This window comes from Oncorhynchus keta, chromosome 10 (assembly GCF_023373465.1).
Source record: "Oncorhynchus keta strain PuntledgeMale-10-30-2019 chromosome 10, Oket_V2, whole genome shotgun sequence".
NCBI lineage: Eukaryota > Metazoa > Chordata > Actinopteri > Salmoniformes > Salmonidae > Oncorhynchus > Oncorhynchus keta.
Window position 1 is genome coordinate 21,246,982 of NC_068430.1, and position 288,358 is coordinate 21,535,339.

General features: G+C 42.0%; 13 protein-coding genes and 1 pseudogene across 30 annotated transcripts; 1 reads left to right on the forward strand and 13 right to left on the reverse strand.

The window, feature by feature from the left end:
* Positions 1-45,301: 45,301 nt before the first annotated feature.
* On the reverse strand, positions 45,302-65,538 carry LOC118388353 (macrophage-stimulating protein receptor-like). 3 transcript variants are annotated; one of them, XM_035777326.2, is made up of 22 exons: positions 65,249-65,537; positions 64,475-64,495; positions 61,944-63,276; positions 56,450-56,626; positions 56,197-56,319; positions 55,912-56,082; positions 55,482-55,642; positions 54,394-54,529; positions 54,026-54,162; positions 53,049-53,228; positions 52,796-52,895; positions 52,451-52,669; positions 52,147-52,287; positions 51,832-51,985; positions 51,493-51,582; positions 51,095-51,313; positions 50,785-50,865; positions 50,293-50,474; positions 50,040-50,149; positions 49,680-49,845; positions 49,363-49,499; positions 45,302-47,085 (listed from the first exon to the last, which is right to left on the reverse strand). In XM_035777326.2, exons 3-22 carry the CDS (start codon positions 63,162-63,164, stop codon positions 46,854-46,856), a joined length of 4,137 nt encoding a protein of 1,378 aa, XP_035633219.1. In that variant the 5' UTR covers positions 63,165-63,276; positions 64,475-64,495; positions 65,249-65,537; the 3' UTR covers positions 45,302-46,853. The 3 variants fall into 3 exon arrangements, with proteins under 3 accessions (XP_035633219.1, XP_035633221.1, XP_035633218.1); XM_035777328.2 differs by lacking the exon at positions 64,475-64,495 and having other exon boundaries at positions 51,095-51,310; positions 65,249-65,538; XM_035777325.2 differs by lacking the exon at positions 64,475-64,495.
* A 2,188-nt stretch (positions 65,539-67,726) lies between these two features.
* LOC118388354 (protein SAND-like) lies at positions 67,727-74,434 on the reverse strand. Of its 3 annotated transcripts, XM_052526664.1 has the most exons (6): positions 74,287-74,434; positions 73,758-73,923; positions 70,695-71,093; positions 69,702-70,467; positions 69,460-69,607; positions 67,727-69,262 (listed from the first exon to the last, which is right to left on the reverse strand). In XM_052526664.1, the coding sequence occupies exons 2-6, from the start codon at positions 73,888-73,890 to the stop codon at positions 69,122-69,124; spliced, it is 1,587 nt and encodes a 528-aa protein (XP_052382624.1). In that variant the 5' UTR covers positions 73,891-73,923; positions 74,287-74,434; the 3' UTR covers positions 67,727-69,121. The 3 variants fall into 3 exon arrangements, with proteins under 3 accessions (XP_052382624.1, XP_035633223.1, XP_052382625.1); XM_035777330.2 differs by having other exon boundaries at positions 73,758-74,383; XM_052526665.1 differs by lacking the exons at positions 73,758-73,923; positions 74,287-74,434 and adding an exon at positions 73,161-73,358.
* A 146-nt stretch (positions 74,435-74,580) lies between these two features.
* On the forward strand, positions 74,581-84,624 carry LOC118388357 (E3 ubiquitin-protein ligase TRAIP-like; annotated as a pseudogene).
* A 1,440-nt stretch (positions 84,625-86,064) lies between these two features.
* Positions 86,065-104,814, reverse strand: grm6b (glutamate receptor, metabotropic 6b). Its single transcript, XM_035777334.1, has 10 exons — positions 104,212-104,814; positions 99,209-99,425; positions 98,913-99,048; positions 98,597-98,751; positions 98,311-98,451; positions 98,002-98,202; positions 91,039-91,178; positions 90,287-90,910; positions 89,799-90,110; positions 86,065-86,304 (listed from the first exon to the last, which is right to left on the reverse strand). Exons 1-10 carry the CDS (start codon positions 104,764-104,766, stop codon positions 86,065-86,067), a joined length of 2,721 nt encoding a protein of 906 aa, XP_035633227.1. The 5' UTR covers positions 104,767-104,814.
* A 2,805-nt stretch (positions 104,815-107,619) lies between these two features.
* Positions 107,620-113,792, reverse strand: comtb (catechol-O-methyltransferase b). The gene is given in 6 exon segments (XM_035777337.2): positions 107,620-108,329; positions 108,493-108,624; positions 108,772-108,923; positions 108,926-108,952; positions 110,114-110,219; positions 110,470-113,792. Coding segments are annotated over 6 exon segments (771 nt in total). The 5' UTR covers positions 110,641-113,792; the 3' UTR covers positions 107,620-108,146.
* Positions 113,793-115,264: 1,472 nt separating this feature from the next.
* Positions 115,265-119,945, reverse strand: LOC118388358 (SRSF protein kinase 3-like). Its single transcript, XM_052526666.1, has 10 exons — positions 119,360-119,945; positions 118,169-118,614; positions 117,946-118,054; positions 117,743-117,830; positions 117,223-117,310; positions 116,987-117,093; positions 116,676-116,841; positions 116,366-116,391; positions 116,142-116,217; positions 115,265-115,543 (listed from the first exon to the last, which is right to left on the reverse strand). The coding sequence occupies exons 2-10, from the start codon at positions 118,497-118,499 to the stop codon at positions 115,413-115,415; spliced, it is 1,122 nt and encodes a 373-aa protein (XP_052382626.1). The 5' UTR covers positions 118,500-118,614; positions 119,360-119,945; the 3' UTR covers positions 115,265-115,412.
* A 317-nt stretch (positions 119,946-120,262) lies between these two features.
* ccdc120b (coiled-coil domain containing 120b) lies at positions 120,263-161,634 on the reverse strand. 3 transcript variants are annotated; one of them, XM_035777340.2, is made up of 13 exons: positions 161,554-161,634; positions 139,304-139,392; positions 138,510-138,642; positions 134,134-134,298; positions 133,944-134,046; positions 133,113-133,231; positions 131,238-131,342; positions 131,023-131,143; positions 128,380-128,439; positions 126,593-126,743; positions 124,220-124,321; positions 122,839-123,855; positions 120,263-122,719 (listed from the first exon to the last, which is right to left on the reverse strand). In XM_035777340.2, exons 5-13 carry the CDS (start codon positions 133,990-133,992, stop codon positions 122,623-122,625), a joined length of 1,821 nt encoding a protein of 606 aa, XP_035633233.1. In that variant the 5' UTR covers positions 133,993-134,046; positions 134,134-134,298; positions 138,510-138,642; positions 139,304-139,392; positions 161,554-161,634; the 3' UTR covers positions 120,263-122,622. The 3 variants fall into 3 exon arrangements, with proteins under 3 accessions (XP_035633233.1, XP_035633231.1, XP_035633232.1); XM_035777338.2 differs by having other exon boundaries at positions 133,944-134,049; XM_035777339.2 differs by lacking the exon at positions 138,510-138,642 and having other exon boundaries at positions 133,944-134,049.
* Positions 161,635-161,876: 242 nt separating this feature from the next.
* Positions 161,877-177,161, reverse strand: mbd1b (methyl-CpG binding domain protein 1b). Of its 8 annotated transcripts, none has more exons than XM_052526670.1 (18): positions 177,007-177,161; positions 175,203-175,899; positions 173,515-173,643; positions 173,086-173,221; positions 172,704-172,963; positions 170,729-170,811; positions 170,521-170,552; positions 170,195-170,335; positions 169,591-169,689; positions 167,154-167,207; positions 166,893-166,913; positions 166,654-166,752; positions 166,238-166,402; positions 165,845-166,051; positions 164,343-164,420; positions 164,127-164,231; positions 163,757-163,933; positions 161,877-163,513 (listed from the first exon to the last, which is right to left on the reverse strand). In XM_052526670.1, exons 2-18 carry the CDS (start codon positions 175,622-175,624, stop codon positions 163,037-163,039), a joined length of 2,685 nt encoding a protein of 894 aa, XP_052382630.1. In that variant the 5' UTR covers positions 175,625-175,899; positions 177,007-177,161; the 3' UTR covers positions 161,877-163,036. The 8 variants fall into 8 exon arrangements, with proteins under 8 accessions (XP_052382630.1, XP_052382629.1, XP_052382631.1 ...); XM_052526669.1 differs by having other exon boundaries at positions 169,591-169,686; positions 173,515-173,658; XM_052526671.1 differs by having other exon boundaries at positions 165,845-166,030; positions 173,515-173,658.
* Positions 177,162-182,226: 5,065 nt separating this feature from the next.
* cxxc1b (CXXC finger protein 1b) lies at positions 182,227-188,059 on the reverse strand. Of its 2 annotated transcripts, none has more exons than XM_035777347.1 (14): positions 187,915-188,059; positions 186,810-186,922; positions 186,592-186,692; positions 186,357-186,499; positions 186,084-186,239; positions 185,836-185,982; positions 185,543-185,650; positions 185,154-185,332; positions 184,871-185,078; positions 184,592-184,702; positions 184,155-184,204; positions 183,950-184,046; positions 183,674-183,826; positions 182,227-183,364 (listed from the first exon to the last, which is right to left on the reverse strand). In XM_035777347.1, exons 1-14 carry the CDS (start codon positions 187,915-187,917, stop codon positions 183,218-183,220), a joined length of 1,716 nt encoding a protein of 571 aa, XP_035633240.1. In that variant the 5' UTR covers positions 187,918-188,059; the 3' UTR covers positions 182,227-183,217. The 2 variants fall into 2 exon arrangements, with proteins under 2 accessions (XP_035633240.1, XP_035633239.1); XM_035777346.2 differs by lacking the exon at positions 187,915-188,059 and adding an exon at positions 187,356-187,875.
* Positions 188,060-200,465: 12,406 nt separating this feature from the next.
* Positions 200,466-213,192, reverse strand: LOC118388364 (transcription factor E3-like). Of its 4 annotated transcripts, none has more exons than XM_035777351.1 (8): positions 212,740-213,192; positions 208,007-208,219; positions 207,631-207,855; positions 203,925-204,036; positions 203,654-203,704; positions 203,447-203,522; positions 203,114-203,261; positions 200,466-203,015 (listed from the first exon to the last, which is right to left on the reverse strand). In XM_035777351.1, the coding sequence occupies exons 2-8, from the start codon at positions 208,196-208,198 to the stop codon at positions 202,563-202,565; spliced, it is 1,257 nt and encodes a 418-aa protein (XP_035633244.1). In that variant the 5' UTR covers positions 208,199-208,219; positions 212,740-213,192; the 3' UTR covers positions 200,466-202,562. The 4 variants fall into 4 exon arrangements, with proteins under 4 accessions (XP_035633244.1, XP_035633241.1, XP_035633243.1 ...); XM_035777348.1 differs by having other exon boundaries at positions 203,654-203,710; XM_035777350.2 differs by lacking the exon at positions 212,740-213,192 and adding an exon at positions 211,467-211,881 and having other exon boundaries at positions 203,654-203,710.
* A 24,531-nt stretch (positions 213,193-237,723) lies between these two features.
* gnl3l (guanine nucleotide binding protein-like 3 (nucleolar)-like) lies at positions 237,724-253,331 on the reverse strand. Its single transcript, XM_035777352.2, has 15 exons — positions 253,167-253,331; positions 253,022-253,062; positions 252,379-252,483; positions 252,137-252,253; positions 251,948-252,031; positions 251,606-251,741; positions 251,398-251,501; positions 251,077-251,221; positions 247,107-247,194; positions 246,846-247,023; positions 246,613-246,755; positions 246,374-246,510; positions 246,117-246,283; positions 243,059-243,233; positions 237,724-242,861 (listed from the first exon to the last, which is right to left on the reverse strand). Exons 1-15 carry the CDS (start codon positions 253,180-253,182, stop codon positions 242,794-242,796), a joined length of 1,704 nt encoding a protein of 567 aa, XP_035633245.1. The 5' UTR covers positions 253,183-253,331; the 3' UTR covers positions 237,724-242,793.
* A 14,682-nt stretch (positions 253,332-268,013) lies between these two features.
* On the reverse strand, positions 268,014-270,887 carry LOC118388366 (red-sensitive opsin). The gene is made up of 7 exons (XM_035777353.1): positions 270,788-270,887; positions 270,556-270,672; positions 269,960-270,256; positions 269,617-269,785; positions 269,362-269,527; positions 268,985-269,224; positions 268,014-268,770 (listed from the first exon to the last, which is right to left on the reverse strand). The coding sequence occupies exons 2-7, from the start codon at positions 270,656-270,658 to the stop codon at positions 268,672-268,674; spliced, it is 1,074 nt and encodes a 357-aa protein (XP_035633246.1). The 5' UTR covers positions 270,659-270,672; positions 270,788-270,887; the 3' UTR covers positions 268,014-268,671.
* Positions 270,888-271,457: 570 nt separating this feature from the next.
* Positions 271,458-275,669, reverse strand: LOC118388368 (red-sensitive opsin-2-like). Its single transcript, XM_035777354.2, has 6 exons — positions 275,534-275,669; positions 274,233-274,529; positions 273,855-274,023; positions 273,606-273,771; positions 273,255-273,494; positions 271,458-272,212 (listed from the first exon to the last, which is right to left on the reverse strand). Exons 1-6 carry the CDS (start codon positions 275,622-275,624, stop codon positions 272,114-272,116), a joined length of 1,062 nt encoding a protein of 353 aa, XP_035633247.2. The 5' UTR covers positions 275,625-275,669; the 3' UTR covers positions 271,458-272,113.
* Positions 275,670-285,621: 9,952 nt separating this feature from the next.
* On the reverse strand, positions 285,622-288,135 carry opn1sw2 (opsin 1 (cone pigments), short-wave-sensitive 2). Its single transcript, XM_035777355.2, has 5 exons — positions 287,539-288,135; positions 287,085-287,253; positions 286,738-286,903; positions 286,063-286,302; positions 285,622-285,928 (listed from the first exon to the last, which is right to left on the reverse strand). The coding sequence occupies exons 1-5, from the start codon at positions 287,927-287,929 to the stop codon at positions 285,830-285,832; spliced, it is 1,065 nt and encodes a 354-aa protein (XP_035633248.1). The 5' UTR covers positions 287,930-288,135; the 3' UTR covers positions 285,622-285,829.
* Positions 288,136-288,358: the final 223 nt, after the last annotated feature.

Consider the following 288,358-nt stretch of genomic DNA (forward strand, 5'->3'; position numbering starts at 1 on the left):
TCTAAATCTATCTCTTACTGTATGTCAATGTCCTATGATTAGACAGGTAGTTGTGTACTTCCATATTTCCTCAACAAAAAAAATGTAAATACTTGTTATTACTTCTCTGATGTTCAATTGAGCAGCATTATGTTTCAGATATTGCAGTCCTGTTTCCTTATACTCATCAATTGAAGCCTTTACGCTGCATGTGTTCTGTACTCTAGACTTCTATCAATCAAGCATCTTCTAGACACATTTACAACAGCTACTGCAACTGGCATATCTATTGACGGAAACAAAATATTGTTTGTTGTGTTTTAACCAGTCTAGGACTGGGGTTCCGCTAGTGTGTTTTCTATCCAATACTAATAATAATATGCATATATTAGCATCTGGGACTGAGTAGGAGGCAGTTCACTCTGGGCACGCTATTCATCCAAAAGTGAAAATGTTGCACCCTATCCCAAACAAGTTTTAACTGAATTTCAATTACATTGAATGTAACTATCAAAATAATTGATTAGAAAATTCTGACATTGTGCTTAAATGCAAACAAATATTTATTTGAAGTGCAGCTGGAAATTGTGCCTTTGCGTTGTATCCTTAGATTAAGATCTAAAAGCATACAAAATATGCAAAGCAGTAATGTAATTAGTTGCTTTCTGAACCGTCAGTGTACAGCTTCCATTATGCAGAAGGCCGTTCCATGACCAGGTCAGGGTGGTTTGTCTTGCCAGACTTCCACACCGAGGCGTTCTACAGAGACCAGGGAGCCCATCTCCAAGAGAGCTCCACCAGGCTTTATCCTTTCTTTAAATAAAGACTTCAGCTGGACAGGAGTACGCAATTAGTGTCCCCTCAACTTTGTCTGTCCCCAGGGAAGTACCGGGAGGTACTCCCACTCACACCTTAATATTTAAACTGGCCTGAATGAGCTGAATAATTCAGTGAATCACAGCTCTGCTCTGGGTAAGGAGCACTTGGTGTTGGCTTCATGCTCAGGCCATACCCTATTACTCTCCCATTCCCAGCTCTTAATCCTGATGGAAGATGCTGCTGGGTGGGAATGATGGCTCCAACAGCAGAGGATGAACCCAATGGTAACGGGGTGCAGTAGACACGTTATTGTACAAATACCTTTGTGGAACTCACTTCCCATGCTGAAAACAATGGCGAAGCTAGTAGAAAACGTGGACTTGTCGTGTGATTTTCCTTTTTATTCATCAGGAGCAATCCAAGATACCTCTCATTCTTGTTGGTCTTTTAATTTGTTTGTCTCATTGACATTCCATTACTTTTTTTATACAATTTTCTGATAAGTGTAATAAGTAGATTCAATATGCTTGATTTGCTAGATTTATCATTCTCATATGTGTAATCTTCATAATGCACCTGCAAGTCCTACCAACAGTTGTGCTTCAAACTTGAACCATTCACATGGGGAAAATGTTGCATGTTGTATCCTTGTATTCTAGTGCCTCCTACTATTTTGAAATGTTTCTATTTGTTCTACTTGTAAAAAATGTGCTTCATGACCCAATAAAGCTTACATAACATAAACATTTGGAAAAAAAATTTGATTTTGCCTGGAGTTGAGATTGTCCAAGCACACACAGTATCTCCCTTCATGCTGATCCTAATCCATTATTCACAACATGTATTCCTCTCACAGAAGCCAGAGCAACACCATTTTGATCTGGTTTTAGGGAGACAATTCCTTCACACCAAGACAAACAAAATAGCTAGTGCCTCCTACAACTACCAATTTCCAAATTTAACAAAGCTATGTTGCAATGTACAAATAAAGAATAGTTTATCTACTATATTGAACCAAATTCTGGCATCGCTTTTGGCAACCTACACATCCTCATTGTGAAAACAGCAGTTACCTTGGCAACAAGCACACCACAATAAGGGCAAATTGGGAGACAAACAAATCGTGCTGTGAAACGGAGGCTGGATCCGTGTAATAGATTTACGTAATCAAGGACATTTACTGTACAGCCACTCATACTGAGATCTTGTGTAAAACACCATTCTGTCACATGGACACTGCTGTTGCTTCTTCCTCTAACTTACTGTGGTACCATCACTGAATAGAAATGGGATTCTGACATACACCAGCCAGGTTGCCCAGTCCTGGTTTGAAACGGTGCCTGATGGCACTGATACCTCACAAAGGAGGAACACTTCATTTCTTCTTTATACAGTATGGTTGGTGTATGCTTCATACATTAAAAATGGTTGGCAGGTGGAGGTGGTATTTCGAGCCCTATTGGATCTGAATTTCATCCATTTCATTCATCCAGTGGTACTGATAACATTTCATACACTTAAACTGCTCGGCCCACTTCAGTTAGGCACTGATCAAAGAAGGCTTCCTCTGTGGAAGGTTTTATATTGCTGCTGCTTCTAATGCTGAAGGCTCCAGAGGCTTATCATTGACACTCGACTGGATTATTGTTAGGACTAGCTTCTGACTAGGTGACTTTCCATTTGGGCCTTTCGCCAAACACCAGGCAACTCAGGTGGTTTTCCCTTCACACCTACAGTAGACTGCAGCTCATGAAATACTGGAGAATGTGGTTGCTTCATTAGAGCCCTGTCATACGATGGGCCACCGTGTGTGCTCATGCCCAAACACAGCCTCTAACAAGGGATTCATGACAGCAGACTCGCACCACAACGACAACCTTGGACAATTGTAGGTCGACCTACATTCTGTATGCCTGGAGGAACTGCACCCATCCAAAAATCTAATAACCTCCAACCTTGCTACTCTGTCAGTGAAAATGTGGCAAGCACTACTTGGCCTGCAAGTACTCCATCACTGATTAAGTTAATCTGGAGCTCCATCATCATGTCCCTGCCATGAATAGGAGCCAGGGTTTGTTTGGTTGTTTTTATAGTACGATGTTCAGTTTTGCAATGCAGAATTGTTGGACGCCATCTATTCAAGGCTATTTGTGGAATACATCAGCCATCGATGTGTGAAAAGAAAGTGATATATTTAGAACAAAGCAAGCGGGATACACAGAACATATTGAATATATTGTAATACTGAATTATAATATAGGAGTGAAATATGACACACACCAGATATATTCAGACACCGTAGCAGGTCAACAGAGGTTTGTATGAGTTATACTGCTGACAGACCGGCCCAAGTAGAGGTTGGCATGATAATGACAAGACAATTATTCTGTCACATCTTTGTCATTCTAACCTACTATATCTACACTGTCCGCTCAAAGTTCCATTGGCTACTAGGAGTGAGACAGTGAAGATGAGGAATTATAGAAAATAATTGGTTTAGGATTTCCTTCAATTGGAAGAGACCTCTAGATAGAATGCTAAGGTGATTCCTACCTCCGTGATGTTGTTTTGTCTTGATTTATGGCTACACATTTACATAAGTGTTACATTGCCATGGCCTCAGAACAACAGTAAGCCTTCTATGTTATTCCACCCTGTCACTACTTATTCCTGCAAACGCATTAGAGGACCCTGGTGAATGTGACTTATCTGGGTGACTCAGTTGGCTTGTTGCTTCTCTCTCATAACAACTGATATTTGAAGTTAGAATTATTTCAATAACACAAGGGCTACAATACACAAGAGAATATGTTAAATTTATTATCCTGGTTTTACTGTATCCGAACCCACCATCAACCGGATTAGGAATGTCTGGCCAATTCCTACCTAAACAGTTAATTCAAGTGACACGGAATGACCCTGACTGCATTTAGCCATAGAATTTATGAACTTGACATTTGAGGCGATATCTATCTAAATGGTGTAGTGGCATTTATCTCTTGCCCACTGGCCTTTTGTATGTGGAACACTATCTGTGGTGTTGAAACATCAAGTGTTGTAGTTGCATTTTTCCTTCACATTTTCAAGGCTGGAAGTTTCAGCACCAAGCTCACCCTCTCAAAGAAATCTGATCTGCCAGCCAGGCCTGGGCTATCCAAACTGAGACAGGGACTCAGAGACAATCTCTTTTTGATGAGATTGTGGAAAAGATCAATGCTCATGAGATTAGATGTGAGATAAATATGATTGAGTTTAGCAGGTTGTCCTGGGAATGTCATCCTGAACTCCTGAGGGCCTAAGCCAAATATTAAGGCATCTATGGTGCAAACTGATTTTATTTTCTCTGTCATGTTGAGTTAGGAGAGGAAGCCTCGGGCGTGGCAGCATTATGGTGGCAGCATCATGTTGTGGGGGTGCTTTGCTGCAGGAGGGACTGGTGCATTTCACAAAATAGATGGCCTCATGAGGAAGAAAAATTATGTGGATTTATTGAAGCAACATCTCAAGACATCAGTCAGGAAGTTAAAGCTTGGTCTTCCAAATGGACAATGACCCCAAGCATACTTCCAAAGTTGTGGCAAAATGGCTGAATTAAGGACAACAAAGTCAAGGTATTGGAGTGGCCATCACAAAGCCCTGATCTCAATCCTATAGAAAATTTGTGGGCAGAACTGAAAAAGCGTGTGCGAGCAAGGAGGCCTACACACCTGACTCAGTTACACCAGTTCTGTCTGGAGAAATGGGCCAAAATTCACCCAACTTATTGTGGGAAGCTTGTGGAAGGCTACCCAAAACCTTTGACCCAAGTTAAACAATTTAAAGGTAATGCTGCCAGATACTAATTGAGTGTATATAAACTTCTGACCCACTGGGAATGTGATGAAAGAAATAAACGCTGAAATAAATGATTCTCTCTACTATTATTCTGACATTTCACATTTTTAAAATAAAGTGGTGTTCCTAACTTACCTAAAACAGCTAATTTTACTAGGATTAAATTTACATTTACATTTAAGTCATTTAGCAGACGCTCTTTACTACAAAGTGCATACACCTTATTAAATGCATCTAAATCTTGTTGGGGGAGAAGGGGGAATCAGGAATTATGAAAAACTGAGTTTAAATGTATTCGGCTAAGGTGTATGTAATCTTCCGACTTCAACCATTTCCATCCCTAACTATAACATTTTCCGACAAGATAGAACTGCCAAAGGGGGCGGTGTTGCAATCTACTGCAGAGAGAGCCTGCAGAGTTCTGTCATACTATCCAGGTCTGTACCCAAACAATTAGAGCTTCTACTTTTAAAAATCCACCTTTCCAGAAACAAGTCTCTCATCGTTGCCGCTTGCTATAGACCACCCTCTGCCCCCAGCTGTGCCCTGAACACCATTTGTGAATTCATTGCCGCCCCATCTATCTTCGGAGCTCGTGCTGCTAGGTGACCTAAACTGTGACATGCTTAACACCCCGGCCATCCTACAATCTAAACTTGATGCCCTCAGTCTCACACAAATTATCAAAGAACCCACCAGGTACAACCCCAAATCCGTAAACACATAGATATCATCCTAACCAACTTGCCCTCCAAATACACCTCTGCAGTTTTCAATCAAGATCTCAGCGATCACTGCCTCATTGCCTGCATCCGTAATGGGTCTGCGGTCAAATGAGCACACCTCATCACTGTCAAACGCTCCCGAAAACACTTCAGCGAGCAGGCCTTTCTAATCGACCTGGCCCGGGTATCCTAGAAGGATATTGACCTCATCCTGTCAATAGAAGATGCCTGGTTATTCTTTAAATATGCCTTCCTCACCACCTGAAATAAGAATGCAACATTAAAAAATGTTAAACCAGGAACAGATATAGCCCTTGGTTCTCTCCAGACCTGACTGTCCATGTCCAGCACAAAAACATCCTGTGGCGTACTGCGTTGGAATCGAATAGCCCCTGTGATATGTAACTTTCAGGCAAGTTAGGAACAAATATACACAGGCAGTTAGGAAAGCTAAGGCTAGCTTTTTCAAGCTGAAATTTGCATCCTGTAGCACAAACTCAAAAAAGTTCTGGAACACTGTAAAGTCCATGGAGAATAAAAGCACTTCCTCCCAGCTGCTCACTGCACTGAAGCTAGGAAACACTGTCACCACCGATAAATCCACTATAATTGAGATTTTCAATAATAATTTTTCTACGACTGGCCATGCTTTCCACCTGGCTACCCCTACCCCAGTCAACAGCCCTTCACCCCCCACAGCAAGCCTCCACTATTTCTCCTTCAACCAAATCCAGATAGCTGATGTTCTGAAAGAGCTGCAAAATCTGGACCCCTACAAATCAGCCAGCTAGACAATCTGGACCCTCTCTTTCTAAAATTTACATTTACATTTAAGTCATTTAGCAGACGCTCTTATCCAGAGCGACTTACAAATTGGTGCATACACCTTATGACATCCAGTGGAACAGCCACTTGCATCTAAATCTTTTTTTTTTTTGGGGGAGAAGGGGGGTGAGAAGGATTACTTACCCTTACTTACCCTATCCTAGGTATTCCTTGAAGAGGTGGGGTTTCAGGTGTCTCCGGAAGGTGGTGATTGACTCCGCTGTCCTGGCGTCGTGAGGGAGTTTGTTCCACCATTGGGGGGCCAGAGCAGCGAACAGTTTTGACTGGGCTGAGCGGGAACTGTACTTCCTCAGTGGTAGGGAGGCGAGCAGGCCAGAGGTGGATGAACGCAGTGCCCTTGTTTGGGTGTAGGGCCTGATCAGAGCCTGGAGGTACTGAGGTGCCGTTCCCCTCACAGCTCCGTAGGCAAGCACCATGGTCTTGTAGTTATCTGCCAAAATTGTTGCAACCCCTATTACTAGCCTGTTCAACCTCTCTTTCGTATCGTCTGAGATTCCCATAGATTGGAAAGCTGCGGCGGTCATCCCTCTCTTCAAAGGGGGAGAAACTCTAGACCCAAACTGCTACAGACGCATATCTGTCCTACCCTGTCTTTCTAAGGTCTTCGAAAGCCAAGTTAACAAACAGATTACCGAACATTTCAAATACCACCGTACCTTCTCCGCTATGCAATCTGGTTTCAGAGCTGGTCATGGGTGCACCTCAGCCACGCTCAAGGTCCTAAACGATATCATAATCACCATCAATAAGAGACATTACTGTGCAGCCGTATTCATCAACCTGGCTAAGGCTTTCGACTCTGTCAATCACAACATTCTTATTGACAGACTCAACAGCCTTTTTTCTCAAATGACTGCCTCGCCTGTTTCACCAACTACTTCTCTGATAGAGTTCAATGTGTCAAATCGGAGGGACTGTTATCCGGATCTCTGGCAGTCTCTATGGGTGTGCCATAGGGTTCAATTCTTGGGCCAACTCTCTTCTCTGTATACATCAATTATGTCGCTCTTGCTGCTGGTGATTCTTTGATCCACCTCTACGCCGACGACACAATTCTGTATACCTCTGGCCCTTCTTTGGACACTGTGTTAAATAACCTCCAGACGAGCTTCAATGCCATACAATGGGTCCTTCTGTAGCTCAGTTGGTAGAGCATGGCGCTTGTAACGCCAGGGTAGTGGGTTCGATCCCCGGGACCACCCATACGTAGAATGTATGCACACATGACTGTAAGTCGCTTTGGATAAAAGCGTCTGCTAAATGGCATATATATATACAACTCTCCTTCCGTGGCCTCCAACTGCTCTTAAACGCAAGTAAAACTAAATGCATGCTCTTCAACCGATCGCTGCCCGCACAAATACCTAGGTGTCTGGTTAGACTGTAAACTTTCCTTCCAGACTCACATTAAACATTTCCAATGCAAAATGAAATCTAGAATTGGAATCCTATTTCTCAACAAAGCATCCTTCAGTCATACTGCCAAACATACCCTCGTAAAACTGATCATCCTACCGATCCTTGACTTCAGTGATGTCATTTACAAAATAGCCTCCAACACTCTACTCAACAAATTGGATGCAGTCTATCACAGTGCCATCCGTTTTGTCACTAAAGCCTCATATACTACCCACCACTGCGACCTGTATTCTCTCATTGGCTGGCCCTCGCTTCATACTCGTCACCACACCCACTGGCTCCAGGTCATCTACAATCTCTGCTAGGTAAAGCCCTTAACTCAGCTCACTGGTCACCATAGCAGCACCAACCCGTAGCCCGTGCTCCAGCAGGTATATCTCACTGGTCACCCCCAAAGCCAATTCTTCCTTTGGCCGCCTCTCCTTACAGTTCTTTGCTGCCAATGACTGGAACGAACTGCAAAGAAATCACTAAAGCTGGAGACTCATATCTCCCTCCCTAGATTTATTAAGCACCAGCTGTCAGAGCAGCTCACAGCCTGTCTGTAAATAGCCCATCCAACTACCTCATCCCCGGACTGTATTTATGTATTTATCTTGCTCTTTTGCACCCCAGTATCTCTATTTGCATACTCATCATCTGCACATTCTACCATTCCAGTGTTTAATTGCTACATTGTAATTACTTCGTCACAATGGCCTATTTATTGCCTTACCTCCCTTATTCTACCTCATTTGCACATGCTGTCTACAGACTTTTCTACTGTATTATTGATTGTATGTTTGTTTATTCCATATCTAATTCTGTGTTGTTGTCAGTAGCGTGCCGTGGTTCTGGGGCATGGGCCTTCACAGTCCCACCCAAATTAATCCACATCTTATTACCATCATTATGATGCCATGGCTCTAGACACTATACATTTAGACAAACGCAGTATAACCAGGCGTTGCGTCACCTTGAAATTGACATTTTTATTCAGAGAATTGCAGGGGAAGAGTACAATACCTTTTCATTGTGCAGCTTCGTTGCCCTGCGCATTTGTTCGTTGAGCTGTAGATCCACTCGGGTGTCCAAAAGTTTTCAAAAGCACCATTGCTTGTAAGTGCCCAGCCGTACTTTGGTGTCTCTTGCTGCCTTGGTTAGACAACTGAGGTTTGCAAAGCCAGTGTGGCTCCAAATACTAAATCAAGCCTGTGAGTCATTGATAGCGCCCATAATTGAAAGTGGCAAACAAACCCCTTTCCCGCCTGTGACAGGCTTTGTAGCGTCGGCGTCTACCTCTCCTGACAATGTCTAACTTTTCTTGAAAGGTTTGTCTTGAGAATGGCGTTATAATTATATCCTCGACCAAATCGATATCTTCTCCTTCCACCATTGTGGGTTGAAAAAACAGCTTAGTAGTACGCAAATTAATTCGTTGATCAATTTCAGTTTCCTAGTTCTGAGACCTGCCCATATAGGACCTCTCAATATTGGTAATCCAATCAAAAGACGTGCACGCACTACGCCTGCTAGCTGGCTCCTGTGTAACACTGGAGCCAGCCAGCAGGCGTACAATAGCCAACTCTAAAGCTGATTGGTTGACACAAAATGTTCATTTCCATTCACTTTAAGCTACAAGCGCCCGCACTGTTGATTCTGAAGGCCTGAGGGCAGATTTTAGATCCCTGGCAACACATGATGGCTGAATATGATTGGATAAAAGATCTAACATAAAGACCAGCCCTCCAAATCTCAACCTGGGGCTGGAAGCAGTGCAAACAAGAGGAACGCTATGAAATGAAGAGTGTAACTCTTACTCTGGGGAATAATTTAATACATATTTGTGGGAAAATATATTTAAAAATATATATATTCTGATGATGTTTAGGCCAGCAGAGAAGGCCTTGCTGGCCCTGACGGCCCACCACTGGTTGTTGTATGTGTCAAACTGCTTTGCTTTATCTTGACCAGGTCGCAGTTGCAAATGAGAACTTGTTCTCAACTAGCCTACCTGGTTAAATAAAGGTGAAAAAAACTGTATCTACCTTTTGAAGGCATTCCGCCTCAGAACATTTTTCCTCACTTGGCAAGTGCATGCCTCAGCCCTTTGATTCCATGTTGCCAATAGCAGAATCTCAAAGCCCCAATGAAAAATGATTAAAGCAGGGACCATCAGCTGCTGCAGAACAGTGACAAAAACACCCACAGTTTGGATGGGCTTCAAATAAACTATTGTGCAACAGAGCTCAGCACCTGACAGCATGCCAATACCAGACATAATACTGTTGTGCCCCAGTCGGAGTTAAAGTAAGTAATTACAACATGTCTAACCCACATCTATAATTGTGGGACAAATCATGCGACAGTTTCTTGGCCTGAAACATTAGCATTTCCTTCCACGGCCCAGAGTGCCTCAAATTACTGTCATATTTTTTCCTGCAACAATTGAATTCCAGTGCAGTTCAAATCAAATCAAATCAAATCAAATTTTATTTGTCACATACACATGGTTAGTAGATGTTAATGCGAGTGTAGCGAAATGCTTGTGCTTCTAGTTCCGACAATGCAGTAATAACCAACAAGTCATCTAGCTAACAATTCCAAAAGCAATGCCCTGGAGCCTGTAAGTTTTCTAGAACCTACACTAGTATGTAGGCCTATCCATTTTTTCTATGCTTTTTTCCCGCAGTGAGACACACATACTAGCACTATACTGCTGGAGTGTTTGAAGTGTGAACGAATGACCAAGATCCATCTGTGACCGGCCCAATTAGACAAGATGAGTTGCACTAAAGGAGACAGAGATCCTTGTGAGTGACGTCAGGCCGCAGATGCCTGAGGGACAGCCTGGGCTCCACTGGTCTTTGTAGAACGTCAAAATGCTGGGGTGATCACTACAGCTCCATGTGCTCTGATATGATAGGCAAGTCTCACTGTCCAAACTGGGCTTCAGCACTATAGTAGCCAACACTTAAATGTTTCCATCTGCTCATTTTGGATGGTTTTCAAAATACCAAATTGACATCAGTATACCCAAATGTAATTTCTTCCCATAAACAATACTGTGGAAAAACTCATCAGTGATTTTTTATTTTTTGATATATTTTTATTTTAACCTTTATTTAACCAGGTTAACCAGGTGAAACCAATTAGACAAAACAAACGAACACAGAACAAAGGATCGGTGGCAGCTAGTAGACCGGCGACGACGACGGCCGATCCTTTGTTCTGTGTTCGTTTGGTTTTGTCTAATTGGTTTCACCTGTTCATTGTTTGGTTGTTAGGGTGGGGTTATTTAAGTTAGATTAGCCCGCACCTTATTATGGAGTCAGCAGGAGCAGCGACCACCCCTCTCCCCACGATGGAGGAGAGAGTCCTTCATCACACGTCCATCCTCCATCGCATCGGATCAGCGATGGATCAAATGATGGAGAGGATGGACCGTTGGGAGAGGAGTGGTCTCCCTACTACCCCACCTACCCTCCCACCAGAAACTCTACCATCTCCCCCAGCGGAATCCGGTACCAGCGCTCTGCGCATTACGCCTCCGGGGGAGTACGAAGGAGCGGCGGCAGGGTGCCAGGGACTCCTGCTTCAACTAGATCTCTACCTGGACACCGTTCGGCCGGCTCCCTCGGACGAGGAGAGCGTGAGTGTCCTCGTCTCTTGCCTTACGGGTAGAGCCCTGGAGTGGGCCAATGCTGTCTGGAACGGGCCCGACTCAGCGAGGGGCGAATACCCGGAGTTCACCCGCCGTTTCCGGGCCGTGTTCGATCACCCTCCGGAGGGCCGAGCGGCGGGTGAGAGGTTGTTCCATCTCCGGAACATCTCCGGGACGAGGAGCGCGCAGGACTTCACGCTGGACCTTGGCCGCTGGAGCAGGGTGGAACGACAGGGCCTTGATAGACCATTACAGGTGTAGCCTGAGAGAGGACATCCGCCGGGAGCTGGCTTGTCGGGACACTACGCTCAGCCTGGATGAACTGATAAACCTGTCGATCCGGTTAGACCATCTGCTAGCTGCTCGCGGACGTTCTGAAAGGGTCCTGTTAGTTCCACCTCCTGATCCTCCCGCTCCTATCCCGATGGAGCTAGTAGGAGGGGCCACATCTAGGGAGATCGGAGGAGGAGGCTCCTCCTGTACCAGTTGTGGCCGGAGAGGGCACACTTCAGGTCGGTGCTGGAGGAGTTCATCTGGGAGTCGATAGGCCAGGCAGAACACTCCTGAGTCAGCACCACACTCTCCCAGAGTTTCCTGTTGGTCACATGTTTTTATTAATTTGTTTCCTTACATTTTTTCCCTCTCTCCAGCATAAGGCGCTAGTCGATTCAGGCGCAACTGGGAACTTTATAGATCGCGGACTCGCTCAGAGGTTGAGGATTCCGTTAGTTAAGTTAGACCCCCCCTTTTCCTGTGGACTCTTTAGATAGTCGACCATTAGGGTCATTGCTGGTCAGGGAGGCCACAATTCCTTTGGAGATGATTACGCAGGGGAATCATAAGGAGCGGATTAGTCTGTTCCTTATCGATTCACCTGCGTTTCCGGTGGTGCTGGGGATTCCCTGGCTGGCTATTCACAATCCAACGATTTCGTGGAAACAGGGAACTCTCCAGGGGTGGTCTGATGAGTGTTCAGGCAGGTGTGTAGGAGTTTCCATCGGTGCGACAACGGTGGAGAGTCCAGACCAGGTTTCCACCGTGCGCATTCTCGCTGAGTATGCCGATTTGGCTATCACTTTCAGTAAAAAGAAAGCGACCCAATTACCACCCCATCGACAGGGGGATTGCGTGATAAACCTCCAGGTAAACGCTACACTCCCCAGGAGTCATGTGTATTCTTAATCCCAGGAGGAGACATTGGCTATGGAGACATATGTCACGGAAGCTCTGGGACAGGGGTAAATTCGGCCATCCATGTCACCTGTCTCCTCGAGTTTCTTTTTTGTGAAGAAAAAGGATGGTGGTTTGCGTCCGTGTATTGATTATCGAGGTTACACCGAGTCGAACGTCTCTGGAGAGACCTGAACATAGTTGTGCAGCAACGCTCCACATCCAACCTGATAGAGCTTGAGAGGAATGTCAGTCATACCCAAGAAGACTTGACCCTGATATCATTGCCAAAGGTGCTTCAACAATGTACTGAGTAGCGGGTCTGAATTCTTATGTAAATGTCATATTTCAGTGTTTTATTTTTTATATATATATATACATATATATATATATATTTTTCTCCCCAATTTCATGGTATCCAATTGTTAGTAGCTACTATCTTGTCTCATCGCTACAACTCCCGTACGGGCTTGGGAGAGACGAAGGTTGAAAGTCATGCGTCCTCCGATACACAACCCAACCAAGCCGCACTGCTTTTTAACCCAGCGCACATCCAACCGCACCAATGTGTCGGAGGAAACCTTGGTTAGCGTGCACTGCGCCCGGCCCGCCACAGGAGTCACTGGTGCGCAATGAGACAAGGATATCCCTACCGGCCAAACCCTCCCAAACCCGGACGACGCTAGGCCAATTGTGCATGATCAAAACAGCATGATCATTACACAGGTGCACCTTATGCTGGTCACAAAGATAGGCCCCTCTAAAATGTGTAGTTTTGTCACACATCACAATGCCACAGATGTCTCAAGTTTTAACAGCGTGTGCAATTGTCATGCTGACTGCAGAAATGTCCACCAGAGCTGTTGCCAGAGAATTGAATGTTAATTTCTCTATCATAAGCTGCCTCTAATGTCGTTTTAGAAAATTTGGCAGCATGTCCAACCGACCTCACAACCCCAGACCACGTTTAACCACGCCAGCCCAGGACCTCCACATTTGGCTTCTTCACCTGTGGGATCGTCTGAGACCAGCCACCTGGACAGCTGATGAAACTGTGGGTTTGCACAATCAAATCATTTCCGCACAAACTGTCCGAAAACGTCTCCGGGAAGCTCATCTGTGTGCTCGTCATCCTCACCAGGGTCTTGACCTGACTGCAGTTCGGCATCATAGCCGATTTCAGTTGGCAAATGCTCACCTTCAATAGTGACTGGCATGCTGGAGAAGTGTGCTCTTCATGGATGAATCCCGTTTCAACTGTACCGGGCAGATGGCAGTATGGTGTTGTGTGGGTGAGCTGTTTGTCAACGTTGTAAATGGAGTGCCCCATGGTGGCGGTGGGGTTATGGTATGGGCAGGCATAAGCTACAAACAACGCACACCATTGCATTTTATCGATGCCAATTTGAATGCACAGAGATACCGTGACGAGATCCTGAGGACCATTGCCATGCCATTCATCTGCCGCCATCGCCTCATGTTTCAGCATGATAATGCACAGCCCCATGTTGCAAGGATCTGTACACAATTCCTGGAAGCTGAAAATGTCACAGTTCCTCCATGGCCTGCATACTCACCAGAGATGTCACCCATTGAGCATGTCTGGGATGCTCAGGATTGACGTGTACCAGAGCGTGTTCCCGCCAATATCCAGCAACTTCGCACAGGAAACAATCAACAGCCTGTCTAAGAAGATGTGTCACGCTGCATGAGGCAAGTGGTGGTCACACCAGATATTGGCTGGTTTTCTGATCCACGCCCCTACCATATCTGTGTTCCCAGTCGATTAGGGCCTAATACATTTATTTAAATTGACTGATTTCCTTACATGAACTGTAACTCAGTAAAATTCTTGAAATTGTTGCATGTTGCGTTCATATTTTTGTTCAGTGTACAGTATATTTGTATTCTCTTGCTGTTTCGCTGGCCACAGCAATCAGGGAAATGTCATGTGTTTTTGTTATGAGGGAAATGGAACAAGAACATGAGGTCGGCTATTTTCACGAGCTGTGTCTGATGTACTGTATTGCAAAAATCAATGACCACTTTAGTACACTATTGAGTAGCTATTCCTATGTTACTGAATCATTTTGAATTTAGCTGGCAGAGGTAAGCTCTGCTGTCCTCCCCCACTGTCATTGCAATGTTGTAATTAAGTATTATGTTAATTGTCATTGCTGGGGTTGAGGAGCTGCAGGTTTTCATTAGCTGCTGGGATAAGTACTAATTTCTTAAGGGGTGGAAAGCAGGGCTTTCTCTCCAGTGTAACACTAGATCATAATTATACCATGTGTTTTTTACAGGGGAGTGGGAGGGTCAGGGTTCTGCCAGAAGTCAGATGACTCAGATTGGAGGTGAACAAGTCCATACTATAATACAGAATGTTATCCAGATTCCTGTAAGTATGCCCCCAACGGTGGTTTCTATTGTCAATAGCTAACCATGTCACATATGTATATAATGTTTTGGCAGCTCAGCAGCAAGACAAAGCCCAATCCACTAATCAATAACTTGTATCCAAGCTCTTGTTTTAAAATTATACATTATGGAGCCATAAAGACAGTCACATTCACATCCATGAGCTTAAAACATGTTTGAATAGGAAAACCGAATTTGCCACAAATGGCTCCATTTGACTGGTGTCTAGCCCCATTGAGAGCTATTGGCCAGACGATACAACACACGGGAATGCCTGCCTGTATTCACTGGAGTCAGTGTGGCAGAGGGAGAATAGTAATATGCCAGGTGTTTCTCCAGGAAAGTTCCTAACCTCTGGGTGTAACTGTAGCATGCAGAGTGAACTCAACATGGCGTCTCATAGGGCTGGACGATATTTTGTGAATACTGGTATACTGTTCCGGTATGGATTTTTACAATACAGTCTATTATGATACTTGTATACACTGCTAAATTAAATGAAACGTTCTAAAAATTGAACCACTTCACTGTCAGTGTTGTCCTAGTTTGATTGAAAGCCATTAAAACCACATAGAACTACAGTAATGTGTTGCCATTCAAGGGTTATGCACTACTAAAAACATATTTAGAACTTTCATTATTGAGAAACATAAAACATCGTAAAATACCACCATACCTTCAAAAATATGGTGATATGGAGATATCACCCATCCCTGTATAGCAAGACCGCTGGAGCCAACGGAATATCTTGCATATCTTTAAGTCAAATTCTACATTTCTGTCATCATTTGTCATCAGTGTTTCACCATATTATTATTTTTCAAATATGAAATTATAGGCTGAAACATAATCGAGGATCAGCATTTTTTGTTTTAAAAAATGGTGACTATTTAAGATCCCTAGGGTGTTTCACTCTTCGGAATAACAGCTTTAGAATAAACATTTTATCAGAACCATATTTATCAATTTCTTTATTTGTTTATATGATGTTGTTGATTTCTTAATTGCATATTTTACATTTTCATATTCCTAGACATTCATTGGATGTATGAGCAATAGAAATATGTAAAGATAATTTATTACAATATAGGGCCTACCAAAGGTTTGTATTCACAGGTAAAATAGATTTACATTATATAATATGCAAATAAACACGCACAACTCCACTCAACTCTAAACCCAACACCAAGACTTTAAAGCTATAACTGACACATAGCCAGGATAATTGCAATTGAAGAGATACCGCATCAAGAATGAAACTGGTTAACAATATTGTACATATATTGAAGTAAACACAACATTTTAATTACTTGTAACAATAAAGTGAAAGAGGGCAGTTTTGAATGACTTCTGTTATGGCAGTTTGGTAATAATACATCTTATTTTAAATGGTTTTCACAACACCCAAAGTCACTTTACATACACAAGAAAATCAGCAGGATAGAAAGTCATAAAATGACACATTAAAATAAGTTACTTTATAAAAGTACTCTAAAGATGAGTACATACTAATGGAGAACACTAAACATGAAGAGAGACTAACCAGGGAAGTGAACTAGGCAGAGGATAAAAGCTAAGACAACAGAATCTGGGTAAGCCTGTGTGAATAGGTGTGTCTTTTGTGTGGATTTGAATATGTGTCTGGGTATTGGTGCCTGGAAAAGTGGGTATAATCTAATTTTGCAAAACATTCTATGAGAAACATTGACACACACTCTGAATGACCTAAAATGATAAATCCCATATTGTTCTTCCACAGTCAGTCCAACCCAAGCTGTATTGTGCAAGTCGGCTAATAGTTGGCCTATTATTGAAACAGATAAATGAGGCTGTCAACTGAGTAAGAAATGCACAGGTTGCCTCCCGAGTGGCACAGTGGTCTAAGGCACTGCCTCACAGTGTTAGCTGTGCCACTAGATATCCTGGTTAGAGACTCTGTCGCAGCCGGCCATCCCATGCGGCGGTGCACAATTGGCCCAGCATTGTTTTTATTTTACCTTTTTTAACCAGGCAAGTCAGTTAATAAGAACAAATTCTTATTTTAAATGACGGCCTAGGAACAGTGGGTTGACTGCCTGTTCAGGGGCAGAACTACAGATTTCTACCTTGTCAGCTCGGGGGTTTGAACGAGCAACCTTCCAGTTACTAGTCCAACTCTCTAACCACTAGGCTACGCTGCCGTCCAGTTTAGGGGAGGGTTTGGCTGGCAGGGATATCCTTGTCCCATCGCGCTCTAAGCGACTCTTGTGGCGGGCTGGGCAAATGTACGGTCGCCAGGTGTATTGTGTTTCCTCTGACACATTGGTGTGGCTGGCTTACAGTGGGACTATTTTTGTGTGTAGTTATTCTTTCATTCAAGTCCACAGGCACCTAGTACTGTTGTTTGGTTAGCAGTGTGTCAGGATTTGGCCAGGGTTGTTCCGGTTTTTGGTCACTAGATGCCCCCATTGTGCCTTTTGACCTTTTGTTTTCCCTTGATCCCCATTATTATTTGCACCTGTGCCTCGTTTCCCCTGATTGTATTTAAACCCTTTGTTTTCCTCTGTTCTTTGCTCTGTGTTTGTATGTTAGCACCCAGGCCTAGTACTCTGAGAACTCTTGTTGATCCCGGTGGACTCTCTTGTGGAATTCTGTTTTTTGTTCTTGTTTGTTTGTTTTTTGAGTATCTTTTGAGGCTTTTTGTGCTTTACCTTCCACCTTGTGGATTTACCTTTTTTGTATTGGAGGATTACCTTTGTTCTTGTAGGATTCCTTTTGAGTTTGTGGAGTTACATGTTTTCCTGAAGAACTTCACTTTTTACTTCATTAAATACACCGTCTCAAGTACTGCTGTGTCTGCCTCATCTTCTGGGTTCTGCCGACTATTCGTGGCTCAGTTGGTTAAGTGACTGTTTCTCACTCCGGAGACCCGGGTTCGTAACTGGGTCCTGACACAGTGTTTCTGTAGCACATGAGATGGTGTTTGCAAAACAAATGGCCACTGGATTGATGCAAATAATCATAAAACCATTCTGCCATGTAGGCTACTTTGTAGCTAGTTAATATTTAATTGAGAAGGTTTTTGGTAAAGCCTTTCCATTTTACCAGAGATTATCATTAGAGTCGCTATATTTTTCCTGTTCCATAACTGTTTGAATCCTGGATTTTTTTACTTCATGAGGCATGTCTTACCTTGCTTCAAAGTAGCCTATAGCCATAGAAATGTGGAGGCAATTATTTTATAAAGACTTCCTCATATACCTTCTCCTGTTTTAATGGTTTTCTTTCAACTTCTTTCATGGTCTAGCAGCCAAAGAAGGCATTATCCTAGTCATATTAACAACCCATGATAGTATATTGATCTCCCCTCGTTAAAAATTTGGAATGGATAATTCTATCTCTGTCCATGAAACCGCAGGCATTAGAAGTGCGGAAGTGAGCATTTTAGAAAACTTTTAGAAGTGTTTTTGCACAAATTGCATTTTCGAACATTTGCGCGTAGGCCTACTGTTGCGTGCACATTGCTGCCCCTAAAATGTGAAGAAATAACAGTTCAACATTTTAAGCTAAACATTCTGGTCTGTTCCATCAGCCTTATTAATTGATACGACGTATACTTCCACTACACTGCTTTGATACGCATCGTAGGGATTAAGAAGTGAGTATACACAATGTCCACTGAAAAATAAGTGGGTATATAGCCTATACTAAACCACTGTGTAATCGTTACCCATGTAGCTCTGACACTCCACAGATGGTACAAGAGAGGTAGGCAGCAGTTCCAACACTTTCCAAAGAACAGCATTAAGAGCTCTTATCCCTCTCTGCAAGCCCACACTCTGACACAGGGCTGAGGCACTTGATGAGCATGAGCATCATTAAAAATGGATGTTGATGCATAGGGAGATAAAATGTCAGCATGATGTTGCTGTAACACAAAAGTAAGTTGCAGCAATATTGATATCTCCCTATGTTGTCATTGATTGTGGTGAGTGAGTGGAATGTATTAAAGAGACGTCCAGTCCCCAGGAAAAATCCAGTTGATTGATGTTCGTTTTACTGCGTGCACTCATCCTCACATTGTCAAATAGCTATCTCAGCAGAAAAAAATGATATGCATAGTAAATATGTTGGCTTGAAATTATATTTCCAAAATCTAATAGCAATCCATTGGTGGAATGTTCTCTATGAATTTGAAAGAAGAGGAACATTCTGGCCTCAGCTCGTCAGAAGGTGCACAGCAGGCTCTTTTGGTGTTTCTCTCCATCTCTCTTTCTTCTGATTATAGAAAAACAGCTGAAACCTTGAGCAGTGCTGACTCAGTATAGCTTTACATTTCCAGAGATATTTCAACAGGCGCTGGCCTCAAAAGGATAAAAAAAACAAGTCTGTGCCTCAAAATAATATACTCTACACCTTTGAAACATGTCTACTGGCTGAATAAATTAGAATTCCATTCTTTCATTTTACCCTCAGGTCATTTTGATTCAGTGTGATGAGATACATGCTAAGGCTGACTGTGTACATGCAAATCTCTGTAACAAACCCTGACCTCCACCACAGCAGATGAGTATCTGCTACTCAACAAAATCCATTAACAAATACTCCCTGTTGGCACGGATGTGATGTGATGAGATGAATGTTCCTGAAAATTGTACAATAGAGAGTGGTAGGGCTATCACAAGATAACCATATCACATACATTACTGTGATAAAGACATTTTTTAGCAGCTATTTTCACAAACTGCATAGAAATTATAGGGCTTGTTCAGTAGCTGCCTAAATGTGGACATTAGGCTGGTGTCAGGCAGTCAGCTGCCACTGTATTAAACTCTTATCATACTGTACCGATTTGGGCACAAGTTTATGGTACACAGGTGCAAACAAATGAATGTTATTGTTATAATCCATATATGTTAATTGTGGAACAAAATGACAGAAAAACAGTCTGATGCGCTTGCCATTTTGTGAATGTCTGTCTTTGACATCATAAAAGTGAAGACTTATTTTATCAAATCAATTCTCTGTAATTATTATTACGTGATTGAACTAATCATGTAAATTTAATTAACAAGGAAGTTGGGGCACCAAGGAAATTATATATTCAGATTACAAGGTTATAGTTTTGCTAATATAACTCTTTAGACATTTTAATATCTGATCAATTAGTCTTCTAATTAAGGAATTATTCTTTACCTCAAGTTAGCCTCATTCCAAATGTCGTAAATTGTTGTTATATGCTCGAACCCAGCCTTTACTATGAATCATCCATACACCAAAATTCTTAATCATTTATTTACGAACTGACTAAATAATCATAGAAATGCATAAACACACAAACAGTAGATATGGTTACAAACAGTAGATATGGTTACATATCCCATTAGGGAGGTTCCGATATGACGGCTTGGTGGACAAAAGAGAGTTGGGTGTGGACTGAAAAGGGCGGGAAAGACAAAAGGAGTCACTACATAGTTGATCATTATATTAATTGAAATGCTAATCCTTTGCACATGAACACTCACTCATTCGGGGATAACTGCAATCAATATATATTTATGCCCAGTGTGTCGTCGTGATCTCTGTTGGAGAGTCAGTTCGTCCTCTCTGCTTTCCAGAAGATCAAAGTATTTCGTGGTTAGAATGGATACTTCAGAGTACCATTCAGAAATGCTCTCATAAATAGATGTTTCGGCGGTTGCTCTTATTCTGTAGGGATCGATAGTCTCAGAGTTGAACCATTTCCAGCTGTGTAGGCAATGCGCCACGTGGTATGGTTAGGAATTCAACAACCATTTCAACCTTAGCTTATACTGAGGTTTTTGTGGTCTGAAGAGGATTTCCTCGGGGTGTGGGGGGTGTTTATTCGTAACAATAGAAAAGGCGGGCAGGCGGGCAAATTACTTAGTTAAAATTTAAAGGGAATACAATGCTCTCACATTAAAGGTTTAACATCACATTACATCATTTCACAAATAGTTTCATAATTGACAAATGTACACATTCAGAGATATAGTTATGTGTGTTTCCTGTTCTCTCTGAGGTCACTAAATGAAACACAGTCGTCATACCTGTCCCTTAACTGTCCACGGACCATTCCCACCTTCTCACAAGTAGACATTTCGTATCAAATTCCCATTTTGGGGATTTAGGAGTGTGCCATGTGAATTCCTTTGTTCTTCTGGCTCAGTTTGTGTGAAGCACAGACAGTCTCACGTTTCTATTCTCAGAAAATTTACTATGGGGTGATTGAATTCTGCCTGTTTTTTTTACAGACAAACACCACCGCAGCCCTTTAGGTCATTGTAAATCTGGTGAGATGGTGAGTGACTAAATGTTTGCCATTGTAAATTATTCAGCCAGCGTCCCAAAACAGTTACATGCTGAGCTGCTTGCTCGGTTCTTCTTGTACTTTGGCATAAACGTTAAGCAGTGTCAGTAGTTATTAATGAAGCATGACATAAAGAACTGCACGGTCGTATCTTTAACAAGTTACAGTTTACGTGATATAGACTGTATGGTTTGGGACCAAGGGGAAGAATGAACCATGTGGTCAGTTTGACCTTTCCTTCACCTTTCATTTGAGCACGAGACACTCACTGTATAGAAAGGGTTACACTCTGAGCAATTATGAAAAGACCTTTGGTCTTGTGGTTTGTCTCAGTTGTAGAAGAAAGTGTCAGGATTTGGCCAGGGTTGTTCCGGTTGTGGTCACTAGATGCCCCCATTGTGCTTTTTTACCCTTTTTTCCCCCCTTGTTCCCAGTTATTATTTTCACCTGTGCCTCGTTTCCCTTGATTGTATTTAAACCCTTAGTTTTCCTCAGTTCTTTGCTCTGTGTTTGAATGTTGGCACCCTGCCCCAGTGATGCTGTGATCATTTGTTGCTCCAGTTGGACTCTCTTGTGGTACGAACTCTGTTTTTGTTCTTGTTTATTTATTTTTGATTATCTTTTGAGGATTTTTTTCTGCTGTACCTACCACCTTGTGGATTTACCTTTTTGACTTGGAGGATTACCTTTGTTCTCTTGGAATTACTTTTGACGCTGTGGACATGTTGTTACCTACACTCACCACCTGGGGGCGACCCGAAAGGAAGTCCAGTATCCAGTTGCACAGGGCAGGGTCGAGACCCAGGGTCTCGAGCTTAATGACGAGTTTGGAGGGTACTATGGTGTTAAATGCTGAGCTGTAGTCGATGAACAGCATTCTCACATAGGTATTCCTCATGTCCAGATGGGTTAGGGCCGTGTGGTTGCAATTGCGTTGTCTGTGGACCTATTTGGGCGGTAAGCAAATTGGAGTGGGTCTTAGGTGTCAGGTAGGGTGGAGGTGATATGGTCCTTGACCAGTCTCTCAAAGCACTTCATGATGATGGAAGTGAGTGCTACGGGGCTTCTTCCATGGTTTATTATTTTTGCGTAATACTTTACATGTGAGCAATTGAAGCTATAGGAGGATGGCCTTATTGTAAAGGCTGGAATGTAATTATGGAATGGAGGCAACCATGCGGTTTCCATATGTTTGACGTTTGATGTTTGATTCCAGCCATTACAATGAGCCCGTCCTCCTATAGAGTCCCCCACCAGCCTTCTCTGCACTCAATGTAGCATACACCATTGCTCAATTCTGATTTTAGATGATGCCTGGTATACCTGAGTGCTCTCAGAAAGTCTTTAATAGGTTCTAGTGTTTTCCTCATCGCCATGCTAGTGAAGCTCATATGAAGTATAGCTCTAATGCGTCACTGAATATTACACATGAAGCCTTAAATGGAGGAGAGGCTAATCACCCAGATCAATCTCAATTAATATTTAGTTAGGAGATTAATATATTTTGGAAAAGGTCATACATTTTTCACAAAGTCCAGGGACCACTTCATTCACCTTTTTACTTAGCCTACACACTATGTTCCCTTGCCCGCTCACCTCGACTTGAAGCATTGTGAGACAGAGACCTAAAGGTATGGGTCAGTGGGTTTGGATGGACATTCCCATAATCCTTTCAGGTCCAGACTGTACAGACTTTCAGTAGTTAAAGTTAAGCCATACTGTGATGGTGTAAGGGGGAAAGTATTTATCTTTTTAATTCTATAATCTAATTTGTGTGGTTGGAATTTACCCCTGCTTTAGTGCAGGGGTCAGTAAGTGCACCTCTTACAGTGCAGATATAACCCTAGGGCCCCGGGGAGCCAGACCCCTCTCTAACAGTGAGTCAGAAACCTCAGTATTTTAACACAAGCCAGGCTCTTAAGCACTACTAGCAGAGGTGAGAATGGACCTGAACAACTCCACACACTCTTGTTGAGGATTTACTGGTGTCCAGGGAAAAATCTTGATAAAGACTGAATTCGACAAGAAATCATTAGCCCTCCTCCATCTTCAATTGGGCCATACCTTGAAGTCTCGGGTTAAGTCCATTAGAGGATAGGAAAGAGGAGGGGAAATGCTAAACTCTCTAGTTTTGTGAGAGATGGTTCAGAACCCCTGAGAGACCTTCTGTTTAAGGAAAAGATGTGGTGCTTCTTCAGCATGCGTCAGAAAAGTAAAATTACCACAAGCAATAATTTACTTGGGATAAGAGACAGCATCGATCATTGCTTTGTCTGTGTCTGCTTTTACAGAGCTCATAAATTTGGAGACAAAAACAACTTTCAAAAGCCAAAACTGAGACTAAATATAATTTGGAACTATGCAAACACTAAGCAAACAGTGTCTATCCATTCACTAAAACCATCGATGGGTTTTTCAAAGACCTAAAGTGCAACATTTCAGAGAAAATGTGTATACTGTTCTCTCTGCTATCGCACGGCAAGTGGTACCGATTCACCAAGTCTGGAACCAACAGGACCTTGAACAGCTTCTACCCCCAAGCCACAAGACTACTAAATAGTTAGTTAAACACAGTAGTTAACCAAATAGCTACCCGGACTATCTGCATTAAAACTTTTTGCACTCACTTTTTGGACTCATCACGCTGCTGTTATTGTTTATTATCTATCCTGTTGCCAAGCCACATTATTCCTAATTACAGTAAATGTACATCAATTACCTTGTACCCCTGAGCATGGATTCTGTACTGGTACACCGTGTATATAGCCAGGTTATCGTTACTCATTGTGCATTTATTATTATGCATTATTACTTTTCTACTATTTCTCTATCTCTCTCCCTGTCACGCCCTGGCCTTGGAGAGCATTTTTATTTCTCTATTTGGTTAGGTCAGGGTGTGATTTGGGTGGGCATTCTAGTTTTCTATTTCTTTGTTGGCCGGGTATGGTTCCCAATCAGAGACAGCTGTCTATTGTTGTCTCTGATTGGGAATCATACTTAGGCAGCCTGTTTTCCACCCTAGTTTGTGGGATCTTGTCATTGTATAGTTGCTGCTTAGCGCTACAGAGCTTTACGTTCATTTATATTTTGTTGTTTTTTTGTGTTAATTTAATAAAGTACGATGAACACTTTCCACGCTGCACTTTGTTCTCATTCAATTGACAACGGACGTAACAGAAGATCCCAAGTGACCAAGCAGCGTGCCCAGGAATGGAGGACATCCTGAACCTGGGAGGAGGTAATGGCAGGGGACAAGACCCTGCCATGGACGCAGGCGTAGGCAGCAAGAGAGGAACGGTGACGAGACCAAGAATCTAGGACACGACACAAGCATGAGAGGCAGCCCCAAAAAATGTTTGGGGGGGAAACGGGGTGGTCGGTGGGGCCGAGGGTTGAACCAGAGCCAGTCAGGGAGTCGAGTGAGGAGCTCGACGCAAGATTCCGGAGAGAGGTGCTGGCGTTTTCACGCATCTGGCCTCCGGTGCGCCTCCCCAGTCCAGTGCGTCCTGTGTCTCCTTTGCGCACTCGCCCTGGGGTGTGTGTCACAGTACCAGCACCATGTTATGCGGTTTTACGTACCATGTCTCCAGTGCGGCTTCACAGCCCGGTGCGTCCTGTGCCAGCGCCCCGCATTTGATGGGCTAAAGTGAGCATCCAGCCAGGACGGGTTGTGCCAGCTCTACGCTCCAAACCTCCAGTGTGCCTCCACAGTCCAGTACGTCCAATGCCTCCTCCCTGCACTCGCCCTGAGGTGCATGTCATCAGCCCGGTGACACCTGTACCGGTCCCACGCAACAGGCCTCCAGTGCGCCTCCACAGTCCAGAGCTTCCGGCGACAGTTCCCAGTCCAGAGCTTCCGGCGACAGTTTCCAGTCCAGAGCTTCCGGCGACAGTTTCCAGTCCAGAGCTTCCGGCGACAGTTCCCAGTCCAGAGCTTCCGGCGACAGTTCCCAGTCCAGAGCTTCCGGCGACAGTTCCCAGTCCAGAGCTTCCGGTGACAGTTCCCAGTCCAGAACCTCCTGAGATGGTCCACGGTCCAGAAACTCCTGAGACGGTCCATGGTCTGGAACCTTTAGCGACGGTCCGGAGTCTCCAGCTACGGTCTGCGGTCCGGAGTCTCCAGCGACAGTCGGCTCCCCGGAGTCTCCAGCGATGTTCGGCAGTCCAGAGCCTCCGGCGAAGATCTACAGTCTGGTTCCTTCAGCAATGATCTACGGTTCGGAGCCTCCGGCGACGATCCATGGTCCAGTTCCACGGAAGCGGAGGTATTAGCAAGCGGAGCAGGGTCTACGACCCGAACCGGAGTCACCACCTTGGCTAGATGCCCCCCCGGACCCTCCCTCATAGAGTCAGCATTTGCGGCCGGAGTCCGCACCTTAGGGGGGAGGGGGGGTACTGTCATGCCCTGACCTTAGAGAGCCTTTTTATTTCTCTATTTGGTTAGGTCAGGGGGTGATTTGGGTGGGCATTCTAGTTATCTATTTCTTTGTTGGCCGGGTAGGGTTCCCAATCAGAGGCAGATGTCTATCGTTGTCTCTGATTGGGAATCATACTTAGGCAGCCTGTTTTCCACCTTAGTTTGTGGGATCTTGTCTTTGTATAGTTGCTGTTTAGCGCTGCAGAGCTTTACGTTCGTTTATATTTTGTTGTTTTTTGGTGTTCATTTAATAAAGTACGATGAACACTTTCCACGCTGTGCTTTGGTCTCATTCAATTGACGACGGATGTAACACTCCCTCTCTGTACTGTTAGGAAGGGCCCATAAGTAAGCATTTCACTGTTAGTCCACACCTGTTGTTTATGAAGCATTTCAGTGTTAGTCTACACCTGTTTTTATGAAGCATGTGACGAATAAAACTTGATTTTATTGTATTCCTAAAGCACTATGTGCCAAACAATATTCCTAAACGGATTCTTTACACTTTTAGTATTTCTTTAGAGCCCTTCTCTCCAAAGCCATGCAAAGTGTTTACAAAGAAATTAACAAGATTTCTTGACCTCTTGCCGCATAGGTGAAATAACTCAGGCATGTTGCTGTGAAATCAATAGCTTTTAACATCACCATATTTCAAACCCATCTTCCAGGACCCTGGACCAATATCAGCTTGTCAGAGTTAATCTCCTCTCTGCCGTCAACATGGTCTGGAGAGAAAAGGTTAGATGTTTCTGCTCCCTTTCAAAAAATATGTGTAAATTATTAATGGCTTGTATTAAAGATGCTGGGGAGTAAAGTTTTCTTCCAGGTGAAGAACTGCCATCCCACTGGGATAACTTGGATAATTGGGTAATACACCTTCAAAAAGACACACAACTGAATTGAATTTCCAATGTGTTATCACTGCTTTCAACCATTCAAAAGCACTGCAAATTTCAAATGGGAATACAATGTCAGATATTTTGTTTATTTACACAACAGATGAATACGTTATCACTGTGCTTCATCTAATAGCAAAACCAAATGGCTTGGATTGCAGTTGAGATTACATGAAAAGTAAATGGCGAAAGTGTTACATTTGCCCCTGAAACACACTCTACTTCTAATCCTGTGTCTCCCTAACCTGCCGCCACTCCCCCAGTGCTCTCTCCCTCTCTCTCTGTGTGTGGGTGTATCTGATTGTGTGAGTGGACACAGGTGTGCTGGAGTCAGAGCAGATGCAACCAACTGCAACCTGTTCCATAATCAAGACCTCTACAAATACTCAGCAATACCACTTCCATGCTGCCAGATTGTAGCCTATGCTCAGTCAGTCTGCATTTCAAGACGGTTGTTCCTGCATGTTTTCCTGTACCCTAGCCTGACGCTGCCCTTCTCTCCGCTACAGTTCCATCTGCTCTGACTCTGGTCCCTGTTGCCAGTCCCTCGTCTCGTCAGTCCTGCTTCCCCGCCCTGGACCCCGCTCTACTGCTTCCTTGGATCCCACTCCGCTTCCTTGGATCCCACTGCTTACCCTGCCCCTACTCAAATCAAATTAATTTATATAGCCCTTCGTACATCAGCTGATATCTCAAAGTGCTGTACAGAAACCCAGCCTAAAACCACAAACAGCAAGCAATGCAGGTGTAGAAGCACGGTGGCTAGGAAAAACTCCCTAGAATGGCCTAAACCTAGGAAGAAACCTAGAGAGGCACCAGGCTATGTGGGGTGGCCAGTCCTCTTCTGGCTGTGCCGGGTGGAGATTATAACAGAACATGGCCAAGATGTTTGAATGTTTATAAATGACCAGAATGATCAAATAATAATAATCACAGGCAGAACAGTTGAAACTGGAGCAGCAGCACGGCCAGGTGGACTGGGGACAGCAAGGAGTCATCATGCCAGGTAGTCCTGAGGCATGGTACTAGGGCTCAGGTCCTCCGAGAGAGAGGAAGAAAGAAAGAGAGAATTAGAGAGAGAGCATACTTAAATTCACACAGGACACCGGATAGGACAGGAGAAGTAGTCCAGATATAACAAACTGACCCTAGCCCCCCGACACATAAACTACCACCAACTTACCATCCTGAGACAAGGCCGAGTATAGCCCACAAAGATCTCCGCCACGGCACAACCCAAGGGGGGGGGGCGCCAACCCAGACAGGAAGATCACATCAGTGACTCAACCCACTCAAGTGATGCACCCCTCCTAGGGACGGTATGAAAGAGCCCTAGTAAGCCAGTGACTCAGCCCCTGTAATAGGGTTAGAGGCAGAGAATCCCTGTGGAAAGAGGGGAACTGACAAGGGCGGTTCGTTGCTCCAGAGCCTTTCCGTTCACTTTCACACTCCTGGACCAGACTACACTCAATCATATGACCCACTGAAGAGATGAGTCTTCAGTAAAGACTTAAAGGTTGAGACCGAGTTTGCGTCTCTCACATGGGTAGGCAGACCATTCCATAAAAATGGAGCTCTATAGGAGAAAGCCCTGCCTCCAGCTGTTTGCTTAGAAATTCTAGGGACAATTAGGAGGCCTGCATCTTGTGACCGTAGCGTACGTGTAGGTATGTACGGCAGGACCAATTCAGAGAGATAGGCAGGAGCAAGCCCATGCAATGCTTTGTAGGTTAGCAGTAAAACCTTGAAATCAGCCCTTGCCTTGACATGAAGCCAGTGTAGGGAGGCTAGTACTGGAATAATATGATAAAACATTTTGGTTCTAGTCAGGATTCTAGCAGCCGTATTTAGCACTAACTGAAGTTTATTTAGTGTTTTATCCGGGTAGCCGGAAGGTAGAGCATTGCAGTAGTCTAACGTAGAAGTGACAAAAGCATGGATGAATTTTTCTGCACCATTTTTGGACAGAAAGTTTCTGATTTTTGCAATGTTATGGATGGAAAAAAGCTGTCATTGAAACAGTCTTGATATGCTCTTCAAAAGAGAGATCAGGGTCCAGAGTAACTCCCCTTGCCCCAGCCGCAACCTCCGTTCCTGGTTCCCTACTATCCGCCCGAGCTCCCCCTGGCCTGTACCCTATCTCCCCCCTTTTCAATAAATACCTTGGTTACCTTATCCCTGTCTCCTCATCTGAGTCTGCACTTGGTTTCACCTGCTCCAACCCGCGTAACAGCAAGTAATCAATGTCGTTCAAGATTCTGCACAGATTATTACAGCAATTGTGAAGATCTCCACAGACCTGAGACGATCTATGCATGCTATCTTCACCATGCCTCCTTTATTTGATTACATCAGAAGAAATGTATAGTTACAGTAACATCAATGTGCCATGGAGGTGTTACTCATTTTAAGGTTGAATGTTATTAGTTTGTAAGATAGCTAGTCCCTTAACTTTAGGCTATTTACTGTATTACAAAAGTAATTTTGAATTGTGTTTAGTTGACAACACAATCAAATAACATTTATAGACATATCTATCTACTGCTTGGATAGTTCCATCTGAGCCACTGGCTCCATCCCAACTTTTTTGTGGTTGAGTTTGAGATGTGAATGCAACCAATTATTTATTAACCTGTTTGGGGTAGGGGGCAGCATTTTCACTTTTGGATAAATAGCGTGCCCAAACTTAACTGCCTCCTACTCTGTCTCAGATCCTAATATATGCATATTATTAGTAGTATTGGATTGAAAACACTCTAAAGTTTCTAAAACTGTTTGAATCATGTCTGTGAGTATAACAGAACTTATTTAGCAGGCGAAACCCTGAGGACAAACCATTCAGATTTTTTTTTAAGTCACTGTCTTTTCAATATCATGGGGAATCCAGAATTCTAATCGACATTCCTGCATTTCCTACCGCTTCCACTGGATGTCACCAGTTTGTAGAAATTGGTTGAGGTTTTTGCTTTGTGTAATGAAGAAGTACCATAGCTCAGAACAAACGTCACTTCATGTGTACCTTTTGATAGAGGTAACCAGAAAAGTAGCGTCAGTTTGTTTTGCTATTGTATTGAACACAGATCATCCCGTCTTCAATTTGATCGATTATATACGTTTAGAAATACCTAAAGTTGTATTACAAAAGTAGTTTGAAATGTTTTGGCAAAGTTTACAGGTAACTTTTGAGATATTTTGTAGCGACGTTGCGTAGGTTGGAAGCTGTGTTTTTCTAGATCAAACGCGCCAAATAAATGGACATTTTGGATATATATCGACAGAATTAATCGAACAAAAGGACCATTTGTGATGTTTATGGGACATAGAGGAGTGCCAACAAAAGAAGCTGGTCAAAGGTAAGGCATGATTTATATTTTATTTCTGAATTTTGTGTCGCGCCTGCAGAGTTGAAATATGCTACTCTCTCATTGTTTACTGTTGTGCTATCATCAGATAATAGCATCTTATGCTTTTGCTGAAAAGCCTTTTTGAAATCTGACATGTTGGCTGGATTCACAACGAGTGTAGCTTTAATTTGCTATCTTGAATCTCAAATATATATAAAAAAGAACACTTATTTGGTTACTATATGATTCCATATGTGTTATTTCTGATGTCTTCACTATTATTCTACCTAAAGAAAAGCCCTTGAATGAGTAGGTGTGTCCAAACTATTGGCTGGTACTGTATATCCTGCCTCTCGCCCATCCATAAAGGGTTCTCAGTATCCTGTAAAGCATGGGAGTGGGCGGATTTCCTCACCCTTCTCGCCAGCTGTGATTTTGGGCAGCTCCATTGTAAGAAATGTGACCGTTCCTGGTGCAAAAACATTGTCCTATCCCAGAGCTTGTGTAAATGACATTGCTAAGCTGCTGCTGAATGTACAACATCAGGACATGGAAATCGATTTTTTTCGTAGTCCATGTGGGTTTTAATGACATTATGAACGGCAGTGCTGAACTAAAACTGGATTTTAAAGAGTTGATTGACTCTCTGCTAGACACTAATCAAATACCCATCATATCTGGCCCTGTACCTGTTGTGGAAATATTGAATCAAATATGTCTCAGATACCAGAACTTGTAGATTCAATTAGACTTTTATACAAATGTAACAGAAGCTGAGCAATTACATGGAAGAACATCTCTCCAGTCTCAGTACTCTGCTTTTATACAGTTTTACCCTTACATAACATAGTAACTCCACTTTATCTAACTGATTAATAACTTTTAGCCTTGGCCATCCTAATCTTGTTATCTTGTTTAGTTTCCATGCTCTTATTGGCTCATACATTAGGGCATAGATTCTACTGGTGTTGTGACACCCAGACATGCACACTCCTACTGCAGGTCTTATGGTGCCTATAACTGATTAACGAATGTTCCTGTCTAAAGGTCTTCAAAAGTTCAGGCCAATGTTATCTATGTATGATTAATCCATGTGCATGTCCAGTAGCCTTCACAAGACCAGATATGGCCCAGACCAGTCAAGTCTGTGTTGGTCTACCTTGCCACATCCACATAGATGCTGCTTACTTTCCATTTTTACATGTCTAATGGTTAACCTCTCTTGGGTAGGGGGCAGTATTTTCACATCCGGATGAAAAGCATGCCCAAAGTAAACTACCTGTTACTCAGGCCCAGAAGCTAAGATATGCATATAATTGGTAGTATTGGATAGAAAACACTCAAGTTTCTAGAACTGTTAAACTAATGTCTGAGTATAACAGAACTGATATGGCAAGCAAAAACCAGAGGAGAATCCACCTGGAATGTTTTTTTTTAGGTGTCTGCCCATCCAAATACCTCTCAGATTGCAGTTCCTAGGGCTTCCACTAGATGTCAAAAGTCTGTATAAAGAGTTCCGGGCTCATTTTTTGAAAAATTAGCGAGAATTTGTCGTTTTTCTAGGTGGCTCCCATTTTGACTGTAGTATTGTGTCGCAAGTGAATGAGGGTGCGCACTTCGTTATTTATCTCCGGTATTGAACATACTACATTCCGTTTTAAATTGTATTGTTTATTTACATATTAGGGTACCTGAGGATTGATTAGAAACGTTGTTTGACTTTGTTTGGACAAAGTTTACCGGATACATTTTGAGATTCCTTTGTCTGCATGTTGAACGAGTGGAACAGGTGGATTACTGAATCAAACGCGCCAACTAAACTGACTTTTTTGGGATATAAAGAAGGACTTTATCAAACAAAATTACCATTTGTTGTGTAGCTGGGACCCTTGGGATTGCAAACAGAGGAAGATCTATGGCTCCATCATATTGCAGCCAATTCCACTAGTCGCTCTCTTTCACGTCATATCCGGTCATAACTTGCAGACTTGTTTACATACTGCTGCGTGTTTTGTTGCTAACCTTACTTTGCTACCTGACAACTTTATGGTTTTTACTTTTTAATTACCGTTTATATTTTTTGTTTTTCCCTCGCTCTACTTTTTTTCATTTAACTTTTTCACTCCGGACGCTTTATCTGAACGTGGTACGTCAGGACCTCCACCAGCCGAAGCTAAGTAGTAATATTAACATGATGTCTACTAATTGCAATCGCTGTACTCATAATATACAGGAGAACGACCGCCTTATGGCGGGGATAGCTGTGCTACAAGCCCAGCTTCAAACACAATCATTAGGCAAGGGTAATTTCAGTGTAGGAAAGGATGAAACAGCGTCTGTGCCACCAGTAAGTACAGATCGTAGACTAAATCTCCTCGCACAGTCCCCGCAGCCGGACAACCATCTCATGGCTTCTGGAGGGAAATGATGTAGGAAAGTTCAACTGGTGTCGCTCATTCAGCCGACAGAAACTTTCAACCAGATCTCCCCATTAAGCAGGGAGGCGGAGTCAGAGGCCGAGCCTTCTCTGGTCTCTACTCCCATTACAGGGTCTGAGACGCTGAAGCCTCCCAGCATTAGCTCTGACAAATTGAAAACCCTAGTCATTGGCGACTCCATTACCCAGTAATCATACACTGTTTACCAGGGGGCAGGGCTACCGACTTTAAGGCTAATCTGAAGATGGTGCTGGCTAAAGCTAAAACTGGCGAGTGTAGAGATATAAGGATATTGTTATCCACGTCGGCACCAACGATGTTAGGATGAAACAGTCAGAAATCACCAAGCGTAACATAGCTTCAGCATGTAAATCAGCAAGAAAGATGTGTCGGCATTGAGTAATTGTCTCTGACCCCCTCCCAGATAGGGGGAGTGATGAGCTCTACAGCAGAGTTGAAAACTGTTTTCTGCCCCTCCCAAAAGATAGAATTTGTAGATAATTGGCCGTATTTCTGAGACTCACTCACAAACAGGACCAAGTTGAGAATTGACGGACTCCATCCTAGCTGGAGGGGCGCTCTCATCTTATCTACGAACATAGACAGGGCTCTAACTCCCCTAGCTCCACAATGAGATAGGGTGCAGGCCAGGCAGCAGGCTGTTAGCCAGCCTGCCAGCTTAGTGGAGTCTGCCACTAGCACAGTCAGTGTAGTCAGCTCAGCTTTCCCCATTGAGACTGTGTCTGTGCCTCGACCTAGGTTGGGCAAAACTAAACATGGCGGTGTTCGCCTTAGCAATCTTACTAGGATAAAGACCTCCTCCATTCCTTCCATGTGATACCTCACATCTCAAAATAGGGCTACTTAATATTAGATCCCTTACTTCCAAGGCAGTTATAGTCAATTAACTAATTACTGATCATAATCTTGATGTGATTGAAACATGGCTTAAGCCTGATGAATTTACTGTGTTAAATGAGCCTCACCTGGTTACACTAGTGACCATATCCCTCTCGCATCCCGCAAAGGCGGAGGTGTTGCAAACATTTATGATAGCAAATTTATGACTACAAAAAAAAACAGTGTTTTCGTCTTAGAGCTTCTTGTCATGAAATCAATGCAGCCTACTCAATCACTTTTTATAGCTACTGTTTACAGGCCTCCTGGGCCATATACAGCGTTCCTCACTGAGTTTCCTGAATTCCTATCGGACCTTGTAGACATGGCAGATAATATTCAAATTTTTGGTGACTTTAATATTCACATGGAAAAGTCCACAGACCCACTCCAAAAGGCTTTCGGAGCCATCATTGACTCAGTGGGTTTTGTCCAACATGTCTCCGGATCTACTCACTGCCACAGTCATACTCTATGTCCCATGGAATAAATGTTGTGGATCTTAATGTTTTTCCTCATAATCCTGGACTATCGGACCACCATTTTATTACGTTTGCAATCGCAACAAATATTATGCTCAGACCCCAACCAAGAATCATCAAAGTTGTGCAATAAATTCTCGGACAACCCAAAGATTCCTAGATGCCCTTCCAGACTGCCTCCGCCTACCCAAGGACGTCAGAGTATCAAAATAAGTTAACCACCTAACTGAGGAACTCAATTTAACCTTGCGAAATACCCTAGATGCAGTCGTACCCCTAAAAACCAAAAACATTTGTCAGATAGGATGGCTTTCACTTCAGCAGTGATAAATTCATGAACTTCTTTGAAGAAAAGATCATGATCATTAGAAAGCAAATTACGGACTCCTCTTTAAATGTATTCCTCCAAAGCTCAGTTGTCCTGAGTATGCACAACTCTGACAGGACCTAGGATCAAGAGAGACACTAAAGTGTTTTAGTACTATATCTCTTGACACAATGATGAAAATAATCATGGCCTCTAAACCTTCAAGCTGCATACTGGACCCTATTCCAACTAAACTACTGAAAGAGCTGCTTCTTGTGCTTGGTCCTCCTAATTTGAACATAATAAACTGCTCTCTATCCACCGGATGTGTACCAAACTCACTAAAAGTTGCAGTAATAAAGCCTCTCTTGAAAAAGTCAAACCTTGACGCAGAAAATATAAAAAAGTATTGGCCTATATCGAATCTCCCATTCCTCTCAAAAAAATAAGAAAAGCGGTGTGCAGAAACTCACTGCCTTCCTGAAGACAAACAATGTATACGAAACACTTCAGTCTGGTTTAAGACCCCATAATAGCATTGAGACTGCACTTGTGAAGGTGGTAAATTACCTTTAATTGGAGTCAGACCGAGGCTCTGCATCTGTCCTCGTGCTCCTAGACCTTAGTGCTGCTTTTGATACCATCGATCACCACATTCTTTTGGAGAGATTGGAAACACAAATTGGTCCACACGGCCAAGCTCTGGCCTGGTTCAGATCTTATCTGTCTGTCAGAAAGATATCAGTTTGTCTCTGTGGATGGGGTTTCCTCTGACAAATCAACTGTACATTTTAGTGTTCCTCAAGGTTCCGTTTTAGGACCACTATTGTTTTCACTATATATTTTACCTCTTGGTGATGTCATTCGGAATCATAATGTTAACTTTCACTGCTATGCGGATGACACACAGCTGTACATTTCGATGAAACATGGTGAAGCCCCAAAATTGCACTCGCTGGAAGCCTGTGTTTCAGACATAAGGAAGTGGATGGATGCAAATTGTTCTACTTTTAAACTCGGACAAAACAGAGATGCTTGTTCTAGGTCCCAAGAAACAAAGAGATCTTCTGTTGAATCAGAAAATTAATATTGATGGTTGTACAGTCCTCTCAAATAAAACTGTGAAGCACCTCGTTACTCTGGACCCTGATCTCTCTTTTGACGAACATATCAAGACTGTTTCCAGGACAGCTTTTTTCCATCTATGTAACATTGCAAAAATCTGAAAATATCTGTCCAAATATTATGCAGAAAAATGTATCCATGCTTTTGTCACTTCTAGGTTAGACTACTGCAATGCTCTACTTTCCGGCTACCCGGATAAAGCACTAAATAAACATCAGTTAGTTCTAAACATGGCTGCTAGAATCTTGAATAGAAACAAAAAATGTGATCATATTACTCCTGTGCTAGCCTCTCTACACTGGAATCCTGTTAAGGCAAGGGCTGATTTCAAGGTGTAACTGCTAACCGACAAAGCATTACATGGGCTTGCTCCTACCTATGTTTCCAATTTGGTCCTGCCGTACATACCTACATGTATGCTACAGTCACAAGACGCAGGCCTCGTAACTGTCCCTAGAATTTCTAAGCAAACAGCTGGAGGCAGGGCTTTCTCCTATAGAGCTCCATTTTTATGGAGTGGTCTGCCTACCCATGTGAGAGACGCAGACTCGTCTCAACCTTTAAGTCTTTATTGAAGACTCATCTCGTCAGTAGGTCCTATGATTGAGTGTAGTCTGGCCCAGGCGTGTGAAGGTGAAGGGAAAGGCGCTGGAGCAACGAACCGCCCTTGCTGTCTCTGCCTGGCCGGTTCCCCTCTCTCCACTGGGATTCTCTGCCTCTAACACTGGCTTACTGGTGCACTTCCATGCCGTCCCTAGGAGGGGTGCGTCACTTGAGTGGGTTGAGTCACTGATGTGATCATCCTGTCTGGGTTGGCGCCCTCCCTTGGGTTATGCCGTGGCGGAGATCTTTGTGGGCTATACTCAGCCTTGTCCAGGATGGTAAATTGGTGGTTGGAGATATCCCTCTAGTGGTGTGGGGGCTGTGCTTTGGCAAAGTGGGTGGGGTTATAACCTGCCTGTTTGGCCCTGTCCGGGGGCATCGTCAGATGGGGCCACAGTGTCTCCTGATAGGGGTTGCAACAATTTTGGCGGATACTTTTAGAAAGAGAGGGTGCAGATTGTCTATACCTGTTGATTTGTACGGATCCAGATTTTGCAGCTCTTTCAGAACATCAGCTGTCTGGATTTCGGTGAAGGAGATGAGGAGCAAACAGACGCTGCAATTGACACATTTATTAAATAGTTAATTCCAGTTACTAATAAGCCTGCACCCATTAAGAAAATGACTGTAAAAACTGTTTAATCCCTGAGGATTGCTGAGGAATTTAAATATTGTATGGTTGAGAGGGATGAGGCAAAAGGAATGGCAAACATGTCTGGCTGCACAACCGATTAGAAAACCTATTGCAAATTGAGAAATCATGTGACTACAGTGCCTTCTGAAAGTATTCAGGTTTTTTCATTGTTAGGTTACAGCCTTATTCTACATGTATTTTAAAAATGGTTCCTCATCAATCTACACACAATACCCCATAATGACAGAGCAAAAACAGGTTTTTAGAAAATGTCCCTAATTTATTTTAAAAATCAACAACTGAAATATGACATTTACATAAGTAATCAGTACTTTGTTGAAGCACCTTTGGAAGCGATTACAGCCTTGAGTCTTCTTGGGTATGACGCTACAAGCTTGACACACCTGTATTTGGGGAGTTTCTCCCATTCTTCTCTGCAGATCATCTCAAGCTCTATCAGGTTGGATGGAGAGCATCGATGCACTGTCACGTTCTGACCTTTATTTCCTTAGTTTAGTCATTATTTAGTATGGTCAGGGTGTGAGTTGGGGTGGGCAGGCTATGTTTGTTTTTCTATGATTTTGGGGATTTCTATGTTTCGGCCTAGTATGGTTCTCAATCAGAGGCAGGTGTCATTAGTTGTCTCTGATTGAGAATCATACTTAGGTAGCCTGGGTTTCACTGTTTGTTTGTGGGTGATTGTCTATGTTAGTTGCTTGTGTCAGCACAGTTCTTATAATAGCTTCACGGTCATAATTTGTTTATTGTTTTTGTACAGTTTATTTTGTGTTTTTCGTCATCTATTAAATGATGCATTCACACCACGCTGCGCTTTGGTCCGCTTCTTACGACTATCGTGACACGCACAGTTATTTTCAGGTGTCTCCAGAGATGTTCGATCTCTGGCTGGGCCACTCAAGGACATTCAGAGACTTGTCCCGAAGCCACGTTATCTTGGCTGTGTGCTTAGTGTCGTTGTTCTGTTGGAAGGTGAGCCTTCTCCTCTTTCTGAGGTTCTGAGAGCTCTGGAGCAGGTTTTCATCAAGGATCTGTCTGTACTTTCCTCCGTTCATCTTTGCCATGATCCTGACTAGTCTCCCAGTCTCTGACAATGAAAAACATCCCAACAGCATGATGCTGCCACTGCCATGCTTCACCGTAGGGATGGTGCCAGGTTTCCTCCAAACGTGACGCTTGGCATTCAGGCCAAAGAGATCAATATTGGTTTTATCAGACCAGAGGATCTTGTTTCTCATGGTCTGAGAGTCTTTAGGTGCCTTTTGGCAAACTCCAAGCAGGCTGTCATGTGCCTTTTACTGAGGAGTGGCTTCTGTCTGGCCACTCTACTATAAAGGCCTGAAATGTGGAAAAAGTCAAGGGGTCTGAATACTCTCCAAATGCACTGTAAACTGAATAAAAAGCAGAAGAAACTGTACTTTGAAAAAAAGATAAATGACAAAGAATGATAGTAAAATGCTTTGGAGGATCTTAAATTCATTTTTTGGGGGGGGAAAGCTCATTTTGCCACAATGCTTTATAAACACATACAGTGAGGGGGAAAAGTATTTGATCCCCTGCTGATTTTGTATGTTTGCCCACTGACAAAGAAATGATCAGTCTATCATTTTAATGGTAGGTTTATTTTAACAGTGAGAGACAGAATAACAACAAAACAATCCTGAAAAAAAGTAATTTGCATTTTATTGAGGGAAATAAGTATTTGACCCCCTCTCAATCAGAAAGATTTCTGGCTCCCAGGTGTCTTTTATACAGGTAACGAGCTGAGATTAGGGGCACACTCTTAAAGGGAGTGCTCCTAATCTCAGTTTGTTACCTGTATAAAAGACACCTGTCCACAGAAGCAATCAATCAGATTCCAAACTCTCCACCATGGCCAAGACCAAAGAGCTCTCCAAGGATGTCAGGGGCAAAATTGTAGACCTACACAAGGCCGGAATGGGCTACAAGACCATCGCCAAGCAGCTTTGTGAGAAGGTGACAACAGTTGGTGCGATTATTCGCAAATGGAATAAACACAAAAGAACTGTCAATCTCCCTCAGCCTGGGGCTCCATGCAAGATCTCACCTCGTGGAGTTGCAATGATCATGAGAACGGTGAGGAATCAGCCCAGAACAATACGGGAGGATCTTGTCAATGATCTCAAGGCAGCTGGGACCATAGTCACCAAGAAAACAATTTGTAACACACTACGCCATGAAAGACTGAAATCCTGCAGTGCCCGCAAGGTCCCCCTGCTCAAGAAAGCACATACACATGCCCGTCTGAATTTTGCCAATGAATATCTGAATGATTCAGAGGACAACTGGGTGAAAGTGTTGTTGTCAGATGAGACCAAAATGGAGCTCTTTGGCATCAACTCAACTCGCCGTGTTTGGAAGAGGGGGAATGCTGCCTCTGACCCCAAGAACACCATCCCCACCATTAAACATGGAGGTGGAAACATTATGCTTTGGGGGTGTTTTTCTGCTAAGGGGACAGGACAACTTCACCGCATCAAAAGGAAGATGGACTGGGCCATGTACCGTCAAATCTTGGGTGAGAACCTCCTTCCCTCAGCCAGGGCATTGAAAATGGGTCGTGGATGGGTATTCCAGCATGACAATGACCCAAAACACACGGCCAAGGCAACAAAGGACTGGCTCAAGAAGAAGCACATTAAGGTCCTGGAGTGGCCTAGCCAGTCTCCAGACCTTAATCCCATAGAAAATCTGTGGAGGGAGCTGAAGGTTCGAGTTGCCAAATGTCAGCCTCGAAACGTTAATGACTTGGAGAAGATCTGCAAAGAGGAGTGGGACAAAATCCCTCCTGAGATGTGTGCAAACCTGGTGGCCAACTACAAGAAACGTCTGACCTCTCAGACGTGATTTAATCCTATTCACTTCTCAATTCATTTGACTGTTTTAAGCTGTTCCCACTTGTCCTTTTGTTGCACCCGGGAAGCTCTTCATGACAGCATCTGTGGTGGGAAAGCAACAAATAGAATATAAAGAGCTCATTGAACAGTTAGGGGTTAGGTTTATGGTCATAAATTTAAAAATATATAATAATAATAGAAAATCCTTGACCATTAATGCCCTATGTGCAATGATTTGTACATTAAATTAAGGGATAGTTCACTTTTTACAGCCAGTTCCTCACCCTGAAAGTAGTCTATGTGCCAGACACTGTAATGCATGGTTTAAACAGCCACTATTAACTCGAGGGGATTTGGCCTTTGTCTAATTGCACCTATCACCCACATATTTTTTTGTTAGAGATCTGAATATAAAGGTGTAAAAAAGTTAACTATCCCTTTAACATCTTCAAGGTATTAAAATTGAACCCAACCCTGTTATGGGGTGTTCATTTTTAATGTGATACTGAGAGATTTGGAGATTAGACATTTTTCTACTTACCCAGAGTCAGATTAACTCATGAACACAATTTGTATATCTCTGTGTGCAATTTGGAGATTATTGAAGTTAGCATGCCATGAGTCATATTATTTTTTAAATATAGTTTCAATAACCACAAACTGTCAAATGCTCATTTCCAATCGATGAACAAAAATCTACTCACCAGTTATCGCAGCACTTCTTTAGGATCCAATCAGTCTTTCTCCCCATCTTCTCCCCTTTTAGCTTTTCCACCTTGAATTGTTCAAATGAAATAAGTTCAATGTGTCATAAATAATTATCCAAAATCCTAATAACACAGACAGATATTAAAATGTTAGTTAGGTCTGAAGATAATGGCTTATCTGTACAACACTACAAATTCATACTGTACCACAGCCATTGTTACATAGAATTGGAATGAATTAGAACAGACATTCCCATCCGAAACAGTGATTGGGTGGACAACAAGTAGCCTCTTTTCACAGGTGATGTATCTCTGACACAACGGCCCTTATCCTTGATATGTGCTTTCTGAGATGGACCCCCAAAAAAATCTTAGAACTACTGAGCCTGAGAAAGCTCCTTCCACACCCCAAAGGCAGAGCCCCTCCCAGCAATGATCTAAGGGTGTATGTCCCTTCTAGTAATTCTAGGTTTATTCAAATCTCTAAAGCAGGGTTTCCCAAACTCAAACGAAGCACACGTTTTAGTTTTTGCCTTGGCGCTAAACAAGTGATTCAAATAACCAACTAATCATCTAGCTTTGATTATTTGAATCAGCTGCGTAGTGCTAGGACATAAACCAAAATGTGCACCCATAGGGGACCCCAGGACAGTTTGGGTAACCCTGATCTAAAGCACCCAAATGTGCTCTTGCCATTTCAGTGGAACTGTTAGCCAGGTTGCATGGCTGCCCTCCAGACGTTCTTTGGGACTGCAACGTTGGAGCCAGGGAAATTTCCATCTGCAAAATATGAATAATTAAGTCAGATGCTGTAAAAGACAAAAGTACAATAATAGAATATGAATAAAAAAATACATTCTCAGTATTTATCTTAACCTCAAGTACTAAGTTTCAATAAAAAAATGTTTTAATGAAATGAAAGCTAAATGAACCATAAACCAGTACATACCTTGCATAACCGCAAACCCAGTCATCTCTATGTCAAGATCTCTAACAGTTCACTCGATCAATTTTCACATTTAAATATTACAATTTCAACATAAAGAGGTAAGTAATCACTCAGATAATCATTTTGACAAACATTTTCTAGAAATAATGTGTTTTTGTACACTATATACCTGTTTAATTAAGTGAACAAAGCAAAAAAAAGATAAATGGTAGTTGTCACAGGAGTCTTCGAGTGTTAAGTGGAGGGGAGATGCAAACCGCTGTGCTCCCTCGCCCCCTGCTGGTGGCAACAGGCATAAACAATTACCAATTGAAATCCTTGGAGGACTCATCCCAAAATAATAGTGGATTAAAACCATATTCAGACATTATAGATAATCTAAACAAGGTTTTAGAAATAGAATGTGATTCCATAACCTCATGGGCAGCCACAACTATAGTGTACGAAAATAAACATTCATACTTAGGTTTCTGTGCATTTTCAAAACGTGTACATCACAAATTATAATCCTACAATGGTCTAGGACATCTCAATCTAATTTCAAAATGAGATGGCAACATCTATAGTAGATACGAAGATTTGACAAAGTAATCATAAGGTTGCCTGACACTAAATGAAATTAGAAAATAATTCAACCCTACATGTGAAATGTGTGTATTGCTTTAAAATATATGGCATGTAAAAAAAAATTAAAAAGATGTTTCTGGAACACATTTCAAAGCAACAACATTTTTTAAATCTGAGTACATTTTTCATGATGAAAATACATATTCATATTATTATTTTTTTGTATGGGGGGGATGTGAGATTTATATGTTACTAAACTATATGATCATAGATTTTAAAATGTTTGTCAGGTTTATATGGGTTTTAAATATACAATCATATATTAAAATATATGTCACGGTCTTTGATATATAAAGCCATATACACTTCGGAAAGTATTCAGACCCCTTGACTTTTTACACATTTTGTTACGTTAGTCATTTTCAAACTGATTAAATTGTTGTTGTTTTTTTATCTTCATCAATCTACACACAATAACCTATAATGAAAAAGCAAAAACAGGTTAATAGACATTTTGCAATGTTTTTAAATACAAAAAACAAAAATGTCACATTTACATAAGCATTCAGACATTTTGCAGCAAACACAGCCTCGAGTCTTCTTGGGTATGAAGCTACAAGCTTGGCACACCTGTCAAGCGAAGTCAGGTTGGATGGGGAGCGTCGCTGGACAGCTATTTCCAGGTCTCTCCAGAGATGTTAGATCGGGTTCAAGATTGAGGCTCTGGCTTGGCCACTCAGAGACATGCAGAAACTTGTCCCGAAGCACTCCTGCATTGTATTGGTGCTTCGGTCGATGTCCTGTTGGAAGGTTATCCTCCAATCCAGTCTGAGGTCCTGAGGTCCAGAGTGCTCTGAAACAAGTTTTCATCAACGATCAACAATCTTCGATGGCAGTGAAAAACATCCCCACAGCATGATGCTGCCACCATCATGCTTCACCGTAGGGATGGTGCCAGGTTTCCTCCAGACATGACGCTTGGCATACAGGCCAAAGAGTTCAATCTTGGTTTCAATCGACCAGAGAATTTTGTTTCTCATGGTCTGAGAGTCGTTTAGGTGCCTTTTGGCAAACTCCAAGTGGGTTGTCATGTGCTAATTAACTGAGGAGTGGCTTCTGTCTGGCCACTCTACCATAAAGGCCTGATTGGAGGAGTGCTGCAGAGATGGTTGTCCATCTGGAAGGTTCTCCCATCTCCACAGAGGAACTCTGTAGCTCTGTCAGAGTGACCATCGGGTTCTTGGTCACCTACCTGACCAAAGCCCTTCTCCCCGATTGTTTGGCCGGGCGGCCAGCTCTAGGAAGTGTCTTGCTGGTTCCAAACTTCTTCCATTTAAAAATAATGGAGGACACTCTGTTGTTGGGGACCATCAATGCTGCAAAAATGTTTTGGTACACTTCCCTGACACAATCCTGTCTCGGAGTTCTAAATCAAATCAAATCTTATTTGTTACATGCGCAGAATACAACAGGTTCACCTTAGAGTGAAATGCTTACTTACAAGCCCTAAACAATAATGCAGTTTAAATTCCAAAAATGTAAATAATTAAAGAGCAGCAGTAAAATAACAATAGCAAGGCTATATACAGGGGGTACTGGTACAGAGTCAATGTGCGGAGGTACCGGTTAGTCTAGCTCTTGAGATAATATGTACATGTAGGTAGAGTTATTCAAGTGTCTACAGACAATTCCTTCGACCTCATGGCTTGGTTTTTGCTCTGACATGCACTGTCAACTGTGGGACCTTATATAGACAGCTGTGTGCCTTTCCAAATCATGTCTCAATTGAATTTACCACAGGTGGACTCCAATCAAGTTGTAGAAACATCAGGATGCACCTGAGCTCAATTTCGAGTCTCATAGCAAAGGGTCTGAATACTTAAGTAAATAAGGTATTTCTGATTTAAATTTTTAATACATTTGTACACATTTCTAAAAAACTGTTTTTGCTTTGTCATTATAGGGTATTGTGTGCATACCCAATAATGACGATTTATTTTAGAATAAGGCTGTAACGTATCAAAATCAGGAAAAAGTAGAGGGGTCTGAATAGTTTCCGAATGCACTGTCTGCACAAAAGTACGTGGACACCCCTTCAAATGATTAGATGTGGCTATTTCAGGTGTATAAAATCAAACACACAGCCATGCAATCTTCATAGACAAACATTGGCAGTAGAATGGCCTTAATGAAGAGCTCAGTGACTTCAACGTGGCACAGTCATAGGATGCCCCAGTCAACTGTAAGTGCTGTTATTGTGTAGTGGAAACATCTAGGAGCAACAACGGCTCAGCTATAATGTGGTAGGCCCCACAAGCTCACAAAATGGGACCACCGAGTGTAGAAGCGCTTAAAAATTGCATTCTCTGGAGTGATGAATCACGCTTCAACATCTGGCAGGCCGACGGATGAATCTGGTTTTGACGGATGCCAGGAGAACGCTACCAGCCGAAGGCATAGTACCAACTGTAAAGTTTGGTGGAGGAGGAATAATTGTCTCGGGCTGTTTTTCATGGTTTGGACTAGAACCCTTAGTTCTAGTGAAGGGAAATCTTAACCCTACAATTACATTCTAGACAATTCTGTGCTTCCAACTTTGTGGCAACAGTTTTGGGGAGGCTCTTAACTGTTTCCACATGACAATGCCCTCATGCACAAAGCGAGGTCCATACAGAAATGGTTTGTCGAGATCGGTGTGGAAGAACTTGACTGGCCTGCACAGAGCCCTGACCTCAACTCCATTGAACACCTTTGGAATGAATTGGAATGCAAACTGCAAGCCAGGCCTAATTGCCCAACATCAGTGCCCGACCTCACTAATGCTTTTGTGACTGAATGGAAGGAAATCCCCACAGCAATGTTCCAACATCTAGTAGAAAGCCTTCACAGAATAGTGGAGGCTGTTATAGCAGCAAAGGGGGACCCACTCCATATTAATGCCCATGATTTTGGAGTTTATTACTTTTCCATATGGCTAACCATTATTGCGTACCGACCCCAGTGCAGCTCAGTGTAAACAAGCATAACAGTAGGGTCAGAATCTTCTGGCAACAACCCCAGAGGCTCTGTAAAAGGCCTATACACTACTGATAAATGGCTGAATCAAGACACTCAGTCACTCAGCACGCCTCCTACGTTGCCGACTTCTATTCTGACATTGCTTTTGTGCCAGACGATTTGTGCCAGAACCCTGATTTACCAGGAGCTGGCCAAATGCGGTACTGTGGAAGTAGTGTTACAAAACCAGCTAGCCAGCTTTCTGAAATGTCTACTCTCGCTATGTCTAGGGTTCTAGTCCTAATTAACTTAACCTGTCTTAATGTGTGCATTTAACATTAAAGTAAGAGTCCACAGAGAGAGTGTTGGATGCATGTGTCTAGGCAACAAATTACTCACCGGGGTCCAGGGACAGCTTTGTCCGGATGCCAAAAGTCGGCCAACCCAAGCAGGTTATGAATCGCTGGCCTTCCGACACTAAAGATTCAAACAAAAGCAGAAAGGCCCCACCAAGTTCCAGAGGCTACTGTTCAGCCTCACTGCTCTCACCTACCACACCCCTGCACCTATAAAGCCGGGCCCTGTTGCTGCTGCCACCTAGGTGTGGAAGTGCAAGGGTACTGTCTACCTGTGCACCTAGTCACTTCCTTACATAACTACCCTCCATTCCTGACAGTGTTTACACTTTGATTTAGCTTATGCTATAACCATACTGCAGTGCGTGATACTATGTCTTTTGAAAGTTAACAGTCATTCATTCTCTTCATGTATACTGTAGCTAGTAAGAGCTGACAGAACATGTCCCACAACTCTGATGTTTGAATAAAATCCTAGAGAAAAGCATTTGTTGAATCATTATAGATACTGTACATTATAGATACCATAGTTTCAGATGAGAATGCACTTGTATAAATATTTATTGGATGTGTATTGCCTGCACATGGAGAGAAGAATCACTGTATGATAAGAGACCCAGCATTGAACCTACAGAGGTAATCAGTCAGATAAAGACCAAAAGGAGAGGCATGCAGGTTAAGTTGGGTGTGATGAAGCCAGGTTTCACAGTGGCTGCAGCATTAGCACACAGACAGGCAGGCAGTGTGGTGGAGAGAGACAGAGTTTCTTCACCCCCTCCTTCTCCTGTAAAACCCATGGTTCTGCCCTACTGGGTGTTACCCTCCCCGGCACCGAGGCACATTTTTTACAATGTGCCCTTTTCTTAGAAATATTCAAATGTCCCGCCATCTGGGAATTCACTTTTGTTCTTATGTAGCTTGGGAAAAACATAGACTTTATGTTCATTTCCCTCTTTATTTGTCTTGGATTCCTTTTGTGTGAAAGAAGCAGGACTGTTGTGTGACTTTTGTTGCTACTTTCCACAGAAATCCAGCTCATCTTTGGATGGGTGTTTTATGGTTGTTCTTCCTATTAATTCATGACAACAGCCAAATCTAATTGGCTAATGACCACTGGGTGCACTCACAAAGACAGATATATATGCAATTTTAAAGTATGGAAAGGATATTATCCATATGGTATGTACACCATTACTACATGTTATTCAGTGAGTTATTTCTATTTACTATTTACTTTATGGTGTTCATATAACGTGATTCACATATTAAAGAAGTGCTGAATTTTCTCCATATTTCCCCAGCGTTCCATAAATATAGTAGAACACTGGCCTCTAGTGGAAGCCTTTCTCAATGACAGTAATAATATCCTGATGGACTCATTAAAAAACATATACATTTTGGTGGGTGCTTATATTTGTCCTATTTCACACATGTACACGTTTATTTATACACGTGTGAATTGGAAATGTGTTTTTTGCATATCCCAGCTGCATATTTACCAGTGACAGTTTACACAAGTGTCAGTTGTCTCTGATCTACTGTAAGTGTAGAGTGACAATGGATGAAACCACCACATGAGAAGAAGCTAATGTAGAAAATGTTAAAACTTAAATGACATAAATTAATATGTTATCATATTGGAATTTTACATAAATGAGCCATTTTACTCAAATCTCACAGGAACAAGAGTATATAAACAAATAAATATGTTAATTTATTACACTATCTAAAACACATTGCGCATGAAATAAAAGTAACAGAATAATAACAGATCACTGTTGAAACATTAGGGTACATTTTGTTTGGTAAAATTATGATCCAAAATATACAGTATAATTACTACATCTCAAAAAAATTAAGAGAAAACATATAGACATTACATCCGTTATTATTTACCAAAAGCTTTCCCAGGTAATATACTATAATGTGAATGGGGGAGGACCATTCAAGTCCCTACACTTTCAACACTAGGTAGTAAAAGACAAGTCATTTTCTCCAGGATAACCGACGACCTTTAGTTTGACTTTCTAACTGAGCCCCTTGTGCTCATAGCACCAAGCCATACTGTATTACATGTACCTGTCCTGATGTGACATCAGGAGGACATTGAGCGTGTGTCTTCAGTGTCTGAGGAATCACACTCATCTGCAGACTCTGTGAGGGCAGGGTAGGGGCGTGGCTGGTCCAGATTGACGTAGGTGACCTTGAGGCTGATGTAGTGCTCCCCCTCAAGGTCAGACAGGATGGTCAGGACAGCAGACACCAGCGTTGCGAAGCTGGGTCTCATCTCTGGGTCTGGGTCCCAGCACTGCAGCATGATGGCATACCTGGAGAGAGTTCCATATAGAACTTACTATGGGGCTTTCTTCTAACAATAGAAGTACAAGTCATACATTACCATTCCAAAGTTTGGAATGTCCTTGTTTTTGTCCATTAAAACAACATCAAATTGATCAGAAATACAGTGTAGACATTGTTAATGTTGTAAATTACTATGGTAGCTGGAAACGTCAGATTTTTTATGGAATATCTACATAGGCGTACAGAGGCCCATTATCAGCAACAATCACACCTGTTTTCCAATAGCATGTTGTGTTAGCTAATTCAAGTTTATCATTTTAAAAGGCTAATTAATCAATAGAAAACCCTTTTGCAATTATGTTAGCGGAGCTGAAAACTGTTGTTCTGATTAAAGAAGCAATAAGGCCTTCTTAAGACTAGTTGAGTATCTGGAGCATCAGCATTTGTGGGTTCGATTACAGGCTCAAAATGGCCAGAAACAAAGTCCTTCCTTCTGAATCACGTCAGTCTGTTCTTGTCCTGAGAAATAAAAGCTATTCCATGTGAGAAATTGCCAAGGAACTGAAGATCTCGTACAACGCTGTGTACTAACTACTCCCTTCACAAAACAGCGCAAACTGGCTCTAACCAGAATAGAAAGAGAGAGGCCCCGGGAGGCCCAGGTGCACAACTGAGCAAGAGGACAAGTACATTAGAGTGTCTAGTTTGAGAAACAGACGCCTCACAAGTCCTCAACTGGCAGTTTCATTAAATAATACCCGCAAAACATCAGTCTCAACGTCAACAGTGAGGAGGCGACTCCGGGATGCTGGCCTCGGCAGAGTTTCAAAGAAAAAGCCATATCTCAGACTGGCCAATAAAAATAAAGTATTAAGATGGGCAAAAGAACACAGACACTGGGCAGAGGAAGATTGGAAAAAAGTATCTACAAGGACTAATCTAAGTTTGAGGTGTTTGGATCACAAAGAAGAACATTTGTGAGATGCAGAAAAAATGAAAATATGCTGGAGGAGTGCTTGACGCCATCTGTCAAGCATGGTGGAGGCAATGTGATGGTCTGGGGGTGCTTTGGTGGTGGTAAAGTGGGAGATTTGTACAGGGTAAAAGGGATCTTGAAGAAGGAAGGCTATCACTCCATTTTGCAATGCCATGCCATACCGTGGACGGCGCTTAATTGGAGCCAATTTCCTCCTACAACAGGACAATGACCCAAAGCTAAGCTCCAAACTATGCAATAACTATTTAGGGATGAAGCAGTCAGCTGGTATTCTGTCTATAATGGGGTCGCCAGCACAGTCACCGGATCTCATCCCTATTGAGTTGTTGTGGGAGCAGCATGACTGTAAGAAGTGCCCATCAAACCAATCCAACTTGTGGGAAGTGCTTCAGGAAGCATGGGGTGAAATCTCTTCAGATTACCTCAACAAATTGACAACTAGAATGCCAAAGGTCTACAAGGCTGTAATTACTGCAAATGGAGGATTCTTTGACGAAAGCAAAGTTTGAAGGACACAATTATGTATAACCTTGTCAATGTCTTGACTATATTTCCTATTCATTTTGCAACTAATTTCATGTATGTTTTCATGGAAAACAAGGACATTTCTAAGTGACCCCAAACTTTTGAACGGTAGTATACAAATTGCTTGACTGAAATAAAACAATATTGTACAGGCTATGTACTTATTTCAATTTACGGACCGAAATGACTAAGCAAAAGCGATATGGAGACAATTTATAGCTTTTACATATTTGATGTGTTTTTTCCCCACACAGAAAAGTCAGCCATTATGTTTTGCTATCCTACTCAACTGTTGTTCTCTCAATTGTTAATCTGTATTTCAACACTTCCTATTTTTCACTGGGAGAAGGGACACATTAGATTAGACTGTTGGATGTATCATTGATAATGGGATGAGGACACATGGAAAAACATTGACGCGTTTAAGGATATCTTTCAAGTGAAGCATATTGATAATCATTAACTCCCAGACGACATTGCTTAACAATATTTGGATATGTGTGTGGTGGACATTTACAGTTTAACACTGCAGGTTAACCTTTCCCACATCCTTTAATTACTGGCTATACTTTCCTGTTTCTCTTTGTTGCAACTGTAGAGGTGGGAAATTCATCCAGAACCTTCAGATTTTTTAAAGCATCTATATTACTGTATAACCATATTTACTATAGACATATCATTTGTTTACTTTGAAAAGGGCTTCTTTTTTTCTTTTGAGTTCTACTATGAAGTATTTTCAACAAAATGAACTGTTATCTAGACTATCATTACCACTACTTACAAAGGGTCAGGACAGAACTGTGGTTGGGGGAGTCTCCTGCCTTTCAGCAGGTAATGTGTGATGTCATAGGGGTCCACCTCTGGGTAGGGGCTTGCTCCTCTGGTTAACATCTCCCATATCAACACCCCAAAGGACCACTGTAATAGGAGGTCATGATGAAAGTTAGCATGGTGAGAAATGATTTGGGTGTAATATAAAGTTGCTCTTATTGCTGTGTAGTCACACTGTAATTAATCAAGTAACAACATAGCCAGTCCTAATTGCACAAATGCTGCCTAATTCTTATTATGTTATCAGAAAGTAATTCCTTCACTTACTACGTCTGACTTGGCAGTGAATTTCTGTGTCTGTAGGCTCTCAATGGCCATCCACTTGACTGGTAGTTTGGCCTTCCTGTGGTCCTGAACACTGTAGTACTCCTTATCAAACACATCCCTGGCCATGCCGAAGTCTGCCACCTTCACGGTGTACGACTCATCCAGCCTGCACAGACAATAGTAAGGGCAAACATAAGGGTCACAGATTGGTGATCTGTGAAAGCAAGCCTGCAACTATAGTACAGTAGCATTGCTAAGTAAAATAAAACCAGTTTGCTTATGTCAGGACTAATGTATAGTTTAAAGTGGTGACTAGCCCCAGTCACAGAGAACTGAAGTGACTGCTCAACCCTGACTTACATGCAGTTGCGTGCTGCGAGGTCTCTGTGCACAAACTTCATATGTGCTAAGTACTCCATCCCCTTGGCAACCTGAAGCCCAAAGCCAATCAGGTCTTTCACCGTGGGGTTCTATAGGAAGAATCAATACCACACAATAAAGATGTCGGTCACATAAGCCTTGAGATATATGACTGAGGTGTTAAGGAGATCCCTTGTATGCTGATAAAAGTGAACATTGTATTGTAGCTACTGTTTGGCGCCGGCTTCCTCACCCTTTTCTCACAGCGTATAAAGTGGCGGAGGTCCCCGTGCTTCATATAAGGTAGTACCACCAGGGGGAGCCCCTCCTGAGGCAACAGGATGCCCAGCAGAGAGAGAACATTGGTGTGATGGAACCCCTTCATCAAGATGCCCTCCTTTAGAAACTGCTCTACCTCTTCTACATCTGTTATCCCTGATATGGCACACACACACACACACACACATGCATGACACATGCACAACACACGCACACACAAATGCATGCTCATATGCAGGGCACACACATAAATGAACGTAAAAACTGCTTATGAACAGTCGACATTTACAGATAAAGTTTAAAAACCCTAAACAAACCACATTAAACCTAGTGTACATGTTTAATTATTCCTGCGTATGAGCAGGGTTGTTCCATGATTACCCAGCTGGTCACATGTACAGGTGACTAATACTCAGTCCACCTGGTTCAGATCTAGAACATTGTGAGTCAGGGAGGAGGTGCTCACTGTTCAATGACTTGACTGCGCAGTGGATTTCTCTGTTGTTATGGTCTGTGAAGTAGCCATGGTAAACTGTGCCAAAATGACCTGGGGGAGATAAGAGAACATTATTATCATCAGAAACTAAATTCAACGACATACTGTATATCAAGTCATCGGTGTGAGTCCCTATTATGATCCATGAACTTTCAAATTGCTGATTTATATGCTATAATAACACCCTCTATGCATCAGTCAAGGTGGTATGGGAGTAGTAGCGTATGTGCATTTGATTAAAAAGCACACTGTGTGCTGTACACACTGTAATGAGACTGACCCTTGCCGATAATCTGGTGGTGCTGGACGATGAGCATGTCTGCTGGGATCAGCACGTCCTTCACCTCCTCCAGGAGCTCTGGTCTAAAGCTGGAGATGGAGATCTTCTCAGGGGGCATGAGGGGGGTGAGGGTGGGGTCCATGCTGCCTGCAGCATAGGCCGGGCTGGGGAACACCACTGTGCTTCCCAGAGCCAAACTTGGCCTCTGAGGCAGGACTACTAGAGTGGTGAGGGGCAAGGTCAGTAGAGTTCCTTCAGCATGTGTAGATAATTAATTTATGTCAGTATGTGTAGATTTCAACCACTGTTGTTGAAACCTAAGAATAGAAATTGAACGAGACAAAATGGATTGATAGATTCCCTACATAAAATATGATATTAGCCAATTACAGTCTCACCTCTTCTGTAGTCCCCTACAGGTGACAGTTCCACACTACTGCTGCCGGGGCGGTTGTGGTTATGAGCCAAACGGGTCTCCACCTGAGAGGCTGGGAATGAGTTTTCAATCATAAACCAAGGGAGTAGGGAACCGCATCAAAAGTCAACAAGACAATGTTAGCTACCACTGTCACTGTGCATGTCTGTGCATGTCTGTGCATGGCTGTGCATGGCTGTGCAGGGCTGTGCATGGCTGTGGATGTCCTACGTTAAACCAGTTACATAAGACATCCTCATTACCAGTCATTGGGGTTGTGTAAGATGGCCTGATTAAAGTCCAGACAGACAGGGAAACCCACCTTTCTTCTGCTTCCTCAGGTGCTTCATGACTACGAAGGCCAGCACGGCCCCCGCCACCAGGGCCCCCAGTATCCCCAGTACGATGCCCACCATGTAGTGGTTACTGACCAGGACCACTGTCCCAACGTTGTGAACCTGCCCATTGATGGAAATCTGGGGGAGGATAGACAGTGGGTCAGATCAAGACTGCTGCCAGACTACTGTCTTGTTTTCCTCACTTAACCACATATTTTGGGAAAACCCAATAGTAGGATGTTTATTGGTTGAATCTATGTAAAGCTGTTGACATACTTAGTTTCCAGTTACTAACTTACCTTCACAGGCAGTCCACTGATGGTTACGTTTCTAGGGATCCTGCAGGTGATTTCATTGTCCAGAACTTTCGCGTCACAATCCACTCCTCCCACTGTCATAGTGATTGTCATGCAGGAACTCACAAGATTCAGTTTCTGGTGCTGTGAGGGTGAAGAAAAAAAGAGTTCTGAGTTTTTCTTCTTGAAAAGGTTTAAACAGTATGTAAGCAATAAAAACAATATTCTTACTCCTTCTGACAGTAAGTTGCAGTCAAATAGACATGACACCATTAACATTTTGTTGTTATGGCACTGTTGCACTTACATGTAGTGACACTTCATCTTGTCCAGCATACAGCCTAAGTACATGGCCGTCAGTTTCAAAGGGTATTGGCTCGCCATAGGGGTGGTAGGAGAACTCTCCATTCCACAGTCCAACAGCTCCATCCATATCAAAGGAGAGCTCCCCTTCCTCTGTCTCTTCCCGGGGGAAAGCAGGGGTTATGCACTCCATCCGTGTGGGCAACGACTTGCCTTTGCACTCCTCGAGGGAATTATAAAAATAGCTGTATGAATATGATTATATTATGTATACTATAGAGATAAAACATGTTTTCATCTCTATCATGTACACAGTATGTGGTAGTATAATCTTACAACGAGATCTTACTCTGGTGACAGGCTTCAGGTGGCTCTCATTGGGCCTAAAGCGGATGATGGTCCTGTATACAGAGTCCAAGTTCTTCCCCTCAATGATTATCTTTGACCCCCTGGAGAGTGGAGAGACGATAACATAACAGATTCTACAGAGACCCAGCAGCAGGGCTTAGATCGGTCAACCTTGTCTCATGGTTGAGATGGTAACACTGATCGTTGAGACGGGTCATTCCATATAGTGAAGAAGCCTCACTGGCTTGGCCTACCTGTCAAAACTACAGTCTGGGAGGACGGCTGTGACCTCGGGGTTCTCTTTGTAGTAGAAGACCTTGGTGGTGAGGACGGGGGACTTGTCTATGAACACACTGAGGGGGACGTCCCTCACCTCTGAGATGGGCTGAGACAGACAGATGATGGAGGACATGTTCCCTCTGGGCGCTGTGACACTGGAGACAGGTGGAGTAGAGGGAAAGTCCAGGGTTAGTGCTCCTACAGGCAATACTATAGGATGTAGGTTCACCTCACTCTGCATGTGGCTTTCACATCTGACACATTAAAAAGTTTAACAGACAACTTAAAATATATACTGGTAGACTTTTGGAAAAAAAAATATCTATATATATATTTCCCCCACAGTGAGTTAGTCATCAAAACAACTAGTTTTTCATACACTCCCTGTAATTGAAAAGTTTAAAGGTTAAAAAAAAGTCAGATCGAAATCAGTTTCCAATACTGACATTACTGTACAAACCAATCCTGGGACAAGCATGCGGCTCTCACAGCTAAATAGTAGACAGTGAATTATGTCATAAACTCTTAGAAAAAATGTGCTATCTAGAACCTAAAAGGGTTTTTCAGCTGTCCCCATAGGAGAACCCTTTGAAGAACAATTTTTGGTTCCAGGTAGAATCCTTTTGGGTTCCATGTAGAATGCTTTCCACAGAGGGTTCTACATGGAACACAAAAGAGTTCTACCTGAAACCAAAAAAGGTTCTACCTGGAACCAAAAAGGATTCTCCTATGGGAACAGTGGAAGAACAATTTTGGAACCTTTTTTTCTAAGAGTGTACAGTCAGGTATTTTAGAAGTCCAGGTTAGAGAAAACAGACTTTGGGTGAAAACATCACAAGAGAGACATTTACATTTACATTTAAGTCATTTAGCAGACGCTCTTATCCAGAGCGACTTACAAATTGGTTATACATAATAACATAACCGGTAACCAGTAACTGCATCTGCCCACCTGGTGATTGGGCAGGGCTCTCCATTCAGAGTGACCCTTCTGGTCTTCCCAGCGTCCAGGTGAGGCCCAGTCACAGTGATCAGAGTTCCCCCAACACGAGGCCCGTAGTTAGGCTGGATCTCTGTGATGTTGGGAATCTGCCAGAGGGAGCAAAATGTCACCAATTTAATCAAAAGGCCATTTATCAAGTATTGCTGAAAAAGTGATGGTGACTTTGTATGTACAACAGAGGATACTTCCAAACTCACTTGATATTTACAATATGTTTCTGTTACATGCAATAATATCTTTTATTATTAACAGAGGCATAATCAAATGAATTACCCAACTACAACTAAGCAGTTAAATCAACGGTAGGTTCAAATTACCACAAAGGTAAATCCTGGCATCTCTGCGTTCCCGTCGATGGAGTAGCGGCCCTCCACCTTCCCCTCTTGCACCTCTACAGTGATGTTAACTGGTTTGGACAGCTCAATGGCCCCAGAGAGAATCTTACACACCAGGCTAAGGAGCGGCACAAGAACAGGCTCATCAACACGTCAGTGTCAAATTAACATTGATGCATCAGAAATCCCTACGAGACATGAATACATTTCAGTTTTATTAACATCTATGTTGCATTACCAGTTGAGTAAAACCTACCTACATATAATAAACCGACTGTATACACTGAGTAAACAAAACATTAAAAACACCTGCTCTTTCCATGACATTGACTGACCAGGTGAATCCAGGTGAAAACTATGATCCCTTATTGATGTCAATTTTTAAATCCACTTCAATCAGTGTAGATTAAGCCTTAAGACAATTGAGAGATGGATTATGTATGTGTGCCATTCAGAGGGTGAAGACCTGCAATGCTGCTGGGTTTTTCAGATTCAACAGTTTCCTGTGTGTATCAAGAATGGTCCACCACCCAAAGGACATCCAACCAACTTGAAACAACAGTGGGAAGCACTGGAGTCAACATGGGCCTGCATCCCTTTGTAACGCTTTCAACACCTTGTGGAGTCCATGCCCCAATGAATTGAGGCTGTTCTGAGGGCAAAAGCGGGGATGCAACTCAATATTAGGAAAGTGTTCCTAATGTTTGGTATACTCAGTTTAAGTCAATATGTCTAATATGATTCACTGTGTATCTCTGTCATTGTGAGTGGTACTCACTGAGAGAGTTCAAACTTAGTCCAGGGCTAAGAGAGTATCCACACTTAAACATTCTAAAGTGGGCTAGCACCAACCTTGGCCCAGGACTAGCTGGCCCTGCTTTGGAGCAGGATTAGCACCGACTTTTCGGGGCTAGCCAATCACAGAGTTCTACTGTTACCTAATTTGAATTTGCTACTCCAGAAAAGTAACAATTGGTTTCAGTTAATCCTGCTTCTGGGAAAACAGGCTAAGTTAACCCAGGGACAGTCTTTGTCTTGGGCGAAGAACAATGAAGTGTGAAAAAGCCTACTGTGTGTTGTTGCTCTTCAGTGGCAGCACAGCACAGGCTGTCTGTCCCAGTCTGACCAGGTGGGTTCTGGAGCTGATGGCAGGCCTCAGGGGAGACTGGAACTCCCAGCCACACAGAGTCAGCTCTGACTGACCATCAGGGGGAGCCATCTTGGGGAAGAACTAAACCAAACAGGAACAAACAGACTCAGCATATGACCAACAATAACAACTTAGCATAATAACAACATACAAATACAAAGTTATGGTCACGTTATGCTCAGGTAATCTGTGAATATGGACAATCTCAAACATATCTTTATGATAACCAAACATGCATATGACTAATGACATTTCTAGCCAGCATTAACAACCATGGTATTGGTGGGAAGCGAATTGCTCCAATCTAAACTGCATTAAACAAACACATCCCTCTCCCCAGTTCTTCTCACCCCGGTGATACCAGGGGGGCAAGACTCATTCCTCCAGCGGCCACTGCACTCCTCCTTCCAAGAGCACACTCCAGAGCACCAGCCACAGCCCATGAACTCAGGGGCCATCAGGCACATTGCACAGGTCATGAAGTGCTGGCAGCCTGGCCCCCTCTGAGGCACCTGGATCACCTGACAGCCAAAGAGAGAGATTTGATTAACTTTGATCAAATCAAAGAGTCACTTTGATTACTGTGTACAGTGTATTTACTAACTGTAACAGATTTTGAACAGGCTTTTCCATACCTTGTCTCCAACCACAAACAGTAGAGATTCTGACGAGTACACAGCAGCAATGGAGGAGACCCTCTGGTTCTCTACCAAGGTGTAATTAGCAAAGATAGTAGGGCTTGATCTTCTCAAAACAAGCTGACAAAGAGACAGAGCAGATAGTTAGTAATCTATCAAAGAAGGGCCGGACTGTGTTCACATTTTTCATTCATTAGATCAAATGGATCAGGATCACACACTATTGTGAGCTCTCTGTCCCCCTCCGTACCTGCAGGAGCCGTCCAGTGGAGGTGCCAATGTGTGCCACGGTCTTGTTCTCAATGGTGGTGACCAGCAGTGAGGTGAGCAGGACATCATTCATCTGCTTGTTGAAGAGGTCCACTCTGTAATAAGGCTTAGACACCATGCTGGGGTGGTCCCTGCAGGTGGCATTGTTCTCCATGCTCTAGTAACAGGGAGATAGGCCATAGTAGATAGGGAGACGATGTACGTTTTTAGTAGGAGTTTTTTCTGACCACAGGCCCAGACCAGGAAAACATTTGGGGTCCTAGTTATAGCCCATAACAAGGGCCCAGAGTTTTTCCTGGTCAGGAAACTATGTCCAAGTTATGAGTAGTATGAATCTATCAGAATCCTTCTAGGCTTCAAATAGAGGACACTTAGGGGTATGAAGGACTGCATATATAAATCTATGTGTGCTCTTCAAATAATAACATAAAAAAGTACATACATAATATTTTGATAACACTCTTAGAAAAAAAGTTGTTATCTTGAACCTTAAATGGTTCTTCGGCTGTCCCCTTAGAAGTACCTTTTGAAGAACCCTTTTTGGTTCCAGGTAGAACCCTTTCTACAGAGGGTTCTACATAGAACCCAGAAAGGGTTCTACCTGGAACCAAAAAGGGTTATGTTATGGGGACAACCAAAGACCACTTTTGGAATCCTTTTTTTCTAAGAGTGTAAATAACAGAAAGCAAAAAAATAATTATCTTGATGCATGTACAAATTGTGTTCACATTTTGTAACAAAAGCCCTCCAGCTCCAACCTGTTGGCTAAAGTGCTTTAGTAAACGTAGGGCAGTATATGAGGGTACTTGACATCAGGCCTTGAGGCACTACAGCCTACTGCTGTTGTTTTGTAAACAAATGTGGCATGAAAGTTCTAGAAACAAGGAACTAGATGAGCAGCTTTTCTGATGCCAAGTGAACAAGGAAGAAAAAGTTGTAACGCTTTAGAAGGGAACACTTTGAGAACACGCCGACCAGTGAGTTGCTCCACAGTTCTGATGCTATTATTATGTCAGTTGTAGTCTGTGCATCATTATTGACTCATTTTGCCCAACTTCCTCATGGGACCAGAAAACCACAATCGTGTCTGGCCTCAGAGGCCACAGTGATTCATAGCGCTACTATATTCTAGTGATCACTCTGACGTGGTACAATTAAACCTATTATTCGATCCATCTAAAGAGGTACAAATAACATGATAACGAAGCAATCATTGTCTCAGATTTCAAGTTACAACAGTCAAGAATATGCACAAAAGCTGTTGTGCAAATGAGGAATTCTCCAAAATGGCAGTTGAATCAAAAACTAGAAGAAGAAGGATATAGCTAAAGAACAGTATATGCTCATTAGCTCAACAGAACTGCTTGTGGTGTTTGGGAATCAGTATCTGTACTACTGACACAAAATGGAATATGTCGTATGATCAGAGTGTTTTTTCTGACTGTCTCGGGAACTTGTAAAAGAAAGGTGTTTTCTCCCACAATACTGTACTAGGAAAAGATTGGTTAAGGTGGGTTTATTTCCATGGTTTCACAACATCTGGGTGTGCTGGAGGTAGAGGGCAGACAATGAGGCAATAACCAGACAACAGTAAGCACTCAATGCCATGGGCCAGTAATAGTACACTGAAACAGACTTCAAATTATACAGTCGGGTCCCAAATTATTGGCACCCTTGATAAAGATGAGCAAACATTTTTATACATTTTATTATTTTAATGATTTACATTTTAATACTAATACAATTGGTCAGAGGTTTTGTTTGACAACTAATAACCTCCGCATGCGAGGATAGTGACACTGAGCATTTTTGTCAAATGTTTTATGAGATTGGAGAACACATTGGGAGGAATCCTAGACCATTCCTCCATACAGAGAGACCATTCCTCCATCTTTCCAGATTCTTCATATCCTTAGTGTGCGATTAAGGACTACCCTCTTCAATTCAAACTACAGGTTTTCAATGGGGTTCAAGTCCAGAAACTGAGATGGCCATTGCAAAATGTTGATTTGTGGTCAATTTACCATTCCTTTGTAGATTCTGTTGTGTGTTTGGGGTTAATTCTCTCGCTGGAAGATCCACTTGTGGCCAAGTTTCAGCCTCCTGGCAGGGATAACTAGGTTTTTGACAAAAATGTCCTGGTATTTGGAAAAGTTCTTAATGCAATTGACCTTAACAAGGCCCCCAGGACCAGTGAAAGCAAAATAATCCCAAAACACCATATTTTGCAGCAGGTATGAGGTTATTTTCTGCATATGCATCTGTTTTTCGACATCAAACCACCACTGGTATGTGTGGCCAAAGGGCTCTGTTTTCAAGTCATCTGACCACATAACAAAATATATCCACTTCAATAATACCTACTACACAACAGGTAATGACACTAAAAGGATGTGTAGTTGTTCTTGTGAGATGCAGGGTTATTGGTATCAACTATGAGCTACTGTTGGAGAGGGAGGAGCCAGGATTTCAGATTCCTGTCAATTCCAGCTGGCAGGCCACTCCTGCCCTGAATTGTGAAAACACACAGGAACAGAAAAGTATTGTAAAACATGGTAGAGGTGGCCGCAGTTGCCTTTACCTGGAATTGCAGTTTTGCAGAATGAGAATCTAATGAAGGATTTTCGTTCATCCACCCATTTAATGTCAAGTGTGACTAATAGTGGAGCACAGGAGTTTGTTGGCAAGTTCTTAATTTTGCATAATACTTCGCTTATGAATCTGGCAAAGACAACATGTCAAGCTGTCATCCGTCTTCAATATCATTGGAACCTCTAAATTTAGTCAATAGTTATCTGGTGCACATAATGTGGCTAAATGTCAAACTCTCCAATGGCCTTACAGGAACATTCCACATTCAAGGAGGTTCATGGCCAGGCTTCCTTCAGATTGTAGGAGGCTGAATGTATCTCCCTGGAAAAGCATCCGATTGAGCGAAACAGCACCCCTCTGTCTCAGTATGTGTACGCCCTCTATCTGATGCCAGTTTGGATTTGGCTTCAAAACAATCACAAGCCAAACGTAATTTACATTAAAAAAATTGAATTATTGCATCTCATTGTGTCGTTGTCCTCCGGTGGCTAACTAGCTAGCTAAAATCGTCCCTTTCCTAAATTACCCATGGATCGAGATAGGGATTTGGACTAGTGGTTTTACTTAATTCTCCGTACTGGCAAATTATTATAATGGTGATTCTGATCTAACCATAAATGCATATATTGTGTCCCTGGCCTGAGAGGATGGAAGTTCAATATGTAGCTAGAGGTAGTAGGCTAATGTTAAACTAGCTGGCCTGGCGCATCATTGCCCATCAAAGGAAGTTAGACTAACGAGCAATCATTTTAACCAGGTAACCTAGGACAACTAAAACTAAAAGTGTGTACTGTATGACAGAGTCATAAAAGAGAGGACGATGGCATTGGCGTTTCAGGGTGAGTCAACATGTTAATCAGTACCATGGACAGCCATATCATATTTAGATTACGTTGATTGGGCTAAATCGTTTTTTGGTATCTTAGTTGTCACTGTATTAGACTAAACATAGGTGATTTGATGATGTGGAAATATTGACGTTGAAATGCTGCTGGAATTAGTGGAGGCAGCTCCTGTTTTCTTTGCAACTTGCAGTAACTCTCTCTGGTTCTAAATCAATTGTTTTTTAGTAGTCTGAAAATGTTGGAAACATTAACTTGCTTGACCATGCTATAGTAGGTCATGTAAATGTTTGTTTTGTGGACTTCACCAGGCATGTTGCTCTCCGGTTTTGTGATGAAACAAAGGTGTGGATGAATTTATTCTGCCACTGTCTTCTTATTGTCTCGGCCTTACGCCTATATATCACAGTGACAATCAAAAATGTACTTTAATTTCCAGATTAATGAGGCATAAAATTCATCTGACTGACAGTAGAACATTGCCAAAGGCACTGTTAAAGTACATGTGCCATGAGACATTTATTCAAAGACACATATCTGGAAACAAGTTTAAAAGCTAACTAACTCCCAAATGCATTGGCCTCTGTCCAAAATCCTGTTCCTTTTCAGCTGTTTTCTTGTGTTGGAATAATGATGTGTCCTTTTTCCATAAAGCAGTTTTACATCCTAAAAAAATAGCTTCCGGACAAATTGATTGCTCCCTAGAGTTAAGGAGTCAGAAGTAGGGTTGCAAAGCTACCGGTAGTTTACCAAAGTTACCGGAATCTTCAGGTATTTTGGTAATGAACAGAAAATCTACAGCAATCTATGGTAAATTTTGTAATTTATACTTGAATAACTTAAAATATATATATATTCATATATACTATTCATTTTTTATATCTGTGTCCATATTGTCCCTGAGTATTTAATAGATAGGCCATATGGTTCAAGAGAAAATTGCCTTTTTAATGAAAAAAAAAACATCTAATCATCAATGGCATTATAAACCAAACAAAAAAAATACAACTGCCACTGATTTGATGCCAAAACATTGACAAAAAATACATATTGACATTGTAAAATAATAAAATTGTGTAAAAAAATATATAAAGGATATTTCATGCTGAAAACCTCATACTAAACACCAATGCTATTCACTAAATTGAATAGACAAAATATTAGAGGACAACAGAAGAATTTTGATTAAGCCTTATGGATGTGTCATCTGGGCAAAGCTGTCATCAAGGCAAAGGGTGGCTACCTTCAATAATCTCAAATATAAAATATATTTTGATTTGTTTAATACTTCTTTGGTTACTACATGATGCCATATGTGTTATTTCATAGTTTTGAAGTCTTCACTATTAGTCTACAAAGTAGAAAATAGTAAAAATAAAGAAAAACCCTTGAATGAGTACGTGTGTCCAAATTTTTTGACTGGTACTGTATGTAAGCTATTTTTAAATACATTTATACATTTGAAAAAATGTATAAAAACCTGTTTTCGTAGAATAAGGATGTAACGTAACAAAATGTGGAAAAATTCAAGGGGTCTGAATACCTTCCAAATGTACTGTAGAATAGACAAATTATCTTATATCTTCATCAACACAAGAATGAGAGCCGTTAAAATAATCTGGATTACTGCCATAAAAGGAGTACAGAATGTTCCAGTCCTCCAGACAGCTCCCACTTGTCTCCTGGTGCACTCATTATCCTTTACACTGTTTCACACTTTTGTAAAACTTTTTTATATAGTTATCAGTGGATCACCCACTCTCACTGAATTCACAGACAAGTCTCCATTTTACCAGTCCAGGCATGTACGCACGCATCTGGGATTCCTCCCTGTACTGCTCAAGCAGCCAAACTAACGTTTACTCAGTCTGTCACAAATATTAGAGTGCAGTAAGCCTGTAAGCGAAAAACTACATGCTATATATGCATTTTGGAGACATACTGAACAGACAGAACATACATACAGTATATAACACAATTTATCAACACCTCTCTGGAGAAACCTGTGTGAGTGTTGAGTGGGTGGGCTGGTGAACTCACCTCATGAGGACAGCTCTCGCAGGCCTGGAAGTGGCACAGTCCCCGGGACAGCTGCTCTGGGCCGGACTTACAGCAGTCATCCACCCCGTCATCGATAGCCTTGTTCACGTTGTCCATGGGAAAGGCACAGAGGGCTGAGTCGTGCTCTGTGACCCCGTTGTCATCTGTGACAGCGAACACTCCATACAGGATGTCATCCTCTTCCTCTGCCCCTAGTTCATCTGCCAGCTCCCTGCCTGCCTTCCCAAAGTGGGCTGCCTGCACCACATTGTAAACCACATCCTTAAAGGCCTCGCTCCCGCTCACCGTGTTCCTCCTCCTCCTCCGCTTGGGTTCGAAACGGCACTCCAGAACCACCTCCCGGTACCTTCTCATCTCCCACTCGCTCCTCGGCAGACGGCCCAGCCGAGTCTGAAACGGGGAGAACTCCTGGTCAGGGCTCTCTCTCTGGACGGACAGGAAGTAGACAAACTCCTGGGTGAAGAAGCTGTAGACATACTCAATGTTGTAGGTCCTGCGCAGGTTAGGCAGAACGGTCAGTCCCCGCACATCGCTGTAGAACCCATCTTCTGTTGCCAATGGTCGGCGCACTGATATGGACTTCCTGCCATATCTCTGTGTAACACTGTCGTTGACAGTGGCAGCCACAAAAAAGTATACAGTCTGCCCCTCCTCCACCATGGTGACTTTGGTGCCCAGCGGGCTGGCAAGGCAGTCAGGGCAATAGGCAGCAGAGTTAGATTCTTTTCTGAATAAACATTTTGAAGAATTCTTATTGGGTGCTTGTCCATCTGTCTTAAGTTGGTGAAAATGGCACACACCATATTGAGAACTCCCACAAGAATATAAATACATAAAGAACGTATCCAACAACAATACCTCATTGTCAGTGTTCTCTAGGAAGTTGGGATCCTTGTCAACATCACACAAATTGCAAATCTTACACTCAGGGCTGCCCACAGGGCCTGTAGGAAGCTCCCACACCTTCTCCAAACTCATGTTCACAGCTTCGACCACATTTTGAGATGCAACATACACTTCCTGGTACATTGAGTTGGTCACTATGTTTTGGATGGGGCTTTTTGTTTGGAAGAAGGGCATGGTGTAGGCCACAGAGAAGTTGACAGGGCTAGGGGCTGTGGAGGGACAGGTGTCCAACGCGGAGGCCAGGACAGTCTGGAGCCAGACACATGTCAACCACTGGGTGGCCCAGTGGACCATCTCCAATCTGGGACACAGAGAGAAGGGAGCACTGACGTCTTTGGGTTACCTCCAGGTCTGATGGTTGGACAATGTCATCCTTATTGAGACCAGCTGCAGATCTCTGAGGAGACTAAAAATTATGAATTATTAAAGTAGGACACCCAGACAGTATCTAAAAAACAACGAGCTGAGTACTTTCTGGTCAAGCCAAATATGAGAGAGACAGTGATGAAGAGACGTGTGGTGATAAAGAGCCAATGTTAAAAGCTTCTGCTGAATCATAGTAAATAACAGCCTAATAGGAAATGTTTAGATACCGGTAGCCAAAGAGAACTGTGTTGGTATTACACAGTATGTGTCTGTGAAACATTTTCTTAATTAACAATCTGAATTATTTCATAAAGTGCCTAAAAATGTGTGCTCTGTCCTCTGTCCTCACAACCTAATAATGTAAAAGCCCTAGTAGTGTCAAAAAGCATCTATCCCAATTTGTTCCATGTTCTCATACGAAGGTTATAGTAATTCAAACCCTCTGTCTTTCTAGCTCAATACAGTTCAATAATCCAGACTTCTTCTAATTCAAGAGAATAGTAATCTCCCTGGAGGTTTTCATTTCCCTAAAGAATGGTTTGAAATACATAATTGCTAATCAATACTGAACAATGTAATTACAGCTAGTACTGAAGTGTACCAAAGCACTCCATGTCCCCTGGACATTCTGCATTTTAATTGAGCCTGATCCCCTGGGTTGATGTTTAACTGGACACATCATAGAAATGTGGCACTCAGGGACCTGGGCCTCTCTACTTTGCATTCCTGTCACAACCACTACGTGCCTTTCTGGGAGAAAGATGCACACGGACTGATGGTCATACAATACGTGCCTTCTAAGTCCCACATGAACATGGGAGCTTCTCAAAAACGTGTTGTGCAATTTCAACAACAGAATCATTATAATGAGGTTAACTATCAGTATATAATCATCTTCATGATACAGTAAAAATACCTCTAATAATTTGCCTTTAGACTTGATTGAAAATTGGATATATACAACATCAATAATATACTAAATCAATAATTAATTGAATTGCACTGGTGTACATGTTACATTATAACACCTGCAACTTCATGTCAAACCAACTGAGGTTTAGTGTTTAAAACTAGAAGGGACATGGGTATACATATTAATAGGACTGATTGACTTTCTGCATGCTCATGGTTAATAAAACAAAGGTTTGAAATTGAGTTTCCATTCATTGCCATTTTTAGGTAGGCATGTGATGCATTATAATCTGGTTTTGGTAATTGAAAAGTCACAAAAGCATTACCGTAGCCTTTTCAGGTTCTTTCTGCAAATGTCATCAGGAGAGTAGAGCATTACAATAGGTTAAGTATCAATGAATACAGTGGAGTACAGTACTTTGTCTATGCAGCTTGGTCAACTGTCTGAGCCATGAGTCTGCCTGGGAACATCTCCAATAGCACTAATGTATTAGCTATCCAACTAAACTGAGATGTGATTAATAGGTTTATAATTCTCACAGCTGCCCTGTTAAACATGCAATAAGGCAATACATGTTTATCTGACTTGCAGGAAATGGCATATGTATATAATCATGGAACAGTTAAGGTACACAATTCCTCCATAAAACCAGGTAAATACATACAGTGGTTGTCAATACAATATTATATATATTATTATTTTTCAGCATATCTCAACCTAGTTCTAAAACTGACAAAAACAATATAAACATAAAGAATGTCCTTCAAGTGGAGTAGAAACAACACACTTGACACACACTCACTGGTTGAATCAGCGTAATTTCAACTACATTAAATTGAACCAACGCGGAATAGAAATTGAATTGACGTCTGTGCCCAGTGGGAGGTTTGAAACACCCAACGTAGACCAGTTACTGGGAATCTATCATAGAAAATCGTAGATTATATTTCAGATTATTAAATCATATCAGCGTGAATATAACCTTCTTCTGAATCCAAATTGAATACATTCGATGTCTAAATCACAGTATAGCTGGGTGAGGAGGGAGAACGAGGAAACTCATCTCAAATTATATAAAGCATTTTACGATTTTACTTACCTGTTTGAGCTAATGAAAATAGATCACGAATCTCTCATTTGGCTCTGACTGCATTGCCAAACTCTTGACGGCGCGCGGACTTGAACATGTAAGCCTACTTTTCACTCCACCGATAGGCCTATTGATTCTAATACAGCATTACATGAGCCTGAATTTTCCCAAATAATATAGCCAACCCTATTCAAAAAAAGTATATTCAAAAATGTAAACAGTTCTCAATAATTCCATGCACAAATTGAACCACAGACGACATGCAGTACTCCTAAAATGAGGGAACGCACGCCCCTCCTCTTGGCGCGCACTAGTAATACAGTGTAGCATCTGCCAAGTGCATAAAATGATAGTGAAATTGATGAAGCTTGCCACTTCAAAAATGTATTTCTTATTTATTTATTTCACATAAATATATGAATGAGTAGTCCATGTGCAATTGTTGAAAGTAACGAAATAAAAACAATTTTAAAAAAAACAAATGACAATAAAATCTTACCAAAGAGGGGGTAAAAACAATCTGTCTCTTGTATGTGGTTAAATAGTTACTGATGTCAGTTGTCCTATGATAGCCTACAGACAAAATTCTCACAATGTGTAGTATTCAGACATGAACACCTGCACATTACATTTCATAACACATGTATTATTTATCCTAATATTAAATCACTAATCGCTGTGGCACAAATGAACAGTGGAGTAAAGTACTTAAGTAGTACTTTAAATTATTTGGGGGGGTATCTGTACTTTAGTATATATATTTATGACAATTTTACTTTTACTTCACTACATTCCTAAAGAAAAAATAAATGTACATTTTACTCCATACATTTTCCCTGACATCCAAAAGTACTCATTACATTTCAAATGCTTAGCATGCAGGAAAGTGGACTAATTCACACACTAACCAAGAGAACATCCCTGTCATCCCTACTGCCTCTGATCTGGTGGACTCACTAAACACATGCTTCGTTTGTAAATTATGTTGAGTATCCGAGTGTTGGATATCCATAAATTAAACAAAACAAGAAAATGGTGCCATCTGGTTTGCTTATATAAAGTCAGCAACAAAATAAACACCCCTTTTTCAGGACCCTGTCTTTCAAAGATAATTAGTAAAAATCCAAATAACTTCACAGATCTTCATTGTAAAGGGTTTAAACAATGTTTCCCATGCTTGTTCAGTGAACCATGAACAATTGATGAACATGCACCTGTGGAACGGTCATTAAGACACTAACAGCTTTGACGGTAGGCAATTAAGGTCAGTTATGAAACCTTAGGACACTAGAGGCCTTTCTACTGACTCTGGAAAACACCAAAAGAAAGATGCCCAGGGTTCCTGCTCATCTGCGTGACATGCCTTAGGCATGCTGCAAGGAGGCATGGGGACTGCAGATGTGGCCAGGGCAATAAATTGCAATGTCAGTACTGTGAGATGCCTAAGACAGCACTACAGGGAGACAGGACGGACAGCTGATCGTCCTCGCAGTGGCAGACCACGTGTAACAACACCTGCACAGGATCGGTACATCCGAACATCACACCTGCGTGACAGGTACAGGATGGCAACAACTGCCCGAGTTACACCAGGAACGCACAATCCCTCATCAGTGCTCAGACTGTCCTCAATAGGCTAAGAGAGGCTGGGTTGAGGGCTTGTAGGCCTGTTGTAAGGCAGGTCCTCACCAGACATCACCGGCAACATCGCCTATGGGCACAAACCTACTGCCGCTGGACCAGACAAGACTGGCAAAAAGTGCTCTTCACTGACGAGACGCGGTTTTGTCCCACCGATGGTCGGATTCGCGTTTATCATCGAAGGAATGAACATTACACCGAGGCCTGTACTCTGGAGCGGGATCAATTTGGAGGTGGAGGATCTGTCATGATCCGCGGCGGTGTGTCACAGCATCATCGGACTGAGCTTGTCATTGCAGGCAATCTCAACGCTGTGCGTTACAGGGAAGACATCCTCCTCCCTCATGTGGTACCCTTCCTGCAGGCTCATCCTGGCATGACCCTCCAGCAGACAATGCCACCAGCCATACTGCTCGTTCTATGCATGATTTTCTGCAAGACAGGAATGTCAGTGTTCTGCCATGGCCAGCGAAGAGCCCGGATCTCAATCCCATTGAGCACGTCTGGGACCTGTTGGATCGGAGGGTGAGGGCTAGGGCCATTCCCTCTAGAAATGTCCAGGGAACTTTCAGGTGCCTTGGTGGAAGAGTGGGGTTACTTCTCACAGCAAGAACTGGCAAATCTGGTGCAGTCCATGAGGAGATGCACTGCAGTACTTAATGGAGTTGGTGGCCTCCAGATACTGACTGTTACTTTTGATTTTGATAACCCACTTTGTTCAGGGACACATTCCTCCATTTCTGTTAGTCACATATCTATGGAACTTGTTCAGTTTTTGTCTCAGTTGTTGAATCTTATGTTCATACAAATATTTACACATGTTAAGTTTGCTGAAAATAAAGACAGTTGACAGTGAGAGTAAGTTTATTTTTTTGCTTATAATATATGAAATGATTTATACTTAATTTTGATACTTAAGTATATTTTAGCTATTACATTTACTTTTAATATGTGAGTATATTTAAAACCAAATACCTTTAGGCTTTTACTCAAGTAGGACTTTACTGGGTGACTTTCACTTTTGAGTCATTTTCTATTAAGGCACCACTGTAAACTAATCAGCTACAATACCCTAAACCCCTAACAAGCTCCAGCCATCACACCCCATTAGCTTAGCACAAGTCTGAAGGCAATTAAGTAAGGCATGAAGACCTTTGATAACTGCCAAGGTGAATGTGAAAATTACAGTATTTTTCTTAATCAAATGTGATGGACCCATAAAACACATAATTTGAGAGATAACAAAAATCATATTAATACAGACACCTCAGAGATTCCCATCTTAAAATAAAGATACTTTTCTAATTACATCATCTTTGACTGTGAAAATCCATGATCAAAACATTAATCCAAGCAAAAAATGAAGACACAAATAATAATTAAAAAAACTTTCAAAACAATCTTTTGAAAAAAACAAAACAGTAATCATGGTAGAATTTTCACATTACTCTTGCAGTATGCAGACAAACAAAATAATGAAATGAATAATTATACTTTTAAATATGCGCATATGTGCCTAAGTAGAGCGCATGGGGCTAACTGCATTACAGTCATTAAGTGATATTAATATTTTTTTGGTTTCATCAATTATTGGGCTAACTATAAGGGACTATTGACAATATTGACTCTATTGAGTCACAGGAATGTGCTTTCCCCAGAAAGTTAACCGTTGCCCTTGACATGCATCCCCTAACCAAGCAAGAGCATCTTGGTAAACATAAAACAGCCCCTCAGGTGCATACTAGAGTTAGATAAAAACAAATGTAGTTCCTTTTCAAGATGGTCAGTCTCTATTGGTTATATTTGTAGGTTACTGCTAAAACAACACACAGCATTCCTCATGTCCAGGTAGTGATTCCATACAGTGAGTTTAAAATAATCATATTTTAGCAACAGGGACAGCATCACAGATGTTATTGTTATTAATTGAAATGTCTGCTGCGTAACTCTCAATTCCCATAGGGCAATCACCTTAGTTGAAGCAAACAATTAAAATCAAAAAATTATGTTTGATAAAACATAGCTGTACTCTCATTGTGAGGACCTCATTGGACCCCCTGATGACCATAGACTGAAGGGTCTGCAAAGAGCAAACACAGACTGCATATGCACAACAGTGATGCATGATGGTTTGTTGGCATTATATCCATGGCCTCCAATGGTGACCATCAGACTTCAACGTCATGAGGTGAGTTTAGAGGGCCAGGGCTTCTTGGAACTGTAGCTTGTTCAGATGGGGGCTCAGTATGTCAGGGGACTAAGGATGAAGAGGCGGTCCTCCTCCCTCCTGATCCACTTCAGCAGCTTATTAACAGCAGCCACGGCCATGGCCTTGGTCCCAAGAGGACTGAAACAGAGGTAGAGCTCAAAGCCACTGGTCACCTAAAGGAGAGGTAGGGTAGAGGAAGAGGATTTAGAGGACAGATTAATAACAATGGTACTACAGATACCCCCTGAAGAGATCCTTATGAACCAATATCTTTATTATGCACTGCAAGACTGAACATCTACAAGATGGTATCAATAAGATGAGATGAATAACAATGCAAATCTATAGATTGGTATAACACTATGCTTACCCAGGCTAGCAAGTTCTCAGTCTCTCCACAGCGGTAGATGGAGCGCAGGGGACGTGTCGGTTGGTGCAAGCGGCTGTGGAGGTACTGGTACAATCCCATCAGCCTCTCCTGGTCCTCTAAAGATTGGTATGGCAAGGGCAGCTCAGGGCTGATGGAGAACACAGAAACAGAATGGTTAAATTGGTGGTAAGTCAGGATAGGAGATCATGTGTGCCATCATGTGTCTGATGATCCATACTAACCTAGTGTAGAGCCCTGAGCTCTTGGACTTGTACAGAAAGTGCCTGAGCTCTGGGATGCTGACTTGGGTGACAGAGTAGCTGGGGCACTTCAGTGCCTCCTTCAGGGACTGGTAGGCAGTGCGTCGGCTCAGCCGCTCCAGGAAGCGGCGCTTGCAATCAGACAGGTTAAAGAAGTCTTCCCGGTCGGTGGACACCAGGATGAGGCAGAGGTCAGAGGCAGGCTCCAGGTAGGAGATGTGGGCATGGAAGAAGCCAGCAGTGTTGAATTTAGGGAGGCAGATGGGCGTCCAGCCCTCGCCCTCGCGGAAAGATGACGAGGAGCCCACCAGGTTGAAGAGCAGGTGCAGGTCCATGTGGTGCAGGTACTGGTCCTTCTTGCGCACCAGGGTGACCAGACGATCCCCAGCCAAGAGGATGGAGAAGACCAAGCTCTTGGCCTTGGCGGCCTGAAGGCTGGAGGAGACCAGGTCACGGGTGGAGCTGGCCAGGGGGAGGCAGGTGACAGCACTGAGGAGCAGGCCCGGGTCGCGGTCCAGCAGACGCAGCAGGTTGTCAGTGAGGTGCTCGGAGCCTGCCAGTAGGCGGCGGAGGTCGTAGTTCTGCTTATGCTGGAAGATGTGGTTGAGCTGGGTGAGGGTGAGCAGGCTGACAATCTGGTAGTAGATGTATTGCAACTCACGCGTCAGCTCTCTGTCTGACTGACAGGTCCGGGATACACCCACCAGGACCAGAGGAGTTTTGCGAAGGAACACCACTTTGTAACCGTCTTGAACAGAAGATTTGAATGAGAGGGCAATGAAACATCTACAGTACTAGTAGATAGGTGCAGCCTTTCTTGCAATATGGCAAGTCTTACTGACAGAACTACCGACTGAGCTTTCAATTATGTAGCCTACTTCATAGTTGTTCACCATGTTTCATTGACAAAAAACTGCCAGGCTACTCTAACTAATTTCCCCCTCCACAGAGATACTCACTACATCTTCTACTTACCTGCGTGAATGGAGCGGATGATATTCTTATCTGCCTCCACGACAGAGACCAGTGCCATCATGACCCCCATGGTGCTGGAGAGGGCTTCCTCTGTGCCGTAGCGGGTGTAGATGGGCTTGCCTGCCTCGCTCAGTACAAACACATGCTTCCTGTGGCTACGCCAGACCTCACTGCACACATCCTCTTCCTTACTCCTGTTCTCTGGGTGCTCCTCCTCTACCTCCGGCTGCTGTTCCTCCTGGGTCACCTGCTCAGCCCCCAGACATAGAGCCTCCTCCTCTGCTGACTCTTCAAGCACAGTCTCTCCTTCAGGTTCTGGCTCAGTAGTCGGCTCACTGTCAGCAGTCAGGTCCTCAAAGGACTGTGCATGAACAAACATGGCACTCTCCTGGCCAGCACCTGTGGAGATGAGATCATGTTTTTAATACAGTGATTCTGTACATAAACCCATCCTCATCAACATCTGAATACAGGGGGGAAATGTATGGCTTAACTGACTGTCCTGACAGCAAACACTGGGTATAATATAAAATATTATAATATCAATTGATGAAACAGTGACATCTAGCAGGCAAAAATATGAAATGAATACAAGCGTAATAAAGTAAAATTGAAATCAATTTATGGATGTTTTTGGAAGGACAGAGAACTGAACTGCTTCAACTGTGCTTTGACTACAACACTAACAGCCATTCCAGACAGAGGTCATAAGTGGTGTGCATTATGATAGCCTCCAGGAGAACAGCACTTTGATGTGAGTGCCTAAGGGGAATGGGAAAAAGAGGGAGGCCATCTTTCATTGAATGATGTACAAATGTTTCCTGGACAGCAAGTCATATCCTATTTAGATAATAATCTAATCTAGATGACACTTCCATCTGCAGTAAGAGTTCCCAAGCCTTACCCAGGTCAGACTAGGATTTAAGTTCTCCCCTGGAAATATATAAAAACAGCATGCGAGAGAATCTGAGGGGGGCCGAAATTGTGTACAAAAAAATATATTTTCAGCTTTGCTTTTCCTTGGGTGCTCTTAGTCTTTGTTATTTTAGCTAATCATTTATATTTTTATATAAAAAACATTTCAGCTTTTGGTTTTAAACATGGATTAGTCTCTACAGTCCTCTTGTCATCTGCTTTTACTGTTTGAACTCCCATGACTGTTATCTACAGATTATCTGTCTCGTGCTCTTTTGATTGTTTTTATACATTTCCCAGTAAAGTGTATTGTGTTGCATCCATGTCTGAAATATGCTGTATAAATAAAGTTGGATTTAAAAAAAGAATGTACCCCTATTAAATGCCCACATCAGTAGAAATAAATGTTTTCGTACTGAAAGACAATGGCCAGTGCTTACCCAATATGTTTCACAACAATTTAAAGTCGATAAATCATGGTTTTAGTCAAAGTATGACGTACTCGGGCTTGAAGTGACAAATCCAAACTGCCTACTTCTTGCAAATCTGTGTGAATGTTTTTTCCTATGATATGACATACAAATTCTATTCAGCCTACGTTTCATTTCAGGGCTGGGTTTTATTTTAATGTTACCACCTACTAGCATGGCATTGTTAATTAAATAGAAAGAGCAGCTGCAAAGTTATTCCTCTTAATGACTGAGATGAGCCAAACAGGCTTGTGTCCACTTGGCCGCCTGAGCCATGGAACAAATAAAAATAAGGGCTGCAAACTTGTGTTTATGCACATCCACTTTCTCATCCATCTTTCAATAGTTCAATAGTTACCGGAGCTTCATCTTATTTTTTAAAACTATTTCTATGGCGGATTTGCAGGCGCAATTTATGGAAGATGCCAACATTTTGGAGATAACAATACATGGCGAAGTCAAAGATGTTTCCATCTGTGGCAAAGTTTTCCCAAAATCAATGCTCATCACAAATCCAGCTCCAGAACCAGCCATAGAGCCAAATGGCTAATATTTTGAATAAGGTGTAGTAAAAACAGATAACATTAGCTAGCTAGATAAGGTTAACATGCTCGCTAGCTACACTGACAGCTGTCAGTGCCCCATTTGTTAACATTTACCAAATCAACGTGGAAATTCCCACACCCAATTCATGAATACGAATAAGCAGCCTTTGTTATTTTTCAGAGGTGGAACCTCAACGTGCATTTCATATCTAGGACAGGAAATTACAGCGATGCCAAGAGGCAGGCCTTTGAAATGTTCCTTTACAGGGCCCGAGACTTAATAGATTAATTGGCCATGCACTGCCAAAGTATTTTTTAAACTCATTGTGGTCCTATTTTCTCAGTAATGCTGGTGTTATTAATCAACAAAGCCAGCAGCATGAATCACTCCTGAAGAATAGAGTACTGTATTTCCTTCCCCAAAACAAATCTGTATCATGACCTTCAGGAAAGGCAAATAAACAAACGTACCATATCAATCATAATCCAACATACTCTCAGTCTGAAACAAAACAAATAAGACAAGCAAAACCTACCACTTATTTCAAAGACCACTTATTCTAAATCCAGGAAGCATGATATGTGGATGAGAAAGGATACATATGAGCTCTTGTGCAGCGACATTCCTTCTCCCTCTTATCCAGCCAACACACACTGAAGGTCTGTTCACAGAGGTTGCATGGTTCAAAATGTGTCAAAGCGGTTTCTTGGAAAACGTCACATGATGAAATTGAGTTAATGGTAGATTCAACAGTTATTTCATGCTGCCGTCGTGCTCGTGAAATTGTGGCACAGCAAAAGCCGTTAGTCCAATCAATAGAACATGTGGCATGTAAAGTATTTATTTGAAACTATTTCCAATTAAGTAAAATAATAATAAAAATTAGGTGCATAGTTGGCCAAGTGCAATATTATAAGAAGCCCATTTTATCCTCTGTTCAAGTGGACACATGTTTCAATTAGAGAAATATACATTTTCTGTCACCATAAAGTGGCATTGTTCAGAACTATGACTGGATGTTTAATTCAGACAGGGGAGCTAGTCTGTAGTAAGATGACATCTACAGTAAGTAGGCTACAAGTGGATATAAGTCACTGGAAAGTGATGCCATTATTAGAGTAGCCATGCCCACCTGGTTCTGTGCCCACCACCAGGCCTGGAGTGGGGCTTTCAGACCTCTCGTTGCGGAGACGGTCCACTGATGCCAGGGTGCCATTCTGCTGGACCTCCCACGGTATACCCTTGTTGTGGACATATACAGCCATCACTGCTGCATAAGTTACTACAGGTACAACCACCTGTAACACGGGATAGTAGATACCAAGTCCGTCAACATCTGAAACGGTGCGTTTCAGTATTCGCATCGGCCTAGTCTCGTGTTGTTGTACACATTGACTCCAAGTTGAGTACACTGATTGTGTTTTTCTGTGACTATGTATACATGTCATGTTCAAGATGAGAGGGAAAGACGATTGGTACAACAGTCGACAACTTGAGCGGATCTTCGAGCTGTTCTTGCTGAGACAACACTTAGCTATCTAGCTAGCTAACGTTAGTTTGTTAGCATAGCTAGCTAGTTCTGCAGGTAAATAGGATAGTTAGCTAGCGAGCTAGCTATTGCATTTTCCTGTGTACACAAATTATTTTCAAATCATAGCTACCTTTAATTTCTTCGAGAAGAATGTAAATGCATGTTAACTGTTGTAACGTTATCGTAAACTGTTGTTTGACTCTGTGTGTAGAATAATACCACCTCTAGCGGGCGCGTATCTCCTGACGGAAGTACAGTGCCTTTATTATTGAATTATGGGGAATGAAGTAATTTCTCACCAGTTTGAGTGCATTGGGTACGTTCCCGAATGCGTCTATTTTCATTTTACGAGGGTTTGTACAATGCTGCGTAGATTCGTTCATATTTTGTACATTTACAATTTTCAGTGTGCCTAACTCGCTAGTTTTGTGGTGGTTAACAATATTTCAATTTAGAAAGTATAGGATGGTCTAGCTCTGACTAATTCATTTCACGGCATATCTCAGACAAAGAAACCAAAAAAAAAAAGATATCCGAACTTACCCTTTTGATGACTACATACACACAAGGGCCAGATAGTTTTACTTTTACTTAAACCTGCTTGGTAAAATCGCAGTTGAAGTAAAACAACAAAAAAAACATAAATCAAATACTTTACCTGGTTGCTGTTTTTTTTGTCTGCCTGTTTTTCCCACAGGGGGTTTTCCCTGTGTTTTCAGAGGTACTAGGTAATTTATCCCTCACCGGGTTCCTATTCCTCCAAGCGGGTCACAACATAGCTCTCCCAGGGCGTCGGAACACTGCTCCGTGGCCTTGTTGGCTTGACTGAGCTTATGGCTTCCCTTTGTGACAGGTGTGATGGTGGCCTCCCTCAGGAGTGGTGCGGCAGCGAGTTGTTAGTCCCTCTACTGGGCCCAGTACCCCTCCAAGGAAGCGTGGCCAGAGCCACCGCAGGCAGAGCCCATCTGCTGCCAGTCCTGGACGGGGGCATGAGTTGGACTGCTGGGACCACCTTGAACAGAGGGCGCATGCCCTGTGTCAGGAGGTTGATAGCTTCGATGGCAACGACAGCTGTTCCCTTTTGGCCAGTGATAGGCTGTTCCTGGGGGACGATGCTGGCACTCTTCACTATGTAAGAGGGGCTGACAGGCCATCAGAGGCCGCCAGCTGGGCTTCAGCGGCTCGAGAGGCTATGAGAGGCTTACTCACTTGGGTAGTCACTGCACTGGTCATCAACTGGTGGACAGTGAGGACTCTCCATCTGTCCTGATCTCTGCTGAGTATCCCTCCTATTCCTCCAAGCAGGTCACAACATAAGCTCTTCCAGGGCTTCGGACCCCTACTTCGTGGACTTGTTGGGTTGGCTGAGCTTCTAACTTCCCTTTGACAGGTGTGATGGTGTCAACAGTCACCACCATAGGGACGTGCCTGAGGGACCCATGCACTTGGGGCGCCAGAGGAGAGGCGGGCCCCGGCAGGTCCCCTGACACACCCTTCCTTGGCCTTGGCCGCTTGTCCCGGTCTCAAAGGGCAAAGTGGGTGGAGTGTCTAGAGTCCCCATGGGTGTTGTCCTCGATGATCGAGGGGTACTGACTCCAATTACAGTGCCGGCCTCCGTTCTTCAGGGGCCTTGGTGTCACCACGGTGGCCGACCCCCCCTGAATAATTCCTCAATCCTGGACAAGGGTGTCGTCCGCAGGATTGAGACATCAGAACGGCTAGGTGGGTTCTACTCCACTTATGTTGTGGTCCAAAAAAGAAACTGAGGGTTTCGACCGATTCTGGACCCTCCGCAACCTCAATAGGTACATTTGTCTATGCCCAAACAGTTTGAGCTTCTACTTATAAAGATCCATCTCTCCAGAAATAAGTCCCTCACTGTTACCTCTTGTTATAGACCCCCCTCAGCTCCCAGCTGTGCCCTGGACACCATATGTGAATTGATTGCCTCCCCCCACCTATCGTCAGAGTTTGTACTGCTCGGTTACCTATATTGGGATATGCTTAACACACACGCCATTCTACAATTTTAGATAGATGCCCTCAATCACAAATTATCAAGGAACCTACCAGGTACAACCCTAAATCCATAACCATGGACACCCTCATAGATATCATCCTGACCAGCTCTCTAAATACACCTCTGTTGTCTTCAACCAGGATCTCAGCGATCACTGCCTCATTGCCTGCGTATGGGTCCGCGGTCAAACGACCACCTCTCAACACTGTCAAACGCTCCCTAAAACACTTCTGCGAGCAGGCCTTTCTAATCGACCTGGCCCGGGTATCCTGGAAGGATATGGACCTCATCCCGTCAGTAGAGGGATGCCTGGTTGTTCTTTAAAAGTGCTTTCCTCACCATCTTAAATAAGCATGCCCCTTTAAAAAAAAATTGAACTAAGAACAGATATAGCCCTTGGTTCACCCCAGACTTGACTGCCGTTGACCAGTACAAAAACACCCTGTGGTGTACTGTACTAGCATCGAATAGTCCCCGCGATGTCATTTACAAATTATCCTCCAACAATCTACTCAGCAAACTGGATGCAGTCTATCACGGTGCATTCCATTTTGTCACCAAAGCCCCATATTCTTCTTCCCACCACTGCGACCTGTATGCTCTCGTTGGCTGGTCCTCGTTACATATTCGTTGCCAAACCCACTGGCTCCAGGTCATCTATACGTTTTTGTTAGGTATAGCTCCGCCTTATTTCAGCTCACTGGTCACCATAGCAACACCCACCCATAGCACTCGCTCCACCAGGTATAGTTCACTGGTCATCCCCAAAGTCAACACCTTGTTTGGCCGCCTTTCCTTCCAGTTCTCTGCTGCCAATGACTGGAACGAATTGCAAAAATTGCTGAAGTTGGAGTCTTTTTTTCTCCCTCTCTAACTTCAAGCATCAGTTGTCTGAGCAGCTTCAAGATCGCTGCAGCTCTACATAGCCCATCCAACCAACTACCTACACCCTCCCCATTTTTGTTTCTGCTCTTTTGCACACCAGTATTTCTACTTGCACATCCTCATCTGCACATACAGTATATCACTCCAGTGTAAATTGCTAAATTGTAATTACTTCTCCACCATTGGCCTATTTATTGCCTTACCTCCTTACTTAATTTGCACACACTGTATACAGATTTTTCTATTGTGTTATTGGCTGTACGTTTGTTTATCCCATGTGGAACTCTGTGTTTTGTCGTGCTGCTTTACTTTATCTTATCTTGGCAAGGTCGCAGTTGTAAATGAGAACGTGTTGTCAACTGGCCTACCTGGTTAAATAAAGGTGAAATAGTGGCAGGGGAGTCTGGGCCTCCCGCCGGCATGCTGTCTGCCTATGTGGAGCGGACACGGTCAGTGAGAACAACAGACCAGCTCTTTGTCTCACTGGATTGTGGACAAGATTACAACAGCATACTGTCTGACCGGCAGGCCAGTGCTGAGATCTGTGGTGGCACATTCAACACGAGGTGTGGCTATCTCCTGGGCTCTACTGAGAGGAGTGCCTGTCCACAATGTAGAAAACAGGTATTTGACCTTTTATATAACCTCTTTTGGCACATAAACTGCTAGAGGAACACCTACGACAACATCCTGTGAAATTGCAGATCCCGAAATTCCAAATACAAAAATTGTAATATTTAACATTCATGAAAATGCAAGTGTCATACATAATTGAAAAGCTTAACGTCTTGTTAATCCAACCGCGTTGTCAGATTTAAAAAATGCTTTACAGCAAAAGCATACCATGCGATTATCTGAGGACAGTGCCCCACACCAAAATACTTTTTCAACCAGCACAGGCATCACAAAATCACAAATGGCGATTAAATAAATCACTTACCTTTGAAGATCTTCCACTGTTTGCAATCCGAAGGGTCCCAGCTCCGGCAATGAATTATCGTTTTGTTCGATAAAGTCCTTTATATCCAAAAAAAGTCTGTTTAGTTGGCGACAACGATCTCAGTAATTCACTCTTTCAACATGCATACAAATGAATCCAAAAAGGTACCAGTAAAGTTCGTCCAAACAAGTCAAACGATGTGTCTAAGTAATCCTCAGGTACTCTAATATCTAAATAAACAATCATATTTAAGAAGGAGAATAGTATGTTCAATAGGGAAGATAAATAACAAAGCACCTCATTCACACTCCAAGACCACTTTTCTAATGAGAGACCTTGTAGTTCTACCAACTACTTGTTCATTTTTCAAAAAACAAGCCTGAAACCCTTTCTAAAGACTGTTGACATCTAGTGGAAGCCATAGGAACTGCAATCTGGGTCCTATCTATTTGTATTTACCATAGACAAGCACTGAAATGGCCTGTGACCTCCAAAAAAAATTATTCCGGATGGATTTCCCTCTGTTTTTTTGCATGCCATATCAGTTCTGTTATACTCAGGCATTATTTCAACAGTTTTAGAAACGTCAGAGTGTTTTCTATCCAATGCTACCAAGTATATGCATATCCTAGCTTCTGGGCCTGAGTAACAGGCAGTTTACTTTGGGCACATCAGTCATCTGAAATTCTGGACAAAAAACAGTATGCTAATGAAGTTAACTAGGCAAGTCAGATAAGAACAAATTATTTACAATGACAGCCTAGGAACAGTGGGTTAACTGCCTTGTTCAGGGGCAGAACAACAGATGTTTACCTTGTCAACTCAGGGATTTAATCTAGCAACCTTTTCGGTTACTCGCTCAATGCTCTAACCATTAGGCTACCTACCGCCCCAGGTAGGACTCACTATACTTGTGTCCCCTTCTGAACACTGGTGTTTAAATCTGCATGCATTACATCAATCCCATTCATCTCAAAATGACTCTACAAATTCTTCTTCTGCATGTTTATCTTTATCTGTACTCTACCCTCAGGTTAGCATCAGACACATCAACAGGTTGTTCTTTGACATTCATGGTGAAGAAGAGGGATCCTCTGCTGACCCAGAGAGTTTGCAGGTATGCATATACCAGGAGGAAACACTATTTACTCATGAATAGCCTATTGTCAGTGTCAGTCATGGCATGTGGATTGGGGTTAATATTATTGTATGATTTGGAGTTTATTCAGTGTTTTGTTTATTACTTCTGCAGAATGGTTAGAGGCCAGTGAATAAAACTGATGCTTGCTTTGATAGACAATGTGTCATTATGATGGTGTAGCTATTTTGCATTTGGTGTGGCTAAAACATTTACTTGTATTTTTATTCTCAGAGACTCGAGGGACAGACTGAAGATAGTAGAGGGCTTGAAGGAGGCTGTGAACAGGCAGAAGAAAGACCTGGACATTGTGAGGAAGGAGATTGAAGAGAAAGAGATGCTCAGCTCACAGGGTAGGATGCCAAGTTGTCAAACACAAAGCCAAATGTATTTACACTCTTGTGTCTACCTGACATGTCTCTGATGTGTATTTTTTGTATTTTTTTTTACCTGTCCGAAAAGGATGAAATACCTGGAGAACCAGCAATGTGAGACCCAGGCTGCCAAGGAGGAGGCCCGATGACTCCGGACCAAAATGAAAACACATGAGAGGTAGCCCGCAGCACACTCACACAATAGTAATTAGCACACTATCGTGCCAACATTAACCATACTTTGCTGGCTTGTATATCTTGTGTGTGTGTGCTTCCCAGTCTGGATGTGGTGTTGCAGAATCAGAGAACTGAGGAGTCCATGATCACTGACATGGGTGTTGGCCAGGCTGCATGTGGAGCAGCTTTCCATCTACTGCATTTCTCTCAAGAAGTAAGGAACATCAAACTCATAGCTGCTGTGTGTTACTGTTGCACTATACATTGTCAGGGGCATCAGTGTTGTGTAAGTATATTTATTAAGTAATCCTATTATCCTTGGCAGAGAGTATGACAAGCTAAAAGGGAGCCTCAGATCTTCAAACTAAATGTGTGAAAAGCTCAAAAGGGACGTGTTTGCTTCAAACAACAAGGTAATGCATGTAAACAAAACGCATTAATTGACATTTTTCTGGGATAATGTCGGTTGTGTCTCTACTTCCGATCTCAGACTGACCGTCTCTCATATCTCTGTAGTTGCATAAAGCCACAATGGAGTTGAACATGACCAAGGATGACATGAAAGCTGTCCAAAATTACTTGACCAACGCAGACAGAGATTACCGTAAGAAGCCCCTCTTCTTGAAATTATAAGCACTATATCATTTGCAAAGCTTTGTTTCATTTGTATAATAAAAATACAGATTTGGTTTACTACTCACTACTTTGTCTTTTTAATATTATGTTAGTCTGAAGAAAAAAAGTTGTGATTGTTCAAAAGACCCTGAGCACACTAACCCACACTAACCCACACTAACGAAGCTTTGAGCCGACTAGTCTTCGAGAGGTTTGTCACTTAACCAATCGATTCTCTACACAACTTGTTACTTAGTATACAGTGCATTCGGAAAGTATTCAGACCGCTTGACTTTTTACCAAAAAAAAGATGTTACAGCCTTATTCTAAAATTGATGAAATAAAACATTTTGACAAATTATACCCCATAATGACAAAGCGAAAACTTTTATTATTTTATTATTGCAAATTTATAACCCCCCCCAAAAAACAGAAATAACTTATTTACATAAATGTTCAGACTGTTTGCTATAAGACTTGAAATTGAGTGCAGGTGCATCCTGTTTCCATTGATCATCCTTGAGACGTTTCTACAACTTGATTGGAGCACCAGTGGTAAATCCAATTGATTGGACATGATTTGGAAATGCACACACCTGTCTATATAAGGTCTCACAGTTGACAGTGCATGTCAGAGCAAAAACCAAGCCAGGTTCAAGGAATTGTCCGTAGAGCTCAGAGACAGAATTGTGTCGGTGTAACAGTATTGCTTTCGTCCCTCTCCTCGCCCCTACCTGGGCTTGAACCAGGGACCCTCTGCACACATCGACAACAGCTACCCTCCAAGCATCATTACCCATCGCTCCACAAAAGCCGCGGCCCTTGCAGAGCAAGGGGAACAGCTACTTCAAGGTCTCAGAGCAAGTGACGTCACCAATTGAAACTCTATTAGCGCTCACCACTGCTAACTAGCTAGCCATTTCACATCGGTTACATCAGCACAGATCTGAGGAAGGGTACCAAAACATTTTTGCACCATTGAAGGTCCCCAAGAACAGTGGCCTCCATCATTCTTGAACAGAAGAAGTTTGGAACCACCAATACTCTTCCTAGAGCTGAAACATGGTGGCAGCATCATGCTGTGGGGATGTTTTTCAGTGGCACTGGGAGACTAGTCAGGATTGAGGGAAAGATAAACGGAGCAAAGTACAGAGATCGTTGATGAAAACCTGCTCAGGACCTCAGAGTGGGGTGAAGGTTAACCCTCCAACAGGATAACAACCCTAAGCACACAGCCAAGACAACACAGGAGTGGCTTCGGGACAAGTCTCTGAGTGGCCCAGCCAGAGCCCAGACTTGAACCTGATCGAACATCTCTGGAGAGACCTGTAAATAGCTGTGCAGCGACTCTCCCCATCCAACCTGACAGCGCTTGAGAGGAGCTTTGGAGAAGAATGGAAGGAATTCCCCAAATACAGGTGTGCCAAGCTTGTAGTGTAATACCCAAGAAGACTCGAGGCTGTAATCGCTGTCAAAGGTGCCTCAAGAAAGTACTGAGTAAAGGGTCTGAATACTTATGTAAATGTAATATTTTAGTTTTCCTAACCCTGTTTTTGCTTTGCCGTTATGGGTTATTGTGTGTAGATTATTGAAGGAAAAACACAATTTAATACATGTTACAGCCTTATTCTAAAATAACAAAATGTGGAAAAAGTCAAGGGGTCTGAATACTTTCCGAATGCACTGTAAAGATATCTTCTTGGTAGATCTGGTGTCAGTCACTGATGGGTTATTTCCCCCTTGTCTTTCAGCCCTGCCCCAGTGGAGCTGAAACTGCCCCATCTCCACCAGCCTCCCAACAGTGAGGACATTGCCCTCAACATGACCTTTGACATCATCACCCCTGACCCGGTGTATAAAAGGTTGTCACAGGTCCCATCCAAGAAGATGCATCTGGACCCAGCCGTGTGAGTCTCCCTCTACGGTGTGTCATTGACGAGGAACATATGCTTCTGACACTTATTTTTTAATGAACAGTTATGATGAAGTATTGATCATAATTATCTTGTTTTGTTTCTCAGGTTGTCGTCCTCAGTGACCATACACCAAGACAAAGCCTAGTTTGGAACTAAGGTATTTTACCACTTCCAAGGGTTCACTTAACATAACACATGAATAGACTTTTCTGTTGGTTAGGATAATTTGCAAAATTACTAATGTAATGTTACATTTTAGAGCAAGATGTGTTGTACATTAGTGTGCATGGCATGCCATAAGCATAAGCATGCCATAACCTTCTCAGGCCAGAGAGGAGGCGCCCATGGATACCTCCTTCCGTAACACCAAACTGTTCAGGAAGCATGCTGGACCCCAAGAGGATTAAACTGGGAGCTGTAGGTTTAACCTGACTCCCTGTCTTTGTTCTTGTCAACGATATGACAATGTCGTGGTTACGGTGGACTTGGGGAAGAACCACATTCTTCCAGCCTATATGCTTTTCTCAAACCATACAATTCAGGTGTACTGACGGGTATTTTTATTGATATGGTTATTGAAGTAAATATTGTGACTGTGTATTTTATCCTCTGATGTCTATTGACAAATATATGTCGTTATACATTTGCTGTAACTAATCTCATAGTAAACCATAGTGGAGGAACACGTGAATGCCATTTGTTATGGAATACCACTTTCCTTAATTCAGCCCCCCCAGACCAGTCTCTTTTGTCAGAGATTCGCCCGCTCATGAAGGCCAAGAGGAAAAAAAAAAAGGTTCCCGACCAGCTCCTCCCAAGAGCTCCACCTGCCCTACGCTTAACAGTTTTCTGGAGTGACCTGTGACCTTTCCATCCCTGACTGATTCATGTGTGTAAGTTGCACCTCTGACACTAGTGACCAGCCCGTCTGGGGCAATATAGAGGAGCAACCTGAATACGTTTACCAGTCAGGTAAAAAAAATAACTTGGACCTCTTACTTGAGGGCCTGCTCCAAGCTTTGGGCATGAATGGGCATAGCTGCTAGTTTGATGAGAATTTGTTTTGGTGTATCGAGACTTCATTTGGCTCATGAAACCCCCTGTCTGTGTTTAGTAATTATGTGTTGAGACATTTCATTTTTTTCTGGTTTATAATTTTGTGTAAGGAAGGGTGATCTGCTGACTGAAACATATCATTACTAGCATCTGTGAAATGTCAGCCATTTGACTCAGTTGCACATTACAGAAATCCACATTTTATCCATCTTTCACACTTGAACATTTCTGGTTTTACTTACTGTCTGAATATTGTAATACAGCATTGTATTGAATATTTAGAAGTTGTTTCCCACTTGGGGCGGCAGGAAGCCTAGTGGTTAGAGCATTGGGCCAGTAACCTAAAGGTTGCTGGAGCGAATCCCCGAGCTGACAAGGAAAACATCTGTCGTTCTGCCCCTGAACAAGGCAGTTAACCCACTTCCTATGTCGTTATTTTAAATAGGCATTTGTTCTTAACTGACCTGCCTTGTTAAATACATTTTAAAAATCCCCAGAATAGCATCCTCTTGTTTCAAATGCAATTTCTTTTAGATGCATATGTTTACTTGTGATTATTGCATAAGATCTCTTGTCAAAAAATAAACTATAGTTTTTTTCATAAACTGTTGCGTGTGGTGTGTTAAACTGTTTGTTTCTCCATTCTAAACAGACCTGGATAGGGTTTTCTGCAAGATGCGTCTCACTATGATACTGTTGTGGAGACATCGCCACAGGGCACGTAATGTGCCACACTCTAGTCTCCACACTACAGAATGGTTAGCTTACCCAGTAAGTAGTTCTGTTTTACTGTACAGTTTCAATAAACCTCCCACAGGGGGCAATGGTAGCTTCACTCAATGGAAGAAAGCTACATCTATAGAAGTACAACACTGAGGTGGAATTGTGGGGTACTGTATGTACTATTGGGTTTTATCAAATGGAGTTGTCATTATTCATATATTATTCATATTTTAGTGTATAACCGTATTTGAAAATATAAAATGCCTATCAATATCGTTTAAAAAAAATTCAATCACCTTTTTCCCTTAGCTTGAGCATAACCCCGGAGAAGTAAAACATGATCTTACTGCAAATAACAATGTTGCAAACTGAGCCACCACTGCATGGCGTTCAAACTCACAAAATAGAAACTCAGTACCCCTCAGCACAGAGTGAATGCTGCATGCATTCTGTGATCTAGAAATGTGACCTTAACTGGGCTATCATGGTTTTGTGGACCATTATGGTGCCACAATATTCATTTACAAATAGTTTTACATAAAATCACTCATTTAAATTAAGGGAAACTTGTAGCATTTTGATACCACAAACCTGTGATTTTATGGCACAATATTGACGAACAAAAGTAGGCATTGGAAATCCAAATGATATTCCCAGTGAAATCTAGTGTTACCATAACTGTTCTCACTATCACAACCCCAGCAGCACTAAAGATATTTGGAACAATCTAGGGAACTGCCATACATTGTGTAGTATCTACCAGAAGTTGTTCTAACAACGCAATTGTCACAGGTGCCTTACAAAACACAATATCCTGTTCAGAATCACTGGTTTCTTGTTTAGAGACTGCAGCAGCATATACAAGTCATTATCGCTAAAAACAATTAACACGAACCAAAGCATTTACTGTAGATGTTATATTAAAATGGTCCCTTACATGAGGTTTGATCTGGTAGTATTGACGTCAGTAATCAAAATTCCCTACAATTGTTTCGCTCTTTAAAAGTATGTCCTCCATGAACCCTACATGTATTCCAGGATTTAGTAGTGTATAGAAAAGCTAGTTCCTTCCGGTGAAATCAGTAAAAAAGAAAGAGTCAAAGTCGTAACACTCATACACACAATACTATGGAAGCATTCATATAATGTACACACAACCCATGTAGTGCTGATAAATCAAGCAAACAAAGCTTCATTGTTTTTAAAATATCCCACTTTGGATCATCCAGTTGGGAAAAGGTTTATCATTTGATCAACTACTGACCCAAATAATTGTCCTGAGGAGAAAAATCAGACTATTTCATTGCCATGGTCAATTTGAGATATCCTACTGTAAAAGGAGACACTGTGTACTGAAGTCTGGCAAAGCTGTCTACAATGTTCATTGTGTTCTGTTCAGGAATCAGGATGATCCAGGAGGAACATCCAATGTATCAACTGTTCCGTTTACAGTCAGGTCACAGCACTTGTTGCGAGTCAGTCAGTGTTTATTTAGAATGACAAAGTTAGCGTCTCCTTTTCATTTCATTTCCATCCCAACCATGTGACAGTGTAGCCTTCACCATTGATCAAAAGCTGTGCTTTGCCAAGAGAGACCATGCTAAGCTGTCATCTGTAAGGCGCCAAGTGTTGCATTCATCTCTGGTTTCCTGCTGGGTCATCTAAAGTGATTGAAGAGAGAGCAATTACTATTGTCTTAGTGAAAAATGAACACTGTAATCTGTTTCTGTTATTGTGAATACATACAGTAACACAGGTGAAGGATCAGTGGACACAGAAAAAAGGGTTCCGAAGGGGTTCTTCGGCTGTCACATAGGACAACCATTATTGGTTACAAGTAGTTAACCTTTTTGGTTCTAGGTGGAACCCTTTCAGTTCCAGGTAGAACCCTTTTGGTTTCCATGTGGAGGTTCTACATGGAACCCAAAAGGTTTCTAAATGGAACTGAAAGGGTTCTACCTTGAACCTAAAAGGGTTCTCCCATGGGGACAGCCGATGAACCCATTTAGGTTCTAAATAGCACCTTTTTCTAAGAGTTCTGACTGGACACTGTCTCTGCTTTACTCACTGTGATCTGTCAGGGACTATGGCGCTACTTTTGGACTCTCCGTTCTGCTTGTCTTCTTTCTGGGAGAGTTGTGTGGTCACCGCTGAAGCAACAGCCTTGAAGCTGCGTTTGCGTTTCTGCACGTTCTGCTCCGGAAGGAAGATGATGACATAGACCTTAGGGATGTACAACATGCCGAGCGACACAGTGGCACTCAGGCTCATGGACACCGTCAGGGTGGTGGTCTGGATGAACATCTGGAGCAGATAGAAGGCAGGGTGAAAGTTAACAATGAATACCTCAGTATAAACCTAGACATTTGACAATAGGGGTTGGATTGCCTGGCTGGGTACTACATGAATTGCATGTGTTGCATTCACAACTCAAAATATGATTTTTTAAAATGTTTTATTATCTATCCTATGCCTGTAATTCCTTCTATTAATCAGAGAATAACCTGAGAATGAGTATATAGTATTCTGAAAATATGCTGAGAATACAGTAAACATTCAATAAACAATGTATGGAGGTTGTCTTACATAATGTTTTCCATGGCAATCCCCATGACACCTTTATTATGCCTAACTACTATACAATGTCTGAAGAAGCTATATGATGAGAAGTCTCAGAGGTACACAGCATACAGACGTTGTTTCTTCATCTGAATGTTCAGGAGCTGTTCTGAATGACTGTGTGATAATGCTCTCGGTAGCCGATGTGAGCAAGACCTTTAAACAGGTCAACATTCACAAAGCCGCAGGGCCAGACAAATTACCAGGACGTGTACTCAAAGAATGCGCGGACCAACTTTCAAGTGTCTTCACTGACATTTTCAACCTCTCCCTGACCGAGTCTGTAAAACCTACATGTTTCAAACAGGCCACCATAGTCCCTGTAACCAAGGAAGCGAAGGCAACCTGCCTAAATGATTACTGCCCGGTAGCACTCAAGTCGATAGCCATCAAGTGCTTTGAAAGGCTGGTCATGGCTCACATCAACACCATCCTCCCGGATACCATAGACCCACTCCAATTTCCATACCGCCCCAACAGATCCACAGATGACGTAATCTCAATCACACTCCACAGTGCCCTTTCTAATCTGGACAAAATGCTGTTCATTGATTACAGCTCAGTGTTCAACCCCATAGTGCCCATGAAGCTCATCACTAAGATAAGGACCCTGGGACTAAACACCTCCCTCTGCAACTGGATCCTGGACTTCCTGAGGGGCCGCCCCCAGGTGGTAAGGGTAGGCAACAACACATCTGCCACGCTGATCGTCAACACTGGGGCCGCTCAGGGCTGTGTACTCAGTCCCCTCCTGTACTCCCTGTTCACCCACGACTGCGAGGCCAAACACAACTCCAACACCATCATTACATTTGCTGATGACAATAGTGGTAGGCCTGATCACCGCCAACGATGAGACAGCGTATAGGAAGGAGGTCAGAGAACTGGCAGTGTGGTGCCAGGAAAACAACCTCTCCCTCATTGTGAGAAAGACAAAGGAGCTGATCATGGACTACAGGAAAAGGCTGGCCGAACAGGCCCCGATTAACATCGATGGGGCTGTAGTGGAGCGGGTCGAGAGTTTCAAGTTCCTTGGTGTCCACATCACCAACGAACTATCATGGTCCAAACACACCAAGACAGTCATGAAGAGGGCATAACAAAACCTTTTCCCCCTCAGGAGACTGAAAAGATTTGGCATGGGTCCCCAGATCCTCAAAATGTTCTACAGCTGCAACATCGAGAGCATTCTGGCCGGTTGCATCACCGCCTGGTATGGCAACTGCTCGGCATCGAACCGTAAGGCACTACAGAGGGTAGTGCGTACAGCCCAGTACATCACTGGGGCCAAGCTTCCTGCCATCCAGGACGTATATAATAGGCGGTGTCAGAGGAAAGCCCATCAAATTATCAGAGACTCCAGTCACCCATGTCATAGACTGTTTTCTCTGCTACCGCACGGCAAGCGGTACCAGAGCGCCAAGTCTAGGTCCAAAAGGCTCCTTAACAGGTTCTACCCCAAGCCATAATACTGTTGAACAATTAATCAAATGGCTACCTGGACTATTTACATTGACCCCCCTCCTTTGTTTTTACACTGCTGCTACTCGCTGTTTATTATCTATGCATAGTCACTTCACCCCTACCTACATGTACAAATTACTCAACTAACCTGTACCCCCGCACATTGACTCGGTACCAGTACCACCTGTATGTAGCCTCGTCATTGTTATGCTATTGTAACTTTTTATGATTTTAAATGTTCTACTTTAGTTTATTTGGTCAATTTTTTCTTAACTCTTCCTGAACTGCACTGTTGGTTAAGGGCTTGTAAGTAAGCATTTCACGGTAAGGTCTACGCTTGTTGTATTCGGCGCATGTGACAAATAAAGTTCGATTTGATTTGATTTTAGACGGCTGTGTTTTTAGCCGAATAGATTTATAGCCCAGTAACTATAAACACTGAGGAGTGGTGCTCTATTCATGGGTATTTTAGCTAATCATCTTGGTGTTCCTCTGTTGTCAGCCTGGCAACAACAGTAATGAGAACAGACTTGTGGTCTGAGTCCAATGCACTGACAATTCAAAAGCAGTACACCTCATGAATTAATAAATAGCTACATGGCACAATATCCTGAGGGCATAACCCACATATCTTTTCATTTCTATATTCTCTGTCCTCTTCTTTGTTATGGTTTTTATTGGCTCTCAATGACCTGGCCAGCACTGATGTGGCAACGCATGGATGACCAGAGAGCACCGTTCACATGCGTTAATATTAAAGACATCATGACCACAGGCTAGTGCTAGGTACAGTATGGCTCAGCAACTAAGTGGCATTGAAATATGACAAAGAGCAGTTCTAATGAGACCCAAAGGCAATACAGACCAGAGAGAGATATTTTCTTATCATGTGCATCAGCAATCAAGTCAACCATCCAGACCACACACATTGAAGCAAGTCAGTAGAAAATGTAAAAACATAGCCAACCCTAAGTTTGCCGTGCTCTCCCAAATCTAACACCTTCCATTCACACTTCCCTAATGATCAGCATGGCATTATTGACACTTTTCTGAGTACCTCTCAAAATCTAATGCATCAATACCCCTGCATTCCTACATAATAACACTGTTTTACTGTTATTGTGCTGTTATAATACTGTCTGCAACTAATGCAATCTGACAACTAAATGTTATTGATGCTATATTTAGACATTCTAAGCTATGAGTAACTGTGTAATTGAAAAGCATGTATGGGTTATTTTTTGTCACTCTGGGACCCATTTTGTCCCTGAGCTCATCTGACCTCATTTCTGAGTTCCCCCGTCTTTGATTAATTTCATTTCCATTTGCAGAGGTTAAAATACTTTTAATTCACCTGGGGGTTGGATCATTTCAGTTTGACTGACTCTTAAGAATACACCCTACCAGTCTGAATAAACTTCCATCTTTTAAATCTTGACTATTGTTCCACTGCTTTGTGAGCATAGAAATAAGCCACAAGGTAAATTGGCATCTGTCATTCAAGGAAGAGGATGCTGAACATACTGTGAGTATGACAGGTAACCAACTAGCATTTAATAACAGTGTTGACAGTTCTTCAATAGAGAAGTTAGCTCTAGAACCAATTCAAGAAAACAGTTTTATGGTTGCTTTAAAAAAAAATGTTTTATCAAAAATGAACTTTTCCCGCAGGGTAAATACCAGCAATTATATAAATATAACATTGAATTTCAAACCTTCTCAGTAGACTGGGCTGTGCCAAAGAAGATGGGCACAAAGGCCAGCCACACGATGCAGGTGGTGTACATGGTGAAGCCAATGGGTTTCGCCTCATTGAAGGTCTCTGGCACCCCTCTGCTCTTGATGGCATACACAGTGCAGGTCACCATCAGCACGATACTGTAGCTCAAGCAGAGGACCAGGGCTAGGTCGGACATGTCACATTTCAGGACCCCACGTGCAAACTCTGGGTTGGGCGGGTGCTGCTCCTCATAGTCTATGATGGTGTGTGGGGGAACCACTCCGAACCAGATGAAAACTCCAAGTAACTGTGGATATACATAGAATTCGCTAAATATTGATATGGCCCATGGTTCAGCCATTCGATCTAATTCTACTGTATACCATTCCAGACACCATTTCCTATGTCTTTAACAAAAAACACTGTTGTATTACTGCCTCGTTTTCATCACATGCAGTAGGAGAGAGGCAGAAACCCACTCACCTGCACTCCAATGAGTATAAAGGTGATGATGAGCTGAGAAGCAGGGCTGATGAACGGAGGTGGCGTGACTGCTTTCTTGCCCTGCTCAAAAATACGGTAAATGCGGTTGGTCTTGGTGAGCATAGCTGAGTAGGTAATACACATGCCCAGGCCCAGCAGCAGCCTGCGGAATGCACATACTGGGGCGCTGGGCTCTGCGATCATGAGGAAGGTGATGAGGTAGATGAGGAAGATGCCTGTCAGGAGAACATAGCTGAGCTCCCGGCCGGAGGCCCGGACGATGGGGGAGTTGTTAAAGCGGATGAAGGTGATGATGCATCCAGAGGTGGCTAAGATGCCCAAGACAGCCAGGAACACAGGGATGATGGCCCAGGGGGAGCTCCACTCCAGCTTGATAATGGGTGTGGACCGGCAGCCCGTCCGGTTTGGCATGGGACGCATGTCGAAGGGACACATGTCACAGTTTAGCTCATCCAGCTGGTACTGATATCCGTCACACAGCTCGCAGTGCCAGCAGCAGGGTACACCCTTCACCATCTTCTTCCTCTCTCCTAGCTCACAGGGGAAACTGCACACCGAGTCAGGGACTGCACTGTCCCCACCCGACCACTGCATCTCCTCAGCCTTCCACAGAAACAGAGACAGAAACAGACACAGTGACAGAAACCATGCTGAAGAACATCAAGTGATAAAAACACTGATAAAGTGAACATCAACAAAGCTAAATGAAAAAGGCCAAAACAAATGTTTACATTGAGTCGCAGATAGTTTGTCCACTGGCCAATACACCGGTAACCAGGGTTGGTGGTGTTTGAGAGCTGGAACTGGAAGATGTCATAGCGACCAGGAGCATCTCCATTTTCATTGAACATGACCCCAGTCCCTGCACTGCCTGTTGGATAGAGGAGCAGGGATTTTCAACAGGGCTACCCACCATTGGGCAGTATATTGTATGCACCATAAAGGGTCAGTAGTGTTCCCTGGTGGAATGCCTAAACCTTTGACCAAAGAAAAATGTAACATTAGAGGAGGTGAACCTACAAGACTCGTGTCTTATGCAACCAGGGCAAAGCTGAGCATAAGATTCTTCCTGTGGAGGGTTCTTTTCCATACATGATGCTATTCTTTCTGTACTCTCTGGTCTGTTGCCTTAACACTATAGCTTGTTCCTGCCTGTTCTGTTCAGGCATTCAATCAGAGAGGGCTTTCTATACAAAGGTCATCCACTAAGAGGGAAAAGGAAATAGCTATGCTTTCATAGAAAGCTCCTTGGACTCCAAACAGTGATAAAGACATTTATTTTTTATGAAAGATGGAGCTAAAAAGAGGAGTGTGTCTTGTGTATGAAGAAAGAAGAGAGGCAGCCCTGGGGAAGAAGAGTGCATTGAAGGGATGTGCTGTGTACTGGGGCTTAGTACATTAGCAGAGATCCCAAGGCTAATGCAGAGTGCAGTGCTGTCTTCAGACTGAACTCCCTCCACACTCTTCTCTTAAACCCATGGGATGCGATGGGAACCAGAAGTGGAAAAGGCTTCATGAAACCATGCATTAGGCACACCATGTCATTTCAATGTGGAAATCTGGGTAACATTTGGTTGAGAATTTGATCAATGAGATTTCAACATGTATTCACCCACTCAGAAAGGCAGCCAGAAGGTTGTTGAATTCTCAATGTGTTATCACTATGCTTTCAACAATCTTAAAGCACAACCAAATTCCAATGGGAAATGTCAGAATTTTGGTTTAGCTGTCATCTAAATGTATTATCACTGCACTTTCAACCATTTAAAATCACAACAAAGTTAATAACATTTTACTGCAGTTGGCTAAATCAGGGTCACACAGAGTGTTTCTTGGTAGTCTTAAATAAATCTACTTTGAAACAAAAGTATATACATCACACACATGATTAGGGGCTTAAAAAAATGAAGACACCTGTATCACAATATTACACGTTACATAAATCACAGAACACTTAAATATAACAAAACAGTTTAAAATATAAAAAACATTCCACCCATGACGCCACTAAAGGGTGATTTGGTATTTTGACTGCAGGAAAGGTCTACAATGGGAATACAAAATCAGATATTTTGTATTATATCACTGTGCTTCATCTATTAGCACAACTAAATGACCTGGATTGCAGTTGAGATTACATTAAAAGTGTAAGTGATAAATGCTGTTCAAGATTCTGCACAGATTAATGTAGCAATTGTGAAGATCTCCACAGACCTGGGATCTTTGCATGCTATCTCTTCAACATGCACACTTTCTATGATAACATAAGAAAACATTTATAGTTACAGTAACCTCAAAATGTGGCCATGGACGTGTCCCTCATTTTAGGTTGAATAAATACTGATACATTAGTTTGTAAGATAGCCTTAACTTTAGGCTATTTACTGTATTATAAAAGTCATATTGAATTGTACCCAACCAAATATCACAATTTAAAGGAGATGTATCTAATACTTGGACAGTTCCATCTGAGCCTCTCGCTTAATCCTATTCTTTAACTCGTTTTTGGGGTTTAGTTGGAGACGTGAATCCAACATGTGATTTATTTGTCGACAAGTTCATAGGCTATTTACTGTATTGCAAAGTTATATTGAATTGTGTTTGTTTGTCAACACATCAAAATATTAAAATTTAAATGAGATGTATCTTTTGTGCCACGGAATTAGTCTGGCTTTAATTCCATTCATGTTTCCATGTCAACCAAAAATCTAAGTTAAAGAATAGGACTAAATCAAATCAAATTATTTAAAGTGCATTTAAAGTTTGATTTGATTTTGTTTTATTCTTTAAATTAGATTTTTGGTTGAGATGGAGATGTGAATCCAACATATTAATTATTAACTTGAACATTACATGTGAAATCAACTTGAAACCAGCTTGAAACATTAGGGTCTATATATATTGTCTATTTTTAGTTTAATTCTAGGTTGAAATGAAACAATAACAGTTGATGACTTTGCAAATGCTTTATAGGCCTAAATAGCATCATTGATTATACAGTTGAAGTGTGAAGTTTACATACGCTTAGGTTGGAGTCATTAAAACTTGTTTTTCAACCACTCTGCTTATTTCTTGTTAACAAACTATCGTTTTGGCAAGTCGGTTAGGACATCTACATTGTGAATGACACAAGTAATTTTTCCAACAATTGTTTACAGACAGATTATTTCACTTATAATTTACTGTATCACAATTCCAGTGGGTCAGAAGTTTACATACACTAAGTTGGCTGTGCCCTTAAACAGCTTGGAAAATTCCAGAAAATGATGTCATGGCTTTAGAAGCCTCTGATAAGCTAATTGTCAGTTAGCTTATCAGTTGAGTTGAGTCAATTGGAGGTGTACCTGTGGATGTATTTCAAGGCCTACCTTCAAACTCAATACCTCTTTGCTTGACATCATGGGAAAAATCTAAACAAATCAGCCAAGACCTCAGAAAAAAAATTGTACCACAAGTCTGGTTCATCCTTGGGAGCAATTTCCAAACGCCTGAAGGTACCACATTCATCTGAACAAACAATAGTACGCAAGTATAAACACCATGGGACCACGCAGGCGTCATACCACTCAGGAAGGAGACGTGTTCTGTCTCCTAGAGATGAACGTACTTTGGTGCGAAATGTGCAAATCAATCCCAGAACAACAGCAAAGGACCTTGTGAAGATGCTGGAGGAAACAGGTACAAAGTATCTACATAGTAAAACGAGTCTTATATCAACATAACCTGAAAAACCATTCAGCAAGGAAGAAGCCACTGCTCCAAAACCGCCATAAAAAAAGCCAGACTACGGTTTGCAACTGTACATGGGGACAAAGATTGTACCTTTTGGAGAAATGTCCTCCGATCTAATAAATCAAAAACATAACTGTTTGGCCATAACGACCATTGTTATGTTTGGAGAAAAAAGGGGGAGGCTTGCAAGCCGAAGAACACCATCCCAACCGCAAAGCACGGGGGTGGCAATATCATGTTGTGGGGGTGCTTTGCTGCAGGAGGGACTGGTGCACTTCACAAAATAGATGGCATCATGAGGGTGGACAATTATGTGGATATATTGAAGCAATATCTCAAGACATCAGTCAGGAAGTTAAAGCTTGGTCGCAAACGGGTCTTCTAAATGGACAATGACCCCAAGCATACTTCCAAAGTTGTGGAAAATGGCTTAAGGACAACAAAGTCAAGGTATTGGAGTGGCCATCACAAAGCCCTAACCTCAATTCTATAGAAATGTCTGGGCAGAACTGAAAAAAAGTGTGTGCAAGCAAGGAGGCCTACAAATCTGACTCAGTTTCACCAGCTCTGTCAGGAGGAATGGGCCAAAATTCACCCAACTTATTGTGGGAAGGTTGTGGAAGGCTACTGAAACGTTTGACCCAAGTTAAATAATTTAAAGGCAATGCTTCCAAATATTAATTGACTGTATGTAAACTTCTGACCCACTGGAAATGTAATGAAAGAAATTAAAGCTGAAATACATCATTCTCTCTCCTATTATTCTGACATTTCGTATTCTTAAAATGAAGTGGTGATCCTAACTGACTTAATTAAGATTTTTACTGGGATTAAATGTCAGGAATTGTGAAAAACGGAGTTTAAATGTATTTCGCTAAGGTGTATGTAAACTTCAGACTTCAACTGTATATACAAAAGCATGTGGACACCCCTTCAACTTAGTGAATTTGGCAATTTCAGCCACACCCGTTGCTGACAAGTGTATAAAACCGATCACACAGCCGGGAAATCTTTTATTTTATTAAATCTTTAATTTTATTTTTATTTACGAATAGTCAGGGGCACACACCAACACTCAGATATACTTTACAAATCAAGTATTTGTGTTTAGTGAGTCCGCCAGATAGGAGGCAGTAGGGATGACCAGGGGTGTTCTCTTGGTAAGTATGTAATTTGGACCATTTTCCTGTCCTGGATTCAAAATATAACAAGAACTTTTAGGTGTCAAGGAAAATGTATTTAATAAAATGTATATAATTTCCTTTAGGAATGTAGTGAAGTAAAAGTTGTCAAAAAATACAAATAGTAAAGTACAGATACCCCAACAACTACTTAAGTAATACTTTAAAGTATTTTTACTTAAGTACTTTATACCACTGGCAGTAGAATGGCCTTATTGAAGAGCTCAATGACTTTCAACATGGCAACGTCATTTGATTCCATCTCTCCTACAAGTCAGTTCGCCCCAATAAGTACTGGTATTGTGAAGTGGAATCGTCTCAGGAGCAACAACAGCTCAGCACCGAAGTGGTAGGCCACACAAGCTCACAGAACGGGACCGCCAAGTGCTGAAGCGCATAACACATAAAAATCGTCTGTCCTCGGTTGCAACACTCGCTACCGAGTTCCAAACTGCCTCTGGAAGTAACTGTTCGTCAGGTGTTTCATGAAATGGGTTTCAATGTCCCAGCAGCGGTACACATGCCTAAGATCACCGTGCACAATACCAAGTGTCAGCTGGAGTGGTTTAAAGCTCGCCGCCATTGGAGCAGTGGAAATTAGTTCTCTGGAGTGATGAATCACGCTTCACCACTGGCAGTCCGACGGACAAATCTGGGTTTGGCGGATGCCTGGAGAACACTACCTGCCCCAGTGCATAGTGCCAGTTTGGTTGAGGAGGAATAATGGCCTGGGGCTGTTTTTCATGGGTCAGGCTAGGCTACAGCATACAATGACATTCTAGACGATTCTGTACTTACAACTTTGTGTGAAGAGTTTGGTGAAGGCCCTTTCCTGTTTCAGCATGACAATGCCCCCCTGCACAAAGAGAGGTCCATACAGAAATGGTTTGTCAAGTTCGGTGTGGAAGAACTTGACTGGCCTGCACAGAGCCCTGACCTCAATCCCATCGAACACCTTTGGGATGAATTGGAACGCCAACTGCGAGCCAGGCCTAATCGCCCAACATCAGTGCCTTCTTGTGGCTGAATGGATGTAACGGCTGTTGTTGGTGGAAGGAGAGGAGGACCAAAGCGCAGCGTGGTAAGTGTTCATATTTTTAATAAAACAACTGAACAAAACAACAAAACGACAAACGAACAGTCCAGTAAGGTGACAAAAAACACTAAACAGAAAATAATCACCCACGGGGCGGCAGCGTAGCCTAGTGGTTAGAGCGTTGGACTAGTAACCGGAAGGTTGCGAGTTCAAACCCCCGAGCTGACAAGGTACAAATCTGTCGTTCTGCCCCTGAACAGGCAGTTAACCCACTGTTCCCAGGCCGTCATTGAAAATAAGAATATGTTCTTAACTGACTTGCCTGGTTAAAAAGGTTAAAAAATTTAAAAAATAAAAATAAATAAAACGGGGAAAACAGGCTACCTAAGTATGATTCTCAATCAGAGACAATGAATGACACCTGCCTCTGATTGAGAACCATACCAGGCCAAACACATAAACACAACATAGAAAAAAGAACATAGACTACCCACCCCAACTCACGCCCTGACCAAACTAACACAAAGACATAATAAAGGAACTAAGGTCAGTACGTGACAATGCAAGCAAGTCCACACAGCAATTGTATTTACTTTGCTGCTCCTTTGCACACCAATATCACTACTTGCTCATCATCATCTGCTCATCTATCACTCCAGTGTTAATCTGCTAAATTGTAATTACTTTGCTACTATGGCCAACAGCACAAAAGCAAGAAGGTAGAGACAGTAAGAGTGTCCATGATTGAGTCTTTGAATGATGAGATGGAGATAAAACTGTCCAGTTTGAGTGTTTTTGACAGCTCGTTACAGTTGCAGCGAACTGAAAAGAGGAGCGACCCAGGGATGTGTGTGCCAAAGGATCTTTAACAGAATGTGATTGGCAGAACGGGTGTTGTATGTGGAGGATGAGGGCTGTAGTATGTATCTCAGATAGGGGGAGTGAGGCCTAAGAGGGTTTTATAAATAAGCATCAACCAATGTTGCAACATCTAGCCTTCCCAGAAGATAGCAGCAAAGGGGGGACCAACTCCATATTAACGCCCATGATTTTGGAATAAGATGTTCGACGAGCAGGTGAACACATACTTTTGGTCTTGTAGTGTACTTTATACAAGGTTTATCTATGCTGAAAATGTGTTACAATGATGACACAATCCTGTGGTTGAAATTCCACCCTCAAAACAACAGTTGATAACTTTCAAATCCAATGTATTTTCCATTTAAATTACACGTCACAATACGTTGACAAATTACGTTGACACAACATTGATTCAACTGGTTTGTGCATTTTCTCTACACACTTTCTAACCATTTTTTAAAATAATTTAATTTATGAAGAATATATTCTGGTTTGACAGCAACAACAAAAATAAAAGTCAGGATGGAAAATATATTTTCCAACTTGATTTAAACAAAGTCTATAGAATGTTCCAAGACCTGATTGATTGCTGCTCCAATAGAATCCCTCAAGACCCTAAGAGCTGTTGGAAATTACCGCCTGCCTGAAAACTCTACCTGTTTTGGTAGGATGGAGTTTTGGCCTTCCATGGTGACATCATCATGCACTAAATTAGTTAAAAGACCACTCAAACCACTCCCAGACAGTCCTAGCAAAAGTTGTGTTTGAGAAATTGCCCTTTGCTAAGAAGCAATTTTTGTACTTAATTGTTATCCAGAAATGATATTGATATTGCGATAAAAACGGACCTTTAATGACCCGTGCTCCCTACATTTCCAACTCACCATTAAAGTTGACTGAGCGAATGTATTGGAGCAGCTTACTCCCTTCCACTGGGTCCATCTTCTCACAGACACCCATGGAGCCCGGACAGAGGTCCAGGTGCATGCTGTGTAAGGCATGGGCCATGACATACACCGCGTCAATCACAAACTGTACCTTCCCTTCCTGCTCATACTGAGATTCCTGAGCGATTCTCTCTTCACCTGAAGAAGAGAGGAAGGGTGGCATACAATGGTTAAAGCCAGTGTAGCCTATAAATAAATCTGCTGATTTGAGATATAACATATGTCAGAAGTAACCTCTTCTCCTACCTGTACATTTTCTCCTACCAAGGTCGTACTTGATACCTGCTCGGGTCAGTTTACATTTGAAGTCGTCCTCCCAGTATTCAGCAAACCAGATGTTCCTTCTGTTGTTTTCCAGAGATCTTGAGGTGAAGTAGTTGTCAAACCCTTGGCAAAGAACCAACAGAGGACAAACAGAACATCACTATCACCATATGTTTAAGACTTTCCCATCACCCACTGAAGTTAAAGTCATACTGAATACCAAAATATAATGTATCTCTGCAATACCTTTTCCATATGTTTTCCTTACCGTCGATGGAGGCCCTCTTAGGGAGGATGGTGACAGCCCCCTCAGCCACATCCTCCTGGTCCAGGATGGGCGAGCTCTTGGCCCCCCAGCTGTCAGAGCCCACAAAAAGGAAGTGACCCGTCAGGTTGGCCTTCTTTGCTGCCTCTAAGACACGTCTGTGAGAAGTGGTGGTAAGACATTAGCACACTGGTCCTTCAGTAGCTCTAGACTCTATAAGAACTTGGTACTGTAGAGCTTAGAGAACAGGTAGAACATGGTGGTTGTGTGACAACCTTCCCATGGAAAGGAAAGGAAAAGTTACTAAGTTACCACTCACCTGATGTCGTCCTCATTGGCAAAGATGATGACCCCACGAGCATTAGAGGTCTCCATTAATCTCTTAATGATCTTATCAAAGCCCCCTGGTTTGGGCTCTCGGGGGATTTTAATGGATTGGGCGATGCATAGACCTCCTGAATAAATGGGGAAGAAAGACACAAGATTCAAACCATCAAGGTGTTTCTTCATTGGACCTCATATCCTCCCCATACAGTACCATCAATTGCAACACCATAGTGGCCATGGTTACGTTACATCAGAAAATGTCAATTTACCACTAAATTCAGTACAAACCCGCCTCTCGAGATATCTGGAGGAAGGCATCGACACCACTCTCTCCGTAATTTCCTTCTGAGGCCAGTGTAGATACGTAGTTCCACCCCATAGCCTTGACGATGTCCACCATGGCCTGGGCCTGGTAGGAGTCAGGAGGGACCACACGGGAAAAGAACTCATAACGGCTTTTGTCACTCAGCTCTGGAGCCGTGGACGCATAACTAATCTGGGGGATCTGAAAGATACAGATGTTACATGATGTTAATGGCTGCATGTGCTGAACTTTAAAAAGATACCAGAGACAATCATTTGATTCAAAAGGACGGTTACTGGATGTTGGAAAGTTACTGAACCATGTGGGCCTTTCTCTGCAGCACCAGACACCATGTGTCATTTATCAAATCAATCTTCATCTGGATAAATCATACACACAGTTGGTAAACAAACAACATAATACCACATTGCCAGGCATTTTGTCCCAAAACAACACTGTAATGGAGGGTGCTGAATAGTTCTCACTTGTCCAGCCAATGTAATCCACTGGAACATTCATACAGTGTAATATTGCTACAGCAATAACTACTGGTCTGTGTCGGCCATAAAAGCCAACGTCATGGTAAAATACAGATGATAAATTTCACCGTAGTAAAAGCATTTGTTTGGAAAAAAATTGATGAGAAGATTCATTTACTGGTGTGCTACTTCATTAATGACACAGTTTATGTGAGTGGTCTTGGCTCTGACCCCACTAATGCCTGCCCATGGTTTAATGAGAGATTCTTTGGAGGGATGAGGAGAGAAAGGTAGACACAAGGGGTTGTGAAGGGAGAAGGAGAGAAGAGGGAGAGAACCATTTCACAGATTATCTGGAAGGATTATATGGGTTTTAGTCAAATTACGTTAAGCACAGAGGGAGAGAGACAGAGATCAAGAGACAAGGTTACCATTTCTCAGCTGTAAGCCATACAATATATTTAATTCTGATGGCCACGTGCAGCTTAAATTTGTTGCTTTACTTTCACCCTTTCCCTCTAGTGGGAACATTCATATACTGTATTACTCTGATACAGATCTAAGATCTTAATTTGATCACCCTGTTGCAAGTGAACTTTCCTGCACTGCAGGACATGTTAATCTTGTAGTGTATTTGAGGTTTAAAAAGGCTTCTGAAGTTTGTAATTTCGACTTTGAAATTTCAGACTTGATTTTCCCTTACGAAAAATATATCAACCCCAACAAAAATGTCCATTAATTATAATCCACATAATAATTCACATTTCCTGTTGCTGCAGGATTATTTTCTTGCTGTTGTAAACTGGCTCAAATTAAGATCCCATATCTGCATGATTACCATATATGGCTCCAACTACACTGCTCAAAGAAATAAAGTAATAAGTAATCCTTCTCACCCCCCTTTTAAGATTTAGATGCACTATTGTAAAGTGACTGTTCCACTGGATGTCATAAGGTGAATGCACCAATTTGTAAGTCGCTCTGGATAAGAGCGTCTGCTAAATGACTTAAATGTAAATGTAAATGTAAATAAAGGGAACACTTAAACAACACAATGAAACTCCAAGTCAATCACACTTCTGTGAAATCAAAGTGTCCCCTTAGGAAGCAACACTGATTGACAATAAATTTCACATGCTGTTGTGCAAATGGAATAGACAACAGGTGGAAATTATAGGCAATTAGCAAAGACACCCCCAATAAAGGAGTGGTTCTGCAGGTGGTGACCACAGACCACTTCTCAGTTCCTATGCTTCCTGGCTGATGTTTTGGTCACTTTTGAATGCTAGCGGTGCTTTCACTCTAGTGGTAGCATGAGACGGAGTCTACAACCCACACAAGTGGCTCAGGTAGTGCAGCTCATCCAGGATGGCACACCAATGCGAGCTGTGGCAAGATGGTTTGCTGTGTCTGTCAGCATAGTGTCCAGAGCATGGAGGCTCTACCAGGAGACAGGCCAGTACATCAGGAGATGTGGAGGAGGCCGTAGGAGGGCAACAACCCAGCAGCAGGACCTGCTACCTCCGCCTTTGTGCAAGGAGGAGGAGGAGGAGCACTGCCAGAGCCCTGCAAAATGACCTCCAGCAGGCCACAAATGTGCATGTGTCTGCTCAAACGGTCAGAAACAGACTCCATGAGGGTGGTATGAGGGCCCGACGTCCACAGGTGGGGGTTTTGCTTACAGCCCAACACCGTGCAGGACGTTTGGCATTTGCCAGAGAACACCAAGATTGGCAAATTCGCCACTGGCGCCCTGTGCTCTTCACAGATGAAAGCACGTTCACACTGAGCACATGTGACAGACGTGACAGAGTCTGGAGATGCCGTGGAGAACGTTCTGCTGCCTGCAACATCCTCCAGCATGACCAGTTTGGCGGTGGGTCAGTCATGGTGTGGGGTGGCATTTCTTTGGGGGGTTGCACAGCCCTCCATGTGCTCGCCAGAGGTAGCCTGACTGCCATTGGGTACCGAGATGAGACCCCTTGTGAGACCATATGCTGGTGCGGTTGGCCCTGTGTTCCTCCTAATGCAAGACAATGCTAGACCTCATGTGGCTGGAGTGTGTCAGCAGTTCCTGCAAGAGGAAGGCATTGATGCTATGGACTGGCCCGCCCGTTCACCAGACCTGAATCCAATTTAGCACATCTGGGACATCATGTCTCGCTCCATCCACCAACTCCACGTTGCACCACAGACTGTCCAGGAGTTGGCGAATGCTTTAGTCCAGGTCTGGGAGGAGATCCCTCAGGAGACCATCCGCCACCTCATCAGGAGCATGCCCAGGCGTAGTAGGGAGGTTATACAGGCACGTGGAGGCCACACACACTACTGAGCCTAATTTTGACTTGTTTTAAGGACATTACCTCAAAGTTGGATCAGCCTGTAGTGTGGTTTTCCACTTTAATTTTGAGTGTGACTCCAAATCCAGATAAATTTGATTTCCATTGATCATTTTTGTGTCATTTTGTTGTCAGCACATTCAACTATGTAAAGAAAAAAGTATTTAATAAGAATATTTCATTCATTCAGATCTAGGATGTGTTATTTTAGTATTCCCTTTATTTTATTGAGCAGTGTATATAGTCTTCTGTTGGGGAGAGTGAAATTCAATACACTAAACATTGATAACATCAATAGTAACATTCATTTCCAATATTTACATTCCAACACGAATTCCTAAAACAACATTAAGCCTCCTTTAAACCAAAAGACAAGGATGACATCAATTATCTTCAGAAATCAATTGATTATGGTATATTGTCAGTGCCATGTGTGTTGAGTTCAATGACATTTACAGGGATCTCTGACCTCAACCCTATAGACAACCCTTACCTTTCCCAGAGCTCTTACAATTCACTCTCAAGACCAGGACAACTCAAACGTTTAATAAATACCACAGAGAATATGTAGTTCAGACGTCATGTTAGAATATTATGTATTGTGATTCAAATGAGAGAACAATCCTATTAAATCATGAAAATTACGCTTTTAAACAAATTCTCTCTGACTCTGGTATTAGATAGAGGTGATACAATGAGTATTAAATCAGACTGAGGACATCACACAATCAGACTCTATCTGAGTAACTGTGCAAACTCTAGAACGGTACATTATGGGATGGAATTTAAGGATTTTGGGCACTGGCCAGCTAGTAGACCACATTTTTAAGTAGCCCAGGTCCAAAATCTGTGCCATGCAATATTTGAAAACACAGTTTCTTTAGCCAGCAGGCTAGTTGGACACATTTTCTACAAGTCTGGTCTAAAGAATACTAGCCTCTGACTAGCAGGCTGACTTAATTTCCATCGCTGAGTACATACGTACAGGACAAGCCCACCATTTAGTTAAATCTGCAGAACACCGGTTAGAAAGTTGGTGATATCGTAGAACCAATGTCATCCCTCTGGCCTGATGCTCTATTTTCAGACTGGGTCCTGAGCTGCTGAGAGGGGCTTAATGGAGGATGGGATCTACAATTCTGTAGTTAACATCTTCACGATATGCAAGGTGACGCCTTGGTTCCCAACTAATAGCTCTCCATAAAGAGAATTAACTAGTGACAGAGGACTAGAGATGGTAGATGCTTAGCTTCTTGAACCTGAAGATTATTGAACCTAGTTGAAATGGCTAGTTTTAACAGCGACATTTCTAGATTACTAGTGGGTCATTAATGAGTCATGTCACTAAGTCACTGAGGGATTTAGGCAGCCCTAGTGTCCCGTTATAGCAATTAGCAGCGTATCTCATATTGAGTTTGTGTGAAATTAAACAGTTGAGGAAAATGCCAGGGTGTAAGTTCACAGCTGATTCATCAGGAAAACCTATTCGCGGCTCAGAACATGGATTCACAGGGGAATAGTGTTCACTTTCCATAGACGTCATACCCTACTGCTACATCCCACTGGCACAGACGTTAGTTCAATGTGTAGTTTTGATTTATATCAAAACACACAATTGCCCCACACATTACATAATGTAAAGGTATATTAAAGGTCCGATTTGGCTGTTTTTATCTCAATATAAAATCATTTCTAGGTAACAATTAAATAACTTTTATTAAAATGGTCATAAAGAAACAAAAATAGCTTTAATTTCTCAAGAAAGAATTTAGCCAAGATTGTGTGGGAGTGGTTTGAGTGGGGAGGGAAAAACTGAAAATGTGCTGTTATTGGCAGAGGTTTGGAGCTCTCTTTCTTATTGGTCTATTAACTGCATGGCGATGTCACCATGGAAGGCCAACACTCCTTCCCACCAAACCAGGAAGACATTTCAGGCAGTTTTTTCAAACAGTTCTTACACTAAAGGCATTATCATAATTTCCACAATTTCACAGTATTATTCCAACCTCATAGTGTGGAAATATATATAAAACATAGGAAATCACGTTTTTGACTGCACTGGGCCTTTAACTCTGCTGAAGAATATATGTACGTGTTTGAGGATAATGCTGTAGCATGGGAATATAGTACAGTGAGGGCTGCAATGCACAGCACAAGAAGGAGTCTCACCGCAAAGAGTCTCAGCACGTTGGCCACCATGATGGACACTGAGCTGCCGGATGCCCCGATTACTCCGACCACCCTCTCCGGTTTGGGAATGATGGGTGGCTCGCCATTAGAGCAGCGCACGTCCGAATTATCCTTCTGGATGAGGGCCTGGACGAAGGTTAGCGACTGCTCCAGGGCGTAGGTGTCTCTAGAACAGGTGTCCAGGATTCTGGCCCCCAGTGTGATGTTAGGCAGGAGGTCAGGGTCACTGTTGATCTGATCCAGGGCATACAGCATGGCCTCCATACGGTGGATACCTTTCTCCCGCTTGATCTCCCCACAGGGCACACCGGCTGGCCCACGGGAATGCACTGGGAACAGGCCACCCAGGGTGATGTCCCCCTCAATCTTGATGGAGTGTGGTTGTGTGCCCTGCTGAGCCCATGTCTCTGGACTTAGACCCAGAAACAACATTAACACTAACCTGGGAAATGTTGTTACATGACATCCAAACGGTGGACCAAACCCACAGCAGGACTGCGATTTGTGGCTCTGTGATGTCATGATTTTGGCCATCAAAGGTTCCTGTATCCTGTGTTAAAGTACCAGGCTCCTCCCTCTACCTTTGATACCTGTGAACAGTTTAATGAGGACATGTTGGTCTTTGGTTAAGTTAAATACATCTGTATAGCTTTCATTACATACATTTTAAACGAACACTGCATGAGTCAAATAACTGTTTATCATACAAATTGATCTGCAAATGCTCTAACCATGGCAGCAGAAATTACAATACACAATGTCTTGACATCACTGGCATATATATACTGAACAAAAATATGAATGCAACATATAAACTGTTGGTCACATGTTTCATGAGCTGAAATAAAAGATCCCAGAAATGTTCCATACACACAAAAAGCTTATTTATCAAAACGTTTGTACTAACATTTGTTTACATCCCTGTTAGTGAGCATTTTTCCCTTGCCAAGATAATCCATCCACCTGACAGTGGTGGCATATCAAGAAGCTGATTAAACAGCGTGATCATTACACAGGTGCACCTAAAAGGCCACTCTAAAATATGCAGGGGGGCTGAGGAGTATTTCTGTCAGTAATTATGTGGGGAAAACTAATTGTGTACCGCTGCCCAGTCATGTGAAATCCATAGATTAGGGCCTAATGAATTTATTTATATTGATTGATTTCCTTATATGAAATGTAACTCAATAAAATCTTTGAAGTTGTTGCATGTGGCATTTATATTTTTGTTCAGTGTATAATATTCCCAAACATTATCATTCAACTAGACAATATAGGACATGCCACTTCAGTTTTTCACGACAGTCTCAAAATGAGCATAACAAATTTGTTTAAAAGTGTGTGTCCGTGTCCGAGAATATCTACTGCTCCTAGACTAGAAAATCAACCCGCTCAAACACCACAGCAGAGAGTCTTCATGAGTAAAGGTTATCTGTATTAAAAGGGTTGGACAAGTAAAACACAGCCAAGAGAGCAGCAAAGTGCGTAGTAATAACATTGCATAAATATTTCACAAAAGCAAACATGGACAGATGCAGTATATGTGTTTTATGTTATTTTTTATTATGTTCTGTAATACTGTTTAGGTTTAATGAAACATAAGGGAGACATAGGGGTGAGAGAAATAGAAGAATTAAGGTGCATGTTCAAGATCAAAATATGACTTGTGTAAGGAACAAGGAATTTCATCCCGATATGACGCTAAGAATATATATACTGAAATATATATACTGAAATATAGCTCACAGTTTGACTGCCTATCCAGCTTACTTTTCTTACATTTTCACTATGTGAGGGGGAGATCCGAATAAGTTATAACAGTATTGAAAATTGGTCAAATATTTGGTGTACCCGTTTCCTGCAATCAAATGACTGAGTGGCCTCAAGGATGTAATGTTATATTGCAAAAAAAAAAATCATAATTAATCAACTTTTCTTTTTTGAAGCTGCCAAAAATCTGGTGTTTCTTTGTTAATTTAAATGGTTTTGTTGTTTCAGTCTTTTGTGATGTATATAGTGGTATATTGGAATGCAAACTATATCTGACATGGTACATGTGTCTTTTTTAAGCCCATAACCATGTGTGTGAGGTTTCAAAGTAGATTTGTTTAAGACTACCAAGAAACACTCTGTGTGACCCTGATTTAGCCAACTGCAGTAAAAGGTTATTAAGACATAACCAACTAAAGATATTGAAATGACAATAATATTGTTATGTAAATATGATGTTTCACAGAGTAAGGATAATTAAACCTTTAAACCTTTTGTTGTTGCAAAACAGAATTTTATCTTAATTGTATGATTATCATCCAACCAAACATCACATGCTATCATTTGATGCACATATTAATATTGTGCAAACAATGAAAAAACTGTGTTTGATACTGGCCTGAAGTCTACACAAATTCTGCAAGGCCTTGAAATAGAGATGTGACATATATTTGTACATAAATATAAGAATTGACTGCTTACCTGAGCATTCCATTTGGACCAGTCTTGATTTGACCCATCACGCCATCATTCCCAAATAGGCCTATTCCCATATTTAATATGTGATGATATTCAGTGCCTGTTTCTTCGTTGTTTTAGCCAAAAGTAAATCTATTAACATCTCAGATATTGTATTTATTTTCCCAAAATAACTGTAATGGACTCAAATCGTTCAGTAACATAAAAAAAGGTGTTTTAGTTCATAAAAACATATTGAAAACGTTGGTTTTCGAGGCTTCCGTATATAGCATCATGTCTAAATCAGTAGAAAAAGTAGAAAAAGCACATTACGCCACTGAGATTCGACAAATCACTGCCAAATCCCTTAAAAGCTCTCCCCCTCTCGCTCTCTGTTTCTCTCTGTCACTCCCCCTCTCTCTGTTGACCCCCCTCCCTCTCTCTCTCCCGAACCCTCTTCTCTCTCAGTGCACTAATGGCCACAGATTGGGATTATCATGCAGGCGTCTGTGAAGAAATCCCTAGGTGGACTAGCCTATATATTTTTATGCAGCTTGTTCTATATGTAGTCCCTCCCCCATTTATGATGGAACACCGTCACTCTGTCACTTTGCAGGGGAGATTAGAAAGGCATTGATTTGATTCATACATTCTCATACACACGTGTTAATTCACATGTCGAAATATCATGTAAGGGACATATTCTACCAACTATCAACTGAAACAATACTGTGATTCACAATCAGGTACATCTGGTGCATTTGTTTCTCTACTGTATAGATGTGATCATTTTCTATAGCATCTCCAGGATAAGTCACATTAATCAGTACTGTCAATATCCGACTTAAATTAATACCTTAGTGATCTGTTTGATACCCATTGGATTTTATCAAATCAAAGATTTAAATCTATGAAATTAGTTTAAAGCAGTGCAACATAGACCTTTCTCACAGAACCTTTAATAACTCAATCTAGATCTGATACAGTGTCAAAACAAAATATTAATAATTATTTTAAGGTCCTCGATATGGTGTAAGACTTTAGACCATTTTCTGTCTACCTACACCGGAAAGAAGGCTATAAATGCTATGAAGTTATGACGGGACCACTGCATGCTGCTTTTCAGTTGTCTGATTGAATATCTAAAAAGGCACACCACTGCCACCTAGTGTATCAAATCCATGTTTGAAAAAGACATCACACTACTGTAATTCTGCAGCTGTAAAACTGATGGTATTTTCATCATTTGCATAGCAAGACAGCATTGTGACAATGTCAAAACACAAGTAGAAATAGTTTTTCAAAGACATATTTGCTTACTCTAGATAACATCAGTTCTACAGATAAAGAAATGCTTAGCACAGTAAGTTACAGCTTGTCATAAGGCGGCACTTTGAATTGAAACTAACCCAAAATGTTTTATCAAGAGAGAGTTGGTGTTTTAAAGCAAGATGCTCGCTGTTTGGCTAGTAGCCTAAGAACACAGACTTCCCCAGGACGTTCTCTGCTTTAGTGTACTCCAGGTGTGATCTGTAGTAGTGGCTGTTGTAGTGAGAGCTGTTGCAGACGTACTACAGATAGTCAGGGGTTCCTGGACAGATGACATTGTCTGCCAGCATCACTGTGCCTTTCTGTATGAGACCACACTCCTAGAGAGAGAGGGAGATAGGAGGATAGAGTTGGGGGAATGGGAGAAAGAGAAGGAGAAAGAGAGAGAATAATTACATTTGCTTTGTGTTTTGATTGATCATATCAATCAATGTAAGAGTGTAAGACTATCAATGATTCCCTATAATTAGTTATCTTACATACCTTCAGAGGTTTTGTGTCAGGAAGGTAGCGATCTTTCCAGTGGTCCAGGAAAACTAAGTCAAACGCCTGGGCCCCGAAATGCTCCTTCAATCGAGGGATCCAAGTTCCTGAGGCTCCCTCCACTTGCTGCATCTGGACAACAGTAATGAGATCTCATCTAAGCTTCTGAGCTACAACTGACCTGTATGTTGTAACATCTACAACCCACCCAAATTTACAGGAATGTACATCCTGTTCATCATCATGTCATTATGTTAATCCATCCCAATCTCCTTTAACCTTCTCCTCCAGTCCTGACCATCTGATGACTTGACGAGCAGTGTCAGAATAATCTGGGTTGAACTCCAAGGTAATGACACTGACGCCAGGGGGTAATAGGCGAGCTATTCACACTGTTGAGTACCCACAGTAAGTGCCTAACTCCAAGACACTTCATTGACCACAGAGTCCGGAATGGAGCCTGTAATGAACACATACAGTGTATAGACACACACACACACACACACACAAAGATGTGGCCTGAGTCAAGACCAGGTAGACATGTGGCCTGGGGTGGTCTAGCAATCTAAGCCTTTGCCTCTGGAACACATACAGTAAATACTGCTGCAGCCTACTGCTCTTCTAGCACTATATCTCTATCCAATAATCATACGAGACTGAAAGAAATATATACATTCCCCTCCAAAATGATTAGCACTCTTGATGGAGATAAGCAAAACAGACTGTATATAATAAAACAAATACATATGTATTGTTATATACTACTACAATTGCTCAAGAAAAATATTTGTTTAACAAGTTTAAAAAATAATAATAATAACATTTTTGTCTCATCTCACCAAACCACCCAGTTCCAAATTGTTACATTTGTTAGTTGAGCTCAATGAAGGCTTTTTTATGGCAACCCTTCCAACTAGCCAATTGGCCTAAAAGTGAGTGTAACTGTTGAATTGTTGACTTGGTCACCCCAAGATGCAACCAAATTCTGTAATTCTCCAACTGTGGCTCTTGGACTTATCTTTGTCTCCTGAACCATCTTTCTCAGATACACATGAGTCCTACTCCAGGCAAGTTTACCACTGTTCCAGTGGTTTTAAACATCTCAATTGTTGTCCTAATAGTGCTAAAAGGTATATTTTGTTTTTAAGTCATTTTTTTTTGTACACATTGCCTGATTTATGAAAGTCAACAACCATTTTTCTATTTTCATTTGTGAGTTCTTTACATTTCCCAATTGTGATTTTACATGTGTGTTACCTAATTTTGATATCCCATTGAAACAAGAAACCATAGAAGGTCACAATACAGTTCCTTAAACTGAGATTAACTTTAAGAAATTATAATGTTAATGCAGATTTGATTTTGTTTGATTTTATTTATAATAATAATCTTTATGGGTGGCATTTTTTAAAACTTTTAAACAAAATCTCTTTCTCTGAGCAATTGTATTAGTATAAAATAATATAGATATATTTTATACATACTTTTTTGTTAATCTTTATAAAGGATGGCAATCATTTTGGAGGTGACTGTAGATATAAAGAAGATTACGTATGAAAAGAACTTTGCATTCAGCTGGTTATTGATAACCCATTCAAAGAACATTTAATCCATACAGCACCTTTCTCCTCGCACACATTCATGGCCCATTCTCTATGTTTGCAGAAGTGGTCGATGGCTGTGATCACACTCTGGGGGTCTACCACAGCGGCATTCCTCTGCACTGCCTTCAGAAGATGGTAGATATTTCAGAGGGGAAATGACAGCTGGTATTGTACGATGAGGCATACATTACGTTACACGATTAGGCCTAGATTAAAGGGATGACACACACACTGTCATTTCACTCTGAAACTCTGGAAGGGAAATACTATCATGTAACCTTTCATGACAGGTCTGGGAGAATCACAATACCACCATAGTAAAGCATTTTCTTTAAACCAAAGACTGGACTGTAAATCTGTTTAGAGAGCTCACCTGAGGACGTGATGTCCCGGTCAAAGTGTCAAGAGCACACTCCACGATGACTTCATGCCACAGTAGTGCCAGTCTTCCATGATACTGCATAGCTGTGGGGATCACCTAGCGGTAGAGAGCAAATAGGAAAGCTGCTCCGTCGATCTAACCAGAAAGAAGGCTCAGCCACATGCTAGGACACACAAGATGAATTAACTGTAATATAAAATATTTTTTGTTTAGTGGCTGCTTATATTTGTCCTAAGTCTTTTTTGCATATACCAACTCCCCCTGAGACACCCTCGGAGAATTTATGATAAACACATACGTCCATAGAAACACTGTACCCATTTAAAAATATTTTGCAATACAGTATGTCCACAAGAAATCTGCATGACCATAGCTAAATTAATAGCTCCTTTAGTACTAGGCTAATGAAAAGGGTGTTTACTATGTAGCAGATGACACTCAAAAATATCCTCCTGCGTTATTATTTAAGCCCTGTTGTCATATCCACTTATTACTCTCCAGCAGAGAGCAATTTATATTCATATTATAAACAAATACATTCATGTGTCCAGGTGGATGTCGATTATGGCAGCCCCCGGCACCTCTCTGACTCAGAGGGGTTGGGTTACATGCGGAAGACACATTTCAGTTGAGTGCATTCAGTTGTACAACTGACTAGGTATCCCACTTTCCTTTCCAGTGAAGTGTTAGAAATTATACTAACTAATCCCACTGGACTATGACAAAGTAACAACAAATATATAAAGTGTCTATGCATTAAGAAAAGACAGTCAACAATATAACGCTCATATTGAAAATCCAAACCACCTCTGAAACATGGTGGTTGAGTTGAAGAAAAGAGCAAAAAGGATAAGAACTCAGCCTTAAGCCAAAACACAGAAAAAAAGGACATTTCGGTTTTCTGTGAAAACAGAAAAGAGCACGGTGAGGGACTCTTAAACCTTTAATAGAAAATGTAACTCATGTCTGAAAGACCAGGAGAGGCTGAACTGAGGTAATGCCTAGTACGTTGGGCTTTGAGTTGCATAGCAACGGGCAGAACAGGTCAAGAGCTGTGAAACAAAAGCCATGGCACTGGGGTTGTTAGCATCTTTACTTTGGCTTTCTTACACATGTACTGTATCTACATACATAAAAGCCTCTGGAAATGAATAAGGCATGGTTTGCTCAGTCAGGCGCTTTGATATAGTGTCTTCATTTGATGGCAAATATACTTTGAGTTGTTTCATGAAGCAGATTAACTGTACCATATCCCAGTGGGCATTACACCCCAGTGAATCAAGGTGTTTGGTGACTAAACTGAAAATTTATATAAAAGAAAATATTACAGTCAGATTATACTAAATGATTATATATTGCAATGTACAAAGAGCGAGAACTCAATGAAACATAACTCTGAAGATCATTCCAGGGTGAGGTGAAGAGAAAAACACATGCCACACATATTTAGCTTCAATAACCTCTGATGTAATTATGGCATCTGAAAAGTTCCATTCAAATCTACACAATTCAACAAGCAAAAAATGTTAAAATGCTCTACAATATCACAAGATGTTAAAAAAGAGAAGACAATTCACTGCACTGTTAACATAAAAACACAGTTGCAACCAACAATGCAAGCATGCACAAGGTAGTAGCTATTTAGTTTACTACTTTACGATGCAAAGACAGATCAAATACATGCAAACGCCATAACATTACACGGATCTCACTTCCATCTGAAGCTCGTCTGTCTCCAATCAGGGTGGTGATATTCTTTCTTCTTGATGCTGCCTCTCACCATAAAACTGTTTCACACCTGCCAGCAGTTTGTGTCTCACACATGAGCGCACACTCACATTTTCATGAGACTAACCCCTCCCTAAGTGTCAATCTGCAGTTGCTACATCCATTTTTAGACTTTTAAATGAATGAAGTATACCCATTAATTTTTTGAAGAATATAACTTATTGATGCCTCATGAGCTGCCGTTCCCCATCAGAACAAACTATATATGCTTGTTTTACTCCTTTGTTTGTAAACAATGTAAATTGGAACAAACACTGTATAGCCTTAAAACATGGATTAGGTAAACAGCTGAGGGAGGGGGCTGGAGAAATGTAACCACTCAAACTCATTGAGAGCTTTAGATACAAGGACTGACCATTGGTGGCTGGGTGGCCGCTTTGTTATTGTTTGAACTGCAGATTGCCACTTTAATGTGAACTGAGAGGAATGTATGGCTGTGGAGATCTCACTAAAGCACACTTTCAGTCATCAACACATACTCACAGCACACTCACACAGAAAGAAGGGACGGCACAGAAGGAAGCAGTGAAAACGGGGGAGGTATGGCTTACCCTGCATGGACTGGGTGACCGGGCTACAGTTTTGAGCCCTACTCAACAGTATCCTAATCCCCTTTGAAGCCACTGCTTCTTCGTCATTCCATTCGGTCTTATGCACAGGAGGTTGGTGGTACCTTAATTGGGGAGGACGGGCTTGTGGTAATGGCTGGAGTGGAATTGGTGGAATGATATCAAATACATCAAACACATGGTTTGATGCCATTCCATTTGCTGCATTCCAGCCATTATTATGAGCATTCCTCCCTCAGCAGCCTCCACTGGTCTTATGACAGGATTCAGGTGAATCACATAGGCTGCATATAGACAGGCAGCCTATTTTTTTTTCCACTAATTTGTCTTTTGACCAATCACCAATTAGTGAAAAGAATATCAGAATTGGGGTGCCTGTCTAAATGCAGCCATAGAGTATTCTGAATTCATACATGAATTGGCTAAATTAACACAATGTCTAACTCTATTTTTATTAATTCTGTCTAAATCTTTTTTATCTTATTATTCAGAGAAAAGCGATAGATAATGAAAGCCTTGTATAAACAAATAACATTTATTCAATGAAACTCAAAAACAAAAATAGAGCTTTCCCAGCAGGGGCAGACTGGCCATCTGGCATATCTCTCCAAATCAAAAGTTATTTTCTTTACATCAAAGGTGTTAAATAATCAGACAAAATATATTGATAGTTGACTGCTCTCCCTGAGCAAACAGAAAAATAACATTGCAGAAGATCAGCTGAAAAAATAACACTTGCTGAATATCAGCCATTACCCACTATTCAAACATCATATTAAGGCACTTGTCCCAGCCTGTTTGACGCTGTGTCACCTGTGTAACCTCTGTGTCATCGGTGAGACTGCTCTGTATCCATGAGGAGATCCAGATCGGGTTCAGACACTGGGCAGCGGTGGTGGCTTTGTGTCTATAAGGAGATCCAGGGGGGTTTAGACACCAGACAGTGGTATGAGGTCTATAAGGAGATCCAGGGGTGTTTCAGACACTGGGCAGCGGTGGCTCTCTTCTCAGGGAGGGGCTCCAGCATGGTGAGGAGGAAAGCACTGAACTGGACTGCCTGTTCCCGCGGCCACTCATACTTATCCAGCAGGATCTCACACAAACTCCACGGTTTCAGCCTTGAGATGCGCCGCAGATGCCCTGTGAGCAAACAAGGGAAAGAGTGTTACATAATTACACTAGGGATTGACTGAACAGGATATGTAAACGGAATTTGATATTGTGGGTGATACTAAAATAAAGGTACATTTTCACCAAAATATGAATCATATGCTAAAGGAAACCACTATGGTGGATACAACAATTGTGAATAGATATACCATTGTGATTGAAATATCGCTTGGAGTTTCTCCCTGAGAGGGCAAACTGGGATGGAAGGGGTCCCAGCAACTCAATTATGTGAGCAATGTGATCTGATGGGAGACATTAAAGCATTTTTTTAAAGAGCAAGGACAATCACCAGGAAAAACACAGGACAGAGAGGAGAAAGGATAAGGCTTACCTTCCTCTCGTGAGAAGTTGTCCCCTGAATGGGGTTCAAACAGATACTCCCCGGTAGCCAGCTCAAACGCCTTTATGGAAATGTAAGACTTCTCAATAAAATATATTTAGAACAGCTAACATTAACATAAGGGTGGATGTGGTGCTCCTGGGTTCTCACCATGCAGGCTATGCTCCAGATATCTGCAGGAGTGCCATAGTCAGACCCGATCAGGACCTCAACAGAGCGGTACTGACAGGTCTGGATGTCTTCTGTGAAATGTTTGTACTGGAGGAGAGCAGAGATGAAGACTTAGCACTCCATACCATGAGCAATTAGTTGATAATAAGCTGTATCATTTCAATGTGATGTATTTTGTCTTCTAAGACACTGTATTTATTAATACATATATATTCATTCAAATACATAATGTCTGTAGACAGATAGTAACTCACCACCCAGCAGGCGTTTCCCAGATCTGCAATCTTGATGCTGATTTTATCAGCATTCTGTGGCTTCAGAAGATTCACCAACAGATCTGTTTCACTTAACCCTGAAACAAAATATAAAGCAGATACCTCAGATAGATATTACTGAATAATTCTACACCTGTCCACTACAATAACGGATGCGATGTGAGTGCTCTGGTGTAAAATGGTTGCTTTGTACGAGGTATTACAACACGCAATTTCAATCATGTAAATTAACTTAATCATCAGCATATGCATGACATAGTATATTGCAAATCACAAAAGTTCATTTAAAGACTAGTGGACAGGTATTCTGACATGTATACTACACGGTAATATGCTATTACAATATACTCTAAACTGCTGGCTCCAGAGCAAGACTGACCATGTGATGGTGATGAGGGCAGGTTGTCTCTCTGGGTAGAATGATGTAACACTATAGATTGTCTAGAACAGTGAGACATTGTAGTCAATGATGGTGCATCTTCCATCGGTGACGAGGCCGACTCCTTGCTGTCAGAGACCATTGCTTCTTCATGCAGCAGGGCCCGTCTCCAAGTAGTATGCACAGGACCTGAAGGCTTAGGGGACGAGGTGGAATTAGGGATGCTACAGGGAGTGGTGATATTAGAGAATGACACATGAGGTTTCTCCCTCTTCTGACGGCCAACTAAAGTGTCCTCGCCCTTCTGCGGCTGTTGTTGTTTCTTCTCCTTCCTCGACAACCTGGCCATCGGGATCCTGGAGACCTTCCCAGTCTATGAGCACAGTCACAGTAGTTTGATGGGAAACTTAAAATGGGATTCACATCTCTCATGTTGCAGCATGCAACAGTGTTCAATCTCTGCAAATATGGTACATTTTCTTAAATATCAGAACTGCATATCCCCTTTTCATGCAGTGCATGCTAATTATTGATGAGTTTATCAAGGTGAGCAATTTCACTACAAATGCAAAGGTGTAGTTATGAATACTGATTGAATACATAAATACTGAATACAAACAGCATTAAAAGAAATGCTGTTATTGTGCAGGTTATACACATTTTAAATAACACCAACCCACACACACACACACACACACACACACACACACACACACACACACACACACACACACACACACACACACACACACACACACACACACACACACACACACACACACACACACACACACACACACACACACACACACAACTGCTTTCATGGTTGAATGAGTAGAAAACCTGAAACTATACCATAACTATTGACAACAGCCAAAACAAATGATATAACATAGCACATTTCCAGATCAAAGCTTTTCTCCAAAAGGACCTTCTGAGGGCCAATATGCAGTGAATCAGCACACACTCACAATGCCAAGGCCATCTTACCCAAACCCCAAGAGCCTGGAAAGCCACCGTCAATTTCCCCATCAAGTTTGACACAATCTAATACCCAGGTTAATGCAGGAGGGGTAGGAGAGACAGAGGTGATAGATGAGGTAAACAAAACATGAACAGAAAATATTTTTTCCGCCTTTGTAGCACTATGATTGGTTTATGCTTTGAGACAATAATAAAGAGTTGATTGTCATACCTGCTTTTCTCTTAGACTGGTGTTTGCTGGCATCAGTAGTAGATGAAGAGATCAGCAGGGCACAAGAGAGAAAGAAATCAGATCATAGAGAATAAGAAAAAAACAGACCCATCTATTGAAATCATATTAAACTTGTTAATCATCTCTTCCTAATATTCAGCACTGTTATTGTATCGCCATCTCTCTGTAACAAATCTTTTCCATTTCCCTCCATATAAAAATAAAATAAGTCAAACAGACAGAGGAATGCCACAGGGATATGTACTTAGTGACACGTGTATGCCAACATGGAATTGAGAGCAATACTAACCTGAACAGCTTGTGGGAGCAGAAGACACTGGCAGCTCCCATAGCTTGGTGTCGGCTGCCAGCTCCTGGACGTAAACCTCATCCACTCTCAAAAGGATGTTCTCTGGCTTGATGTCTGTGTGGATAATCTTGCATTTAGTGTGCAAGTAATCTAAGCCCTGAAGAACCTGTGATATGAGACAACAATGGTGATATACTGTGGCTACATGACAGCAGGGAACACACAAAGGAGATAATCAGTTCACAAAAGCTGCTCTGGATGATAAAATGCTAGAGAGAGAATTTGGAGATCACAGGGGAAAGACACAGCACCTGTCTAAGGATGCTCTTAACACAGGGCAGGGGAAGGCCAGTGTAGTTGGATTTGATGATCCACTTCAGCAGCTGGTGACCCAGCACTTCAAGAACCATGCATACATCTGACACATAGCTGAATCAAGGAGAAACCATTTACATTAAATGTGCAAGTTAACATATGACACATGTTGTATGATAAAGATATTATGAGTAAAAGGATAACGTGTAGGTAGGTGGCTTTTAAAGGATACGCTCCCCATTGACTCCAGAGACTTTGAAGTCATCAATAAGCTGCACAACAGTGTCACGTTTAGGGTCAGATGGATCACTGTCCCTTACCTAAAAACAACATATTACAGGACATAACTGGAGAGTAAACATATTCCTTTTTATTATCACCATTGTGCAACTAATAAAATGATATAGTTCCTACTAAACCTGGTTCTGGTTGATGAACAAGCAAGTAATTACACTGATTAGGCCACAGGTTAACATTTATTGTCATGAATCTTGCCCTGAAGGCAGAACTGAGCGATTTCTGCTAGATGGGCCAGCTGCAATGTCACAATTGGCTATATCATAAAAATGTATTTATGGCAACAAAAATATATTCATTTAAGGTTAAGGATAAGTTTAAGTTCAAAATCTGATTGGATGACTTTGTGGTTATGCCAGCTAGTGACCACTCTGTAGAGCTGCCTCCTAGGCAACCTGTGATTAGGCATACAAAGCAGAGAAAAAAAATGTTGAACATGGGCATATAATACTGACACATTTCAGAAGCTTGATCTCATCCAAAGCGGTCTCTGTGAAGGTTGGTGCACTCTTTACCAACTTCAGAGCCACGAAACGCCTCTTCCTGCACATACAAATAAACATTGTGAATCACTTGCTTCAGCTGTCATAATCACAATATGAAACCGAAGGTCAATCAATAACAAAAACAATGTTATCAGTATAACTATTATAATTACTCCATGTCCCAGCCTAGCCACACAGTAGAGAAGTGGCCCCATCCCAGCTTCTTCACCACCTGGTAACGGTCAATGAATATCTCTCCAATTTCCACCGGGTAGTACCCACCTACAATAAACAGTGAAACCTCTTTCCGATCAACAATAAACTGTATACAACAACTCCTTCTACCACACATGATTGTATTGTTGTTTGGTTATATTTGGCACACTGGTGAAGTACCTATGCAGTAATCAGATGGATTCTCCTGTTCCTCATCATCTGATCCCAAAATCTCAAGTGAAGGGGGATATGAATTTAAAGGGGCTGGGCTGGCAGCAGTGGGTAGTTTGATGGCAAAGGGTGGATTGGGGGTAGGGGCAACTAGTGGTTTAGGGGTAAGGGATTTGGAGGTAATATGTGATTTGGGGATAAGAGAGGGTTTAGGGGTAAGCGGTGGGTTGGGGGCAGTGGATGAACTGAGGGTAAGGGTTGGGTTGGGGTTAACAGCAGGTAAACTGAGGGAAAGCACTGATATTGCAGCAGCATATCTAGATGAAGGTTCATTGGACATTGTGACAAGGGACACACAATAGAACAGGGAGCCGACGCCTTCTAGCCTAGACAGCACAGGTCATGCAAGGGCAGGATTGAAGAAAATGGAGATGAAGATGGTACACGCAGAAGGCCTACGGCAAAAAGAAAAACAGACAAACTGTTCACTAAACTTTCACTGTTCACACTATTATAAGTTGACCTAATAGGCATTCATACATATGATATGTGAGGTTAATTCAGACGACACAACATGGCCAATACACTGAGTAAGCCTATTCAAATTCTACATTTAGTAAATCGTATAGTTCTAGAGCCTGGCTGCAATGACATTTGAAAGGGCCCAGTGAATGTGCAAGAGTCCATTTATTTTTAGCTGGGTTTAGATGAATGGCATGTCAACGTAAATAGCTCTTCAAAGCTGGCCTGTAACTTTATTGACTGAGTGCATGCTGTCTATGAGTCTTTATTTCAAACCTGTGACAATTACAGCTATTGATACGACCGTCTCGGTCAAGTCATTAAGGTGTCAAAGAGTTGATGAAAAAGTAAATCCTTTGACCAATTCAGAACTGCCAAGTCCAACAAACCTAGCTATGTCATCTAAAGAAAAAGCTTTGTAACAGATATGATTTACATTTTTATAACAGATTTGTACAACTAACTAGCTAGCTAATGCAACGCGTAAATTAGCCTGAGTCTTCTCCACAAAAGTTGTTTAGCTAACGTTATTTAGTTACAGATTGTCATTGCTTTGAAGCAACCGACTTCAAATTCGTACGTTGCTACAATGTGACATATCAAGTAACAATTGCTTAAAAACTTTATTACACCCTGTAACTGTGAAAAAAAACACTGTAATATTTACCAAATACTTACATAGAAAAATGAAAAACAGAGTCCTCCGATTTAACCAGTAAACTGAAGGACCGTTCCTTCTTCGTCAACGTTTGCTCTACTATGCGTCGCGAACGAACGGCTCTTTTGAAAGGATCTTTTTGGTTAAGATTAGGAACCGAATCGTATCAGTGAAAAACTCATTAATTCGGTTCCCTGATTTGCACACTGCTGCTACTGCTTTTTGAGCTCAAAATAACGTTTTTCTACGGTTACGTTACAAAAGAATTACCTAAAGAATGTGAATCCTCACTACAGAAATAATAAATAGTGGGGAAAGCGCATGAATCTGGTCCACGCAAAAACGAATCATTTGGCCAGGTAAAAATATATTTGAACGCGCATTTCACGATCTGCGATAATGGTATCTTACCTTTTGGGCTTTACATTGTAGATTTGCGATTTCTCATGGTTCTAGTTCAAGTTTTAAGCATGTTGAACAAAGAGCCGTTTGGGAGCCAAATTAGCCGGCTTTTTTTTACGTGAGCGGAGCCAAATGGGCCAGCATGCTCACCGAAAAGACTCCGAATGCCCATCACGAGCTGGCTCCGCGTGCGTGCGTGCGTGCCTGCCCATAAGCACAGCACACGTTCTGAAAATGACATGAGCTTTGCCAGTATTTGATTGAGCAGTACATGCTGTGTGGCTGGCAGCGCCATAAGCTACACTAGCAAGCTATTTAAACATGTTTTAAATATGTCAAATTGTGCCAAATTCTTCAAACAAAGCCAAAGTCATTAGAATTAGGCTCATAAGGATAACCGATGAAATGACCTATGATATATATATATATATTATTTTGAGGCAAATCACTCACAGTAATTACTGTAAATACATGAACATCAATATAGTTTTTTAAATGATTCCAGTCCAAGATTTACCATGATGATACTTTATTTAAAATATATCAATGAATGTACCCCATCCTCCTCAAACATAAACTGTACAGTATTTCTCACCCCTTTGAAATATGGACAGAGGATGAAAAAAATATCAGGAGAAAAACAGATAGGGATTTCAGTCAATATGTCACAAACAATTCCAGTCAATCAACATAACTCATTCTTCAAAAAGCTACAACTAATACACTTGTAAATGTTAGTTAACACCACACTTCTCTGGCTGGTGCTGAATGGGTTTTATGACAGTTTATGACAGTTGTATAATGTATTTCACAAATAGATACAAAATGTTATAAGTTCATAAATATACAATATATATTCTGGATAAATTTCCTTCGAGCAAAATGTATATTCATTTATGTTTTACAGACATAAGTACATCACCTGAAAAATACATTTACGACCCCCAATGCACAGCAGTTTGGTCATCAGTTTCAGGTTTAGACTAGCTTCAAGAAATTCACACACAAACTATTGAATGTGAAAATGCCAACATTTAAAACCAATATAACATTCCATTAAAGGTACTTGAGATAAAAGGAATAGCTTTACCTGTAAAACATGTCAATAGATGAAGCCATGACATTAATCAGTTAAAATGAAAGATCATTATTAGCTACTCATACATTTCTTTCCAGAGGTATTCATTTCCTACCATTCAGGTTGTTAGTGATGCCCTTTTATAACGGTATAATCATGAACCTAAGATACACAAGAACAAACAAGCACATGTCATGGGAAGCTTATAAAAGAGCTGTTCTTGAATTGCGGTGGTATATGGGAATGGCATTAATTACTTAAAATAATTTTAGCATTATGATAACATTGTGCCACCAATAGGAGTAGCGTATTACATGATACAATGGAAACGTAATCTCATACTACCACATTTATGAGTTCTGACATAAGGCCTGCTCATGCCAACAGTCCCATCCCCTAGCCATGTTCTAGTTAGACCCCTTTTCATTTCTCCACATTAAGTTGACATCAGTTTATAAAGGAATTTAGAATCAAATCTAGCTTATTATCATGATACATACAGATCCAAATATGTGGTTTATTGTTGATAATGTTGTTACAATCTTATAAATACATAATATTATACACGACATCACTCTGATCGTGAATGTCCAAATGGGCCACAAAACTTCCACCTTGACGTAGACTTGAACATGGTAACACTTTTCTTATTTGCTCAAAATTCATACGCTGTCAAGCATTTTCTGGTTTTAGTGTGTTCTCTCTTGGGGACAATTTCCCCATCCCACTAATGCAATTGGTTAAGGCTTTTGAAGTTCATAAAGTGCCCTGAAGGAAAACATGCTACGCAACTGAATGAATAGAAATTAATAGAAAGTTCATTAAACGACTGTCATAGACCTCTAAAAGTCCTCAGGTTTTTATCTGAACTTGGCTATTATGTCCTTTCACCAGCTGGACTCTTAGGAAATGCAGAAAAAAACAGCTTGCATGAAACAACAATTTGGCAACAACAGGAATTTCTTTCATTTGTTGATTGAAGACCAAGCTTTGAAAGGATTTGTGTTCGCTTGAAAGACATGAGAAATAGCAAGCACAGTTGAAATGCGTATGTTTGATGGACAGATGAAGAGATAAGACATATATATTAATGTTTACAAACAGGTTCATTTACACGTTCACTGGTGTGTATAAATACTTTTTAGTTGATATGAGTTCATTATATATTTTTGTAAATCACAGACACTAAATTACCTCTTTTATATAACTATTCTTTATATCTCAGAAGATACAACATAGTAATTTAGAATACATATACTTTATTCTGTAAAAAAAATGATATATTGGGAGATTTGTTAGGTTAAACAACGAGGATGTTTGTTACATGTGGCTTGGGTCTGACCAACGATAGAATACAATACAGTAGCTACAGAATAACAATATATTCTGTGACTCCTGGGACAGCTCCAGTGCAAATCCATTTCTTGCTTTGCGATCTAGGGGTCAAAAGTTGGTGGGCTCATTTTCAACAGAGGGCATTCAGAACGGCTTTACAGTCTTTTTCTGCTGTGGTTGTAATGTTGTTGTTTTTAGCTTGTGAGGTCACCTTATATCAGCTCCTTTTACTGCCTGCCCGCCTTAGCTTGTGAGGTCACCTTATATCAGCTCCTTTTACTGCCTGCCTGCCTGCCTGCCTGCCTGCCTGCCTGCCTGCCTGCCTGCCTGCCTGCCTGCCTGCCTGCCTGCCTGCCTGCCTGCCTGCCTGCCTGTCTGCCTGTCTGCCTGTCTGCCTGTCTGCCTGTCTGTCTGCCTGTCTGCCTGTCTGTCTGTGCACGTATGTGTTTGAATATATATTCAGCTACATCAGACCAAAGTGCCAGGGTCAGCACTAGGCTCCTTTGTTGTCATGTCTTGCATCTGAGGATGAATGGGCTCTTGATAGAGTGAGAACTCCATTGACCTGCCATAGAGAGGGCACAAATCATTACAGTACTCAGCAAACAAACATGATCAAAAGTACTCTAATGTGCACCTGTGTGAATGTTACCAACAATCATTCCTAAGTAGAGAAATACTCACCTTCCATGCAGTGGGTGGCCATGGAAGCTGGCTGACTGAGACATCTGGGACCTATGGAGTGGATCGCCTTGTATAGACTGAGCCTGGTGCACCAAAGGGTGGGGGTATGAGAGACGGGAGACCCCTGCATCATGCCCCTTCGATGTAGTGGTAGGGTAGCCGAGGGCGTTCCTCAGATACCAGTCTCTGAGACCCTCCAGCGCCAAGGCTTTATGCAGACTCCTCGTCGAGTCCTCAGGGGTGGGGAGAGAGAACTGGGGAGGCCTGCGATTGAATGATGGGCCGGACAGCTCAGTTTGGAAGGGGTGCAGGTTGGGAATGGAGGAGGTAGTGGAGCTTGGGGCAGGGTGGGGAGACTCATAGGCAGAGAGCAGGATGGCGTCCTGCTGCAGGGGGATGAAGGGTCCGCAGGACTTGGTCCGGGTGACTTTGACTCTGCGAGGCTCTGCCTGGGAGCTATGGATCACTCTGGGACTGTAGGAAGGAGTAGCGCTGGGAAGATGCACCTGGGAGTGGGAGAAGCCATTGGCGGGAGGAGGCACTGCAGCAGTGGACGATCGAGGAGAGGAAATGTCCTGCCAGATTCTACCTGTTGATTGGTACAGCTGGTGTTGCACTTGCATCCTCTGTTGCTTTCCCCAGATGTAATCCATTAGGAGCTCGTTGTAACCCCCTCCTTCTGCTGCTTCTACTCTCCCACCCATGGACAGCCGCAGGTTGGCCTGCTCCTGTCTCTCAGGACTGCCCAGGTGGATGTGCCTCAGCTTGCCGTCAGTGAGGGCCTCAGAACTTTTGTAAGGCCCTCCTCTGGGGGGCATCCCATTCCTGGGGGCTGGGTCCTCGGGGAGACTGGAGCGGTCAAGCAGGGCCTCAGAACTGTTGCTCCGCCGGGCACAGGAGCTGTAAGGGCAGCCTCTGCGCTCCGAGGAGGAGCCTTCCTGGGCCAGGGGCTCCATATGTGGTACATCCAGGCTGCCAGACCACTGCTTTAGTGAAATCCCACCAGAGTCATCTGATCTGAAAGAGCGATAGAGAGCAATGAGCATTTGATGGGCTTATTGTGATAGTGTGTTTACATTATGACAATAACCTATCTTTACATTTAGATTTTCAAATTATTGAATTTGTCATATCAAAGCTATGAATACAAAAATAAGTTTTAAAAAAGAGCATGAAATAAGTCAATATGACACTAAGCACCTGACTTCTCATCTTGGGAGCCTTGACTGGCATCTTGAGAGCCATCACTGGCATGTACTGTAGCCGAATTACCTGCTGCACTCATTGGTCATTCGGTCAGCCTCTCTGTCATCATAGTGGGTGAGTAACAGTGGGATGTGCTGCATTAAGCAGAAGCACTGGACCAGAGGAGGAATATTACCTGACATGAACACTGATTGGGGCGGTTCGGGCGAGGAGGGGGGTAGCAGGAACACTTCTGCCTTCAACATTAGATGCACTCCTTGGTAGAGAATGACTAGGGCTAGGGAAAAACATCAGAACATAGCATTAGACACAAAAAGAAGGAGTGCTTTACACATATATACAGTGTCACGCCGCTCCTCTGCAGTGCAGGGGTGGTTTCTCCTGCAGGCAGAGGAGGGTCGTTAGTGATTGGAGTCACCTGGGCTCTAAGTATTTAAACTGTCACTAATCACTTCTCTTTCTCAAGCTCCTCCAGGTATGAACCTGTTTTGTGTGTTCCTTTGTAGTTTTGCATAGTTTTCACTCAGTCATTCACACACACAGATTCACGCATCCATGCACTTTACATACACCTTACATTATGATACTTCCACACATCATTCATTTTTCTTAGTTTAAAGTTAATAGTTTTGTTTACAATAAAGAACATTTTTTAATTGGCCTATACCAGTTGTTCGCGTCACCTCATTTTTGCCACAGGCTATGATCCGGCCTATGACAAGTCTTGGACAAAAGTTTTGAGAATGAGACAAATATTAATTTTTCACAAAGTCTGCTGCCTCAGTGTCTTTAGATATTTTTGTCGGAATACTGAAGTATAATTACAAGCATTTCTGTCACGCCCTGACCATAGAGAGCTGTTTATTCTCTATGTTGGTTAGGTCAGGGTGTGATTAAGGGTGGGTTATCTAGGGGAATTATATACCTATGTTGGCCTGATTATGGTTCCCAATCAGAGGCAGCTGTTTATTGTTAATATATGCCATTTAGCAGACGCTTTTATCCAAAGCGACTTACAGTCATGTGTGCATACATTCTACGTATGGGTGGTCCCAGGGATCGAACCCACTACCCTGGCGTTACAAGCGCCATGCTCTACCAACTGAGCTACAGAAGGACCATTGTTGTCTCTGATTGGGTATCATATTTAGGTAGCCATTTTCCCCATTGTGATTTGTGGGATCTTGACTATGTTTGTGTGTAGTTGCTTTCTGCACTGTATGTAGTGTCACGTTTCGTTTATTCGCTTTATTCTTTTGTGGTTTAAGTTCTCTTCCAAATAAAAGGATGGAAACATACCACGCTGCATCTTGGTCCACTCCTTATAATGATCGTGACAATTTCATAAGTGTCAAAGGCTTTTATTGACAATTACATGAAGTTGATGCAAATAGTCAATATTTGCAGTGTTCGCCCTTCTTTTTCAAGACCTCTGCAAACCGCCCTGGCATGCAGTCAATTAACTTCTGGGCCACATCCTGACTGATGTCAGCCCATTCTTGCATAATCAATGCTTGGAGTTTGTCAGAATTAGTGGGTTTTTGTTTGTCCACCCGCCTCTTGAGGATTGACCACAAGTTCTCAATGGGATTAAGGTCTGGGGAGTTTCTTGGCCATGGACCCAAAATATCTATGTTTTGTTCCCCGAGCCACTTAGTTATCACTTTTGCCTTATGGCAAGGTGCTCCATCATGCTGGAAAAGGCATTGTTTGTCACAACTGTTCTTGGATGGTTGGGAGAAGTTGCTCTCGGAGGATGTGTTGGTACCAGTCTTGATTCATGGCTGTGTTCTTAGACAAAATTGTGGGTGAGCCCACTCCCTTGGCTGAGAAGCAACCCCACATATGAATGGTCTCAGGATGCTTTACTGTTGGCATGACACACTGGTGGTGCCCCGATCCCGCAGCTGAATCAACTTTAGGAGACGGTCCTGGTGCTTGCTGGACTTTCTTGGGCGCCCTGAAGCCTTCACATAAATGGTTGATTTAGGTGCAATCTTACTGGCAGCAATATCCTTGCCTGTGAAGCCCTTTTTGTGCAAAGCAATGATGACGGCACGTGTTTCCTTGCAGGTAACCATGGTTGACAGAGGAAGAACAATGATTCCAAGCACCACTCTCCTTTTGAAGCTTCCAGTCTGTTATTCAAACTCAATCAGCATGACAGAGTGATCTCCAGCCTTGTCCTCATCAACACTCACACCTGTGTTAACGAGAGAATCACTGACATGATATCAGCTGGTCCTTTTGTGGCAGGGCTGAAATGCAGTGGAAATGTTTTTGGGGGATTCAGTTCATTTGCATGGCAAAGAGGGAATTTGCAAGTTATCTGATCACTCTTAATAACATTCTGGAGTATATGCAAATTGCCATCATACAAACTGAGGCAGCAGACTTTGTGAAAATTAATATTTGTGTCATTCTCAAAACATTTGGCCACGACTGACACACACACACACACACACACACACACACACACACACACACACACACACACACACACACACACACACACACACACACACACACACACACACAGTGACATTACCTGATAGAGCTGGTCACAGAGTTACGGCGTGTTCTCATTTCATAGTATATCTCTACTGGGGACAGTTTCCTACAGACCTGGTGGTCTGGGCTGCCCAGACGGGGCTGGGACATGGAGCGGTGGTCTTCTGCCACACTGGGAGAGGACTCCTCTGAGGGAGGGAGAATATGGGGTTTGGTCTTAACTCGTCACTAACTCACAATTGACACGCAATTACAGTAAACAGGTCATTCTCTTTCATGAACATAATCAGGCAGCAGCCGTGTAACTCCGAATTTGACGATGAGAAATGTGATTCTTCGCCCCTCTCATTTTCACGATCTGTCATCCAGTAACTGATTTATAAACTGAATGTGAAGAGCACCAAATAATACAATCTCTTTTTCTGTGGCATCACAGTATAATGTAATGATACTAACTCTGCCTAGACATTTTGAGAATATTTTTCACAACTGATATACAGTTGAAGTCGGAAGTTTACATACACCACAGCCAAATACATTTAAACTCAGTTTTTCACAATTCCTGACATTTAATCAGAGTAAAAATTTCCTGTTTTAGGTCAGTTAGGATCACCACTTTATTTTAAGAATGTGAAATGTCAGAATAATAGTAGAGTGATTTATTTATTTCTTCACATTCCCAGTGGGTCAAGTTTACATACACTCAATTAGTATTTGGTAGCATTGCGTTTAAATTGTTTGACTTTGGTCAAACGTTTTCTGGTAGCCTTCCACAAGCTTCCCACAATAAGTTGGATGAATTTTGGCCCATTCCTTCTTACAGAGCTGGTGTAACCGAGTCAGGTTTGTAGGTCTCCTTGCTCGCACATGCTTTTCAGTTCTGCCCACATATTTTCCATGGGACTGAGGTCAGGGCTTGTGATGGCCACTCCAATATCTGGACTTTGTTGTCCTTAAGCCCTTTTGACACAAATTTGGAAGTATTCTTGGGGTCATTGTCCATTTGGAAGACCCATTTGCGACCAAGCTTTAACTTCCTGACTGATGTCTTGAGATACTTCAATATATCCACATAATTTTCCTCCCTCGTGATGCCATCTATTTTGTGAAGTGCACCAGTCCCTCCTGCAGTAAAGCACCCCCACAACATGAGGCTGCCACCCCCTTGCTTCACGGTTGGGATGGTGTTCTTTCACTTGCAAGCCTCCCCCTTTTCTCTCCAAACATAACAATGGTCATTATGGCCAAACAGTTATATTTTTGTTTCATCAGACCAGAGGACATTTCTCCATGTGCAGCTGCAAACCATAGTCTGGATTTTTTTATGGCAGTTTTGGAGCAGTGGCTTCTTCCTTGCTAAGCGGCCTTTCAGGTTATGTCGATATAGGACTTTTGTACCTGTTTCCTCCAGCATCTTCACAAGGTCCTTTGTGGTTGTTCTGGGATTGATTTGCACATTTCGCACCAAAGTATGTTCATCTCTAGGAGACAGAACGCATCTCCTTCCTGAGCGGTATGACGGCTGCGTGGTCTACATGGTGTTTATACTTGCGTACTATTGTTTGTACAGCTAAACGCGGTACCTTCAGGCGTTTGGAAATAAATGTCCAAAGTAGATGTCCTAACCGACTTGCCCAAACTATAGTTTGTGAACAAGACATTTGTAGAGTGGTTGAAAATCGAGTTTAGAGTAATTAAATCTATGTAAACTTCCGACTTCAACTGTATTTGTGGAACAAACAAAGATAACTGTTCAATGATTTTACAGACCAGCTTTAACAGATTCAGTTGTTATTATTGCATTTGCAGCTCTGGCTGACTCACCATTGTCATGGAACGTTGAATCTGACATGGAGCTAGTACTCTCCGACATCACTGTGTCCTCTGGAAGATAAACAAACACAACCTGTCATCACAGGCAACAACAACCGCCTAAATATGTTTTATTGTCACATATACTGGATAGGTACAGTGAAATGTGTTTTACACAGTACAACACAGGCAGGAAGTGGAGACATTGAGGAATACACCACATCAGTCACTGGCTTTATCAACGTCGTCCCCACAGTGACCGTATGTACATACCCCAACCAAAAGCCATGGATTACAGGCAACATTCACACTGAGCTAAAGAGTAGAGCTGCCCCTTTCAAGGTGCGGGACTCTAACCCGGAAGCTTACAAGAAATCCCGCTATGCCTTGCGACAAACCATCAAGCAGGCAAAGCGTCAATACAGGGCTAAGATTGAATCATACTACACCGGCTCTGACGCTCGTCGAATGTGGCAGGGCTTGCAAACTATTAGACTACAAAGGGAAGCACAGCCGCGAGCTTCCCAGTGACGCGAGCCTATCAGACGAGCTAAATCATTTCTATGCTCGCTTCGAGGCAAGCAACACTGAGGCATGCATGCGAGCATCAGCTGTTCCGGACGACTGTGTGATCACGCTCTCTGTAGCCAACGTGAGTAAGACCTTTAAACAGGTCAACATACACAAGGCTGTGGGGCCAGAGGGATTACCAGGACGTGTACTCCGGGCATGTGCTGACCAACTGGCAGGTGTCTTCACTGACATTTTCAGCATGTCCCTGATTAAGTCTGTAATACCAACATGCTTCAAGCAGACCACCATAGTCCCTGTGCCCAAGAACACTAAGACAACCTGTCTAAATGACTACAGACCCATAGCACTCACATCCGTAGCCATGAAGTGCTTTGAAAGGTTGGTAATGGCTCGCATCAACACCATTATCCCAGAAACCCTAGACCCACTCCAATTTGCATACCGCCCAAACAGATCCACAGATGATGCAATCTCTATTGCACTCCACACTGCCCTTTCCCACCTGGACAAAAGGAACACCTATGTGAGAATGCTGTTCATTGACGACAGCTCAGCGTTCAACACCATAGTACCCTCAAAGCTCATCACCAAGCTTCGGATCCTAGAACTAAACACCTCCCTCTGCAACTGGATCCTGGACTTCCTGACAGGCCGCCCCCAGGTGGTGAGGGTAGGTAGCAACACATCTGCCACGCTGATCCTCAACACTGGAGCTCCCCAGGGCGGCGTGCCCAGTCCTCTCCTGTACTCCCTGTTCACCCACGACTGCATGGCCAGGCACATCTCCAACACCATCATTAAGTTTGCTGACAACACAACAGTGGTAGGCCTGATCACCGACAATGACGAGACAGCCTATAGGGAGGAGCTCAGAGACCTGACCGGGTGGTGCCAGAATAACAACCTATCCCTCAACGTAACCAAGACTGAGGAGATGATTGTGGACTACAGGAAAAGGAGCACCGAGCACGCCCCCATTCTCATCGACGGGGCTGTAGTGGAGCAGGTTGAGAGCTTCAAATTCCTTGGTGTCCACATCAACAACAAACTAGATTGGTCCAAACACACCAAGACAGTCGTGAAGAGGGCACGACAAAGCCTATTCCCCCTCAGGAAACTAAAAAGATTTGGCATAGGTCCTGAGATCCTCAAAAGTTTCTACAGCTGCAACATCGAAAGCATCCTGACCGGTTGCATCACTGCCTGGTACGGAAATTGCTCGGCCTCCGACCGCAAGGCACTTCAGAGGGTAGTGCGTACGGCCCAGTACATCACTGGGGCAAAGCTGCCTGCCATCCAGGACCTCTACACCAGGCGGTGTCAGAGGAAGGCCCTAAAAATGGTCAAAGACCCCAGCCATAGACTGTTCTCTCTACTATCACATAGCGAGCGGTACCGGAGTGCCAAGTCTAGGACAAAAAGGCTTCTCAACAGTTTTTTCCCCCAAGCCATAAGACTCCTGAACAGCTAACCAAATGGTTACCCGGACTATTTGCATTCTGTGCCACCCCAACCCCTCTTTTACGCTGCTGCTACTCTCTGTTTATCTTATGCATAGTCACTTTAACTTTACATTCAGGTACATACTACCTAAATGGGCCGACCAACCAGTGCTCCCGCACATTGGCTAACCGGGCTATCTGCATTATGTCCCACCACCTGCCAACCCCTCTTTTTATGCTTCTGCTACTCTTTGTTCATCATATATGCATAATCACTTTAACGATACCTACATGTACATACTACCCCAATAAGCCTGACTAACAGGTGTCTGTATGTAGCTTATGTAGTTTTATTTCTTTACCTACACACACACACACACACACCTCTTTTCCCCGGCACCATAGGTTAGAGCCTGTAAGTAAGCATTTCACTGTAAGGTACCTGTTGTATTCGGCGCACGTGACAAATAAACTTTGATTTGATTTGAGACCAAATACACAGGCCATCACAGCATCGGAAAGGAGAGGAAACTGCCTCATATAAAAGTTCTATCCTATGTGTGGTGAGAGGTTGTTCAGACTTTTCTCTGTGGATATCATGGTACTGTAACATTGTGCAATATCTTTGTGTAGCTGTTAATACATCTTGGAACTCTTGCTGTATGCAGCACTACCTTACCTGTGTGACATCCCCGGTGGACGGTCCTCCTGCTGTTGGGGACATTCCTGTCTGACTCTGAGTGTCTGTACAGAGCCCCACTGAAGAGTGTTTTCATCTGCCTTCGCTGACCTGACTCATCCTGCACAAAGCAATAACTTAGTCAGTGATGTGTTGTATTAAAAGACATATAGGTCCTCTGTGACCAGTGTCATAGTCTCTGAATGTTCTCTGACCTCTCCCTTGGTGTTGTAATGTGCCAGTCCAGCCCTGCGCTGTACAACAGGAGATCTCTCTCCTGTCTCCAGGGGAAAAGCATGTGGGACCATCCCGGTCAGCTCCTGCAGATATTTTCAGACTTATTTTACCACTATTTTCATACGGCCAATGCCAAGTCAAATGTCATACTGTCTGTTATTAAATATATCAAACAGCAATAGGAACAAACGTAATAAACATTTGTATCATACACAGGCTGGAGACTAACAGTGTATATTAAAATGAGCTAGAACTAATGCTACTGTGATCATATGAACATTGGTCAAGAATAGTATCATTTGAATGGTAGTGCATCAAACCACCACATCTAATGCACTAAACAGTATATAGAGAGCATTTCCATGCATGAATAATCTTAGTCTGGAGAGAAGCTGAGACACATCTGTGTTGAATTCTAAACCAAAAATCAGGGGAAATGTGTGAAACAGCTGTGAGTGAAAAGCTGGATTTGGTGCCTGGTAAAGTATTTTGGTTTCTGTCTCTGGAGAAATCAGGCTAACATTCATATGCTTTCGCTTCATATTCGTGACTGACACTGCACTGCAAGGGGGAAACTTTAAAGGGTGACTGCACTTCCTGATTTTACCTTGGGTTTATTAAGAAAGGCTCACGGCCATGACTGAATTAGAACGTGAGTTGGTTTAGTTTTTTTATTTAACATTTATTTAAACTAGGCAAGTCAGTTAAGAACAAATTCTTATTTACAATGAGGCTACCCCAGCCAAATCTGGTCCAATTGTGTGCGCCACCATATAGGACTCCCAATCATGGCGGGATGTGATGCAGCCTGAATTTGAACCAGGGACTGCAGTGACGCCTCCTGCACTGAGATGCAGTGCCTTAGACTGCTGCGCCACTCGGGAGCCTAGGTGTGTGTTTTGATGTGGGTGTCTCGTGTGTGTTTGCAGGTGGGAAGAGTTAGCCAATTAATTTAGGCAATTAGCCTTCGCGGCTGGTGTACAACTGTGGCAAAGTTGGTTTACCTTTGGATAGCCTCCGGGGCTCGTTAGGAGCTGTCAATAAATTACACATTGTAAATGAGACAATTATTTTGTTGCTCACCTTTTAGTTCTCATTAAATGCTTTCAATATTTGTATCCATTTCTACAATTTATCATTGGTTTGAGATTTTTAAGTAATTGAAATTTGGAACCATTGGAATTTTAACATGTTGTTCCATGTACATTGTGTAATTTGCAGATGGTCCCTAACTAGTCCTATAGGGATTTCCAAAGTCAACCCAAATGTACCACAGCATTACAATTGGGTCACGAACAGCTGCACTCCGAAACACTGATTACTTGTGTGCTGCCAGCTGTGGGCATGTGGACATTGTGATGCAATTACGACCACAAGTCTCACAAAACTCTGTTTTTGACGAGAATGACTGACCAAAATTATCCTATTTACACTTTGTCAATTTTGACAGTACAATAAATGTTTCTGACTCACTTCAATGTCACTTAGGCTGTTTTCTAAACAAGAAGTTGCTTTTTAAGGGCAGTTGCTCTTTAAACTTTGCTTTGTAACAACAAGTTGCCAAAAATGGTTTTTTCATCTGTGCAGCCAAACTCATTGAGCCGGATTTATTATTTCAGGTGGTTAAGGTTTACAGGGGTTGAGAGCTTATCTGTATTGAGTCAGAAACAGAAAACAAACCTAACGTTGGTTCTTGCTTTCCATTAATCTGATAAAGCACACGTCTCGCTAGCATGGCTTGTGTATGGAGCCATTCCCTCTAACGTGCTTTGAGCCCTACAATAGTTAAAAGGTAGGGGAGAGGGACTGACCTGAGACCTACAATAGTTAAAAGGTAAGAGAGAGGAACTGACCGCCTCCAGGAGACACACTTGTCTCAGCTCTCCCATTCGGCTGCTGAGGATGTCCTCCAGGATTTGCTTTCTCTCCTGTAGTGTGGAGATGCGCTCAGCTTGCAGCTTGCTGTCCTGATCTACACACCAACAAACATGTCAACATGTTCAGTTAAGACAACAATTATACAATTACTATGTAACAGCAATGGTGTTACTAAGTACCTAATGGTGTTACTAAGTACCTAATATCAGAAACCCAGAACTAAAATATTGCATACTTGTGCCATATGCTCAATTAAGTTCTGGGGGCAGAGGTGTTGACAATCAAGCTTCATTTATATAGCTGATTTCAGACATATATGTAACACAATGCACTTAACCCCACCCACCTCACCCCCCCCGGCAGGTAGCCTAGTGGTTAGAGTGTTGGACTGGTAGCAAGATCGAATCCCCGAGCTGACAAGGTAAAAATCTGTTGTTCTGCCCCTGAACAAGGCAGTTAAACCCACTGTCCCCAGGCCGTCATATACAATAATAATTTGTTCTTAACTGACTTGCCTAGTTAGATAAAGGTAAAACATTTTATTTTAAATAACTAGCCCCCCCCAGAAACAAAACCATGAAAATAAAAACATAATTATGTTTAGAGGATAGAAAAAACAACAATTACAAAAACTGAAATACTAAAAAAGCACCCTAACGATAAGTAAAGTTAGAAAAGTGTGTTTTAATATCCCTTTTAAATATGTCGACAGTTTCGGCCCCCCTCAGGTTCTTTGGCAGGCTTTTCCAGAGGCTGGTGGCATAGTTACTAAAGACTGCATCTCTTTGTGAAGGTGTAAAACTCACCTGGAGACCGCACACCCATGGATGTGATGAGACGCCCTTTAACCTCCATGTGGTCTGATTCGTGAGGCCTTGCTTCTCAAACCTCAGCCAATCAAAACCTCACCTACTGAGAGAGTGCACTGTGGTTACCTAATAGAAATGGGACAAATAATTTCGCATAGAGAACAGGTTGGCTTAAATATTCAAATACCTTGCAACTTCAAGCATATGTTCTCCAGGTGTCTGGTTAGCCATCTATTTTTGTTAAGCCATTAAGAAATGTAGGTCTTCCACTGGTTCCCAAAAGTAAAGTGATCCCAGCCACCACCAGTGGGGGGAGCCACTATGCCTCTCTTCAAGTGTCTAATGTTAAATTCTGTAACAGAAAGAGACAGAGCATTTACATTTTCAGTAATGTGACGAAACACAAATAGGCCTACAGTTAACACAGAACGTGACAGACTATCAGACCTAGCCTGTCTATGTCCATTGTATGTGCATTATTGAAAAAGTATGCTTTTTGGAATTTGTATGGCTTCACGTTAACAGGTTCTTTCAAAGGTTTTCTTAAGCACGGCTGTGCTGCTGTCGTAGGGACGAGGAGGAGCCGATCTGCCTGTCTGACTGACAATCTATACTAAACAAAAATATAAATTTAACACTCATCAAAAGATTTTACTCAAAATAAATTCATTAGGCCTTAATCTATGGATTTCACATTGTCATGACGTTGGCCTGGGGGTAGGTTTATGAATACCTCTTCCCCCCTTTTTCCTATCTCTACCCTACTGATGTTACATTTGCAAAACCCTTGATTAACATAGAGAATATGGGAACATCAGAATGTGGGGGGAAATTAACTACATTCTGGTAATCCGACCAATTGAACATATGCAGTGGTACTTAATGAATATGATGTCAGTTCGGTTGTCATCTGAGACATTCTCATCAATGATAAGATGACAAACTCTACAGTGGAAAGTCTACACATCAGAGTTATCGGATTCATATGGAATTGTTGTTCAATTTAAACGTTTGAATATGAAATTATTTGTGATGGGATGAAATGTGATTTTAGCTTCTAAAATTTGAGATTTGGGTTTTCATAACATAGGGCTCTGCTCAATCAGTGGCCTGTTCCTGTGAAGGGACATGGGCTATAAAACTTTTCAAACACGCCCTCCTCTCCCTTCCTATATAAAGCCTTGAAGACAATGTAACCTCCTGTTCCGAGGACGACGGTCCGATGTCAGAATGGTTCAGATAATCCAAATGGGCGGTAATTTAGAATGCATAACATACTGTATTTACGATAGCACAACTTCGCCCTTTGTTCCTCAGTCTTCCCGCTCTTTCACTCAAACCCAGACCCTTTTCTTTTGTGTAACAAGCTGTCATATCTGTTCCACCCGCTAGGGATGTTTTCCTTTATGACGTCATTTGTAATTAAGTTATGATTTAATTATGTGTATGTGTAATTCTGTGTGATTAGTTAGGTATTTAGTAAATAAATAATTAAACCCAATTGTTTTATTGCTGATTCAACTTGTTAGCCAGGGTTCATGCAGATAACCAAGAATGTACAACTTTCAGATGAGACTGAATTAAGATGATGATTAATATTGACTGCTATTGATGTAAAATATTACTAGGTCTTTAAGAGTTTATTCGGGAGATAACAGCTCTATAAATATTATTTTGTGGTGCCCCGACTCTCTAGTTAATTACATTTACATGATTAGCTCAATCAGGTAATATTAATTACGGCGAAATTATTTTATAGAATAGCATGTCATATCACTTAATCCGGCATAGCCAAAGACACAACATTATGCTTGGTAATACAGATATGCATCTGTTGGTCACAGATACCTCACAGATACCATCAGAAAATCAGTCAGTATCTGTTGTGACCACCATTTGCCTCATGCAGTGCGACACATCTCCTTCGCATAGAGTTGATCACTGATGATTGTTGCCTGTGGAATGTTGTTCCACTCCTCTTCAAAGGCTTTACAAAGTTGCTGGATACTGGGGGGGAAGTGGAACACGCTGTCGTACATGTCGATCCAGAGCATCCCAAACGTGCTCAATGGGAGACATTTCTGGTGTGTATGCAGGCCATGGAGGAACTGGGATATTCTCAGCTTCCAGGAATTGTGTACAGATCCCTGCGACATGGGGCTGTGCATTATCAAGATGAAACATGAGGTGATGAGGGCGGATGAATGGCACGACAATGGGTCTCAGGATCTCGTCATGGTATCTCTGTGCATTCAAATTCCCATTGATAAAACGCAATTGTGTTCATTTTCCGTAGCTTATGCCTGCCCATACCATAACCCCACCATGGGGCACTCTATTCACAACGTTGACATCAACAAACTGATCGCCCACACGACGCCACACACGCTGTCGGCCATTTGCCCGCTTCAGTTGAATCCGGGATTCATCTGTGAAGAGCACACTTCTCCAGCATGTCAGTGGCCATCGAAGGAGAGCATTCGCCCACTGAAGTTGGTTATGACACCAAACTGCAGTCAGGTCAAGACCCTGGTGAGGACAAAGAGCACAAAGATGAGTTTCCCTGAGACGGTTTCTGACCGTTTGTGCAGAAATTCTTCGGTTGTGCAAGCCCACACTTTCAGCATCTGTCCGGGTGGCTGTTCTCAGACGATCCAGCAGGTGAAGAAACCAGATGTGGAGGTCCTGGGCTGGCGTGGTGGTCTGCGGTTGTGAGGCCGGTTGGACGTACTGCCAAATTCTCTAAGACGACGTGGGAGGCAGCTTAAGGTAGAGAAAATCGCATTAAATTATCTGGCAACAGCTCTGGTTGACATTCCTGCAGTCAGCATGCCAATTGCACGCTCCCTCAAAACTTGGAGACATCTGTGGCATTGTGTTGTGTGAGAAAACTGCACATTTTAGAGGGGCCTTTTATTGTCCCCAGCACAAGGTGCACCTGTGTAAAGATCATGCTGTCTAATCAGATTCTTGATATACCACACCTGTCAGATGGATGATCTTGGCAAAGGAGAAATGCTCACTAACATGGATGTGAACTAATTTGTGCACAACATTTGGGAGAAATAAGCTTTTTGTGAAATTTTCTGCGATCTTTTATTTCAGCTTGTGAAACATGGGACCAACATTTTACATGTTGCGTTCATATTTTGAGAGCGAAACAGCATAAATAATGTATGGAGAAGAAAAGATGGAGAGGAACCTAAACCACGTGTGTGTTTAATGTCTCAATTGTAACACAAAAAAAAGAATGAACCAAAAGTAACAGCAATGACCTTGCCCTGAAAGTAAGACAAATCATACTGTGTTTATACACAGTTGTACACATTCACTGAAGACAGCAGGGACCCAACATTTTATATTATGACAGCATTCTCCACACAGTGGCTCCAAAACTTGTTTGTGTTGTGAGGCGAGCCTTTGGGATTTTCTTGTAACTCACCAAATAAACAAAAACAATATTTTTTGGTCAGAAACCCAGGAACATGGCTCACAAGTTGGTCCTGATGAATCATTTTGGAAAAGATGTTGAAGGGGGGTTAACAGAGATACACTACATGATCAAAAGTGTCCTCGTCAAACATCTCATTGCAAAATCATGGGCATTCATATGGAGTCACTCCAGAGAACGTGTTTCCACTGCTCCAGAGTCCAATGGTGGCAAGCTTTACACCACTCCAGTCGATGCTTGGCATTGCGCATGGTGATCTTAGGCTTGTGTGCAGTTTCTAGGCCATTGAAACCCATTTCATGAAGCTCCCAACAAACAGTTCTTGTGCAGACGTTGCTTCCAGATGCAGTTTGGAACTTGGTAGTGAGTGTTGTATCCGAGGACAAACTATTTTTACGCACTACGCGCTTCAGCAGTCAGCCTACCACCTTGCAGCTCAGCCGTTGTTGCTCCTAAACGTTTTTACTTCACAATAATAGCGCTTAAAGTTGACCGGGGCAGCTCTAGCAGGGCAGACATTTGACTAACTGACTTGTTGGAAAGGTGGCGTCCTATGACAGTGCTAAGTTGAAAGTTACTGAGCTCTTAAGGCCATTATTCTGCCAATGTTTGTCTATGGAGACTACATGGCTGTGTGCTCAATTGTATACACCTGTCAGCAATGGGTGTGGTTTAAATAGCTTAATCCACTATTTGAAGAGGTGTCCACACACTTTTGTATATATAGTTTACCTCACACATTTCACATGGGTTCCAGTCATGGAATTGAGGCGGTCCTGTTTGCTCATACTAGTGTGAAGTTCCCCCTGTGTGACCTCCTATTGAGAGACACAGAGGGGCCTCTTAAACAAACAACTGTCACAGTAAAGAGTCACTGTGTATTGACACTGACAGCCCATCACATGAATCCACTCCATTCTTATTCATTTAACTTAATCTTCACTGAAGAGGACATTGTTATTGACCAAAGGGAGGTGGTTTACCAAAATTTTACCTACATTTTTAACAATGTGCCATTCAACAGTCTAAAAAAACATGGTGATAAGGAGCAAGACAGAGATTGAGAGGAAAAATGGAGAGACAGACAGGCAGACAGGAACAGTTGGGTTTACCAGCAGGAACAGCTGGGTTTACCAACAGGGACAGCTGGGTTTACCAACAGGGACAGCTGGGTGTCCTCTTGGAGGGAAGTGGCGAGTTGATGCCTGGAGCCATAAGGTAGGCACGGCATCTAGGATTGTTTTCCTTAACACAAACCAATCAATACACCAAGCACAGCAAGCAGTGTGAGTAGCTAGATCTCAACATTCCACAATCAGTTTAGAATGTTTATAAATAATCAAGATAAATTCATAAGTAATCAAGGGAAACATGGCATGAGAGGGGTGAGGACCGGGGGTGTCTGGTAAAACACAACTCCTATGGTGTGAGTCAGAGGTAACTACTGACACATCAGGATGGCAGATGTGTTCTGAGAACACACATTTTTTCACAGGTACAGTGACTCAGCACTAAAATCGCATTCCTGAGTGAATCCTACGGGAAATAAATTAGTTTTAGAGGAAAATCCACACTCAGTAAGACCAAATTTGATGAGAGACAGATCATAGACACAACAGGGATTAACTAGATGAAATGGACACCTGGGAGTTTTAACGATATGATAAGGCTATAGGAAGGGTTGGGGAGTAACTGATTACATGTAATCTGATTACCAAAAAACAAAATGTTTTCAGTCATGATTGATACAACGATGGCGCCGGAAGGGGGGGCTGCCGTCTTATCGGCTCCAACCAACCATGCTATTCTTCGTAACTCGTTCGTAACTTGTTTTGTACATAATGTTGCTGCTACTGTCTCTTATGACCGAAAAGAGTTTCTGGACATCAGAACTGCAATTGCTCACCTCAAGCTGGACGAAGAGTTCTTCAATGAGTCAGACGGGAGGGATAAACTACTACAGACACCCGACCAGGCCCAGATCCCCGTGATTCGCTGGAGAAGGAAACAGAGATTTAATGGAAAAAGATCAGGGTGCCTTGCAAGGATCAGGTGACGAGTGGCTAATCTGCCCTTGCCTTCCGTCCTGCTAGCTAATGTTCAATCGCTGGAAAATAAATGGGACAAGCTGAAAGCACATATATCCTTCCAACAGGACATTAAAAACTGTAATATATGATGTTTCACCAAGTTGTGACTGAACGACGACATTAAGAACATACAGCTGGTGGGTTATACATTCCATCGGCAGGACAGAACAGCAGCCTCTTGTAAGACACGGGGCGGGGGCCTATGCATATATGTGAACAACAGCTGGTGCACGATATCTAAGGAAGACTCAAGGTTTTGCTCACCAGAGGTAGAGTTTCTCATGATAAGCTGTAGACCATACCATCTACCTATAGAGTTTTCATCTGTATTTTTCGTCGCTGTCCACCACAGACAGATGCAGGCACTAAAACCGTGCTCAATGAGCTGTATACCGCCATAAGCAAACAAGAAAACGCTCATCCAGAGGCACCGCTCCTAGTGGCCGGGGACTTTAATGCAGGGAAACTTAAATCAGTTTTACCTCATTTCTATCAGCATGTTAAATATGCAACCACAGGAAAATAAATTCTAGACAACCTTTACTCCACACACAGAGACGCGTACAAAGCTCTCCCTCAACCTCCATTTTTGGAAAATCATAATTATATCCTCCTGATTCCTGCTTACAAGCAAAAATTAAAGCAGGAAGCACCAGTGACTTGGTCTATAAAAAAAGTGATAAGATGAAGGCAGATGCTAAACTACAGGACTGCTTTTCTAGCACAGACTGGAATATGTTCCGGGATTCTTCCAATGGCATTGAGAAGTACACCACATCAGTCCCTGGCTTTATAAATAAGTGCATCGAGGACATTGTCCGAACAATGACTGTACGTACATACCCCAACCAGAAGCCATGGATTACAGGCAACATTCACACTGAGCTAAAGGGTAGAGCTGCCGCTTTCAAGGAGCGGGACTCTAACCCGGAAGCTTATAAGAAATCCCGCTATGCCCTCCGACGAACCATCAAACAGGCAATGCGTCAATACAGGACTAAGATCAAATCATACTACACCGGCTCCAACGCTCATCGAATGTGGAAGGGCTTCCAAACTATTACAGACAACAAAGGGAAGCAAAGCCGAGAACTGCCCAGTGACACGAGCCTACCGGATGAGCTAAATAACTTATATGCTCGCTTCGAGGCAAGTAACACTGAAACATGCATGAGAGTATCAGCTGTTCCGGACAACCGTGTGATCACGCTCTCCGCAGCCAATGTGAGTGAGTAAGACCTTCAAACAGGTCAACATTCACACAGCTGCAGGGCCAGACAAATTACCAGGACGTGTACTCCGAGCATGCGCTGACCAACTTGCAAGTGTCTTCACTGATTTTTTCAACCTCTCCCTGTCTGAGTCTGTAATACCAACATGTTTCAAGCAGACCACCATAGTGTTGACTGCAGCTCAGCGTTCAACACCATAGTGCCCCCCCACTAAGCTAAGGACCCTGGGACTAAACACCTCCCTGGACTGGATCCTGGACTTCCTGACAGGCCGCCCCAGGTGGTAAGGGTAGGTAGCAACACATCAGCCACGCTGATCCTCAAAAAGGGGGCCCCTCAGGAGTGCGTGCTCAGCCCCCTCCTGTACTCCCTGTTCACTCATGACTGCACGGTCAAGCACGACTCCAACACTATCATTCAATTTGCTGATGACACAAAAGTGGTAGGACTGATCACCGACAACAATGAGACAGCCTATAGGGAGGAGGTCAGAGACCTGACCGTGTGGTGCAAGGACAACAACCTCTCCCTCAACGTGATCAAGACAAAGGAAATTATTGTGGACTACAGGAAAAGGAGGACCGAGCACGCCCCCATTTGCATCGACAGGGCTGTAGTGGAGCAGGTTGATGTGGACGCCAAGTTCCTTGGCATTCATATCCCAACAAACTAACATGGTCCAAGCACACCAAGACAGCCGTGAAGAGGGCACGACAAAACCTATTCTCCCTCAGGAGGAAATATTTTTAGCTTTTTTAATTTGTTTTATTTCACCTTTATTTAACCAGCTAGGCCAGTTGAGAACTAGTTCTCATTTACAACTGTGACCTGGCCAAGATAAAGCAAAGTAGTGCAACAAAACCAACAACACAGAGTTACACATGGGATAAACAAATGTACAGTCAATAACACAATAGAAAAAGTCTATATACAGTGTTTGCAAATGGTGTGAGGTGATAAGGCAACAAAGGCCATAGTGGCGAAGTAATTACAATTTAGCAAATTAACACTGGAGTGATAGATGTGCAGATGATGATGTGCAAGTAGAAATACTGGTGTGCAAAATAGCAAAAAAATAAATAAAAACAATATGGGGATGAGGTGGGTGGATTGGATAGGCTATTTACAGATGGGCTGTGTACAGCTGCAGTGATCGGTAAGCTGCTCAGATAGCTGATGTTTAAAGTTAGTGAGGGAGATATAAGTCTCCAACTTCAGCAATTTTTGCATTTCGTTATAGTCATTGGCAGCAGAGAACTGGAAGGAAAAACGGCCAAAGTAGGTGTTGGCTTTGGGGATGACCAGTGAGATATACCTGCAGGAGCGCGTGCTATGGGTGGGTGTTGTAATGGTGACCAGTGAGTTGAGATAAGGTGGAGCTTTACCTAGCAAAGACTTATAGATGACCTGGAGCCAGTGGGTTTGGCGACAAGTATGATGCGAGGGCCAGCCGACGAGAGCATACAGGTCGCAGTGGTGGGTGGTACAGTGGGGCAAAAAAGTATTTAGTCAGCCACCAATTGTGCAAGTTCTCCCACTTAAAAAGATGAGAGAGGCCTGTAATTTTCATCATGACAGACAAAATGAGAAAAAAAATCCAGAAAATCACATGGTAGGATTTTTAATGAATTTATTTGCAAATTATGGTGGAAAATAAGTATTTGGTCAATGACAAAAGTTCATCGCAATACTTTGTTATATACCATTTGTTGGCAATGACAGAGGTCAAACGTTTTCTGTAAGTCTTCACAAGGTTTTCACACACTGTTGCTGGTATTTTGGCCCATTCCTCCATGCAGATCTCCTCTAGAGCAGTGATGTTTTGGTGCTGTTGCTGGGCAACACGGACTTTCAACTCCCTCCAAAGATTTTCTATGGGGTTGAGATCTGGAGACTGGCTAGGCCACTCCAGGACCTTGAAATGCTTCTTACGGGGGATGGTAGGGGACGCCATGTGCGACTGACGTGTTTTCCGTTTGCTCCCGTGGTATTCTTAAAGTTTATGTGAATTCTGCAGCAGAACCGTATTTATTTTCAAATATTAATTTGGTGATCCCTTTCTGTAAAAAACAAGACTACTTTGCTTCCGAATGTCAGCATGTCGACCAAACATAAGGCCAAAAGCATGACTTTGAGAAAACCCGGCCTACAAGACACGCTCTCATCACCGCCCTCTCCTGAGTCTGAGGGCCCGGGGACGCACACTTTACCCGGGGGTGCGGCTTGGCCTGGCAGCGCTGAAATGAACATTCTCGAGGCCATCAAACTACTACGCTCTGAGATAGTTGAAATGAAAACACAGGTGGTTGCTACGATTGAGGCCAGAATACAGAAAGTTTCTGATACTTTAAAAGCAGATTTAACCATCCTGCGGAACGAGACTGTGCCAGCAATCACAATACTCAAAACAACAACTGCGTCACACACTACAACGATTGCGGCACTGGAGACCTCCGCTACTAATGTCTCCGATTTAACTACATCCCTGGAGGCTGAAGTTAAACTCCTAGCTGCGGATTTGAAAAAGGTGAAGGAGAGCTGTGTGAGTCTAGAGGGATTCTCTCGCCGCAATAATCTGAGACTTGTATCGGTCCCAGAGTCCGCGGAAATGCACCACGCCACGGATTTCGTTTCAGGGCTGCTGAAGGATGTTCTTGCCTTAGATGAAAAGCCCCTGATTGATCGAGCCCACCAGTCGCTGCGCCCAAAGCCCCGGGATGGGGAGAGGCCCCGTGACATAATTCTTCGAGTGCACTTTTTTCATGAGAAGATGGAGATCCTCCGATGAGCCCGCAATACCACTCAAGGACAGAGCTTTTCCATCTACCAGGACTACTCCCCCACTGTTTCAAGGCAGCGCGCGGCTTTCGGACAGGCCAAACGAGTACTTCGGGACCATCCAAGTGTGAAGGATGGATATCTCAGGGTAAAGACTACACATTTGAATCTCCGGATGAGGCTATGGCTCACATTCAACGTCACATCAAGAAGTCTTGAATATGCTCACAGTTCAGCAACTGTTGCTTGCGAACTGTGGATAGTAAGTAACCCACTTGTGGTACAATTATGCTTAAATATAACAGGCTAGTCTTGTATAGTTGGTGAAACTATTCAGGCTTATTTGATGTGATCTAGTGTGCGTGCCTTATCTCGCTCACCTATTTAGTTTGTTTACACATTGTCTCGGTGACTCAAAATATTTTTGGTTATTTGTTTGCTGCATCCGTTTGCATTGACCCAGTAAACAGTAAATGTCTCCCGAAGCTACACGGTTTTTGGGGCCTCACTTTAATTTTAAAAGTTTTGAGCGTCATTTATGCCCAGCAAACGTTTAACGTTGCGCACACTTAGTTTTTTGGTATTGGTTGTAAACTGTTGAATTGTTCAGTTTTAATGTTGTCATTCTGTCTTTTTTAGTTTTTTTATCAGTTTTTTTTCTGTACTTTTTCCAAACATTTACTACCGTACATTATTACTCTGAGACAAGTTATTCTGGGGGTTTTGGGCGCTCATTGCTTTTCCATTCTATGCTCTAATGGTAGGGTTGAATAACGGGAATGCCCAGAGGGGCCGAAATAATACAATCAAGTACATTTCTTGGAATACCAAAGGGGTTAACAACCCGGTGAAGCGTAAGAGGGTGTTGAAACACTTAAAGGGTTTGAATGCAAATATTGCATTTCTACAAGAGACTCACTTGAGGACTGGTGAGCCTTTTAGGATGCGTAAGGACTGGGTTGGTCAAGTGTTCCACTCAAACTTTCATGGTAAATCAAGAGGTGCTGCTATTCTGGTTGATAAAGCTACTCCCTTTGTAGCTTCTGAGGTTATTGCTGATCCTAAGGGACGATACGTCATAGTAACCGGTGAACTGTTTTCTACCCCTCTTGTTTTGGCTAGTGTTTATGCTCCCAATTGGGATGACACAAGTTTCATTTCTTCCTTTCTGTCTGCTATTCCCAATTTAGATTCTCATTTGTTGATTTTAGGGGGGGATTTCAACTGTAAAATGTCCCCAGTTCTTGACAAGTCCTCACAAACAAATACAGGCCCATCTAAATGTGCCCTACTTATTCAATCTTTTCTTCAGAATATGCTATGTTTGAGGCCTGGCGTTTCCTACATCCTACAGATAGACAGTATTCCTTTTATTCTCAAGTTCATCAAACATACTCCCGGATTGATTACTTATTTTTGGACAAAAAACTTCTGCCTAACCTTCGGCAGTGTACTTACGAGAGTATTGTTATCTCTGACAATTCACCATTAGTGCTTGAACTAGAGTTTCCCCAGCGACCTCCTATGTTTTATCAATGGCGTCTCAACCCCATTTTACTCTCAGATAAGGAGTTTTTCAATTTCATTTCTTCTGAAATCACCTTATTCCTAGAAACTAATTCAACACCAGGTATGTCCTACTCTACCATATGGGAGTCTCTCAAAGCATACCTACGTGGCCAAATTATTTCTTATACAGCCAACCAAAACAGAGTTCGCTCCCAGCGACTTCGGGACCTGAGCGAGTCCATAGCCACACTGGATGAGAAGTATGCTACGGATCCTTCCTCTGATCTACATAAAGAGCGCCAACTACTCCAATCTGAATTTGATGAGCTTTCTACCAGGCAAGCTGAACAGTTACTCTTGCGAGCTCGATACAAAGTCTATGAACAAGGCAACAAGGCCAGTAAACTCCTTGCGCATCAGATCCGTAAATCTGAGGCCTCACGTTTAATCCCACAAATAAGGACCCCGTCTGGTGCCACCACAGTTATACATAAAGAGATCAATGATCAATTTAAACAATTTTACTCTGCGCTTTACACCTCTGAATCCCCTCAAGACCCCTTGCTGGTTGACTCCTTCTTTAATGGCTTGAATATGCCTTCAATTGATACAGACTCCCATGACTGTCTAGAAGAAGAATTTACGCTTGAGGAGATTGCAACAGCAATGTCCGCAATGAAAAGTGGTAAATCACTGGACGTTTTCTGGTCTGCTTTGCCCATTCTTGTTTCGACTATTTGCAGAGTGCCTCAATACTTCAAAGCTACCGCCTAGTCTTTATCAGGCTTCAATTTCATTACTACTAAAGAAAAACAAAGACCCCCTGGAATGTGGATCCTATCGCCCAATCTCGCTTTTAAACTGTGATTACAAAAACCTAGCTAAGCTTTTAGCCATCCGTATGGAAGGCTTGCTGCACCAAGTAATACACTCTGACCAGACTGGCTTTGTGAGAAATAGACATTTATTTTTCAATATTAGGCGCCTTGTGAATATACTGTACTCCCCAGCGTCGGAGGACCCGGAGGTGGTGGTCTCACTTGATGCCGAAAAAGCGTTTGACCGCGTTGAGTGGGATTACCTAACAGCTGCCCTTTATAGATTTGGCTTTGGCCCCAAATTCATTGCGTGGATAAAGATTCTTTATTTTTCCCCCATGGCTTCGGTACGGACTAATATCTTGTCCTCTGACTATTTTCCCTTGCACCGCGGATCCAGACAGGGTTACCCACTCTCCCCCTTGTTGTTTGCTTTGGCAATCGAGCCTCTCGATATTGCACTATGCTCTAATGATGCCATTCAAGGCATAATCAGGGCGGGCTGGGAGCAGAAAGTCTCGCTATATGCCGACGACCTCCTTTTGTTTATCTCCAACCCCGATACCTCATTGCCACGTGCCCTATCTGTTCTTAAAAAGTTTGGATCAATCTCAGGGTACAAGCTGAATCTAGGCAAGAGTGAGCTTTTTCCGGTAAACAAGGCTGCTTTAAAGTGCTCTTTTACAAGTTCTCAGTTTAGGATTGTCCGGGATCAATTCACTTACTTGGGAGTACAAGTGACAAGGAAATATTCAAATTTGTTTCAGGAAAACTTTGTTGCTCTAGCAGACAGATTGAAACAATCTTTTACTTTTTGGAATTCGCTACCCCTTTCTCTTATCGGAAGGATTAATGTCATTAAAATTAATGTGTTGCCCAAATGTTTATATTTATTTCAATGTTTACCCATTTTTATTCCAAAAACTTTTTTTATTTCACTGGATCAAACATTCATGCATTTTATTTGGGATGGCAAGGTACCACGGATTGGTAGAAAACATTTACAGAAGCCTAGGTCATTGGGGGGTTTAGCTCTACCAAATTTTCAGACATACTACTGGGCTGCAAATTTCAGAGCCGTTCTGTACTGGCTGCAGACTGATCCTACTGGCCCTAGACCACTCTGGGTCCAGATGGAGTCTGAATCGTGTAAACCTGCAGCACTTTCCTCTGTGCTGTGCTCGTCTCTCCCAGTGTCCCTAGGCAAAAGGTGTGTCAACCCAATTGTAAAGCAGTCTCTTAAAATTTGGAATCAGTTCCGTTTAGCCTTTAGCCTCCGAGGCTTTTCGCTATCAGGCCCAATCAATCAGAACATTTTATTTCCTCCATCTTTGAATGATGGGGCTTTTGACATTTGGCACTCACTCGGCCTCTCCTCGCAAGCCCAATTATTCTTTGATGATACATTTGCCTTTTTTTCTCAGCTGCAGGAAAAGTTCAATCTCCCCCAATCCCACTTTTTCCGCTATCTCCAGACTATAAACTTTGTCAGGGCTAACACACCTGGATTTCCCAATAGGCCTGCGAATACAGCTATAGAGATCATCTTGGAGCTGAACAAGCTTCCTTGGGGCGCAATTTCAGATGTATATGCAATCATTCATGACTTACAGAACCCTTCTTTGGTGCCTTTAAAGACTCGATGGGAAAAGGATTTAGGGGAGGAACTTGGGGAAGACGCCTGGGAATCTGTGCTGCACAGGTTTCACTCGTCCTCTTTTAGCACTAGACACAGCCTCATTCAATTCAAGGTGGTTCACCGTATCCACTGGTCGGGGGCCAAACTTGGAAGAATATTCTCTGATTTTGATCCTACCTGTGTCAGATGTAAAGTGGAACCAGCCACACTGTTGCATATGTTTTGGGGCTGTCATAAACTGTCAGGTTTCTGGGATTTAATATTTAAATGTTTCTCTGATATATATGACACTGTTATAGATCCGTCTCCCCTTACAGCCCTTTTTGGAGTACTGCCCATGGGTACCCCCCTATCAAGAATCCAGTCGGACACTGTTGATTATACAACTCTTTTAGCTAGACGGCTAATACTACAGAACTGGAAGATGGCAGCTCCCCATCTTATAAATATTGGGTGAGGGATGTGTTGTGCTCTCTGAAACTAGAAAAAATTCAATTCAATTCACGTGGGAACCCCAAACTGTTTGATGAGGCTTGGGCTCCATTCCGGTCTTACTTTAAACAGTCCATCCTCTGATGGCATTCCAATTAATACTAAAATAAGTCTGTGACTTAAGGGTTGGAGGAGGCTCTCTCTGTGTTTTTGCTGGGGGGGGCATTAAGGTCCATGTGCTTATTGATTGTGATCCGCAGATGCCTTGTTCATCTTGCTCGGGCAGAGACTGAAGTGTGAGCTTGTTTTTCCCAGTTATTTTTACATTTTGTTCATGCCTACATGAATAATCATTTTTTTTTTTTTATTTTAAAGCATTGTAAACTTTTTTTCTGTCCAGTGGATGGTTGGTCTGTGGCCATGACTCTCTGTGAGTGGTTGCATTTCTCCACCCTTATCCCTTGACTGTGGTGTGGGGGCTGTGCTTTGGCAAAGTGGGTGGGGTTATATCCTTCCTGTTTGGTCCTGTCCGGGGGTGTCCTCGGATGGGGCCACAGTGTCTCCTGACCCCTCGTGTCTCAGCCTCCAGTATTTATGCTGCAGTAGTTTATGTGTCGGGGGGCTAGGGTCAGTTTGTTATATCTGGAGTACTTCTCCTGTCCTATTCGGGGGCCTGTGTGAATCTAAGTGTGCGTTCTCTAATTCTCTCCTTCTCTTTTTCTTTCTCTCTCTCGGAGGACCTGAGCCCTAGGACCATGCCCCAGGACTACCTGACATGATGACTCCTTGCTGTCCCCAGTCCACCTGGCCGTGCTGCTGCTCCAGTTTCAACTGTTCTGCCTTATTATTATTCGACCATGCTGGTCATTTATGAACATTTGAACATCTTGGCCATATTCTGTTATAATCTCCACCCGGCACAGCCAGAAGAGGACTGGCCACCCCACATAGCCTGGTTCCTCTCTAGGTTTCTTCCTAGGTTTTGGCCTTTCTAGGGAGTTTTTCCTAGCCACCATGCTTCTACACCTGCATTGCTTGCTGTTTGGGGTTTTAGGCTGGGTTTCTGTACAGCACTTTGAGATATCAGCTGATGTACGAAGGGCTATATAAATAAATTTGATTTGATTTTGATTTGATTTGACTGTTTACAGGAACAATGGTGAGGTGTTTGCTCTGTCCCTGTACTATAGATTGCCCTTTAACCTGTGTAGCCTTCTGCCTGATATGTTTAACTTGTCTAAAGTATGGTATCTTTAAAGCAATTTTTTTTATTTGTATTTTTATTTCTAGTTGAGTATATTATTTATATTGCTTTGTCTTGTTTGTGTTTGTGTATGTGTGTGTAAAACTTAATAAACAGAGTTTTTAAAAAAATGCTTCTTACGAAGCCACTCCTTCGTTGCCTTGGGCGGTGTGTTTGGGATCATTGTCATGCTGACAGACCCAGCCACGTTTCATCTTCAATGCCCTTGCTGTTGGAAGGAGGTTCACTCAAAATCTCACGATACATGGCCCCATTCATTCTTTCCTTTACACGGATCAGTTGTCCTGGTCCCTTTGCAGAAAAACAGCCCCAAAGCATGATGTTTCCACCCCCATGCTTCACAGTAGGTATGGTGTTCTTTGGATGCAACTCAGCATTCTTTGTCCTCCAAACACGACGAGTTGAGTTTTTACCAAAAAGTTATATTTTGGTTTCATCTGACCATATGACATTCTCCCACTCTTCTTCTGGATCATACAAATGCTCTCTAGCAAATTTCAGATGGGCCTGGACATGTACTGGCTTAAGCAGGGGGACACGTCTGGCACTGCAGGATTTGAGTCCCTGGCGGCATAGTGTGTTACTGATGGTAGGTTTTGTTACTTTGCTCCCAGCTCTCTGCAGGTCATTCACTGTTCTTGTGATAATTTTGACCCCACGGGGTGAGATCTTGCGTGAGCCCCAGATCGAGGGAGATTATCAGTGGTCTTGTATGTCTTCCATTTCCTAATAATTGCTCCCACAGTTGATTTCTTCAAACCAAGCTGCTTACCTATTGCAGATTCAGTCTTCCCAGCCTGGTGCAGGTCTACAATTTGGTTTCTGGTGTCCTTTGACAGCTCTTTGGTCTTGGCCATAGTGACATTTGGAGTGTGACTGTTTGAGGTTGTGGATAGGTGTCTTTAATACTGATAACAAGTTCAAACAGGTGCCATTAATACAGGTAACGAGTGGAGGACAGAGGAGCCTCTTAAAGAAGAAGTTACAGGTCTGTGAGAGCCAGAAATTTTGCTTGTTTGTAGGTGACCAAATACTTATTTTCCACCATATTTTCCACCATAAAAATCCTACAATGTGATTTTCTGGAGTTGACCCAAGAATTGAACCTGTGGTACCCCCATAGAGACTGCCAGAGGTCCGGACAACAGGCCCTCCGATTTGACACAACTGAACTCTATCTGAGAAGTAGTTGGTGAACCAGGCGAGGCAGTCATTTGAGAAACCAAGGCTGTTGAGTCTGCCGATAAGAATACGGTGATTGACAGAGTCTAAAACCTTGGCCAGGTTGATGACGACAGCCCCCAGAACGCTGCTGCTACTCTCTGTTATTATCTGTGCATAGTCAATTTAATAACTCTACCTACAAGTACATATTACCTCGACACCGGTGCCCCCCGCACATTGACATTGACTCTGTCCCTGTACCCCCTGTATATAGCCCCGCTATTGTTATTTACTGCTGCTCTTTAATAATTTGTTATTCTTCTCTCTTACTTGTTTTTTTGTTCTGTTTTTTTAGGTTTTATTTTCTTAAAACTGCATTGTTGGTTAAGGGCTTGTAAGTAAGCATTTCACTGTAAGGTTGTATTCAGTGCATGTGACAAATACAATTTGATTTGATGTTACAAGCTAAAATATTGTAATCAGAATACAGATACAGATTTTGAAAAACTAGATGGATGACTAGTTTGCCTTGGCAGCAGCTAATGGGGATCCATAATAATACAAATACTTTTAAATTCAGAAAGGATGTTTGCGAAAAAATACAATGACACCTTTCTGTTTTCTCAATGACATGGTACTCTCTGGTACTTTTGTATACTTTTTAGACAGTAGTTCTGAAAGTAGCATCCACGAGCCAAAAGTGGTCCCCGAAAATTGTTTACCACATCACAAATGTGCAGAGACGTGTAACAAGTTGTTCCGCTCTCTCGTGCCCTCCTGTGTGTGCATCTTACTAGCTGTCAATCAAATGGCGATGGGCTGAAGCTCATTGGTTGAAACTCAAATTGCACAGCCTCCCGAGTGGCGCAGTGGTCTAAGGCACTGCATCGCTAGCTGTGCCACTAAAGAATCTGGGTTCGAGTCCAGGCTCTGTGACAGTCGGCCGCGACTGGGACACCCATGGGGCGGCGCACAATTGGCCCAGCGTCATCCGGGTTTGGGGAGGTTTTGGCTGGCAGGGATGTTGTTGTCCCATCGCGCACTAGCGACTCCTGTGGCGGACCGGGCACAGTGCACGCTGACACATTTGCCAGGTGTACAGTATTTCCTCCGACATGCGGCTGACTTCCGGGTTAAATGGGCATTGTACCAAGAAGCAGTGCGGCTTGGTTAGGTTGTGTTTCGGAGGACGCGCTGCTCTCAACCTTCGCCTCTCCTGAGTCCGTACGGGAATTGCAGCGATGAGACAAAACTATACCTACCAATTGGATACCACGAAATTGGGGAGGTAAAAAAAAAAGTTCAGTGAAATAAAGAACCTCAAATTGCTGGCCCACTTGGGAGTAAATGTAGGGGAAAACCCTGGCTATAGGCTACAGGAAGATAGCAAAATATAGGACAAAACAAAGGAAGACCCGATAGCACATGCTAGGAGTTAGAAAATGGTTATGGTGATAAAGATGAGCTGTGGAGGGAAACATGCAGATTAAAACATGAACTGTACTGTGAGCACAGGCAGGCAGCCCCTGTGCAGCATGCAAACCAGTGAGGAGGTTAATATTTCATTCCAGGGGGATGGACACAAGATCAAGGCTGCTGGGTAGGGCAGGCCTCTCTCTCTCTACCATGTTCACTCTCACAACACCACGTATCCTTACAAACGTATCTTATTATATGATAACATTCACAAGCTGTTGTCATGACGTTGGCCTGGGAGTAGGTTTATGACAGTCAAAAATACCTCTCCCCCCTTTTTCCTCTCTCTACCCTACTGATGTTACTTTGAAAACCCCTTGGTTAACATAGAGATTCTGGGAACATCAGAAGGTGGGGGGAAATTAACTATATTCTGGTAATCCGACCAATTGAACATGGTGGTACTTAATGAATATGATGTCAGTTCGGTTGTCATCTGAGACATTCTCATCAATGATAAGATGACATTTACTCTACAGTGTAAAGTCTACACATCAGAGTTATCAACATGGAATTGTTGTTCAATTTAAATGTTTGAATATGAAATTATTCATGATGGGATGAAATGTGATTTTGTCACGAATATTATCGAAGGTGAGTCCCCTTCTTGTTCGGGTGGCGCTTGGCGGTCGTCGTCGCCGGTCTACTAGCTATCGCCGATCCGTTGTTCTGTGTTCCTTTAGTTCTGTCTAATTGGTATCACCTGTTTCTTGTTTGGTTGTTAGGGTAGGGTTATATATAGTTTGTTCAGCCCGCTTCTGTTTCGTGCGGGCTTGTTCGTCTGTTTTGTTGTTTGAGTGTATTTTTGTTTGTTTTGAGTTTCACGCTGTCCGTTTATATTTCTGATCATTTATTTTCGTACTTTTGTTCATGTTATGTTTCCGGGACATTAAAGTGTGTTTTTTTTCCCACATCTTTTGCTCTCTGCGCCTGACTCCACACCTCTTCACTCATTTACTGTAACAGAAGCCCGCACCACATTATGGAGTCAGCAGGAGCAGCGACCACTCCTCTTCCCACTATGGAGGAGAGAGTCCTTCATCACACGTCCATCCTCCATCGCCTAGGATCAGCGATGGATCAGATGATGGAGAGGATGGATCGTTGGGAGAGGAATGGTCTCCCTACTACCCCACCGACCCTCCCACCAGGGATTCCTGCTTCAACTAGACCTCTACCTGGCCACCGTTCGGCCGGCTCCCTCGGAGGAGGAGAGAGTGTTGGTCCTCATCACATGCCTTACCGGTGGAGCCCTGGAGTGGGCTAATGCGGTCTGGAACGGGCCCGACTCAGCGAGGGACAACTACCCGGAGTTCACCCGCCGTTTCAGGGCCGTGTTCGATCACCCTCCAGAAGGTCGAGCGGCGGGTGAGAGATTGTTCCATCTCCGACAGGGGACGAGGAGCGCACAGGACTTCGCGCTGGAGTTCCGGACCTTGGCCGCTGGAGCAGGGTGGAACGACAGGGCCCTGATAGACCACTACAGATGTAGCCTGAGAGAGGACGTCTGTAGGGAGCTGGCCTGTCGGGATACTACACTTAGCCTGGATGGACTGATAGACCTGTCGATCCGGTTGGACCATCTGCTAGCTGCTCGCGGACGTTCTGAAAGGGTCCTGTCAGTTCTACCTCCTGACCCTCCTGCTCCTATCCCGATGGAGCTAGGAGGGACCGCGTCTAGGGAGATCGGAGGAGGAAGCGCCTCCTGCACCAGTTGTGGCCGGAGAGGGCACACGTCTGGTCGGTGCTGGAGGAATTCATCTGGGAATCGAGAAGGCAGGCAGAACACTCCTCGGTCACCCCAGGTGAGTAAGCACCACACTCTCCCAGAGTTTCCTGTTGGTCACATGTTCCTATTAATTTGTTTCCTTAATTATTCTCCTTCTCTCCAGCATAAGGCGCTGGTAGATTCAGGCGCAGCTGGAAACTTTATAGATCGCGGACTCGCTCAGAGGTTGAGGATTCCGTTAGTAAAAGTAGACCCCCCTTTTACCGTGCACTCTTTAGATAGTCGACCATTAGGGTCAGGGCTGGTGAGGAAAGCCACAATTTCGTTGGAGATGATTACGCAGGGGAATCACAAGGAGCGAATTAGTTTGTTCCTTATCGATTCACCTGCGTTTCCAGTTGTACTTGGGATTCCCTGGCTAGCTCTTCATAATCCTACGATTTCGTGGAAACAGGGAACTCTACAGGGGTGGTCTGATGAGTGTTCAGGCAGGTGTGTAGGGGTTTCCATCGGTGCGACAACGGTGGAGAGTCCAGACCAGGTTTCCACCGTGCGCATTCCAGCTGAGTATGATGATTTGGCTATCGTTTTCAGTAAAAAGAAGGCGACCCAATTACCACCCCATAGGCAGGGGGATTGCGTGATAAACCTCCTGGGTAACGCTGCACTCCCCAGAAGTCATGTGTATCCTTTGTCCCAGGAGGAGAAGGTGGCTATGGAAACTTATATCACCGAGGCTCTGGGACAGGGGTACATTCGGCCATCCATGTCACCTGTCTCTTCGAGTTTCTTTTTTGTGAAGAAAAAAGATGGTGGTTTTCGTCCGTGTATTGATTATAGAGGTCTAAATTCCATCACAGTGGGTTTTAGTTACCCACTACCTCTCATTGCTACGGCAGTGGAATCATTTCACGGAGCGCAGTTCTTCACTAAACTGGATCTCAGGAGTGCTTATAATCTGGTGCGTATTCGGGAGGGAGATGAGTGGAAAACTGCATTTAGCACTACTTCTGGCCATTATGAGTACCTCGTCATGCCATACGGTTTAAAGAATGCTCCAGCTATATTTCAACCCTTCGTGGATGAGATTCTCAGAGACCTGCACGGACAGGGTGTAGTGGTGTATATTGACAATATTTTGATCTACTCCGCTACACGCACTGCGCATGTATCTCTTGTGCGCAAGGTCCTGAGACGACTGCTGGAGCATGACCTGTATGTGAAGGCGGAGAAATGTGAGTTTTCCAAACAATCAGTTTCCTTCCTGGGTTATCGCATTTCCAGCTCTGGGTTGGTAATGGAGGGTGACCGCGTAAAGGCCGTGCGTAATTGGCCGACTACGACCACGGTAAAGGAGGTGCAGCGGTTCTTGAGGTTTGCCAATTACTACCGGAGGTTTAACCGGTGTTTTGGTCAAGTAGCTGCCCCTATTACCTCACTGCTGAAGGGGGGCCGGTGCATTTACAGTGGTCAGCAGAAGCGAACGGAGCTTTTCATAAGTTGAAGGCAATGTTTACTGAGGCGCCGGTGTTGGCGCATCCGGACCCTTCTTTGGCGTTTATAGTAGAGGTGGACGCATCCGAGGCTGGGGTTGGAGCGGTGCTCTCACAGCGTTCGGGTGCGCCACCGAAGCTCCGCCCTTGTGCCTTTTTTTCGAAGAAACTCGGGCCAGCGGAGCGGAATTATGATGTGGGGGATAGGGAGTTGTTGGCTATGGTTAAGGCACTGAAGGTGTGGAGACACTGGCTTGAGGGGGCTAAGCACCCTTTCCTTATCTGGACTGACCACCGTAACCTGGAGTATATCCGATCAGCTAGGAGACTGAATCCTCGTCAGGCAACGTGGGCCATGTTTTTCACCAGATTTCGTTTCACTATCTCGTATAGACCAGGTTCGACGCACTGTCTAGACTCTATGACACTGAGGACAGGTCCATCGATCCTACTCCCATCATTCCGGCAGCTAAGCTGGTGGCGCCAGTAGTATGGGATGTGGACGCGGACATCGAGCGGGCGCTAAGAGAGGAACCTGCGCCTCCACAGTGTCCGGAGGGTCGTAGGTACGTGCCGCTGGCTGTTCGTGATCAATTGATTCGATGGGCTCATTGTCTACCCTCGTCGGGTCACCCAGGTATTTTTAGGACAGTGAGAGGTCTTGAGAGGAAGTACTGGTGGCCCACTTTGAGGAGGGATGTGCGATTCTATGTTTCCTCCTGTTCGGTGTGCGCCCAGAGTAAGGCTCCTAGACACCTGCCAAGAGGTAAATTACAACCTCTTCCTGTTCCACAACGGCCGTGGACCCATCTATCGGTGGATTTTCTTACTGACCTTCCCCCCTCTCAGGGTAACACAACTATCCTGGTCGTTGTGGATCGGTTCTCTAAGTCCTGCTGTCTTATCCCATTGCCCGGTCTTCCTACGGCCCTACAGACTGCGGAAGCTCTTTTCACCCATGTCTTCCGGCACTACGGGGTGCCCGAGGATATAGTTTCTGATCGGGGCCCCCAGTTTATCTCCCGTGTTTGGAGGGCATTTATGGAACGTCTGGGGGTCTCGGTCAGCCTTACTTCAGGGTATCACCCGGAGAGTAATGGGCAGGTGGAGAGAGTGAACCAGGAGGTGGGTAGGTTTCTGCGGTCGTATTGCCAGGACCGGCCAGGGGAGTGGGCGAGATATATTCCCTGGGCAGAAATAGCCCAGAACTCACTAAGCCACTCCTCTACCAACATGTCACCATTTGAGTGCGTGTTGGGGTATCAGCCAGTCCTGGCACCGTGGCATCAGAGCCAGACTGAGGCTCCTGCGGTGGAGGAGTGGGTACAGTGTTCTAAGGAGACCTGGAGGGCTGTCCAAGAGTCATTACATCAAGCGAGTATAAGGCAGAAGAAGAGCGCTGACCGTCACCGCAGTGAGGCCCCCGTGTTTGCACCTTGGGACAGGGTCTGGCTCTCGACCCGAAACCTGCCCCTCCGCTTGCCCTGCCGGAAGTTGGGTCCGCAGTGTATAGGGCCATTTAAAGTCCTGAGGAGAATAAACAAGGTTTGTTATCGATTATTACTTCCTTCGTATTATCGTATTAACCCCTCGTTTCATGTGTCTCTTCTCAGGCCGGTGGTAGCTGGTCCCATGCAGGAAGATGAGGTTCCGGAGGTTCCACAGCCCCCTCTGGACATCGAGGGGTCCCCGGCGTACAAGATACGAGCTATTCTGGTCTCGAGACGCCGGGTGAGGGGCTTGCAGTACCTCGTTGACTGGGAGGGGTACGGTCCGGAGGAGAGGTGCTGGGTTACAGAGAGAGATATTCTAGATCCATCTATGTTGAGTGAGTTCCATCACCTCCGTCCGGATCGCCCAGCGCCTCGGCCCCCGGGTCGTCTCCGAGGCCAGCGTCACTCATTTTCTGTAACAGATTTTAGCTTCTAAAATGTGAGAATTGGGTTTTCATGAGTGAATTAGGCCCGACTCAGTGGCCCGCCCACGTGAAGAGACAGGTTGTAAACTATGAACACACCCCTTTTCTCCCTCCACTATATAAGCCCTTGACGAAAATGTAACCTCCTGTTCCGAGGATGTGAGGACGACGGTCCGATGTCAGAATTGTTCAGATAATAACTATAGAACAAAGCCAACATCAGTGTGAGCTTTGGTTGCGAATGGTATGAACTTTGAAATCTTATTCATGACAGAAGTGATACCTCCTAGCCGTTGAGTTAGCAACAGCAGCTGCAAACGCAGGTTAGGAAGGAACAGACAGAGTATCCCGTCTACTACACAACGATGTTACTACAACATATCCAATTGACTACCAGAGACATTCTTCAAAGGACAAAGGACTCGGTTTGGCAACACGGCCTTGGATCTACCACCAACCTACCGAAGCGCAGCTCAGAGTAAATATTTATTGCATTTTCCTTTTCCAAACGGGCGGTAATTTAGATTGCATAAAATAGTGTATTTACGATAGCACAGCTTCTTCCTTTGGTCCTCAGTCTTCCCGCTCTTTCACTCAAACCCAGACCTTTTCTTTTGTGTAACCAGCTGTCATATCTATTCCGCCCGCTAGGGACGTTTTCCTTCATGATGTCATTTGTAATCAAGGTATAATTAATTTTGTGTATAGGTAATTCTGTGTGATTAGTTAGGTATTTAGTAAATAAATTATTAAACCCAATTTTTTATTGCTGATTCAACTTGTTAGCCAGGGTTTGTGAAGATAACTAAGAATTTACAACTTTCAGATGAGACTGAATTAAGGTGACGATTAATATTGACTGCTATTGATGTAAAATATTACTAGGTTTTAAGAGTTTATTCGGAAGATAACAGCTCTATAAATATTATTTTGTGGTGCCCCGACTCTCTAGTTAATTACATTTACATGATTAGCTCAATCAGGTAATATTAATTACGGAGAAAGGATTTTATAGAATAGCATGTCATATCACTTAATCCGGCAGAGCCAAAGACACGACACTGTATAGCCCCACCACTGCAGGTTAGGCAAAAACACATACACAGCTCAGTTAACAAATTGTCTGTCCAAATACCTATTCATTTATATATTTTAGTGCATACTACTTTAAATAATGTGATATAGGCTACTTCTGTATGTCATTGCCAAAGGGAAATCCTTTGTTATTCATAGCAACCCGATGCCTTGATACTATTATGATGTTGATGCTAGAAGAAGACACCCACAGAACAGCAGCTGAAATGTGACCTCAGCTCCAGTGCAGACAGACAGGGTAGGATCCAGTGACACACTCAATCCTGGTAGTGGCTACAACCATTATTTACACAGCTGCTGGCTGCTTCTGTCATGAACTGTCAAATGACACAAACTCACTTCAACAGATTTGCTACATATACACTAATAATAAGTAACCATTTTTTAAAAGTAACATTCTTTGACCAGCATCCTTTTTTTAAAGAAGAGATCTCTCTCATAAGTAAGCATTGCTGTATCACACAGATATCTTACAAATACCTCTTCTGTAGCTGTGCCACATTTTCTCTGTGTTTATTCATGTTACTTTCTTCACCTGACTTAATTCTGATAATAATAGTGTAGTAATGTATGCACTATTCCCGGAGGACAGTTAGGGAGACTAAACCATTACCATAACATAAGGGGTGGGGGATAGAAAGTTAACTAGACAACTGAGGAAATGTCCACAACTGGGAAGGAACTTCAATTGAAAATGAGTTTTAAATACATATCTTAGCATATGCATTTTGGCCAAAAATAAGTTTTCGATTTAGTTTATTCCAAAGTAATTTTAATTTGCTTACCCCTCAAAATGTCCAATGTTGGTTTTGCCCGAGATAGGTGAGTCAAGGGGCTCCAAGAGAAAGTAGGCATATGCTTGTTCTGACTCTAGCTGTTCTCCCTGTATCACTACAATATAATAATTTCCTAATCTAAAGAATGAAGATCATAAAAGACGAAGTCAAAAAAGAGCTAATTGGTGCACTAAAAGTCGTGTTTTTAGTCGGCAGAAGGAGGGAAGCCATTTTGTTAGGAAATACAGTCCTCAGGATGTATTACGGTCTTTCTGCCTCATTCAACAAGCTAAACCTGAACAGCCAGCCAGCCACCAACTGGACCCTGTGATGGGTTTATGGAGGGTTGTAGGGTCAGGTGACATTCCAATATGATCTCTTCTCACTCTTTGTACCTCCCTGAACTACTGATCATAACATGCTTATCAGCACAGCCCAGGACAGTTTAGCACATGGGGGCTAATCCTATGGCAAGCCCAGTGTTCCCATTTTGAAACCCTTCCCTCTGCCCTTGATGGCTCGCTCCCCTATCTCGATCTGAAACAACTGTATAGGAGAAAGCAATCCAGTGATTCCTCCCCGTACTAGATAGCTGGTAGGTTCAAAGTAGAAGAGTATGGAACATGTTCCCATGTCCAGGGAGATAATTAATATACTGTTTTCCCATGATCCATAATACATGAAGGGATCTCTATGTATTCCAAATCAAATGTTATGTCACATGCACCAAATACATCAGGTATAGACTTTACCGTGAAATGCTTGCTTACGAGCCCATCAACAACGCACAGTTAAAAAAATAATAATACAAAAAGGTCCTTGAAGTGAAAAATGTCCTCGTAATCGCTAGCGCTTGATATTGGTTCAAAAAAAATATTGACACATCACAATGTGTATGATACAAGGTATACCACTGTGCACTTTCACCTATCCAACTGAGACTGGGTCAGTTTGGCTGTGACCCAAGGAGATCCTTGAGTAGATCCTTATGCCCGGCAGCTTATAAGTACTTTCATGGAACATCAAGCTAGTTGATCAAATTAATGACTGGCTCAAGTTAAATTGGGCTTCGAGAAAATAGTGTGCACAAACCATACCCCTATAGACAAGCACTCAAAAGGTTTACTGTCTGCCATCCACTGATTTCCTAACAATGGTTTACTTTACGTTCTGTAACATCCTCTAATTGTCATGCATAATGAACTCAAAGACCATGCAAAAAAGATCACTTCTAAAGTGATCAGTTCCAAAAATGTAACACTGCATTAGCAACAACATAGAAAATCCCTTTCTGAGAACAGCAGTGTTTCTCAAACAGACCAAAGCAACAGCAGTGAATTACCCTGAGGCAATGTCCAGGACAGATTTGAACAAGTCCCTCAGATCCTGGCAGCTCTAGATATCCTTGTTCAAGAACGTGTTCATAAGTGTTAATACCAGCACTTGTTAAATGTGTGTGGGAACATGCACACCTTACAGAGCTCATCTCTAATAACTCCACTGTTAAAGCTGAAATGATAAACAAAGTAACCATCTTAAAAGTTAAATCTGTAGGACAGTCTTAGACACTAAAAGGGACAGATTACAAAATAATTGCTTTGGAAAACAAGCAGGAAAAATTATACGTTTTAACTGCATTAACTATTGATGGGCCCTGTGTACTGTATGTATACATACTGTATGGAACATATATACTGTATGTATATGTTCCATATCATCCTCCTATGCATGTATACAGCAACACCTCGAGGAGATTATACAAATATGTCAGAAAATCCTACAAACATATAATTTTGCAGTATTCAGAATAAAATCTTGAAATCTCCTGGCAATTTAGTGTCCAAAACGATATGGGAATTCATCAATGTGTCATGATGAAATGTCAAAATGTATGGTATGCTACAACCAGTAGTAATCACAACCCCAAATAGGCAGATGTTTTGGTTTTTCATGTGAGACAGGATTAGAACGCAGTGGGAAGGCAACAAATACATTACCCTGTCAGTAGTGAGGTTGTCAAATAGTATAATTATAAAAATATATATATTATGGCCATCACCACTATTCAATTAAACCCGGTTAAATAGGCTAAAACAGCAATAGCCTACGCTATTTCTTAATTGCGCCAGGACAGACCTTTTGGCTGTAAAGTAATTATACAAAATTATATTGCAGAAGGTTACTTGCCTGAAAAGGAAACCATTGATGAAGATTTGAAATCGCAAATTAACGAAGACGTGCCATATACTCATGGATTGTGGCTACAATATAGTTTCCGTGATGTACACGTCCCTATAATGTTATAACGAAGAGTTCATAGAGCCTATAGAATCCCATCCCTGAGAATATGACTGATGTGTGCGGAGGTCTCCATGGTGCTGTTCAATGTTGTAAAGCCACGGGAGACAGCCCGATCAAAGCATCGCGATTATGTTCTTTGACTAAAATGTTACAATGTAGCCTAGCAATGGCCCATTCGCTATAATTTCCAGATATTGTTCTTCTGCGTATCCAATGTGGCTCCATATTCCAATTGAAATTCATCAACTGCCCTTTTCTCGCGCGTATACAACCCCCATCCTCCCTTGCGTCGATGCCTTGCGCTGCGCATCTCAAACAAACGTGAAACTGTCCTCACGGAAAAGGTCGTCCCTACTTGGATAAGATATAGAATATTTTTAATAGCATGCTTCATGTCACACATAATTACAATTTAACTCATGTTTTAGAACTAAATAAATACCTTCGTTTTGCAAGAATACATGTCCAAGGCGCTCGTGTCGTCCTGCATTACTGTTTGCCATGGTCACACCTAATATGTAAATTAGTAACGCGCTTCAGCCTTATAAAATAACCAAATAGCTACAAGACCGAGGTAGGTTCTTTCAGTATGGTCATTCACTGCCTCCTGTTGTACCCTCATTTTTAAAAATGATTCCTATCCTGAATATTTTTTTGTTGTTGAAAAAAAATGTGCTTGCCTTTTATACAATATAAATTAATTTAATGAATCAGAGCCATTTGTTTGGCTAAAATACTTCCCATACTTACATCATAAACCACCACTTACATTTGGAAAAATAGGCTTTATTAAAAATCAGCAGAATTTGCTCATTTTACAAACGCATATTTCTCCATGATACCAAACCTTATAAAGAAACTATATGGAATAACGGTCTAAAGTAGAAAGAACAACACACTGACCAGAGCATAGACTGTAAAAAGAAAGGATCAGAGCCATAGGAATAGAATTCACAGGTCATGACAGAATCATTTCAGTGTTCACTTTTTTCAAATGCAGATACATTTAATGTAAAATAAATGTTTTAGAAAACAGTTTTGCAGAGAACTAAGTACTAATGCTTCAATTTGAGCACATCTGTATTTTTCAGATGTGTCTGAATAGAGCAACATCACTGTAGATACTTAACAGAATCTCCACGAGCAGTGAAAGATATAACATGCTACCGACGGTGTAATTCAAATCAAGCAAGCCGTTTGGCTGTGGTTCTCTTCAGATGATGATTAACAGTGGCAATGGGAAGATGACGCTTATAAGGATTATCACTGTCTCACCCTCTAGAAGAGGTTCTGGAACCCCTGCTATCAAAACAACAACATTGGATCAGCCAACGGTTGACAGAATGTAATAATCCCATCCATTTAGGTCTTCATGTGGGACATTGGTTTCACATATTGATTAATTTATAAATCAATGATCTAATCGAACAATGTTCATGTGCTTATGATCAATAACTTGTCTGAAGGTTGCTTACGTTACCAAGATAAACCACTTAATATCTATCTACATGAGGAAATGTGGATGCACGGTGACCTTCCACATTGAGAACTAAACAAGAAAAAAATTAACGGGACACACGGCTCACATTGGGTGTCAGAGAGCGGCTGAAAGCTATAATATCTGTATTCTGTACTAGTAGTGCCTCAATCAACCTGAAAAGCTATTGCAAAAAAGCAGGCTTTAAAAAACATAATGATTTGTACATTTATTTGTAAGATATACTTATGAAAAGGGCAATAAAACATCCCGTTTCAAATTTTCTTACATTTAATTGCAAAGTCCAGTGGTAAGTGTGTAAACCAGTCCTGGTTGTCCATCCCCAGCAAAGACTTGAGATGTTTTGTGAGGGCAGAGGTGTGATGCTGTGTGTAGTGGCCACTTGTTAGTTTTCTCCTGCTAAGTGACCATGCGGCATCAAATGTTCTTAATAGCTACACGATAAGGCCTTACACTTCGGACAGTGCTCTGTTTCTTTAAGTACCAGAAAGTCACAGGTTGATGCCCGCTCAATGATAATTGGAGCCTGGCTGAATGGCTGCTCCTTGGTCGGGACCCCCTGGCACACGTTGTACTTCTCCAGATCTAGCAGCAGGTTCACTACCTGGGGCACAGAGGTCAGGCCAGATGGGTGAGCTTCATACAGCGGGTGGGTGAGGAGCAGCTGTTGGCCCTGTACACAGATCTGATAGCAGAAGCCTAGGTCAATCTGGACAGTTGTGTCCACCATGTGGGAGAGCTTGGAGCACTGCAGTAGCTGTAGCATCGGGCCCTCCACCATTATGGCAAACCAGAGTGTGGGGAGTGCAGAGCTGCGCAGGGACTCCAGTAGCTTTAGCAACTCATGGTCCTGGTCGATCCCACTTGTTCCTGCACTGTCAGCCAAACTGAAGATCTGAGTGATCTACAGAGAACATAATAGGAGTAACAGAATACAGTTGGAATCAATTCCACTCAACTCTTACTCCAGTTGGAGATTTACTTGCACATGTATTTCTAATAGAATATCTTAACATTTTAAATCCAAGCATAATAACTCTAACACAGAACTTCCTGTAGTCAAACGAAAAGGTAATTATTAGCCTTAAATATTGGTTACAATGCCGTAAAGTGTACCTATGCACAAAAGCAGGAAGTGGTCACTTACCATAGGTGTGACCTCCTCTACTTCAGGCTCTCCAGATGGAGTTTCTACATGTTTCTCCACACTTAGCCTTCCTCCATTCATTCCACTCTGTCCATCCGGGGTTGCCAAGGACGTATTCTCACCTGGGGTTTCACCATATTGCACTGGGGGATCCGCCGGTTTGAACAGTGTGCAATACTGGGCAATAAGAAAGAGAAATACACCATACTCCAGTATAAAATGTTAAATGTTAAACACTGAAGAGCACACTAGCCATAGGTCAAACAATTACTAGAGCTTGCCTCTCCTGGATTGTGATTTTATTATACTGCAGTGTAAAACATTGCATGCTTAAGAGAATTTCAATAAGGTAAAGAGAAGGGTGACTCACTGCTGGAGAACTTAAATGGTTGAGGATATGTGGGACACGCTCCATTAGCGCATTCTTTTTGACAATTTCCATAGTCTCTTTATGCACCTGTAAAATATGAGAAATCTGTTGACATTATTGTGTATTGGAATACTAAGTAAAAAATAATTTTTCACCAAAAGGTGAATGCCACAAAAGTAAACCTAAATGAAAGCTTAACTCCAATTTGATACTAACCTGGACTGTCGGTAGCTGGTTTCTGAAGTTCTCATCCTGGGGTATGCTACTGCTGGGAAGCATAGGGCGCCAATGTGCCTACGACAATAACAGACATAAGACAGTGAGAAGAAAGTGGGAGCACATGATTTTAAAAACTTTGGTATAATTCAGTTTAATGTACACCATATAAATATACACAAACGTATGTGGACACACTTCCAAATTAGTGGATTCAGCTAATTTATCCACACCTGTTGCTGACAGGCGAAAAAAAAAAGACTTTTCTTTTTTGACCACACAGCCATGCAATCTCCATAGACAAACAGTCAGTATAATGGCTTACTGAAGAGCTTAGTGACAGTCAAAGTGTCACCGTTATAGGATGCCACCTTTCCAACAAGTCAGTTCGTAAAATTTCTGCCCTGCTAGAGCTGCTCCAGTCAACTGTAAGTGCTGTTAATGTGAAGTGGAAACGTCTAGGAGCAACAACGGCTCATCCGCAAAGTGGTTGACAAGCTCACAGAATGGGACCGTGAAGCACGTATGGCATAAAAATAGTCTGTCCTCGGCTGCAACACTCTACAGAGTTCCAAACTCCCTCTGGAAGCAACGTCAGCACAAGAACTGTTAAAATTGGGAGCTTAACGAAATGGGTTTCCATGGCCGAGCAGCAACACACAGCCGCACGCACACAAGCCTAAGATCACCATGCACAATGCCAAGCTCACCGCCATTGGACTCTGGAGCAGTGGAAACGCGTTTTCTGGAGTGATGAATCACGCTTCACTATCTGGCAGTCCGACAGATGAATCTGAGTTTGGCGGATGCCAGGAGAATGCTACCTGCCCCAATACATAGTGCCAACTGTAAAGTTTGGTGGAGAATGAATAATGGTCTGGGGTTGTTTTTCATGGTACGGGCTTGGCTCCTTAGTTCCAATGAAGGGAAACCCCACAGCATAGTGACATTTTAGACAATTCGGTGCTTCCAACTTTGTGGCAAGAGTTTGGGGAAGGCCCTTTCCTGTTTCAGCATGACAATGCCCCTGTGCACAAAGTGAGGTCCATACAGAAATGGACTGTCGAGATCGGTGTGGAAGAACTTGACTGGCCTGCACAGAGCCCTGACCTCAACTCCATCGAACACCTTCAGGATGAATTGGAATGCCGGTCGCGAGCCAGACCTAATCGCCCAACATCAGTGCCCGACCTAACTAATGCGTTTGTGGCTGAATGGAATTAAGTCCCTGCAGCAATGTTCCAACATGTTCTCGTGGAAAGTCTTCCCAGAAGAGCAGCAAAGGGAGGGGACCAACTCCATATTAATGCCCATGATTTTGGAATGAAATGTTCGACGAGCAGGTGTCCACATACTTTTGGTCATGTAGTGTATATCAGTATTTGCATGGAATCCTGTACTCAAGACAATTACAATAATGTGACGATGACATGGGACAACAATAAAACGTTTTTTTAACACAACAAAATAGGGAAAGGCTATCTCCACATAGCAGAACTCACTGTTTCCATGGAGTTATCATCATCTTCCTGCAGAGGCTCGTCTATATCATCAGTGAAATCCAGGTCCACTTCCCGTTGCGGTGTTTTACTTTTCTTTGGGGTGGTCTTGCGACTGTATGTAAAGTGAGGTCTAGGCCTGCCAAGCTGCACCCAACCCTCTTCGGACCCAAAATCAGTCTGACCCAACTGAAAGGGCAACAAGTGTCTCTGTCAAACACATACATACACATAAGAGCACCATTGAAAACATTGTTAGGAGTCCATTCATGGCATAACAATGAGTATGGCCATTGCATAATTACAAGGACTAATTCAAAAGGGTTTGCCAAAAATTGTCACCCTCAAATGCTGATATGATTGACAAGTCATCATATGTGAGTAATCAACCCTTACCATGGCCTGTTTCTGGCACTGCCGCAGACGGCACTTCTGTCTCTTCTTATTGCTGCCTCCAAACTTGGGTTTGTCTATGCAAAAATCACAAGTCCCACAGTCCATCCTACTATTACAAGCTTCACACTTCCCACAGGAGCGTCGCTTACGTTTCCTTATCCAAGCCTGAAAGACAGAATGAGAAAAAAAATACTGATATTAAGAAAATATATATATATTTGAACGAATACATGTCACTGTCTAGATATTCAGTGGACAGATAAAGGAGCTTGTTAGCCCAAACTGTGACCAACTTCGGATGGAGTCCTCCCAAGGGAGAGCATGGTTTTTATATTGGGGGGGCAGGGGGGTAATTGGCCAGCAGAGGGAACTCCTAGAGAAGTGGGGTTGGACTTATTTCTTGAAGCAGAGCTTACCTCATAGTCAGCATCATCACCATCAAACTCTTCATCGTCATCATCTATATCGACATTCACAGAGAAATCTTCGGGGTCACTGTATTGGGGAGTGGAGTTCTGTGGGAATAATGAGTAAGATCTGTTCTGCTGTCTCCTTGGGTCTTTATTCAATTACATTCATTGTTTCCATTGCATATTCAATTAACAATGAGGTCAGGATTGGAGGAGTATTATTAGAGATGGCTGGGTATTGTTACCTGCAATTCTCCGCTGTCAATCTGCCGAAAAAATATATTTATATTCAGTTATGGGTGCTTTTCATGGAGACGTGAAGAGAACATTACAAATAAACTGCCAATGTTCACATGTGGACATGTGGGAAATGCTGCCCTTAAATTGAGTAAGCGGAATAGATACTCAATAGCCTTCATCATTTTTTATTTACATGCATTCAGATTTGTTATTTACTTTGAAAGACAGAGTAGAATACACTTGGTAATAGGATTCTAGTCAATTACCTTGAAATTCGTCATGGGATGGGGATCCAACTTTTGGGGATCTTCGGGTTTGTGCTGAAATACAAAACAAATAAAAACAAAATAGGATCACTTATTTCTTCATTCATTGTCCGTCTTTTCTTATGTCTTTAACTTAAACTCAGCTGTTCCCTTGTTCATACAGGACACTATTCCTTTGTTTAAATGGGCTACTAAAACACAGCAGGCGTAGACATGACAGACAGGCCGGTATCTTGGAGAGACTAAGACGAAGAGAAAAAAAAAAATCGACCGTCACTCCCCTCCATTCTATTGTGAAATGTCCAGTCACTCGAGAATAAGATGGAGGAGGTTCGTTCGTGAGAGTCTCCTATCAGAGATGCAACTGGATCCTGGACTTCCTGACGGGCTGTACCCAGGTGGTGAGGGTAGGCAACTAAAACTCCACCACACTGACCTTAGACAAGGGGGCATCTCAGAGGTGTGTGCTTAGTCCCCTCCTGTACTCCCTTTTAATCCACAACTGTGTGGCCACACACGACTCCAACACCATCAAGTTTGCTGATGACACGAGATCACAGACAGCAATGAGTCAGCCTACAGGGAGGAGGTCAAAGACTCCTGTGGTGGCAGGACAACAAGCATCTCAACATCAGTAAGACCAAAAAGCTGATCGTGGACTACAGGAGAAAGAGGGGAGAGCACCCCCCCCATTCACACACGGTCATGTATAGATCACGACAGCACCTCTTCCCACTCAGGAGGCTGAAAAGATTTGGCACTTGGCCCTTGGATCCTCAAAAAGTTACAACTGCACCCCTGAGAAGAACAATTGGGATGTCCGGCCCACCCTCTGCACATCACAGGAGCCGAGTTCCCTGGCACCGAGGACCTCTATATCAGGCGGTGTCAGAAGAAGGAACGAAAAATTGCCAAAGACTCCAGCCACCCAAGCCATAGACTGTTGACTCTGCCACCGTCCAGCAAACGGTACCGGAGAGTCGTCTCTCGGACCAACAAGCTCCGAGACAGATTCTACCCCAAGCAATAAGACCACTAAATTGCTCATTAAAAATGGATACCTGGACTATCTGCATTGATACAATCTTGCACTGACGATGCACAATCACTGGATTTTTATATAACTGGTACTCTGTAGGCCAGGTCATCCGATACAGCACTACAACTCTCCTTGGTCAAATAGTGGGACTATCATTTGTTTTTCAACAGGAAAATACCCAAAACACACATCCAGGTTATATAAGGGCTATTTGACCAAGGACAGTAATGGCGTGCTGCATCAGATGACCCAGCCTCCACAATCACCCGACCTCAACCCAATTGAGATGGTTTGGGATGAGTTGGACCACAAAGTGAAGGAAAAGCAGCCAACAAGTGCTCAGCATATGTGCGAACTCCTTCAAGACTGTTGGAAAAACATTCCAGGTGAAGCTGGTTGAGGGAATGCCAAGAGTGTGCAAAGCTTTCATCAAGGCAAAGGGTGGCTTCTTTGAATAATCTAAAATATATTAAGATTTGTTTAACACTATTTTGGTTACTATGATTCCATATGCATTATTTCATCATTTTGATATCTTCACTATACTTTGACAATGTATAAAATAGTACAAATAAAAGAAAAACCCTTGAATGAGGAGGTGTGTTCAAACTTTTGACTGGTACTGTGTATCTCTATTATGGTGGGAATACTTTGGAACAGATTTCCAAAATTAAAATCACTTAGTGCTGATTTACTGGTATTTTTATAGTCTTTGATGTCCAACAATTAAAACGTGGGTCCCAGAAATGTTCCACATGCAAAAAAAAGCTTCTCTTAAATTCAGTGAACAAATTTGGTTACATCTACCTGACAGGTGTGGCATTTCAAGAAGCTGATTAAACAGCATACTATCACACAAGTGCAACCTGTGCTGGGGACAATAAAAGGCCACTAAAATGTGCAGTTTTGTCACAGCACAATGTCACAGATGTCTGAAGTTGAAGGAGCGTGCAATTTGCATGCAGACTGCAGGAATGTCCACCAGAGCTGTTGCCAGATAATTTAATGTTCATTTCTCTACCATAAGCCGCCTCCAACGTTTTAGAGAATTTGGCAGTACGTCTAACCGGCCTCACAACCGCAGACCACATGTATGGCGTCATGTGGACGAGCGGTTTGCGGATGTCAACGTTGTGAACAGAGTGTCCCATGGTGGCAGTGGGGTTATGGCATGGGCAAGCATAAGCTACGGACAACGAACACAATTTCATTTTATCGATGGCAATTTGAATGCACAGAAATAATGTGACGAGATCCTGAGGCCCATTGTTGTGTCATTCATCCGCCGCTATACCCTCATGTTTCAGCATGATTATGCATGGCCCCATGTCGCAAGGATATGTACACAATTCCTGGATGCTGAAAATGTCCCAGTTCCTCCATGGCCTGTATACTCACCAGACATGTCACTCTTTGGGCATATTTGGGATACTCTGGATCGACGTGTACGACAGCGTGTTCCAGTTCCCGCTCTTGTCCACCAACTTCAACCAGCTTCTGAAGAGGAGTGGGACAACATTCCACGGGCCACAATGAACAGCCTGATCAACTCTATGCAAAGGAGGTGTCGCGTGGCATGAGGTAAATAGAAGTTACACCAGATACTGACTGGATTTCTGATCCACGCACCTACCATTTAAAAAAAAAGGTATCTGTATTTCCAGTCATGTGAAATCCATAGACTAGGGCCTAATTACTTTATTTAAATTGACTGATTTCCTTATATGAACTGTTAATCAGTAAAATCTTTGTAATTGTCATATGTTGAATTTATATTTTTGTTCAGTATACATACCTCCACACTGATCTCGTACTGATACTCCCTGTATAATGGCTTAGTTCTTGTGCATTTTACTCCATGTGTTACTATTTTATTTATTTTTTAATTTTTAACTCTGCTTTGTTGGGAAAGACTTGTAAGCAAGCATTACAGGGTAAAGTCTACACCGGTTGTTTTCGGCACATGTGACAAATAAAATACAAATGTGATCCGAGTCTGTACCTTGCGGATCGGACATAAACATTTGCGTTTCCGACAGCTGACAGGTTTTCTGGAGTCAGGGTTCAGCGCTTTTTTGCAGTTAGCACAGCTCCCACAATCCTCTGTGGTAAGGCAAGCCTTACAGTTACCACAAGGAATCCACTATAAAAGATAAGAAAATGTAGAGTATTCCCCTCTATTCAGACCCATGTTGATTAATCATCGTTTAACCATGTAAAAATGAATTAAGTAAAGGGAAAAAGTACAAAACAAACTATAAGGAGCATGAAAAGTGTGTTAAAAACAGAGAACTTAAGGGAGTAATTAGTTGAGGAACACTTGTTTACCTTCCTGAATCTTTGATAAACTGGATTCTTGCCTAAAGAAATGAGAGATACTGTTAACACAATCTCAAATGGAACCTTAATAAACAGTAAAAAAAAAAAAAAGCCACATTTACAATGTCTTAAAATATGTCAATTCTGTTCCTCTTAAAAAAGGATTTTGTGTAATGGCTTTCCTTTCATTAGATTGACATTAAATAAGATGACATACCCCTGCATTTGGGGCAACAGGGATTCTTCATCTGTCTTTCATACTCAAAGCCTGTGTATGAATTATCACAAATGGTACAGACGCTGAAATAAAGAGTATTGAAGCAAGTTACCTAAGGTTCAAAGGGCGTAATATCACAATCACTCCCATGTATTATTTGCTTATTTTACGTACAAAAGCTGTATATATATTTTTTTTTTCAAGCTGACATATAGCTTAAACCATGATTACGTATTAGGAAGGTGTTAAAGGAAGGCTTAAACTTTTTTTAAAACCTCTTAGATGTAAAGTCCCCTGTATAAGGGACCTGCTTTGTTCTGGTACTGGTTCCAACAGTCATACATTTTTTATAATTATGTGGACCGCATAGATCGAATGGCTTGCATTGAGCGATATACAATTGTTTCTGTGGGAACCAGGGCTATGGTTTTAGCCTGTGTGAAGTAGGATGTGAAATCTGAAACCACTTGCAGCTGGGATGTCCCTCCTACCATTTCATTCGCTCTTCCGACTGTCTATCAGCTCCGGGCTGAACCCTACATCACATCCACATGCCTGCAATCCTTATGTCATAACGCAGCAGGAGAGTGGTTCATCGATATAGAACATTCATAGATCGATTTATAGCCATTAATCTAAAATGCTTCATCGATTTTAAACAGAAAACTGTGTCACTGGTTGATCTTCAAGGCATTCCTAGTTGATCACCAAACATTTCTGCAGAAAAGTCAACGACAAAAGCTTGCGCACTTATTTCTTTATTGTGTTGGCAGAAGGTGCACGTGATTCAGAAGCCCTGCGCACCAGGTAAGCAAAGTGTTCCTATTTTGAACCATTAAAATGTCTGAAAAGACAAACTCTGCCTAATCAGTAGACCGGGAGATCTCTGGCTAAAGTGAGTGTGCCTACTGCACTGGCCAATTGGATAGCTCAAATCACCATGCCTACAGAGCTTCCACAACCCTGGCACCCAAGTTTGATACTAGCCTACGTAAGATTTAATAACTTTTAAAACCATGACCACTGAGAGACTGTCAAAGAATACAGCACAGAGTGAGTTCATGTTTCAGTTTTTATTCCGCAATGTCAGTTATAAAAATCTATTACAAAACGTGCATCTCCCTACTTCCACTCGCAATGCAATGTATAAGTAGTCAAGTGTATCGATAGCCCTGCGTTTTAATTATTAATATCATTGTGTCTATTTAAATATTGAAGAATATAACAACATTGGTAGGCCTGGAATATAGCCAATATGCTGTGATAATGGATTAGGTATATTGCACAAACATCCCTACACAACTGTTTTTATTAGGATATATATATATATATAAATATTTTTTAAACATGACTTAAATGATCTGAGTGGTAGATCTCAGCTCGCTTTTCGAATGCAAAAGTGATCTTGACGAAGGATAGGTTTGTGACCACTGTCATAGATGGACATTAATAATATGAGGTGAAAGGTGAGTTCCTAACGAGTTCGGGAAGCCAAGCTAGAGCTCTTTGTGACATTCACAGCGGTGGGGGCTGAAGTTTTGATCAAGAGAGCCCTTCAGAAAATATGGACATTTTCTCTAACACTAAACATACAAAGATGTATTTAAAGTTATAAGGAAGGTGAAATATTATAGTTAGTGGTTTTATAATTTGATTATACCATATTTAGAAAGCATAAACATCATTTCAAGCCTTATTCATAGTTTTGTTGAGTAGGAAATAAGTCGTAAAATATTTCATATTTTAATCTTATTTGTACTTCAACCTTCAAAAGTGATTACACCTCAGCAATTGTTTATTTTTTAATTACCAGAAAGGTGAGTATGCAGCATAACTAGTTACTGTTTATCGTCCTCATGATAAATAATTACTTTCAGGGATTACGTACATTACATTTAGATCACATGTAGATAGATTAAAAATGTTCAATTCTCAGCGATAAAATTACGAGATAATATAGGAGCATTTGACTCACCAAAAGGAGGGCTCTGAACCAGCCTTCCCATTGATGGAGACTGAAAGCGCTGACACAGGGCTCCAGGGCAGTTTAGTTGCACTGTGCTTCATACCTTCCACATCATGAGCAACAGAGGCTGAACTTATCTGTATGAGAGAGGTGTTTGGTCTTGGGGGAGTGATATGTTGGAGGTGGGGGTCTCTGCTTGGCGTGCCCATGGAGCTGGACTCTGAGGAAAAGCCACAGTCCACTGAGGTAGAATGATCCTTCTGTATGTTCTAACAGACCATGGGTTGGAAGAGACGAGATGGAAGTTGTTAGAAAATAAATTGAAATTAGTGAAGGTAAAGATAAGTTATCATTTCAAGTGTAAATGCTGGGAGCCTTTTTCTTTTATAACCTTTCTCAGGCGCAGTGTCTTGGGTTGTCCAGCACCCCTGAACACCCCTGTTTTGTAATCAAACATTGTCATGTCCAGAGTATCTGCCAGGACTTTGGAAAGCTCAACTCTACTTCTCACACGCTCATTACTCGGGCTTCGGGGAACAGAGAAGGGAAGAAAGATAGTGTGACCCATTAGTGGCATCAATAGTTTAAAGTCACCTAAAAGCATATAATAATGACATAACAAAATGCATGTGCAGTGAGCCTGTATTATTAGGTTAATTGTTTCTACCACATTTTTGTGTGGTATATTCACACAATAGGTACAGTAAGTGAGCCTTAGTAAATAACAATGAACCTTACGTCATAAGACAATATCAGTGGTTAAAAATATAAACTGGCCATTGGACTAAAAATGTATAGAGTTTTGCCAGAATGTTTTTACCTCATGTAATAAACGTCACTCTGGCCAACACTAGAACCCGAGCGACGAACAACCGCCTTGCGCTTCCACCCCTCTCCAAGTGCCGGCCAGTCCTCCCAGCCCTCTTCAGTTTTCACTCTTTTCTTCCGCCTATAAACAGAAAACCTGGCATAAAATAAAAACTAAATGTCATAGTATTGTCATCATAGGAGAATAAAATATAACTGGAAAGCACATCAACTGGCTACTTTTTGTCTAGTTTGACTGGCTACATATTTGCTACAAGTAATAACATTTGGGGCCTATTTCACACACACAGAAAAATCCTTTAAAATGTAGGCTACTTCTATTTTGGAGAGTAAATTATCCAACTTCTGTATTGATTTAGTCTGGGCCTGTGAAATCCTGACATGTTATAGGGCAACGGTAATAGAGTGACTGAGATTCTGATTTTTCACTGTAAAATATACACCACTGTTCAAAAGTTTGGGGTCATTTCGAAATATCCTTGTTTTTGAAATTAAAGCACATTTTTTTTGTCCTTTAAAATAACATCAAATTGATCAGAAATACAGTGTAGACATTGTTAATGTTGTAAATGACTATTGTAGCTGGAAACGGCTGATTTTTTAAATAGAATATCTACATAGGCATACAGAGGCCCATTATCTGCAACCATCACTCCTGTGTTCCAATGGCATGATGTGTTATCTAATCCAAGTTGATCATTTTAAAAGGCTAATTGATCAAAAGAAAACCATTTTGCAATAATGTTAGCACAGCTGAAAACTGCTGTTCTGATTAAAGAAGCAATAAAACTGGCCATCTTTAGACTAGTTGAGAATCTGGAGCATCAGCATTTGTGGGTTCGATTACAGGCTCAAAATGGCCAGAAACAAAGAACCTTCTTCTGAAACCCGTCAGCCTATTCTTGTTCTGAGAAATGAAGGCTATTCCATGCGAGAAATTTCCAAGAAACTGAAGATCTCGTACAACGTTGTGTACTACTACAAGTGCTGATGCTCTAGATACTCAACTAGTCTAAAGAAGGCCAGTTTTATTGCTTCTTTAAAATCAGCAGAACAGTTTTTAGCTGTGCTAACATAATTGCAAATGGGTTTTCTAATGATCAATTAGCCATTTAAAATTATAAACATAGATTAGCTAACACAACGTGCCATTGGAACACAGGAGTGAAAATTGCTGATAATGGGTCTCTGTACGCCCATGTAGATATTCCATTTTTTTTAAATCTGCCGTTTCCAGCTACAAGTCATTTACAACATTAACAATGTCTACACTGTATTTCTGATCAATTTGATGTTATTTTAAATGGACAACATTTTTACTTTTCTTTCAAAAACAAGGACATTTCTAAGTGACCAAACTTTTGAATGGTAGTATATGTGAAACAAAAACCCAATGATTGCAAAGCTAAACAAACCCTACAACTCCACATGCACAAGGACTACTTTTAACAATTTCCACTGAACATTTTAAAGTCACATTTACTTGAAGAACAGTACAGATTAAGTTTGGTAACACAATGATGGTTTGTGCTGTCTGTTACCAAACTTGGTATCTGCACTGTTCTTTAAGTAAATGTGTTTTGTAAAATGTTCTGAGTGTGTCACTATTACCCTATAATAACATTACTAGAACAGCAGTCAATGCTAGTCAAATCAAGTGTCACATATCACTTAACATACAGGTTGTTGTTGTTCTTGATGTTCCTCTCACTGCCTGCCACGCTTCCGCTCCTTTCGCTCCCTGCAACACTCTCCTCTTCAGCATCCCCTCTGCTATTCATGTGTCGCTCCCCCATAGCAAGGCCCATGTCCAAGCCCTGTGTGTCATCTTCATAATTGTCATCCTCCAGGGGTTCAAACCAGTCTATAGGGGGCTCTAAAGCAACTCCCCCTGGGATCTTCTCTGTATGGCCATGGTCTGTCATCACAGGACCTGAGGTGGCATGATCCTGAATGTCAAGACTGTCCGAGGGAGCCAGGGCCTCCAGTGGTGATAGGACCTCAGAGGTCCTCTCCATCCCATTGTCCCCGACCTCAATCCTCTCCTCCCTTTCTAGAAGTGCATCATTTGTAGGTTTGAGTACCTCTCCGTCGACCTCCATGTCTTGAGTCCCTGGCCCACTCCCTGAAATTCGGTTATTCAGCAGTACTTAACTAATTTCTGGGGCTCATGAAGCCATAGGGACTGAAAGGTTCTCAAAAATGTTTTCTTGAACAATGACTTCTAAAGTACACTCTTAGGTTCACACTTCCAATACTTTGCATAACAATACAGATGAGTGCTCACATCCAGTGGGGTTCGAGAGTAATTCAAGCAAAAACTTAACTTCAGCAGGGCTTTCCAAAACCGTTATGTCTTCCCATTGATGTATAGAACCTGGTAATGAGATTACGTTTAAATAGATTACATCATCACCATTAGCTTTACACAGACTTTTAACAGTGTTTCACATGGGTATATCCTGAATCAATGCACCCAGATAGTAATGCCATGCTGAGCCATGCTAATGCCATGCTAATGCCATGCTGACCATGCTGAGCTGGACAAGACGTTTCAACCGAGTCGAGCCACTGACATGAACGATGACGATGCTTAACTGGCAGTCTGCTAATTGTCAGACACAGTGAGTTAATCTTATTATAGCTAACGTTATATTTTGTCAAGTTAAATCATCTAGGTAGCTAGCTGGCTTGACAGTCAGCTGGCTGACTATAATATGGTAATTCACATGTGGTAACTTACTAGCTAAAGTTAACTACAATCAGCCAACGTCAATCAATTAACTTCTATAGTAGTTAGGTAACATTAATGCTCCTCTCTGTCTGTTGGGATTATTTTAAGTGACGGCGTTCAGATATTATTTGGTAGGGAACGATATAATAAGTGATAGTAGCATTATTATACATCCTAGTTAGTTATGCTACCGTAGTTAAATAAAGGTTAAATCAAATTTAAAAAATACTTCACTAATTTTGGTTGCTAGCAAGCTAGGTTGCTAACATAGTTATTTTCGATGCAACCAAGAGAGCTTTGACATTGAGCTGCACAATGAAGTGTCAAAAGTCTTGGTTGCATCGCAGTTACTAACGTAACGTACGTTAGTTAGCAAACAAGCTAACAACCCTTCACGACCACCATAACGTTATGCAAAGCCAGAGAAGACTAAACTAATGCAAATACAGGTCACATACCAAATCCTAAACAACTACCAAGATACGACAGACAAATAGAGCAAAAATACCTATTTGTGTTAGTTAGCTATTAGAATCAATGCTAGCGGAAGAACAGATAGCCATTAGCAGTTGTCACGTTAGCTAGCTATTTGGTTATGGTGACGTTGGTTACGAGACTACAGTGAACAGAACTAACATCCTGCCACCATTTGCACCGCTTGGTATGAAATACATCATTGTGATGAAATGACGCAGTTCCAAAAAACGGCAGAAAATATGTTCAAAACAGTATAAAATATCGAAAACTTACTCTCGACTGTTTAAAACCCGGTAATCACCTGCAACATACCCGGAAACACATTATGCACGCATGACGGTCTGTGTTATTCAGTATCCTTGGGACGTAGTTGACGTTTAAAATGGTTAGGATGGACGTCAGAATTGGGGATTACGTCCCAAGGGTTGGGTGCTTTCAGTCGTTAGCTAGCTACTAAACGAATTTGTCGTAACTACCACTGAATTGGTCTGGCATTGCCAAGCCTGAACTGAAATACCAGACTTGCTACATAACGTTCATTTTTTAAATAATGTTGTCCTGTCCACAATATTTAATTAATGAACATATAATGTGGTCGTAGAGACGAGGGGCTACAACATGATACCATAAATATAACAATTATGTTTTAGTTATACAAATATTTTATGATACGTATTCTGCTCCTAGCAGTGCTAGCTGTTTTCTATGTAAAACATGTGTGACTATCTGACGTTATCTGATCATCGCTTCAGCTAGCTAGCTTTCTCCAGGTTAGTTCTAAATAGGACCACCAACAAGTAAGGGTAGTTAGTTAGCTAACTAGCTAGCTGCCTTCAATACTTGGTGGCTTTACTGATAGTGACAGACAAGATCGGGAGCTGATATTAAAAGCCACCAAGCATCGAGCGAACGTTAAATGCTACTGTAGTAACGTTAGCTATCATACCAAACAGGTGTATGTCTGTCTGTCAAGTTATACTGTACAAGGAAAACGGCTTGACATGCCAAGTTTTGACCATCATTAGAGTATAATGACATATTTCACCTTTGTTGTTCTAGAGAGGGACAGGGGGCGTGTGTAATTTGCGATAATCAAAATGTACTTGTATTTGAGTCTGTGTGTAGATTCATCATTCTCCATAGACGCTGGATGCAGAATTACAGTCCCTTACAATCCCCCACATCCTACACATGTTCATTAGAGAAGGAAATCCCTAGACATGGAGCAGCTGCAGCAGCTAGACCACTCCCAACAGGTAACACACACACACAGGAATGGATGAGCACACATGGACACACATTGTCATCATTTCCACATAGAAAGGCTTAGTCTGCACTGAGAATCTTATGAGATTTGTGTGTGTGCATGTGTATGTGTGAGGTAAGGAGGTGTGGGGTGGGTGGGGGCAGACAGGCAGACTGTCATACCTTCTGTCCTCTCTGAAGGGGTTAGTGTGTGAGGGATTTAGCCTGCTGATTCTGATGCTGCACCCTCTGAGGAAGAACATCCTGAAAAACATGACCTTCCTCTCCTTTCACTAGAACACATACATCTCAAACTCCACCTACAGTACCAGTCAACAGTTTGTACACACCTACTCATTCCAGGGTTTTTCTTTATTTTTACTATTTTCTACATTGTAGAATTATAGTGAAGAAGTCAAAACTATGAAATAACACATATGGAGTCATGTAGTAACCAAAAAAGTGTTAAACAAATCAACATATATTTTTTTATTTGAGATTCTTCAAAGTAGCCACCCTTTACCTTGATGAGAGTTTTGCACACTATTTTAGCATGGATTTATTCTCAGATTTTGTCTCAACATGCTTCCAGTCCATAACATAGATAGATGAGTAGTTGTTCTCTATTAATCCATTGAGTTTGCTGACTACATATTTGAAATTATTATTTAATTGAGTCTCCAACATGGGATGAATGCCATTATACACTAGGCATTTTGGAACCTGGGTGCTGATTGGCTGAAAACTGTGGTATATCAGACAATAAGGATGCAAAAATACTTGTTTACTCTTCTATTTATGTTGGTAACCAGTTTATAATAGCAATAAAGCACTTTGGGGGTTTGTTGTATTTGGCCAATAGCACGGCAAAGGGCTGTATCCAGGCACTTCACTTCACGTCATACCTAAGAACAGTCCTGAGCCATGGTATATTGGCCATATACCACACCCCCTCACGCCTTATTTCTTATTTACTACGTATGCGATATGTGTATTTTCAAAATGTTACATATTAGAAACGGTATGTTAAATTTTCATAGTGTCCCATATGTGATAAAGTGCCTTCAGAAAGTATTCAGACCCCCTTGACTTTTTCCACATTTTCTTACGTTACAGCCTTATTCTAAAGTGGATTAAATAAAAATAATTATTCAACAATCTACACACAATACACCATAATTCAAAACCAAAACAGTTTTTAAACCGTTTTTACAAGTGTATTAAAAATAAAAGCAGATACTTTATTTACATAACCGATCGCTGCAGCTGTACATAATCTATTGGTAAATAGCCCACCCATTTTCACCTACCTCATCCCCACAGTTTTTATTTATTTACTTTTCTGCTCTTTTGCACACCAATATCTCTTCTCTACCTGTACATGATCATCTGATCATTTATCACTCCAGTGTTAATCTGCAATATTGTAATTATTCGCCTACCTCCTCATGCCTTTTGCACACATTGTATATAGACTCCCCTTTTTTTCTACTGTGTTATTGACTTGTTAATTGTTTACTCCATGTGTAACTCTGTGTTGTCTGTTCACACTGCTATGCTTTATCTTGGCCAGGTCGCAGTTGCAAATGAGAACTTGTTCTCAACTAGCCTACCTGGTTAAATAAAGGTGAAATAAAATAAAAATAAAAATAAATAAGCATTCAGACCTTTGCTATGAGACTTGAAATTGAGCTCAGGTGCATCCTGTTTCCATTGGTCATCCTTGAGATGTTTCTACAACTTGATTGGAGTCCACCTGTGGTAAATCCAATTGATTGGACATGATTTGGAAAGGCACACACCTGTCTATATAAGGTCCCACAGTTCACTGTGTATGTCAGAGCAAAAACCAAGCCATGAGGTCGAAGGAATTGTCCGTAGAGCTCCGAGACAGGATTGTTTCGAGGCACATATCTGGGGAAGGGTACCAACACAGTTTTGCAGCATTGAAGGTCCCTATGAACACAGTGGTCTCCATCATTCTTAAATGGAAAAAGTTTTGGAACCACCAAGACTATTACTAGACTTTGCCGCCCGGCTAAACTGAACAATCGGGAGAGAAGGGCCTTGGTCAGGGAGGTGACCAAGAACTTGATGGTCACTCTAATAGAGCTCTAGAAGGACAACTATCTCTACAGCACTCCACCAATCAGGCCTTTATGGTAGAGTGGCCAGACGGAAGCCACTCCTCAGTAAAAGGCACATGACAGCCTGCTTGGAGTTTGTGAAAAGGCACCTAAAGGGACTCTCAGACCATGAGAAACAAGATTCTCTGGTGTGATGAAACCAAGATTGAACTATTTGGCCTGAATACCAAGTGTCACGCCTGAAGGAAACCTGGCACCATCCCATTATGCTGTGGGGATGTTTTTCAGCGGCCGGGACTGGGAGACTAGTCAGGATCGAGGCAGAGATGAACGGAGCAAAGTACAGACAGATCCTTCATGTAAACTCCAGAGCGTTCAGGAGCTCAGACTGGGCCGAAGGTTCACCTTCCAACAGGACAACGACCCTAAGCACACAGCCAAGACAACGCAGGAGTGGCTTCGGGACACGTCTCTGAATGTCCTTGAGTGGCCTAGCCAGAGTCTGGACTTGAACCCGATTTAACATCTCTGGGGAGACCTGAAAATAGCTCCCCATCTAACCTGACAGAGCTTGAGAGGATCTGCAGAGAAGAGTGGTAGAAACTCCCCAAATACCCAAGAAGACTTCAGGTTGTAATTGCTGCCAAAGTTGCTTCAACAAATTACTGAGTGAAGGGTCTGAATAGTTATGTAAATGTGATATTTCAGTCTTTAAAATCATGTTTTTCCTTTGTCATTATGGGATATTGTGTGTAGATTGATGAGGGGAAAAAAACAATTGAATCAATTTTAGAATAAGGCCTTAACCTAACAAAAGGTGGAAAAAGTCAAGGGGTCTGAATACTTTCCTAAGGCACTGTATATATCTTAAGAAATATGAGATGGAACTAACCCAGTAATTACTTGTATTGGCAATCTATTTGAAGTAGCTATTCAATTAAAATCACGACCATTCAAATCTTTTAAATTATCATAATTGACAATGGGTTATGATAATAAAAAAAAAAACTCCAATCATGGCTTTATTTTAATCAGATCTGTGCATTTATAAAGTGCTTAGATGTGTCTTTGCTGCGAGACTATTTCTGACCTTTCATGAGATCCAAATGCAATCATAGTTATGTGGAATATCAATCACTGATTAGGGTCTAACCTAACTATTGTATGGGAGACATGTGCTTCTGTGTATGATGCGTGTTCCTACCAAAGCAAAACAAAAAAAGTCAATACAATTTGCTTAACTTTTTGAGTGAATTTACTGCGTATTAACATATCACACAATTCACTGGTGACAATCTGTTTAGAACAGGTTTAGAGATCGGAGCTTCTCTCCCTGTCAAGCATATTCTGCGTGATACCATAATGTACTGATGTCCCCGACTAAAAAAATCTTAATCGACCAAGAGTCGTCTATTTGATCAATTGATTGGTCGAAATTTTAAAAAAATACGCAGTATTTTTCCATATATTGACACATACTAAATATTCCAAAAACTCAAATCATTGTATTTGGTACAAATCATTCAGTTAACCTGAAACCTCAACTAAATCTTGTAATGAATGTGGAAATTGAGCAAGTTGAGGTGACTAAACTGCTTGGAGTAACCCTAGATTGTAAACTGTCATAGTCAAAACATATTGTTACAACAGTAGCTAAGGTGGGGAGAGGTCTGTCCATAATAAAGTGATGCTCTGCCTATTGAGGGACTTAGGATGATGTGCCACAATGAGGGACGTAGGAAAATTGCAATTGGCTCAGAACAGGGCAGCAAGGCTGGCCTTTGGATGTACACAGAGAGCTAACAATAATATGCATGTCAATCTCTGCTGGCTCAAAGTGGAGAGGTTGACTTCATCACTACTTGTATTTGTGAAATACACTGTGAATGCACTGTGCTGTCTGTTTGAACTACTGGCTCACAGCTCAGACACCCATGCATACCCCACAAGACATGCCACCAGAGGTCTCTTCACAGTCCCCAAGTCCAGAACAGACTAAGAGAGGCTTAAAGTACTGCATAGACCCCTGACTACATGGAACTCTATTCCACATCAAGCAACTCATGCAAGCAGTAAAATTTGATTTAAAAGAACACACCTTACGGAACAGTGTTATATTATTTGACAATTTGGAAGTGTTAACACAAATAATACCAGAGGCTGAAAAGTGTAAAGCCTTTATTACAGCAAAGCAAAGATTAAAAACAGCTGAATTTGTCAAATTGTTTACTTGACATGTAATTGTGAGGCTTGGTGCTCACTGAATCAGTAGGCTATTAAACACTCAAACAGGCAACAGAAGCAGGATCTGTTTTATTTTTATAGATATATGAAGCCAGGCATATTCAACAGACTGTTGAGCAGACCTAATTAAGTTGGGGTTCCCTTTCCTCTCACTTTTCTTAGACAATAAGCCAAGGGCTGTTCTCATCTCATTCTGCTGCTGCCTCCACTGTATTTTTCTCAACACCAGTATGCTGGTTGACTCTGCTATTATGCACATAGCAACATGGTCTAGGAAAAGGTGCCAATTCAAGAGCACACTGACATTTTTCTGAACCGTGAAGAGCGCCACTATCCAACACTAGAAAAAGCACATTTGTTGAATATTATAATTGCTATTAGTGTTGCACCATTGTTCTTATGTAATATAACCAAATAGAATTTCAGTAGCACATTTCATGGACTGTGCCATCCCCACATCCTCCACAATGGAGCAGTCCACTCAGATGTGTACAAGACACCGGTCTGTTCTCGTGCAACATTAATTTTTTTGTTGTTGCTACTGCTCGACTAATTCAATCTACCAAACAAACAATTGACCAGTCAACTAAATGGGGTCAGCTATACCATAATGTGAGTGCATGCACACACGCAGATTCTACAGCACAGATGGCTTGACCAAGGTTTTTTCCATTTGCAGGAGAGCTTGATCACAGTCTTTATTTTTGGACTATCATTAGCAAGATACCAGAAGTGACAAGACCTCAATAGTGCTGGACACAAGGAAAATATTAATTTACCATTCAAATATTAAGTTTTTCAACATCAGCAAAGGTCTTAAAATCCAAAGTCTCTACAAAAAGTTACTATAAATCTCTAACAAAGATGTACGAAAATGCCACTCAGAAATAACATGAAGATGCAGCCGGCTATCTGTCCTTGTTGCAACGGAGATCCGTTGTCAGGGGGTCGTGCTGAATGGTTTGGTGCAGCATGAGAGCAAGTAGACCTGCCCTGTTGGTCATAGCAGTCCTGACGTTGCGCTCCTGCTCAAAGAGCTCATCCAGCTTGTACCACTGTTTACAAAGACATTTTGGGAGAAAAGCAAGGAGTAATGATTAAAATAGCAAAAGCCTTTGAAATCAACTGTGTACTCGGTCCTTTAAAATTCCCTTTCATATATCATATGAACTACCATTTATGAAGGTCAATAATGTTTGTTATAACCAGGGTCTTAGTCAATTGATTTTCATGTTAGCTAAAATCATGAACTGGAATTCTGGTTTCTTTCTGATTCGAATCTACAGGAATGCCAATGGAGTTCACCTCAACCCTGGTGAAGTGGCCCAAAATAATAGATGGATGTGGTGCATTCCACTACTAACCACTCTGACACGCTCCAGGTCCACCTCAGCTCTCCTGAGCTTCTCCCAGTTGTAGTGCTTATTACATTTGCGTTTAGAAACCCTGCAGTATTCGCCTGTTGCCTCAAACACATTACGAACCAGAGGACAGCCGCACACCTCATCCCCTGGGACCTAAACACAACACAAGAGAAGGGCAAGCGAAGCCAAGATTATACATCATAAGTCAAACAGCAGGACAATTAGTGTGCTTTATGGCAAAGTTTTTGGGCATTTGACTCGCCTATCATCACTGACCTTTGGGTCCCTGGAATGTTCTGGGCACAAAACCTGAAGCCTCTTGCAGTAGGTTTTGCTCTGGGGGTTGTACACATCGCAGAAGAGTCTTGTTGCTCTGAGAACAAAAAGTATACAGACTACCGTGGTGAAACAATATGGAAACAGAAAAGCAAGCAACAATTGATCACTTCCAGCAAACCCATTCAAAGTGCTAGACTCTTACCCTTCGATCTTTGTTGGGTACATTGAACCGAAAGATGTCTGGCTCTCATACTGTCAATGCAAAAGAGAGAGAAAACAAGAATATTATCCGTTTATACTGTGTCCTTTAGGAAGGAGTAAATATCTGCAACTTATATTCGTATTGCTAGTACTCTATATTAAGTTTAATTCTCTACATTTCCTCTCCCATATAGGATGTTGCAGACACTTATCAGCTACTGCACTCTGGATGTATACCACAAACTCACAACCAAGATCTGAGAAGCTAAATAGGAAATCTCCAGTTTACAGCGTGAAAGAAAATGGCTGCAGTCTGAAACCCTGTGGCGCTACGCTAACTGAGTTAGAGGGAAGGTGTTGAAGGATACGCGAAAGCATTTTTGGGGTTGACTGATAGGCTGGATAAAAATAATGTTGGCTCAACATTGACAGGCTCACCTTAGCATAGCATCTCTCCATATGTCGCAGTGCCACCTTTGGGTTGATAGGGTGACTGCAGGACACACAGAAAATCATCAGGTCTGTTTCTTCATTGTCCCCTTCATTCGTCTGAAACGAGAACCAAAAGAAAGACACGTCAAAGCAATGTTTCACCCAGGAGGCCGCTGAAAGATTTGAGTGCAGGCTTGAATGGCAAAACATTTCTCTACCCGAGGAACTATGACCCCACTGGATAAATACCGCAGTGGCCAATAAAAAAATACTGAAGTGACTCACCTCCTCATCCTGCTGGACTACCTGCTGCTTGGCCTTAGCAATGATTCCCTCCAGCTCGTGGAAGCGTTTCTCCATGTCAGTGAGACGCATGCGTGCATTCTGCTGATCCCTTCGGATCCGCTCCAGTTGCTTCTTGCCCTGCTCCTCAGCGATGCAGGGGCTCTGCTGCCACTGCTGGATACGTTGAGGGAGTATCTCATAGAGCCGGCTAGAGACAGAATTTATTTTACATTTGATTTGTTTTCTTACAGTTGCATGTGTGTGTGTTTGTGTGTGTGCTTACTTGGTAGCCAGCTTCATGCCACATTCTTCTGAGCAGTATTTTGAGTTGGCTCGTGCAGCTTCCACACAGCTGGGCCCGAGGCACTGTCGCTGCCCTCCTCCATCCCTGGCATCGCCCCTATCACTGTGCCTGACTTTGTCCTTGTGCTTCTGTTTCTGTTTGTGCCGCCGTGACTCTTTCTGATGTGCATCAACAAAAACAAATCGCAATGCACACATGTAAAATCACTGTTCTTTGATGTATTTTGTCACAACAGTAATATTCCCATGATACAATAAAAAAAAAGTTACAAGCTTCAAATATTTGGTAGATGTGGACTGCAACTGCATGGATAAAAATTAACAGTAATCATTGTGTGCCTGCAAGATGTAAAAGTAAAGTTTGCTTACTTTCTTGTCAAATTTATTTTCCCGTCTCTTCACATGCTTGACCTTCACAGCTTTCTTTCGCAGGACAGGGCTGAATGGAGGCCCGTCATCCTCATCACTGAGCCATGGCTAGGTTGAACAGAAACAATAAGATAAACATTCAAAATACTTGAAGTGCTATTCAAGCTAAAGAACAAGTGGATATGGGAGTGTAAGATCAACAGTAGGACAATAATAAGGATCTTTGTATTTTGAATGTGTTTCAAATAGTGCTTGATAGAATCTTCAGACATATTTCTCATCTACTGCAATACCATGTTGTCGTCATATCCCGCTGCCTTGTACTTTTCATAGAGTTCTGCCTCACTATCGTAGTCGTCTGAATATCGTCTTCTCCGGTGGTAGGAATTATCCCGCCTTTCACGCAAATTAAACTCTTCATCCTTCACACGCAACATTTTCTGCAGAGAATAAGCAGCATTGTGTCACAGTTTGCAAGACTACACCAGTTCAAAAGATGTAAGCAAAAGAAAGTGATGGCTTAGTCTCATTAGGAACTCACCCTGGCTCGGACGTCACACTGCCTAAATCGACACTTCTGTCTTATTTTGTTGGGACCCCCAAATTTCTTCATGTCCTTGCAGAAGTCGCATGTGGCGCAGTCCTCAGTCCTCAAGCAGGGCTCACACTCTCCACACATACGAGCAGAGCGCTTAACCTGAGACAAACAAGAGACAAAGACATGTTTGCCAAAAGAATAGTTCCAAAGACACACAATTTTAGATGTACATTGAAGGAAAATGGGGACATAACATTTAGATGTAAAATAACGAACCTTTGATCCACGGCGCCTTTCAGATTTATAATCTGGAGTGCTGTTTTGTCTTTCAAATTTTCTCTCTGGCTCTCTCTGGCCCTCTGCCTCCTTTTCACGGCTCTTCTTTGGACGGTATTTTATCTCCAATGATGGGTTTTTGTCTAATCAAAAGTAACAGGCATCATGTAAGGTTGGTAAGCACATGTGACTGATACCCATGTGGATGATAGTGAATGGGGAACAAAAACCTCACCTCGGCATCGCAGGCAGTACCACTGCCTGATAGCTTTGGCCATCTTCTCTGTGAGATTGATGCAGTTACCATGAAACCACTCATTACAGTTGTCACAACCACTACAAGAAAAACACAGATATGAGCCCCATGATATTAAGGTAATGTAACATTTCAAGGTCATGTTATGATTACTTGTGTTGAAGGTGTTGCTGTTATGATCATCTGATTAAACTCACATCATGAAGCAATTGATGTCAGGTTTTCGACAAATGCAGTACACTGGTGCATTCTCGCCCTCCATACTGCTCTCAAGCCCTGGTGCAGGCTCAAAGTCTGACACTTCACTGTCCTGGAAGATAATCATCATCATCTAGCCAATCAGACAACCTCCAGCGCCATAACGAATATTGCTTGTATTGGAGGTCGATCCGAGGATCCATTGAAAGTATGGCAGTTTTATTTTCAACCATCCTTTACTTGTCGATACTTTTTTCATTCTCGATTTGTTAGCCACTGTCTTAGACATATGTTTCCATTTGCAGATGGAACTCAGATAACCAGAGAATATTCATTAAAATATTAAATCCACTTTTTGCACGGAGTTCCCTCAGAATTTTAGCTGCCGGATATCTCGCATACACCCCAAACACAGATGCAACAAGCCATTTCTAACTCGATACAAAATAGTGGATTTAATATTCTCTAGCTTATGGAGTTACCCATGGAACTGGACACGACAGTGCAAGTTTAGCCAAATAAAGGTTGGTTGAAAATAAATGTACCATGATTTCAATGGACTGTCGGCTCGATCTCCAGAGTACAAGCTAGTTACAGTACTTGGGTAACGTTATGCCGCTGGAGGTTCGATCTGATCGGCTAATCATCATTATGTCGAAAACAACTAATCTGATGGCAAACATTAATATCTAAAGTTATTATACTACTGTCTATTCTACGTCGAGTCGGACATAGTCTGCCCAAACGATACAATCTATTGGTTGGTTAAAAAAATGATTCCGCGCTCCAGATGGCAACTTCGCTAGCTATATCTCGCTATTCCAGATGGCAACTTCGCTAGCTATAACATGAGACATAAAACTGATAGCGAATGCTTAACTAACAAACGGTAACAAGCTAAAAGTCTGAAAAGAGTCGGCAAGCTGTTGCATTTCCATTGCGACTGGCTAGCAACCGTTAGCTTGCTAAAAGTGTTGGTTAGCATTAGCCGGTTTAGCAAGGCGAAGACACTAATCTAGACAATTGCTATGTTAGGCAACTAACCATGAAATTCACATAAACCAAAACGCATGTATTTGCATTAATTTAGCTATCTAACGGTACCATTTGTGATGTATTTGCAATCCTCGATCAAACTTCAACGATAGTACCTAGCTAAATAACTGTTCAGGGTCGCAATCTGGGTTGACGACGCCGGAAATCAAATAATCGGCTAAACTCGGATGTTGGACCAAACATTCTTCTTCTTTAAAGTTTTATTCTATGCTGTCATGGCGGTCCGCAAGCAATCGTTTAATTGCATGCCGCCACCTACTGTGCTGGAATGTACGATTACTTCTGTACGACCATGAAAATAACAAAACAAATAAATCCCCCGAGTCGTATTGGTAACCTTACCAATAAAAGCTATGAAGTCAACTTTATTAATTATCAAAGCGTCCTTTAACACCGCACATTCACGAGCGCAATATTCCCGAAGAGGCCTCGAAACCATGCCAGGGCCAGCAGAAACACCAGCCCTGACATTAGGTCCACTTACTACTGGAGCAGCCATAGCAGCACCATAATTCCACACTGTAGTTCCACCAATCTGTTTTACAGCCTCTGTATACGATACATCATGACTAATTTTATATATCTGAGCCTCTCTTGCCTCTCCCTGCACCTGGCATCCACCAAATGCAGTTTTGTGGATGTTCCCTCCCACAATTACAACACTTAAACTTCGCATTGCTCCCTCATTCCCAGTAATCAAGTGCTCCTGCACACTTGGCACGACGTTTCCTTCCTTTAAATTGAACAGCTACACGTCCCTTTCTTGGGCATTTTAAACACTGCAGTGCATATGGGACAAATTCTCAAACATTGAGACTAAGGATTCCTATCTGTAATTCCCCAGGCATAACCTTCTCAAACCCCAGCAGCATTGAGGCTTTAACTTTGACCTTCTTTCCTGCTGATCAACCTTTTGGCCTCCATCACTCTTCCTCCCTTCACATTTTCTTTAATATCATCTATAGGCATAGATATTGGGACCCCAGTGATGACTCCCCTCAACCTAGCATAAGCACCAGGGACATGGCTTTTAATCTTCTTCCCATTAAGCGTTTTCCATTTTCAGAATCTTATCTTGCTGGTGAGCCTGGCGACCACAAAATATTAACAATGAACCATTTCCAATGAACCAAGCTCATTTTTACTTCACTTACCTCTTTCTCTAGGGCATTAGTTATTCAGATAGGGTGTAAGTAATAGGGTGTAAGTAAGCCCTGTGGTTTCATCAAACACTATCACCACTTTCCACAACACATCATTACTATTGCTTCCTACCATGGCCCTCTTTATGATTTCTTTACTAGACGTCCCATTGCTTTCTGTATCATGATCTCTCTTCTTCCTATTTCTTTCCACTACCTACCATTCCGGTCCTTGACCATCATCTTCCCGCTCCATATAATCAGAATTGACACCCATATTGTTTGCAGTCCAGCACAACTATTGCTTCACCAACTTTTTCTCAATATTCACCATTTCGTCCGCACTACTTGCAGCCATTTCCGGCTCCTCAGCTCCAATAGTCACCAGCAGTCACCTCCTTTCCCAACTGCCGTGCACACTTCGGAATTTTTCTAGCACCAGCCCCAGGAATCCATAAAGCATTTTTACCAAAAGCAATCACTTCTCATGTGAAAACATAGGATATTACTACAAGTAAATAAACATAAAATAACATTAAAAGTAAAAAAAAGAAAAACAATCCCAAGAATTTACTTTCAAAAGTGAAAGTACATAAAATAAAGGCCAGGGGTTACAGTTGTACAAACCTATGATAGAGTTGTAAGAATACAGTTTTTTTTTTTATTGGCTAATTCTAGAGGAGAGTTGATGTAAAGTCACTCTTTTTAACTTAATATGAATTTTCTTTGTTCTTTCTTTGTTGTTCCTTTTACATACAGTCCATTATGTACAATTGCACGAAGTATGTGAATAATGCAAGATTTAAAATCCCAGCCATCTTTAAAATGACATTCAGAAGCAAAAGTTTATCAACAGTTATTTTTAATTCATAAAAAAAAAGATTCATTGGAATATACAATTTGAGTGGAATATCACTAATAACAATAAATAACATTGTAATATAACATTTCATAACAATAACAGTGTAACATTGATGTGGAAACGTTCTTATGCTCTGCTATTGCACTATTGTAATTTGTACATACAGTGCATTCGGAAAGTATTCAGACCTCTTGACATTTTCCACATTTTGTTATGCTACAGCCTTATTCTAAAATTGTTCAAATATACTTTTTCCTCATCAATCTACACACAATACCCCATAATGACGAAGCAAAAAAACATTTTCAAAATATTTTAGCAAATCTATCAAATAAAATCAACGTAAATATCATATTTACATAAGTATTCAGACACATTACTCAGTACTTTGTTGAAGTACCTTTGGCAGCGATTACAGCCTCGAGTCTCCTTGGGTATGATGCTACAAGCTTGGCACATCTGTATTTTGGGAGTTTCTCACATTCTTTTCTGCAGATCCTTTAAAGCTCTGTCAGGTTAGATGGGAAGCCTCGCTGCACAGCTTTTCTCAGGTCTCTCCAGAGATGTTCGATCGGGATCAAGTCCGGGCTCTGGCTGGGCCACTCAAGGACATTCAGAGACTTGTCCCAAAGCCACTCCTGTATAATCTTGGCTGTGTGCTTAGGGTCATTGTCCTGTTGGAAGGTGAACCTTCGTGTCAGTCTGAGGTCCTGAGCGTTCTGGAGCAGGTTTTCTTTGAGGATCTGTCTGTACTTTGCTCCGTTCATCTTTCCCTCGATCCTGACATGCCACCACCATGCTTCACCATAGGGACCGTGACAGGTTATCCAGACGTGACGCTTGGGATTCAGGCCAAAGAGTTCAATCTTGGTTTCTTCAGGCCAGAGAATCTTGTTTCTCATGGTCTGAGATTCTTTAGGTGCCTTTTGGCAATCTCCAAGCGAGCTGTGGCTTACATCTGGCCTCTCTACCATAAAGGCCTGATTGGTGGAGTGCTGCAGAGATGGTTGTCCTTTGAAAGGTTCTCCCATCTTTTTCTATTTAATTTTTATTTAACCTTTATTTAGCCAGGTAGGCCAGTTGAGAACAAGTTCTCATTTACAACTGCGACCTGGCCAATATAAAGCAAAGCAGTGCGACAAAAACAACAGAGTTACACAAACAAACGTACAGTCAAAAACACAATAGAAAAATCTATGTACAGTGTGTGCATAGATTTTCACAGAGGAACTCCAGAGCTCTGTCAGAGTGACCATCGGGTTCTTGGTCACCTCCCTGACCAAGGTCCTTCTCCCCCGATTACTCAGTTTAGCTGGGCGGCCAGCTCTAGGAAGAGTTACTAACTTCTTCCATGTAATAATGATGGAGGCCACTGTGTTCTTTGAGACTTTCAATGCTGTACAAATGTTTGGTACCCTTCCCCAGATGTGTGCCTCGACAATTCCTTCGACTTCATGACTTTTTTGCTCTGACATGCACTGTGAACTGTGGGAACTTATATAGACAGGTGTGTGCCTTTCCAAATCAGGTCCAATCAATTGAATGTACCACAGGTGAACAGGTACCACAGGTGGACTCCAATCAAGTTGTAGAAACATCTCAAGGATGATCAATGGAAACAGGATGCACCTGAGCTCAATTTTGAGGCTCATAACAAAGAGTCTAAATACTTATGTAAATAATGTATTTCTGTTTTTATTTTGAATACATTTCCAGAAAACGTATAAAAACCTGTTTGCGCTTTGTCATTATGGGGTATTGTGTGTAGATTGATGAGGAAACAATGTATTTAATCAATTTTAGAATAAGGCTGTAACATAACAAATAATAAGGGGTCTGAATAATTTCCAAATGCACTGTAGGTCACAAATTGTATATTTTTATATTTCTTTATTTAACTAAGCAAGTTAGCTAATAACAAATTATTATTTTACAATGATGGCCTACCTCGGGCCAAACCCTCCCCTAACCCGGAACAATACTGGGCCGATTGTGCTCCGCCCTATGGGACTCCTGATCACGGCCGGTTGTGATACAGCCTGGTATCGAACTGTTGTGACGCCTCTAGCACTGAGATGCAGTGCCTTAGACCACTGCGCCCAAATAAAGATATTCCCAGTAAAATTGTAGCACAACTCATGAGCCCACCTCCTGCACTGCTCACACCTAATCCTGTGACTGAAAACAGGGGGAGGAGAGATGCCAATTGTCAAGCTCTCTCTTAAAAACATAGTTAGCTATCTAACTATATGGCATAAAATGCTGTGTAAAATAGCTAAACGGCTATAAAGTAATTGTATCTGTAAATCTATCAGTCACTAGTGGAAACATTTACAACTTCAATTAAGTTATGTTATCTTTTTAATGTATTTTACAATAAGACGATCTGGTAATAAGGTTGCTAGCTAGCACTCCTAGCAGCTTATTCTAACTAGCTAGCTGGCTAGCATTTACTGCCAATGAGGTTACTAAGCTAGCAAGTTATTATAAACTAGCTCTAACTGGGCTAGTCATTGTCTAAATGACAGTTAGAAACACATCCATAATCATAAAGGGGTAACTAGCCCCGCAGGGGCCAGTTACCCCCAAGTAAGGAGGGAAGAGTTGCCCCCAACACACTCAACCAACATATTAACGTTAACAAAATATTATAAAAATTTTAACAACAAATTATCAACAAGTGGATTATTTATCTTAAGGCTTTCCTACCTGTATATGTAAAATATATATATATATAGATATACGTTAACTTCATTGGAATATATCTACAACTTTGTCAAAATTTAGATCAACCTACCATAAAATCGTTTTGTTGAAATATCTCCAAAAGTTGTGATGACACAGAGGACATTTTGTTGTTGTGGAGGAAGAGCAGTGGCAGCAAAACACACCTGCCAACTCCTGTAATGGGTCTTCTTCTCTGATATTATGCTGGTCCACAAACAAATGCTGTGTATAGTTGCATGCCGCCACTTACTGTTTTGGCTATATATAAGACAAATAATTAACTAAATAAAGCTAAACTAAATAAACAAAAATACAACTCAATGTACTCCTTTATTCAGATTCAACTACCAATGCCCCTCCCTACAGGCCTGAGAAGGAAGATCATCTTCAGACAGTATTCTTTGCAATGTTTTGGCAGTAAAATCCTGGAAACCCAAAAACCTTTCAGCCACAGATACTATTATGTCCAGTTTCTTGGACCTTTTGTTCATTTGTGCAATCCAATTAACCACATGCGCAATAAACACCATAAAATCCACCTTCTTCACAATCAGCATTTCAGTTTCCCTCAACAGTTGAACAACACTCTGACCAACCTTTCTTCTTCTTATGGCAGACTACACCTATTTGTGTATTGCCGCCACCTACTGTACAGGGACACGACAAAATATAAAATATATAAAATAAATCAAACAACCACCCCACTCCTTCAGTCACATTCAAATCACGTGCCGGTGAGAAATGAGTAATGGACAGGATTCATTGTAATGCCTCTGCAGAAAAAGTCCCAAAAAACTCACACGGATGCCTATTTTCTCAGATTTCCTCCGTTTGTGCTGGTAACCAAAGTAATAAACATCACAAATTCCACCTTCTTAACATGCAACATGTCAGGATCCCTCTGTTAACAAAGAATAGGATCTGGTGTCTCTACTCCTACTGCCATTACTTCTTCAACTTCACTCCTTTCTTCCACTCTTCTCAATGATAGGAGACATTCTGGACAGCCCTTATTCTTGCCTCCTTCATCTTCTTCACCCTAACAGGAAACTTCAGAAATTCGGGTGCAGGTTCACCACTACATTTGCTGCATTTAGGCTCAGCTGGCACATAATTCTCATCCTGTCTACATACACTTGATTCATGACCAAATAATTTACATTAATAACAATGCATGGGTTTGGGCACAAAGGCTCTCACAGGGAATCTCATATAACCCAATTACACGTGAGAAGGGAGAGACTTCATCAAAAAACAATAGAATGGATGGAGTGTGCTTTCTTCTTCTTCTTCTTTGGGATTGGGTTGGCGGATCGCATCCAAATTTCAAGGTGCATACACCGCCACGTGAAATAGAGCCCTAGACACCACTTCCCTCCCCTTTCCTCCCCCACAAAATCCAACACCATCTAGCCTCTCCAACCCTTTCACACAATCTCTCCCTATCTACATCATACAATTCACAAGATATCAACACATGCTCCACCATTTCATTCCACTAAACACTCACCACACAGACCTGTTTCATGTCTCCCTTTCATCCACAACGACATTCAAACATTTATAAACTCAAACTGTAGTATACTCCACACAACTTCCTCTCTCCTACATCCCATACTCCCCACCTTTTCCTTCACTGACCGATGCACATGATAAAATTGCCTCCCCTTACAACTAGCATCCCACTTCCTTTGCCAAAAATCAAGCATTTTTGCCCGGATCAGGGACTTAACTTCCCTGCGGCCCAGCGGGACTTGAAAATCTACCCCTTCTCTCCTCATAGCATTTATAGCCCCCACATCAGCCTTCTCATTGCCCTCCACACCCACATGGGCGGGAACCCAACAAAAGCTGACCACCACTACCATCCTCTCCAATCCCATTAACAGCACCATCATCTCCACAAACAAATCTCCCCTATCAACCTGCCTGACTTCACACTACTCAACACTGGAGCTGAATCAGAGCAGATCACCACTCTGAGTGGTTTCACCTCCTCCACCCATCTCAAACTTATAATCATGGCCATCAACTCTGCTGCATACACTGACACATAATCAGTTAACCACTTACAGTGCCTTGCGAAAGTATTCGGCCCCCTTGAATAATATATATATGCCATTTAGCTGACGCTTTTAACTTTACGACCTTTTGCCACATTTCAGGCTTCAAACATAAAGATATAAAACTGTATTTTTTTTGTGAAGAATCAACAACAAGTGGGACACAATCATGAAGTGGAACGACATTTATTGGATATTTCAAACTTTTTTTAACAAATCAAAAACTGAAAAATTGGGTGTGCAAAATTATTCAGCCCCCTTAAGTTAATACTTTGTAGCGCCACCTTTTGCTGCGATTACAGCTGTAAGTCGCTTGGGGTATGTCTCTATCAGTTTTACACATCGAGAGACTGACATTTTTCCCATTCCTCCTTGCAAAACAGCTCGAGCTCAGTGAGGTTGGATGGAGAGCATTTGTGAACAGCAGTTTTCAATTCTTTCCACAGATTCTCGATTGGATTCAGGTCTGGACTTGGCCATTCTAACACCTGGATATAATAATAATAATAATAATAATAATAATAATAATAATAATATATGCCATTTAGCAGACGCTTTTATCCAAAGCGACTTACAGTCATGTGTGCATACATTCTACGTATGGGTGGTCCCAGGGATCGAACCCACTACCCTGGCGTTACAAGTGCCATGCTCTACCAACTGAGCTACAGAAACACATATGTTTATTTTTTAACCATTCCATTGTAGATTTTGCTTTATGTTTTGGATCATTGTCTTGTTGGAAGACAAATCTCCGTCCCAGTCTCAGGCCTTTTGCAGACTCCATCAGGTTTTCTTCCAGAATGGTCCTGTATTTGGCTCCATCCATCTTCCCATCAATTTGTACCATCTTCCCTGTCCCTGCTGAAGAAAAGCAGGCCCAAACCATGATGCTGCCACCACCATGTTTGACAGTGGGGATGGTGTGTTCAGTGTGATGAGCTGTGTTGCTTTTACGCCAAACATAACGTTTTGCATTGTTGCCAAAAAGTTCAATTTTGGTTTCATCTGACCAGAGCACCTTCTTCCACATGTTTGGTGTGTCTCCCAGGTGGCTTGTGGCAAACTTTAAACGACACTTTTTATGGATATCTTTAAGAAATGGCTTTCTTCTTTCCACTCTTCCATAAAGGCCAGATTTGTGCAATATACGACTGATTGTTGTCCTATGGACAGAGTCTCCCACCTCAGCTGTAGATCTCTGCAGTTCATCCAGAGTGATCATGGGCCTCTTGGCTGCATCTCTGATCAGTCTTCTCCTTGTATGAGCTGAAAGTTTAGAGGGACGGCCAGGTCTTGGTAGATTTGCAGTGGTCTGATACCCCCCCCCCCATTTCAATATTGTCGCTTGCACAGTGCTCCTTGGGATGTTTAAAGCTTGGGAAATCTTTTTGTATCCAAATCCGGCTTTAAACTTCTTCACAACAGTATCTCGGACCTGCCTGGTGTGTTCCTTGTTCTTCATGATGCTCTCTGCGCTTTTAACGGACCTCTGAGACTATCACAGTGCAGGTGCATTTATATGGAGACTTGATTACACACAGGTGGATTGTATTTATCATCATTAGTCATTTAGGTCAACATTGGATCATTCAGAGATCCTCACTGAACTTCTGGAGAGAGTTTGCTGCACTGAAAGTAAAGGGGCTGAATAATTTTGCACGCCCAATTTTTCAGTTTTTGATTTGTTAAAAAAGTTTGAAATATCCAATAAATGTCGTTCCACTTCATGATTGTGTCCCACTTGTTGTTGATTCTTCACAAAAAAATACAGTTTTATATCTTTATGTTTGAAGCCTGAAATGTGGCAAAAGGTTGCAAAGTTCAAGGGGGCCGAATACTTTTGCAAGGCACTGTATATACTCTAACATTGAAATCTGTGATATTTACCCCTGCCCCCACCCTTCCATTGATTGGATCCTTTGAACCATCTGTATATATCTTTAAAAACGAATAAAACCAAGTATCTATATATCTCTCCACACACCGTCTCACGTCCTCGCCCCCATATTCTCCTGCCCTCAATCATGTCCACATCTACACTTGGTTTTGAAAATAGCCACAGAGGAAGGTTCCTCAATGCAATTGCCAGCCCTTTCTCTCTGTCCCCCTGTACATATTCTACCACTTTCTGCCTGATTGTCCACCCGTATGCGCTCTGCTTACCCTCTCCTCGTTCCCAGTTGCCGTGACTGCAGGATATCTTGGTTGGCGTCTATCATCAAGGCGTCACTAAATGGGGTGCATTCAAATATGAAACGTTTCACCTTGTTGACTTGGTTAGATTTAAGATAGCAGCAATACATCCCACATAGTTATTGTTTCTGAATCGAGTATCCAGACATATTAGTCTCTAATCTCTCCTCAACTCATCTCTCATTTTATCTCATCAGTCACCCCCCATCTCTCTCTCTCTCTCTCTCCCCCACACACACACACACACACACACACACACACACACACACACACACACACACACACACACACACACACACACACACACACACACACACACGCACGTACCCACGCACGCACGCACGCACGCATGCACGTACCCACGCACGCACACAAACACAGACACAAGGGAGGGGAGCATGAGGGGGAGGGGATAGGTAGTCCACAATGTTGTTTAGGTTGTTAGTACAGTAGGCTATATCCACTTTCAACTACAATGCCAGAGAGCTTCTCTCCAAGCTCAAGCTTCTAATGTAAGTACATTTAGTTTATTACAGAATATGTAATTATGGTGGCTACATTGCAAAGTTTTTATTTATCTATTAGTACAATTAATTGTATGTATGATACTGTGCATGATACTGTGTGTGATACTGCTGTCCTGTACACATGAATTACTCTCAATCAATTTAGAAATAGATTCACAATAAGTAAAACATATTTGCTATGCATTTGATCAAACCCATACCCTTTTCAATATTTAATTTAATATAATTTGACATTATGTGTCTTGAGAAACATGAACATTGAATTGCTTCTGAATGTGATGTGGATTCTACACTTGTTCCTTGTAGTCAAAGCAAAAACAAGTATTTTGTATATTCATTTTTTAAATATGTTTAGAATACATGATATGCATGGGTTAAGTTTGCAGGCTGATCAGGCCCATATATCCTGGGCCTGCTGGTCAAGACTGGTACCTCAAAGGGACTCCTGGCCAGTGAAGGGGGTTGTGCAGATGTATAGGTCAATTCCAATAATTACAAACCTCTCAAAACCCTTGCTGAAAATGGTGTGCTCCTGTACTTTCATTAGGATGTCAGCATTTCCTCACCCCGGCCAGTATCTAGATGTCTTTTCCAAAATAGAGATTAATAATAGATTAATAACCATGCTATTTCTTGCATATCTGTACATTTCCCCCAGGTCCTGATTTTAAGTGAAAGTACTTAAAACTGCTGACTGAACCCATTTAGTGAATGACTGAAATATCCTTTGTCTCTTTGTTGCCTTTTAGATTTCAAATTGATTGTGCTGCTTTGGAGACACCGAATGTTTCATAACTGATGCCATGGATGGGAACCGGAAGTCTGGAGAAGTGAATCCAGAGAGATCACAGTCCTGCTATGTAATACACGATCTAAGTGCACAAAATGCTTCCAATGGATCGACAGTGGACCACACAGGTACTTCATGTGCTTCAGACAGCTAGTCTTTCAAAGTGAATGTTCAACATTATCTGGGGGATGCTATGTATTCTCATAGCTATGTGTCATGTTTTCTTCCCCTCACCCAGGAAACTAATATTGCACGTTGTAACATGGTATTTTCTTCCAAATTACAGCATCTTTGACAGAGGACAGCACTTTGTCAGACCGGATTCACCATGAGGACAGTCAACCATATTTGACTGATGTTTCTGCCAATGAGAGTTCCTGCCTGCTACCTATTCATTCTACATTACTGACAACAAGATTAGGTATCACGTTGAATGAAGATTGAAGCAATCTGTACACAAGAATGTTGTACAAGATGACATTGCATTAGCTGAAAGTGTAACCACTTATTTATCAATCTAATTTCATATCATATTCAGAACCTCCAATTGATGAGAATTCTGAATTTCACCACCAGAACATCCATAGTACCTTACTAACGGACAAGACAAATGAAGCACAACAATGGTCTGTGGCAAAAGAACAACCACAGCCCATTTCCCCACAGTTGACCACCTCAAAGCATTGCCCACCATACCAAATGAGACCGCCACCCACTTCAATAAGGAAGAGCAGCTACAAAACCTCTGCTGTCCAGATTAACCAAGTGTATGGAGATGGTGAGTGCCTTTTCTGAACGTGAAGAAACAAATTACTTCCAGATTTAAATGTAGTTTTGCATTTGTAGTTTTGTATTTTCCTCTATACAAATGCCTTCCAATCCATGTTTCCCTGCTTCCTGTCTTTTCACATCCTTAGACCTGTGTGCCTCCATCCTTTTGGCATGTCTTTTCTGTCAGCCTTGGGACTGTTTACTGGCCACGGGGAAAGGATGCCATGCCTGTGCCTCATCCCTGTGTTCCTCCCTGCGCTCCAGTGTGCTGCTGTCAGCCTGATTCCCTGGAACCTTTGCTGGACATGACCCATCACTGTGCCTGCTGTGGGTGTCTGGATGCCCACTGCTGCCCGTGTGTAGATCCAGGTTCTAAGTGCTGTGTCTGTGATATCTGCATGCAAGCCACAGAGTGTGTGGATGTAGGCATGGAGATCTTACAAATGCTCTTCCACTAACCTGGTTAGTGTCAAACGATTATGAACACTGTCAAGAGTCAGAGATTGTAGAGATGGTGTAGGGCCAAACTCAAAAGGACAGAAATTAATCTGCTGTAATGACATTTAATTTAGATCTTGGGGGAACTGACAAAGCCTACTTGGTTCTTTGCATTTCTAAATCTGCACTGGCAACATGTTTTTCTAACCAATGACTCAAGGTGGACCACAAGGTGAAAGAGAGCTAACCACATACAGACAACTCGGTGATACTTTATTGCTGATAGGGAGAGAGACTGTTGAAAGAGAGGGTACCACTTCACTCTAAGTATAGTTAATTGAGAGTAGTGATTAACTAAACCATAAATCTGCTCATATACAAATGTACATTTACTTTAGAGCAAAGTGGTAAGTGAGGTGGGGGTGTGGTCAATTATCTGGAGTTTTTGGCAGCAAGGAAGGCATCAGCATTTGAAAGGACAAACAAAAATAAAATGTTAATAGAAGGATGGTAATATTATGGACAATCGACTGTATGAATTATACTAATGTAAAATATTGGCAGGATAGGGCACATTTACAGTATGGTTTGATATTCAGAAGTTTACATTTACAGAAAATGTGTGTTGCTATCCCTGATATTCAAGAAAAAATGATTAATAATTCAAATGAATCAATAGAAGAAACACTCTCTGGACAATTGCACTAATGTATTGAATATGTATATTTTTAGGTGATTACACTGTACACTCCCCACCTTAATTGCATTACAGTAGTTGGGGGAAAATAAAGCTTTAAGCCTCCTAGCACTGTCATGCAATCTGCGAAAATCCAGTACAAAGCTCCTGCAAAGCTAGGAGGAGCCACAACACTACCATATTGCTTTTGAATACATTCTAAATCCAAGGGCCAGTCTGAGAAAGCAGAGGGTATGCAAGAAAAGCATATTTGGAACAATGAAGCCCAACCATAGACACAATGCACTCTGAAAACCCTTTTTCCATTGTGAAATACCGTGATTAAATAGACCAAGCATGAAACTGTAATTGCATCACTGCAGTGAAAAGCATTCAACATAGGCAAATGTTTTTTCCTGATTTTTATTTAGTTTAAAATAAACAAACACACCAGACAATAGTGTAGATTTAGACAGGTTACTTATCTGAGCATAGAAAAAGATAGTAATTCAATACACATTCAAATATAAAAAGTGTCCAACAATATTTTCCCTTTAAGGCTGTTAGAGGTTTGCATTCCAGTAAAAGCAGAACCATAACTGAAAATCAGAACAAAAATATATATTTTTTCCAAATGATTCAAATTATAGGATCTCATATCAAACCACAGCTACATTCAAGTCACAGACAATGAATGAAAAAATGAAATTGTATGTGTCAAATCGCCAGTTGGCAACCCATCTTTTAAGGGATTAATTGACACAAACAAACACTACAACTTGCATTAGAAACAGATAATCAGACAGATATTGCATTGTTTGTCTCAAACATTTATCTCCATAAAAAAAGCCTGTGTTAGGAGAGTACACTGCAGGGATCTTCCTTGACATGGAGGAAAGGCACAATTGTTTCAAGAATGACAAGCATCTGGGAAGCATCAATGGCAATAGATAAAACAGACATGGAAACAGATTCCTAAACATATACAGGTAATGAATGTACTTGTCTTTGAAAAGCTTGTCAATACAAATTAAAGAAAGAGTATGAAGGCTAGAGGAGTGATAATAACCATATACAGATTTCAGTCTCTGGGAAAAACATGGGGAATGCTAGACAGTCCCATGACCATACACATTTTCAGATTAGAGGACAAAGGAAAAAGTAGTGGAAGTAACGGCAGGGTAGCCTAGTGGTTAGAGCGTTGGACTAGTAACGTAAAAGGTTCAAGTTCAAATTTGAACAGGCAGTTAACCTACTGTTCCTAGGCAGTCATTGAAAATAAGAATTTGTTCTTAACCGACTTGCCTAGTTAAATAAAGGTTTTTAAAAAAAAAAAAGAGTTAGAGGCCAAGTCTATGTGACTTGGCCTTGGAAACCAGCTATATAAATCTTATTCAACATTATCATATCATCACAAATGACCATCTCAGAAATAGATTACTGCACACAACCCAGTACATGTTTTTGCAACACAAACACACATGTAGCATGCAGTGTTTCAGAGATTAACATACGTTAAAGCTATACGTCCATTTACTATATAACACACCCATATAATGACGTAAATATATTACCATTCTGTGAAAGGTGACCTGCTTTGGCTAACTGGCTGCAGTAGCTTTGGTTTTACTTCTCTCCTTCTCTTGGTCATTGTTAGTTGAGTTACTGATCAGCTGTACAACCATTCAACATTCAAAGTAAATGCATAGACAACAGGAAAAGTCACAACAACATGTTTTGAAAGTAAATGTAAGATACAGTAAATCTAGATTTTTTTTGTTTTTACAGGTCATCAAATATGTTTTTTTTTATATCACAAACACTATGTGCCATATATTTAATAAATACTACTTTGGTACATTTTCTGTTAGACAAACCTGAGATGTGTAAAAATAGACAGACTTTAAGCTAACAAATCCTGATTCAAGTCAGTAAAAAAATATCTCAATTCAATAGCACACCCGTTATGTAGTTCATGCCAGTTTCACTAAATAGATACAAGAACCTCATTGCTCACACAAGTTGCAAAGTGCACAAAGTATACGCTCTATAAGGACCAATAATGTACTTGACTAAACCACCACTATTTCCTCTTTAATTTCTCTACAAGGAACTCTTGGTTGAGTTGAGGCTTGCAAGAAACAGAACAAAAATCAATGTCCATAGTCCATATCCAAAAACAAATTTGACTATTTTCTATTTGAAAATGATTGCATTACTATTGATTCATGTACTGAAAAGCTTTTGTTTTCTTTTTCTAAGATCAGGGACTGATATTAACTTGGTAAGAGAGGAAAGGATTGTCATTTATTTTGTACTGATGCATGATTCAGATCAAAGTCCTGTTTAGTTAAACGATTGGCTGTTTGTTTTAAAGCAGAGTCCAGTGCCATATGCAGTGTTTTAACTGGGGCCTCTTATTTTCCTGTGCTCCTCCTCCTTCCCTAGCCCTCTCATTCCCTAAATCCCTTCTCTCTCGATCAGCTTGACCCTAACAAGACCCTTTACAAGTCCTCCTCCATGCTGAAGCTGCTCCTACGACTGCTGGTCTTTGAGGCACCTGGTGACACGAAAAACAGTGGGTCCACCCTCTCAGGGGACCGTGTGCACCCCTCATCCATGACGATGTCCCCCAACCCCACGCCTGGGAACAGCCCAGCATTGGAGGGGTCATCCAGCTCGGCAAAGCGCAGACTGCCCAGGTCGAGGGGGCAGCCTATGGTCACACCCACAGGGGAGTCAGAGGAGGGTGGAGAGAGGAAGGAGGTAGGGATGGGTTGTGCCATGGCTGCATCACCCAGGCTGAGAAAGGTTTGGGAGCAGGCCACTCCAGTTCTGGGCCCAAGTATATGACCTCCCTGCTGAAGGTGCTGCTGCTGGAGGAAGGAGGGGTCTGAACTCAGACCATAGGACATCGAGCTGGAGAGTCCATGAAGCTGAGCCTGCACTTCCAACTCCTTCACAAAATAACAATAACAGAAATAAGGGAACATTAGTAGCAATCACTAAATACATTTTATGATAGCATTTCTTACTTTTTTCTACAAAAACTGACCTGGATGCGCAGCATCAAGCAGTGGTTAGCATGTTCCAGCTTCTTCTGACGCATCTCTACCTCCTTGGCTCTCTGCTGCTCCTTCTGCAGCTTCCTGATGTAGTCCACTGAGGCCTTCAGAATGGTGCCCTTATTCCAGCGCAACTCCCTACAGCCATGAGAGAAGGTTGTTAAAGAGGAATATCAAATCTGTTCCAAATTGAATATTGCTTTTCATGGCCAAAATATTAACTGTAATTGAGATTTCCTATAATTAATTTGTGTCAATAGCACAACTGATTAATTAATCCAAAGTAAATGTCCTGAATAAGAATTAAAGACTGACAAACTCACGAGTCCCTTGAATTGGGTATTATGGACCCCAGCTCTGTTATGCGGTCATTGATGTTAAACCTCCGCTTCCTCTCAACTGTCAAGAGAAACCATGCAGACAAAGAGATTGAGAAATTAAACTCACTGCCACTCCAAGAGGAACAAGAGTTGGCTAGCATCATAGTGGGGTAAGAACAATACAGAAGTGAGTCAAAAGCTTTGACTCACTGAGGTTATGGTTGTCTTTCTTCTGTCTCTCTTTCACCCGCGCTTTGTTATCTGCATCTTAAACATAACATATACTTTGGAGGTGCTGCCGTGCAATCTAAAAAACAATTATCTTACCATTTACACAAGTTACAATTGACCCTTCCCCTCTCAATAAAATGGAAAGTTACATAGGACATTACATAAGAAGTGTATAATCCAAACAAACATGCTCATCTCCAGAGCTATATAAAATAAGGATCAGGGGCCTAGTAAAGGAAAAAGACTATACCAGAGTATTCCCTTTTAATATGGGTTAGATCCGCAGGGCAGGAGTTGCTGACAGTGAGGGTAGGTGCTGCCATTCCAGGACTATGGTTAATTTCCAGGAGGCTCCAGGGGAGCTGTAAGAAACAGGGAAACCCCTGCATTAACATCAAAGCAAACAATGTTGAATACTAACAACCTGGATGAGCTTCTTGAGGAAACGAATTAAACTAAAATTAATTAATTCATATTTTGTATTGTCTTACATGTTCTTATCCTTTGTGTACCAGAATACTAATTTAAGTATCATAACTGTCAAAACAAAAGGATAATGGTAGTTCAACACCCTATTTTCCCAATAAATCAAATAAAAAAAAATCTTTGTTGTCTGTAGCTTGTGAGATGTGGAAACTCTTTGCTGCTTTTATGTATTTTGTTTCATTGCTTTATGTGTTATGTTGCTGTCTGCGTGCTATGTGTTGCTTGTCCTATGTTGCTCTGTCTGCGTGCTATGTGTTGCTTGTCCTATGTTGCTCTGTCTGCGTGCTATGTGTTGCTTGTCCTATGTTGCTCTGTCTGCGTGCTATGTGTTGCTTGTCCTATGTTGCTCTGTCTGCGTGATGTGTTGCTTGTCCTATGTTGCTCTGCATGTGCTCACTGCTCATTGTTTGTCTGTATTGTTATTGTAGTTGCTTTTAATAACCTGCCCAGGGACTGCGGTTGAAAATTAGCCGGCTGGCAAAAACCGACACTTTTACTGTGCACTGTTCCCTGTATTAAAAAAATAACATGTTTATGTACTAACATCTCTTGTAAGAACTATCCTGGTAGAAATAGAACATGTATAAGCTAGGCCATATTGTATTACTGTACTATATTTGGATACTATATAAGGATACTAAATTACCATATCACAGGTTGGTTGGCTTATAAAGAACATAATTTCTAGCAAGTCATCGCAATTTCATATAGGCCTAATAACCTTATAGAACCTTCGATTAACAGTTATCCAAAAGCATTAGCGCATTTGAAACAAACAAATCTGATAAGTGTTGAGGGAGGCTATAAATCCTGATAAATGGCTATATATATATATGCCATTTAGCAGACGCTTTTATCCAAAGCGACTTACAGTCGTGTGTGCATACATTCTACGTATGGGTGGTCCCGGGGATCGAACCCACTACCCTGGCGTTACAAGCGCCATGCTCTACCAACTGAGCTACAGAAGGACCACACTGAGCTACAATGCCATTTTGCTACCTTACAACACGATTGATTTACCTCAATGTTCTCGCTTTTTTCCCCCCATGCTCCTGAAGCAAAACCAAAATCCTAATTTTCTGATGCCGGGCGCAATCTCTTCAATCCCTTTCCCTATAACAACTTGACTGTTAAAATAGTTGCAGAATTTTCAGAACCCTCTTTACATTGTCCACCATTCCAACTTCACACGCTGCCATGCCCTGCATGCTTTGTCCTACTCTCCTCTCTCCTGGTTGCTACCCCACCCAGACAACACTGGCTTGACGAGTCCTAGTTAAGTGCCAGAAGTGTATGTTTACTCCTACAGCACCACCGAATTCCAGTTTGAGAATATCAACAAAGACAACAGATATAGCAAGATAATTCCAAGAATGACAGGCTGGTTGTTAATTGCATTTCACTGAATGATTGGATTAGCCCAAGTGCAATGGACAAAAACACTGATAAATATACATTTCCACATACTGTACTAGGCAGCTGTAGCCCCAATTCAATTAATGTCATGAAATCGTCACTGAAAAGATACATCTATCTGGAAAGATACACACACCCCCAATCAATACATAGAATAACTTATCAGCTTCATATTCATAGAACACCCAATAAAAGAGACTTCCGAGACTTACATTTCCCTCACTAACTCATCAAATATCTGAGCAGCTAACCGATGGCTGTGCTGTACATTGTCCATCTGTAAATAGCCCACCCAATCTACCTACCTCATCCCCATATTGTTTTTATTTACTTTGCTGCTCTTTTGCACAACAGTATCACTACTTACAACCAATCATCTGCTCATCATCATCTGCTCATCTATCACGCTGGTGTTAATCTGCTAAATTGTAATTACTTTGCTACTATGGCCTATTTATTGCCTTACCTCCTCATGCCATTTGCACACACTGTATATAGACTTTCTTTTTGTCCTACTGTGTTATTGACTGTACGCTTGTTTATTCCATGTGTAACTCTGTGTTGTTGTTTCTGTCGCACTGCTTTGCTTTATCTTGGCCAGGTCTCAGTTGTAAATGAGAACTTGTTCTCAACTGGCCTACCTGGTTAAATAAAGTTGAAATTAAAAAAAAAATATATATATATATATATATATATATATATATATATATATATATATATATATATAAAAAATATATATATATATATATATATATATATATATATATATATATATATATATATATATATATATATATATATATATATACATATATATATATACATATATATACACATACATACATATATATACACATACATACATATATATACACATACATACATATATATACACATACATACACATATATATATATATATATATACACACATATATACATATACACATACACATATATTTTTTTTAAATATGAAATGTTAAAGGCCAGCTTGAATTTGCATATATTCAATTATTTATGAAACATATAGGGGAGGAACACTGACACAAATCAAGTCATTATCTTGCCCTTATGAAGCATGATTTCAAAGCAAAGGCGTGTGTGTAAGAGAGGTGCAGATATCATTAAGCTGCCAGTGTAGTATTTAACAGTAGACTGTGACACCAAGCCAACAAGGGCAAGATAACAAAGGCACGCATCCTAGTTGTGAGACCTCAAGCATGTCCCAACAGAACAAACAAAAAAGTAATTAAGAAATAAGTGACCAGCAGTCTAGACATTTAGCCTAAACTTTCATTGAAAATACAGTACCAGTCAAAAGTTGAGGATTCGGAGGGTTTTTCTTTATTTATTTTTACTATTTTCTACATTGTAGAATAGTAGTGAAGATATCACAACTATGAAATAACACAAATGGAATCACGTCGTAAACAAAAAAAGTGTTTACATTTTTTAAAATATATTTTATATTTGAGATTCTTCAAAGTAGCCACCCTTTGCCTTTCTTGCAAGTTCCAAACCCAACAATGCAGTAATCAATATCAATGTAGCACTAAAAATAACATAAGGTAGAACAAAAACAGATGAGAAAGTAATATGCTATATAATGTTTCTTGCAAGCCAATGTGAGTGGTGTATTGCAGTGTAATGGTCTTCAGTCATACTACATACATTTGCATTTTAGACATTTAGCAGCCATACATTCCCTCACGACGCCAGGACAGCGGAGTCAATCACCACCTTCCGGAGACACCTGAAACCCCACCTCTTTAAGGAATACCTAGGATAGGATAAGTAATCCTTCTCACCCCCCCCCCCCTTAAAAGATTTAGATGCACTATTGTAAAGTGGCTGTTCCACTGGATGTCATAAGGTGAATGCACCAATTTGTAAGTCGCTCTGGATAAGAGCGTCTGCTAAATGACTTAAATGTAATGTAAATGTAATACTTATCCAGAGTGACTTACAGTAGTGAGTGCATACATTTTTCATACTGCTCCCCCGTGGGAATCGAACACAAAAGCTTTACCAACTGAACCACATGGGACATACCTCCTCTTTGTTGGATCCCAGGTTGTGTAAAGCCATGGAGCTGTTGGGAGCTCTGCGGGCTATGGGATCCATCTCAGGGGCAGAGCTAGACAGGGCCAAGGGAGACACACCCAGGGTCTGAATTGCCACCTTATTGCAGAGGGTGGCAGAGAGATGCTGCTTCACCTGCTGCCTCTGAGACTGCTGGATGTGAAACTTGGTGGGGTTCTCCAGGTGGGTCTGCACCTATCAGATTGAAAATGTAGAACATGTCACTCAAACAGCGAACAGAGAATGACAACTTAGTATGGAGGTTATACGCAGCAATTTAATGGATGGTATAGCAAGCCATGCTGGTGTAGTTCCTCTGGAGAAGTCTTTAGAAGTGGAGCCTCACCTTCAAAACCTCCACGGGCACCTGTGCGGAAAGAGGGTGAACGGCTATTGGGGGCAGAGTGACAGCGATAGCAGGGGTGGAGTCAGTTGCCCTGAGCTGAGCCACAGAGACCTGCTCCTGGGCCTCCTGTCGCTCTTGCTCCTGGGCTTGTTCCCCTATCAGCTGCTGCCGAAGCAACACGCGTGACGACATGGCTCAGAGTTCGGTTGCAGCCTGGATTCAAAAAGGAGAAGGAAGAGAGGTGAGATGTCCAACAGGACAACTACCCTAAGCACACAGCCAAAACAATGTAGCAGTGGCTTCGGGACAAGTCTCTGAATGTCCTTGAGTGGCCCAGCCAGAGCCCGGACTTGAACCCAATCAAACAACTCTGGAGAGAACTGAAAATAGCTGTGCAGCAATGCTCCCCATCCAACCTGACCAAGCTTGAGAGGATCTACAGAGAAATTGGGAGAAAATCCCAATACAGGTGTGCCAAGTTTGACACAAGTTTGTTGTGTCAAACTCAAGAAGACACTAATCTGTAATTGCTGCCAAAGGTACATCAAAGTAAAGAGTCTGAATACTTATGTATAAAATTATACATTATTATTTACATTTGCTAACATTTCTAAACTTGTTTTTGCCTTGTCATTATGGGGTATTGTGTATAGATTGAGGGGGGGAAACAATTTAATCAATTTTAGAATAAGGCTGTAACATAAAATGTAGTCAAATTCAAAGGGTCTGAATGCACTGTATATGGCAATACTCTCATCACAGTAAGAAGTGAACAATTCTGCCTCTCCAGCTAGTGCAGGATCAATGAGTTTGCCAGCTGACTTGTCCAAATATGTGGCCTACTGCATTAGCATCAAATAGCCCCCGCGATATGCAACCAATATACACAACAAAGGCTAGCTTTTTCAAACAGAAATTTGCATTCTGTAGCACAAATTCCAAAAAGTTTTGGAACAATGTAAAGTCCATGGAGAATAAGAGCACCTCCTCCCAGCTGCCCACTGCACTGAGGCTAGGAAACACTGTCACCACCGATAAATCGGAGATAATCGAGAATTTCAGTATCAATCTGGACCCCTATAAATCAGGTGGGCAAGACAATCTGGACCCTCTCTAAAATAATCCACCGCAATTGTTGCAACCCCTATTACTAGCCTGTTCAAACTCTCTTTCGTATCGTCTGATATCTCTAAAGATTGGAAAGCTGCCGCGGTCATCCCCTTCTTCAAAGGAGGACACACTCTCGGACCAAACTGTTAAATACCTCTATCCACCCTGCCCTGTCTTTCTAAAGTCTTCAAAAGCCAAGTTAACAAACAGATCACAGACCATTACAAAAACCACTGTACATTCTCCCCTATGCAATCTAGTTTAGGAGCTGGCCATGTGAGCACCTCAGCCCCGCTCAAGGTCCTAAACAATATCATAACCGCCATTGATAAAAAACAGAACTCTGCAGCATTCTTCATCGACCTGGCCAAGGCTTTTGACTCTTTCAATCACCGCATTCTTATCGGCAGACTCAATGGCCTTGGCTTCTAAAATGACTGCCTCGCCTGGTTCACCAACTACTTCTCAGATAGAGTTCAGTGTGTCAAATCGGAGGGCCTGTTGTCCGAACCTCTGGCAGTCTCTATGGGGGTGCCACAGGGTTCAATTCTCAGGCTGACTCTTTTCTCTGTATATATCAATGATGTTGCGCTTGCTGCTGGTGATTCCCTGATCCACCTCTATGCAGACGACACAATTCTGTATACTTCTGGCCCTTCTTTGGACACTGTGTTAACAAACCTCCAAACAAGCTTCAATGCCATACAACACTCCTTCCGTGGCCTCCAACTGCTCTTAAATGCTAGTAAAACTAAATGCATGCTTTTCAACCGATCGCTGCCGGCACCTGCCCGCCCGACTAGCATCACTACTCTGGACGGTTCTGACTTAGAATATGTGGACAACTATAAATACCTAGGTGTCTGGCTAGACTGTAAACTCTCCTTCCGTGCTCACATTAAGCATCTCCAATCCAAAATGAAATATAGAATCAGCTTCCTATATCGCAACAAAGCCTCCTTCACTCATGCCGCCAAACATACCCTCGTACAACTGACTATCCTACCGATCCTTGACTTCGGCGATGTCATTTACAAAATAGCCTCCAACACTACTCAGCAAATTAGATGTAGTCTATCACAGTGCCATCCGTTTTGTCACCAAAGCCCCATATACCACCCACCACTGCGACCTGTATGCTCTCGTTGGCTGGCCCTCGCTTCCTGTTCGTTGCCAAATCCACGCCTTATCTCAGCTTACTGGTCACCATAGCAACACCCACCCGTAGCACATGCTCCAGCAGGTATATTTCACTGGTCATCCCCAAAGGCAAGTCCTGCTTTGGCCCCCTTTCCTTACAGTTCTCTGCTGCCAACGAATTGCAAAAATCACTAACTTTAAGCATCAGCTGTCAGAGCAGCTTACTGAACAGTGCACCTGTACACAGCCCAACTACCTCATCCCCATATATATATATTTTTTTTTGGACCCCAATTTCTCTACTTGCACATCTATCACTCCAGTGTTAATGCTACATTGTAATTATTTCACCATTATGGCCTATTTATTGCCTCACCTCACTAATCTTACTACATTTGCACACACTGTGTATAGATTTTTCTACTGTGTTATTGACTGTACGTTTTGTTTATCCCATGTGTAACTCTGTGGTGGTGTTTGTCACACTGCTTTGCTTTAGCTTGGCCAGGTCGCTGTTGTAAATTAGAACTTGTTCTTAACTGGCCTACCTGGTTAAATAGATTACTTTTGAAAAATGTTATACTATTATTTTTTGTGATTGTTTATAATGGGCATCGTCTAATTGTCTAGTTCCTTATAATCTGAAAAGCAATAGTTCTGTTTGGTTGTTTATCAAAGTTAGCTGGCTAGCTCACTAATTGAACCGGCTTTGTAGTATACCCCTCTGGGTCAGAGTTAGCTAACTGGCACTTTCTGACCAATGAGAATAGGTAACTTATCGGCACATTTAAACTCTCGAGGCAAACGATCAGAACTAAGTTAGCCGTGACAACTGTTAATCAGAATGCTTGATTGAGCCCAATAATATACTAAAGAAGTCCAATGAATTAAACGTGAATAGATTCTCAACTGCGGTACGGTTCTAGAAGCAAAGCCCTCTACTTTCATGTCACACTTTCAGAAATGCAAAATATACACTTACTTTACACAGTTGAAAGTTGACCATTTTTCAGTTACAACATGTTTGTGGCATCCTTCCGTTACACACAGGTGTTCAGAGATGCCGATAGCTAATTAGCACAGGTAGTCGCCGACTTTGTAAACAAGCGATGTAAAATGGAAATATGGCCGTGTAGGAACGCTATCCATAAATTCTATAGTTATTTAACCTTTTGTCTTTAGAAAATTATTTTTCACTGATATCAGTTACCTTCCATATTTTTTCCAAAACTGTATCGCTTGCGAGGCGTACTTGCGTTTTTAGACAGAGCTTCCGCCAGTCTGAGCGGGCACATAGGATATAACGTTACATTGAATTAACTAGTTTGATTCCAGTTTAATAATTGAACAATCCGTATTTGAAATCACTTGCAGTGACTGATTAACGTTAGAAAATAAGTAAAAAGTGAAACGGGTTCTACTGGCATGACAGGCTGCCTAGTTAGGCCATATCGATGTTAGCTAGCTAAGGTTACAAAATAATGAATTAAGACTGTCGTCATGCAAAGATCTTCCTGTGCCCAGGCGTTTCTGACGCCTGAAACCATTGCAGAGCAGCGTTGCTGACGCCGGCCAGATTTTACATTGCATGGAAACGTTAGTTAGGTATTTTACGTATCGGATAACCACATACGCTATTGCAATCTGTCATTCACTGACACGACAAAAAAAAACACTTTTTTATTTAAAATATTTCAGAGAATATCAGTCACCATTGTGGCAGAACAGGCTAAAGTAGCTATCTTTGCTTGCTAACACAGACCAGCAAGTTACCATATCGAAACAGGACGTTTTGTCAATTTGACGAGTTAAAAAAAAATAACTGACTGGATAATTCGTTATTTGTCAGCTCTGCATTTCGCGTGCAATATCGATTTCTGGCGAGCTAGCTCTCGCTAATAATGTGCTTATTGCGGAATGTAAAATTAATTCAGAAAACAGCAACGGAATTGGCTTGTCAATGATGCTGCTGCACGGACCCGTACGCCAGCAACACCTAATTTCAAACGTTCTGTTTAATGTCATCAAAATAAGTCCCTCCTTTTGGTATATGAGTAAAACATTACAGTACACTTGTTATTACTGTCATTTTCCAGGAAGAGCAATTTATTTATTAAATGAACCCGACCCAATATCAAATCAAATGTTACTTATAACCAAAACTACACTGTTGTAACGACATTGTCCTGTTCGGGGAAAAAAAGTAAGCCAATTTTATATGCTGGTAGGTGAAAAGGCTTTCCAAAAGTTCAATCAAATGTTTGGGTGAGACAATTTGAAACACGATATAAAGCAATTTGCGGTATTAGAACAGCAAATTAAAATGTCTAAGTTTACTTAAACTATTACGCAGTGGTTGCTTCAGTAAATTAAACCAATAGACTCCTAAACAGTTTGCTTCTCAAATCAATATTTGTTTTATATGCACAGAACACACATGGACTTCGTTCAAACACTTTAAAGACACACCCTCTTCCACTTACACTCGCCTTATGACCTTGAGGGAATCCCCGTCGCCATCTTGGCGGGCATTCCAAATGATTAGCCAAGCAAGGGAATGTTCCAACATAAGCCAATTATGTTCGCTCCGGGGCCTGAAGCTCCCCATAATTCAATTCTCAACGATTGTACATCCGTTAAGAAAAGTCCGCCAAAAATGTAAACCTCAACGTCAATATGGAGTCAACATAAAATAAAAAACAAATAAGTTAAATTGTGCTACTAATGCACATGACGGCACAAACACGTATCGTAAAACATTTTCCTTCTACAGAAGTTCCAGCTAGGCAAACTAAAGTTATCTAATTAATTTGCTACCTATCATACAGTAGGCATACATTAATAATTATATATTTTATGTACGTAGACATGAACTCATAATTGACAGAATCACTAATAAAGCGCCCACAAGCTACAGGTAGCTGAAAACACAATTATTGCGGGATGAACGAGTGACGAATTTCCGGGCAAGGGTGGTCCGTTTAAAAAATCATTAATTCATTCCTTTTTTCTTTTCTTTTTTAACTGGACCATCCTTGGCCGGAAATTCCATTTAAAAAACATTCCTTCACATGAGAATGATGAGTTGCTTGAATCTATAGAGAAACATGTACCTTATTGTGTGGCAGGTAGCCTAGTGCATTGGGCCAGTAATCAAAAGGTTCCTATATCGAATCCCTGAGCTGACAAGATAAACAGCTGTCGTTCTGCCCATGAACAAGGCAGATAACCCACTGTTCCTAGGCCGTCAATGTAAATAAGTATATGTTCTTAACTGACTTGGCTAGTTTTTTTTTTTTTAAATGGTTATCAAAATTTCCGAATTCATTATTATTGATAGGAGGGGACTTTAACATTACTATAGATAATTCAACTGATAGATGGCCCCCAGGTTGGCCAACCAATCAGAATTTGGGTTTAATACTTTTCATGGAAAAGTTTGATCTTGATCTCTGATTGATATATGGAGAAAGAGGTTTCCGGCTGACAGATCATGCACTTGGAGTAACAAAACAGGTTCCAGACAATCCAGAATAGATTTTCGGCTTGTATCCAAATGTATTGATATACATTTATTATACAAATATTTGTACTACTCCCCTCACAGACCATAGGGCCATTTACATTGATATCGAAATATTTACCCCTGATACTAACCTTGGTAGGGCATCCTACTGGAAGCTAAGTAGCTTATTATTAAATAATGATATAGTTAAGTTTGAGGTTAAAGATCTGCTTTCACACTTTTGGGAATGGCTTGTGAAGAAACATTGTATTGCAAGAACTGGGAGCTGTTTAAATTTGAGGTGTCCAAATACCTTGGAAAATATGGTAGTAATCTTGCTAAGACCTTTCTCAGAGGCCCCCAGCTGGCCTCTCAGGGGAGGAGAAGATGGAACTGATTGAGTTACAAAATAAACTGGATAATATATATAGATTAAAAGCAGAAGGAGCCTTTATTAGATCTAGGGAAAAATGGATTGAGGAGGGAGAACAGAATTCGACTCCTGTGGTTAAACATTGATGGTGTTCTTACAAATGACCAAAAATTAATCGCTAAATACTGTAGCAATTTTTACAGGAATCCACAGATATGTTTTTTAAATTTAATTAAAACATGTTACCCCTTTTTCTCCCCAATTTCGTGGTATCCAATTGTTTAGTAGCTACTATCTTGTCTCATCGCTACAACTCCCGTACGGGCTCGGGAGAGACGAAGGTTGAAAGTCATGTGTCCTCCGATACACAACCCAACCACTGCGCCACTGATACCTAAGCCTAAAAAAGAAGTGCTGCTCTGTCACGTTCTGACCTTAGTTATTTTGTTATGTCTTTGTTTTAGTATGGTCAGGGTGTGAGTTGGGTGGGTTGTCTATGTTCGTTTTTCTATGATTTGCTATTTCTGTGTTTGGCCTGGTATGGTTCTCAATCAGAGGCAGCTGTCAATCGTTGTCCCTGATTGAGAACCATATTTAGGGAGCCTGTTTTCTATTGTGTTTCGTGGGTGATTGTTTTCTGTTGTGTGTCTGCACCAGCCAGAACTGTTTTTGGGCGTTTCTCTTTGTTATTTTTGTGTTAATTTCAATAAATATGGCCACATACCACGCTGCACCTTGGTCCTCACCTTCTTCCACCAACAACAGCTCATCAATAACTGGTATCCAATTTGTCTTCTTAATAATGACTATAAGATATTAACCTTACTACTTGCAAACATAATTAAAGAAGTCCTGGATGCAATCATTGATGGAACACAGTCTGGCTTTATGAAGAACAGACATATTTAAAAAATATCAGACTAGTATTAGATATACTTGACTACTCAGACCTAATAACCGAGGATAGATTCATATTATTTTTTAGAGGTTAAAGCATTTGAAACAGTAGAGCATCAGTTCCTCTACCACTCCCTTGAGAGACTTGGCTTTGGGGATTTTTTTCTGTCAGGCTATTAAGACTCTCTATACAAATGGCTACAGCTCTATCAAATTGAAATATGACACCTAACCTAGATTTGAGCTAATGACAGGAATTAGGCAAGGTTGCCCTATCTCTCCGTACCTATTTTTATTAATCACCCAACTTCTTACAGATTCTTTAAATAATAGTCCTGTACAAGGTATTTCCATAGCTGGTAAAGAAATTATTATAAGCCAGCTAGCTGGCTGACGATGCTACACTTTTTCTGAAAGACGCCAACCAAATTCCCATATCGATCGATGTGATTACAATCCTTTTCCAAAGCGTCTGGTCTATATCTTAACATTAATAAATGTGAACTCATGGCTGTCAAAGATTGTGACACCTTCATATTATGGTTTTCCAATACAATAAGAACTTACATATTTAGGCATTACCATTAAAAAGGATCAGAAGTCTAGAGGCTTACTAAATTTGAACCCTCTTATTAAAAAAACCCAGAAGAAGCTAAATCAATGGCTACAGAGGGAATTGGCCATAGTGGAGTGTGACTGTTTGAGGTTGTGGACAGGTGTCTTTTATACTGATAACAAGTTCAAACAGGTGCCATTAATACAGGTAACGAGTGGAGGACAGAGGAGCCTCTTAAAGACAAAGTTACACGTCTGTGTGAGCCAGAAATCTTGTTTGTTTGTAGGTGACCAAATACTTATTTTCCACCATAATTTGCAAATAAATGAATGAAAAATTCTACAATGTGATTTTCTGGATTTTTTTTCTCATTTTGTCTGTCATAGTTGAAGTGTACCTATGATGAAAATTACAGGCCTCTCTCATCTTTTTAAGTGGGAGAACTTGCACAATTGGTGGCTGACTAAATACTTTTTTGCCCCACTGTATCTTTAAAAGGAAGAGTCCTAATAACCAAGGGTGAAGGTATCTCTAGACTAACATATGGCGCTCTATCTTTATATCTTGACGGTAAAATAAGCAAGGAGATAGACCAGATGCTTGTCAACTTTCTGTGGTGAAAACGTACCCATTACATTAGGAAAACTGTTGAAATGAACACTTTTTCATGCATTTTCTGGACTTTACTACCTTAAATAAGATAAAACAATTCCTAAGAAGACTCACTTCTATGTGGAATTTTATTCCTCATCATGTCTTCTCTACTTTTGGTGGCCTTAACTTCATGCTGGTTTGCAATTATAATATTGACAAAGTTCCAGTGAAACTTTCTGCTTTTCATCGGCAGGTTTTCTTGTCATAATCCTTCATTTATAAGCATCATTTTTCTCCACGCAGATATTACGTATGGAATAATCTGGATCTATTGTCTAAAAATACTTCTTGGTTCCGAAATAATATCCTATGGGTGGGCCAACTGGTAAATGCAGAGGGTCTTTTACTTAGTTATAAGGAATTCTTATCACTTCACCCTGTAACACCTAAAGATTTTGCAATTGTTTTAGATGCCATTCCCTCAGGTGTTGCTTTATTATTCAGGAACGTGTCAAGACCTGACCCTCAGAGCCTACCTTCCATTGACCCTGTTGACAAATCAGTAGAAAAGATTTGTTTCTCTTTTGGTTCATTCAACAACAAAGCGATACGAACCTTGTTTCAGCAGGATGTTGTATCTATACCTTATGTCATGCCTTATTGGAATGGATTTATTGATAATATCTGTTGGAAAAAAGTTTGGATGTTGCCACACATACCTACTTGTTAACAAAATGAAGGAAGTTTCCTTTAAATAATTCATAAATATTATCCTGTCAACCACTAAATGAAGAAGTTTAAGGAAAACATCAACTCAAATTGTTCCTTTTGTAATGACCACCCAGAAACAGTGTCACATCTTTTTTGGCATTGTATTCATGTAAGAAAACTATGGCAAGAAATCAGTAAATTTAGTATTGAACACATTTATGAAGATCTTACACTATTGTGGAGAGATGTACTGCTTGGATTCTTTACCTACGATAGAAATAAGCTGAAACATTTTTACGTAATTAATTTCATTATACTTTTGGCCAAATTTCATATTCACAAATGTAAATTTACAAACAAAACAACACATTTTCTTAAAATACAGTTAATTTTATTTTTTGTAAGGTAAGACAATTAAATACTCTACTAACAAAAAAGCTGTTAGAATTATAAGTGTATGTATGTCCCTTAAGGTCCTTGTGTAATGTGATATTGTACCCTCTACCTCCACCCCTAGCCCAATTGTCCTTTGTATATTATTTATACACTGCTCAAAATAATAAAGGGAACACTTAACATTTACATTACATTTAAGTCATTTAGCAGACGCTCTTATCCAGAGCGACTTACAAATTGGTGCATTCACCTTATGACATCCAGTGGAACAGCCACTTTACAATAGTGCATCTAAATCTTTTAAGGAGGGGGGGTGAGAAGGATTACTTATCCTATCCTAGGTATTCCTTAAAGAGGTGGGGTTTCAGGTGTCTCCGGAAGGTGGTGATTGACTCCGCTGTCCTGGCGTCATGAGGGAGTTTGTTCCACCATTGGGGAGCCAGAGCAGCGAACAGTTTTGACTGGGCTGAGCGGGAACTGTACTTCCTCAGTGGTAGCGAGGCGAGCAGGCCAGAGGTGGATGAACGCAGTGCCCTTGTTTGGGTGTAGGGCCTGATCAGAGCCTGGAGGTACTGAGGTGCCGTTCCCCTCACAGCTCCGTAGGCAAGCAACATGGTCTTGTAGCGGATGCGAGCTTCAACTGGAAGCCAGTGGAGAGAGCGGAGGAGCGGGGTGACGTGAGAGAACTTGGGAAGGTTGAACACCAGACGGGCTGCGGCGTTCTGGATGAGTTGTAGGGGTTTAATGGCACAGGCAGGGAGCCCAGCCAACAGCGAGTTGCAGTAATCCAGACGGGAGATGACAAGTGCCTGGATTAGGACCTGCGCCGCTTCCTGTGTGAGGCAGGGTCGTACTCTGCGGATGTTGTAGAGCATGAACCTACAGGAACGGGCCACCGCCTTGATGTTAGTTGAGAACGACAGGGTGTTGTCCAGGATCACGCCAAGGTTCTTAGCGCTCTGGGAGGAGGACACAATGGAGTTGTCAACCGTGATGGCGAGATCATGGAACGGGCAGTCCTTCCCGGGAGGAAGAGCAGCTCCGTCTTGCCGAGGTTCAGCTTGAGGTGGTGATCCGTCATCCACACTGATATGTCTGCCAGACATGCAGAGATGCGATTCGCCACCTGGTCATCAGAAGTGGGAAAGGAGAAGATTAATTGTGTGTCGTCTGCATAGCAATGATAGGAGAGACCATGTGAGGTTATGACAGAGCCAAGTGACTTGGTGTATAGCGAGAATAGGAGAGGGCCTAGAACAGAGCCCTGGGGGACACCAGTGGTGAGAGCGCGTGGTGAGGAGACAGATTCTCGCCACGCCACCTGGTAGGAGCGACCTGTCAGGTAGGACGCAATCCAAGTGTGGGTCGCGCCGGAGATGCCCAACTCGGAGAGGGTGGAGAGGAGGATCTGATGGTTCACAGTATCGAAGGCAGCCGATAGGTCTAGAAGGATGAGAGCAGAGGAGAGAGAGTTAGCTTTAGCAGTGCGGAGCGCCTCCGTGATACAGAGAAGAGCAGTCTCAGTTGAATGACTAGTCTTGAAACCTGACTGATTTGGATCAAGAAGGTCATTCTGAGAGAGATAGCGGGAGAGCTGGCCAAGGACGGCACGTTCAAGAGTTTTGGAGAGAAAAGAAAGAAGGGATACTGGTCTGTAGTTGTTGACATCGGAGGGATCGAGTGTAGGTTTTTTCAGAAGGGGTGCAACTCTCGCTCTCTTGAAGACGGAAGGGACGTAGCCAGCGGTCAGGGATGAGTTGATGAGCGAGGTGAGGTAAGGGAGAAGGTCTCCGGAAATGGTCTGGAAAAGAGAGGAGGGGATAGGGTCAAGCGGGCAGGTTGTTGGGCGGCCGGCCGTCACAAGACGCAAGATTTCATCTAGAGAGAGAGGGGAGAAAGAGGTCAGAGCACAGGGTAGGGCAGTGTGAGCAGAACCAGCGGTGTCGTTTGACTTAGCAAACGAGGATCGGATGTCGTCGACCTTCTTTTCAAAATGGTTGACGAAGTCATCTGCAGAGAGGGAGGGGGGGGGGAGGAGGATTCAGGAGGGAGGAGAAGGTGGCAAAGAGCTTCCTAGGGTTAGAGGCAGATGCTTGGAATTTAGAGTGGTAGAAAGTGGCTTTAGCAGCAGAGACAGAGGAGGAAAATGTAGAGAGGAGGGAGTGAAAGGATGCCAGGTCCGCAGGGAGGCGAGTTTTCCTCCATTTCCGCTCGGCTGCCCGGAGCCCTGTTTAGTTAAATAAAGAAATGCTCGGCGGTGACATGTTTAGTGACGAGAGCTTGTGAGCAACTTCAAGTTGTGCAAGGCTTAAGTTATCAGTGGCATGGCCGTGCGACAACCAATGAATGATGATCACGTTGATTGGAGTAGAATGATATCCGACAGGTCTATTTGGAAGATTCAACCATGAAGGGAGATCTGTGATTGGCACTAGTAGTTGTGGTATGACCGCCCTGACAGGCAAAATCAGAGGCTGAAGCATGCATGGAGAAGCATTCTCCCGATTCAGTCCAGGAAAGATGTAGCTTGGTCCTTTAAAAGCTGAAGCAGCACTTGTAACGATAAACTGTTTTAATAGAATGATGACAAGCATAAAAACTACCAGGCAACAAACTGCAGCTGACAGCTGCAATCCTTAATATATTCCCTTCAATGACAAGCTTCGCTAAATGGTCTGATCCGGCAAGCTTACATTAAACCATGCAGCATTTAATGTAAGCTTGCATGATCAGGTGGCATTGTGAGGCTAGTCAATGACAGCCCTGCCACTTGGTTTACTATTGGGAGGGCTGGAGAATATAACTATGATTCTAGATGAAACTGGGTGCAATACCGACATAACATAATGGCAAATAACATAACTTTGATCAAAACTTTGTTGAGGACAATGAATAAAAATGCCTAAAGTGATGAGAAAATAGGCAGTAGTAGGCATACTGAGCTCATGAAACATGAAAGAAATAGTCCCCACTGAAAAAGTATTGGATAACATAAGTGACATTGTTAAGCATCACTGTGAAGTAGGCAAGTCGCAAATAAAACAGGAGCTGCCTCCACTATTCCAGTACCATTTCAACATTCAACATCATCAAATCACCTACAGTTCAGAAAGTATTCAGACCTTTTACATTTTTCCACATTTTATTACATTACAGCGTTATTCCAAAATTGATTTGTTTTTAAAATCCCACACAATACCCCATAATGACAAAGAAAAACAGGTTTAGACATTTTCCTGTTTCCATTGATCATCCTTGAGATGTTTCTACAACTTGAGTGGAGTCAACCTGTGGTAAATTCAATTGATTGGGCATGATTTGGAAAGGCACACATCTGTCAATATAAGGTCCCACAGTTGACAGTGCATGTCAGAACAAAAACTAAGCCACAAGGTCGAAGGAATTGTCTGTAGAGCTCTGAGACAGGTTTGTGTTGAGCCACTGATCTGGTGAAGGGTACCAAAACATTTTTGCAGCATTGAAGGTCCCCAAGAACACAGTGGTCTCCATCATTCTCAAAAGGAAGAAGTTTGGAACCACCAATATTCTCCCTAAACCTGGCAGCCCAGCCAAACTGGGCAATCGGGGGAGAAGAGCCTTGATCAGGGAGGTGACCAAGAACCCGATGGACAGAGCTTCAGAGTTCCTCTGTGGAGATGGGAGAACCTTCCAGAAGGACAACCATCTCTGCAGCACTCCTCCAATCAGGACTTTATGATAGAGTGGCCAGATGGAAGCCACTCCTCAGTAAAAGGCACATGACAGCCCGCTTGGAGTTGGCCAAAAGGCACCTAAAGACTCTCAGACCATGAGAAACAAGATATTCTGGTCCGATGAAACCAAGATTGAACTATTTTGCCTGAATGACAAGCATCAGGTCTGGAGGAAACCTGGCACCATCCCTACGGTGAAACGTGGTGGCAGCATCATGGCGTGTGGATGTTTTTTAGCGGCAGAGACTGGGAGACTAGTTAGGATCGAGGGAAAGATGAACGGAGCAAATTGCAGAGATCCTTGGTGAAAAGCTGCTCCAGAGCGCTCAGGACTTCAGACTGGGGTGAAGGGTTACCTTCAAACAGGACAACAACGCTAAGCAAACAGTCAAGACAATGCAGGAGTGGCTTCAATACAAGTCTCTGAATGTCCTTGAGTGGCCCAGCCAGAGCCCGGACTTGAACCTGATCTGGAGAGACCGATAACATCGACCGCCGAGCACCGCCCGAACAAGGACAGGCAACGACTTCAGCAGAAGTCGTGACAGTCTCACACCTCACGTCTCCTAGCCCATAGGCTTATATGTTTTGATAAGGTTTGTATCACAACTAAAGTGGCCAAATGACTTCTTAAAATGAAGCACATTAATCCATTTTACAACAGGTGTAGAGCCTAATTGGCATACATAAGCAGCGCGTGACTTTCAAGTTTGGTGAAGATAATTTTCACCGTAAAAATTCACCTTTATAATAAAAGCATTATGTGGGTAATTGCATTTGCGTCACTTATGAGAAACGTGTTTTCCTGCTAATGGAACGTTTGCACTTACAGCCTCCTGCCATGTGCGCAATATGAAGAAATAGCCTAATAGTTTATCAACATTTTAAGCTAAACGTTATGATTTGTTGCACCAGGCTCATTGCTTAAAACAGTTTTTTTATGCTAGTGATTGTATTAAATTGGTTTTCTATCGCATCCCACAACTGTCCTAGACTATGTTTGTAATATATCAAATCAAATTGTATTTGTCACGTGTGCCAAATACAACAGGTAGATGCTTATTTACAAGCCCCTAATCAAAAATGCTATAAGAAGTTCAGGAAAAAAAGTGTTAAGTAAAAATTAGAAAATGAATAAATAATTAAACAGCAAGAGAAAAATAACAATAGCGAGTCAATGTGCGCGGGCACCGGTTAGTCTAGCTCTTGAGATAATATGTACATGTGGGTAGAATTAAAGTGACTATGCATAGATAATAAGCAGAGTAGCAGCAGCATAAAAGAGGGGTAGCCCTTTGATTAGTTGTTCAGGAGTCTTATGGCTTGGTGGTAGAAGCTGTTAAGAAACCTCTTGGACCTAGACTTGGCGTTCCGGTACCTCTTGCTGTGCGGTAGAAGAGAGAACAATATATGTCTAGGGTGGCTGGAGTCTTTGACCATTTTTAGGGCCTTCCTCTGACACTGCCTGGTATAGAGGTCCTGGATGGCTGGAAGCTTGGCCCCAGTGATGTACTGGACACCAAGGAACTTGAAGCTCTCAACCTGCTCCACTGCAGCCCCGTCAATGAGAATGGGGATGTGCTCGTTCCTCCTTTTCCTTTGTCCACGATCATTTCCTTCGTCTTGATCACGTTGCGGGAGAGGTTGTTGTCCTGGCACCACACAGCCAGGTTTCTGACCTCCTCCCTATAGGCTGTCTCATCGTTGTCGGTGATCAGGCCTACCACTCTTGTGTCATCGGCAAACTTGATGGTGTTGGAGTTGTGCCTGCCAGTGCAGTCATGAGTGAACAGCGAGCACAGGAGGGGAATGAGCACGCACCCCTGAGGGTCCCCCGTGTTGAGGATCAGCGTGTCGGATGTGTTGATATCTATCCTTACCACCTGGGGGCAGCCCATCAGGAAGTCCAGGATCCAGTTGCAGAAGGAGGTATTTAGTCTCAGGATCCTTAGCTTAGTGATGAGCTTTGAGGGCATTATGGTGTTGAACGCTGAGCTGTAGTCAATGAATTGCATTCTCACATAGGTGTTCCTTTTGTCCAGGTAGGAAAGGGCAGTGTTGAGTGTAATAGAGATTGCGTCATAATATTTATTTCTAGCACAGAATAGAATATGTCAATATAATAATAATAATATATGCCATTTAGCAGACGCTTTTATCCAAAGCGACTTACAGTCATGTGTGCATACATTCTACGTATGGGTGGTCCCGGGAATCGAACCCACTATCCTGGCATTACAAGCGCCATGCTCTACCAACTGAGCTACAGGTAGGCAACTTTTGTACTATGGGGGATAGTAGATTGACATAGGCGAGTGCTTTTGCTGTTTGTTAGGCCTACTCATCTTATTGGCTGACAAAGTAAATGTGGGTAGTTCTTCCAATATCTTCAATATGCGCCTCGGAATTGAAGGACGCGAACCGTTGTGTCCCCGACGTGTCTGTCTTAACTTGTAGCCTGTGAGAAAGACCCGATCACGTGACATAGAGCCATGTGAGTGAGAGGTGCTTCTGCACGCAGCAGGGAGAAGGGATATATAATTAATATATTCAGTCCAAGGGCACAACAGCCACTGGCATGGAAAAAAGGCATGGAATGTTTTATGGGGTATTATGGCCACACAAAGAGAACGCAGCTGTGAAATTTGATGCATTATAAAGTGCTTGTCAAATTGTGAATGAGAGATGAAGTGTGTACAGCCTGCACACAAAAAAGCAGAGCTCATTTCTTTCATGCAAGTTTTTTCAAATCATCATTAGTCACATCATGCAGCCTTAGAATGTATTACACATTTTGGGCTATATGTTTTGATTTTTATCACAACTAAAGTTGTATAAATAAATTAAGCATATATGAGTACCTGTTTCTTTGTTAACTGCTCAACAAAGAATAGCCTCATGTGCTCACTCAAATCGTCTGGAGAAAATATCCTTTCTATTTTATTCAGCTATGTTCAGATGTCATCTTCATACTATGAATTAATATAAAACAATGCCACAGAGTTCTAAGCAAATCTTGTCTGCTAAATGAACAAGTGTAGCCCACAGCCATATGGTATAGCCAGATCAGGGCCTAACATAAAGGACAACTCAGAGTATGCTATTCTGTTCTGCTAAAATAGATTACATTTTCTTCATATCATGTTTCTTTAGACCTGTCTAAAATAAATAATGGATTTATTGTGAAGGTGTAGGCTATATTACATTGATTTATTAGACTTTTTAAAATGTAGATGTTCCATAGCTCTGCATCAGGGACTTGTAGGCTATGCATGGAAGCCAGGAGATGCTGAAGGTGTTTATGTTAATTAATGTTTAATTACTGTGAGACAGGCAGTTATTTGCATGACAATCACCAGCTCACAAAATGTCATGTGAGCTGGTGATTGTCAAGCAAATCACCACAGACCTAGTAGTGCCTGGGGTAATATAATTTGATAGAAGTATTGAAAGAGCCCAATTCTGTGGATTTCTCCAAAGATTGTAAACTCAGCAAAAAAATAAATGACCTCTCACTGTCAACTGCGTTTATTTTCAGCAAACTTAACATGTGTAAATATTTGTATGAACATAATAAGATTCAACAACTGAGACATAAACTGAACACGTTCCACAGGCATGTGACTAACAGAAATTGAATAATGTGTCTCTGACCAAAGGGGGGAGTTCAAATCAAAAGTTAGTCCGTATCTGGTGTGGCCACCAGCTGCATTGAGTACTGCAGTGCATCTCCTCCTCATGGACTGCACCAGATTTGCCAGTTCTTGCTGTGAGACGTTACCCCACTCTTCCACCAAGGCACCTGCAAGTTCCCGGACATTTCTGGGGGGAATGGCCCTAGCCCTCACCCTCCGATCCAACAGGTCCAAAATGTGCTCAATGGGATTGAGATCCGGGCTCTTCGCTGGCCATGGCAGAACACTGACATTCCTGTCTTGCAGGAAAGGTCAGGTCAAGATGAGCCTGCAGGAAGGGTACCATATGAGGGAGGAGGATGTCTTCCCTGTAACGCACAGCATTGAGATGGCCTGCAATGATGACAAGCTCAGTCCGATAATGCGGTTACACCGCCCCAGACCATGACAGACCCCCCACCTCCAAATCGATCCCACTCCAGAGTACAGGCCTCTGTGTAACGCTCATTCCTTCGACGATAAACACAAATCTGACCATCACCCCTGGTGAGACAAAACCCCAATTCGTCATTGAAGAGCACTTTTGCCAGCACTGTCTGGTACAGCGACGGTGGGTTTGTACCCATAGACGACGTTGTTGATGGTGATGTCTGGTGAGGACCTGCCTTACAACAGGCCTACAAGCCCTCAGTCCAGCCTCTCTCAGCCTATTGCGGACAGTCTTGAGCACTGATGGAGGGATTGTGCGTTTGTTACTGTAATTTAATTATACCAATGTGCTTTCATTAATTGAAAACCCTTAATCTATTTTATGAGAATTTGTAAGATTCTTGTTTGCATAAAATAGATGGAGACCAGTCTTTTCAATAATAGGTAACAGAATTTATTCTCGGAGCGCGCTGCCACTTAACCATGAGCAACAGTTTATATACAGATCACGACTTTAATTACTCCTTGTCCGTGTCTCACAATCCCTTCTTGTGAACTCATATTGTTAATCAGATATAATAAAACAGAGTATAAGTTTTACTTAGTTACAGTTCCATTTAAAATGATTTGTTCAGTCATTTAATCATAATTTTACCAACAGCGTTCCTGGTGTAACTCGGGCAGTTGTTGTTGCCATCCTGTACCTGTCCCGCAGGTACAGGATGTTCGGATGTATCGATCCTGTGCAGGTGTTGTTACACGTGGTCTGCCACTGCGAGGACGATCAGCTGTCCTGTCTCCATGTAGCACGACCTTAGGCGTCTCACATTACGGACATTGCAATTTATTGCCCTGGCCACATCTGCAGTCCTCATGTCTCCTTGCAGCATGCCTAAGGCATGTTCACACAGATGAGCAGGGACTCTGGGCATCTTTCTTTTAGTGTTTTTCCGGTCCTTCTGTAGCTCACTTGGTAGAGCATGGCGCTTGTAACGCCAGGGTAGTGGGTTCGATCCCCGGGACCACCCATACGTAGAATGTATGCACACATGACTGTAAGTCGCTTTGGATAAAAGCGTCTGCTAAATGGCATATATTATTATTATATTATTATTTTTCCAGTCAGTAGAAAGGCCCCTTTAGTGTCCTAAGTTTTCATAACTGTGACCTTAATTGCCTACCGTCTGTAAGCTGTTAGTGTCTTAATTAACGACCGTTCCACAGGTGCATGTTCATTATTTTTTTATGGTTCATTGAACAATCATGGGAAACAGTGTTAAAACCCTTAACAATGAAGATCTGTGAAGTTATTTGTATTTTTACTAATTATTTTTGAAAGACAGGATCCTGAAAAAGGGACGTTTTTGAGCTCACATGCGGCCGATGGCTGTTATCAAATCAAATGTCTGTTACGTTAGTTCCTGTAAAGATTTTGGGAAATACAAGCATTCCTGCAGTTAATATGGCAAGGAACCTCCTTGCACGCTCCAAGAAGTGGACTGATTATTTTTTGGAACGTCCTGCAACTGGGAACATGTTTAAGACACTGTTATCTTCCGAATCTAGAACGAAAAAGGTATCACCAAGTAAAGGTTGTTTGAACACTTTCTGATTACGCCTTTACAGGAGAATCATATCTACAAGCTAATTAAATTAATTTGCTAATAATAGTTGTTTGATTTGATGAGCTTACATATTATATTCACGAATTGTTTTGGAGTCTATTGGTTTAATTTACAGAAGCAATCACTGCCTAACAATGGCGGTTCCAGCTTGTATGCCTCCCTGGGCGATTATCTAATTCATTTGATAATTCTGTAGTCAAGGTACCAATTTAACCATAAATTCTTACTGATCATAAAGTTATATTCTTATCTTTAAAAATGAATGGATCTGAAGTTAAACCGAATCGGAGTTATTGGAAATTCAATAGAAGCCTGTTGGAAGATGATCATTTCAAGATGGATGCCAAAGATATTATACAAGACAATTGGAGGAAAGCCCAACTATGTAAGTCTTATGGGAAACATTGGGAATTAATGAAGCATGAAATAAGATAAAGAGCCGTGATCATAACAACATACAGGTACTCAAGTGCTTCTGTTCACCCGATGTAGAATTCCTCACAATCAAATGTCGACCGCATTATCTACCAAGGGAATTCTCTTCGATTATAATCACAGCCGTATCTATTCCCCCCCAAGCAGACACATCGATGGCTCTGAACGAACTTTGACTCTTTGCAAACTGGAATCAATTTATCCGGAGGCTGCATTGATTGTAGCTGGGGATTTTAACAAGGCTAATCTGAAAACAAGACTCCCTAAATTTTATCAGCATATCGATTGCGCAATCAGGGCTGGAAAAACCTTGGATCACTGCTATTCTAACTTCCGCGACAAATATAAGGCCCTGCCCCGCCCTCCTTTCGGAAAAGCTGACCACGACTCCATTTTGTTGATCCCTGCCTACAGACAGAAACTAAAACAAGAAGCTCCCGCGCTGAGGTCTGTTCAACGCTGGTCCGACCAATCTGATTCTACACTCCAAGACTGCTTCCATCACGTGGATTGGGATATGTTTCGTATTGCGTCAGACAACAACATTGACGAATACGCTGATTCGGTGAGCGAGTTCATTAGAAGTGCGTTGATGATGTCATTCCCATAGCAACGATTAAAACATTCCCAAACCAGAAACCGTGGATTGATGGCAGCATTCGCGTGAAACTGAAAGCCCGAACCACTGCTTTTAACCAGGGCAAGGTGACCGGAAACATGACCAAATACAAACAGTGTAACTATTTCCTCCGCAAGGCAATCACACAAGCTAAGCGTCAGTATAGAGACAAAGTAGAATCTCAATTCAACGGCTCAGACACAAGAGGTATGTGGCAGGGTCTACAGTCAATCACGGATTACAAAAAGAAAACCAGCCCAGTCACGGACCAGGATGTCTTGCTCCCAGGCAGACTAAATAACTTTTTTGCCCGCTTTGAGGACAATACAGTGCCACTGACACGGCCCGCAACTAAAACATGCGGACTCTCCTTCACTGCAGCCGACGTGAGGAAAACAGTTAAACGAGTCAACCCTCGACAGGTTGCAGGCCCAGACGGCATCCCCAGCCGCGCCCTCAGAGCATGAGCAGACCAGCTGGCTGGTGTGTTTACGGACATATTCAATCAATCCCTATCCCAGTCTGTTGTTCCCACATGCTTCAAGAGGGCCAGCATTGTTCCTGTTCCCAAGAAAGCTAAGGTAACTGAGCTAAACGACTACCGCCCCCCGTAGCACTCACTTCCGTCATCATGAAGTGCTTTGAGAGACTGGTCAAGGACCATATCACCTCCACCCTACCTGACACCCTAGACCCACTCCAATTTGCTTACCGCCCAAATAGGTCCACAGACGATGCAATCTCAACCACACTGCACACTGCCCTAACCCATCTGGACAAGAGGAATACCTATGTGAGAATGCTGTTCATCGACTACAGCTCGGCATTTAACACCATAGCCTCCAAGCTCGTCATCAAGCTCGAGACCCTGGGTCTCGACCCCGCCCTGTGCAACTGGGTACTGGACTTCCTGACGGGCCGCCCCCAGGTGGTGAGGGTAGGCAACAACATTTCCACCCCACTGATCCTCAACACTGGGGCCCCACAAGGGTGCGTTCTGAGCCCTCTCCTGTACTCCCTGTTCACCCACGACTGTGTGGCCACGCACGCCTCCAACTCAATCATCAAGTTTGCGGACGACACAACAGAGGTAGGCTTGATTACCAACAACGACAAGACGGCCTACAGGGAGGAGGTGAGGGCCCTCGGAGTGTGGTGTCAGGAAAATAACCTCACACTCAACGTCAACAAAACTAAGGAGATGATTGTGGACTTCAGGAAACAGCAGAGGGAACACCCCCCTATCCACATTGATGGAACAGTAGTGGAGAGGGTAGTAAGTTTTAAGTTCCTCGGCGTACACATCACAGACAAACTGAATTGGTCCACCCACACAGACAGCATCGTGAAGAAGGCGCAGCAGCGCCTCTTCAACCTCAGGAGGCTGAAGAAATTCGGCTTGTCACCAAAAGCACTCACAAACTTCTACAGATGCACAATCGAGAGCATCCTGTCGGGCTGTATCACCGCCTGGTACGGCAACTGCTCCGCCCACAACCGTAAGGCTCTCCAGAGGGTAGTGAGGTCTGGACAATCAAACTACCTGCCCTCCAGGACACCTACACCACCCGATGTCACAGGAAGGCCATAAAGATCATCAAGGACAACAACCACCCGAGCCACTGCCTGTTCACCCCGCTATCATCCAGAAGGCGAGGTCAGTACAGGTGCATCAAAGCTGGGACCGAGAGACTGAAAAACAGCTTCTATCTCAAGGCCATCAGACTGTTAAACAGCCACCACTAACATTGAGTGGCTGCTGCCAACACACTGACTCAACTCCAGCCACTTTAATAATGGGAATTGATGGGAAATTATGTAAAATATATCCCTAGCTACTTTAAACAATGCTACCTAATATAATGTTTACATACCCTACATTATTCATCTCATATGTATATACTGTACTCTATATCATCTACTGCATCTTTATGTAATACATGTATCACTAGCCACTTTAACTATACCACTTTGTTTACATGCTCATCTCATATGTACATACTGCACTCAATACCATCTACTGTATCTTGCCTATACCGCTCTGTACCATCACTCACTCATATATCTTTATGTACATATTCTTATCCCCTTACACTTGTGTCTATAAGGAAGTAGTTTTGGAATTGTTAGCTAGATTACTTGTTGGTTATTACTGCATTGTCGGAACTAGAAGCACAAGCATTTCGCTACACTCGCATTAACATCTGCTAACCATGTGTATGTGACAAATACATTTTGATTTGATTTGATAAGAGGTAAAGAAATTGCTGAACATAAAAGATTGAGGGAAGATAAACTTGTTAAGGAAATACTTTCTCTAATCTCTATGGAGGACCTTGATGAAGAAGAAAGGGTTAGTTATTCTCTTTACAACTAGACATGGACCGGATGTATGAAGAGAAGGCAAAAGGAACATTTGTAAGATCAAGGAGATGGTTGGAGGAAGGTGGAAAAAATACTAAATACTTTTACAATTTAGAAAGAAAGAATTTACATCAATTCATAAACTCAATATAGATAGCAAAAAAAATGAAAACCCCAAAGATATTTCAAAACATGTTTCAGAATTCTATGGTAATCTTCATACCAGTAATGCCTGTCCTACTAGTGACATATCTACCTTTCTAGACTGTCAGAGACAGTGCAACATTTATAGATGAAGACTTCCAAAAGTCTTGTGATGAAATTATTTATATTAATGAAATTAAAAAATGTATCAGCAAGTTAAAAGAGAACAAATCTCCAGGGAATGATGGCATTATCAGTCAATTCTATAAATATTTTCAGGAGGATATTATTGAATTTATATTTAATGTTTTTAAAGAAGCAATTGATTTAGGGGTCCTGTCTGTTTCTATGACACATTGCCTAATTTCTCTAATACCCAAATCAAACAAAGATTATATTATGTTAGAAAATTGGAGACCAATCACATTAATGAACAATGATTGATACTGATGCAGGTCAGGTACCCTTTGCAGATGGTCGCATGCGGTTGGACACATGGAATCATTTTCGCAGTATCCTCAAAACCGTGTCTTTTTGAAAACTGCTACAGGGACATAAACACAAAAAATGCTGCTTGGAGACAAGTGTCCATGAGAGTAGGATTGCCAGGTCAGTTTGGTAATGAGCTTGTGCTAGATGTGGCTAGTTAGCTAACCTAGCTTGCTAACCTAGCCAATGAGGTGTGTGTGAAAGAAATAGTCAAATAAATTATGCTAGTTACTACCCCTGATAACTTTACCAAATAATCATGTTTGAAAGAGTGTGAATGCTAGATAAATAGTAATAGAAATGGTAGATACTACTGTACCCCTGATAATTTGGTCAGATAGCCATGTGTGTGTCTATGTGTACAGTAGGTGACATGTCCATGATAGCTATCTAATAACTATAGTTATGCTAGGTAATAGTTTGGCTTATCATGTTCATGTCTATGTAGAAGAAGACTAGGAGGAAGTGGAGAGGACTCAGGGAAAGGTATCAGAGAGAGAGAAGGGCAGAGAATGAGAAGAAGAGGACAGCAGCTTCAGGCCAGCAGCCTTGGTGCTTCTGCCACATTCTTTCTTTTCTGGATCCATTTATTGTGCCTATGGCAACGAGTGGCAATTTTACAGCCAGACCCTCTACTACGTCATTCACAAGTGTTGTCGCCACCGGTGCATCAAGACCCTCAATGTCACCTACAAGTGCAACCATCGCCTCCTCCGGTGCAGCGAGACCCTCTACAACGTCTACATCATCCACGAGTATGACTACCACCGGTGCAGCCATGGAAGATGATGAAATGTAGGAAGCACCTCTGGATCTAGGACCACATGAGATTATTATGAACCTCACGGAAGTGATCACTGAGGACCTCATTGAACAGGATGTGGCCATGGAGAGAAACGAAGAGGAACAGGCGTCACCAGGCGTCATCGGAGGTACCAGCCCCCAGATCCACTCAACTCATTTTAGCAGAGGCTCCTCCAAGCCGTCGAGAGGGATGCAGTCCAACCTGATGCTCACAGGAAGGAGGATGAAGAGACCCTCTTTGCCATGAGCCTGTTGCCAACACCAGAGGCTGCCTCAGCAAAGAAAAGCAGCAGCCAAGGTTCAAATGTATCAGCTGCTTTTCAAGGGTACTTCTTTTTTTTCTTCTCCACATCACAGGTAGTGTCATAAGTGTTGCGACAGTGAAGTTAAGTAGGTCATTTGGTATTTCAGAACAAAGTATTAATGAGACAAATGTAGTTGTTTTTTCTGGGTTAGAAAATATCCTAAAACAACAACAGTTTACTGTCTAAATATTTGCCTGTCATATTCATCTTTTGATCTGAAATAAATTCCATGAGTAAACAGCAAGTATTACCAATTTTACCACACTGTTTCTATATTTATGCCACTAACTACACAATACAAGCAGTATTTAGTTAACATAAATCTCACCTTTTATTGTGTCATATTATGTTAAGCTTGTATGTGTTGTTTTTCTCTTCCCTTTCAGAAATGAAGTCAATTTAGCCGACCAGCTCACAGGAAGGACAGGACGAGGAGGAGTTGTCTGGTTGTTTTGACCTCCCTCATTGTACCTTTCTTTTCACACACGTCAGTTCCGTTTGAATTCAGTCAATTCATAAAATCATTTGTTTATAAAGTCTTAGGATAGCATTCATTAGTGTTACATAGATTTCTAAATTGAAACTCATACAACAGAGAATTCACAGATGCTCTTGTTATTCTCTTACGAGACTAAAGTTGAATATATTTCTTTAATTTAAAACCACTTGAAAACCAGGGTGTTGAAACTGTTTGTGAAATTATGTTCCATCGATTGGTCCATGACGTCCAGGAGCCATTTGTTTGTTCAGCTGTGTTATGGCTACACATTATTTACATTTTTCTAGAGACACACACCTCTTCTCCACTCCTCTCTGTCCCTCAGATCTCCAGTGCCCTGCCCTCTCTCTTTATGGCCATGTCTGAAGTTCCCCTACTACGTCTTGGCTTTGAGTAGTCCCTGTATCGGTCTGCAGTTGTGCCAAAAATATATGCTCTTGTTGTTCTTACAGATTACAGGCTACACATTCATTATTGTTTTACACACACATACCTCTTTCAATAGTTCTAGCAAAAAAAACAACAAAAAAACGTTTTTATAACACACATACCTCTCATGTTCTTTCCTGTACTTGAATACTTATTAAATTGTTGTTTTCATAGTCAGTTGTTTATTAATATCTCATTTAGACTTAATCTGCTTATTTCTTCCCTACACCTTTGCAGATCTAAGACAAGATGAAAGTAAAAACACATTCTCTTTCTAATTATTATTATTTTTTTCCCACCTGTATTTTGTCAGGCCAGTGAACATGGTGGTAAACTGTACTATCTGTATGGACCCTAGGTTACCCTTTCCAATTTATCATACTAACTGTATGTCGTATAACCTTAATTAGTGCTCCCACTCACCTGGTGTACCATGCCAGGTGTGTATAATACTTACGTTAATGGGAGAGGGAAGGGGTTAAGGTGTGGTCTTTACTCCCAAATTTCACTTAAATATAACTTCTAAATGAAGAGAGACGATGATACATAAATCTGGGGGAAAAATGCAACTTTATGGACAACGGGGGATGGTTCTTAAAATAACCTTTGTGTTAGGGGACTCTTAAAAGAGCAGTTTCACTCCACGGCATACTGCCATTGGACTTCACCTGCTGGCGATGAAAAGTAGGTGGTCAGCTTCTCCCTAACCTGGAGTGTCTGTCTGGGGGCGTTGTTGGCACCTGCCCTGGTGACATCAGGTAGGTGACCACTTGGCGTGCCCATCTCCATCCGGAGCGGCTCCTGGAATGACCTTATAGTTATAGAGAACACATGTGGCCTTCACGCAGGCATCAACATTTGAGGGGCTGAGACCAAGCACTCTCCAATACATTATCCATCGGGCTGCCAGAATCCCAAAGGCGCATTCAACAACTAACCTTGCCCTGAACAATCGTCTGTTAAAGATCCTTACAGGCTTTGGCAATGGCAGCTGGCGTCCAGTGTAGGGCCTCACGAGGTTGGGCCTAAAAGGGAAGGCCTCGTCGCCGACGAAGACGTGGGGAACAGGTCCCAGGTCTTCAGCTCCAGGGAGTGATGCAGGTGGTGGAATCTCCAGGGTGCCATCCTGAAGTGCCTGGCCGAAAGCAGAGTCCCGGAGGGTCACGCCATCACTTCCCTTGACGTAAGCACCAACATCGACAACATGGAAACAGTAGATGGCATCTACTACTGCCAAGAGTACAACTGAATATGTACCCTTGTAGTTGTAGAACTGCGAACCTGAGCACAGTGGAGCCTGGATTACTACATGTCTCCCGTCAATGGAGCCAAGACAGTTGGGGAAATTCCACCTCTCCAGGAACTCTGCAGCGATGGCCCTCCAGTCTTCCTCCTTTGGGACAGGCATGTATTCACCAACCAGAGAGGGGACAATGTCCGCCACCGTGGACCGTCCAACTCGGAAGCGGAATCCAATGGTCCTGTAGGAGTACCGAGAATCTAAAATATAATTCAAAATAATTATCAATATTGTGTGTAACTTGAATTCCACCCACATATTATATACCTCATTACTGTTTATTATGCTCTACTAATTATATTGTAATACTCATTAACAATGCCTTCAGTCAATAAACTGTAGCCCTGGCCGTTTCCACATTTAGAAAGAATGGTACTATCTAGTTGGGTCCTGGAGAAGACTAGCCTAACTTCATCAGGGCAGAAGGCACCTCAACTTTCTTTTCATTTGGTAACATTGCATAATTAAAAAAGGATTATAAACCAACTTTGGGAAAAGTTATAGTCCTAATGAACATTCTGTAAAAGTACATCTGATATCAAATATGGGCTATTAACTAAAGAGCCCTTTAGGTTGCACATAAAAAACAATGTTTCAATCAATTATGATATCAAAGGCTTTAAAAATGTACTAGAATGTAGCTTACCGGAGACAAATCGTCAGGCGTTCAACTGGGCTGATGGACTCCCGGTAGTTGGTATTCATCCGGGAGATCCTGGCTCCAACCATCTGGAGCAGGTGATCGAACTGGCTTTGGTCCAGACGACAGTAACTTCGGAATTCCTCTCCAAACATTCGAAGCTCTTGAATGAGACGGTAGAACTCCCCTGCCTGCTTTTGGGACTTCAACCATCTCTGGAACCACACAGACCTGCGCTTTCTGCGGGGCTGGTCCCGGCCCAACAGCGCGATCAAGACCACCTTCCTCTGATTGTTGAAAGAGCCTACGCTGCTATCTTGACTATTTATTATTGCATTTAGCTCCAAAACTGCATTTGAGGGAAATTATATTATATGAATAAATTAATAAAACATGTAAGGAGATTCTCCAGTCAAACTGTTTTTATTATGTAATCCCACTTTTTTTTACTGGATATGTGTGCAACAAAAATTCAACATTCACATTTTGCTACTTTCTGTCAAGTCTACGCATACAATTTGATGCATACGTTCGACTAATAAATTCTTATGGCTGCAGGGGCAGTATTGGGTAGCTTGGATGAAAGTCAACTGCCTGCTCCTCAACCCCAGTTGCTAATATATGAATATTGTTATTGGTATTGGATAGAAAACACCCTGAAGTTTCTAAAACTGTTTGAATGATGTCTGTGAGTATAACAGAACTCATATGGCAGGCAAAAACCTGAGAAGAAATCCAAACAGGAAGTGGAAAATCTGAGGTTGGTCGATTTTCAACCCAGCCCCTATTGAATACACAGTGGGATATGGATGAAGTTGCACTTCCTAAGTCTTCCACTAGATGTCAACTGTCTTTAGAAACTTGAATGAGGCTTCTACTTTGTTGTGGAGCCGGATGGGAGCTCTTTGAGTCAGTGGTAGGTCCTGGTCACGCGCATTTCACATGACAGCGACCTGCGTTCCATGGCTTCTCTACAGACATAGGAATTCTCCGGTTGGAACTTTATTGAAGATTTATGATAACAACATCCTAAAGATTGATTCTATACTTAGTTTGACAAGTTTCTTCGACCTGTAATGTAACTTTTTGAAGTTTTCATCCAACGTTCGTATGGACCTGCACGAGCGTTTGGATTTGTGTACTAAACGCGCTAACAAAAGTAGCTACTTGGACATAAATAATGGACATTATCGAACAAATCAAGCATTTATTGTGGAACTAGGATTCCTGGGAGTGTATTCTGTCAAAGGTAAGGGAATATTTATAATGTGATTTCTGTTGACTCCAACATGGCAGATAATTTTATTTATTTTCTGAGCGCCGTCTCAGATTATTGCATGGTTTGTTTTTTCTGTAAAAAAATGTTTTAATCTGACAGAGGTTGCATTAAGGAGAGGTATATCTATATTTCCATGTCTATCAATTGTATTTATCTGCATTTATAATGAGTATTTCTGTAATTGTGCTTTTTGTGACTCCTCTCTTTGGCTGGAAAAATGGCTGATTTATTCTGTGAGTTTGTGGTGCTTTCGCTGCCTATTTGAAATCAGACACTGTGGTGGCATTAACAACAAGGTTACCTTTAAAACGGTATAAGATGCATGTATGTTTGAGGAATTTTAATTAGGAGATTTCTGTTTTGAATTTGGTGCCCTGCACTTTCACTGGCTGTTGTCATATCGATCCCGTTAACGGGATTGCAGCCCTAAAATAATGCAGTCGGTGTGTTCGAAGCGTAATGCCCCGAAAACCCGGCCTGGTGACGTCAATGCTAGAAAAATCAATTCCAGTCGAGTAACCGTTTGGTAAATATTGGTGCGTAAGCAGTTTATAAGCCTACAGAAGAAGGTTCCCTGAAGTGCCACCAACAAAGGCTGAGCTGCTACAACGTCGAGGTGCCATGCAACACAGGATGCAGTTAGCAAACCTTGGAGCAGGGACGGATCTGGGCTTTCCATGTTGTCAGTCTTTGTTGCTCACAAAAGTGTGAACCTACAGAGTACTCAGAAATGTTGAAAAAGGTGCCTACAACCAAACATGTAAATACGGGAAGTTTGTGAGGGCAACAAACCTGTGAGAAACTGAAATTTGTGCATTTCTGACCAAGCATATAGGCATCATAATTGTACATTTGGAATGGTTTTAGAACATCCTGAACATCTATGCTCCTGAAAATACAGTCTGGTCTATAGACTGGACGTAACCTAGTAAATGTAAATCTGAGACACTCAAATTAGTATGGTTACAGAAGACTGATGGTTACTTATGGCAAAAACTAAAGTAGGGTGGTTGGGTGGGCGTATAACACGAATGTGTTGCAAGTTTGATTCTCATCACGGAAAACTTTAGCAACTTTTCAACTACTTAGCATGTTCTCTAACCATTCCCCTAACTCTAACCTTAACCCAACTCCTAAATTTAACTCTAACCCCTAGGCAAAGTTAGCTGGATAAAGTTAACTCACGTTAGCCACCTACTGTAGCTAGCATTCGTAACAGATCATGTTTTGCAAATTCATAACAGTGCGTTTTGCAAATAACATAATACCAATTGTAATTCGTAACATATTACATCAAATAGGTGTTGACATTGACAAATAAATACATACCATAGGAAACGTAACCTATCATTCTAAATGTTAACCCACTGTTACCCGGGCACCGAAGACGTGGATGTTGATTATGGCACCCCCCCACACCTCTGATTCAGAGGGGTTGGGTTAAATGCGTACATTTCAGTTGAATGCATTCAGTTGTACAACTGACTAGGTATCCCTCTTTCCTTTCCCTTTAAATGGAGGTTCTTGGATTTAAGAGAATAATATTAAATGCTGAGACCAGGTTGGAAAACATAGTGGAGTACTGAACTGAACACACAGACCATGGAGGGAAGGGAGAAAAAAAAACAGTACTTAAAAAGATACCCTTTTCCCCCTTATTGGTATCCAAATGAATAAAGTAGTCTAGTTGAGGAAAGAGTTATAAACATACAGGACCAGTCAAAAGTTCAGACACACCTCCTAATTTAACCTTTATTTATTTAACTAGGCAAATCAGCTAAGAACATATAATTACTTACAATGACAGCCAAACCCGGACAACGCTGGGCCAATTGTGCGCCGCCCTATGGGACTTCCAGCCTGGATCCGAACCAGGTACTAGAGATGCCTCTTGCACTGAGATGCAGTGCCTTCGACCGCTGCGCCACTCGGTGCTCATTTAAAGGGTTTCTTTATTTTTTAAACTATTTTCTACATCGTAAAATAATAGTGAAGACATCAAAAACTATGAAATAACACACATGTAGTAACCAAAGTATTAAACAAATCAAAATATATTTTAGATTCTTCAAAGCACCCACCCTTTGCCTTGACAGCTTTGCACACTCTTGGCATTCTCTCAAACAGTTTCATGAGGAATGATTTTTCAACAGTCTTGAATGGGTACCCACATATGCTCAGCACTTGTTGCCTGCTTTTCCTTCACTCTGCAGTCCAACTCATCCCAAACCATCTCAATTGGGCTGAGATGTGGTGATTGTGGAAGCCAGGTTATCTGATGCAGAACATCACTTTTTTTGGTTAAATAACCCTTACACAGCCTGGAGATGTGTTTTGAGTCATTGTCCTGTTGAAAAACAGCAATATTAACCAGGTGAAATTGTGTCACTTCTCTTGCGTTCAGTGTATATGGCAATATTAACCAGGTGAAATTGTGTCACTTCTCTTGCGTTCAGTGTATATGCAACAGTTTGGGCCGCCTAATTTGCCAGAATTTTACGTAATTATGACATAACATTGAAGGTTGTGCAATGTAACAGGAATATTTAACTTATGAAAGCCACCCGTTAGATAAAATGCGTAACGATACCGTATTTCACTGAAATAAACGTCTTGTTTGAGATATGGTTGAATCCGGAAACTATTACTGACCTAAGGCTCGTATTTCTGTGTGTTATTATGTTATAACTAAGTCTATGATTTTATAGAGCAGTCTGACTGAGCGATGGTAGGCACCAGCAGGCTCGTAAGCATTAATTCGAACAGCACTTTCATGCGTATTGCCAGCAGCCCGTCGCTGTGCTTCAAGCATTAAGTTGTTTATGACTTCAAGCCTATCAACTCCCGAGATTAGGCTCGTGTAACCGATGTGAGATGGCTAGCTAGTTAGCAGGGCGCGCTAATAGCGTTTCAAACGTCACTCGCTCTGAGACTTGTGGTTGTTCCCCTTGCTCTGCAAGGGCCGCGGCTTTTGTGGAGCAATGGGTAATGCTGCTTTGAGGGTGGCTGTTGTCGATGTGTTCCTGGTTCGAGCCCAGGTAGGAGCGAGGAGAGGGACGGAAGCTATACTGTCACACTGGCAATACTAAAGTGCCTATAAGAACATTCAATAGTCAAAGGTTAATGAAATACAAATGTTATAGAGAGAAATAGTGCTACAATAACTACAACCTAAAACTTCTTTCCTGGGAATATTGAAGACTTATGTTAAAAAGGAACCACCAGCTTTCATATGTTCTCATGTTCTGAGCAAGGAACTTAAACGTTAGCTTTCTTACATGGCACATATTGCACTTTTACCATCTTCTCCAACACTTTGTTTTTGCATTATTTATGAGGCTAAATTTTATTGATGTATTATATTAAGTTAAAATAATCATCATCATTCAGTATTGTTGTAATTGTCATTATTACAAATAAATCAATTGGCCGATTAATTGGTATCGTCTTTTTTCAGTCCTTCAATAATCGGTATTGAAAAATCATAAATCGATCGACCTCTAGTATACACATCACTCCACAGTGCGCTTTTAACAGTTATTGGCATGGCCAGTTCTGAGGTTTTGCCTCCAGTGGCAAGTATCTGGAGCCAAAAAGGGTACTCTATGGCCAGAAGTAATAAATGCCAACAAGTTACCTCATTGGACAGAAAGAGATTTAGCTAACTCTAACCATATGAAACCTTAGAGGTGTATACTACAAAGTTGGATCAATGAGTTAGCCAGCTAACATTAATAAGCAACCAGACATAACTTGATTTTACGATTATACATTGTGTTTTGGATTGTTGAATCAGTTAGGCCATGCCCATTTCAAGCTTTAGCTTATATATATTTTTTTGAAACAAATATTTCAGAAAATGTGGACGTTGGCTAACTCATTGAATCTGCTTTGTCGAATACCCCTCAGCACTAGCTGGAGAGGTGAAATTGTTTACTTCTTACTGCGACGAGAGTATGGCCATATATGGTCAGATTCTCCTCAGACAGACAGCTGCTACCTATCTTGCGTCTACGATAAAGAGCCCAGCAAGTCAGAATGTTGAACAAAATCCAATTTCAACTTTGCTGGTTCATCGAGGTGTTGGAAATATAATTTTGTTCATTATTCTAAATTGCAATGCTTTTTATCTTAGGTTGAGGTATACAGTCAAAGCATACAAAAGCCAGAGCATTCGTACATTTGGGAGATTCCATGCCAGCATAGCACAAAAATATTTTTGGTACCTCAGATTGTTCTGGCAATTCTCACATAGGAATTTTACTGGGAGGAAGGATGGTTCACATGGTTGTTAAATTTTTACAAACCATTTTTTTTATCATGATGAAAGTGACAATCTTTAGACCACTTTTAACAAAAATACCTTTCACCACATATTTAGTTTAAAAAGCACAATTTCCCTCTATACATCTACAATAAATAAACTCAGCAACAACAAAAAAAGTCCCTTTTCCAGGACCCTGTCTTTCAAAGATAATTTGTAAAAATACAAATAACTTCACAGATCTACATTGTAAAGGGTTTAAACACTGTTTCCCATGAACCATAAACAATGAACATGCACCTGTAGAAAGGTCATTAAGACACTAACAGCTTACAGACAGTAGGCAATTAAGGTCACAGTTATGAAAACTTAGGACACTAAAGAGGCCTTTCTACTGACTCTGAAAAACACCAAAAGAAAGATGCCCAGAGTCCCTGCTCATCTGCTTGAACATGCTGCAAGGAGGCATGAGAACTGTAGATGTGGCCAGGGCAATAAATTGCAATGTCCGTACTGTGAGACGCCTAAGACAGCGCTACAGGGAGACAGGACGGACAGCTGATCGTCCTCGCAGAGGCAGACCACGTGTAACAACACCTGCACAGGATCGATATATCCGAACATCACACCTGTGGGACAGGTACAGGATGGCAACAACTGCCAGAGTTACACCAGGAACGCACAATCCCTGCATCAATGCTCAGACTGTCCACAATAGGCAGAGAGAGGCTGGACTGAGGGCTTGTAGGCCTGTTGTAAGGCAGGTCCTCACCAGACGTCACCGGCAACATCACCTATGGGCACAAACCCACCGTAACTGGATCAGACAGGACTGGCAAAAAGTGCTCTTCACTGACGAGTCGCGGTTTCGTCTCACCATGGTCGGATTCGCGTTTATCGTCGAAGGAATGAGCGTTACACCGAGGCCTGTACTCTGGAGCGGGATCGATTTGGAGGTGGAGGGTCCGTCATGGTCTGGGACAGTGTGTCACAGCTTCATCGGACTGAGCTTGTCGTGATTGCAGGCAATCTCAATGATGTGTGTTACAGGGAAGACATCCTCCTCCTTCATGAGGAACCCTTCCTGCAGGCTCATCCTGACATGACCATACAGCATGACAATTCCACCAGCCATACCGCTCGTTCTGTGCGTGATTTCCTGAGCACGTCTGGGACCTGTTGGATCAGAAGGTGAGGGCTAGGGCCATTCCCCCCAGAAATGTCCGGGAATTTGCAGGTGCCTTTGTGGAAGAATGGGGTAACATCTCACAGCAAGAATTGGACAATCTGGTGCAGTCCATGAGGAGGAGATGCACTGCAGTACTTAACACAGCTGGTGGCCACACCAGACACTGACTGTTACTTTTGATTTTGACCCCCCCCCCCCCTTTGCTCAGGGACACATTATTCAATTTCTGTTAGTCACTTGTCTGTGGAACTTGTTCAGTTTATGTCCCAGTTGTTGAATCTTATGTTCATACAAATATTTACACGTTACTTTTGCTGAAAATAAACGCAGTTGACAGTGAGAGGTCATTTAATTTTTTTTGCTGCGTTTAGAAAGAGAAGTCAGCGCGTCAGTGACCCAAACAACAATTTCTCACTCGGCGCAAAAAGTGGATTTAATATGATTCTGAATATTTCTTTGTTATCGGAATCCATGCTACAACTAGAAGAAGTTAAGAAACCGGTTCCTTCCAAATCGAGAATGAAGAAAGTATTGTCATGTAAAGGTGTCGAAATATTAGAACCAAATGCATGACCTTAGAGACCAACTTTAGATTTGCCGCTGAGGTTCCAGTTCGCATGGCTACTAATTTGTAATTTAAATAAATATTAGATTTGACCTAATCTAGATTTCTAATTGAACTGCTGAATTATAGAAACTAGATTAGTTAATCTAAGGTTAAATCTCTATGACTATGATTAGTGACACGTGTCATAATGGATTCACCATAGCAATATGTTCTAATTCTATGGAAACAAACCAGCACTGGTCATTGCTAGTTAGCAAAGTGAGTTTTCACTTCAGGCTAAGGATGCAATTAATTGCACTTTGCTGTCAAATAAGTTAGCTGGCTAGCTGAGTTTAACAAACATAAACCACAGGAGATAAAATTGTTAAATAACACCAAAAATAAAAGCACATACACTAATATTCGCTGAATTTAAACCTCCAGTGGTAGTTTAGATTATTCTAATTTAACATTAGTAAAATTGTTTTTAAAACAATGGAGCAACAATATTAGATTTTATCCTGGTTTAAAGTCAAAATGTAAGTGGGAGTAATTTCAAAATAGGATTAAAGTTTGGTGCAACAAGATTAACAAATAAACCTTAATTAAACCCAGTTTAAGAGTTAATCCATGTTGGTACAACCCACCCTCAGTCTTGATATGTAAATGCTGATATACGTTATTGCACATCATGCCCAACACTAGGGGATGTTGCGAATAAGGTTGACAATATTGACTGAACAGAACTAAATAAAAAAAATTAAAAAACACCCCGTTTTAGATGACCTTTTATTTTTCATATATCTGAAAATGCAAAGTTCATTGCCGTCGTCAGGCTGTCTGAGAGTTTGGTAGCAATTTTGTCTGAAAAGAAAATAGTGAGAAAGGAGAAATTGTATAAACTCACAGATCAACATGTCAATTACAGAAGTAATGGTAGAATAAAAACACCAAAACCATATTGAAGTTAAAAACCTCAAGGTAACAAAATATGGTTGTCAAGTGATCTACAAACCAAGGATTTATACAACAAATTGTTTGTTTTAAAACGTAAGACATACCAGCTCTTTTCTGTTGCTTCTTCCTCTTCTTCCCAGCAGCCACGAGTGCTTGGCCCTGCTGAAGAGGGTCTACGTTCCAGATATCCTTTAAATCGAGGGTCCTGGGGGCAGCAGCATCAACTGAACCACCAGTCTTTGCCCTTGGTGTTTTTATCTCCACAGTCATAGGTCCAAACTAGTGTTAAATTTAAAAAAAGACAAGATGTACAACACAAGTGTATACCACCTTCCTAATATCGGATTCACCTGTTCAGTATGTCATGGAATGAGCAGGTGTTCTCAAATGTTTTGTACACTTAAGATGAAAGTCCTTAAAGATGCATTTAAGTGGAACTCAGCAAAAGTCATAATAACACTGTAAAACTGGTATCATCGGAGTTGTGTTAAGTAGGCATGAAAATGGGGAGTTGCTTCAGGGACATTGACAACTAAGTTTAAAGCTTAATTAAAAACATTTTTTTTAAATTCCTGCTTTGGAATGGATGTGTCAATGTGTAGTCATGGCCAAAAAGTTTTGAGAATGACAAATACACATTTTCAAAGTCTGCTGCCTCAGTTTGTATGATGGTAATTTGCATATACTCCAGAATGTTATGAAGAGTGATCAGATGAATTGTAAAGTCCCTCTTTGCCATGGAAATGAACAGAATCTCAAAAAAACATCCCCACTGCATTTCAGCCCTGCCACAAAAGGACCAGCTGACATCATGTCAGTGATTCTCTCGTTAACACAGGTGTGAGTGTTGACCAGGAGAAGGGTGGCTGTTGTCGTTGTGTTCCAGGTTCGAGCCCAGGGAGGAGCGAGGAGAGGGACAAAAGCTATACTGTTACACTGGCAATACTAAAGTGCATATAAGAACATCCAATAGTCAAAGGTTAATGAAATACAAATGACAGAGAAATAGTCCTATAATACTACAACCTAAAACTTCTTACCTGGGAATATTGACGACTTATGTTAAAAGGAACCGCCAACTATCATAAGTTCTCATGTTCTGAGCAAGGAATTTAAACGTTAGCTTTCTTACATGGCACATATCGCACTTTTACTTTCTTCTCCAACACTTTGTTTTTGCATTATTTAAACCAAATTGAACATATTTCATTATTTACTTGAGGCGAAATAGATTTTATTAATGTATTATATCAAGTTAAAATAAGTGTTCATTCAGTATTGTTGTAATTGTCATTTGTACAAATACGTTTGGAAAAAAAAAAGAATGGGGGAAAAGAATTGACCGATTAATTGGTATCGGCTTTTTTTGGTCCTCCGATAATCGGTATCTGGGTTGGAAAATCAGTCGGTCGACCTCTACTTCAGATCTAATGGAGAATCCCTGTGGGATGCATAAACTGGCAGAGAGCTTTTCAGTGCAACAATGTCTCTGGAAAACATCCACATTATTTCCAGGATTATCCGCTTATTATCAGAGACATCAGACCAGCCCGGCGGCAGAGAGACAAGCTAGCGGCAATTAGGTGAGTGTGGGACAAGTGAGTGGACCGCCTTCTCCTGTTTTACAACTCTGGGCCCAACGTTACTGTTGATGAGCAGCTTTTGCCATTTAGGGTCCGTTGCCCCTTCAGGCAGTACATACTGTATAAACCCACAAAATATGGAATCAAGATCCGGGCTGCCTGTGATGCTGCTTCATCATATGCATGGAACATGCAAGTGTAAACAAGGAAGCCAGGCGGAGGAGCCCCTGAGACGAATCAGGGGATGCAAGTTGTCCTGAACTTGACACAGGAACTCCGTGGCCACAACATCACATTCGCTAACTTTTTTATTTTTATACTTCGCACAAGCTGGGACAGGAGCACTTGACAATGTTAGGAACAGTACAAAAAAAAACAAGCCAAAGCTCCCACCTCAGCTGTTGAATACACAGAACAGGCCTATCAATTCCTCAAAATTTGTGTTCACAAACGACACGCCCCTAGTCTCCTACGTACCAACGGCTGGTAAAAAGGTGGTACTCATGAGTACGCTGCATAGGGATGGGAGAATCTGTGGCCAGGAACATCAAAAACCAAAAATCATAATGGATTACAATGCCACAAAAGGAGGGGAGGACAATTTAGACAAGCTGGTGACTGGCTACAACTGTGAAATTCTTCAACATCTTGGCGTGGAACGCAACGCGTTTGTCATCTGGATGGCGTTGAACCCAGATTGGAACAGAGGGAAGAAGATGGCTCTTTCTAGAAGAGCTGGGCAAGGCATTGGTAAGACCTCAAATCCAGAGGCGGCAGCAGATCCCAAGGACCCTAGCTTATGCAGCCATCATGAGGGGGATTCAGGAGGAGGATGCTTGTTGCCTGCCTCGCAAAACCAACAAAGCCAATACTGAAAGTAAGTGATGCTGTTGAATGTGTGCGTCTCTCCTACCTTGGCCTGCTGTAACTATGTATGTGAGTGTGTGTGAGAGATGTTAGTAAAATTCCTGAACTAAGTGTTCATCATTCTAGGTTGCAGCTGGTGGCAACAAGAAGCGCTGCGATGTGTGTGGACCCAAGAAGGACAGGAAGACAGTACACAGGCATCAAGTGCAAGAAATACATTTGCAACACACACACAGTAGAGAACTCTGTCCCTCATGTGGTGTGTAGACCGGCCTTAATGTGTGTTCAATGGGGCTCATTTATCATTTACATAAAATGGAGTATGTAAAATGTATCCTTCCAAATTGTTCAATTCAAACCAATAAACATCAAGTGATGAAAACATGATTTTTCTACCCATGTCTTGATTATAATTGATTTGTTTACAAAAATAAACATGATCTAGCAGAGGTAAATGGCAAATATTAACCATGTATCAAATATAACCATGTATGCTGTCTATATTGCTTGTAATTGATAAGTCAACATCTAAGTATTAAGTATTTGTACGGCATTGTTTTCAAAACCCAATAATGTAGTGAGTCCAACAGACCCGCGAACATTAGGTGAATAACAAAAACATGATCACCACACAAGAGTTAAGAACTAAAAGGTCTAAAAAAAAAAGTACCACAGAATCAGTTTAACTTGTCAAGTAAAAGCACTGAAATACCTCTGGGTCCTGACCATCATCCATGGATTCAGTTTCATCCTTGGACTCAACCCCATCCAAAGCTCCACCTTCCATTTCCAGGTCACAAGGTGGTTCTTCTTGACCACCCTGAGTCATCCCAGCAGTTGCCATGCAGAAACCCATTTGGACATCAGTGCAAGACGACACTACAAGAAAAACAAACATTTAGCACACTCTTTTTATACCAACATAACTTTTCAATTACTAGGTAACTGTCAAATGTGTGTGTATCCTACCAGCTAGCACTTCCTGGTTTCCCTTCTCTAGTTCCTCCCAGTCGAAAGCTTTGCCCATCTCTGCCACAATCTCAGCACTGATATGAGTGGGAAGAGTGTGCGTCTCCGGAGGGTGTGTAAAGTAGCTGATCCTACCCCTACATGACAGTAAATTAAACAGAATAATGGGACTTTATTAGGTAGGGACGGTGTAGCTTTGAAAACCTCAGATGTAAATGCTTTTTGCAGTTTTCACCCACCCTGTCCAGTCCATTAGGACACTCTTTGCCGCCTTGTCATTATCAGGCAGTCCTCCCTTCCTCAACTTGCCCTGTCGCTGTGCCAACAACGCCAGGAATTCGAGAGCTGTGTGGAAGTCTGGAACACCATAGTGTTCCATGATCTATTGAAAAATGAAATGAAATATGAGAACATGGACGTAACATCTGTCACATCATTGCAGTGAATATGTCGTTAAATAATCTTTGGATACCTGTTTCTTATTGCAGCGTCTTAAGATGGCTTCGACTGGAGATAGAGGGTCTACAAGCTGCTCAATCTTTACACAATTCCGAAGGATCATGGCCGCGTCAGTCGTCGAGGTTGCCATTACAATGCCAGGACAATCTAAAAGCTTGATGTGCTTGTCCAAGTGTATTTCCTGAAGGCACCTAAAAGCCATCATACAGGTCAGTCAAGCAAGGAAAGAACATGTAGACCTAGACAAAATTAAAGCCAAAAGTGTTGCACTTACTTGGTTACACCGGGTGTGGCTCCAACATTGCATGCACGTGCCCGCTTCAAACTGTTTATCAGACTGCTCTTTCCAACATTGGGAAAGCCTGAAAAAAAGAAACCATTCAAAATATTGCATAACTTCAAACCTTTGCCCAATTTGAAAAGTCTGGAATGACGTGGCCATGATCCTTCGAAATTGTGTGAAGATTGAGCAAGTAGCCTAGTGGTTAGGAGCGTTGGGCCAGTGAGTTAAATTTTGCTGGTTCGAATCCCCGAGTCGACAAGGTGAAGAAAAACATTTTTTTTTTAAGTGCAGTTGAGCAAGGCACTGAACCCTAATTGCTTTTGTATCAATAAGTGCATTGAGGATGTCGTCCCCACAGTGATTGCACGTACATACCCCAACCAGAAGCCATGGATTTACAGGCAACCCTCACACTGATCTAAAGGTAGAGCTGCCGCTTTCAAGGACTGGGACTAACCCGGAAACTTATAAGAAATCCTGCTATGCCCTGTGATGAACCATCAAACAGGCTAAGCGTCAACACAGGAATAAAATAGAATCGTACTACACCGGCTCCGACGCTCACTGGATGTGACAGGACTACAAAGAACAACACATCTGAGAGCTGCCCAGTGACACGAGCCTACTAGAGGAAGTACAGTTCCCGCTCAGCCCAGTCAAAACTGTTCGCTGCTCTGGCCCCCCAATGGTGGAACAAACTCCCTCACGACGCCAGGACAGCGGAGTCAATCACCACCTTCCGGAGACACCTGAAACCCCACCTCTTCAAGGAATACCTAGGATAGGGTAAGTAAGGGTAAGTAATCCTTCTCCCCCCCCAACAAGATTTAGATGCAAGTGGCTGTTCCACTGGTTGTCATAAGGTGTATGCACCAATTTGTAAGTCGCTCTGGATAAGAGCGTCTGCTAAATGACTTAAATGTAAATGTAGATAAGCTAAATAACTTCTATGCTCGTTTCGAGGCAAGTAACACCGGAACATGCATGAGAGCGTCAGTTGTTCCCAGACGACTGTATGATCACGCTTGCCACAGGCGATGTGAGTAAGACCTTTAAAAAGGTCAACATTCACAAGGCCGCAGGGCCAGACAGAGTACCAGGACGTATGCACAGAGCATGCGCTGACCAACTTGCAAGTGTCTTCACTGACATTTCAAACCTCTCCCTGTCGGAGTCTGTAATACCAGCATGTTTCAAGCAGACCACCACAGTCCCTGTGCCCAAGAACATGAATTTAGCCTGCCTAAATGACTACAGACCCGTAGCACTCACATCTGTAGCCATGAAATGCTTTGAAAGGCTGGTCATGGCTCACAACACCATTATCCCAAAAACCCCAGACCCACTCCAATTTGCATACTACACCAACAGATCCACAAATTATGCAATCTCTATTGCACTCCACAATGCCCTTACACACCTGAACAAAAGGAACACTTATGTAAGAAAGCTGTTCATTGACTACAGCTCAGCGTTCAACACCATAGTGCCCTCAAAGCTCATCACTAAGCTAAAGACCCTGGGACGAAACACCTCCCTCTGCAACTGGATCCTGGACTTCCTGATGGGCAGGCCCCAGGTGGTAAGGGTAGATAACACATCTGCCACGCTGATCCTCAACATGTGGGTCCCTCAGGGGTGCATGCTCATCCCCCCTCCTGTACTCCCTGATCACTCATGACTGCACAGCCAAGCACGACTCCGACACCATCATTAAATTTGCTGATGACACAAGTGTTGGCCTGACATGGGTCCTCAGATCCTCAAAAGGTTCTGCAGCTGCACCATCGAGAACATTGTGATGGGTTGCGTCACTGCCTGGTATGGCAACTGCTCGGCCTCCGATCACGAGGCACTAGAGAGTAGAGGTCGACCAATTATTAATTTTCATCACCGATACAGATAATTGGAGATCCCCTAAAAAAAGGCACGCACCGATTAATATATATATATATAATAATGAATATAACACTGAATGAACAACCTGATGGGTCATTTCACGGGACGTATTGACTGAAAGAAACTGATTTTAAGACCACAAGTAATGACATACTTGTGCACCAATGATTTGCCCGCTGTTTCGTTGATTGACTGTATTTTAACCCAATGACCACTGATCGTCTTGAAATCTAGCTGGGTAGATAGCCAATGAGCTGAGGTAAACGGCAATAGGTCATGTTTATGTGTTGCAAGACCAACCCATGTAGTAAGCTCAGACGTAAAGAGAGTAATTCGCTATTGAAGTTTCATACCGGAAGGAGCAACACACATTACCCACAGCGTCGTTTCGCATATTCAGCTGTTTAGATACCAATCATTATGGCGACTAAGTCAGGGAAAGCGAAATCTAAGTCTAGATATACAGATGTACACAATTTTAGAATAAAGTGATTGGGAAAGTGAGACAGAGATTGTTGTAGGACGATTAATTTAGCGATTCCCAAGTGTAGGAATATTTTTTGAACGGGACAGGACATCGTTTTGGACTGGTAAGTTATTCTCATGCAAATGCCCTTGTTTGAAATTAATAATATAAAATATTGGTTCATTTGTTTTACATTTTAGAAGCAATATAAAAACATGTAATGTCATGAAATGTGAGATGCGCGTGTCTGCCACCCAACCCAAATGAAATAGCCTATTTGAGGCTGTTGTGGGGAGGGCAGGCCCACAATGGCCAAAGTGAAATGGAGACAGTAGATACAGCTGGCCTAAATATTGCAGTTACATTGCACAACCTTTAATGTTACGTCATAATCATTTAAAATTCTGGCTCTTTGCGAACTAATTTGCCAGGCGGCCCAAACTGTTGCATATAACCTGACTCTGCGTGCAACGAACGCAATAGAAATGACAATTTCCCTAGTTATTATTGCCTGCTAACATTTATTTTAACTAAATATGTAGGTTAAAAAAAAAAAAACTTCTGTCTATTGATTTTAAGAAAGGCATTCATGTTTATGGCTCGGTACAATCGTGCAACAATTGTGCTTTTTTTGCGAATGCGCTTTTGTTAAAACATCCCGTTTGGCGAAGTAGGCTGTGATTCAATGATAAATGAACAGGCACCACATTCATTATATACAACGCAGGACAAGCTAGTTGACCTATAAATATCAACCATGTGTATTTAACTAGTGATTATGTGAAGATTGATTGTTTTTTTAATAAGATACGTTTAATGCTAGCGAGCAACTTACCATGGCTCCTTGCTGCACTCGCATAACCACCTTGACCACCTGCCACGCAGTTTCCCCGTGGAATACAATGTAATCGGCGTCCAAAAATGCAGATACCGATTGTTATGAAAACTTGAAATCGGCCCTAACTAATCAGTCGACCTCTACTACAGAGGGTAGTGCGTGTGGCCCAGCACATCACCGGGGCCAAGATTCCTGCCACCCAGGACCTCTATACCAGGCAGTGTCAGAGGAAGGCCCTACATTTTTTTGTCAAAGACTCCAGCCACCCTAGTTAAGGACTGTTCTCTCTGCTGCCGCACGGCAAGCGGTACCGAAGAGCTAAGTCTAGGTCCAAGAGGCTTCTAAACAGCTTCTACCCCTAAGCCATAAGGATCATGAACAGCTAATCAAATGGCTACCCAGACTATTTGCACTGCCCCCCCACCCTTCTACGATGCTGCTACTCTGTTAATTATCTATGCATAGTCAGTTTAATAATTCTACCTACATGTACATATTACCTCAATACCGGTACCCCCTGTATATAGCCCGCTATTGTTATTTACTGCTGCTCTTTAAGGATTTGTTATACTTACCTTTTACTTTTTGGCAGGTATTTTCTTAAATCTGCATTGTTGGTTAAGGGCTTTTAAGTAATTATTTAACTTTAAAGTCTACACCGGTTGTATTCGGCGCATGTGACAAATACATTTTGATTTGAAGAAGCTCTGGATAACAGCGTCTGTTAAATGACAAATGTACATTTAAAATGTACCCACCAACCACACCAACAGTGATGGCTGTCTTAATGTCTAGGTTGCGGCAGTAGTTCCCCAAAAGTTTCATCAGGCATTCCGCACCCACACAGGCACTGCTACCTAGGAGCTCAGCAGTGGCCTGGGTAACAGGTACATTGCTTCGCTTCTGCAAATTGAAAACACAAGTATAGTTACTCGATCCTAACTGAAAAAAGTTTCAGTTTATCTAGTACATAAATCCTTATTGCTTAACAGTAAAATATAAATATTTTATGTAACTTTAATTTCAGTAAACTATCCTGTCCATGTCCTACATATGCTGTTCTGAATAGTCTGACTCACCAAATTCTTGTTCTGTTGTTGCGTTGAGGCTTTGAAAGCCACAGTGGGAAATTCATTGCGAAGATACTTGATCCATTTCTCCACAATCTCCTTGGACACCAGGTCTAAGAGTACAGTGGAAAGACATGTTTGTCAGTTAAAGATAATATGGCACAATGGTATCTAATGTATAAAACTATGCATATTAATTAATCTCTCACACACTCACCAATCTTGTTAAGCACCAGGACTATTTTCTTGTCAGTGCCGCTCTGAATTACAGCCTGCTCCACCTGAGGACAACGGCAGCCAAGAGGGTCACGGGCATCCAGAACCTCCAGAATCACATCAGAGGCCTCAACCACCTTTTATAGAGAACAGGGAATACAACACATTGTTATAATATAAATTATAAGCACTACACACAGGTAACCTTCTCTAAAAGATCAGCTTACTGGTACAGAAATGTAATGTAAATAAATGGGTATCAATCAAGTGCAATACTGCAAATTGTTACACGCGTGCTACTATGCACTCTCACAGACTATTGCACTCGATAAAGAAAAGTTACCTTTTTGAATTCCCTGTAGTACGCCTTTCTTGAATTCTCATTTTCAAAATTAACATGCTTCTCTAAAATCAGCATCTCAGTTTCCTGCAATCAGATAACACAAAAACACTAATGACACGCCTTCTCATTTAATGAGAAAAACAGCATTGGGAAAGCTGCTCTTTCTATAACCTACACTAGTTAAATTACCCTCTGCTCAAACTCTCTTTGTCGCTCTAGAACATCTCTCTGAAAACCATCCAGACTTCTCCTCTTCATCTGCTCCCGTTCTCTTGACAACCTCTGCTTTTCTTGGAGCTCCTGAAGCTGACCATGGCAAAGAGAGCAACACATTTTAAATACCTATAAATCAATTGCCAATCCAGAAGAATTGTGCTATTGTCATGACAAATTAACAGTTGTAATAAAAATAAATGTATATCATGGTTCACCCTTTTCTTCCGGATTTCTTCTGGTTTTCCATACCCTTTGGGATGGCGTGCAATGGACAGCTCTGAATGCATTTTCCCTCCTTGAGTCTGTTGTCCATCTTTCCCCTTCAATTGAAATAAAATATCCAATGAGATATGGCCACCGACGTTAACATAACATAAGTAGCTAAACTATAGTTATACTGCCTTGTTCAGGGGCAGAACGAGAGATTTCTACATTGTCAGCTCGGGGACTCGTTCCTGTAACCCGCCCCGTCTACTTCACACCGAGTCGGACAAAGGTATTATATTGGGCTGCAGAGACCTTTCTCGGGTCATTTACTATGTTTTTGTCAAAAGCTGAGTTTCTGAAGTTGTAGCAATCGATGTTGTACGCCAAAATGGGGTCAGCTGCCTGGCAGATTTGTCCAAAGTGGTTACAACAGGCTAGCTAGTCGCCGCAATCAGCATCTCTTGTGTATTGCTACTATGCTCACCAGCGACGCAAGTGAAATTCAAATGATATTGTATTCAACATTATGGCTTGCGCACTGTTCTAAAATATAATCTATTGCAAATTGTTCGACTGTGAATAACATATTGTTGTTTATAACGTTACAATCTAGCTAACGTACCGAGTAGCAACCAGGCTAGCTAAACATACCTTTTGTTTTCCTTGGAAAAGTACTTTCGCTCGCTTTTGTTCTGCAAAACCCACAACAACAAAATAAGTTACACATCAACCTAGCTACAATGTTGATTAAATGTTTAAACTATCAAAGTCAAATAACATTTATGTGTTTACGGACTTCTGGCCTTCGACATGATTCCACATGTGGAGTGGTTGGTGATGGATTGCGCGGATCTGACGTCAAATCACGAAATCAGGTTAAGGCTCTTCAAAATAAAAGCTCAGCAAAGACAAAAACGCATGCAGCTGCCGATTACTAGCCCTGAAACCGAATGTCTGCGATGCGACTTTGTTTTCAGCCTCTTCTGCATCTTCTTCTGTGGGGATATAAGGCAGACTACACCCTATGAGGTGTGTTGCCGCCACCTGCTGAGTGGGGTGAAAACTGGGAAACTTTATTGCAAAAAGGGAGGAGGGAGGAGGACATACTAATTTAAAAAACGTAAACAAAAATGCTTAGCCTTTTTCAAAAAATGTACTCAGATCCTTACACAGGCTCTGGGGCCTTGTGAAGGGGGAACATAGTTAGTCAGTATTCCCTGCAATGTGTAAAAATATATATATTATTATTTGTTTGGCCAGTACAATCTATCCCTTGGGCAAAACAAACAACAAATTAACCTTCTTTAACAACTTCATTCTCAGGCTGCAGGGTATCCACTGCATCAGCTATTTGCACCTCCTCTGCAAAGGAGACATGCGTGACAGACCTTGATCCTTGCTACTACTCAGAAGCTCTGAATCCCACCACAATTGCAGCACCAAAAAATATTAAAAATATTAAAAAATCTTTATCTGCCGGCCCCAGCCGCGAACTCAGGCTCTGTGTGTAGTTAACCGACCCTCTGTCCAGTCATTGCCATTTTACCTGTTGTTGTTTTAGCTGATTAGCTGTTGTTGTTGTCTTAGCTAGCTCTCCAAATCAACACCTGTGATTACTTTATGCCTCGCTGTATGTCTCTCTCATATATCAATATGCCTTGTATACTGTTGTTTAGGTTAGTTATCATTGTTTTAGTTTACAATGGAGCCCCTAGTTCCACTCATTATACCTCTGATACCTCCTTTGTCCCACCTCCCACACATGTGGTGACCTCACCCATTATAACCAGCTTATCCAGAGATACAACCTCTCTTATCATCACTCAGTGCCTGGGCTTACCCCCCGCTGTACCCGCACCCCACCATACCCCTGTCTGCACATTATGCCCTGAATCTATTCTACCACGTCCCGAACGCTCTAGGCGACCAGTTTTGATAGCCTTTAGCCGTACCCTCATCCTAGTCCTCCTCTGTTCCTTGGGTGATGTGGAGGTAAACCCAGGCCCCGCGTGTCCCCAGGCACCCTCATTTGTTGAAAAAACCTTGGTTTCATGCATGTCAACATCAGAAGTCTCCTCCCTAAGTTTGTTTTACTCACTGCTTTAGCACACTCCGCCAACCCTGATGTCCTAGCCGTGTCTGAATCCTGGCTTAGGAAGGCCACCAACAATTCTGAGATTTCCATACCCAGCTACAACATTTTCCATCAAGATAGAACTGCCAAAGGGGGAGGAGTTGCAATCTACTGCAGAGAGAGCCTGCAAAGTTTGTTCATACTTTCCAGGTCTATACCCAAACAGTTTCAACTTCTAATTTTAAAAATGAACCTCTCTAGAAATAAGTCTCTCACTGTTGCCGCCTGCTATCGACCCCCCTCCGCTCCCAGCTGTGCCCTGGACACCATTTGTGAATTCATCACCCCCCATCTAGCTTCAGAGTTCCTTCTGTTAGGTGACCTAAACTGGGATATGCTTAACACCCCGGCAGTCCTACAATCTAAGCTAGATAGCCTCAATCATCTCACAGAAATCATCAAGGAACCCACCAGGTACAACCCTAAATCCGTAAACATGGGCACCCTCATAGACATTATCCTGACCAACTTGCCCTCCAAATACACCTCCACTGTATTCAATCAGGATCTCAGAGATCACTGCTTCATTGCCTGTATCCGCTATGGGTCCGCGGTCAAACGACCACCAATAATCACTGTCAAACTCTCCCTAAAACACTTCTGCGAGCAGGCCTTTCTAAACGACCTGGCCCGGGTATCCTGGAAGGATATTGACCTCATCCCGTCAGTCGAGGATGCCTGGTCATTCTTTTATCTTAGATAAGCATGCCCCGTTCAAAAAATGCAGAACTAAGAACAGATATAGCCCTTGGTTCACTCCAGACCTGACTGCCCTTGACCAGCACAAAAACATCCTGTGGCGGACTGCCATAGCATCGAATAATCCCCACGATATGCAATTGTTCAGGGAAGTCAGGAACCAATACACGCAGTCAGTCAGGAAATTAAAGGCTAGCTTTTTCAAGCAGAAATTCGCATCTTGTAGCTCTAACTCCAAAACGTTTTGGGACACTGTAAAGTCCATGGAGAACAGAGCACCTCCTCCCAGCTGCCCACTGCACTGAGGCTAGGTAACACGGTCACAACTGATAAATCCATGATAATCCAAAATTTCAATAAGCATTTCTCAACGGCTGGTCATGCCTTCCTCCTGGCTACTCCAACCCCGGCCAACAGCCCCCCTGGACTAGACAATCTGGACCCTCTCTTTCTAAAACTATCTGCCGCCATTTTTGCAACCCCTATTACCAGCCTGTTCAACCTCTCTTTCGTATTGTCCGAGATCCCTAAAGATTGGAAAGCTGCCGTGGTCTTCCGCCCCTTCAAAGGGGGTGACACCCTAGACCCAAACTGTTCCAGACCTATATCCATCCTGCCCTGCCTATCTAAAGTCTTCGAAAGCCAAATTAATAAACAGATCACTGACCATTTCAAATCCCACCGTACCTTCTCCGCTGTGCAATCGGGCTTTTGAGTCGGTCACGGGTGCACCTCAGCCACGCTCAAGGTCCTAAACGATATCATAACTGCCATGGATAAAAGACAGTACTGTGCAGCCGTCTTCATCGACCTGGCCAAGGCTTTCGACTCTGTCAATCACCATATTCTTATCGGCAGACTCAATAGCCTTGGTTTTTCTGACGACTGCTTCGCCTGGTTCACCAACTACTTTGCAGACAGAGTTCAGTGTGTCAAATCAGAGGGCCTGTTGTCCGGACCTCTGGCAGGCTCTATGGGGGTACAACAGGGTTCAATTCTCGGGCCGACTCTTTTCTCTGTATATATCAATGATGTCGCTCTTGCTGCGGGTGATTCCCTGATCCACCTATACGCAGAAGGCTTCCTTGGACACTGTGCTAACTAACCTCCAAACGAGCTTCAATGCCATACAACACTCCTTCCGTGGCCTCCAACTGCTCTTAAACGCTAGTAAACCAAATGCATGCTTTTCAACCGTTCGCTGCCCGCACCCGCCCGCCCGACTAGCTTTACCACCCTGGATGGTTCCGACCTAGAATATGTGGACAACTATAAATACCTAGGTGTCTGGCTATACTGTAAACTCTCTTTCCAGACGCATATTAAACATCTCCAATCCAAAATCAAATCTAGAATCATCTTTCTATTTCGCAACAAAGCATCATGCCGCCAAACTTACCCATGTAAAACTGACTATCATACCGATCCTCGACTTCGGCGATGTCATCTACAAAATAGCTTCCAACACTCTACTCAGCAAACTGGATGCAGTCTATCACAGTGCCATCCGTTTTGTTACCAAATCACCTTATACCACCCACCACTGCGACCTGTATGCTCTAGTCGGCTGGCCCTCGCTACATATTTGTCGCCAGACCCACTGGCTCCGGGTCATCTATAAGTCTATGCTAGGTAAAGCTCCGCCTTGTCTCAGTTCGCAAATACTCTATCTAACCCTACACTCTTTAAAAACCCACCACCCTACTCCACTATTTAAATATATCTAGTCCTACCTGAGGCGAACAGCCTGAAAGGACGGGACACCACCACTCAGCACACCCTGTAATGCTTCAGACGTCAAGTCTTGTACACCCAAATACTTTTCTACAGCTGCCACCACAACCTACATTTTCTGCGATTTAAGTTCCATCCCTGCAGTACAGTTGATAAACATTGCTATAAATGCTAAAATTCCAAAATTACTGAAGTACATATCACTTGTTGGCCTATCCCTCTCTACTGGTACAGATCTACTACTCACACCACTCCTCTCAGGATTCCCCCACCTTGACCCATCTTCCTTTACTTTCTTCACTGCCTCAGCATACAAAAACTTCTGTGCTACTCTAACCCTGGAAAGCTTAACTTGCCTCTCTCGTACCGGGCATTTCTGATCCCCAGCCCCATGGGCACCCTTACGATTAACACATACCGCTACTTTCCCCAATACTACACATTCCTTTGTTTCATGCCCTTCTGTACACTTATCACACCAAGGATCCTCCCTCCTACACATTGCTGCCACATGCCCATAAGCTTGACACCTGCAACAACATAATGTGTTCGGCACAAAAGCTTGGACGAGATGGCTTATATATCCTAACATAATGTTGTCAGGCAAATATTCAACATCAAAACACAAAAGAACAGACAACGACTCTTCTGTTTCACTACTCACGCCACCCTGTCTGTGTCACACCGAATGACGAGCATCACAAACACCAGGAATCTTCCCCTTCAGTTGGTAAACTTTCACTTTTACCACTACCCCAGTCATCACTCCTTTCAATGGCACAATTTTCTTGAGAGCAAAACAATACACATCTCTTGTCCCCATTAGTTTGATGGACTCATCTTTATCCTGACCCTCGGTGCAAGCCTCGGGCTCTGAGAACTTTACCACACCTACCACCTCCGATCATTTGCCCTCACTCACTTCCATTTCTCATCCTGTCTTCGATCCGGCATACAATTTACACTTTCTACCATTCTTCTTCAACAAACCATCTACAAGGTTTCCCAACATTTTTAACCGATTCAAGATCACCCTCTCTCTCTTCACCCTTTCTTTCATCCACTGTATTCCAAGAATATGTCCATTTATGATAATATTGTTCTTCCCCTAACATACATCTCTTTCTCTCAAGGGACGCCATTCCCCTCGCTACCTGGGGAACCCCCGGATAACAAAGTTCAATCCACAAAACTTTCTGCAGCACCATGCCTCCCCAGACCTCTTCTTCTTCTTCTATTGTATATTGGTGATCGCACAATTGAATGTGAATCCCGCCACCTACTGTGCGGGATGGAAACTGGATTCCCCAAAAACGGAACAAACTACCAAAAAACTACAAAAAATGTTTGAATAAAAAATAAAATAATAATAATGTTGAAAAATCAAACAGATCTGATCCCTACAATGGCTCAAGGGGAACCTGGGAAGACATGTCTTCTGGCGCCTTGCAAGTCTTCAGACGTAAAATTCTTAGTCCCATAAACGTTTTTGCCGCAGCCACAATAATGTCCAGTTTCTTAGACTTCTTTGAATGCCACACAATTCACCTGTTGAAGTATTTTTTACCCCTTTTTTCATGGTAACTAATTGGTAGTTACAATCTTGTCTCATCGCCGCAACTCCCATACGGACTCGGCAGAGGCGAAGGTTGAGAGCTGTGCATCCTCCGAAACACAACCCAGCCAAGCCGCACAGCTTCTTGACACAATGCCCACTTAACCCGGAAGCCAACCACACCAATGTGTCAGAGGAAACACTGTACACCTGGCGACCGTGTCAGCGTGTATTGTATCCGGGCCTACCACAGGAGTTACTAGAGCACAATGGGACAAGAACATCCTTGCCAGCAAAACCCTCCCCTAACCCGGACGGCGCTGGGCCAATTGTGCGCCGCCCCATGGGTCTCCCAGTTGCGGCCAGCTATGACAGAGCCTGGACTCAAACCAGCATCTCTAGCACTGTGATGCAGTGCCTCCACATAGGAGATTCGATTTACCCCTCTAACTTTTGCCATCTCAATCTCCTTCACCCTTACAGGGCACTCCAGGAATTTGGGATCATGATCCACACTACTTTTGCAACATCGTCATCCTTCAAACACATCATTCATCAGTATACTCTGTCCATCTGCGCACACTTGAAACATGGCCTCATCCTTTACAATTCTTACACTACAGTGGTTTGGGGATGAAAGCTCTTACCACGTATCTTATATAACCAAGCTTCACATGCGTAGGTATTTGCTCTTCATCAAAAAAACAACAAGACTGACAGACTTTCTTATTTTTCTCCATTCACCCAACGGGCTGAAAATGGCTGTCAAGCAATGGTCAACAACCAGCTTGACAGAGCTTGAATATTTTTTAAAGAATAATGTGCAAGTATTGTACAATCCAGGTGTACAAAGCTCTTCGAGACTTACCCAGAAAGACTCACAGCTGTAATCACTGCCAAAGGTGATTTTAACTCAGGGATGTGAATAGTTATGTAAATGAGATATTTCTGTATTTCCAAAAGCATGTTTTCACTTTGTCATTATGGAGTATTGTGTGTAGATGGGTGAGATTTTTTTTATTGAATCCATTTTGAATTCATGCTGTAAAACAACAACATGTGGATTAAGTCAAGGGGTATGAATACTTTCTGAAGGCACATGTGTCTGCAGAAACTCTTCATCTAATGACAGTAAAACCAATAGGCTTTCCTTATTCTTTCCATCTACCATGTGTTTCAAGCTATGTGCATCAACTACTCCTGGCTAAACATCAACTATGTCCTGGCTAAACCGAAACCACAGTATCTAAGTAGATGCTAGAGATAACACCTTTTGTCGGTGCCCTATTCAGAAAATCATAGCAAACCACTTTCATATGTCAATATTTTTGAGAGGCACAGCGCACACTCCTTTTGCTCTTCTGACACACATAAAATTAACATCATACCAGTCCTGGCCACTCTGACTGCCTCCACCTTTCCCAATGCAACCCTCACCATCTCCATGACAGCAAACGGGTCTCCCAAAAAACCATCCTTACTCATGAATTGCTCTCCAACAAGGAACAAGCCATTAACAGCCCGAGGCTTATCTTCATTAACAACTTAAATAACAATATGGGGATGAGGTAGTTGGGTGTGCTATTTACAGATTGACTGTGTACAGGTACAGTGATCGATCGGTAAGCTGCTCTGACACCTGATGCTTAAAGTTAGAGACGGAGATATAAGTCTCCAGCTTCAGTGATTTTTGCAATTCGTTCCAGTCATTGGCATCAGAGAACTGGAAGGAGAGGCGGCCAAAGGAAGAATTGGCTTTGGGGGTGAGATACGGGTGGGTGCTGCTATGGTGACCAGTGAGCTGAGATAAGGCGGGGCTTTACCTAGCAGAGACTTCTAGATGGCCTGGAGCCAGTGGGTTTGGCGACGATTATGTAGCGAGGGCCAGCCAACGAGAGCATACAGGTCACAGTGGTGGGTAATATATCTGGCTTTGGTGACAAAACGGGTGGCACTGTGATAGACTGCATCCAATTTGTTGAGTAGTGTTGGAGGCTAATTTGTAAATGACATTGCCGAAGTCAAGGATCGGTAGGATAGTCCATTTTACGAGGGTACGTTTGGCAGCATGAGTGAAGGATGCTTTGTTGCGATATAGGAAGCCGATTCTAGATTTCATTTGGATGTAATGTGTAATCCATTTAGTCTACCCCTTTTCTCTTTTTACATTTTCTGTTTGTAAAACTGAGATTATCTGGAGTTCTTCCACAGTGCCCCGTTAAAAAATACCCCAAAGAGCTACACAAGCATGAGGGAGCAGACACACCTTGTGGTTATGGAGCACATCAAGATCAAGACTACAGTAATGACACAACCACCTCACTCTTCTCTCTGCAGATTCTCAAAACACAACACAAAGACATGTCTACAAGACTCTTACCTCCTTCACTATCTTTACTCATCAGCTGTCAGAGCAGCTCACAGATCACTGGACCTGTACATAGCTCATCTGTAAATAGCCCATCCAATCTACCTCATCCCCATATTGTATTTATTTATTTATCTTGCTCCTTTGCACTCCGGTATCTCTACTTGCACATTCATCTTCTGCACATTCTACCATTCCAGTGATTAATTGCTATATTGTAATTACGTCGCCACCATAGCCTATGTATTGCCTTACCTCTCTTATCCTACCTCATTTGCACATGCTGTATATAGATTTTTCTACTGTATTATTGATTGTATGTTTGTTTATTCCATGTGTAATTCTGTGTTGTTATATGTGTTGAATTGCTTTGCTTTATCTTGGCCAGGTCGCAGTTGCAAATGAGAACTTGTTCTCAACTAGCCTACCTGGTTAAATAAAGGTGAAATATATATATATTTTTAAACATGGTCTGGAAAGTACTCTGTGGTCCTCAGGCTAACTCTATCCCAATAACACAAACCCATACAAACATGATTTGTGACATGTTTATGCCATGCTTAATGTAAATTGAGCTATTTTAGCTTGTATTGTGTTTTGCCAATGTACCTTGTGCATAGCTAGGGGTTGGAAGCACATGCTGTTGGAATCATATTCTGTACCACCTACAACAAATTACACAACAATACACAATTCAACCACCACACTATTATGTTTATCTTTAGTAGACTGGCTTCCTTAGCACACCTAATATGGACATTTCAATATTGTCAGCTTGCTGTTAGCTAGCTAGCGTCACTACATTGGCAGCAAGATTGCTAGCCAGTTTAGAACCAACTAACGTTAGCTACCAGTCTAGCAGTGACTACCATGGCATAGGCGAAATGGATTGACAGTGTGTATCCAAATGATAGCTAGCTATATGATTTAGCTGAATTGTTTCAGAGTTCATTACAGGACTGAAACATTAGCTAGCTAATTTACCTAGTCCAGCTAGGCTAGCAAGCTAGCTAACGTTAGATTACCTCTAATCAAAAATCTTCTGTTTTGTTGTGAAGGAAAAAATCTATGGTATCGCATCACTTCTCAGCTGTCGTCCAAATGGATTACCCATCAGTTCACCCTGAAAATCCCTCTGATAGTCTTTGGTCACCACAAGCATCATTCTTGAGAGCCGCAATCCGCTGGCGGTATCGGGGTAGATCTCTGGTCGGTAGAACGGTGAAATATAACTCGTTGTCGTGCATGTAATTTACACAGCCAGGCATAGAACACCACATGGACATGATGACAAACGTTAGTGAAAAACAAATGTTCCCCCAAAAAATTGCCTGGAGAAGTTCTGCGATTACTGTGTTGTTCGTTTCAAAGTAAACAACACCATCACTCAAGTTTGTGGACACGCCCCATCTACCTACCGGCGGTAGCTGTATTCATTATGAATGTCGGAATATGTGGTTCACTATGAGCAGACAAACACAAGAAGTCAAAACTTCCCGATTCTAACAGTGAAATGAAAATGCGCAACTTCTAGCTTGTGATTTGGATCATTTTGATGTTTAGGACAAAACGTAATGTTGTTAATATAGTAATGACTATATGCTGTGGCAGAGCCAGGGTGAAATTTCCCTTTAACACCTAATCCCTAGCCCAGCTAACATTAGCCACCTAGCTACCTAGCTAACATTAGCCACAACAAATTGGAATTTGTAACTTAATATCATCAATATCAGGTATTGCAAATTGTTAACATTTTGTACAAATAGTCATTCGTAACATATCATATGAATTGTAATTCGTAACATGTATGAAATGGATGATGGACTTTCACAAATTAATATATACCATACCAAATGTAACATGTCATACTCATTTGAGTGTCACAAATGTTCATTTAAAATATTACGTATACCCTGAGTCCAGGTTGCAGGCAGCAACCCTAGCATACACAGTAAACTATAATTATGGCAACAACCATCCTGGACACTTCCTCCTGAGCCTTCTGTGTTGACGCAGTCTTTCTGCTGCATGGCAATCTACAGTATGGTCATTCGGAAGGAATTTTAAAGGGTTCGATTTTACCCTGTAATATGCCTTTTCAAAAGGTTAACTTGGCCATTACTGTAGTTTCTCGTCCTCTCCCACCATTGGTTTTATTGCTGTTGTTGTAGGTGAAGGAAGAGTATTTAATTGTCTCTTGGTTATGTTGCCGGGCTGCAAAAGCAGCACTTCTCCAATCCTCTGCAGATTATGCAAATCAAGAAGACAGCATATTATTTCCATTTCAGTCATTGAATTGTTCTAAAATATTTGCCTTGCCAGTTGTTTGTTACCACAGTTGTGTTTTTTGCCTTTACCTGTTGGACGCCTTTTCTCTATCTTGCGATTTGGCGTCTCTTGTCTTTTCTTGCTCTTCACCTGTTGTGGTGTTAGCAACCAACAAGATGGTGTACCCCAATCTGTGGGGTTTTATACCAGCCATGTTGTCATCAAGATTAATATAAATAAGAAATGGTCAGACACACACACAAACTTAAATTATGCTGACCCGGAAGAACTGAATCAAATGTTTGAATTTAAGGTTAATCCTTCTTGGATGAGAAGTGCTTTTGGGGTCATGTTACTCAGCAGTCAGGTGAAATTGCTTATCCTCGTCATGCTTAAAAAATGAAATAGTTGACTTTAAAATGATTCTAATTACTTGTACATAAAGAAAACACATTTTGACAATTAAAATAGTTTTACTACAAAAAAGTAAACAGGGAAGTATACTTTGAGGAGATAATCAGACGTTGATTTAATTTACTTCATTCTATGTTCTAGCATTTCCTCATGTCACAACTTCCACGAAGTCAGTCCCTCTCCTTGTTCAGTCGGCGTTCGGTGGTCGATGTCACCTCAATGTCACCGGTTGTCTAACCACCGCCGATCCACTTTTTATTTTCCATTTGTTCTGTCTTTGTCTTATCACACCTGACTTCACTCACCAATTACTTGTTTATTATTTAACCCTCTGTTCCCTATGTTGTATTTGTGAGTGATTGTTATTTGTTACGTGGATAATTGTCAGGCGTTGCACTTTTGTTTTAGACCGTGTTTTTGACACTTGTATACATTATGTGCTGTCATTTGGTAACCGGTATTAAAGTGTGCCTCTTTATTATACTCCGCTCTCCTGCACTTGACTTCACCTCCCATATACACGCAGTACAGAATCAATCACCTCAAGAAGGGAGTCAGCAGGAGCAGACGCCCTCCCAGTTGCAGTGGAGGAGCGCGTTCAGCAGAACACGACCATGTTACAACGTCTGGGCACAGCCATGGATCGCGTGCTGCAGACTATGGGAGAGAGGAGGAGGTTTTTCAGCGCCTCCACCAGCTCCACTACAACAGGTCCCACTATCTACCCCTCTTTCACCTGGTCCAGCTGGAGCTACTACAGTTGGAGCTCTACCTTGGGACCATCCACCCGGCTCCTTGGGGCGTGAGAGTGTGTCCACCCTCGTCTCCTGCCTCTCAGGCAAAGTACTGGAGTGGACTTTGTGTAATGGTCCCATGAACTCTGCGTAATGGTCCCATGCCGCGTCTACCTCACTCCATACGGCGTTGGCCCACTCCAGGACTTTTCCACCTGAGGCAGGGGACAAGGAGCGTGCAGGATTTCACCTTGGACTTCCGGACCCTGGCCACCAGCGAAGGATGGAACGACAGGCCCCCGATCGATCACTACAGGTGCAGTCTGCATGAGGACGTCCGTCAGGAGTTGGCTTGCCCGAGACACCACCCTCACATTGGACCAGCTGGTGGACCTGTTTATCCGGCTGGACAACCTGCTGACTACCCGCGGATGTCTGGATCGGGACCTGTCAGTTCCATCCCCCAGCACCTCTGCTCTGAAACCCATGGAGCTGGGAGGTGCTGCACTTAGGGCTACCGGAGGAGGGGTCATTCCCTGCATCATCTGTGGCCGTAGAGGGTACCCTGCTGGTCGGTGCTGGGGAGGGTTCCTAATGGAGTCGAGGCAGCAGGCAGGGCACTATCGTGTCACCCCAGGTCAGTCGTCAACAGGCTCACCCAGAGCTCCCTGCTGCTCACATGCATGTGTTTATTTCACATGCATGTGTTTTCCCCACATTCTCAGCATAAGGCGCTAGTAGATTCAGTCTCAGCTGGGAATTTTATTGACTGTTCATTTGCTCATAGTTTAGGGACCACCTCATCGACGGGGGGATTGTGCGATAAATCTCCTGGTAGACGCAGCACTTCCCAGGAATCACGTGTATCCTCTGTCACAGGTTGAGACGGTGGCTATGGAAACATATGTCTCCGAATCCCTGGGGCAGGGATACATTCGGCCCTCCACTTCCCCTGCCTCCTCGAGTTTCTTTTTGTGAAGAAGAAGGATGGGGGTCTGCGCCCGTGTATTGACTATCGGGGGATCAATCAGATCACTGTGAGGTACAGCTACCCGCTGCCTCTCATCGCCAGTGTGATCGAGTCAATGCACGAGGCTCGCTTCTCCACAAAATTGGATCTCAGTAGCGCTTACAACCTGGTGCGTATCCGGGAGGGGGACGAGTGGAAGACGGCATTTAATACCACCTCAGGGCACTATAAGTACCTTGTCATGCCGTACAGGTTGATGAATGCTCAATCAGTCTTCCAGGCCTTTGTTGACGAGATTGTTCAGGACCTGCACGGGCAGGGTGTAGTGGTGTATATCAACGACATTCTGATATACTCCGCTACACGCGCCGAGCATGTGTCCCTAGTGCGCAGGGTGCTTGGTCGACTGTTGGAGCATGACCTGTATGTCAAGGCTGAGAAATGTCTGTTCTTCCAACAGTCCGTCTCCTTCTTAGGGTACTGCATTTCCACGTCAGGGGTGGAGAAGGAGAGTGACCGCATTTCAGCAGTGCGTAATTGGCCGACTCCCACCATGGTAAAGAAAGTGCAGCGGTTTCTGGGGTTTGCCAACTACCACCGGAAGTTTATCCAGGGTTTTGGTCAAGTAGCAGCTCCCATTACCTCACTGCTGAAGGGGGGACCAGTGCGGCTGCAGTGGTCGGCTGAGGCGGACAGGGCTTTTGGTCACCTGAAGGCTCTGTTGACCTCGGCTCCCGTGCTGGCTCATCCGGATCCCTCTTTTGCGTTCATAGTGGAGGTGGACGAGTCCAAGGCTGGGATAGGAGCCGTGCTCTCTCAGCGCTCAGACACGCCACCAAAGCTCTGCCCCTGTGCTTTCTTTTCGAAGAAGCTCAGCCCGTCAGAGTGAAACTATGATGTGGGGGACCGGGAGATGTTGGCTGCTGTCAAGGTTCTGAAGGCATGGAGACATTGGCTTGAGGGGGCTACACACCCTTTTCACATCTGGACTGACCTCCGCAATCTGGAGTACATCCAGGCGGCGAGGAGACTGAACCCTCGCCAGGCAAGGTGGGCTATGTTCTTTACCCGTTTAGTTTTCACTCTATCCTACAGACCAGGTTCTCAGAACGGTAAGGCAGACGTACTGTCCCGGATGTATGACACAGAAGAGCGGTCCATGGACCACATTCCCATACTTCTTGCCTGGTGGCACCGGTGGTGTGGGAGCTGGACACGGACATCAAGTGGGTGTTACACACAGAGCCCACTTCCCCCCAGTGTCCAGCTGGGCGCCGGTACGTTCCGTCTGCTGTCCGCAACCATTTGTCCTATTGGGCCCATACGTCACTCTCCTCTGGTCATCCTGGCATCAGTCGGACATGCCTTGCCTTAGTGGGAAGTACTGGTGGCCCACCTTGGCCAAGGACGTGAGGGTTTATGTTTCCTCCTGCGCAGTGAGAGTGGGCGACGTTCATCCCTTGGACAGAGATGGCCCAAACCTCACTCCGCCACTGCTCCACTAACTTCTCTCCTTTCCCGTGCATACTGGGGTATCAGCCGGTTCTGGCACTGTGGCATCAGAGCCAGATCGAGGCTCCTGCAGTGGAAGAGTGGTTCAAGCTCTCGGAGGAGACCTGGGACGCCACCCATGTGCACCTACACTGGGCCGTGAGGTGGCAAAAAGCGAGCACCAACCGCCATCGCAGCGAGGCCGGGGGACAGGGTTTGGCTCTTGACCCGAAACCTGCCCCCCCCTGCCTGCCCTGCCGGAAGCTGTGTCCGCGGTTTGTGGGACCATTTAAAGTCATGAGGAGACTGAATGAGGTGTGCTATAGATTACAGCTTCCCCCAGATTATCGCATTAATCCCTCGTTCCATGTGTGTCTCCTCAGGCCGGTGGTGGATGGTCCACTCCAGGAATCTGAGGTGCGGGAGGTTCCTCCGCCCCCTCTGGACATCGAGGGGGCCCCGGTGTATGCTGTTCGAGCCATCCTGGACTCGAGGCGTCGGGCGAGGGGCCTTCAGTACCTCGTGGAGTGGGAGGGGTACGGTCCGGAGGAGAGATGCTTGGTGCCGGTGGAGGACGTCCTGGACCCTTCGTTGGTGCGGGATTTCCACCGTCTCCATCCGTATCACCCTGTGCCTCGTCCTTCGGGTCGTCCCCGAGGTCGGTGTTGGCAGGCTGCTGGAACCGTGTGTCAAAGTGGGAGGTACTATCACGACTTCCGCTGAAGTCGTTCCCTCTCCTTGTTCGGGCGGCGTTCGGTGGTCGACGTCCCCGGCTTTCTAGCCACCGCCGATCCACTTTTCATTTTCCATTTGTTCTGTCTTTGTCTTATGACACCTGGCTTCACTCACCAATCACTTGTTTATTATTTAACACTCTGTTCCCCATGTTGTATTTGTGAGTGATTGTTATGTGGATGATTGTCAGGCGTTGCACTTTTGTTTTAGACCATGTTTTTGGCACTTGTATGCGCTATGTGCTGTCATTTGCTAACCGGTATTAAAGTGCGCCTGTTTTTTATACTCCGCTCTCCTGCACTTGACTTCGCCTCTCATATACATGCATTACACCTCATGTAAATACAAACCAATCATGAGGAAAGTGAATCACTTCGATCCTTTAGGCTGATTGGGGAGAACCTCTATCCTATCCGCTTTACCAGACAGTTCATATTGGGTGTGGCATGTGAGTTTGGTCTTTAAACAATCATTGATAACAGGTAGCAGTGAATAAACATGGAATAAACAGTGTATAAACATAGAAAGTGAGACCAGAGGGTATTTTCATTTTGCTGCATGCATGAAATGTATTTTAATCAGAAAAAAAAGTTAAATACATTGTATACACAATTATCTATTTACTAGTATTATTATTTTTTTCTTTTTTTATTTGCAAGAGGGATACAAAATGTTTACCTCATAAATTACTTTAAAAGTAAGGGGTTTTCAAACCATACATTGTTCACATCATTTTGAGATGATCAGATTTCCATTGGCAGTTAATTTGAGTTTTCCTTAGCTGTGAAGCTGTCTAGTTTAGCCACTGCAGAGTGAAGAGAATGCATTACAAGACGCCAACTTTTTCTTGCCACTTGGACAGACATTGATAGTAGTAGTATATACATATTCCCATAATGTACCACTCAAATAGCTATAATATGCATATCAATTACCACACAATTCTCTGCCTGTTTAAACAAAGACCATGGATTAAAAAAGCTCCAAGGGGTGGTTCATAGCAATTTAGTTTTGTGGGTAACGTTTTTACACACATTGCACCTGTATGAGGTAAAGCTTAATAATCTCCTGAAAAGTTGTGGGAGAATGTTTGTTTAAGAAAAACAAGAGGATGTACTGTACATTTGAAAAGTCCCATTTGGAAAATCTCCTCAGAACGTTCACGATTTGTTTCCAAGAGGTACAATGTTGTCTGGGGTTTATGCAGGTGCCACAGAGGAAACCTCTGTTTTTGATGTAGACACTTCAGTGCCATCATCTTCTGCCTTTCCAAAGAGCTGCATGATGCAAGTACGGAACTGGAGAGAGAGGAATAATTAAACATAAGACTTTCAAATTATATGTCTATCTCGAAATTGAACGAACACATTGTCAGCCGATGCTTTAAAAGAAAAAGTACTTCACAAGAAAGGCAATTGTGAAACATTTAGAAAAAGTAGTATTGTTAGAGCTTTGTTACATGAAATCAGTAAGATTAAAAAAACAGTGTCTGAGAATCCTGTTTAGACTTACCTGTTTGTTCATGAAGACATATATAACTGGATTGTAGATGGTGGCGCTCTTGGCAAAGTAGGCAGGAATTGCGGCTGCCAGAGGGTGGAAAGCATACCCAGGGTTAGCCGCAGCAAAGCAGGCAAAGCAGGTATAAGGTCCCCAGCATACACAGTAAGCTATAATCATGACAACAACCATCCTGGACACTTCCTTCTCGGCCTTCTGTGTTGACTCAGAGTCTTTCTGTTGCGCAGCAACCTGTGGTCATTCAGAAGGAATATCAAATGGTTAGATTTAACCTTTTAATATGCCTTTTCAAAAGGTACACTTGACCATTACTGTATTTAACAACATTGTTGCTTGCTACAGTATGGTATATTTAAAATATCACTTACAGCACGAATGGCTAGCCACACGAAAATGTAGCAGAAGATGATAACGAACAGGGGGAAGAAGCAGCATGTAATCATGAGAGTAATCATGTAGGACTTGACTCCAGGATCCTCATTGCCTCCGAACACATCAGGTCCGCAGGAAGTCTTCAGGCCGTGAGGCCAGTACCTGGTGGAGGGAGAGAGATAAAGAAATGTGTTAAATAATTGATTATTTTGAACTTGAATCCTCAGTGAAATAAGAAGAGAAATCCACACCTGCTCCAGCCAAAGATGGGGGGGGCACACCAGAAAGCAGACCAGACCCAGGAGAAGATAATGCCTCCCATGGCCCATTTGGCATCAAACTTGACACTTCCAAAGGGCTTGCACACCACCACCCATCTCTCCCAAGAGATGACAGCCAGGGACCACAGAGCAGCAATTCCTGCATAATATATACATATACTGTAAATTAGACAAAAGAGAAATTCTGATTACTGTCACTATGCTACGGTGTTCTAGCATCTGACAATTACTCTTTCTCAGCACCGTGTAGAAATGTATAATTTTCTTGTTAAATATTAGATAATAGTATAGTCCATGTAAAACTGCATCTTACCGCAAGTGGAGACAGTGTATCCCTCAAAGACACACATTGGATGTCCCAGAATAAAGTAGCCAAAAAACTGGTTGCAAACGCTGATGGTGCTTGCCAAAAGTGTTTCTCCAATGTCAGCAATAGCAAGGTTGACCAAGATCCAGTTCAGAGGGTGTTGGAGCTTCTTGAATTTTGCAGTGGCCACCAGTACCAGGCCATTGGTGAAGACTGAGAGGATGACCACTATGATCATCCAAAGTGTTGAAACATTGTACACCCATCTTGGAGCAATGTGGTAGTTAGGGCCCTCAAAGGGATCTGAGATCAAACAGACAAAATTATTTTTCTAAGGAGAAAATGACAGGTGCAGGTGCCTGGTTAGATGATCTACATGCTTTTAGATGATCAATTCAAATGCAAAAGTAATGCAAATTACATAAATTATATTAATTCATTCAAATTATACGTATAAAGTGAAATTTGACTTATGCCATCTATGTTGTATATAACTTCCATAAAAATATGACTAAATACAGTTAACATAACCTCATGATTTAAATAAAATAAAATATATGAATTGGAAGTTTCAATCAAGGTCGATGTAGTTGCACTCTCACCTTTGGTGTTATTGCTGTTGGTGAAGGTAAAGGAAGATTCTCTCGTTGTATCTTGGTTTTGTCGCCTGGCTGCATAAGCAGCACTACCCCAGCTTTCTGCCATTTCTGCGAAAGTATCTGAAGAATATACAAATAAAGAAGGCAACATATTATTTCCATTTCAGTCATCGAATTATTCTAAAATATTTGCCTTGCCAGTTGTTTGTTGCCATAGTTATGCTTTTGCCTTTACCTGTTGGTCGCTTTTTCTCTGTCTTGTGGTTGGCTTCTAATGTCTTGTCTTGCTGATCACCTGTTGTGGTGTTAGCAACCAACAAGATGGTGTACCCCAATCTGTGGGGTTTTATACCAGCCATGTCGTCATCGAGATTAAGATCTAAGACTTACACACACACACCAAAAAGAACTTCAGTTATGCCGGCCAGTCGAACTGAAGCCAAGGTTTGAATTTAAGGTTAATCCTTCTTGGATAAGAAGTGCTTTTGGTGTCACGTAATTCAGCATTCAGGTGAAATTCCTTATACTCTTCATGCTTAAAAGAGAAAATAGTTGACTTAACAATTGTTCTTATTACTTCTAAATAAAGAAAACACAATTTGACAATATGAATGTTTTTACTATAACAAAGTAAACAGGGAAGAATTCTTTGAGGGGATAATCAGACAACGATTTAATTTACTTCATTCTACGTTCTATCTTTTCCTCATGTAAATACAAAACAATAATGATGAAAGTGGATCACTTCTGCCTTTAGCCTGATTTGTGAGATAATCTCTATCCTATCCGCTTTACCAGACAATTCATATCGGGTGTGTCATGTGAGTAAACAATCATTGATAACAGGTATCAGTGAATAAAAATTGAATGAACAGTGTATAAAAATTGAAAGTGAGACCAGAGGGTATTTTCATTTGCTGCATGCATGACATTTATTTCAATCAGAAAAACACATTGTTAAATACATTGTATACACACTTTTCTTTATACTATATATATATATATATATTTTTTTTTGCAAGAGGATTAGAACATGTTTACCTCATAAACTACTTTAAAAGTAAGGGGTTTTCAAACCATACATTGTTCACATAATTTTGAGTTATCAGATTTCCATTGGCAGTTAATTTCAGTTTTCCTTAGCTGTGATGCTGTCTAGTTTAGCAACTACAGAGTGAAGGGAATGCCTTCCAAGATGCCAACATTTTATTGCCCCTTGGACAGACATTGATAGTAGTATATACATATTCCCATAATGTACCAAATAACTATAGTATGCATATCAATTACCACACAACTCGCAGCTTGTTTAATCAAAGAACATGGATTAGAAAAGCTCCAAGGGGTGATTCATAGCAATTTAGTTTTTGTGGGTAATGATTTTACAAACATTGCACCTGTATGAGGTAAAGCTTAATAATCTCCTGAAAAGTTGTGGGAAATTATTTCTTTAAGAAACACAAGAGGATGTACTGTACATTTAAAAAGTCCCATTCTGAAAATCTCCATAGAACGATTTGTTTCCAAGAGATACGCCATTGTATACGCCATTGTCTTGGGTTTATGCAGGTGCCACAGTGGAAACCTCTGTTTTTGATGTAGACACTTCAGAGGCATCATCTTCCGCCTTGCCAAAGAGCTGCATGATGCAAGAACGGAACTGTGGAGAGAGAATAAGAATGGAACATGAGGAAAGAGCTACAAAATATACAGTACCTCTACATTTAGGTAGACATACTGTAATTCTTTTGTTAACCACTTTATTATTGATGGGTCAAAATATACTTAACCAAAATGTAAAAGTAACATGTAAAGTGGTGGTCCCATGTTTCTGAAATAAAATATCCCAGAAATGTTGTCCATATCCACAAAAGCTTATTTCTGTTAAATTTTGCACAGAAATGTGTTTACATCTCTGTTAGTGAGCATTTCACCCTTTGCTAAGATTATTCATCCACCTGACAGGTGTGGCATATCTGGAAGCAGATTAAAAAGCATTATGATTACACAGGCGCACCTTGTACTGGGGACAATACAAGGCCACTCTAAAATGTGCAGTTTTTTCACACAACACAATGCCACAGATATCTCAAGTTTTGAAGGAGCATGAAATTGTCATTCTGACTGCAGGAATGTCCACCAGAGCTGTTGCCAGAGAATGTAATGTTAATTTCTCTACCATAAGCCACCTCCAACCTCCTTTTAGAGAATTTGGCAGTATGTCCAACTGGCCTCACAACCGCAGACCTCATGTAACCACGCCAGCCCAGGACCTCCACATCCAGCTTCTTCACCTACAGGGTCATCTGAGAACAGCCACCTAGACAGCTGATGAAACTGTGGGTTTGCACAACCGAAGAATGTCTGCTCAAACTGTCAGAAACCTCAGGGAAGTTTATCTGCATGCCTGTCGACATGTACAATATCCAGTAACTTCGCAAAGCCATAGAAGAGGAGAGGTCAAACATTCCACAGGCCACAATCAACAACCCAATCAACTCTATGCGAAGGAGACATGTTGCGCTGCATGACGCAAATGGTGGACACCAGATACTGACTGGTTTTCTGATCCATGCTCCTGCATTTTTTTTAAGGTATCTGTGTCCAACAGATGCATATCTGTATTCCCAGTCGTGTGAAATCAAGATATTAAGGCCTATTTTTGTTCAGTGGTCATGTAGCTATCAGACTAACACACTTACCTGTTTGTTCATGAAGACATAGATAACTGGATTGTAGATGGTGGCGCTCTTGGCAAAGTAGGCAGGCAGTGCAGCAGCCAGAGGGTGGAAGGCATACCCAGGGTTAGCCGCAGCAAAGCAGGCAAAGCAGGTATAAGGTCCCCAGCATACACAGAAAGCTATAATCATGACAACAACCATCCTGGACACTTCTTTCTCGGCCTTCTGTGTTGATTCAGAGTCTTTCTGCTGCGCAGCAACCTGTGGTCATTCAGAAGGAATATCAAATGGTTAGATCTAACACTTTAATATGTACTGTATTTAACAACATTGTTGCTTGCTACAGTATAGTATATTTAAAATATCACTTACAGCACGAATTGCTAGCCACACGAAAATGTAGCAGAAGATGATCACGAACAGGGGGAAGAAGCAGCATGTAATCATGAGAGTGATCATGTAGGATTTGACTCCAGGATCCTCATTGCCTCCGAACACATCAGGTCCGCAGGAAGTCTTCAGGCCGTGAGGCCAGTACCTGGTGGAGGGAGAGAAATAATGAGATTTTGAACAATGGAGTTTTTCACACATCAGTGAAATAAAAAGAGAAAAAAATCCCACCTGCTCCAGCCAAAGATGGGGGGGGCACACCAGAAAGCAGCCCAGACCCAGGAGAAGATAATGCCTCCCATGGCCCATTTGGCATCAAACTTGACATTTCCAAAGGGCTTGCACACCACCACCCATCTCTCCCAAGAGATGACAGCCAGGGACCACAGAGCAGCAATTCCTGTGCAGGGGAACAGTTGTACTGAAAGTTAGAGACACTCTAATTCTATGTGAAAACACAGCACCATAATAAGAAGCACAGAGGAAATGGCTTTAGGGAGCACTTTGTGTTGATCAATTTCTCTATACTATACATTAATCTACCATTTCCACATATTACTGGTACAATAAATACAATTCAAATATTTGTAAAACTGAGGAGTCTCTTACCACACACAGACACAGTGTATCCCTCAAAGACACACATTGGATGTCCCAGAATAAAGTAGCCAAAAATCTGGTTGCAAACGCTGATGGTGCTTGCCAAAAGTGTTTCTCCAATGTCAGCAATAGCAAGGTTGACCAAGATCCAGTTCAGAGGGTGTTGGAGCTTCTTGAATTTTGCAGTGGCCACCAGTACTAGGCCATTGGTGAAGACTGAGGTAATGACCACAAAGATCATCCAAAGTGTTGAGAGATTGTATACCCATCTTGGAGCAATGTGGTAGTTGGGGCCCTCAAAAGGATCTGCAAAAGAAGAAGAGATACAAATGTATTATAACTTTCTGACTAATTGATATAGTCATATGCAGTGGTGTAAAGTACTTAAAGTAAAAATAATTTAAAGTACTACTTAAGTTGTTTTTGGGGGTATCTGTACTTTACTTTACTTTTTATATTTGAAACAACTTTTACTTTCACTCCACTACATTCCTCAAGAAAATAATATACTTTTTACTCCATACATTTTCCCTGACACCCAAAAGTACTCGTTACATTTTGAATGCTTGCAGGACCGAAAAAATTGTCATATTCACACGCTTATCAAGAGAACATCCCTGGTCATCCCTACTGCCTCTGATCTGATCACTAAACATAAATGCTTAGTTTGTAAATTATAAGTGAGTGTTGGAGTGTGCCCCTGACTATGTTGAAAACAAGAAAATCATGCCGTCTGTTTTGTTTTAATATAAGGAATTTGAATTGATCCATACTTTTACTTTTTAGACTTAAGTATATTTTAGCAATTACATTTACTTTTGATACTTAAGTATATTTAAAACCAAATACTTTTAGACTTTTGCTCAAGTAGAATTTTACTGGGTGACTTTCACTTTTATTTGAGTCATTTTTAATTAAGGTATCTTTACTTCTACTTAAGTATGACAATTGGGTACTTTTTCCACCACTGGTCATATGAGGACATTAAACAAACATTTTGAACAGAATGTGTGCATCAAAAGTTATGACCAAGAAAAACACTGTCCTGACCCAAATTATTCAATGTATTGGTTGTATCATTGTGCGTACTGCTAATGCCAGTTACAAATGGTATGTCTGCTGTTTGTGAAATAAGGTATGAGAGAACTACACTGCAACAGAAGACCTTCAGCAACATCAATTTAATTTAAAAAGGACACCATTACTTTCTGTAAATCTATAATAACTCCAATCTTTTGGGGGAATATACAGAATCAGGCTCTTTCAATAGTTCTACCCTCAGGCACTACACTGAACAAAATGTACTGTACCTTTGGTGTTATTGCTGTTGGTATAGGCGAAACCTGATTCTCTCGTTGTATCGTCGTGCCGCCTGGCAGCTAACACTCCTAGCTCTGCCATCCTTGGACTGCTTTACAGGAGTTTCTGAAGTTGACTGCTGAAGTCCAAGCCGTGCTTCTCAACTATCCTAGGGTTTATATACCATCCTTTGGGTCTTTTGAAAGGATTATGGCCTTGGAGGAATTAGGGCACGGTTGGCACTGGGGCCATTGTATAATTTGTACCATGGCATGGGCTGGACTGTCTTTTCTTAACTGTTAATTACCACCAACAACTAAGTTGGGTGGATTTCAGAGGCCCATAATCTTGTCTGAGAGGGCTTTGGTGGCAGAGAAGGTTAAAAGTAATTTAAATGCCACGCTGCTGTAACCAAGGCCCAGATTGGTAAATTGAATGGCATTAGGGTAAGAGGTTTTAAATGTGTAACTTTAAAAAATTAAATGTTCTCAAGAGAAATATGTATGATGACTGACTACACTTCAACAGGAAAAATAGTGTCGAGAGAAATCCAGGTGCCAACAGGCCATGTAGGCCCACAAGGCCCTATTGAGCTACAATGGTTGATAAGTAAAATTTAAATTTAAAAAAGTATTTTTGGCTGTCTCAGATGCTGTATTTAATTTGATCTGCTATTTTCCACATTGGGGGTGGGGGGTGGGGGTGGGGGGCACCATCACTCTATCACTCTACAGATTGACAGTATCTCATATCCATCATAATTCATGGCACTGATGACATAAGTGCATCTGAAATGCATCGGAAACACTGACTTTATTCAAATCAATATCTCTTTCGAAGTCCATTTTTGTAGTTAAACTGTTGAATGTACAGTATAGTGAAACAGAATGCCACCCTAAACATTAATTAGGCCTATTATATGTAACATGCTAAATGGGCCAGTTATCTGATATCTGGGTTAGTCGGATTTGTCTTCTGACTAAAGCAGCTTATTCGGACAAGTGGGGTTCCGCAGGACGTTGCCTATGAAAGTCTAATTAGTGTTGTCAGGAGTGCAGTCAGAAACGCCCTAATCTCTCCTGATTGATGGTTCATTTTGGGGAAGCAGAGTTTATCCAAAAACCTGAAGGGAGTCAAGTTTAATCCCTGACAGTAGTAAACCTGAAGGTTAAATTAAGGGTTTTATTTATCTCCTGGTATCTTTTTCCATTTCCTACAGCTGTTGAATGTGACGTTTAACTAACAGCCTTGAGGAGATCTCCAAGAATAGTGGAGGATGGAGGCAGCAAACATGATGATGTGCAAGAACAGTCTGTCAACGGGAAACCTCTCAGTGTTTTGATTTATGTGCTGTCTTTCTTTTGGTTCTATTTTCACTATTCTTAACTATTTGACTGTTTGATGGTTGACAGATTATCCTCCTTTTATGCGCAAAATGTATTAGGCTATAGCACAACTGAACCATTCAATTGAAAGAATTTGGCTTTCATTGTAGCCTAGTCCAATTCTTATAAAGCCTACCTGCAATCTCCTAATCATGCTTCTCTGTAAAATGTTGCATTGCTTTGTGGGTAAGTCTAGAATTCTGCTAGTTTTGAACTATTCATGATTGGTAAAAGTTCACCACTAGCAGAACTCGGATTTTCTTCAAGAAAATAATGCTCTTGTGTAAATTGGGATTTTGGTATTGAATGACTAATGTACAGGAATATACTGTGAATGAATTGACTTTTAATTGTGTTAGTTGTGTGATATTTACAAGAGTTGCAAATTGTATTTGTGTGGCCTTGCATTCATTTGGGGTGGCAGGTAGCGTTGTGGTTAAAGCGTTGGACTAGTAACCGAACGGTTAGAAGATCGAATCACTGAACTGACAAGGTAAAAATCTGTTGTTCTGCCTCTGAACAAGGCAGTTAACCCACTGTTCCTAGACCGCCACTGAAAATAAGAACATGTTCTTAACTGACTTGCCTAGTTAAATGTAAAAAAATACATTTTATACTATTTCATTATTTAATTTCCTTCATATTACTTTGTTATTGTAATAATCATAACTTAGCCTACTTTTGGTGTTATTACTGGTATTAATATTGCTGTCATAGCCAAATTTTTTGTTATGGTTTTATTTAGCATATTCATTTATGAATAACTATAATTTATGAATAACTATAATTATTTATAATTATTTATAATCATTGTGTTGTTGTTGTTTTGCTGTTGTTGTTGTTGTTCTGGATGGTCCTTCTGTAGCACAGTTGGTAGAGCATGGCGCTTGTAACGCCAGGGTAGTGGGTTTGATTCCCGGGACCACCCATACGTAGAATGTATGCACACATGACTGTAAGTCGCTTTGGATAAAAGCGTCTGCTAAATGGCATATATAAGGAAGGAATATCCTCCATAACCATTTATATCAAGGTATATATATATTATTGTAATTTTAAAAAATTACACATTCTGCACTCGCTTACATAATAAAAAAAGTTTATTTTTAATTTTTCCTTCATCGTAATAGAATTCCCTAAACAGTATATACCTAATGAGGGATGTATGATCCTATGTTCTTGCCTCTTGAAATCTATACTGTAGTCTACACACCTGTGGCTGCATGCAAATGTTTAATTAGGAACTGAGAACTGATAAGGACTAATTAAGTAATTAAGGACTAAGAGTAATTAAAGTGCAGGCCACAACATTAGTTTTTTTACTGTAAAGGAAGCATGAAGATAATGGTTTAACAGGTAATGCTACCTGTTTAGGGCGGCAGACAGCCGAGCGGTTAACCTCTACAGCAGGAATTCCCAAACTGGGTTACGAGCAATGTGATTCACATTTAATATATATATATACAGTATACAAATATATATATATATATATATATATATATATATATATATATATATATATATATATATATATATATATATATATATACAGTATACAAATATATATATATATATATATATATATATATATATATATATATATATATATATATATATATATACTGTATACTGTATATATATATATATACAGTATATATATATTAAATGTGAATGACATTTTATTTGGCGTATCCCCCGACTGCATTGCTATATATACAGTATATATATATATTTACAGTTGAAGTCGTAAGTTTACATTCACTTAGGTTGGAGTCATTAAAACTTGTTTTTCAATCACTGCACAATTTTCTTGTTAACAAACTATAGCTTTGGCAAGTCGCTTAGGACATCTACTGTATGCATGACACAAGTAGTTTTTCCAACATTTGTTTACAGACAGATTATTTCACTTATAAATCACTGTATCACAATTCCAGTGGGTCAGAAGTTTACATACACTAAGTTGACTGTGCCTTTAAACAACTTGGAAAATGATGTCATGGCATTAGAAGCTACTGATAGGCTAACTGACATAATTTGAGTCAATTGGAGGTGTACCTATGGATGTATTTCAAGGCCAACCTTCAAACTCAGTGCCTCTTTGCTTGACATCATGGGAAAATCAAAAGACTTGTGTAGACCTCCACAAGTCTGGTTCATCCTTGGGAGCAATTTCCAAATGCCTGAAGGCACCACGTTCATCTGTACAAAAGATAGTATGCAAGTATAAACACCATGGGACCACACAGCCGTCATACCGCTCAGGAAAGGAACGTACTTTATAGGAAAGGAAATACATTTATACTCACCATAATTTGCAAATAACTTCATTAAAAATACAATCCTACTTCCTAATTTTGTCTGTCATAGTTGAAGTGTACCTATGATGAAAATTACAGGCCTCTCTCATCTTTTTAAGTGGGAGAACTTACACAATTGGTGGCTGACTAAATACTTTTTTGCCCCACTGTATATTTAGGTTGTTTTTTTTGTAAAAAATAAAAAATCTTCACATTTTCAAACAGTCCATTTATATTTTCCAACTGGGAAATACATTTAGGTGAGTTTTTTTCCCCCCTGAGTAGCCTGTTTCACTGCCAAAAATAAAATCAAACCATCTAATGTTCAGCTAAATAACAACACAATGTTGTACAGGTAGCCTAGTCAAATAATTAATATCCTATCACATTAACTGTTACTCTCGCGGGCATTCCACTAATGTAGCGAAACGTAGCTGCTGCTCATTCCGTTTGCTCGAAAATATATAAATGGTTAAAAAAAAGACAGGCCCGTGTCCTTGGAGACACATACCAGCTCTACCAGCAGTACTACACTTGCACCTGTCAACAACAGAAGCTGTTCTGCCTCCACGAGCACATCCAATGCTAGCATCAGTAATTTTACATTTGTTGTTAGCCCAGCTAGCATGGACACTGACAGATGTGAATCTGATGCAGCCGAAGAGCTACTGCCCCATTACCCAGGAAAGCACCAAACAACAGATAGGGACGTTGGACCGTCGAAGAGGCGCAATATGATGACAACTGCATTGATTTGGGGTTCACTTATATCGGGAGTAGTGTCTTTCCTCAGCCACAGTGTGTTATATGTGCAAAAGTGCTATCTCACTCTTGTGCAGACATTTAGAAACAAAACCGTCAATCTGAAAAATAAGCTACCATTAATTAATAAGTCGGGGCTTAGAAGTGTCTTATATGGTGATCTACCGAGTGGCTAGGCCAGGCAAGCCCCATACTATTGTGGAGGACTTAATTCTTCCTGCTGCCGCGGATATGCCTGGGACAATGCTGGGGGAAAAGGCCAAAAAAAACTATACAGGCAATGTCTTCATCAAACAACACTGTTTCACGACACATCAGTGACATGGCAGGAGATGTTTTGAAACAATTACTGCTTCGCATACAAGCCAGTGAATTCTATGCGTTACAGTTGGATGAGTCAACAGATGTGGCGGGCCTGGCACAGCTCCTGGTATATGTCCATTATGTTTATGGGTGACCAATTAAGGAAGACATCCTCTTCTGCAAACCACTGGAAACCAGGACAAAAGGAGAGGATATTTTTAAAGTACTGGACAGCTTTGTGACATCAAATGGACTTTGGTGGTCAAGATGTGTATCTGTACTGATGGCAAAAAGAATACAACAGGAATATTACAGTGAATATTTACTTATATTTACTTATAAGCCTTTAACCAACAATGCAGTTTTAAGAAAATACCCCCCCAAAAAAATTCAGGGAAAAGTCAGATAAGAAAAACAAATAATTAAGAGCAACAGTGAATAACAATAGCGGGGCAATATACAGGGGGTATTGCAGTGCATCTCCTCCTCATGGACTACACCAGATTGTCTAGTTCTTTCTGTGAGATGTTACCTCACTCTTCCACCAAGGCACCTGCAAGTTCCCGGACATTTCTGGGGGAATGGCCCTAGCACTTGTCCCAGACGTGTTCAATGGAATTGAGATCCGGGCTCTTCACTGGCCATGGCAGAACACTGACATTCCTGTCTTGCAGGAAATCACGCACAGAACGAGCAGTATGGCTGGTGGAATTGTCATGCTGGAGGGTCATGTTAAGGTGAGCCTGCAGGAAGGGTACCACATGAGGGAGGATGTCTTCCCTGTAACGCACAGCGTTGAGATTGCCTGCAATGACAACAAGCTCAGTCCGATGATGCTGTGACACACCGTCCCAGATCATGACGGACCCTCCACCTCCAAATCTATCCCACTCCAGAGTACAGGTCTCAGTGTAACGCCCATTTCTTCAACGATAAATGCGAATCCAACCATCACCCCTGGTAAGACAAAACCACGACTCGTCAGTGAAAAGCAACAGGCCTACAAGCCCTCAGTCCAGCCTCTCTCAGCCTATTGCGGACAGTCTGAGCACTGATTTAGGGTATTGTGCGTTCCTGGTGTAACTCAGGCAGTTGCTGTTGCCATCGTGTACCTGTCCTGCTGGTGTGATGTTTGGATGCACCAGGTGTTGTTACACGTGGTCTGCCACTGCGAGGACGATCAACTGTCCGTCCTGTCTCCATGTAGCGCTGTCTTAGGCATCTCACAGTATGGACATTGCAATTTATTGCCCTGGCCACATCTGCAGTCCTAATGACTCCTTGCAGCATGCCTAAGGCACGTTCACGCAGATAAGCAGGGACTCTGGACATCTTTCTTTTGGTGTTTTCAGAGTCAGTAGAAAGGCCTCTTTAGTGTCCTAAGTTTTCATAACTGTGACCTTAATTGCCTACCATCTGTAAGCGGTTAGTGTCTTAACGACCGTTCCACAGGTGCATGTTCATTAATCGATTATGGTTCATTGAACAAGCATGGGAAACAGTGTTTAAACCCTTTACAATGAAGATCTGTGAAGTTATTTGGATTTTTACTAATTATCTTTGAAAGACAGAGTCCTGAAAAAGGGATGTTTATTTTTTTGCTGAGTTTATTATTCCAGCCCAGGCACAATGTAGATTTTGGCCACTAGATGGCAGCAATGTGTGTGCAAAGTGTTCGACTGATCCAATGACTCATTGCATTTCTGTTCACCATTTTGTATAAGGACTTGATTTATTAATACATTTTCAAGTTCATAACTCTGCACTCTCCTCAAACAACATTATGGTATTCTTTCACTGTAATAGCTACTGTAAATTGGACAGTGCAGTAAGATTAACAATAATGTAAGCTTTCTGTCAATCAGATATGTCTGTGTCCTAGGAAATGTTCTTGTTATTTACAACCTCATGTTAATCATATTAGCCTACGTTAGCTCAACTGTCCCGTGGGGGACTCACCACTTTAGAGCAGTGGTTCCCAAACTTTTTATAGTCCCGTACCCCTTTCAAACATTTAACCTCCAGCTGCATACCTCCTGTAGCCCCAAGGTCAGCGCACTCTCAAATGTTGTTTTTGCCATCATTGTAAGCCTGCCACACACACACTATACGATACATTTACTAAACTTAAAAATGAGTGTGAGTTTTTGTCACAACCCGGCTCGTGGGAAGTGACAAAGAGCTCTTATAGGAGGACCATGCCATAAATAATAATCAATAACTTTGCTCTTCAATTAGCCATCTTACTTATAAAACTTTATTTGTTCATCGAAAATTGTGAATAACTCACCACAGGTTAATGAGAAGGGTGTGAATAACTCACCACAGGTTAATGAGAAGGGTGTGAATAACTCACCACAGGTTAATGAGAAGGGTGTGAATAACTCACCACAGGTTAATGAGAAGGGTGTGAATAACTCACCACAGGTTAATGAGAAGGGTGTGAATAACTCACCACAGGTTAATGAGAAGGGTGTGCTTGAAAGGATGCACATAACGCTGCAATGTTGGGTTGTATTGGAGAGAGTCTCAGTCTTAAATAATTTTCCACACTCAGTCTGTGCCTGTATTTAGTTTTCATGCTCGTGAGGGCCGAGAATCCACTCTCAGATTGGTACGTGGTTGCAAAGGGCATCAGTGTCTTAACATAGCAATTTTCCAAGGCAGGATACTCCGAGCGCAGCCCAATCCAGAAATCTGTCAGTGGTTTCTGATTAAATTACATTTTCACAGAACCGCTTGTTGCAATTTTGATGAGTCTCTCTTGTTCAGATATCGGTAAGTGGACTGGAGGCAGGGCATGAGAGGGATAAGGTATCCAGTTGTTTGTGTCATCCGTTTTGGGAAATTACCTGTGTAATTGTGCACTGAACTCACTCAGGTGCTTCGCTATATACACAAAAAATCATACAATGATGGAAAGACCTGTGTGTTGCCCTTGCTAATGCAGCCAGAGAAGAGCTCCAACTTCTTAATCATAGCCTCAATTTTGTCCCGTACATTGAATATAGTTGCGGAGAGTCCCTGTAATCCTAGATTCAGATCATTCAGGCGAGAAAAAACATCACCCAGATAGGTCGCTACATACTGACCGTTAGTGGAATTCCCGCGAGAGAGTAATGGTTAATTGGAGGTTATTTATTTGACTTGGCTACCTGTATTTGACATTGTGTTGTTATTTCGCTGAACACCAGATGGTTTAATTTTATTTTTGGCAGTGAAACGAGGCTACCCAGTTAAGAAAAAAACACACCCAAATCTATAACCCTGTTGGAAAATATAACTGTTTGAAAATGTGAATGTATTTTTTATTTATTTTTACAAATGTTTTTATTTTATATTTAGTAATTTATTTAGTTATTTTTTAATTAAAAAAATTGGCGTACCCCCGACAGCATTGCGCGTACTTCTGTTAACTTCTTGACAAGTTAATAGGCAATTTATTGTATGTTATAAGTGATACAGAATTTTGTTTGGTTGTCAATACATTCAAATTTCAACACTTGAAGGAAATTGTTATTCTGCTTAGTTCCATTTGTGTCACTGTGTGGCTTTAATTCCAGTTTGTCCACAAATTAATCATCGATATGTTGTATTCACATCTCCATCTCAACCAAAAACCAACTAAATCAAATTAAATCAAACTTTAAATGCACTTTAAATAAAGTTTGATTTGATTTAGTCCTATTCTTTAACCTTGATTTTTGGTTGAGATGGACATGTGAATCCAACATATCAAACTGGAATTAAAGTCAGACTAAGTGAGTGGCACAGATGGAACTATCCAAGCAGAAGATACATCTCCTTGGTTGTGTCGACAACCAAACACAATTCAACATCACTTAATATCATTACACTTGAAATCAACCAGTGCTTGAAACCCTGGGCCTATGTATGGTCTATTTTAGTTGAATCCGAGGTTGAATTGAAACAATAGCTGTTGATGACTTTGCAAATGCTATATAGTCCTAAATAGCATAATTGATAATACATTAATTAATAGAGTATGGTCACATTTAATTTGCTCTGCTAAACCTACCCTTTTGAATGACTTCGATAGCAACAGTAATTCTAATTCGTTTTTAAGTGGAGGTCGCTCAAAAATCATTCTCACAATAGCACATTGGTAATAGCTGTAGCATCTCCAGTAGTAGGTGGTGCCCAACTTATTGTTTTTTTATTTCTTCTGATAGTGGATAAAACATTGAAGATGTGACTTTGTTTAAAAAGAACAAATTCAACATATTTAATACAAGGTTTGTCTATATTTACTAATCTGAGTAGGTGGCAGTGAATAATTCCTGTAACAAATTCTGCATCAGCCTATGAAAGATCTTAGACTTTATATCCACCAACCAATTGCATTTCTGGAAAATAGGGCAACTTGGCCATCAGAGAGATATTTTAAACCTCCAAATTCAAAGTTTACTTTTGTTCCACTTGGTCTGTCTCAAGTGTAGAGTACAAATAATTGAATGACGCATCCTTGACTAGGCTACTAGCTACTAACGTTAGACAAAATTAAAAAAAATGCACGTTTTCACATATCTGACAAAATACCATGTTTTTGCTCATCCATTTCACACACACATCCATGTGCTTTTACGGAAAAGAGATTAACGAGGTCTAGAGCGGTTGACTCCTAAACAACAGTGCACTTTGACCGTGCCAAGTATTTTGTTGAGGAAAACACTGTTCACTGCTGGTCCTCGATGCTCGATTCAAATAATGCATTTGTGACTAAGTGAATGATTATAATAATGCATATAAAATGTTGTAAATATACATGTCTGCCTACACGTCTACATAATAAATGTAAGCAATAATCAACGAGGGTCTATGCGTTCTATGGAAAATAATGCAAAATGCAGCTCCTTATGAAATGTATTCTTAATCTACATATTCAAGATTTGGTGGGATTTGAACAATCCGTGGCAATAACGAGGGGGTTATGAGGTTGGTGGTACTATAATTGCAGAGGACAGGCTAGTGGTAATGGCTGGAGTGGAATCAGTGGAATGGTATGAAAATATTAAAATATCATAACTTCCTCCCCTCAGCCTCATGCCATTGGACTTCTGTTCAGGATCCTTTCATGAACAAGTGTTGAATTACATCTACAGACTTAGATCGACTGCTACTGAAGTCCAAATTGTAATGCTAATTTTCTGGCTACCAACTTATAGACCTATGTAAAGTGTATTTGCCACACTTAAACATTGAAAATGTACCTTTTGTATTTTATTGTCTTGTTTTGAACCACATTGAAGCAATGCATCATAATGCACTCTATGTAAAGTGAGTATAGCGACACAAACACCCAAACCAATAAATGAGTTAAAAAATATATACTTTTTGTGTGCATTTATTCTCATCTCTCTTTAATGCATTTAAATGGTTATAGCTACTCTTATAAGATTATCATACCACATATTTTTGACAACACCTTCAAGGACAAAACATCCTGTTTAGTGCACATTCAATATTATTTACAATATACAAATGATCATACAGTAGCAACAGTTTAGCAAGTAAAATAAAAATAGAGACGCTCTCTTTAACCAGCAGAAGACACTTGAGTGACCGAGGATGTTGATGATGCTTCCTCATCATCCCCGGACTTTAATCCCAGCAAATTCATCATGCATGAGCGGAACTGCAAGTGAGGAGGAAGACAATCACTGATCGGGAAAATGATCTCATGAAAACGATCATGTGACTAAATAAGGAAAAGTTATTTACGGTATTAAGGTAACCATTCAACCTGACACTTAAAAACAATAAACATACCAGCTTATTCATGAAGACATAGATGAGAGGGTTGTAGACTGTGGAGGCCTTGGAGAAGCAGGAAGGTATGGTGGCCAATCGGAGATCAAAGGGTGCACCGCGGTTTTGTACAACCCAGACAGCAAAGGAGGCATAGGGCATCCAGCACACTAGGAAGCCCACCACCATCACTACCACCATCTTGGTGACCTCCTTCTCTGCCTTCTGGGTGGAGGCAGAGTCTGCCTGTGCCGCGGCAGCCTGTGTGGGGAGATAAAGAGGGCATGATTCCAGTGCTGTTGTAACAGTCTACTGATGTCAGCATCTCATCCCAAAGGCTTCCAAAATAAGCAGAAGAAAGCATATTCTCAATTTAGAATGTCGCTAGGTTGATTGTAATTCATTAAGATGGTGGTTACTGTTACCTTTCCTTTGAACCCTTTACCCTTTTTCATGTAGGCTTTTTCGTATACATTTAGCTAATTCCACTCGAAATTACTTAGATTACCATATTATATTTTATGTTAATCCTTGTATTGTAACTAAATATGTGCTGCTATATGACAATAAACTTTCCCAAAAAACTTCTGTGACTACATTGTTTTCTATGTATTGTTTCCTAGTCATAAACAATGCCCATGTTATCATGTAGCAACTAATTCGAAGGATCTCTTCCTCTGTGTAACTTGCACATACCGCCTTCATCATGAAGAGCAGCTGGGCATAGCAGAAAACAATGACACTGAATGGGACTCCAAAGCAGAAGAAGAAGAGGAACATCACATAGGACTCATTGTTGTATTTGTTGTTTGTGGTGTACCAGTCTGGTCCACAGGAGCACTGGAGACCTTCTGGAATGTATCTGGGGAAGAGAACAGATCACAGTCCTCACCTTCAAATTCAGGAACAGTGTTGCACAAGTGTTGTATCACATGTACAAACCAAAATTATTTGTATGTGTGTCTGGAAACTTGCGTATGTGAGGTGTTTGTACACACAGAGAGAGAACGAGTCAGAGAGATAGGAGTGAAAATGACACTGACCTACTCCAGCCAAACAGAGGGGGAAGACTGGCAGCCAACCCAAACACCCAAGTGATTGCACAGCCGATTATTGCATGTGTGCTCTTGAATTGAAAGTTACCGACTGGCTTACAAATAACCAACCATCTTTCAAACGCCACTACTGAGAGAGACCATAAGCTCACCATACCTGCAATGAAAATAAAAGCACATACATGAATGGTTTATAGGGAGATGTGAATATCCTTTTTACTATGAGGATTCCTAAAGCACTACTACAGATTATCAATTTACAAAAGGATTGAAGCATACAAACTGTCAAAATAGATGTGAAATGACTAAATGAAAAGAAATGTGACACCAATACATTATTTTCAAATTGTACATATTAAGCTTGTATATTAATAGACAATAAAAAAAAGATGTTTAGATGCAATTGTGCTCATAGTTTTTGTAGTCTATATATTTTTCTTACCGCCAAGAGTAGCTGTAAATCCCTCAATCTGGCATGTAACCGATCCCATGATAAAGTATTTGTAGGCAAAGGACAAGCTGGCGGTGGAGGATCCAAACATGGACACCAGCAGGTTAGCTATTGCCAAGTTCACCAGAATGTAGTTGAGATGGGATCGCAGCTTCTTGAACTGGATAGTACACACGATGGTAAGGACGTTGATAGCAGTGCCGGCAACAAATAGGAAGAACATGAAAAATGACATGCCATAGAAGATAGCACTGCCCGCCAGGTGGTCCTGAGGAACCAGGAAGGGGCTGAGTGAAGTGATGTTGTTGGTATCCAGCGCGATAGGGATGTAGAATCCCTCCTGGAGCTCCACGGGGCGAGCATTCGACCTCATTGTGTTCATTTTATTTGATAACCAATTTGTTTTAGTATAATCCCCACTACCAAGGTTTCCCCACTACCAAGGTCTTATAACTACAAATATCTATTCCATTAAAAGGAGAATAAGTAATTCAAAATGCGTTAATTGCCTGGTGTCTACCTCAGGAGCTCGAAGGTTGATCGCATGTCCTGTTGGGGAACTAAGTGGACTTTTATAAGGCCTTAAGAGTGATATCACAGTGCCCCACCCTCAAATGAAAGATGTCAAGTAATTTCCTCAACACACAAGTCCTCTCATACAACCACACACACCTGCACATGTATATAAGACACAGTTCCTGAGCGTAATCTTCTTTCCGTGCAGAAAAACCTGGATGATAAGGATGATCCCATTTACATAGATAGCAGTTCAGTGTTACTGCAGCCAGCTAATCTTCTTTCCAATGCTGTT

Coding starts and splice junctions, on each gene's coding strand:
- opn1sw2 (XM_035777355.2), bottom strand. CDS start 287,929: ATGAACACAATGAGGTCGAATGCTCGCCCCGTGGAGCTCCAGGAGGGA. Junction 287,254..287,538: donor ATTTACAGCTACTCTTGGCG/GTAAGAAAAATA, acceptor TTTTCATTGCAG/GTATGGTGAGCTTATGGTCT. Junction 286,303..286,737: donor TGCTCTTCATGATGAAGGCG/GTATGTGCAAGT, acceptor CTCCCCACACAG/GCTGCCGCGGCACAGGCAGA.
- LOC118388358 (XM_052526666.1), bottom strand. CDS start 118,499: ATGTCCAATGAACCTTCATCTAGATATGCTGCTGCAATATCAGTGCTT. Junction 117,831..117,945: donor TGGCTAGGCTGGGACATGGA/GTAATTATAATA, acceptor TTGTATGTGCAG/GAAGAGGCGTTTCGTGGCTC. Junction 115,544..116,141: donor GGTAAGATGGCCTTGGCATT/GTGAGTGTGTGC, acceptor CTGTGCTCATAG/ACTGGGAAGGTCTCCAGGAT.
- LOC118388368 (XM_035777354.2), bottom strand. CDS start 275,624: ATGGCAGAGCTAGGAGTGTTAGCTGCCAGGCGGCACGACGATACAACG. Junction 274,024..274,232: donor ATACACTGTGTCTGTGTGTG/GTAAGAGACTCC, acceptor TCCCCTGCACAG/GAATTGCTGCTCTGTGGTCC. Junction 273,495..273,605: donor TGTGGCTAGCAATTCGTGCT/GTAAGTGATATT, acceptor GAATGACCACAG/GTTGCTGCGCAGCAGAAAGA.
- gnl3l (XM_035777352.2), bottom strand. Junction 252,254..252,378: donor AAGAAATCCGGAAGAAAAGG/GTGAACCATGAT, acceptor TGCCATGGTCAG/CTTCAGGAGCTCCAAGAAAA. Junction 247,195..251,076: donor CATCACTGTTGGTGTGGTTG/GTGGGTACATTT, acceptor TCTTTTTTTCAG/GCTTTCCCAATGTTGGAAAG.
- mbd1b (XM_052526667.1), bottom strand. CDS start 175,624: ATGGAGGTCGACGGAGAGGTACTCAAACCTACAAATGATGCACTTCTA. Junction 169,690..170,194: donor GTTTATGTCCGATCCGCAAG/GTACAGACTCGG, acceptor ACTCCTCTTCAG/AAGCTGGTTGAAGTTGGTGG. Junction 166,403..166,653: donor GTGATGATGCTGACTATGAG/GTAAGCTCTGCT, acceptor TCTGTCTTTCAG/GCTTGGATAAGGAAACGTAA.
- ccdc120b (XM_035777339.2), bottom strand. CDS start 133,992: ATGGAGGTTAAAGGGCGTCTCATCACATCCATGGGTGTGCGGTCTCCA. Junction 131,343..133,112: donor AAGTGTGTCTCCTGGAGGCG/GTCAGTTCCTCT, acceptor AAATATCTGCAG/GAGCTGACCGGGATGGTCCC. Junction 123,856..124,219: donor CCAATCAGTGTTCATGTCAG/GTAATATTCCTC, acceptor TCGCTCTTTCAG/ATCAGATGACTCTGGTGGGA.
- LOC118388353 (XM_035777325.2), bottom strand. CDS start 63,164: ATGGTCCACTGGGCCACCCAGTGGTTGACATGTGTCTGGCTCCAGACT. Junction 56,320..56,449: donor CCACTGGACGGCTCCTGCAG/GTACGGAGGGGG, acceptor TCTCTTTGTCAG/CTTGTTTTGAGAAGATCAAG. Junction 47,086..49,362: donor CAGTTCTGTCCTGACCCTTT/GTAAGTAGTGGT, acceptor AACTCTCTCCAG/GTATGCCATCATGCTGCAGT.
- grm6b (XM_035777334.1), bottom strand. CDS start 104,766: ATGGCCAAAATCATGACATCACAGAGCCACAAATCGCAGTCCTGCTGT. Junction 90,911..91,038: donor CAAACTATCTGCGACTCAAT/GTAAACATTTGT, acceptor TTTCTGTGGAAG/GCTGAGGAGATGCAGTGGTC. Junction 90,111..90,286: donor TTATACTCATTGGAGTGCAG/GTGAGTGGGTTT, acceptor GTATATCCACAG/TTACTTGGAGTTTTCATCTG.
- LOC118388364 (XM_035777348.1), bottom strand. CDS start 208,198: ATGTCGTCACGCGTGTTGCTTCGGCAGCAGCTGATAGGGGAACAAGCC. Junction 204,037..207,630: donor TGGGATCCAACAAAGAGGAG/GTATGTCCCATG, acceptor TGTTTCTTACAG/CTCCCCTGGAGCCTCCTGGA. Junction 203,711..203,924: donor TATTAAAAGGGAATACTCTG/GTATAGTCTTTT, acceptor GTTATGTTTAAG/ATGCAGATAACAAAGCGCGG.
- cxxc1b (XM_035777347.1), bottom strand. Junction 186,693..186,809: donor GACATCAATTGCTTCATGAT/GTGAGTTTAATC, acceptor TTTTTCTTGTAG/TGGTTGTGACAACTGTAATG. Junction 185,333..185,542: donor AAAATAAATTTGACAAGAAA/GTAAGCAAACTT, acceptor GATGCACATCAG/AAAGAGTCACGGCGGCACAA.
- LOC118388366 (XM_035777353.1), bottom strand. CDS start 270,658: ATGGCAGAAAGCTGGGGTAGTGCTGCTTATGCAGCCAGGCGACAAAAC. Junction 270,257..270,555: donor CAACAGCAATAACACCAAAG/GTGAGAGTGCAA, acceptor GTTTGATCTCAG/ATCCCTTTGAGGGCCCTAAC. Junction 268,771..268,984: donor ATGTCTTCATGAACAAACAG/GTAAGTCTAAAC, acceptor CTCTCTCTCCAG/TTCCGTACTTGCATCATGCA.
- LOC118388354 (XM_035777330.2), bottom strand. CDS start 74,073: ATGACATGTATACATAGTCACAGAAAAACACAATCAGTGTACTCAACT. Junction 70,468..70,694: donor CATCCGCTCCATTCACGCAG/GTAAGTAGAAGA, acceptor CTTCTGTTCAAG/ACGGTTACAAAGTGGTGTTC. Junction 69,608..69,701: donor AGCTCAGGGCTCTACACTAG/GTTAGTATGGAT, acceptor GTTCTCCATCAG/CCCTGAGCTGCCCTTGCCAT.